We start from the raw sequence: 288358 nt of genomic DNA on the forward strand, positions 1-288358 counted from the left end.
TAATGTCTTCTTTCCAATCTTCCTCTTTCAAAACCCAAGTCGAATGACCCGGGTTGGAAGTATAAGCATTATCGTAGTGCTACGAAAAAGAATCACATAGTATGTGAGTTATGTGGGTATGTGAGTTCCGGTGGCATTGCAAGGCACAAGCAACACCTTGCACATCTACTGGGGTCAAATACAAAATCATGCAACAAAATTACTCCAGAAATCCGAAGGGAGATCGTGGAGTATATGGACTCAAGTGGTAAAGGCGCTAAAATCATTCAAGCCCTTAGTCACTGTGTTGCGATTGGTGGACAGGGATGAGAAGCCTGCAATGGGCTACATATATGATGTGATGGAGAGGGCGAAAAAATAAGATCATGGACCATTTTAACTATAAAGACCGTGATTACAAGCCAATTTTAGATATCATAGATAGAAGATGGGGCAGCCAAATGTCATCCCCATTGTATTCGGCTGCTTACATCCTTAACACAACCTGTTTATTCGCTTATGTTGATCCAGCAGAAGCACTAACTATGCATATGATTGGATTTGTTGATGTCTTGGAAAGAATTATTCCAGATAGAGGAAAACAGGACAAGATCTCAACTTTGCTGGACTTCTACACAAAAAGTAAAGGGATATTCTCAAGGGATATCGTAATAAGACATCGGACAATGAAATTACCCAGTAAGTACTTCTATGAATGTTAGTGTACTGTGTACTGAACTCTTACAAATAGTTTTTCTACAAACTGTCTCTAAGACTCTAACCTACTTAAATTGTTTTTCTCAGCTGACTGGTGGGCTGCCTATGGAGTGGACCCGAACAGGAAGGATCTAGCTCTAAAGAAGCTTGCTATGAAGATTCTTGGACTCACGTGTTCTGCCAGTGGTTGCGAGCGCAATTGGAGCACGTTCGAGGCGGTAAGTTTAGACTGTTTAGTAATTGTTTGTAAACTTTAATTGTTTAGTGGCCTAAGCTAAATTAATTATCTAAATAGCTAATGTCAAATGTGTTTTCTTTCTTACAGATTCATACCAAGAAAAGTAATCGCCTTGAGCTAAAAAAGCTTAACGAGTTGGTTTTCGTTCAATACAATAAAAAATTGCGAGAACGATTCAAAGTAGGAAAGAAAAGCCCGATTTCTTTGACCCTATCTACTTAGATGAGTTGGATGCAGATAACGAGTGGCTCGTAGAGACGGAGGACCCGGTATTTGCTGGGGAGGAGCTAACATGGGCACAAGTTGAAGATGCCACATACGGATCGACACCTGGTGAAGGTAGTACCACTCAAAGGCGAATGATGAGGGGAGCCGGGGGGCGAGTAGTAGTCGTCAACCCGTTGATGAGATTGAGGAGATTGAAGAAGGAGATGGTGATAATGATGATCATTCACCATTGGATGTTGATGAAGTATTAGTACGTACAGATGATAAAGAAACAGAAGAAGAAGAAGGAGATGACTCGAATAATGATGATGATAATGATGATGGTGGTGGTGGTGGTGAACCTGGTGGTGATATGCAATAATGGCTACTAGATCAATGTATATGATTGTTGATTAGATAAATAATAAATACATAAGTTCTTAATTTTGTTTAATGTTTACTAAGTGTGTTGATGTTGTTGGTTGTTGATAACTTGATATATTATATATCATGTAGTGTTGAATGTTGAATATGGATATTTCATATTTGTTAAATGTTAATTGTTAAAAAGTTAACTATATTGTAGAATGTAGTAGAATTGTTGATGAATGATGATGACTTAACTTAATATTTAATTCATTATGTAAAATTGTAATTTGTAAATGTATGTAATTGGTTCTATTTTATTTTTACTTAAATTAAATGTATTTCATGTCCCAATGACAAATAATAATTTATTTTGATTTTTTTTTATTTTTTGAAAAAATGCGAAAAAAAATATGACCGCATATGCGATTGTGCGATCGCATATGTGCACATAATCACATATGCTATTCGACAACATTGCTTACTATCCAAATGCCCCCCAAGTAACTTTAAGTAAAAAAATGTTACTTATAATTGAGTAACTTAAGAAAAGCTACTTACGCCACAAGTAACTTATCTTAGTTTCTACTTATTAAGCTGAAGTGAAATCCCACTATGGTGTGAGTGTGTGGGGTGTGTGTGCGTTGTAAAAAAATAAATAAATAAATAAATAAACTGAAGTGATTAAGCAACTTTAAATAAAAAAGTTCCTTACAATTGATCTTAAACCAAACTTACTTATTTCGAATAAGTTACTTATCTATGGCTGTAAGTAGAAAAAGTAACTTAATTGGTGGTATCCAAACGGGCCCTAAACCAAACTTACTTATCTTAAATAAGTTACTTATCTACTGCTGTAAGTAGAAAAAGTAACTTATTTGGTGGTATCCAAACGGGCCCTTAGCAACTCAGCTAAAAATCTCATCAAGTTGAGCCATCGTGTTTTAGAACTATAGCGTCACCATCATTAAGCTTCCAATTCAATTTGCATGAGTAACCATAGCAGTCTTCAATTTTTGGACTTCCCACTCACATACCCACACCTAGGGGTGCAACTCAGGTGGGTTGAGAGGATTGAGAGGGTCAACCATGTCCAATCCAACCTAACAATTGGCCCCAGGCACAACCCAACTCTAGACTCAACCCAAGCCCGACCCAAGTTATTTGAATACTCAACCATAATACTGTTTGGGTTGGGCCGGTTAGTTTGGGTTGTGTCGGGTGAACACCTATAACTAGTAAACTAACAAAAAAATCAAACATTTAACCAACAAATAACACTATTAAAGTAACACCTGTAACTTACAGAAATAACACCATTGAAATAAAGCCCACAATAAAAATTTTGCATTCAAATGAGTAGAGCAATTGAATTGGAGACGTGTGAGACATAGAACATCCCCTGTTCACCACAAAGGCCATCAGATCAACCATTTGATTTGCTGCCCACTTGTCTACAATCATTACTATCATAAATTAGTCTCATAATCATTATTCATTAATGATCGATGATTTTAGAATTGAACGTAAGCCATTGAAAATTTCCTTTTTAATGTTCAAATTCATCTAAAGATGGTGAATGGTCAAAATCATCTACTCAACATAATTTTGCCACTATGGCCCGCATATTATAGAATCCACAATATGGATGAATCCAATCATTAGACCACTCAGCATCTAAACCACAGGTCAGTTCAGATCATGAACCCTATTTTCTAAGGATGGACTCATGAACCCTATACAACAAAGTCCCTACCATGAACAGTTCTAACCATCCCTATTTTCAATGCAAGACATGATTTTATGATTATATCATGTTAGTCATAACTCTTAACTTAAATGTATACCTACAACATAAGGTCTGGTTCAAGTTAGGTTGGGTTGCTTGGGGTCCCAATCCAAACCAACCCAACCTTTTATAGGGATTTTTAGCCCGAGCCCAATCCAACCTCAACCCAACCTGAAGTAAATTTCAAGTTGGGCCAATCAGGTTTGGGTTGACCGAACCCAAGTTCACTCCTACCCACACCAACCTCTACATGAAGTAACATGACAGCTTGGCAAGTATGCAGGTAAATTTAGCTTCACATCAGATGGATCCCTCCATGGATATAATCCGACGGGAAAATCAGGCTGATCTAGTTATCATGTGAGCCACGCCTGCAAAGACAATGGCCAGTCCTAAAGAAATTTATGTAGTCGATATTCAATGTGTGCATTGCCGGCCTAATGGGTAGACCTGACAGATTTTTGTGCCAGGTACTCGACCCTATGGGGCCCAACAAAAGCAAAGCTACGTCCCACAGCATATATAGTCTCATTGCTTTGTAACAATCATCACCTTGTCAGGTCCTTGCTCTTGCTCGGGTGGTAGACTCTCCGAAGTTTCAACGTCTGGTCAAGGGTTCAAGTACCCATAGGTGGTGAAATCCCACTACAGCGTGAATGTGGTGGTGTGTGTGCGTGTGTAAAAATAATAATAATAATAAAAATAAAATAAAATAAATAAATAAATAATAAAATAAAAATATATAAATAAATAAATCATCACCTTGTCACAAGAAAGAAGTAACATGATGCATAGGCACATTCGTGTTGAGAAAACATTAAGTGTCCAATTCATCTTCTGTTAAAAGAGGACCATTGGTTGTAATTTTCGTTTTCTTACCATTGATTGAAAATGTGCAGTTGCTATATTAGGAAATGTTATCCTACCAGGTGAGTGGATTAACATAAGAGGGCCCAACATGTGTTGTTACTGGGTAAAAAAGAAAAAGAAAAAAAAAGGTTAGTTCCTTTGTCAAGCATCATAAAATCTGTCATAAAAAAAGGTTAGTTCCTTTTGCAGAACAAGTTTCCCGGAAGCTACAGTTACCAACCACAACGAGCATGGGTCCGCTACCAAAACCACAGTGATCACTATAATGTACCTAAATGTGAAACACGCATACCACATGAAGCCCTTCGAAGGTCCAGTACAGTCTTGAAAGTGCTCAAAGACAGAAATATAGGAAAAGTTGACAACTCAGCCACAAGTGGTCAGCCCATTTCAGGTGGGTAAGCAAGGATTGAACCTGTTGTCCTGGCGTTGCAATGCAACACTTGTTTTCATGTGGGTAAGCAATGATTGAACCTGTAATCTCATCGTTGCAACAAAGAACTGTCCATCTAAGCTACAGTCATAATGTCCCTCAAACATAAGCATTTTGAACCCAACATTGCTTCATTTATTCTAAAGAACTGAGGAATGATGATATTAACTGAAAAGCACCGTTGTCGTGAGATAATAAGCTACATGTCAGATCATTACTCATGCAAGATTCTTTTGATCACCTTCAATTAGGTTATTAATAAATTAATTGTCACCTTTACATGCATGTATTTGATAATCAGCATGTTTGCCAAACATCATCTTACCTCTGCCTTATTTGTTAACAATATAAGCTGATTGTAAAAGGAAAAAAAAAATAGAGGAGAAGAATAAGAAGAAGAAGCTTACAGACATGGACCAGGTAGCTAATTACATTCAGATGGGCATTACAAGACTATATTGGAAATAGGTAATGTGTGATAAGTAGCCTTACATCTTACAAGCTTTACTGTCTTTACATTCTTCAACCTGTGTCAAAGTGAGATGCAATGCCAACAAGTTTAGCATTGGGAAGTTTCTTCAAGTTAAGAGAGCACTACTGAATTGGATTTTACATAAGAACAGAAAAGTAGTCAAGGTAATACACCCATAAAAAATTTGCCACTACGAAAGACAAGCAATATATCATAAACAGCGAAGGAAGATAAAAGGTACCAATGAAAGATGATTTGGAACATGTCCTTTCTGAACAGAAGCATCATTTTCACGTAGTATGCAATTTATTACATATTAATCAATATTTGATTGATTGGTCTGAGGTTATCGACAAACAAGATTTGTCCAAGTCACTTCATTTCTTTTTATCCAAATCACTTCTCTTTTTGTCTAAAATTGGTTAACCAATCAGTTACAAAATGGCTGTTGGTATATATTCAAAAGTTAAAATACATGAGTATATTAGAAATTCCGCTTAAAGAATAGAGAGGGGAGACCGGGTTGACTGAAGATGGAATTCACGACTGTGGGTCCCAATTTCCCAATTCTAGCCTTGGCATTTTGCCCTCAGAGGATAATTTTATCCACACTCGAAATATTTCAATATTTTCTGAGTCGATCAGATGCAACTTGGCAGCTATGTTGGCAGCAAGCAGGGTTATCTGGATACTCATACATTTTGGTTTTTTTGTAGCAGGACACTCTGGACACCTGTACATGACAGGATACTTGAAAACCATTATGTACAAACTCCTACTGATGTCACCAAAAAGTGCCATGTGTTGGACCCTTTAACTGAGATGCGTAGTCATATTCTACATGAAGGCATTTCTTGCACATCTTTTACATTTTTCACTGGATATGTAAACTTCTTCTTTCCAGCTGAACATTCTTCCTAATTCCTGAAGCTTGCCTCCATCCTCCTCTTTTTTTTCTTTTTCTTTTTTTCTTTTTCTTTTTTGAAATGATAATTCATTAAAAGGAGGAGAAAATAGCCAAAATGCCACATACAGCGTGCGAAACAAAATACAAGAAGGGCCCTCAGATCTAAGATTAAACAACATGTTTCCATTAGAAAGTTAAACAATGCATGGGCATCATGTGGCATGAGCTTGAGCAATTTAGAGAGTGATGTTGGACTTCGTTGCCATCTGACAGTGGAGATGATGGAGGTGACAACGATGAAGGTGATGTTTGTAGAGTGAGCCTGAGTCAAAGGTCTCTTAGCCAATTCGCTGTGGAAAGGCAGTTTGACCATTTTACTTGGGACCAAGACAATAATGCTACCCAACAGTTGGATGTTCATGAATGGGAAAGCCAAGCCTGCATTTCTCATGTCACAAGAAACAGCTGGCATGCAATGAGGCTATTAAACAGAGTATTGTGCCCAAAGGTGTTAAATATGGGTAGGGGATGTCCATTTCGTATAGTTACAGAATGAGTGACTCAGCGGCGATGACACCCATGCGTCATCATCCTAACTATGGCTATGGTCATGAGTATGCCTATGGATACGGACATGGATATGGCCATGCTTAGATGTATCTAATATATGGATATGGGCACGGAGATGTCCAGACACAACCAATGCCACCAGGATTGACGATGACAATTACAATGATTGCTCCATTATCCACCAATGGGGATACTGCATACCAGTACACATTGATGAGGAAGAGTGCTATCAATATGTTAGAGAGTACATGGCTGGTATCATAACCTCATGAGCTGGGTAAGGAACTGCAATAATGAGGAGCAGTAGTATTATAGCTTCCTAGATTGGATTAGGACAACTTTGAGCCTCCATGTAATTTCATGGGGATATGAGGCCAAGGTATATTTTTGGTTCTTAGTATTTGGTTGTATTGTTTGTGTTTTATTGCTTGTATTGTTTGTCATTTGAATGATATGAACTCATTGATATAATTGTATCATTTATGGTCAATAACACAACTTTGTCCCCTAAACAATGGAAAACTATTACGCATAATTTGCTTTTATCATGTTTTGAGTTAAGCATGTAATCATATGTCTTTCAACATCTAAGGTTTCATTGAAAAATCCACCATTTTCCGTTAGTTTTCCCAATTTTTCCCTCAAAGACTTTGACACGTTACATGATACATCCACTATTCTCAATGTTCCTGCACTACTTCTATATCCCAGGGGTGAGACGGTGAACCCATCATTTGAGTGAAGTAAAGAAACATACTTATGGGATGTAGACAAATAGTTCTATTTATCAACGATCAAATTATATTAGATCGATACACCATTGTTAATATAATTGAATGTTGAGAAAAAAAAAAACCAATAAGAGAGTTGAGAAAGATGGTTGAATCAAAATAATTCCTTTTTAAGTTGAGCAATATGAATGTTCTACCATGTTCCATCAACACACTAAAGGGGTTATACAATATATCCAGCGAGGAAGTAGGCCAACATTTCTATTGGCAAATAGGGGGTTTCCAAGTCCCTGCCCAATACAAAAAGAACTCTGTTCGATTTTGTTAGTCCCATCTATAAGAGCAGAGCATATGATTCTTTCGCTTCCTTGGGTTACTGGCCATCCACCACATAGACTAAAGCCAATAACCTAATCTCTTCTTCTCCTTCTTTTCTCTTACAATGTTATCTCGTCTTGTGTGATTTAATGGTTTTTAGTTACCTTTTTTTCCAGGAATAGTTTTCTCCCCCTATTCATTGTAATCAAGATCTTGTAGGCTATGTCATTGACTCTATTACTGTTTAACTTCCACTCTCTTTCCAACATTTAACTGACTGTTTGTCCGCAATACCTATGGCACATCACACTTGGTTAAAATTAACCAACAACTCTAGATCACCATCAGAAGAAACTTGTTTTAGCCCAAGTGGTTGGCCATTACATCTCACTGTTATGACCCAGTCCAGTCGCTATGAACTCTTCCAGACATCCTTGACACTCATTTCCGCAATTTGGGTTTCAACAACCTAGTAATGAACATGTAATTTGCCAAATTTCTGTACACAATGGGATTACTTCTTGTTGATATGTCAACTTTTGTCATCTTCAGGCTCTTACTTCAGTATGGCACATGCGACTTCGGCATCCTGCTGAGAAGACATTCACTTCCCTTACTCGAGCTGATTTCATCTTGGTTGATGGAAAAAGGGATTCTAGTTGTCCAATGGGGAAACATTGTAAATTTCCTCTCACTTTATCTAATAAAAGAGCATATTCTCCACTATTCATGGTTCATTCTAATTTTTTGGGCCCCTCTCCTAGTCTCTCGACTTCTACTTTTTAATTCTATACTATATTTAGTTATCACATATTCTACATTGAAGGTCAAGACTTTTTTGGGTGCTTTGTCCATTTCAAGAAGATTGCTGAAAATATGTGAAATTGCTTGGAATAGGATACCATGACAATACGTGGAAGCTTAGAAGAGTTATAAAATGAATGGCTATGTCCTAGAGGGGGTGATGAGGACATCGTGCACACACACGTCCGCACACCACCACCCCTACGCACGTACGTACGCAGAAGGAGGACCCCACCATCGATCTAACTCGATGACGACGTGTAGGGAGGGCCTCCTAGTTAGAAGACAAGTTTTGGTTCAAAAAAAGTAAGCCCGATAGTCAAGAAAAACCCATCATGGGATCTCATGATCGTGGCCCACTCGTCGGATTGATTTCATATTTTAGGTTTTGCTTATTGTTATTATTTAGAACATTGTGAACGCTTTAAATTTCTCTGTTTGGTTCTTATTTTAGTTTACTTCATCGCCAAGTAATAGGTTGTACACATGGTGCGAGTTTTGGGGTATAGGATTTTCCCTATAAATAGGCACCCCTTGTAGTTCTTTTGATTCATTGAAGTTAATAAAAAAATTCCTGTTTTATTTTTCTGCTCTCTTCGTGAGTTGTGTAAGAATTCGAAAGTGGGTGCGAAGCCCTCCCTTTCCGAAGGGCTAACTACCGTGGTGCGAAGCCACATCGATCCTGATTCACCCACATCCTCCATCATCTTTTTTTCCATTTTCCCCCACCATTCGTACTTCAAATTCATCCCTTTTGTTGCATCAGATTTCTTCATTACAGCAGGTTTTCAGATTTCGGCCCGCGGGCGAGCTGAAACTTCGGCGGAGCACCACACTCAGACCAGAGCTCAGATTGACGTTAGATTTAGGGGTTTTGCAGCCCAAGCCTGGCCGACCAAGGCCTAGGAATCCGCTTCTGGATTCCGTCCCCCGCCACACGTGCGGCCAGCCTCCGGCGCACGTGTGCCCGCACCTGGCTCGCTGTCCACATGCAGGGACTGTCTCGGGTTGAGGTTTCTTCCTATTTTCCTCTCTTTTATACACGATTTCATAAATCCTGACCCTAGATTACATTATCCCTAATTGATTTGCCCCTTGTCTCATCCTAAGGTTCCTTGAATTGAGATTGGGGAATCTCTTGGATTAGGGACTGATTCTTATGCATGTGTGGGTGATTTCTATTTCCCTTAGAGTATTGTTTGGTTCATAATTTTCATTGATCCAGCCCTAACGTGTGTAGGCCTGGATCCGCATAGATTCCCCTTTAATTGAATGTTTGGATTTTCATGTGGGATGTGGAATTTGTGTGATTGTTTCTGAATTAGTGTGATCTAAGCCTGAAATCTTACATATCATATTTAAATTCACGTCCTGCATCAGGGGCGGTGGTGAATAGGACCAAACAAAATATATGCCTTTTAACACACAATTGCTTACTTAAATTAATATGCTAATTTAAACTAAGTGAGACAATTAACTCTAAGGCTTCCAAGCCGTTAAAGGATCCAATCACATAAACTACTAAAAATATGTCAATTAAGCAACTATTCTATAATTGATAGCGAGCTTGTAAGTTCGTTACAAGTTAAGTATCTAGCTTACAATTCAATTCAAACATTCATAAGATTTAACTAATCAATCATATAAGCATGAATAAGAATGTCCACAATACACAATCGCAAACACAAGCATGTATAGTGGTTCGATTTCCTTACTCCACTCCCGACGGACGCACTCTTCGTATTCACTATTGGAAGTTTTAAATCAGGTTCGCCTCTAACCTTTACAGCCCTACACAAGGACCGCGGTCCTACACAAGAACTTGACACTCTCGCCGAAGGCTCCCGCGAGAGGCTTTAGTTGGTTTTTCTATTAACTAACCAACAACCTCGGTCCTAGTCCAAGGACCTACGTTTACTCCCATCAGAGGCTCCCACAGAGACTAATACTTACGCATCCGTGTCCAGTGAATTCGGTACTACACAAGAGCCTAGAGGCCTGTTTGGTAACGCTTAAAATTTTTACTTAATGCAGAATTCGGAAAGCAATCCGCATTTAGTGTTGTTTGTTAACACTGAATGTGGAAAACGCTTCGTAATTTTTGCTTAATTTTTTCAGTGATGGAGGCCTATCTTAATGGTGAATCCAAAATGCGCTCCATAATTCTTTTTTTTTTAAATCCAAAATTGCCCTGAGCTTTCTCTTTGCGCAATACACCACCCAACTTTTAACCTGTGGCACTTCTCTGGGCCCACTATGATTTACGTGTTAGATCCACACCGCCCATCAACCTTTCTATATCGTCTTAGAGCATGATCCCAAAAAATGAGGCACATCCAAAGCTCAAGTCGACCACACCATAGAAAGCAGTGGGAATCGAATGACTACCGTTAAAACCTTCTTAGGGTCCACTGTGAAGTTTATTTGTCATCTAACCTCTCCATAAGGTCACACAAACCTGGATGGAGGGAAAACACAAAATTAGCTTGATTAGAGGCTTCTGTGGCCACAAGCAATTTTTATGGTAGGCACCCAACTCCTACTGTTTCTTGTAGTGTGGCCCACTTAAGTCTTAAATCTGGCTTATTTTGTCTTATTCTCTTAAAATGATATGGAAAATTGAATGGACAGTGTGGATAAAACATATACATCACGGTACGCCCCATAGAGCCCTTTGATAGGAACATCCATCTATAGCTATATCCGAGTGGGGTAGTACACAATCCCCACACGAATTTGGGGGGAGCAGATTAGGTGAGACCCTGGATACACCGAGGTGGTGGGACCTAAACTATGGGCCCACTGTGATGTATGTGACTACATCCACACCGTACATCCATATTGAAAGCTCATTTTAGGGCATAATCCAAAAAATGAAGCAGCTCCAAATCCCATATGGACCATGGTACAGGAAACAATGGTGTTTAACCATTAAAAACTTCTTATGGGCCACAAAAGCCTTGGATCAAGATGATATTTGCGTGGCGTCTTCATCTAGGTGTTTGTGTCCTTATCAATAGGTTGGATGGCAAATAAACATTTTGGTGGAATCCATGAAGTTTTTAATGGTGAGAATTAAATCATGATTGTTTCCTATGGTGTGGTCCGCATAAAATTTGCGTCGGCTTCATTTTTGGAATAATGCCCTAAAATGAAATTTTAAAATGGCTGGATAGTTTGGATTTAAGGTGCACACATCATTGTGAGCCCCACAGCCAGGGGTCCCACCCCTGTGGGTGGATATGGGATCTCACCTAATCCACTCTCAGATTTTGGGGGTTTAGCAGATTGTGTGGTGTGCCACATGCCACCGACCTTGGCCCTTACCTTGGGGCCCACCTTGATGTATATATTCTATATCCACTCCGTCCATTCATTTTTTAAAAAAATCATTTTAGGGCATTATACAAAAAATGAAGCAAATCCAACTATCAAGTGGGCCATACCATAGGAAACAGTGGTGAGTGACCATTAATCAGCCACAAAAGTTCTAGGCCACATGAGATTTGGATAGTCCTTATTTTTTGGATCATTACCTAAAATGATTTGGAAAATGGATGGATGATGTGGATAAAACACATTATGATGGGGAAGCGAATTGCGTGGTGTGCCACATGCCACCAACCTTGGCCCTAACCATGGGGCCCACCTTGATGTTTGTATTCCATATCCACTCTGTCCATCCGTTCTTTCAAATCATTCTAAGGCATTATACAAAAAATGAAGCAAATCCAATTATCAAGTGGGCCATATCGTAGGAATAGTGGTGAGTGACACTTAATGGGCCAAGAAAGTTCCAGGCCACATGAGATTTGGATCATCCTCATTTTTGGGATCAATCCCTAAAATGATTTGGAAAAATGGATGGACGTCGTGGATAAAACACATAAATTATGATGGGGGGCACACAATACCGTCCAATAACTAGGGGTTACTGATGTCGTTAGTAAGCAATTCGGATCCACCGAGGTGAGTGGGACCCTGACAGTGAAGCCCATTGTGATGTATGTGACTACATTCGCACTGTCCATCCATATTGAAAGCTCATTCTTGGACATGATAAAAAAAAAAAATGAAGCGAAAAAGTGAAAAATGACCATTAAAAATTTCTTACAGGCTACAAAAGCTTTAGATTAAGATGATATTTGTGTGATCTCTTCATCTAAGTGTTTTTATCAACATGTTGGCAAATAAACATTCCGATCATATCCATGAAGTTTTTAATGGCGGCGATTCAATCATGACTATTCAACAAGGGGAAATGTGTCAAATTAACATATTCCAAACATTTCAGACATTAGTTAACAAACGGGTTGTTCTAGATTCAATACTATGTTTCCGACTTCAGATTCAGACTTTAGAGTCAGACTTTAGATTCAGATTTTAGATTCAGACTTTAGACTTCATATTTAACAAACGGGCCCTAGGTCCTACACAAGAATCTATCGAGTTTAGGTAAAAAATTCTTACCCTCAATCCTACACAAGGAAAGAAAGTATGGACTCACTAATTAACACTTGTCGAATTGAGCCCCTTTGACGTGCCTTTTTGGGTTGCTTGATCCCTGCTCTCTCGTGTTTCAATCAGCCCCCCTTTGCACTCCCGATCATTGATGTCAATGCTTTGCCAATGCTTCAGCTCCAAGATTTTTTTTATTTTTATTTTTTTTTTAAAAAAGGGCCTTGCATGCAATGCTCCATTGAGGTGACCAAGGTGATGGAAGTTAGGTAAAATCTTAATGTAGGGGAATTTTCACACCAAGCTCAAGTAGGGGGTGGCCTGTGGGATGTAGCAACGCACTCGGGGCGGGCGGCTCGTATGAGGCAAGTGACTCATGTGAGGCGGGCCCCACCCATGTGAGGCGGATGGCTCCTGTGAGGTAGAACACATGTGATGTAGGGCCCACGAGAGGAGTTCGGCCGAGAACCTAACCCATGGGATGTGGGGCTTGGGCTATGAGATAAAGGGATTAGTTGTTATGCTCTATCAATTTGAGCTTTTAAAGCAAGTGGTTAGTTGTCCTACATCAAAGTGGTATCAGAGTAGGAGGTCTCGTGTTTGAGACTCCTCACCGGGGGTGATTAATGCATGGGCATTTTCACACCAGGCTCAAGTGGGGTGTCCTATGAGATACAGGGGCACACTCAGGGTGGGCGACCCGTGTGAGGCGGGTGGCTCATGTGAGGCAGATGGCTCATGTGAGATAGAACCCATATGTGTGGGGCCCACGAGGAGGGTCGGCTGAGGACCTAACCCATGGGATGTGGGGCCTGGGCTATGAGATAAAGGAATTAATTTTGCACACTCTATCAGTTCAAGCTTTTAGAGTAAGTGGTTAGTTTTCCTGCATCAAATCTCCTACAACTAATGGAAAGTTGAAGTCATAAGGGATTCTAATCTCCTACAACTAATGGAAAGTTGAACTCATAGGCGATTCTCCTTGATGGACACTTTAGAGGTTGATAGACACTAGGATTTGCCAATAGAATTGGTGTCTAAACTCTAGATAAGGTTTAAGATCACGATCTTCTTATATAGGAGCTTGGAATGCTCACTAGAGTGAATAATCACTAAGATTGATCGATGGGGTTAAGTTACCAAGGTACCTCATGTACTTGTTCTTCGCTCGTTGATGCTCCATGTCCCCTTGTGTCTTCGGTCTTCAACTTCCAATGGCTCAACCGACTACATGACACACGGACTCACGTGATTGACAAACAAGGTACACAAATCAGTGCACTAACAATATGTTCGATAAGACAATGTAAAGTTACCATAGTGATGGAGGACAATTTATCTCAGTAGTCAGCAATTCTATATCCTCAGATGACTCAACAGTGGGATCTCTGATTTGAAACACAACCATGACCAAGATCAGCTTAATTTTTCTATTTCAAAACAAGATTCACACTACAATTTGGATAGACGCTTTCTCTAGAATTGTCTATCTAATCAATTATCCGCATACTTCAATCCTCAACAATCAATCACCTATAGCTTTTCCGGTCCTAGCACAATAGATTCCTTGATTTCTGTGTTTAGTTATGCATGTGGCCAATATGACTACCATTGCGCACCAAAAGTTTGTTCATAAGACAACGAAGACTTCATTGGATACCTTCTTGTTCATAACGGCTACAAAAGTGCTGACATGGAAACTAGGAAACTGGTAGTGCTAGACATTTTTTTAAACGACTTATCACTTTTGTATGTTAGATCGCATCCTGTGAATGTTGCATCTCCATCCTTTAGGGCAATTTCCTTTCCACCTCCACTATCCATACCTCCAACACTTCCATTTGCTCTGGTTCATAAAAAGGGAATTGTCGAATTATTCATTACTCTATCTCAAATTCATCGACTATTCCATTTTCACAGTTTTTTACTACTTCAACATCATCAAACTCTTTTCATCATATGACTACACACTCTAAGACTTGTGCATTGCAAGGCATCACCTTGTGGCATCCTCTTTCTGATAACATGAAGCTCTTCTTATAGTCAAAGATGCTTCTATGGATCCATCCACCAAATTCAAGGGAAAATAATAATAATAATCCAAGGTTTTGAAAGACCCAAAATGGCCCAATGCAATGGATGAAGAATAGGCTACTCTTAGTCAAAATCAACAATAGGATTTAGTTCCCTACTCTTCTCATGAATGTTATGGGCTACAAGTGGCCGGTATTAAATGTCAATGCTCAAACTATCACCATATTACCAATCATATCAGCTAGCATTATCTGCATTGTGCTCAATGATACAAATACTGGACGTAATATGATGCGATCATCAGTGGTGCACCCTTTAGAGTGTACCAGAGGAGGAGGCATTGCCGACAGAGTACCGGAGCAGAGGAGTTGATGTGGATGGATGTTGGGTCCATTGGACCCATTTTCTGACACGCTACGAGTGCAGGAGCAGCAAGACCACACCCTGGCCATAGATCCGTGGGTCAGATTTCGCACCCTACCACACGAGTGTTTTAGTTTTAGGCGTTTTTGTTCTTTTTTCTTGTTTCAGTGCTTTTATTGCACTTTCTTTAATTTTTCGTCTTTTTTGTTATTTTTCTTGTTTTCAAGGGCTTTAATAAACTTTTACTTTTTCCATAGCTGATATATACATTGTGAGAAATCCTATTTTCATTATTATTAAATGAATAGAAATTCGTATTTTTCTTCCTCTTTATTCAAGAAATTAGGGTTTCAGGATTGGCCCTTAGGTGTTGAGGATTCTACCCCGATTTCAGGTTTCCTTCTTTCTAAATCTTCGAGGTGCAGGAAAATGTAAGAATCATCTTCCTTTTCTTTTGACGACAAAAGGATCTGTACTTTCTTTATCTCGAACCCTTCATTCTTCACCCCTTTCGTTCCTCTCTGGATATCCCCATTCTAGTTTGAACGAAAAAGAGGGATGGTTAGTCAGTAGAATCAGATCCAAACTTGACCGTGGACTGACTTCTACTAGATCTGGGATATCCTCATATCCCTAGGTCCTCCCTTTTTACTGTTTACGCGATTTTATGCTTAAGGGCATGATCCTAACGAAATGACCTCATCTTTGTGTTAAAATTTACCTAATCCCTTTGATTGGAAAGGGTTAGTTGATTTGTGTATCTATTTGAACATTCTTTTAACCTGATTAGACATGCATCTAGGATGATGTCATCACATGTCCCTGCATCATAATAACACAATTTACAAGTTATTGGCGATATTATCAATAATATCGTCAATATCTTGTGATATTTTTAATATCATAAGATATTGGCAACAATGCTTTGAAATAAATGCATTGTATAATTGTAATGTCAAAACATGAGATAATGTCGCCGACATTATTGATATATAGAAGATATTGGCGTTCATACCAATGAAATTCCAGAAAATAAAAGATAAAACAAAAAAGAATAAAACTCCAACTTCCCAAAATTGTTTGGGAGGATCTCTTTCTAGGGGTGTTTTGAAATTAGTGCATTATATGTGCTGAATTATTACTCTTTTTTTTAATTAGTGCATTGAATGTTGTCCAATAATGCAGTTTTAGGCCTCTATTCAAAGGAAACCTATTATGTGTACTTATCTTTTTGTAATATTTTGTCCCAAGTGTGTAAGTAAATATCTCGTAACATCTCAATTCCACCATTTTCCAATGTTTCCCCAATGTTTTCCTCAGATAGAGATCCACTCTCTGGTCTCTGCAACATTATCAATGATATAGAGACATGTTTTCATATCCCAAGGGTGTGATAATATAACTAATGATAAATAAAACCTTCTCATATGGTATAAGACATGACTCATGGTTAAGAGCTTCAATCAGCAAAACTTCAATGGATCATTTAGCTTGGTCATCAAGGCAACAACTATTCATACCACTCTTTTACTAGCCATCACTCACCATATGCCATATACGGCAGTTAGATGCTCTTCATGGATTCTTAACTGAGAAGGTGAACATGAAACACCCACCATCTTTAAGGATGTTCCCGACCAAAGAACATTTGTCAGTTGTGCAAAGTTGTCTATAGCTTAAATTAGCCACGCAGAGCTGGCTCACCCTCTTTGATTCCTTACACATAAAGAATGATTTTTTTTTCTAGACAAGTAGATTAATATAAGTTCACATGCTCTTCTAATTGGGGGAGATTTGTCTTACTCATACATTCAAACGTGACGCCACCATTTAAAATTTTGACCTTCATCTCGAATCTTACCTCATAGTTCAACATGAAGGATCTGCCACATTTCCATTATCTTTAGTTGCATATATTTCCTAAAACATAAAAGGGACAATATACTGACTCATTCATGGCCCCAAACTACTTCATGCAAGTATTACCATAATTCTATTGTATTTCATTTTGAGTTACAATGAACAAATTGTTTCTCCACAGGAGTAACTTCATTAGTTAAAGTCAATTGCATTTAGTAATAGTATGAAATGTGGTAATTACCAATATAATGTATTTCCAACTTAATTCAAAGAATTTCACTACTTCGATCATCATGATCATCTTCATGGCCATGGGGGTCAGTTTTCAAGATTTTTTTTGGCAAAACTTTGGTGATCTGCTGACCACCAAGCATCTTCCCTCCTTTAACCATGCTTGAGACTGGAAAGTGCATTGATACCCTTTGGAGTTTATCTAAGTTAACTAATTTGATAAGCAAAAGAATTGATGCTAGATCACTAACCTACTTGCAGTACGCTTACCATGTTTTTCTTTCTTGCCTCTAAGATATCTTCCAATGGCGGCCGGCCTATAAGCAAGAAGTTTCCTTGAATCAGAATCAGTTCACTCCAACAAAAGAACAACCAAGAAAATTATAATGAATACAAACCAACTTGTATATAGAAAATAGTGTACTATGTATTATGACAGAGGATTGGGTACAGCACTATATGAGAAATGGTAGATCAAAGGCACAGGTTTAAAAAATAATCAACAATATGCTCAACTCATTTCAAGATTGTGGAGTGTGTTGCGTAAATCACCCAAGAAATTAATTGTTAACAAATAACATTAGCAAACAAATGCAACATTAACTGCTGATAAGAAAACAATTGTAAAATGAATTAGGAACAGCACAATAGAAACCAGCAACAGAACATACTCTACAACAACTTAAAGAAAATAAATTGATGAAACAGCTGACATAGTGATGGAATCAGCAGAAAATGAAATGATTCTCTTACCAACTTTCTCTTTTAAAGGCAACAATTCTATTAAATAGCCCAAAGCCTAAAAGAATACAAAAGACTAAAGTGGAAGAAGAAGAAGAAGAAGAAAAACAAAAACAAAGAAAACTACAGCCCCACAGCTCTAAAAAGCTTTCACCCAATCTTTTACTTGTATCTTAGCCCTCTTGTAAACATCTTCTGTCCAACTACTACTATTTCGAAAGCACCTGTTGTTCCTTCCCATAAAAACCAAATGCCTGCCACTAAAGTAGTCTGCCAGGATGACTTGTCTTCCTTACCAAACCACCAAGCTTGAAAAAGTTTTTCCATGGAACCTGGTAAGACCCAATATACACCGAAGTCCTCCAAAAAGCTGTTCCGCACTTGATTTGCAAACAAACAATGTATGAGGAGATGATTAACCAACTCTTTATTTTGCTTACACATTTCTCTTACCAACTGTGAGAGATGCTTTGATTTCTTGATCCCTGCTTGAGGAAGAAAGCAAATGTATGTCCTGCATATTCAACAGTGCAATCGAGAATTTAAGGTGACTACTCTCTGCTTATCCTAGAGAGGATATCAAATAAGTTTTGGCAACTTGCACCCCGAAGGCATGAACATGACGAGCTCCTTCTCAAGAAAAGTACAGACTTCCTATAGCTGTACAACCCATTAACCAGCCAACCATATTGGGTATTTTGGACCAATATTTTAAATATCATTATCGCGTAATGTATCGCACCCTTGGGATACGGATACATATCGGTTATCGCATGGGATATATTGGCTGCATCGCGTAATGTATCGTTGTTGCTAGGAAACATGGGAACATTAGGAAATTGGTTGAATTTTTCAATGAAACTTCAGGGATTGTTGAAAAAGACATCAAACACACTTTGAAATCAAAATATTACAAAAACAAATTGCACATAATGGGGATTTCCTTTATATGGGGTCCTAATATATGCGCTTTCCAACTGAACTGATGCAAGTATATGCATATAATTTATAAATGTAAGAAATGAATGGAAACACAAGCAATACATTCAAAGGCAAAAGAAAAATCACTAGATCAGGTTACATACATGTTTAATTTTGTGTTTGGATACAAAGATTGCAACTGATTTGTGAGAAATTGAGAAATTTTGATTTTTCTCAATTTTCTGCAACTTGACCCATCTCACCTAAATCTCAAAATCGAAGTTCAAAATCCATGATTTTTCATAGAAAATATGAAGAATAATAAATTTGTAACCATTTGACATTGGTTTAATGTGATTTACAATAAAAAAATCGATCGAAAATCGAAAATGATTACTGGATCAAATAGGTGGGATATATCAGCACTACTTGTGCGTTTCGTATTGCACAGGTGGGATACAAGATATATCGTGGGATATATCGGCTGATATCGTTGATATTTAAAACACTGTTTTGGACTCAAAGCTCCTACACCTTCTCAAGATATTGAGGCTTCTAGCTGGCCATCCTAGAAGATCAAGAGACACCCTCCCTCCCTGAAGGCATGAATGGGACAAGCTCCTCAAGAAAAGTACAGCCTTCCTATGGCTGCACAACCCATTAAACCACCAACCATATTGGGTATTTTGGCTTCAAAACTCCTACACCTCAAGATATCGAGGCTTCTAGCTGGCTATCCTAGAATATCAAGAGCCTCCCTTCCTGCTTTGTAAGTGCCACAATGAGAAAAACATTGTTATCATAGGTTACAACACATACAGGCCACATGCTTTGAACAATTAGGATATTCAAATAAATAAACACGTTATGAAATCAAGATGGCTCAATCTCATCCCATTCATCAACTACGAGCCCCACAAATGTGTGCAAACCTTTTCCTAGCCTGGGAAGTCCCTTGGATGTTAGAGTTCTAAATGCTTTGTTTACAACCAGGATTTGATCAACAATATGGCATGGAGGCACCTCCATTGTGAGGCATCTCCATTGTTATGATAATATGTGCATCAGGTCCCGTAGACGCAACCTTTGACTGAGATTTTTTAGTTCCTTTTGGGAGGCACTATTGGTGAAAACAACCCATTGCAGAATCATTACGAGTTTAAGCTTCCTACAACAGCTAGACTTTGTTTTATGGAATCATGGGCCAGCAAGGCAAAGGCAAGATTCGGTCACGCAGGATCAAAACTTATAATCCTCCATTGAACACAAGTGATCAAATATGCTCTAACCCCTCTAGGCCATTGTGGGACCCGGGAGTTCCCATCACAAGTCCGGCATGTTACTAGTGATCCAACGCGTTGCACATGCTCATCTACACCCCTTACATGTGTACCCCAAGCCTCGAACATGTATCCAATGGCATGTGTGCCAATAGTCAGGGAGAAGCACCGTAGAACCATGCACCTCAAGGTAGTGTACCATGGTCAAGCATTGACCAAAGACCAAGAAAAGAACTTTGACTTCACCTTTCCACATAACCATAACACTTTCCACATCACACATTTTCCCTACAACATCCACTAATTCTCTCTTCTCCTCACTCTCTTCCAAAACAAATCATTTCATACCCTACTCTTTTTACAAAACATCATTGCATACCCTTCTTTTCTTATAACAAATCATGGCCCATCCCACTCCTCTTACACCTCTCTCATCTAAGCCAATGCATGTAGAGAATTTGGCCACATCACCCATCCACACTATCATTCTTGCTCCAATCAATCCTCACCAAAGTGTCACCTATACAATTCCACTTAGAACCCCTCTCCCTCTCTTACAAGACATCTCAAGTAAGCAAATGCATGTTAGCCATTTTTTCATGTCACCAATCCACTTACCAACTTCATCTAATGAAAGTTCACCAAAATGCCAACTAGGAATTCCACTCAAATCGTCTATATAAGGAGAAATCCTTGCAAGAGTTTAGAACTTTCTGAAAATTCTACGTACTAGAGAGAAGAGAGGGAGTGGAAGGAGTGGAGCTAAAAGAGTTGAAGTCTTGAGGTGGGTGTACCCTCCCCCTTCCTTCCTCTTCTCTTCATTTTCGTTTTTGTGTGGTTTTAGGTACCCAATCTAAGGGCTCAGGTTCCATGTGTGGGGCCTAGCTTGCTGATCAAAGGAGAGCCCACCATGGTGTCAAGCCATGCCCCAAAGATTGGTCTCTCGACTATGTCTTTTCTAATATGATTTTTGGACAATTTTGGACCTTATCTTAGGACTTCTTTGGGAACATCTTGTTGTCCCATTTATGTGATTAAAAGTGCATTAAAATGTGGTATAAAGCAGGTACTATGTAAATTTCTGGACTGTCATCAATGATCCATGAGTCCCATTTCTAGATAGTGTGGGGCCATTTAGACCACATTTCAAGGCACTTTTAATCACATAAATGGGACAGCTAGATGTCCCCAAAGAAGTCCTCAGATAAGGCCAAAAACTGTTTAACAATCGGACTAGAAAAGACAGTCGAGAGACTAATCTTTGAGGCATGGCTTGACACCATGTTGGGCTCTCCTCTGATCAGCAAGCTGAGCCCCACACATGGAGTCTGAGCCCTTAGATTGGGCTCCTAAAACCACACAAAGAAAATGAAAATGAAGAGAAGAGGAAGAAGGAAGGGGTATGGTACACCCACCTCAAGACTTCAACACTCCTTGCTCCTCTCCTAGCTTCACTCCTTCCACTCCCTCTCTTCTCTCTGGTGCTTAGAATTTTTGGAAAGTTCTGAACTCTTTCTAAGATTTCTCCTTATATGGATGATTTGAGTGGAATTCCTAGTTGACATTTTGGTGAACTTTCATTGGATGAAGTTGGTAAGTGAATTAGTGACATGATAAAAGGGCATTGGCTTACTTGAGATGTCTTGTAAGAGAGGGAGAAGGGTTATTAGTGGAATATATAGGAAGCACTTTGGTAAGGTTTGATTAAAGCAAGAATGATAGTGTAGATGGGTGATGTGGCGGAATCCTCTACATGCATTGGCCTAGATGAGAGAGGTGTAAGAGGAGTGGGATGGGCCATGATTTGTTGTAAGAAAAGTAGGGTATGTAATGTTGTTTTGTAAAAAGAGTAAGGTATGAAATGATTTATTTTGGAAGAGAGTGAGGAGGAGAAAGAATTAGTGCATGTTGTAGGGAAAATGTGTGATGTGGAAAGTGTCATGGTTTTGTGGAAAGGTGAAGTCAAAGTTCTTCTCTTGGTCTTTGGTCAATGCTTGACCATGGTACTCTACGTTGAGGTGCACAGTACTACAGTGCTCCTCCCTGGCTATTAGCACACATGCCATTGGATACATGTTCGAGGGCTTGGGGTACACATGTAAGGGGTCTAGATGAGCATGTGCAACACGCCGAATCACCGGTAACATGTTGGACTACTGATGGGAACTCCCGGGTCCCACAACCTACCCCCTATAAAAAAAAAACGTCCCCAAAATTTCTCAACCAGTCATCTCATATATATGTATATCATCAAATATCATCAAGCATACAAGCTAGCACATCACATCATCCATAAAATCAGTCAAACAAGTATGGGTATTACTCTCCCATCTTGGCCTCATGTTCCCAAGTTGCCTCTTCCACGCCATGGTGTCCCCACTGGACCTTCACGAGCGGAATCACCCTCGACTGAAGGACCTACTCTTTTGGCTCTAAAATGTGAACAGACTACTCCACAGAATATGCATCATCGTGGACCTCCAACTCCTGTCAATCAAAGACGTGCAAAGGGTCCTTCTGGTACTTCCTCAGTGCCGAATAACTGAGGTGGTAGAGCAACCCTATACGCTACAGAGACAACCCTCTCCAAAATCTCAAACGGTCCTATGAAGCGCGGTGTTAACTTTCCCTTTTGCCGGAACCTCATCACGCCTTTCATTGGCGACACCTTCAAAAACACATGATCACCAACTTCAAACTCAAGATGTCGCCGCCGATCATTTGTGTAACTCTTCTGCCAGCTCTAAGCGGAAACGGATCCACTCCCTGATAATAGCGACCATTTCGGTTGTCTCCCTCACATAATCTGGCCCAAGAAAACTACGATCATCAACCTCCGCCCACAGCTAGGGGATCTACGTCCAATGTGTCTGTCACTTGTGTCTCTTTGGATGACCATGGACTTAGAAGAACGATGATCTTTTTACAGATCGGGAGGATTGGTTGAAGTCACACTCAATGTGTACTTCATCTCCAAATTTGGAAAGTTTAGAGTAAACCTGCAAATGTTGATTTGTATGTTGAACAAACATCTCCCCAACTACAGTAGTAATATCAACATAGATATGAATAGCGGTATCATATCAGTTGATATGACCATATTGTCTCCATATCGACATGAGACGATACGTGGTACGGGGTCATATCAGCCCAATATGAAGAAAAAAAAAAAACTGACCCGTATCGGCCGATATGGGGCCGATACACCCATAAAAGCCCAATTTTGATTTCTTTTTTTCAAAATTTCACTAATGTCTCCTCTTCTTTTTTCATTTAAATGAAGAAGCTTAAAAACTCATTTTAGGTTAGATATAAACCTATTTTGGCATCAAAACAAATGATTTGAATAAGATTCGACGAATCAAAATGAAGCGAACCATCATAGGAAAAATTGGAAAGAAGGGTAGACCTTCACTTTCTTTTTGATATTTTCATCTTCTTCTTGTTGTATTTCAATATAATGGACCCTAGTTCACCAAGTCAAGCTTGATTTGTGTTCAATTAGGGCCCATTTAGCTCTCCTTCAATAAGTCAAACCGACGGACAACATTCTCATCAAAGAATTGTTCGATACACCACCATATGCATGTCCAAAATACAAGAAAAAAAAAAAAGGAAGATTGATTCTTGAATATCTTATTATTCTCTTCTTCTTTTTTCCTGATATTTTCCTTAATTCTTTGGATATTATCCGATATGGACAGATATTGATACATGACACCCGTATCATATTGTTTTTTGCCCAGGCCGATACTCCCCTCGATACCGATATTCAGAACTATGAATATTAGGTACAATGGTAAGAGTAGTTAAGGAGCTCTCTTCAAACTGTAACGACTTTCCTTCCTCAAAGAAATATAGAGTTTGTTCAAAAATGTGACATCGACTAACATAACCATCTCTAAGGGACGAGACTTTAACCTTTCTATTCCCATTACGTATGGGAGTACCTAAGAAAAATATACTTGATAGCCCTTGATTCAAACTTGTCATGGACATTATCAAGCTAATGTATAAAACACATACAACTGAACACCTTTGGAGGAATAGAGTAAAAAGGAATTTAAGGACAGGATAGAGAGACGTGACTTTTCATCCAGGACCGATGAAGGCATCCGATGTATTAGGTAGCATTTAGTTAATATTGCATCACTCCAAAATATTTTCAGAACCTTCATATTTAAAAACAACAATACACTAGCAACCTCAAGTAAATGACAATACTTACGTTCAGCTACTCATTTTGTTTTAGTGTGTGCGCTATGAAGTTTGGTGAATAATGCAATGAGATAAAAGATATGAGTTAAAGTCATGAAATAAATATTTTCTAGCATTATATAAACATATAATACAAACCTTAGAATTGAATTGAGTTTGTGCTTCCATATGAAATTCTTTAAAACAAGAAAACACTTCTAACCGATCTTTCATCAAATATAGACAAGTTATATGAGAATAATCATTCAAAAAATAACAAAGTACATGAAAGCAAATAAACCGGTAAGATGAAGTGGACCGACCCCAAATATCAAAATCTACTGAACAAAAAGGTTTATCACTTCTCTTGTCTGCAAAAGAAAAAAACGACACCTATGGTGCTTACTCAACTCTTAAGCCTCACGCTCTAATCTAGACATGTGACAAGGATGAAACTAGACTCTTCAAACCACTTAAGGAGGGATGACCAAGCCTTTAATGATACTAATGTGGAGAGATATTTGTCCACAATGCAGCTCCAATTATTCCACTATCGAGGTAAAAGAGTATTCACTTCATACCCTCCACCAAGCATCCTCCCTGTCTTTAGATCATAGAATTCACAATAAGAAGGATAAAATGTGACCGACTAATTTAAGGACTTGGTTAGCTTACTCAAGGACAAAAAACTCGAAGGAAATTTAGAGATGTAAAGTACTGATGATAATGAAAGCAATGGGATAGGACAAAGCAGTACCCCTCCTACACACACGGATTGAAGTACCATCTAGTAATGTGACAGAAGAAATTGACGACAACTGCACTAACTGAGACAATATTATACTATACTTACCAGTTATATAATTTAAAGCTCTTGAGTCAAGACCTAGGGAAGGCTATCAAGCAATGCAAAACAAATGATACCTAACTGGGCAAAAGTAGTTGTGGATGATGATGCGTGAGTGTAATGATCCTTCAAAAGTCTGATGTATTCTTCCTAGGACAGTGTAACTATATCATCTATAGTACTAGGCTCAAAATGAAGGAGATAGGCTTGGACACATAATGGTGGGTGCCATAATTGAAAGAATAAGCATGATTCACCCAAGTAAGCTTACCAATAGGGTACCAACACGCATCAACTATGTGGTTACTAAGAACATATGAGTGTGTTGCCGATTACTGCGACCACAATGATGGCTACCACTAAAAAATCTATAATCGGCCTCCCCAATTATTTTTACCTCCAAAGTGACCTCCCCTAGAATCTCTACCACTAAACGGCCACCATGACTTTGCCCATTTTCTTTACCGGATGCAGAAAGAAATGTAAAACGATATGAAAAATGTGAACTTTGTACACTAAACAGCACGCTAAACATGAGTTAATGCCTAAGTGCTGGATGGGATCTCACTACCTCTAAGGACATGAGCTCAAACAGTTTTAAACTCAGAATGAACACAGAGAAATTTAGCAACACAGAATCTCTTTGTTGTCTCATAGTTCGTAATCGGTAGAGGGGCTAGTATATGATTAATGCTTCCCACATGCCTTGCAAGGCTGAACAATACTCTACAACACTCTTTATCTCCTCGTTAAAGAGAATATATTCTGCAGTAACTCGAAGATCTGAATTAAATTCTTTCGCTTAAATACATTTCTCTTAAGTAATCCCAGACTTTATTTATTGCCTTGAAAAATATAACATTCGCGCCAATTTGGGGCTCCATTTTGTTCCATAATAACTCTTTAATTTTAGCATCCTCTGCCACTTAATCTTTGCATTCTATTGAACTTTCTTCAGGTTTAGGAGAAGTCCAATACTTAATTTCTTTCTTCCCGTAAGGAAAACCTCTACCAATGCAGCCCATTGCAAGTAATTTGCTCCATCAAATTTAATCAATGTAATCCAAAAATTCATTAACTCAAATGGAAACAAAAGACTAGTCTTGGCTTTATTTTTTAACATCCAATGATGTAGCTGAAATCAAACACACAAGAGAAGAACATTTAACTTTTAACCCACCCAACACAAATTCCAAAAAACCATGTATAGCAACGAACTTGATCATTTAATACCACTACTTGATCCAAAAACTTCATGCGTGCACTTATTCTCTAATCCTTGCCATACACAACTTTCACAAAGACTCTAGATCTTAGATGGTCATCTACCATGACGAGATTCCTAACTTAAATTCTTCACCCATCAACATAGCAGTGTCCCAATTATCTAGGGCTGGCTTTATTAAGCCAGTTTCACCAATCAATCTTATCCAAAGCCCTTACCTTAGTATGTGAACAATCAATCTTTATACCTTCTTTGTGTTGGAGTACAATTCTTCATATTTTGCAGCATACCATTCCAAAGGGTCTAAAGCATAGATATTCTCTTTTGAGGCATAGTTATCCTATAAATCTTAAATGTAGGAAATAGTTTCTCTATTTATGCACCATTCTTTATAGTAGACAATACAAGAGAGCAGTGTTTGCAATATCGATACTATCGGCCGATATTATCGGTATCGCTCTCTAGCGATACGAAACCATCCGAAAGATATTTAGGAATAAAAAAAAAAAAAAAAAATTAAATCAAGAAATTGCTGGTATCGATCGACATATCGCTAAATATCGGGAGATATTACTACATATCGCACAATGTCACTAAAATTCGTGATATTATTACTTTTATAGCAATTTTTTCGCTACTAGAGCCACCTACCTCCGTTTGTAGGTGAGTGAAATTCCTTCTCGAGCATCGAAAATGAAATCCCAAGCTTTTCGATGAGCATTTGAATGCCGATTTTCTCTGATTTGCAGGATTTGTGGGGATTTAGGGTTTTGGAATCCCAAAACCCGCTCCCTGCTCGATTGTTGCTTCTTCCTAAACATTAAATGGGCTTCGACCCTTCGCAATATCGATGGACACAGATGCTATAACGCCCGGCACCGCTGTGATGATAGATGGGGTTCACCTTGATGTTTGTGAGAAATCCACTCCGTCCATCCATTTTTCAAGATATTAGTACATGTGACAGAAAATGAGGGTTATCCAAAACTCAAGTGGGCCACAACAGAGGAAACACTGGGGATTCAGTCACCACCGTTGAAACATTTTAAAGGCCACAGAAGTTTTGTATCCATAGTAAAGGTTTTGTGTTTTCACTTATCCCCGTGGGAATGACCTTATAAATGGGTTGGATGCCATATAAACATCATGGTGGAGCCCACGAAGTTTTCAATGGTAGAATACTCTTTCCCCAGTTTTCCTTCTCATATGGCCCACTTGATTTTCGGATCCACCTCATTTTTTGAAGCATGTCCTAAAATGATATCGGAAAACGGATGGATGGGGTGGATTACTCAAAAACATCAATGTGGACCCACCTACCACATCAGCTTATGAACTTTGTGCGAAAGGCTTTCCACGTGCCTTTTTTACGGAAGTCGATTGGCTGGTGTAGCGTGTACTGTACCACCAATGGTACCAAGTAATCTCTATTGGGCCGTATGTGGATGTATTTGTTTTATCCATGCCATCCATCCATTTTTCCAGCTCATTTTAGGAGTTGAGCCCAAAATTGAAGTATATCCAAAGCTCAAGTGTACCATACCACATGAAAGAGTGGGAATAATGATTTCCACCATTGAAACCTTACTAGGGCCCACAGTGATATTTATTTGTCATCCAACCTGTTCATAAGATCAAAAATACATGGATGAAGGGAAAAAAAAAAACAAGTATCAGCTTGATACAAAACTTCTTTGCACCCCAAGAATTTTTTCAACGGTAGACATTCAATTAATACTGCTTCATGTTGTGTGGTCCACTTAAACTTTGGATCTGCTTCATTTATAGGATAAAGAACTAAAATTATCTATCAAAATGGATGGAGGGAGTGGATAAAATATATAAATCAAGGTGGGTCCCATAGAGTTTACTCAGTACGCTTAGTACCAAGTAAGTGTACTAAGACTAAGTTACTCGGTGCGCAATCCACATCCATATGCCACACGCCACCTCTATTTACGTCACATAGCTCAAATTTTGGACCATTAAAATTTTGGACTCACATCATGTATGAAAATTCTCACGATAACTGGTGCGCATTGAGCATTTGGCTTCAAGGAAAATACATAATAAATATTAGCTTGATCCAAAACTTATGTAGCCCCCAATAGTTTTTTAATGGTGGCCATTCAATGATCACTTTTTTGTGTGGTGTGGTCCACCTAAGGTTTGGATTTGCTTCATTTTTTGGCACATACCATAAAATGATTTGTTAAAAAGAATTAACGGTGTAAATACATCATATTATGTCGAGGTGGCCCCACGGTCAAGATCCCACCATATTACGTACCTCCTATGTTTGAAAACAATGGAATTACCAGCACATCTCAACCTTATTTAATTAAGGGAACTCTGTGGGCTCCACAATGTATGTGTTATATCCAATCTGTGGGCCCACACAATCTGCCTCTTTTTTTTGAGCCAATACCTATAAAAACAAAAAGTAAAGATGTTTAGGTGAGACCCGAACTCACCCAGGACGGTACAACCCTTAACACGGGCCCACTTTAATGTATGTATTCTGTATCCACGCCGTTCATCCATTTTTCCAAATCATTTTAGTGTATTATCCAAAAAATGAAGCACATCCAATTATCAAGTGGACCATACCAAAGGAAAAAAGTGGTGATTGACTATTAATGGGCCACAAAAGTTCTGGATCAATCATATATTTGTTTTTTCCTTTCATCCGAGCTTATGTGAACTTATCAACAGATTAGATGGTAAATAACACTACAAAAACATTAAAGTGAGCCCTAAGAAAGTTTTAATGGTAGGGCCTTCAATCTATACCGTTCCTATTATTTCTTATGGCATGGTCCACTAGATAATTGGATCTGCTTCATTTTTGGGATGGTGCTGTAAATTAAGGTGGAAAAACAAATGGATGGTGTGGATATACATGTCTTAATATATTTACAAATGTTATGCATTATATTTGAATATAGTTGCCTTAGTTCAATCAGACAACACATAACTTAGGACCCTACACAAAGGAAACCTATGGTGTGCACTTTTTTTTATATGTTATGATTTAAAAGTGTGTATTAAGATCTTTTTTAACAATATCTGAAGTTTCATTGAAAAATTCAATCATTTTCCCAATGTTTCCCCATGTTTCCCAAAAAGTGCGATAAATTATGCAATACAAACGATATATCCTGTGCGATAACCGATATGTATCTGTATCCCAAGGGTGCAATACATTGCGTGATACCGATATTTTGAACACTGCGAGAGAACAATTCATTCTCTCTCAAAACCCTCCTCTCTTCGTCAAATGTGTGACCAAATCACACAAGACTCGGCGCCTTAATCCATGTCCTTTGAGTTCTTCCTTACATCAAGTTCTCAAACGCTTTAACCCTAACAAAAATGCTCCCTCCTACTAAAGTCATCACTAGTCTTTGTTGCACATGACCTAAACATCTTAACATGCATCAATCATTTTTTTTCTTGTTGAGAGTTTCCCCTGGGTTTCTTCAAATGAAAACATTCTTAATTCCATCCCTCATAATGTTCCCTATGATCAATCCATCTAAACATCTTCATCTCTGCAACACTCAATCAAGATTCTGAATATTGATATCGGGGGCATATTAGCCAGGCCCAAAAAGGATACAATATGGTAGTACCAAATTGTATCTACCTGTATCAGATTGTATCAACAGATTTTTTGGCAAAAAAAGATCCAAAAAGGCATCAAGGAAACAAGGACCTATCATTTGTTGTGGAGAAATGCTCGCTATAACTTATAGTGCTCCTGATGCAGACATCAGAGTATACCAGCGTCGTCGTAGGAGAGCCCCAGGCCCTAGCCCAACCCAGCCCACGCTTTATTTGGGTGATCACTACTTGGGCCTAGCCCGTGGGCCACTTTGAAGACCCCATGTGCATAGGATGTGCATCATGAAGGCCCCAAACTAGGAGGATGCACATGGGCTGCATTATTTGGAGTGCCGGGATAGTTTTTGAGAGTTTTTGTTGAGATCCAACCGTTGGATCGGTCCGATCACATGGTGGCCCACCATGTGATCAAGTCCTTTTTCAGTTTTTAGTGTCCGTTTATATTTTGTTATTTTTCTACACATTTTGGTTGGTTTGGATATCTTAGTGGGCACCTACTTTGCTAGATTTTAAAGAGGGGCATGTTGGTTATTTTACTTTTAGATGTAAAAACTCTATTTAAGGGGGGGAAACGTCCAACCCTAGGGAGATGAAGAGTACACGTTTGTTTTCTAAAGAGAAGCCTTTCTTTCTTCCATGTGACTTGGAAGAACCCTCCATGAGACTTGGAGCAAGGTGGTGAGATTTCATCTTTTTGTGGGAGTGCGACTTGCTCACTTGTTCATCCTCTGCAAGGTATGGTGTTTCCATCTCCTTCTACTCCTTTAAAAAATAAATAAATAAATAATAAAAAAAACCTCTTTGATCCTATCTAGCCTAAATCCTTCAATCCATTGTGCCCAAAACCTCGACACCCTATGTCCCTGCCTCCCACATAAAACCTACCCTAGACCCTCTCCTAATTTCCTCCCACAACACTCAATTCCCAAATTACAGATTTATCTCACCCCATATCTCACGTGATCTTCATCTCCTCTAAACATAGTTTATGTGGTGAATGAGTACGGTAAATTCTATGTGTGTATGAATCTGCCCATGAGTATTTTGTTGATATTCTGTGCGAAGGGGTTGCTCTGACAAACTTGACATCCTGCGATTTAATCTTTATATGATTGTGTGCATGTGGGGATGATTTCTAATGAAATGACATGAATTTTTGCTTGCTGAAATTACTGTTTGGTGAGCTGTTCTACTGAAATTATTGTTTAGTGGGCTTGGCCCATAACCCACAGGTCCTAGGATCTGTATGCTTTGAATTGTCCTTTGACTATTCTCCTGTGAAACATAACATCCATACATATATCCTACATCATTTTTGGTATCAGAGCAAAGGTTTAGCGTAGAGTATTTGTGAGTCCCATATAAAGTTAGGGTCTTTTGTGTGCATGCATATAGGTTGAGATTGCATCTCATATAGTATTTAGGCCACACCATTAGGATAATAAATCTGAACTAGAGTCTAGGGTTACATTAGGTACACCCTGTGCCCCATCGAATCAGTTTTCGTGTCAATCCTAGAATTAGTTTCTTCCTTTTGAGTGAGTCCTTACATTAAAGTTGTCTTAGGTGTGTCGTGGTATGACAACCGCAAGTAATAGTCGTGATCCCGACCCGTTATCTCAACAGATCCTAGCACAACTACAAGCCATCACGTCTAGACTAGATCGTCTTGAAACAACCGTTGAGGAGCAGCACATAGTGACAGAATCTAATAAGCGGCGCCTTGCTAACCTTGAGGATCCTAGTGATGAGCATGAGTCTCAGGCTGAGGTATTGGAGCGTGATGCTAGGAGGGATCCCACAACCCCAGTACAGCCAGCTAGGGCTCCCATAGCACTCCCACCCCTCAAAGAGAGCCTGTTCGAGATTATGCGAGGGGGCATGGCCCAGTAGTTAGCCGTGAAAGGGTGCGACCTCAGCCACCCCGGTTTGAGTACCATGACCGACATGATGTTGAAGACCGTGTCATGAGAGGTGTGAAAGTCGATGCGCCAAGCTTTGATGGTCAGCTGGACCCCAAAGTCTTTGTCGACTGGTTGACAGACATGGACCACTTTTTCGAGTGGCATGACATGCCTGACGACCGTCGAGCGCGGTTCGCCAAGATGAAGCTTGTTAGTCAGGCTAAGTCTTTTTGGCTAAACTATGAGCGCCAACTTGAGAGGTCTAGGCAACCTCTCATCACACTATGGGCCGAGATGAAAGAGGCTCGAGGGAGAAGTATCTTACCCTGTCATACCAACAAAAGCTCATGGATCAGTGGCAGTCCCTTCGGTAGGGGAACATGTCAGCCACAAATTATATTGCTAAATTTGATGAGCATATGTTGTGGTGTGACATCCAGGAGGACCCCATTGCGACACTCTCCAGATTTAGGATGGGGCTCCGACCTGATCTTCAGCACGAGCTGCTCACTCGCGATGTTGGCACCTTGGATCATGCCTACCAGTTGGTGTCTGATTTAGAGCGGTATGTAGCACTCCAGCGTTCTCGACGTATGGACTATCGGGAGCCCAGTCCTAGGGCTCCATCTCAAGGTATTGAGACCTAATTATGGGACTCAGTCCAAACCATCCTCTAGTCAACCCAATCCTAGAGATTTCAAGGGTAAGGTCATTGAGGGATCTAGCTCAAGAGGAGGTGAGCCTACAGAATACTACCAGTGTAGCAAAACGGGTCATTTCGCACGTGAGTGTCCCCAAAAGGTGCGAGGAAAGGCCCTCCTGATTGAAGATCAAGGGGAAGATCATAACGACCAAGGCGACTACGAAGAAGAAGAGTATCGCCCTGATGTTGGTGCTAGTGATGAAGACGATGAAGAGACTATCCCACTTGCTATAGTCATACGTATCCTAACTCAAGCTAAAGGACCAGGATGACTGGCGTCGTTCTACTATTTTCCATACTTATGCCAAAAGTAGGGAAAAGAATTGCAAAGACATTATCAACAGTGGAAGTTGTGCAAATGTGGCCTCCGCTAGCACCTTGGATCGTTTGGGCCTAAAGCCCGCTCCCCACCCTCAACCCTATAAAGTCTCTTGGGTTGACGACTCTTCCATGCCAATGTCCCAGTGTTCTCTGGTGCCTTTGAAGTTTGGATCCTATAAAGACACTGTGTTGAAATGTTTTGCACATGGATGTGGGACACATCATCTTGGGTCGGCCTTGGTTCTTTGATAAGGATGTCACGATATATGGTCGTTCAAATGCGTGTACATTCTTACACGAAGGCAAAAAGATTATTCTGAAGCCTCTGCCTCCCAAGAACACCCAGGCTAAAAGGGGAGACGTCAAGAAGGGTAATGAAAAAGAAGTGAGGAAATCCCAAACTAAGTCTCTTCACATTATTAATGCAAAAGAATTTGAGAAAGAGGCTACAGAGAGTTTGGAAGTGTATGCCCTGGTGGCTGAGAGGTGAGGGCAGAGATCCCGTCTAGGGTGAGTCCAGTTTTAGAGGAGTTGAGTGATGTATTTCCTGAGGACTTACCAGATGAATTTCCACCCATGAGGGACATCCAGCATGTCATTGACTTAGTCCCTGGGTCTACTCTCCCGAACCTTCCTCACTACCGAATGAACCCGACCTAGCATGCCGAGTTGAAGAGGCAAGTCGATGAGTTGCTAAGAAAAGGGTTCATTCGAGAGAGTTTGAGTCCATGTGTTGTGCCCGCACTCCTCACACCCAAGAATGATGAAATGTGGTGCATGTGTGTGGACAGCCGCGCAGTTAACAAGATTACAGTCAAGTATTGGTTTCCTATACCGATGCTTAATATATGCTCAACATGATGGCCGGTGGCACGATTTTCTCGAAGATCGACCTCAAGAGTGGGTATCACCAAATTCGCATTCGCCCAGGTGATGAATGGAAGGCAGCCTTCAAGACGAAGGATGGGTTGTACGAATGGCTGGTCATGCCCTTTAGGTTGACTAATGCCCCAAGTACTTTCATACGAGTGATGACCCAGGTGTGGAGGCCCTTCATGGGCAAGTTCCTAGTGGTTTATTTTGACGATATTCTCATTTATAGTACAACTAAGGAACAACATATCCACCATTTGAGGCAGGTCTATGAGATCCTTAGGACGGAGCAATTATATGCGAACCTGAAGAAGTGCACTTTTATGTTAGATCAAGTTATCTTCTTAGGGTTCATAGTGTCGTCCGAGGGTATGCGTACGGATCCTAAAAAGGTCCAGGCCATAGTAAGTTGGCCAGAACCACGGAACATTCATGAGGTGCATAGCTTCCACGACTTAGCTACCTTTTATCGTCAGTTCATTAAAGGCTTTAGTTCCATTATGGCTCTCATTACCGATTGCATCAAAAAAAGGGAGTTCCAGTGGACCAGTGCAGCCTCTAAGGGCTTTAAAGACATAAAGGGCAAGATGGTTGAGGCCCCTGTCAAGCGACTTCCAGATTTTTCAAAAGTCTTTGAAGTGGCATGTGACGCCTTAGGTGTGGGAATAGGGGGAGTAGCAAGTCAGGAGGGACACCCAGTTGCCTATTTCATTGAGAAACTGAATTAGGCAAAACAGAAATACTCCACCTATGACAAGGAATTTTATGCAGTGGTGCAGTCATTGAGGCATTGGCGCCACTATTTACTCTCGCATGAGTTCGTCTTATTCTCTGACCACGAGGCCTTGCGATATTTAGGCTCTCAGAAGAAGTTGAACCCTAGGCATGCCAAATGGATCGAATTTCTTCAAGAGTACTCGTTTGTTCTCAAGCACAAGGCCGGAGTTGAGAACAAACCTGCAAATGCCCTTAGTCGTAAGGTTGTGACTCTCCATTCTCTGAGAGTAGAGGTTACGGGTTTTGAGCGGTTAAAAGACGAATATCCTGAGTGTCCGGACTTTGGAGAGAGATGTGTCACTTCTAGAGGATCCCACGAGGACAGACAATGAGTTTGTCATTCATGATTATTACCTGTTTTGTGGAGATCGGCTCTGCATTCCTCGCACGTCCCTACGGGATTTCCTAATATGGTAGCTACATGCAGGTATAGCTGGCCATTTTGGAAGGGATAAAACGATAACCCTTGTTGAGGACCGATTTTACTGGCCAAGTCTCAAGTGACATGTGGCTAGAATTGTAGGGCAATGTCGTACATGTCAGCTGGCAAAGCAAAAGAAACAGAACACAGGATTGTATACTCCTTTGCCCGTGCTATATGCCCCTTGGGACAATCTTAGTATGGATTTCGTGTTGGGGCTTCCCAAGACTATCAAGAAGCACGATTCCATATTTGTCGTGGTGGACCGTTTTTTCCAAAATGGTCCACTTCATTGTGTGCTCCAAGACGTCAGATGCCTCACATATTGTTCGGATCTTCTTTGATGAGGTTGTTCAATTGCATGGTTTGCCAAAAACCAGTGTCTGACCAGGATGTCAAGTTTGTGAGCTATTTTTGGAAGACACTGTGGGGCATATTATGGGAACTCGTCTGCAGTTTTCTTCGGCATACCATCCTCAGACTAATGGCCAGACTGAGGTGGTGAATAGGAGCCTAGGCGACTTGTTGAGATGTCTGGTTGGTGATCATATTAGGACTTGGGACGCAGTCTTGCCAACTGCAAAGTTCGCATATAATAGTTCAGTAAATAGGTCTACGGGTAAGAGTTCGTTTGAGATTGTTCTTGGTTATAAGCCTAGGAGACCTATAGATTTGATTCCCATGTCTGTGTCACATCGTCCTTCTGAGTTTGTTGAGTCCTTTGTACATTACATGCATGATTTACACAGGGAGATTAGACAAAGGATTAATTCAAGTAATATAAATTGTAAACTTCAAGCAAACATGCACCGTCGATTCAAGGAATTTCAAGTGGGTGATGAGGTCACGGTCTGTATTAGGCCAAAGCAGATACCACCTGGTGCCGCTAAGAAATTACATGACCGCAGCGCAGGACCATATAAAATTTTAAACCGTATGGGTCCCAATGCTTATGTTCTCGAGCTTCCACCTACATTGAATATCAGCTCTACATTCAACGTGGAAGATCTCATGCCATTTAGAGGCCCACCTCATGATCCACGCCTTGAGCCTCCCACTGATCAGTCCCCTAACCCATGGCTTATACCTGAGCCCTCCTCTCAGCCTGCACCCTCCATACCATCTGTACACATGAGAGAGCAGATCGAGGACATTCTAGATGAGTGGATAGTGGTCTACCCGCCACGGTGGATTCCAGAAGTTTCTCGTCAAGTGGAAGGATCGACCTACATCAGACTGCATGTGGATTACAGAGGCAGAGCTACATCGGCTTAACCTCCATCTACTAGAGCGTTACAGGAGTTTTGTCCCACCAGCGACGAGACCTCAGCCAAGGAGAGTTGATGCGGACATCAGAGTGTACCAACGTTGTCGTAGGAGAGCCCCAAGCCCTTGCCCAACCCAGCCCAGCCCACGCTTTATTTGGGTGATCACTACTTGGGCCTGGCCTGTAGGCCACTTTAAAGACCCCATGTGCATAGGATGTGCATCATGAAGGCCCCAGACTGGGAGGATGCACATGGGCTGCATTATTTGGAGTGCCGAGAATGGGTGTCCAGAATCCATTACGTATCAGCCATTACGGCCGATACGTAACGGTAACGGTCGTACACGTTATGCGATATGGGGGCGTAACGGGCAACCCCCCAATTTTGTAACATAACGGCCGTTACAGTAGCGTTACGAGGCGTAACGACCATTACTGTCCCGTAACGGCTAGGCCGTAACGGTCGAATAACGGTCATTTTTTTTTTCTTTTTAAGCTGTCTTTTCAGTTTTTTTGAATCCACTTGTTTCCAAACTCTTACTCAATCCTTCTATTACTATTTTCGACCAATCTTGGCTTGGTTTTTGAGATAAAAACACATTATATTACGGATTTTCTTGAATCAAAGCTCCGTGGAGCGTGGGCCATTTTTCAAAAATTCGTCAAAAATAGGTATTTATACTTTTTATTGTATGTTTTGTTGTTTTAATCATAAAATATGATGTGTTAATCATAGTAGAACATCTTAATGTGCATTTTACAGATTTGTGGTGTCATTTTATATTTTTTTCTATTTACGCATTAATTTTGACCTTTTTTTTTAAAATTCGAAAAATCATTTTTTAATGAATGGTTTGCTGTTTTAATCAGAGAATATGATGTGTTAATCATAGTAGAACATGTTAATGTGCATTTTACAGATTTGTGGTGTCATTTTATATTTTTTATATATTTTTTCTATTTACGCACTAATTTTGGCCTTTTTTAAAAATTCAAAAAATCATTTTTTAATGAATGGTTTGTTATTTTAATCATAGAATATGATGTGTTAATCATAGTAGAACATGTTAATGTGCAGTTTACAGATTTATGGTATCATTTTATATTTTTTTGTATTTTTTTCTATTTACGCACTAATTTGGCCCTTTTTTAAATTTGAAAAATCATTTTTTAATGAATGGTTTGCTGTTTTAATCATAGAATATGATGTGTTAATTATAGTAGAACATGTTAATGTGCATTTTACAAATTTGTGGTGTCATTTTATATTTTTTTATTTTTTTCTATTTATGCACTAATTTTGGCCCTTTTTTTAAAATTCAAAAAATCATTTTTTAATGAATGGTTTGTTGTTTTAATCACAGAATATGATGTGTTAATTATAGTAAAACATGTTAATGTGCATTTTACAGATTTGTGGTGCCATTTTATATTTTTTTTCTATTTTTTCTATTTATGCACTAATTTCGACCCTTTTTTTAAAATTCGACAAATCATTTTTTAATGAATGGTTTGTTGTTTTAATCATAGAATATGATGTGTTAATCATAGTAGAACATGTTAATGTGCATTTTACAGATTTATGATGTCATTTTATATTTTTTTATATTCTTTTCTATTTATGGACTAATTTTGGCCCTTTTTTTTAAAATTCGAAAAATCATTTTTTTAATGAATGGTTTGTTGTTTTAATCATAGCATATGATGTGTTAATTATAGTAGAAGTGTAGAACATGTTAATGTGCATTTTACAGATTTGTGATGTCATTTTATATTTTTTTCTATTTACGCACTAATATCAGCCCTTTTTTTAATTTGAAAAATTATTTTTTAATGAATGGTTTGCTGTTTTAATCATAGAATATGATGTGTTAATCATAGTAGAACATGTTAATGTGCATTTTACAGATTTGTGGTGTCATTTTATATTTTTTCTATTTACGCACTAATTTGGGCCCCTTTTTTTTAAATTCGAAAAATCATTTTTTAATGAAAGGTTTGTTGTTTTAATCATAGAATATGATGTGTTAATTATAGTAGAACATGTTAATGTGCATTTTACAGATTTGTGGTGTCATTTTATATGTTTTTTCTATTTACGCACCAATTTCGGCCCTTTTTTATAAAATTCGAAGAATCATTTTTCAATGAATGGTTTGTTGTTTTAATCATAGAATATGATGTGTTAATTATATTAGAACATGTTAATATGCATTTTACAGATTTGTGGTCTCATTTTATATTTTTTTTCTATTTACGCACTAAAATTCGAAAAATCATTTTTTAATGGATGGTTTGTTGTTTTAATCATAGAATACAATGTGTTAATTATAGGAGAACGTGTTAATGTGCATTTTACAAATTTGTGGTGTCATTTTATAATTTTTTTCTATTTTCAAATTAGTGACTTTATGTTTTTATTTGCTTATATTGGACAGGTTTTGGAGCTTCTTAGGGTTTAGTTAGAACATAAAATCATCTTTATTGACATAGGTCATACACTCATACTCATATCTAATCTATATTTAATTATCTAGTATCTACCTAAACCTAAAGAAATGACTGGGTCTGGCCAACGAGAATATTGGATGGCAATATTATAAGAGGGTTGGTGGTACTAGGCACCAAATGAAGTGCAACTATTGTGATAAACTAGTAACTGGTGGAATTACCCGTCTCAAACAACATTTAGCACATCGAAAGAGTCAAGTTGCGGGATGTACTAGAGTACCGAAAGAGATAATGCTTTTAATGCAAGCTAGTCTGGATGAGTCGAAGGGCAAACGTGCTGCTGTACAAAAGAAGAAAGATGATGTTTTATATGCAGCTCGACAGGAGGTGTTTGATCTTGAATATATGGGCGTTCGTGATGAAGATATTATTGATTCTGACGAAAATTAAGATCGGGAATTAACTATAGCTAGGAGAGAGAGCTTGCGTCTAGCTCGTGAAGAGGAAGAACGTCACCGCATGTTTGGCACGCATGGGTCAGTGCGTGATACAGGGGGAGGGGGGGGAGGGGGGCAGTGGGAGTGGGAGTGGGAGTGCAACTGGAAGTGCAACTGCTTCTGCAGGTGGGACTGGGGGGTAGGTTTGGTGGGTTACGACGTGTGTTTGGGAGCAGACGACAGACATCTTCACATGATGCCCCTATACGTTTGGATGAAGAAGTAAATGAGCCTAGAAAACCCTCTATTGATCCAATCCTGTTTAGGAAAGAATCAACTAAACAAAAGAAGATAAAACAAATGTGTAGTAGAACTTCCGTTGAGAAATTAAATAGAGCAGCAGCAAAGTTATTTATACATGCCAACATACCTCCTAACGCGGTCAATTCTCCATATTGGCAGGTGGTAATTGATGCAGTAGCAGAAGCAAGTGAAGGAATAAAAGCTCCCATGGCTAAGGAGATTAGGGGGGAAATGGACAGATGCAGAGTATGCGGATGTGAAAGCATACGTGGATACCTTTAAACCTGTATGGCAAGCCAGAGGATGCACGATCATGTGTGATGGTTGGACTAGCCCAACCAGACGCAGCATGATCAACTTCATGGTGTACTGCCATTTAAGAACTATATACCACAAGTTAATTGATGCCTCAGAGGTAACAAAAAATTCTAATTATATTACTGGACTAACGGATAAAGTTGTGGACGAGATTGGAGAGGAGAATGTAGTGCAGATTGTGACAGATAATGAAACATCATATAAGCTTGTAGGACATATGTTGATGAATAAGAGAAAACATCTTTTTTGGTCACCATGTGCTGCCCATTATATTGATCTTATATTAGAAGATATCGGGAAAAAGAAGAATGTTAAGAAAATGGTCGAAAGGACAAGAGAAGTGGTGACGTTTATTTACAACCATAATCAAGTAGTCGCAATAATGAGAAAGTTCACAAAAGGACAAGAGTTGTTGAGGCCTGCGGCAACTAGATTCACAACAAACTTTATAGCATTAGAGAGTTTATTCCAGCATAAGGGAGAGTTGAGTAAGATGTTCACTTCCCGAGAATAGCTCAACACAAAACATGGGAAGAAGACATCAGGGACACCGGTTGAAGTTGCGAACACCATACGGGACAACAAATATTGGAAGAGGGTCAAGTCGATCATAAAGGTGATGGAGCCACTACTGAGGGTACACCGTCTTGTTGAAACCGACGAAGCACCTATCATGGGCTTCCTATACGATGTCATGGATAAGGCAAAGTTGGCAATTCAACGTGATTGTAGAAGCTGGGAGTCTTATTGGAGGATAATCAACAGGAGATGGACAAGACAACTCCATCACGATCTCCATGCAACAGGTTACTACCTAAATCCTAGGTACAGATATGCCCGATCATTTGTTGCGGATGACGAAGTTCGTGTTGGGCTAAAGAATGTGATAAAGAGATTATAGCCTAACTTACATATGCAAATAAAGGCGTTGAATGAATTAGATACATTTGGAAATCGCCTGAGTAGCTTTGGAGATGCTCTTGCACAGCATGCAGTATCTAAGTTGCAACCGGCCAAATGGTGGATTAATTTCGGAGAGAGTACGAAGGCTCTCAAAAAAATTGCAGTAAAAGTTTTGAGTCAAACAACATTTTCCTCTAACTGCAAAAGGAATTGGAGTTGTTTTGCGTTTATTCATTCAAAGAATAGGAATAGATTGCAGACTAGGACATTAGATAGACTTGTCTTCATGCACTACAATATAAAACTAAGAATGCGACGACATCATAGGAGCATTACAGCCGTCGATGACGCAGACTATTGTCCAATAAACGTGGACAATATTTATGATGAGGATGACCCGCTTCTATCTTGGTTGGAAACAAGGGAAAAGCAAATTGAAGAGGATAGTGAAGAATTGGAAATTGATGAGCTAGAAATACGCAGAGCGCAACAAGAGAGTCGTGCAGATGTGTTGGACCCAGTAAGAGGGGCAGCGTTTATGCCAAGTACGGGTATGCTCTAGATCAACAAAAGAGTATAAGAAGTGGTAGCGTGACCGTGTCGGATGATGGTGATGATGAACCCCCTGCCCCTGGTGCTGGCACTTCTAGTGTTGCTCAGCACCCTATACAGCCGTCTACAGATCGCGATGCCGATGTACATCGACGAGGTAGTACACGAGGTCGGACTTATGAGTGTACCGAGTCACAATACAGCCAGCAGGATGATGGTACGTCTAGTGGTGCACCAGGTCCGGGAGGTCCGGAACATCAGCAGGCTCATAGTCATGGTTATCATGATGGATATTCTTATGATCAATTGGATTATGATTATGGTGGTTATACTGAGCCTGTTTCATCACATTCACGTTGGAGTAGTCCTCCTGATCAATATCCATATGATTATAGATATCCAGATCCAAATCCAAGTTACTCATCACAGCAGACGTATTCTCTATCTCAAGAGTCTCAACAGCCTGAGTACGGGCACCAGTATGGCTATTCGACGAGCATTGGTTGATATCCTTACTCGGGGTCGAAGTCGTTGCCTAGTCAGGATCAGTCATCCTCTGGTTTCGTTGATCTAGTATTTCCTTCTGGCACTGGATATTATGAATATGCAGCACCTACACCTATTGGATAGCCTCAGCCTGATGATGACGATGACGATGATGTGGAGGTCGAGCAACCACAAAAAAGCAGATTTTCATTTTGATGGTGACTTGTGATTATAAGTATATATTTGTATTAAGGTAAGTATTTGCAGCAGACAGCTCACAGCAGTATTATTGCAAGAAGCCAAGCACACACTTGACACTGCCGAACTTGCATTTAAAATAGCTCCCCTGACAACCAATCAAGTAATCCTTAATCAAGTTGCAAGGGAGTATATCAGACACTACTATTTTATTTTTTTTAATATTCTTTACTTGAGGATGACAGGTCATAGACAGGAATCATAGTCACATCCACAGGTATGTTCGAGAAATTCCTTTAAAATAATTGCAAACACCTAATGTAAGATATTTTCATATTATATTCATTCTAATATATCTATCATTGATAGTAGATAGTTAGAAAATTAAATATATGAATTTTGTAGTCAAATTCAGGTTATCAGGTTCATAAACTCATCTGACAGTCCGATACAACTTCTCACCAAAGAGTGGACCGTTACACCACCATAAACATGTTCCAATTTATAAATGAATGCATATTTGGAATGCTTAGAATATTCTGGATTTAATCCATATTTTTTCATATTTTTTTGGCAAAAAAAAATTTTTGCACCGCTACGGGCTGTTACACCCCCGTATCGCCATTATGCCCCCGTATTCATATCGGTATCGGAGGGTACCGTTATGCCAACCGATACCGATACGGGATACCGGGATAGTTTTTGAGAGTTTTTGTTGAGATCCGATCGTTGGATTGCGTCCGATCACATGGTGGCCCACCATGTGATCAAGTCCTTTTTCAGTTTTTTAGTGTCCATTTATGTTTTGTTATTTTTCTGCACATTTTGGTTGGTTTGGATTTCTTAGTGGGCCCCTACTTTGCTAGAGTTTAAAAATGGGCATGGTGGTCATTTTACTTTTAGATGTAAAAACTCTATTTAAGGGGGGGAAACGTCCAACCCCAGGGAGATGAAGAGTACACGTTTGTTTTCTAAAGAGAAGCCTTTCTTTCTTCCATGTGACTTGGAAGAACCCTCCATGAGACTTGGAGCAAGGTGGTGAGATTTCATCTTTTTGTGGGAGTGTGACTCGCTCACTTGTTCATCCTCTGCAAGGTATGGCGTTTCCATCTCCTTCTACTCCTTTAAAAAATAAATAAATAAATAAACCTCTTTGATCCTATCTAGCCTAAATCCTTCAATCCATTGTGCCCAAAACCTCGACACCCTATGTCCCTGCCTCCCACATAAAACCTACCCTAGACCCTCTCCTAATTTCCTCCCACAACACTCAATTCCCAAATTACAGATTTATCTCACCCCATATCCCACGTGATCTTCATCTCCTCTAAACATAGTTTATGTGGTGAATGAGTACGGTAAATTCTATGTGTGTATGAATCTGTCCATGAGTATTTTGTTGATATTCTGTGCTAAGGGGTTGCTCTAACAAACTTGACATCCTGCGATTTAATCTTTATATGATTGTGTGCATGTGGGGATGATTTCTAATGAAATGACATGAATTTGTGTTTGCTGAAATTACCGTTTGGTGAACTATTCTACTGAAATTATTGTTTAGTGGGCTTGGCCCATAACCCACAGGTCCTAGGATCTGTATGCTTTAAATTGTCCTTTGACTAATCTCCTATGAAACATGACATCCATACATGTATCCTACATCAGCTCCTAGTTCAATCGGTTCACTTGGACAGTCCATTTGATCCATCTAAACTGTCCTTTGTGTCCAAAGCACATTTACTAGGCTATCCTAGAAAAAACTTACTAATCCCTTGAACCAATCCATCTTTCATTTGGCCTTGTTTCCACATACATCCATTTTCAAAACCATGGATGGGATGGTTACAATTGCCTAACAAAAATGATTATTTAGAATCATAAGCAACTGATAACATGCTCTAACAAATAGATCATCAAATTGTCGATAGGACCTACTTTTGTGTAAATTGTCTTGACAGTCCATATTAAAGACCATTGATCAAATGGTTCATATTTTTTTTATTAGTGTATGTTTGAATGGTAGCCTCTGAAATGTGCGCTGAACCTAATGAAGAGACTAGATCAATGTCTTGGACTTTTTAGTGTCCCGATGCAACTAGGAGCACTATAACTTGGAGCATCTCTCCCATTTGTGATTTTGACATATATTAAATGGTGCATCGGACTATAGTACCAATATTGTCTGCAAGCCCAATCTGCTGAAAGCTCAGTTTCAGAGTCTTTCACCTCTAACTTTTGTTGTAAAGCTTACAAGAATTAAACTCCTCAGTCGATTATCAATTTTTCATATTGATCATAATGGAGTTTTGTTACATAATTGCAATGAACATCAAAAGAATCAACATTCACCATAGATTATTCCTAACAAAAAGCATATGTCATTACAAGACCATGATGGGGTGGGAAGAAGCACTCTAAAGCATATCATATGTGCTATTTTAATGTATAAAAATTGCACTTCATGAATTTACTATTTTACAGTATCAATAGTATCGGCCAATACCAGTCATATCGCACAGTGCTGCTACAAAACTGGGCTGTAATTGGGATTCTTTCCAGTATCAGTCGATATATCGCAATGTAGCAACGAAATATCGATACATTGTGATATTCTGAAAATGCTGTTGGTGTAAGTTTCCCGATATCGCCAATACATATCACACATATTGATACACATTGACGATATCACACTTGCCTTTTTCTTCTTCAAAAAAATATAAAAGATTCACTAAGAATCCATGAAAAACTTATTTTCTCTGATTTTTTTATTGGATTACATTAACAAGGAGATTTCGACCAATCACTTTTCATTTGTTTGCAGAGAAGGGAATTTGGATGTGGAAATCGAGATCGAAGAGTGTATGGTACCAAAAACCCAATCGGTGAGTTTGTGCTATTAGAAATTGTTCTCTTGTTTAAATTACTGGGAATCTCTGGAATAAAGTTAGTAATCCATGATTTTGCACGTTTTGTATGCTCAATCATGGACTTGGACCTCTAGTGTCCGAATTTAATGAAAACGGGGTATTTGGAGAATATATGAAATTTTCCTGATTTCACCTCCATTTAACTTGCACCTAGTGTGGAAAAATCATGTGAGAGTGCTTGGAGGCTGATCTACAAATTAACGGAACTATTTGGAATTTTCAACCAATATATATATATATATATATATATATATATATATATATATATATATATATATATATATATATATATATATATATATATATATATTGTTTTTGAAATTAAAAATATCAATAAATAAACAAATAAAGAATTGAAAATATATATATATATATATATATATATATATATATATATATATATATATTGACCACATGCTATTTATGCCTCACATGTATTTATTCATGAATGTATGATGATCTTAACACAAACCACACTCATTTATTTATTTTCAAAAATAAATTTAATTTTTTTAACTATAGAAAATAATTTTAAAATGTATTCTTTAAATAAATGCATTATACATTATACGACATATTTGGCTTTTGAATGTATTTGTTGTGTTTTCATATGTGTCTTCTAAGATTTAACTTAAATGAATTGGTTTTGAATATAGTTGCATCACTTCTGTTAGACAGTGGATAGTTTAGGACCCTATATAAAGGAGGCTTATCGCGTGTACTCGTCTGTTGTGTTCTTTTGAGTTCTAAGTGTGTATTAATGTCTTTTTTAATGTCCCTTAAACTTTCATTGAAAACTCGACCAATTTCCCAATGTTTTCCAAAAAATGCCAATACATTATGCAATATAGGGATACAGCCTCAGTTGCCTCGAGATGTGGAAGAGAAAGCATCTTCCCAACAAAGCCTCGGGATCCAGCCTTAGTCGCCCCAATGAGGTCTCTGCTCCTATCGAGAATTAGCATGTAAGAAAGGCTTCCACCAAAGATGCTATTCCAAGTGGGAGAGCTGAAGGTTCCGAGGGAAAGGAAGATGTGGAGAAGGTTGGAAGCAGATTAGGAAAAGAAATCAAGATCCCTGCAAGAAGGTAGGAACCAGACCATCGCTAGTAGAATATCCAACCCTCTTTGTTGAGGGTTTCCCGAGAGGGATGGCTCCCTATCAATTTCTCAGGGGTATTCGGCAGAGCAGGCACAGTTATGGATGTAGTCTTACCAAAAGATAAGAAGAAGGGGATAAGCAGGGGATTTGCATTTGTTCGGATGAGCTCAGAGGAGGAGCTTGCCAAAGCCGTCTAGTTGTTGCACAGAGAAAGCTTTGGGGGGAAGAATTTGTTGGTTCAGAGGACTCGTTTTGGTCAGGAACCCAATAGGAATGCTAGGAGATCCCTTTCGGTACTAGAGATATCCTCACAACCATAAAGGGTTGTAGCAGAGGAATCGAATCGTGTGTCGGATCCTCATCCCTCTTCCAAGATAGGTTTGTGGAAACATATGTAATTTTGTGTGTGCGTGGGCAAATTTACGTAGTCTAATGGTCGGGAGAACCTTGCTATGTCCCGCCTAGATAGTTTTTTGGTGTCTGTAGATTGGATTGACGGATATTCCTTTGTTAATCAGTAGGGCCTACTTTTAGAGTGACGTCGAATCACCAACCTATTATCCATAAAGTAACTGAAGAAAACTGGGGCCCAAAACCTTTTAGGTTTGAAGCGGCTTGGATGGAAATAGAAGGGTTTAAGTAGATTGTAGCAAATTGGTAGGCCTCCTTAGAAGTAGAGGGTTTTGCAGTGAAAGAAAAATTGAAAGATTGGAAGAGAGATGTTCTCAGTAAAAGGGAAAAGGATTTCGACAATTTAGCCGACCAAATTCATTCAATTGACTTGTTGCAAGAGGGTAGGATAACTCCCAAAGACATTAAGAAAATGGAGGAATTGATGCTAGCTTTAGCTAATAAGGCCAAGGAGGAGGAGAATAAGTGGTGGTAGAGATCGAGGGCAGTTTGGTTTAAAACAGGAGATGAAAATACTCGTTTCTTCCATAGTATCACCGGTGCTAGAGCCCGGGTTAATAGGATTTCCTCTATTTCGGTAGATGGCATTTGCATTTCAGAAAAGGAAAAGATCTGCCATGCTATTGTTACTTTCTACAAATCTCCTCTTAGAAGAGCAATGGGTCAAGCCTCGATTGGATAACCTAGACTTCTCCAGAATTTTTGAAAACATCGCATCTTATCTTGAGAAGCCGTTCTCGGAAGAAGAGGTGAAAACAGTAATTGGCTCAATGTGTGCGGATAAAGTGCCTGGCCTTGACAGATTCCCAATTCTATTCTTTCAGAGGTATTGGAACATAGTCAAGGTGGATGTGATGGACTTCCTTGCGGAATTCTAGGAAAGGAGTCATCTGTTCGTGGAAATAGGAGCTTCCTTTATCGCGCTTATTCCTAAAGTGGAAGGGGCGGACAGTTTGAAAGACTTCAGGCCGATTAGTCTAATTGGGAGCTCTTACAAGATCCTCGCTAAGATTCTTGCATCCAGGTTCAAAGCCGCTTTGTCTAGTGTTGTTTTTGTAAATCAAGGGGCTTTGTGGCAGGTAGACAAATCCTAGCAGTGCTCTGGTAGCTCATGAATGCATTGACGCAAGATACAAGGAGAAGAAAACAAGTCTAATCTGTAAACTAGATATTGAAAAAGCTTACGACCATGTGAATTGGGATTTTCTAGACTACATGTTGGATCGGTTGGGTTTTGGAAAGAGATTGAGAGGGTGGATGAAAGCTTGCGTAGCTTCCACTTCTTCCTCCATTTTAGTCAATGGAGTGCCGAAAGGGTACTTCAAGGCTTCTAGAGGGTTGAGGTAAGGAGACCCTGTCTCACCTTATCTATTTGTGGTGGAGGTGGAGGCTCTTAGTAGGATGCTCGACAAGGAAGTTACAAATGGCTTGTTTTCAGGATTCAATATTCCAAGGGTCGACAAACAGATTTCTCATCTTTAGTATGCAGATGATACTATGTTGTTTTGTGAGGGTAAGGAGTCGGTGGATAATCTTCGAAAAATTTTGGTGTGTTTCGAAGGGGTTTCGAGGTTGATAATTAATGTGGCTAAGTCGGAAATGCTTGGGTTGAATGCAGTGTTCGAGTTGTCAGTATTGATACCAGTTTCGCAGGCCTGAGATAAAGAAATAATATCGTTATTGCCGATAACCATAAATTAAGAGAAAACATGGAAAAACGATGAAATTTCTCAGCGAAACTTTAGGACATGCCTAAATACACATACTTACATATTTAGGGATAAAAAATTGCAAAAAGAATACATGGCATCAAGATAGGCCCCCGATTAGGGACCCACATCGTTCGATCAATGGTTAGATATTGGTAAAGTGTTTGTAAGTGGGTGACACGGACAATACACATGCACTGAGAAGTAGCACACATGGTGTACAATTAGTCAAATTAAACCATCCAATTTATAGTACTCAATGTAGTTATCTGAGTAGACCCTAACTTCATCATATCGTATTATCTCAGTATGCGATTGGTGGACATTTATTGGACAATTAAAATGAATAAATCCAATGGTTGTATTTTTATAAACAAGCATTCGTGAAATGGGATGGTTTTAACAACTCATTCCATTCAAATTCTTTTTTAATAAATGTATGTCACGTGTACAATTTCGAGTGCTTGTTCATGTAGGACTAATTGCGGTCGGAGTATAATAAAACTACTATTTAAAAAATTTTGGTGTGTAAATAGGTCTTCTTACCCTCACATCCTATCAATGGGGCCCACCATGAAGTTTGTGAGAAATCCACTCTGTCCATCCGTTTATCCAGACCATATCAGGGCCTGAGCCTAAAATAAGGCAGATCCAAAACTCAAGTGAACCACATGACAGGGAAAGTGTGCAAGAAAATGTGTACTGTTGAAACCTCCCTGGTCCACCATGATGTTTATATCACATCCATATCGTTCATAGGCCCATTCCTGCTAGGATGAATTGAAAACCAAAAAAATAATAATAATAATAACCCCAATAAAAGGACCAAACTTTTGTGGCCCCAAGAATATTTCAATGGTGGGCGTTTAATCCTCACTGTTTCGTGACATGCGGCCCACTTGAGCTTTGGATCTGCCTAATTTTTGGGCTCATCTCCTCACATTCTCTGGACAAATGGATGGACTGAGTGGATTTCTCACAAACATCATGGTGGGCCCCACCGACTAGATGGACATAAAGTCGGTCCCCCACAAGAGGACGACTTGGTTGCCACACAGAACCAACAATTTGGGTGGGACCCTAACCGTAGGGCCCACCTCGATATATGCATTGTATATCCATGTTGTCCATTTGTTTTGCCACCTTATCTTAGGGGATAGCCCCAAAAATGAAGCATAAGTGGACACGGACCACTCCACATGAAACAATGGTTTTTTACCATTAAAACACATTTGGGGGCCACAATTTTTGGATCAATCTGATACTTGTTTTTTCCCTTTCATCCAGGTCTGTATGAACTTATCAATAAGTTGGATGGTCAATAAACATTACGGTGGACCCTAAGAAGTTTTTAATGGTGGTCATCAATAACCATTGTTTCTTTTGGAGTGGTCCACTTGAGATTTGTATTTGATTCATTTTTAGTACCATGTCTTAAAATAAGCTATAAAACAGATGGACAGTGTGGATGTGTAGTGCATACATCGAGATGGACCCTACTGACTCCCACCCACATAGTGGTTCCGATGTCGTAAGGGGGAGCAGAGTGGATTAGGTGTGGCCCTGGCCCGACCCAAGACGGTGCGACATTTATGGTGGGGCGCACCTCAATATATATATATATTATATTCATATATATATATTGATATATATATATATATATATATATATATATATATATATATATATATATATATATATATATATATATATCTGTTTTTAAAAATCAATTTAGGGCGTGATCTAAAAACTGAAGGAGATTCAAATCATAAGTGGACCATCACATAAGAAATAGTGGTGATTAACCATTAAAACCTTCTCATGGGTTACAAAAGTTTTGGACCAGCTTGATATTTATTCTTTTCCCTTCATCCAGATTTATGTGACCTTATCAACAGGTTGGATGACAAATACAAAAACATTATTGTGGGCCCTAAGAAGTTTTTAATGCTGGAGGTTTAGCCACCACTCTTAGAATATGGTCCACCTTAGATTTCAATCTGCTTCATTTTTGGGCTAGTGTCCTATAATGGTCTAGGAAAACCTATGGACGACATGGATAAAAAAATAAATACATCAAGATGGTCCCCGCCGTGAGGGCTGCACCATCTTTTGTAAAGTCAAAATCGCACCGAGCCCACTCTCTTAAAAGAGAGAGCTTTCGTCTCATCTTATTTGGAAAACCTCAAACAATGATTTCGATCCTTTTTTCTGTAAAAAAAATCTCAAATATCTCTCTCGAAATTTCTCTTTTTTTCAAATCCTAACCCAAATCCCCTTCAACCTTGCCGAAATCGAGTTTCTTTCAAATCTATTCTTTTCAAAGAAAAAAAAGGGATTTTTTTTTTTTAGGTTTTTCTTACCTCTGAAAATCCAGCGCTATTGACCGTGATTGGCCCACCAAATCCAACCGAAAGTCACTCCCGTGGGCAGATTTTAAGAAAAAAGTTACAAGATTTTTTTTCTATATTTATTTTGATTTTCTGAAATAGTAGGGAGAGTGAGTTGTCGCTTGTAACTATTTTTTTCCGATAAAATCAAAAATATCGCCAATATTTCGTCGACATTGGGAAGATAAACGAATCTTTGGGGTTTCGATATCATCGGCCCAGCGACACCGATAATATAAGTGAAATTATCGATTTTTCATCAACAATGGAAACACTAGATGAATGTAGATGGGCCCGATCTTCTTCATTTCCCAAACATGTTCGGCTGCAAGAGTGGTGCTTTCCCTACTACTTATCTGGGGCTGCCCTTATGCAATGGGAAATTGCTGAAGCATCTTTTGGATAAGGTGATTGAAAGAAATGAAAGGAAGCTGGCGGTTTGGAAACACGAATGTATGTCTAATGAGGTCATTTGACCCTCCTAAAGACGACTTTCTCTAATATGCCCATTTACTTCCTATCCTTGTTCAAGTGCCCCAAGTTTGTGCTCAACAAGCTAGATAAGTTGAGAAGAAATTTCCTATGGGAAGCAAATAGGGAAAAAAAGGAAGTTTCATCTTTTAAAGTGGGAGGAGGTATGCAAGCAGATCATTCAGGGTGGGGTTGGCATTAAAATGTTGGGGTATATGATTATATCCCTTCTTAGGAAATGGATTTGGCGTTTTGGGGTGGAGGAAGGCAGGCTTTAGAGACGGGTCATAGCAGGAAAGTATGGCATGCAAGAGAGTGGATGGTTCGTAAGACATCATTCACTTTGTAGGGTGTTGGCTATTTGGAAAGTGATTGCTAACACCGAGCACTTGCTTTGACAAGGGATCTCCTTCAAGCTTGGGAGAGGTAATCAGATCTGACTCTAGATGGATCCTTAGTGTAACGAGTAGCTGCTTCAAGTTTTTTCCCCATAATCATTCATCTCACTCCTATCAGATTAGTCATGGTAGCGGAGTGCTTTTCCATAGTAGAGGATGCAGTTGTGTGGGCTCCGCAATGTCGAAGGAACCTTCTGGACGATGAATTAGACAAGTTTACCGATCTCTTGAACCTTCTCAACAGTGTTAGGCTGGCGACCTCCAATGAAGATTCCATGTTTTGGCTTTGTCATTGGTCAGGGAAGTTTATGGTGAAGTCTTTGTTTCTTTTGGTCTCGAAGTCTCCCTCTCAGTTGGGCTCACCTCATCCTTTTCACTTCCGGTTATACGACGCTCCCTCTAGCGTGGCGATCTTCATCTGGCTTCTTGGCAGGGGCAGAGTCTTCATGGTAGACAACTTGTTGAGAAGATCGTTCATCATTCCCAACATCTATCTCATGTGCATGGAAGACAGGGAGTTTATAGACCACCTTTTCATCAATTGTCCCTTCGCTCGTGCTATTTGGAATCACTTCCTCAACAAGATGCAAGTCGCTTGGGTTAAGTCTATGCGTGAGCTGATAAGGGCGTGGCATGGAGGGGGTGTTGGGAAATCCAGGAAGGCTAGATGGCACCTGGTTCTAATGGTCGTTTGTTGGGCGATTTGGGGAGCATAGAATGGATGATGTTTAGGAACAAAAACGGGTGCATAGGGGAGGTTTTGTACAAAATTAAGATATTAGTGTCTAGTTGGGCAGTTTATGTTAAGGCCGCCGTTGGTGGCTCCCTCTCTTGATTTGGTTGGTTGGGCCATGTATCCTTTGTCCGCTTTTATGGCTTCTTAATAAAATGTCATTACCTCTCAAAAATAAAAAATATGCGATACATGCGTCATTTCCCATGTGATACCCTATATGTTTCCATATCCCAAGGGCGCGATACATGCATCTATACCAATAATGAAAACACTTATTATAATTGATATGTTGTCATTATAAACACTTGGGATTATGCAAATGTAACACACATAGGGAGAGTAAGGGAGAGAGAAAGGGAAAGAGATTGAGGGAAAGGGTGCAGTTACATGTATGAGGGCTACACAGAGAGAAACAGAGAGAGGTGTCCAATAGTGTCCAAAACTTGTTTATTTAAAAAAAATCAATCAATTAAAAATTTAAAAAAAAAAAATCCATTTCATACTTTTTTGGGCGCATGGTTGTATGCAGTGTTCAATTTGTCGACGTTAATATTGATAATATTGCGATGTTATCATTATTGCAACATGGGTGATATCAAGACCACAATCTTCTACTTCCTTTTCAATTGTCCACGATTTCTCGACGAAATATCATGTTGTCAATATTCTGAAATATGATAGATGTTTGGGCGGAAGGTTGGATGGAAAGATGGGATGATTGGATGGATAGACGGGATGGATGGGATGGTTGGACTGATTTCTTACGACAGCACATGCTTTTAGGCCCCCATTACATGGAAACTTATTATGTATGCATTATTTTTGCTTTCTTTTGTTCCTAAATATGCAAATATGTGTATTTTAACATCTCTTGAAGTTTCACTAAAAAATTCCACCATTTTCACCATGTTTCCCCAATGTTTCTCTGCATTTTCTGATTATCGACATTACGATATTATTTCTGTATCCCCGACCAGCGAAACTTGTAGTGATACTGATAATTTGAACATTGACTAGTATTAGCATTCACCGTTGCTGGTAAAACATCCCTTCTTTTATTCTATTGCAAAAACAATGGTGTGCAATCCATGGTTTTGTATATTTTCCTCCTCACATAAAAAAATCTATAACGTCATATTATAAACCAAATTGTTAATAGCATGATCTTCATTTAATTATTTTCTAAATAATTATACACCGAGCAAAAATGTCAATTGAATTGAAAATGCATGTATATGAAGATTAGTTAATGTTGAAATTGCAATCTTAGATTATGTAAATGCACCTACAAACTAAATGCATTTTTTCTATAACAATTGCTCAAAAAGTGTACAGTCATTTGGAAGGTATGGTATTACCTGTAATGGGCAGACGGTACTTCGCCCAAACACCATAGATTACATTGGCTATAGTTGCAATCTGCAAATAGGATGACTAGTTATTAAGCAAAAAACATAATGCAATGCAACAATGGAGGATTTATTAGGAAAAATTAGCACATGAAGGAAAAAAAAGGAAAGACAACCAAAGAAATACATGTGATCCAAAAACAAAAAAAAAAAACACTCTATATTTCTGAATATACATGTGCAGTTAGATATTTGAGCAATAGCATTAGCAACCATTGAGTATTTTAATTACACAACTATGGTACCCAGATCCAGAAAATCAACATGTGTCAGATATATCACAACATTGATATGGGTATGGAATCTAGCTCATATATGGCCATGCCAATTATTTGTTTGAAACTGTGAATCATAGATTAAAGAGCGGAGAAATGAAGAGGAGTGAAAGTTGGGAGAAGAGAAGTAAAAAAGTTAGGGCTGGACATCCCCACTCTTCCCCTTTATATTAACAATAAAAACCAAAAAGTACAAAAATACTCTCATTAATAATGTTCATATTCCAAACAAGTCCTAATCCAATATGAACACTACATACTAGCTGGGCCATACAATGGGGCAGCCCACATCCTCATACATTAACACTCCCCTCAAGTTGGAGCATGATGATGTCGATGCCAAGCTTGGAGTATATGCATGTAAACTGACTGCAACCTTTGCCTTTGTGAATACATCAGCAAGTTGATCCTTAGACTAGACAAATGGTGTAGTGATTTCACCACTGGAGACTATCTCATGTAAAAAGTAATAGTGACTTCAACATGTTTATTTCTTTTATGATAGACCTGACAGTTTGCAATGTGGGATGCTTCCTGATTATCATAAAACAACTGCATAGGTAGATTCACCATAAACCCCATTTCTTACTTGATTCACATTAACTCACAAGTAGTATGAGCTATTACTCTATATTCTGCTTCAATGCTTGATCGGGCCACAACACTACTTCTTACTCTTCCACATGACTAGATTTCCTCCTACAAACGTGCAACACCTAGTAGTAGATCATCTATTTGTTAAAGAACCTACCCAGTTTACATCAAAGCAGTGTTCGAAATATCGATATCGAGTTACGCATCGCATCCATGGGATACATATACGTATCGGTTATTGCACAGGATATATCGTTTGTATTGGGTAATTTATCGCACTTTTTGGGAAACATTGGGAAAATGGTTGAATTTTTCAATGACACTTCAGGAATTGTTAATTTAAATAAATAAATAAATATAAATATATATATATATAAGACCTTAATACACACTTTTAAATCATAACACCTCAAAAAAGAAGTGCACATAATAGGTTTCCTTTCTATAGGGTCCTAAGCCATGCACTGTCTGACTGAACTAATGCAAATATATTCAAGTTAAATGCATAACATTTAGAGCGTATGTGATGATCATTTCATCAAACACTCCTAAATACTTCAAAATTAGTCTCAATTGACAGCTAGTTGAAGGGAAATTAAGGAAATTTTTAATATTTTAATAAAAAATTATTAATTTTTAATTAAAAAATGATTTTTATTTTTTGAAAATTGACAAGGACTTAACAAATCAGTAGATCAACCCTCATACATATTTGGAGTGTAACATTGCAAGCAATTTGAGAGAAATTGGGGAAATTTCGAATTTTCCCCAATTTTTCCCAAATCAAACCACCTACACCCGAATTTCGAAATTAGAATGTATGTGATGATTGTTTCATAAAATACTCCTAAATACTTCGAAATTAGTCTCAATTGATAGTTGGTTGAAGGAAAATTTTGAAAAAAAACATAAAGAACATGAAGAACCAATGGATATCGAAATCAAAGCTCCAACTCCATGATTTTTCATGCCAAACATAAAAGAACCAATGGATTTGTAACCATTTGACACTAATTTAACATAATTTCAACAAAAAAGGAATCAAAAATTGAACATGTAGGATATATCGGTACTAAATGTGTGTTTCATATCGCACAGGTGGGATACAAGATATATCGTGGGATACATCGGCCAATATCGTTGATATTTAAAACATTGCATCAAAGTACCCTATGATCTTAAGATGATTGTGTAGTCAGTACAAAATTCCTTGTCTCTGTGCTCCTTTAAGATACTACAAACTGCATTCGTGTGAGGTATCCTTGAAGAGGTCATAAACTAGTTCACCACACTTATAACGTAAGATATGTCTAACCAAGTGATAGTTACATAGATAGTTTCCCAACCAATCTTCTATACCTCCTTGGGTCTTCCACTATATCTCCTTGATCACCATAGGTATGTGATTCAGATCCATTGGTGTACTGACTAGCTTAGTACCAAGAAGACATGTCTCCATGAGCAAATTCAGAACGCATTGTCAAATTAATTCCTTCCATAGATTTGGCAACTTCTGTACCAAAAAAGTATCAAAGATGACCAAGATCTTTTGTAAGAATATGCCTTTGAAGACACCTATTAAGATCCTCGGTCCCCCTATTGTCACTTCTTGTAATAACAATATCATCAACATATACCAATAACACAACAAGACCTAAGGTCCCTTTTTCATACAAAGATGGAATGATCAATATGATTTCGAACAAAGCCATAGTTCAATACAAAGTTACTAAACTTGTCAAACCATGCAAGTGATAACTACTTCATCCCATAAATCACCTTGGGCAATTTAATCACATTATCTAAGTCTCTCAAAGCAATAAATCTAGGTGGTTGCTCCCTATAGACTTACTCAATGAAATCACCATGAAGAAATGCATTTTCTATGTCAAGTTGAAAGAGGGAACAGCCATGATAAATGGCCATGAAGAGGATAACATAAGTGGATTTCTAACTCGACAACAAGAGAGGTCACACTATAATCAACAACAAGGGTCTGATTATATCCCTTAGTAACCAAGCGAGCCTTTAAATGTTCAACCATATCATCAAGGCAAAACTTAATGGTGTACACCCATCTACAACTAACAACACATTTACCGTCAGGTAGACTGGTTAACTCCTAAATGTTATTCTGATAAAACACGGCCATTTTTTCTTCCATTTTATGCTTCCACCCTTTATGTAAAAATGCTTCCTGATATTACTTGGGAATAGAGCGAGAGGAAAAGGATAGGGCAAATCTACAAAAAGTGGGAGATAAGCATTAGAAAGAAACATATTTGTAAATAAGATAATCAGTACATGCACACCTACCTTTTCTCAAGGCAATAGGAAAATTAGACTTATCTAAGGAACTCACTGGATCACTAGGATCGGACGAAGATGTGGTAGATGGCACATCATGATTGGCTACACTATCTTGTAGTTTGCATCATGAGTAGACTTTCAATTGAGCATAGTAAGAATGGAGTGAAATGAGCTTGGATTATATCTTCTTCAATGGCAATAGGCATAGGCAAAACTTCCACATTAAGAAATTTTTTATTTTTTGAGAAGAACGGAGTGGACTAAAAAAATGTAACAATTGCACACATTTTTTTTTTAAGTGAAGGATTGTAACAACGATAACCTTTGTGTCCAGAAGTACCAAAGAAAATACATTAAATGGCTCTAGGATTAACTTATTGTGGCCAAACTCCAATTAGTGAACAAAGCATACATAGCCAAAAAATTCGGAAACGACAGAGTATCCATAAGTGAAACTTCATGGGATAATTGACCCATTAAAACAGTCGAGGGCATTCGATTTATCAGAAAACACATTGAGTAATACATCACTTCAAAACTTTTCAGAACATTCATGTGAATTAATAGAGCACAAGTCACTTAAAGAAGGTGACAATTTTTCCATTCTGCAATACCATTTTATTGTGGAGTGTGGGCACATGATGTTTGAAGTAGGATACCTATTTCAGAAAAATATTGATTAAAGGATTGGGACATATATTCCTTGGCACTATTGGAATGAAACATAGAAACTTTTGAGTTAAATTGATGTTGCAATGTCATGTGAAAACTCTTTAAAATAGAGAATAATTCAAATCTGTCTTTCATTAAATAAATCCAAGTCATTCATGAAAAATCATCAACAAATGTAACAAAAATACTTCTACCCTAACCTATTGGAAATTTTAACTATCCCTAAATATCTTAATTGGTTAAAGAAAAAGGAACTAAACTACGCTTTTCCACACATGGTGGAAAACTAACACAATGATGTTTACTCAACTCACACACTACACACCTAGAGCTGACACGGATGACAAGAGTATTGCCTTTGAGAATCTCCATAAATGGATGATTGAGATAGCAGTGCCACCGATGCGAAAAGATGTCCTTCTATGTTGTTGCGCTAACAATATTATTGTAAGACCCGAGGCCCCAAATCTGGATCGTACACTGGATAGCAGCTGGCTGTAAGTCCATTGGCCCCGAGAATGTTTTGACTTGATCATAATGTTGTTCTGTTATCGATCCGCAAGCCGTATTTCAACCCGATGTCCGAATTTTAAGATACGGACTTCAAATTAAACAATCTGAGAAATGACAATTATGTCCTTATTTTATCTAGCGGAGCCCCACCATCGAGTTTTCAAAATCCGTTAGGTCCGAGAGCCTAACCATTATGGTCGTAGTCAAGTTACGGAGTTACTAGCGAAAACGGCATGTCAATAGGACACCCGGATTGTAAGTTATGCATAGATATGCATACGTATATTTTGAGAAAATATACTCAAATGACCTCGATGTTTTTAAACTCCGTAGAATACGTTAGTTCAAATTACTTAAATAACATTATTATATTTTTATCATAAGCCTACACTTCTCAAAAACATCACAAAACACCTCCCAAACATAAATATAAACATAAAAACATAAAAGCACTCTTTTAATATCCCATTTCCAACACTCTAGTTGAGAAGAAGAAAAAAAAAAAAAAAAGGAAATAGAAGCTGAGGTTGAGAACCAATCTTCTGATAGTTACAAGTAAGTGCATAGATTAGGAGCACACATGTGTACATTAGGGTTTCCTTGAAAACCCTATTGCTGAATTTTCTAATTTCGGGATAGGTTATTGCTGGATTTTCTGTTTTAGGGTTAGGTTATTGCTGGATTTTCTGTTTTAGGGTTAGGTTATTGCTGGATTTTCAGTTTTAGGGATAGCTTATTGCTGGATTTTCATTTAGGGTTAGGTAATTGCTGGATTTTCTGTTTTAGGGTTAGGTTATTGTTGGATTTTCTGTTTTAGGGTTAGGTTATTGCTGGATTTTCTGTTTTAGGGTTAGGTTATTGCTGGATTTTCTGTTTTAGGGTTAGGTGATTGCTGGATTTTCTGTTTTAGGGTTAGGTTATTGCTGGATTTTTATTTAGGGTTAGGTGATTGCTGGATTTTCTATTTTCGGGTTAGGTTATTGCTGGATTTTCTGTTTTAGGGTTAGGTTATCGCTGGATTTTCATTTAGGGTTAGGTAATTGCTGGATTTTCTGCTTAAAGGTTAGGTTATTGCTGGATTTTCTGATTTAGGGTTAAGTGATTGCTGAATTTACTAATCTAGGGTTAAGTTATTGCCGGATTGTCTGAAGGTTCTTGCTGGATTTTCTGATTTACTTAGTGAGATTATTAATGGAAGGTTGGATAATAGAGATGATTTAGTTTTGTTTAAATTCATATGTATTGCCATCGGTTTCTCTCTGTCCCTTACAAAGTCCGCCCGCTACCTGTTTGACAAAATGTTTAAAAGAATTATCCTTCCTCCTTTTGATGTAGTTAATTCTTGAGAAAAAGCATGCTTGTGGCATAAAGTCTTATAGCGAAATGAATCCCGGATTGGAGTTAAGTTGGCTAAGTCATGTGCATATCATATGCATGATTCATAGGTGTTGTATCATTGTATGATTTAGAGTGAATGATTCATATCATGGTATGGTGATCATAATGGGTTGTGTTGCGACAGACGATGTGTCTATGATTAGTATGTGAACCATCTAGATACATGTTGCATTACATGAGACCCCGATGAGACACTTATACTTTATAAGGAGACCACATGAGAAAGGTCATCCTTTGCTTGTCTTGAAAAATATATATATTGTGACTGTGTATGGACTCATGCATATAGTGATTGTAAATGCGATGAAACATACTTTGTTATGACTTGAGTTGGACACCACACCAAAAATGTGAAATTCAATAGGACATGATTAAAGGGTCCATGGGTGAAAGTCCCAAAACCCCGATTGGTACCATTGGGAGCAACCAATGCCTAGACCGAGTAGAAGAACAGAGCGCTGGAATGCCGGAATACCAAAGTAGGCAGCGACTCCCACTGACGCATGTTGATTGGTTGAGAGGTTTGACTTGACCTGCTTATGGGCAAGCAAAGATAGTTTGTGTGTGACGAGCTCATAAATTGTCCGCTAGCATTTTGCCAGGCGACTTATGACTTCTCGCTGTTAGGCAGATAGTGAGGTTCAACACAAGTGGGTTAGACTAATTCGGCCTGTGAACTATGTAGTCCCACCTCTGTAGTTAACCACGATGGAAAAGTCTATACAAGTGGGTAGCAATCATATGCGAGTCCCACCTCTGTTTTAGACTTTGGTGATCCAATTGAGAAATATGGAAAGTTGTGGAAACGTTGAAAGAGTATGTATGTTACAAGTGGGTAGAAGTCCCACCTCTGTATATAGAAATGATTTGGAACATAAAAAGTGGCATAATGCATTGTATCTTTAGTTTATTGTTATCAATTCAGAAAGCCTGTGCATTCCTGTGCATTATATGAGCATGACATGAAACATGCATTTTCACTGCACACACGCACTCACTGGGCTTAGTAGCTCAAGCTTTCCTTTCTATTTTTTTACAGGTGAGAGTAGGGAGCTGCAGGAGTAGATGCTACAGACTCTAGTTGTCCTTTTTGTTTTGTACATATCAGTGTATATATTTTTTTTGTAATACCCTGAATATGTACATCAGGTATAGTAAATATGACATGGTTTATGTTTTGGTTTTGCCTTGATGTGCTCAGTTGTACACAATAATATATGTTAAATATGATGAAATTTTGAGAAATGATACGTATTTGTCATCTTTACTTTCAGAAATCCTCCTTGTGGAGCCCCGCTTATGGGACTTAGTATGTGATAGTTGGAAGTCCCAAAATCAGAGTTCTACGGAGGCTGTCAACCAAAATTTGGTGTATAGTAATCATGGATTACCAACACTAGATTTAGGGTCGTGACAGTTATAGTCAAGATAGTACTACCCGTCATGTTCATATCCTCTATCAATCTTCTTCTTCGTATTTAGATCTTGGGAGACATAATGTGAATGATAAAAAGTTACAAAGAAATTAAGAAATGTGGTGAGCTTGCTAATAGACAAAAAAAATTAAAAGGAATTAAAGAACGTATAGGACAAATGATAATAAAATGGAAGAACTTGGATAAGCAATACCCATTCCACACAGCGTGCCCTGCCCACCCTGCAAAGGTACCAAGGTCAAGGAGTAAGCTGTGGAGGGGTGCATGCCCAGCCACCCTGCAGAGAGTTCCAAGTCCACTATGATCCTAAGGAGAGGGTGACGAAGAGTGTAAAGGTTGATGCTCCTACTTTTGATGGTCACTTGGACCCCAAAGTTTTCCTCGACTAGCTAGCAAACATGGACCACTTCTTCGAGTGGTATGACATGTTTGACCAACACCAAGTCAGATTCGCTAAGTTAAAGTTAGTGGGTCAAGTGAAATTGCTTTGGACCAATGTTGAGCGTACCACGGAAAGGCCCGGAGAAGAGCCAGTTGTGCTTTGGGCCAAGATGAAAGAGGTCCTGAGGGAGAAGTACCTCCAGCTTTCCTACCTCCGGAAGCTTCTAGATCAATGGCAATCACTTAGGCAAGGAACAATGCTCGTGACGGATCACATAACCAAGTTTGATGAGTATAAGATGCGATTTATCGTCAATGAGGACCCATCTATGACCTTATCTCGATTTAGGACGGGCCTCCGATCCGAGCTTCAGTGTGAGCTCATTCCTCACAATATAAGCACCTTAGAGCATGGTGTACCGAAAAGGTCTTTACGTAAAGGTAACGGTGGCAACCGTTACACGTTATGGGGTTGTAACGGCCGTAACAACCGTTATGGAAAAAATGACCCATAATTGTCGTTAACGGCATGTTACATCCCCTATAAAGGCCATAATAGCCCCGTAATGGTCTATTATAGGACAAATACAGGTTTTTCATACTTTTTAATCAACATTACAGGGCATATACATGTTTTTCGGGGGGTTTTTCAATAAATAAAAAAAATAAAAAAAGAGAGACCACAACGGCCGTTACAGGGCTGTAACAGCCATTATGCCCTGTATCATAAAGGTAACGGTGGTGGCCGTTATGGCCATCGTTACCGTTACGGAACACCTTGCCATAGAGCAAGCCTATCAGATGGTGCAAGAACAAGAGTATTAAGCCCCAGTTAGTGAGGCAGTTTGACACGAATGTTAAGCCTACTCCTCACAAAGCTAGACCAAGCATTAGTAATCAAACCAAGGCCCTCACTGGTACACAACCCGATAATAGATATGTCAAAGGACAAGGGGTAGCTAGTACTACTGTTACGGCTAATGAGCACACCCAATATTTCAAGTGCCAAGGATACGGCCACTTTGTGCACCATTACCCAACAAAAGAGCGTCGTAAAGCACTTGTTATCAAAGAGGTAGATGATGAAGAACAAGGCGAGTATAAAGAGGAAGTGCACAAACCCGTTGAAGGTGCTAGTGATAAAGAAGTGGAGGAATTGGAGACGATGCCACTTGAAGTCGTCAGATGTGCCTTAGAACAGGCTAAGTGTAATGATGATTGGTGCAGGAGTACAATGTTCTATACTTACGCCAAGTGTGGAGAGAAAAACTGCAAAGTGATCATAGATAGTGGAAGTTGTTCAAATGTGATCTCCACTAGCACCTTGGATTGCTTAGGGTTGAAAGCTAGCCCCCATCATGAGCCCTATAGAGTTTCTTGGGTAGATAAGACGTCGCTTCCGGTTTCCCAACAGTGTCAGGTTCCTATCGAGTTTAGATCTTATAAAGACACGCTTTGGTGTGATGTGTTACCTATGATGTAGGCCATATCATCTTGGGTAGGCCCTGGCAGTTTGATCGTGATGTGACAATATTCGATCGCTGGAATACTTGTTCATTCATACATGAGTGCAAAAAGATTGAGTTGATCTCTCTTCCACCCAAGAGCACCCTGGAAAAGGAGGACGTTAAGAAAAGCGATTCTAAAGTTTCGAGTAAATCCCACCCTAAGCCTCTACATATTATAAATGCTAGAGAGTTTGAGAAATAGACTAAGGCGGATTAGGCGGTGTATGCCCTCATAGCTAGAGAGGATACACCCCAGGTTAACGTAGAGTTGTCACGTGAGGTGAGTTAGGTTTTAGAGGAGTTTAGAGATGTCTTCCTTGCTGATTTGCTAGACGAACTTCCACCCATGAGGGACATACAACATGCCATAGATTCAGTCCTTGGGTCGACTCTACCAAACCTTCCTCACTATCGAATGAGCCCTATGGAGCACGCAGAGCTGAAGAAGCAGGTAGACAACCTCCTTAGAAAGGGTTTCATCCAATAGAGTATGAGTCAATGTGTCGTGCCCTCCCTTCTCACGCCTAAGAAGAATGGCACATGGCGCATGTGTGTGCATAGTCGCGCCATCAATAAGATCACAACCAAGTATCGGTTTCCCATGTCATGTCTCGATGACATGTTAGATATGATGGCCAGTGCCACGATCTTTTCGAAGATCGACCTCAAGAGTGGGTACAACCAAATATGTATTCGCACAGGATATGAATGGAAGACTACCCTCAAGACGGAGGATGGGCTTTACAAGTGGTTGGTCATGCCTTTTGGTTTGACTAAAGCTCTAAGTACGTTTATAAGAGTGATGACCCAAGTGTTGAGACCCTTCATTGAGAAGTTCCTAATGGTATTCTTTGATGATATTCTTATTTATAGTACCACTAAGGAGTAGAATCTCCACCACTTGAGGCATGTTTGCAGGGTCCTTAGAGCAAAGAAGTTATTTGCAAACTTGAAAAAGTGTATGTTCACGTCAAATAGAGTCATCTTCTTAGGGTTTATTGTGTCGTCGGAGGGTATCTCTACGGACCTCGAGAAAGTCAAGGCCATAATGAGTTGGCCTGAATTGCAAAACATTAATGAGGTGCGAAGCTTTCATGGCTTAGCCACCTTTTATTAGAGGGTTTAGTATCATTGTGGTTCTCATCATAGATTGAATAAAGAAATGGGAGTTTAAGGGCCCATTTGGCCAGGTGGATTGGAAGGGATTAAATGGTATTAGGGTGGATGGCATGGATTTCAAGGTAATGATGGTGTTGTCAATGGATTGTCTTAAGATCCATGGGATTGCTATATCGAGTCTGTTTGGCACGCCCGGCCAATCCCAGGATTAAACCTTCCCATCCCTTCCAATCCCTCGAACCAAACACGTCCAAGGCAAATTTGAACGGATTAGGGTGGATTGGATGGGATTTAAAGGTAATGATGGTGTTGTCAGTGGATTGTCTTAAGATCCATGGGATTGCTATATCCCGGGATCAGATCACCCAGTCTGTTTGGCATGCCCAGCCAATCCCGAGATTTAACTTCCAATCCCTTACCATACCATCCAATCCCTTCCAATCCGCCCGGCCAAACGGGCCGTAAATGGACTAAGGCAGCCTCTAGAGCATTTTAAAAAATTAAGGGCAAGATGATACAGGCTACCGTCATGCGTCTTCCTGACCTTTTTAAAGTCTTCGAAGTTGCGTGTGACACTTTAGGCGTTGGTATAGGTGGAGTTCTTACTCAAGAAGGGCACCCCGTTGCTTACTTTAATGAGAAATTGAATGAAGCAAAGCAGCGGTATTCTACCTATGACAATGAGTTCTATGCGGTTATGCAGTCTTTGTGCCATTGGTGTCACTATCTTCTGCCACAAGAATTCATCTTATTGTCTAACCATGAGACATTACGTTTTCTTAACTCCCAAAAGAAATTAAACCCAAGGCAGGCCAAATGGGTCCAATTTCTTCAGGAGCATTCGTTTGTATTAAAACACAAAGCCCGAATTGAAAATAAACCAGCCGATGCCCTTAGCCGAAGGATGACGCTCCTTCATTCCATGAGTATTGAGGTCACTGTGACACAAGACAATTAACCAGTTGCTTTAAAAGCTAGAACTGTTAGAGCATGGCGAATCAATCCCTTTATCTCATAGCCCAGGCCCCACATCTCATGGGTTAGGACCTCGGTTGAACCTCCCTCGTGGGCCCCAAACACATGGGTACTACCTCACATGAGCCACCCGCCTCACACGGGTAGGGCCCACCTCACATGAGCCGCCCACCTCGAGTGTGTCCCTGCATCCCACGAGCTACCCCACACGAGCCCGGTGTGAAAATGCCCCTGCATTAATCACCCCCGGTAAGGAGTCTCGAACAAGAGACCTCCCACTCTGATACCAATTTGACAGAGGACAATTAACCACTTGCTCTAAAAGCTCAAACTGTTAGAGCATGGCGAATCAATCCCTTTATCTTATAGCCCAAGCCCCTCATGGGTCAAGACCTCAACCAAACCCCCCCTCGTGGGTTCCAAATCACATCGGTAGCGCCTCACACGAGCCACCTGCCACACACGGGTGGGGCCTGCCTCACACGAGTCACCCGCCTTACAAGGGCCGCCCACCCTGAGTGTGTCCCCGCATCCCACGAGCTACCCCACTCGAGCCCGGTGTGAAAATGCCCCTGCATTACACTAGGTTTGAGCATTTAAAAGAAGAGTATCCATCATGCCCAGATTTTAGAAAGGTGTATACGCCATTATTAGGTGATCAGATGAGGAATGATCATGGGTTTATCGTTATTGATGATTTCCTATTCAAATGTGATAGACTCTGCATTCCTTGTACCTCCCTTCGGGATTTTCTAGTTTGGGAGCTCCATTTCGGGGGGGGGGGGTAGCTAGTCATTTTAGGAGGGACAAGGCTATTGCTCTTGTGGAAGACAGATTTTACTAGCAAAGTCTCAAGAGAGGAGTAGCCAAAATTATTGGGCAATGTAGGATATGTTAGCTAGCAAAGCAGTGAAGGCAGGATACAGGGTTATATACACCTTTGCTAGTACCTCATGCTCCGCGGCAGAACATTAGTATGGATTTCGTGCTTGGACTTCCCAAGACTATTAAGAAACACGATTCCATCTTTGTTGTGGTGGACCATTTTTTCTAAGATGGCTCACTTTCTGTCGTGTTCAAAAACGTCGGACACCTCCAACATGGCTAAGATTTTCTTTAGGGAGGTGGTTCGCTTGCATGGGTTGTCAAAAGCCATAGTGTCTGGCAACGATGTACGCTTTATGAGTTACTTTTGGAAGACACTTTGGCATATGATGGGCACGAGACTTCAGTTCTTATCGGCATACCATCCTCAAACTGATGGGCAGACAAAAGTGGTCAATAGGAACCTAGGAAACCTATTGCGTTGTCTTGTGGGAGACCATGCTAGGACCTGGGATGCAATTTACCTATAACCAAGTTAGCATACAATAGTTCAATGAATAGGTCCATAGACATGAGTCCATTTGAGTTGTGCATGGATATAAGCCCAGGAAATCAATAAATCTCATTCCCATGTCCATCTCACGTAGGCCATCTGAGTTAGCATTTGCATTTGCACAACATATCCACGATTTACACACTGAGATCAAAAGAATGATTAATGCAAGTAATGAAAAGTACAAGATTCATGCTGATTCTCACTGCAAGTTCAGAGAATTTTAGGTGGGTGACTACGTCATAGTTCGTATACGACTAGAGTGGTTTCTCCATGGAACTGTTAAAAAGTTGCATGCCCGTAGTGTAGGTCCCTATAAAATTTTGCAATAGGCACTAATGCATATGTGGTGGACATTCCATTTGACATGGGCATTAGTTCCACGTTCAACGTAGAGGACCTGGTTTCTTATGATGGACCTGCTACTGCACCTAATAGCCCTCCTACAGACCCCCATATACCAGATTTGTCCCCTAGTCCTTGGCCTTTATTTGACCCATTATCACATCGTTTACCTTCTCTACCATCTTTACCTGAGAAATCAGGGAAGATTGAGGATGTGCAGGATCACCATGTGGTTTCCACGAGGCAAGGAGGATTCTAGAAATTCCTCGTCAAATGGAAGGATAGACCGACATCAGACAACATGTGGATTACAGAGGCAGAGTTTCAGAGATTGGATCCTAATCTTCTAAAGCGGTTCCATAGTTTTGCTTCACCATAAGCAAATCTTTCTCAACCGAGGACTGATGAGGATATTGGACCGTCATATAGGATCTACCAGAGGAGAGGAGGACACCGACTGCGGCCGCAGTTTCGTTATGGATGGACAACATCTATACGGGGCCCGATAGGTCACTTTGAAGACCCCACATGCATGGATCGTGCATCTAGAAGGCCCCATACTAGAACGATGCATGTGGGTTGCTTTTATAGGAGTATTCGACCATTGGATTGTGACCATTAGCCCATCTGACCGTCCGATCATCATCTGTGGGCCATCGAACCGCTGGTCCACTCAAATTTTGGACCACGTGGGTCCCTAGTTGTAGGCGTTTTTACGTTACTTTACGTTAGACATGATTGATGGTTTGAATTAGGATTTGATCATTTATATTCATTATTTTTTAGTTTCCAAATTTTTTTAGTACTAAGGGCATTATTGTAAATTTTGCTTTTTGAAACTATAAATAAGATGGGGGCGTGGGGGGAAGGAGGAAGAGACATCCACACCCTAGCCCATTGATTTGAAGGAAAAAAAAAAAAAAAAAACCTCTTTCTTTCTCTCTTCCTCCTTGCATGAGATTTGCAGGTGAATATCTAGACTCTCCAGGGATTGGCGAGATCCTCATCTATCCCTTCTTCTTCTTCAAAGGTAAGTCCCATTCTTTCTCTCTTTTCATTCTTTTCCTATTCAAGCCCTAAACCCCATTCCTTTTCTCTATTTCTTCATCATTTCTTCTCCCCAATCATCCAAACACCCAACCCATCCAAAACCCAAGCCATGAACCCTTTCCCATGGTTGTACGCACATGCACATGCACAAATGCACAGGCGTGCAAGGTTGTCCATGTGGACAGCCACTTCCCCTTTTCGTTTTGCTTTGTTTCTCCCATAAAACCCTAACTGTAACACCCTATTCCATCCCTCTTTGAAACCCTAATCTTCCCTTAAACCCTAACCCTAGGTTTCCTATTTTGAACCCTTAAACCCAAATTGTGTCTAAAACATAAAATCAACAATCTAGTTGAGCGTTGGGACTATCCCATGCTAGAACGGAATTCCCACATCTCGTAGGGACCATTCTTTCATAGTTTTATATTGATTATGCATAGCGAGATGATAATTTTGGTTAGAACCTTGCTAGTCAAACTTGAATTTTCTGATTTGTGGCAGAGTACATATTTTATAATGCTTGATTTAATTGTATTAATCCGAAAATTTATCTCACTAATCATTTTAGCTTAGACTAAGACAACAATCATCCTACATCAGCTTTTCAATGGTCAAGTATTTTAATTTACCCTTGGTAATTAAAAACACTTAAATGGACTTGGACAACTGAAGATGGTTTGTTCCATCTAATTTAATAAAGGTTATTTGGGCCCATAAAAAATCAGAAGAATTTATTAATCCAATTCTCGAATCACTTTTACCTTCCATCTAAGACGAGATTAGAATATATACCTCAAGCTTATATAAACACAGGCTAACCTTTCATGACTAATGAACAACCAACTTATACACTTCACCTGGTATGCACACCATACTTGAAGAGAATAACCAACCTACACGTCCGCACATTCCAACCAATCACGAGGGTCAATTATCACGAACACGGCATCCAATGATGGAAATCAGCCCACATGTTCACACATCCCATACACGAGAGGTGATGATCACAAATACTTCATCCCCTTTCTTTAGCATGAACCATTACAAAGGCCCACCACAACAAAAAGAAAGAAAGAAAAAAATAATAATAATAATAAACAGGTGTCTTAAAAGATTTTCAGCACAAGGGGGACAAAAGGGACCCAAAAATAAAAGAGGGAAAAAGAATCATACGACAAAATGGGAGAAAGATAGATTAGATCAGCAACAAGGATGCTCTGATACAATATAGAATGATAGATTAACAAGAGAAGAAGAGAAGAAACAAGAAAGAAGAGATAGTTCGGAGAAGAGAGGAAACAGAGTTCAGGCTGCACATCCCCACTCTACCGCTTTGTATTGATGATAAAAATCAAAAAGTACAAAAATACCTTCACTAACAATGTTAATATTCCAAACAAGTACTAATCCAATATAAACATTAAATATAGAAGAGAAAGAAGTTAGGTGGGTCGTACAATGGGACAGCTCACATCCTCGCGCGTTAACATAATTTTTTCAAAACTGTTAAGGACATACTTGGTAGCACCAAATATCATGAAATTTCATGTTAATCTGCATCAAATTTGAGTAATCATAAAATATCATGAAATTTCTTGGTATTTGGTGCAACAAACGCAACCTAAAACACATTTGAAATTTAGTAAATTTGTCAACAAAGATTTGATAATAAAATATACTAAAAAGTAATATATAACCATGCCCCCATACCCTAAACTTCAATGATCAAGCACTAATCGAACAAATGCAAATTGAATTATAAGAATCATACGACCAAGAAGGGTTCTCTAATCATAGCCATGGATGCATAAGAGGCATTAGAAGGTTGTTCAAATGTTTGACACTAAAACAATAAACAAGCCAACATGGCATTGGTTTTCATTTAACGTCAATGTAAGGAAACAATATACTTACCTAAATGATTAAAACCATTTTTACAGATATTCTTTAGATCTATCAATAAGAGAAAATGTTGTTAAACCAAGCATAGAAAACGAGTAAATGACCTAACTTCCTTCATAGTATTGATATAAAAGGCAATCAAGTGTATTGTTGAAAAAAATATATGAAACACACATTAAAAAGCCATCAAGCATAAAATGCAAGTAAATGACCTAAGTTTATTTATAACACCAATACAAAAGGAAATTCAGTATATAACTACAGCAAAAAAAAAAAAAAAAGAAGTTGTCAAACATAAATTATTAGCAAATGCCTATAAATAATTGCAGATAATATCCATCAAGATGAGTAGGTAGTCCATGAAAAGTGAATACAACATTAAGCGTAGAAAACTACAAAACACCTTATGTTGTGAGTGAACCATCTCCTTATCACACCGCAATGATGTAAACCCGAGCCACAACAAACCTAGATCAAACCCTAGGTATTAGAAATTCGGATATAACACCACCTCCAATCCGTGCACTTTGTGGAAGCACAATAAACGAATATAGAACAATATAATAAAGCGGATAACCAAAGATAAAAGCAAACAAACCACAAACACACGATATTTTACATGGAAAAACCTTTGTAGGGGAAAAAAAAACACGGTAGAACGCAACAGAAATCCACTATAATCAAAACCATAGAGAATTGTACAGACTCACCTTCTTCAATTACAGAATCACCCGATCTCCCCTTGCGATGCGCACCACTAGAAAACCCTAGATCCCTTGAGAAAATCCCTTTCCCAAGCCCTTACAACTGTAGAATCACTCTCCCTTAACAAAACCCTTTCCCTTAAGAGAAAACACTCGTATTATCTAAAAGCCCAACCTTAAAACCGATTTAAATACCCTGTTTTGTGCAAAATCGCACAAATTCGATGGTCGCATATTGGTCGACCAAGTGTCGACTGAGCTTTCAATAGTCTCGATCGACCGAGAAACTCATAGCAAGGTTCGGTCGACCAAAGGATTCCTCGGTCAACCGAACTAACCCTGCAGGAAGAATGCAAGGCATCCTGCATAACAATCTCCACCTTGCCTTGTATTCTTCCAAGTCACCTTGAAGATCTCCCGTGCAACCTCCACCTTCAGCGGTAGACCGCTCCTTGCATCCCACCACCTGGAATGCAGCTCCATCTGCACTCCTATGCAAGGGTGCCCAATCTCATCAATGGCTATTGAGATTGATCAAGTCCATGCAATGCTTGAACTTCTTTGTGGTCATTGGCTTTATCAACATATTCGCGGCATTCACATCTGTATGAATCTTCTGAAACTGAATCTCCCCTAAAGTAATGAGCTCCCATATCTTCTGGAACCCCACGTCGATATGCTTTGTTCGTGCGTGATACACTTGATTCATCGCTATATAGATAGTACTTTGACTATCACAATGCAACCGAATTTCCTCCTGTTTCAGCCCGAGTTCCCTTATCAGACCTTTTAACCACAATATCTCATTTGACGCCTCTGTCGCAGCTATATATTCTGCTTTGGTTGTAAACAACGCTATCGTAGACTATAGCGTAGATCTCCAACACATCGGTTCGCCTGCAAATGTGAAAACATATCCCGTAGTGGACCTCCAGCTGTTCAAATCACCTACATAGTCTAAATCCACGTAGCCTACAACTCCACCTGAAGATGTGTCCGCTGAACATGATTCCAATATCGACTGTGCCCCTGAGATACATGAGAATCCACTCAACAGCATTCCAATATTCCTTCCACGGATTCATCATATACCTACTAACCACGCTGACTGCCTATGAGATATCCAACCTCGTGTAAACCATTGCATACATCAGACTCCCCATTGCACTCGCGTATGGCACCCATGACATTTCTGAAATTTCTTCATCTGTACTTGGACACAACCTTGCTGACAGCTTAAAGTGACCTACTAGAGGCATGCTAACTAGCTTAGCACTTTTCATATGGAACCTCTCTAGCATATCCCACACATAACCCTTCTGAGAAAGCCACAGTTTTCCAGACTCTGGCTCTATTTATTTCCATCCCTAGGATCTTCTTCGCAGTGCCCAGATCCTTCCTATCAAACACCTCGCTTAACAGAGACTTGAGTAAGTGTATCTTCATCTTGTCCTTTGCAACAATCAGTATATCATCTACATAAAGCATCAATAAAATATAGAACCCATCCTCAAGTACCATGTAGTATATACTCAACAATCATACTAATACCTTATATACTCAATCTCAACCATGTAGGAATCGAACCGCTTGTACCACTACCTTGGATACTGCTTAAGCCCATACTTCTTGAGCCTACACACATGGCTTTCCTTGCGAAGCTCCTCGAAACCTTCATACTGTCTCGTGTAAATGACTTCCTCCAAGTTCTCATGAAGGAATGTCGTCTTCACATCGAGCTTGATGCAGGACAATTAACCAAGTGCTCTAAAAGCTCGAATTGTTAGAGTATGGCGAATTAATCCCTTTATCTCATAGCCCGGGCCCCACATCTCATAGGTTAGGACCTCGGTCGAACCCTCTTCGTGGGCCCCAAGTCGCATGGGTCACCCACCCCAAGTGTGCCCCTGCATCCCACAAGCAACCCCACTCGAGCCCAGTGTGAAAATGTCCCTGCATTAATCACCCCCGATGAGGAGTCTCGAACACGAGACCTCCCGCTTTGATACCAATTTGATGCAGGACAATTAACCACTTGCTCTAAAAGCTCGAACTATTAGAGTATGGCGAATTAATCCCTTTATCTCATAGCCCAGGCCCCACATCTCATGGGTAAGGACCTCAATCGAACCCCCTTCGTGGGCCCCAAATCACATGAGTCGTCCACCCCAAGTGGGGTAGCCCGCATCCCACGGTTTACCCCACGCGAGCCCGGTGTGAAATGCGTATTAATTACCCATGGTAAGGAGTCTCGAACACGAGAACTCCCCCGTGGGCCCCAAATCGCATAAGTTACCCACCCCAAGTGTGCCCCTGCATCCCACAGGCGACCCCACTCGAGCCCAGTGTGAAAATGCCCCTGCATTAGAGCTACTCCAATTCCAAATTGGATTCCGCTATTATCGCCAATAGCACGTTGATTGAGGTATGTTTAACGACCGGGGAGAAAACTTTATTATAATCCACTCCTTCCCTATGTAAGCACCCCTTCGCTACAAGCCATGCCTTGTACTTTTCGCCCTCCTTTTCTGTTAATGCTTCTTTCTTCTTGTAGACCCATTTGCAACCTACAGCCCGTTGACCTTTAGGAAGTTACCCAACTCCGATGTTTGATTCCTATGTAAAGATTTCATCTCATCTACCATAGCCGACATCCACTTGTCGCCATCCTTTCCAGATTTTGCCCTTTAAAAGGTGAAAGGATTTCCACTTCCTGTGAACAATGCAAAAGAGAATGTCCTCGAACCCATACTAAACAAGGGCTCTAATGGTTCTTTTCTTCCCGTTCCTGGCTATACTTTCCTGGGTATCCTACTGATCGTTTTGCTCAATTTTTTACCTGTTGAATATCCCCTTCAGTAACCAACTCAACTGGCTCTACCCACATCAACAATCTCTCAGTCTCACTATAATTTTACAATTGCTCTACTGCAGCGTCCTTGTTGGTCTTCAACATTGACGCCTCATCGAAGATGACATCTCTGCTAGTAACCACCTCCTGTGAAAGTGGATCCTAAAGCTTGTAGCCCTTGGCACCTTTTTCATACCCGACAAAGATGCACTTCCTAGACTTTGGATCCAACTTCGACCTCTATCCACTCTGTATGTGAACATATGTTGGACACCCGAAAATTCTTAGTCCTAAGCAATGTTCAAAATATCGGTATCGCACAATGTATCGCACCCTTGGGATACAGATACGTATCGGTTATCGCACGGGATATATCGTTTGTATCGCATAGTTTATCGCACTTTTTGGGAAACATGGGGAAACACTAGCAAAATGGTTGAATTTTTTTATGAAACTTTGGGGATTATTTAAAAAGACCTTAATGCACACTTTTAAATCATAAAATATCAAAAAAGAAGTGCACATAATAAATTTCCTTTGTATAAGGTACTAAGTTATGTGTTATCTAATTAAACTAAGGTAAATATATTTAAATATGATGCATACCATTTATAAATGTATAAAGATATGTATGAAAATGAGTCACATCCAAACATCAATTGGAATTCATTTTAACATGTCATTTTAGGGCATGGGCCGAAAAATAAGGTAGATCTAAATCTGAGGTGGACCAAAACACAAAAAATAGTGTTCATTGAATGATTACCATTGAACTATTTTGGGCCTATAATTTTTTTGGATAAAGCTAATATTTATGTTTTCCCATCCAGCTTTGTCAAACCTCATGGATAGATTGGATGGCAAATAAACATTACGGTGGGCCCTAAAAAGCTTCAATGGTGGACATCATTGCCACCACATTTTCTTGTAGTATGGTACACTTGATCTTTCATCTATCTCCTTTTTGGGCGCATGCCTTAAAATTACTTATGAAAATGGATAGAGGGTGTGGATTGGCTGGTGTACCATATAAAGTATGGGCATGTGTCGTGCCAAGATGGGACGCGGATTTCCTACTAAATCCTTTCGCAGGAGTGGGGCACACCGTGATGTTTGTGAGAAATCTACTCCATCCATCAGTTTTGTGAGATTATTTTAAGACTTGAGGCAAGAATTGAGTAGGATCCAAGACTCAAGTGAGTCGCAATAAAGAAAAAGGTGGGTAGGGAAATTCCTACCGTTGAAACCTTCCTGGGTCGACAGTGATGTTTACATTCCATCCATACCGTTCATTACGTCATCACTACTGGGATGAATTGAATACCCAAATATTAGACTGATTCAAAACTTGTGGCCCCACGAATATTTCAATTGTGGACCTTCAATCCTCACGTTTTCGGCCTACTTTAGTCTTGGATCCGGCTCATTTTTGGCCCTTTGTCGTAAAATGTGTTCAAAAAACGGATGGACGGAGTGGATTTCTCACAAACATCACGGTGGACCCTACCTAAGTTTTCAGTGCATGAACTTCATGCGAAGCCCAACATCCACGAAATCAGATTGCGTACTAAGTCACTCTGCTCTTTTATCGTACTGAGTAAACTCAGTTGGACCCACTGTGAATGTACGTGGCTTATCCACACCGTCCATCCACTTTTACTACTAATTTTAGGGGTTTATACCAAAATTGAAGTAAATCCAAAGCTCAAGTGGACCATTACACAGGAAACAGTGTGCAATAATGATTTCCACCGTTGAAACCTTCCTAGGTCCAAAGTAATTTTTATTTGTCATCCAACCTGTTCATAAGATGACAAAGACATGGATGAAGAGAAACCACAAACATCAGATTGATCCAAAACTTCTTTGGCCTCCAAAAAATTTTCAATGGTAGAGGTTCAATCAAAATGTTTCCTGTGGTGTGGTCCAGTTGAGATTTTAATTTGCTTCATTTTTGGGATCAAGCCATAAAATTATCTTTTAACATGGATTAGTGGAGTGGATAAAATAAAAAAATAACAGTGGACCCCACACAGTTTACTCAGAACGTCAGGGGTACTGAGTTACTCAGTATGCAATCCGCTTCCGTAGTCCGCGTTGTACAAACAGTTCAAAGGAGATCAGAGTTACATGGCCCCACCAATAATGTATTTATTATATCCACACCGTTCATCCATTTGGAGAGATCATTTGAGATCACGAATCCAAAAATGAGTGACATTCAAACCTCAATTGGACCACACCACAAATTGCAGTGAGGACAATGATTCTCACCGTTATAACATTCGTAGGGTCCACCATAACGTTTGTTTTCCATCCAATCTGTTCATGAGGTCACAAAGACCTTGATGAATAGGAAAAACAAATATCATACGATCCAAAACTTTTGCAACCCCAAAGGGGTTTCAATGGTGGACGTTCAATATCCCACAACTTTTTTCCAATGTGGTCCACTTGATATTTGGATCTGTCTTATTTTTCGGATAAAGCCTTACGAGGATCTCGCCAAATGGACGAACGGTTTGGATATAATATATACCTCATGATGGGACCCACATAACTTGGTGACGTCAACACGTCGGTGACGTGCGATGCACCAGCCCGTCTGCTTCTCCTGCATAAGGGCTCGGGGCCCTTTTTTTTCGAAGCAGAGAGGGTTCCGGCGTCTGGAACCCTAAAATCTCTCCCAAATGCCGATAATTTCGACGATTTCGGCGGATTTTACGGCCAAATCGTTCCAAATCAGAGGCTTCGATTCAAATGGCCCATCAAACACAGCTTCCGATCAGGCGATCTTCTTTACAGGTACCGAAATTTACCGTTGAAAGTTTTTCTTTTTTCTTTTCTTTTTTTTTTTCACTTTTTTCGTATAATGATGCTCTCCCAGGTGCGATATCGACGATAATATCGGCCGATATCTGAAATTTTGGATTTTCGGTATCTTCCGGGGGTTATCGGAGGAGTTTCGTCTCGCTAGGGCTCGATACCGATAATATCGGCCGATATATCGGCCGATAGTATCGATATTTCGAACACTGGTCCTAAGTAATCGACGCCATTGCCTGTCCAGATGATGGGGACATCAGAGGACCTACTCGGGTGTACCAGAGACGGAGACGAACACCCACATCAGCGCAGCTTTCTTTGTGGATGAGAGTTAAGTTACAAATAGGGCCCGCCGGGCCATTTTGAAGACCCCACAGGCATTGGACGTGCATCAGAAAGACCCCACTTTGGGATGAAGCATGTGGGATGCTTAGGAGACCATTTTAGTAATAAGATTTTTATTTCATATCGATCTGACTGTTGGATCATGTCGATCAGGCCATCGGACCGCCAAATCTGGGCCCCTTGGACTCTGATTTTGCTTCCTTTATGTTTTTTTTAAGGATTTATTTGATGGTTGAGATTGATAATAAGTGTTTTAATTTTCTTATTTTGAATGATGGGTCATTTCATTAAGTGAGTGACATAGTTGTAATTATTCTAGATTTTTAATTATAAAAGCATGGGGGGTTGGACGTCTAATGATAGTAGAGTTATTGAGAATGAAAACGAGAGAGAGAGAGAGAGAGAGAGAGAGAGAGAGAGACTCTTGTGAGAAGGAATTTTCCTCCTTGTGTTTTAAGGTTTGTGAGAAACCCACCCTTCCAATTGAATTGTGGAAGGGTAGATTGTGGAAGGGTAGAGACTTGTTTAGTGGTAGATTCCCCAAGGTGCATCATTTCTCTCTTCTTCAAAAGGTATTATTCTTTTTCTTTTATCTTCCTCATTCCCATTCCATTACAATCTTCTCAACCCATCAAAACCCTAATCAATCCTCCCTCTTTCTTCCCTTTTACCTAGCCACGTACCTTTTACCTAGCCACGTGTGTACCTGCACATGCATCCGTATTGGCAGCCACGTGTGAGTCCCCATTTGGGGTTTTCCCCTCTTTGTTTTCCCTCCAAACCATCCTAATCCCTAGATCCTTTGTATCCAAAAAAAAAAACCCAATCCTAAATCTCCATCTATGAATCCGAAACCCTAATGAAAATCTGAATTTTTTTGTGAAATTTTACTCAAATCAGAATTTTGATTGCATCATCATTTATCCACGTGGTTGTTGCACTACCCACGCTAGATTGGAAGTCCCTACTTCCAATTGAGCCCAGGGTATCCCATATCAGTTACGTATCGGCCAATACGTAACGGTAACGGTCTACCCCCCCCCCCCCCCCCCCCCCCCGATTCTGTATGCGTAATGGCCCCGTAACGGGTCCAATAATGGCTAGTTTTTTTTTCTTCTTTTTAAGGTCCGATTTTTCACTTTTTTTTACACTTCTTCCAAACTCTTCCTAAATCATTCTATAGCAATTTTCGACCACTCTTAACTTGAAATTATAGATAAAAACAACTTATATTAAGGACTTTCTTGATTCGAAGCTCCGTGGGCCATTTTCCAGAAATTCCTCAAAAATATATATTTATACTTTTTATTCAATGTGTTGTTGTTTTAATGATAGAATGTGATGTGTTAATCATAATAAAACATATTAATGTCCATTTTACAGATTTTGGATGTGACTTTATATTTTTTTTTTAATTTTTTTCTATTTACGCACTATTTTCGGCCCTTTTTTTAAATTCGAAAAATCATTTTTTATTTAATGTGTTGCTGTTTTAATGGTAGAATATGATGTGTTAATCATAGTAGAACATATTAATGTCCATTTTATAGATTTTGGATGTGATTTTTTATTTTTTTTTTAATTTTCTTCTATTTACGCACTATTTTTGGCCCTTTTTTTTTTAATTCGAAAAATCATTTTTTATTTAATGTGTTGTTGTTTTAAAATGGTAGAATGTGATGTGTTAATCATAGTAGAACACATTAATGTCCATTTTACAGATTTTGGATGTGATTTTATATTTTTTTATAATTTTTTTCTATTTACGCACTATTTTCGGCCTTTTTTAAAAAATTTTGAAAAATTATTTTTTATTTAATGTATTGCTATTTTAATGGTAGAATGTGATATGTTAATCATAGTAGAACATATTAATGTCCATTTTACAGATTTTGGATGTGATTTTATATTTTTTTATAATTTTTTTCTATTTACGCACTATTTTCAGCCCTTTTTTTAAAAATTCGAAAAATCATTTTTTATTTAATTTGTTGCTGTTTTAATGGTAGAATGTGATGTGTTAATCATAGTATAACACATTAATGTCCATTTTACAGATTTTGGATGTGATTTTATATTTTTTTATAATTTTTTTCTATTTACGCACTATTTTCGGCCTTTTTTAAAAAAATTCAAAAAATTATTTTTTATTTAATGTGTTGCTATTTTAATGGTAGAATGTGATATGTTAATCATAGTATAACATATTAATGTCCATTTTACAGATTTTGGATGTGATTTTGATATTTTTTTATAATTTTTTTCTATTTACGCACTATTTTCGGCCTTTTTTTTAAATTCGAAAAATCATTTTTTATTTAATGTGTTGTTGTTTTAATGGTAAAATATGATGTGTTAATCATATTAGAACATATTAATGTCCATTTTACAGATTCTTATTGTGATTTCATATTTTCTTATATTGGACAGGTTTTGGAGCTTCTTAGGGTTTAGAACATAAAATCATCTTTATTGACTAGATTCTGAAAACTGTATATAAATTTAGAATAGCGAGTAGACTCACAATCTCACATAGACATAAGTCATATCTAATCTATATCTAGTATCTATCTACCTGAAATGTCTGGGTCTGGCCAACAAGTAAGTGAGGATATTGGATGGCAACATTGTCAGAGGATTGGTGGTACTAGGCACCAAATGAAGTGCAACTATTGTGATAGACTAGTAACTGGTGGAATTACGCATCTCAAACAACATTTGGCACATTGAAAGAGTCAAGTTGTCGCATGTACCAGAGTACCGAAAGAGAATGATTTTAATGCAAGCCAATCTGGATGAGTCGAAGGGTAAATGTACTGCTGGACAAAAGAAGAAAGATGAGATTTTGGAGAGGTGTTTGGTCATGAATATATGGGCGTTCATGATGAAGATATTATTGATTCTGACGAAGATTCAAATCGGGAATTAAATATAGATAGGAGAGAGAGCTTGTGTCTAGCTCGTGAAGAGGAAGAACGTCGCCGCATGTTTGGCGCAAGTGGGTCAACACGTGATACAGGAGGGGCAGTGGGACTGGGACTAGGACTAGGAGTGCAACTGGGAGTGTGATTGCTTCTACAGGTGGGGGTGGGGGGGTAGGTTTGGTGAGTTATGACGTATGTTTGGGAGCCGACGAGAGACATCTTCATATGATGCCCCTATACATTTGGATGCAGAAGTAAATGAGCCTAGGAGACCCTCTATTGATCCAATCCTGTTTAAGAAAGAATTAACTAAACAAAAGAAGATGAAACAAATGTGGAGTAGAACTTCCGTTGAGAAGCTAGGTAGGGCAGCAGCAAAGTTATTTATAAATGCCAACATACCTCCTAACGCGGCCAATTCTCCATATTAGCAGGTGGTAATTGATGCAGCAACAGAAGCAGGTGAAGGAATTAAAGCTCCCGCGGCTAGAGATATTAGGGGAAAATGGACAGATGCAAAGTATGCAGATTTGAAAGCATACGTGGCTACCTTTAAACCTGTATGGCAGGTCAGAGGATGCACGATCATGTGTGATGGTTGGACTGGCCCAACTAGATGCAGGATGATCAACTTCATAGTGTACTGCCACTTAGGAACTATATATCACAAGTCAATTGATGCCTCAGAAGTAACGAAAGATTCTAATTATATTACTGAACTAATAGATAAAGTTGTAGATGAAATTGGAGAGGAGAATGTAGTGCAGATTGTAACAGATAATGAAGCATCATATAAGCTTGCAGGACCTAAGTTGATGAAAAAGAGACCACATCTTTTTTGGTCACCATGTGCTGCCCATTATATTGATCTTATATTGGAAGATATTAGGAAGAAGAAGAATGTTAAGGAAATGGTCAAAAGTGCAAGAAAAGTGACGAAGTTTATTTACAACCATAATCAAGTAGTCGCAATAATGAGGAAGTTCACGAAAGGACGAGAGTTGTTGAGGCCTGCAGCGACTAGATTCGCAACAAACTTTATAGCATTAGAGGGTTTATATCAACATAGGGGAGGAGTGAGATGTTAGCTTCCCGAAATTAGCTCAACACAAAACATGGGCAAAAGACATCAGGGACATTGGTTGAAGTTGCAAACACCATACGGGACAATAAATATTAAAAGAGGGTCAAGTCAATCCTAAAGGTCATAGAGCCACTAATGAGGGTACTCCATCTTATTCAAACCGACGAAGCACCTATCATGGGCTTCCTATACAATACCATGGATAAGGCAAAGTTGGCAATTCAACGTGATTGTAAAAGCTGGGAGTCTTATTGGAGGATGATCGACAGGAGATGGACCACGATCTTCATGCAGAAGGTTACTACCTAAATCCTGGGTACAGATATGCCCAATCATTTGTTGCGGATAATGAAGTTCGTGTCAGGCTAAAGAATGTGATAAAGAGATTAGAGCCTGACATAGATATGCAAATAAAGGCGTTGAATGAATTAAATACATTTGAAAATCGTCAGGGTAGTTTTGGAGATGCTCTTGCACAGCATGCAGTATCTAGGTTGCAACCGACTGAATGGTGGATAAATTTCGAAGAGAGTACGAAGGCTCTCCAAAAAATTGCAGTAAAAGTTTTGAGCCAGACAACATCTTCTTCTAGCTGCGAAAGAAAGTGGAGTTGTTTTGCACTTATTCATTCAAAGAATAGGAACAGATTGCAAACTAGGACATTGGATAGACTTGTCTTCATGCCCTACAATATAAAGCTAAGAATGCGATGACATCATAGGAGTATTACAGCTACCGATGACACGAACTACTGTCCAATAAACTTGGACAATTTTATGATGAGGATGACCCGCTTCTACCTTGGCTAGAAACAAGGGAAAAGCAAATTGAAGAGGATGGTGAAGAAATAGAAATTGATTGCCTACTAATATGCACAGCGCAACAAGAAAGTCGTGCAAATGTGTTGGACCCAGTAAGAGGGGCAACTTTTATGCCAGGTCCAGCTCAAGATCAACAAAAGAGTACGAGCAGTGGTAGCGTGACCGTGTCAGATGATGGTGATGATGACGCCCCTGCCTCTGGTGTTGGCACTTCTGGTGTTGCTCAGCACACCATACAGCCATCTACAGATCGCGATGCCGATGAACATCGACAAGGTAATACACGAGGTCAGACTTATGAGTGTACCGAGTCATAATACAACCAGCAGGAGGGTAGGTCTAGTGGTGCACCTGCACCGGGTCCAAGAGGTCCGGAACATCAGCAAGCTCATGGTCCTGGTTATTATGATGGATATTCTTATGGCCAATTGGATTATGATTATAGTTATATTGAGCCTATTCCATCACATTCATGTTGGAGTAGTCCTCCCGATCCATATCCATATGATTATAGATATCCAGATCCAAATCTAAGTTACTCATCACAGATACACTTTCAATCTCAAGATTCTCAACAGCCTGAGTATGGGCACCAGTATGCCTATACGACAGGCACTGGTGGATATCCTTACTCGGGGTCAGAGTCGTTGCCTAGTCAGGATCAGTCAGTCTCTGGTTTCGTTGATCTAGTATTTCCTTCTGGCACTGGATATTATGGATATGCAGCACCTCCACCTATTAGACAGCCTCAGCTTGCTGATGACGATGACGATTATGTGGAGGTCAAGCAACCACAAAAAGGCAGATTTTCATTTTGGGGGTGACTTGTGATTGTAAGTATAATATTATTAGTATATATTTGTATTAAGGTAAGTATTTGCAACAGACAGCTCACGGTAGTATTATTGCAAGCAGCTAAGCACACACTTGACACTGCTGAACTTATAGTTAAAATAGCTCCCCTGACAACCAATCAAGTAATCCTTAATCAAGTTGCAAGGGAGTATATCAGACACTACTATTTTATTTTATTTTAATATTCTTGCCTTAAGGATGACAGGTCATAGGACAGGAATCACAGTCACAGCCACAGGTATGAAAAATAATTGCAAACACCTACACATGTAAGATATTTTCATATTACATTCATTCTAATATATCTATCATTGATAGTATATAGTTAGAAAATTAAATATATCAGTTTTGCGGTCAAATCCATACAACTTCTCACCAAAGAGTGGACCGTTACACCACCATAAACATGTTCCAATTTATAAATGAATGCATATTTGGAATGCTTAGAATATTCCGGATTTAATCCATATTTTTTCATATTTTTTTGGCAAAAATAAAAAAACTTGCACCGTTACGGGCCGTTACGCCCCCATATCGCCGTTACGCCCCCGTATCGCCGTTACACCCCCATATCCGTATCGGTATCGGTAAGCACCGTTACGCCAACCGATACCGATACGGAATACCTTGATTGGGCCACTCTTGAATTATTTATATTTTTGTGCACCGCGTATGTCATAACCTAGGACTTTCGTGTTATAAATCTGAATTTTCAAATCTATTATGTGAATATATTTTATTTTACATGTTGATTGCTGAAATTAATATGTAAATTCATCTCTCATCTTGCATCCTAGGATGCTTCCATCATGCTACATCACCAGACTTCCTCTGCAACGTTGGAATCTAACATTGCAGATGGTGACCAATTTACCATGTAGCATGCCATATTCATCGCTTCAGCCCAGAAGCTTTTAGACAGCCTCAAACTTGTGTCCCGGTTTGCTTCTCTACTTCTGTCTTCCATTGCTTGAACCTGGCAAACACCTTAGACTTGTGCTTCATGAAGTAGACCTAAACCTTCCTCAAGTAGTCGTCTATGAAATTCACTAAGTATCATGTCCCTTCCTTAAACGTTATTGTCGCTGTCCCCAAGACATCAAAATGAATATAGTCAAGCACCCCCTTGCCAATATGTGTAGCAGTCTTGAACCTTACCCTGCATTACTTGCCTAGGATGCAATACTCCCGTTAACAATTTTCCTTTGTGAAGTTCCATTATGCCCCTCACTCATATGCCCTAACCACATGTCATAAATTTGTATCATTTGTGCTGGAGTCTGCGTATGAGGTGGTAGCAGCCTCACCCATAACTATGCTCCAGACCAACTTGTACAGATTTCCAACCTTGTGTCCCTTCATCAACACCATTACGCCTCTAATGACCTTTAATACACCGTCGAATGCAGTGAACGTGCAACCATTTATATCTAGAACCCCCAAGGATATTAAGTTTTTCTTCAGATCTGAGACATATCTGACATCACCTAGAGTTCGAATGACTCCGTCAAACATCTTTACCTTGATGGTCCCTATTACGATGGCCTTGCATGCTGTGTTATTCCCCATCAGAACACTTCCACAATCATAGGACTTGTGGGAATCGAAACAAATCCTATCCAGGCACATGTTATATCAAAATCTTGAATCTAGGATTCATGTGTCTGAGAGATAGCCCGCACCTAAGGAGACCGAGGGGAGGTCCTTCTAGGCTCTCTTCTGCTATACTGGCCAATTCACTTGTGTTTCCCTTTCCTTTGCTTTCTAGGTCATCATTTCGTTTCCGGCAGTCTCTCTTGAAGTGCCCCTTAATGCCGCAATAGAAGCATCCATCCTTTGCCTTCGATTTCGATATAGACTTTTTCTTCTTTTAAAACCAAGATCGCTCTGCGGATCACCCACGTCCTTGACCCCCTTTTGCGACTAGCCCTTCCGCCTAAGAGTCCTCATCACTTGACTTCCTCCCCATCTCGTTGGAAACGAGCACCGCAATGATTTCTTCAAGCTTTACTGTATTCTTCCCATTCAGCAAAGTGACGATGAGATGGTCGTATGATGTGGGACGCAATGCTAGAAGTAGCACCGCTTTATCTTCTTCCTTAACCGTCTCTTCGAGCGCTACCAACTCGCTACATAGCTTTGTAAACAAGTTGATGTGCTTTAGGAGATCCGATCCTTCCTCCAATTTTAGCTCGAAAAGTTATTTCTTCACAAACAACTTATTTGTTAGGAACTTTGACATATACAGGTCTTTTAGCTTCTTCCACCCAATCTCCTGGGGAGATTCCTCATCCAAGACGTCGTACATAATCTCATCCGATAGACACAAATGGATGGTGCTCATAGCTTTCTCCCCTAGATCGCTCCAGTCATCAGCCGACAACTTCTCCGGCTTTGTTTCGAACAACGCCTTGCTCAACCCTTGTGAAACTAGAATATCCTTGACCGTCCGCGGCCACAAACTAAAATTGTTCTTCCATCAAATTTTTGTATTTCAAATTTTGATCCTGCCATCTTCGTTAAATCCTGAATGTCCAAACTGACGCTCTGATACCACTTTGTTGTGAGTGAACCAACTCCTTATCACACAACAAGGATGTAAACCCAAGCCACAACAAACCCAGATCAAACCTTGGGTGTTAGGAATTCGGATCTAACACACCACCAATCTGTGCGCTTTGCGGAAGCACAATAAATGAAGATAGAACAATATAATAAAGAAGATAACCAAAGCCAAAAGCAAACAAACCACAAACACAATGTTCTACGTGGAAAAACCCTTGCGGTAAAAAAAAAAAAAAAAAAAAACCATGGCAGAAAGGAGCAAAGATCCACTATAATCAAAACCTTAGAGAGTTGTAGAGACTCATCTTTTTCAATTACAGAATTGCCTAATCTCCCCTTACGATGAGCACCTTTAGAAAACCCTCAATCCCTTGAGAAAATCCCTTTCCCAGGCCCTTACAAGTGTAGAAACCATCTCCCTTAGCAAAACCCTTGGCCCTTTAGAGAAAACACTCGTATTATCTAAAAGCCCTAGTCTTAAAACAGACTTAAATACCCCATTTTGTGCAAAATCGGGCAAATCCGACGGTCACACTTCGGTCGACTGAGTGTCAACCGAGCTTTCAACAAAGAGTCTCGGTTGACCGGACCATACCTCAGTCGACCAGGGAACTCACAGCAAGGTTCAGTCGACTGAAGGATTCCTCGGTCGACCGAACTGCCCCTGCAGGCAAAATGCAAGGCATCCTACACAACACCTTCACTTCAGACTAACATCAGCTTCCATTTGTTCAACCAGTGGGCAGTTAGTTTATGGTTTTTCTGGAGGAGCTTTGGTAACATAAACATGCATACCAAGCATACTTTCTACTAATCACCACGTGTTAGAATGGCCAACATGTGCAATATCCATGCTATCCATCAGGTGGTCAGGCCATCTACAGGTTCTTACCCAACAATATAGCTGGTCCCCTCAGTAGGTCGTTCACAACATTAAAAACACGTGGACAGGTTAGAAAACTTCGGCGATGTTTTTTTTTACAGCAGCATACATTTGTGTCATAAACGGTGGCACACCTGATTCATGGTCTGACCTGATTCTTTGGCCAGAGCATCTACACAGGAATACTCCTCTGATGGATGAATTTTTTACCTTTAACCTATGTGTCATGCTGGCATATGGCATGTACATGCACTGCCCAATGCGCATAATAGTGGGCTTAACAAAGATCCTGCTGGAATATCTAGGGGATTCAAAGATGTTGAAACTGGATATTTGAAAGAATATGAGGTAGCATAGATAAAGTAGGTCTTTATGGTAGGTAAAACATTTTAAGAAAAGGAAATGAAATAGAATCACCAGGTAAGACACATTACACAATTGCTACCTTCAAGACTAACTTAGAATTCTTATTAGTTTAGACAAGCATCCCAATTCGGAAACTTATTTAGTAAGAAACTAACCAAATTAGGAGACTGGTAAAGGAAACTTATCTAGTTGGAAAAGGTACTTAACGAGGATACTTTCAAAATTACAAAATTAATCAGAATAGATATCTGAATTAGGAAATCGTGCATTGTGCTCAGTCAAAATTGTCAAAAAGTGGGACTAGCATGCGTGATCATAGATACAAACCATCCATCACAGTACGTGTGTATTTTTAGACCATCGACATATGATCGTGTGATGCAGGAGAATTAACCACTTGCTCTAAAAGCTCGAACTGTTAGAGTATGGCGAATTAATCCATTTATCTCATAGTCCAGGCCCCACATCTCATGGGTTAGGACCTCAGCCGAACCCTCGTCGTGGACCCCAAATCACAAGGGCCGCCCACCCCGAGTGTGTCCCCGCATCCCACGGGCTACCCCACTCGAGCCCGGTGTGAAATGCGCATTAATCACCCCTGGTAAGGAGTCTCGAACACGAGACCTCCCCCGTGGGCCACAAATTGCATGGGTCACCCACCCCAAGTGTGCCCCTACATCCCACAAGCGACCTCACTCGAGCCCAGTGTGAAAATGCTCCTGCATTATCATGACTGCCCTCAAACATTTAACATTGGATCATAATCATATATCATAGGCACCCAAATCAAATTTACACAAAACGGATGCAGAAATGTCTACTGACGCAGTTTGCTGACCTTTGCCTTGTCTTTAAGCTTACCTCGATATATACAATCTCTATTCCTAAAACAATTGGGCTTCAAAACTAATCCTAATGAAAACACACTAAAAAATCAAAAATCAACAGGATTTTCCTGAACATGGGAGGAAAAAAAAAAAAGCCTGGTTGGATTAGACAAATTGAAGAATATCTTCAATTCAAACCATGCATTCCAAAATTCAAAGATTTGGACAATTATATATGGATTTTATTTCACTTTAGCTGATTAAAATAACGAAATAAGCAGAAGGAGAAAATTTTGCAAGAACAGAAATCAAAAATCCATACATAAGATCGACTGGAATTGTACAAAGCTGAAACTGTATAGAAAACATACCTTCGAAATTACTAGAACTTGAGGTTGATATAGAGGCTATGTAGGAGATAAATGGTTTTCAACACATACTTTAGAATCCCTAGAGAGTCTCTCACTCCACCTGAAAGCACACCCTCTCAATCCTCTCTCTACTATCGGTCTCAAGAGGAAGAGACTTTCTACAACTAGGAAGTTCCACCTAGATGAGAAAGAGAACTGGAGCATGTTCCTCTTGGGTATATTTAGGAGCAACCCTTGGAAACAGGTCAAGAAAAAAACAGACTGCCCTGATAACATATTTGCTGGTAGATTTATCAAAATAAGAGGTAGCAGCAAATTTTACTAAAAGTGAAACCCATCCATAAGAACTACTATAGTATAAAGATGAATCTACATGGATCATACAGAAAAACTGCCTTTGAACTGGAACCATCAAATAGATTTTGAGACTGATGATAGAGTAGGAAACGAACCAGTTCTCAACACATGCTTTTGAACGTATAAAATCCCTCCTTCCCTCCCTCTACTATGGGTCTAAAAAGGAGACTCTAGAACTAGGGATTTCCTTAAGAAAGAGAGAGCACAACTAGGGATTGACACTGAGCTAAGGGATGCACTTTTTCCTCCATAAATGAGCTGAAATCCAGTTTATGATTCTCATCTCAACAGACATGGGTCATCATCATCATTACCTAAGCCTTAACTCAATTAATTAGCATTGGCTACAATGAATCATGTTCTGTTCGAATTCATGATGAAACTTATGGCCTAGGTTTGAAACGGGCCACCAACCTGATGCAACTAACCTCCTTTATCAGGCTTGCGGACTGGCAAATGAGAGCACAAAAGTCCCATAGGCACAATGTAATAGACTATTACATAGTTTGGTTACAATTAAGCACTATCAAATAGTCTATTACATAGGCTGATTACAATCAACGAGTTTTCCATAAGAGAACTAGTTTTTAAGTAGTTTGACGGGTGTGATCTAGTTTGATGTTTTTATATTTTGAATGGGTCTGTAATCGCTTTGTCAGATAAAATACGGGTCTATAAGCGCATCAGGTGAGAAAGTATGCAATATAATAGACGTGGGTGTGATCTAGTTTTTAAGAAGATGGATGTTTTTATTTCTTGAGTGAGTTTGTAACCGCTTCGTGTGAGGATTTTAAATTTTTAAAAAAAAATGCAATATGTACAAGCTTTCTACGATTAATAATGCTGTATCTCCTTTGTCGTATGCAGTTTACTTTTTCTTGTTGATCTAATTGAAACTCGTATCTTTTCAAATCCACTGCAGTTCTGGGCCACCCCTTCAATAGTTATGTGCATCATCTTCCAGGAAGCATTAGCATTGAATGGATAAAGCTTTGTTAATGAAGGATTGCTTCTGGTGTTAGAGTGGGAAAAAAGGTTTAACGGGTGTGAGGCACAATTGCAGCAGGCTAAATTAATCATAAGCCTTTTGGCAAGGCTGAGAGATTTAAGGATCTGTTGGAGATTGTTCAAACTGACATCGATATTGCATTCCCCTCATTCTAGGTGTAACACTCTGTACTTCATCACTTTTATTTATGACTTCTCTCATTATCTGTGGTTTTTTTTTAATCTCTAACTTACCACTAACCCAAGATCATGACTTCAAAGCCACTATATGATAACTAAAACAATGAATGATTATCTCTGTCTCCCATGATCACTTCGGTATCCATTCTTCATACACATTGTCTGATTATCCAGATGCATTTTGTTTCATGTCGAAGTTATTATGTTAAAGGTAAAACTGGATACTCTGTGCAGTAGCATTTTGCCAGCCAGACCTAAACCCAGGTAAAGGAGTGCTGATATCAGGTGGGTAGCCTGTCAACATAATGCAGCCCCTTTTAAGTCCTAACCCAAATAGCTGGGATGAGGTTGTGATGGTGGTGATGACAAATGATGATGAATCTCGATGTTGGGAAAGATGTATTTTTCGCATCACTCAAAAAAAAAATGAGTTCAAGAAAAAAATTGAATTTCTTAAAAGATACTTAAATTCATGGCTTCACCCTTTCCTAGAAATGTGGATGTAGAACAAGGTATCATAACATGTGATCAACTTTCAGCTACAGAGCAATACCAAGTTATGCTTTTGCACGCGGTAAAAATGTTAATATTGCACATAATTTTGCCTGATACGACAAGTGTGACTTGGTGTTTGAATCTGTCAACTTAGTGCATGCAATGATAAGAAGGCTTACAGGCTCATATTTTGTAATAGTTTAAACCCATCCAAGACCAATTTCCTCATATAATCTTCTAAATGCCTGCAAAAGCTTTCAACCAACACATTTAGACAAGTTTCTATGAAGGGCATGATCAACGTAAACAGTCTTGAAGGTTAGTCACATTTTAAATAGAACGAATACAAATCAATTCCCTACATAGTGTAAATAAATCGATGCCCATGAGATGTATAATTGCAATGTGCCAAAGTGTCCTCATCTATTTTTTTCTTTAAAAAGTAATGAAGTTAGAAAACTTTGGGGGCCCACATGGTATGTGTATGACATCCAATCTGTCAAACATATGTACCCAACCATGATGATCTCACAAACCAAAAATATTTCTTATCAAATAACCAGATAGCCTTTACATGCATTTTGATGTTTTTAAGTAGTGCCTATTATTTTTAAAGGTGTGGCTCAGCTTACTGTTTTGATCGACCAAATTGTTGGTTCTTCTAAATATCATGGTGGATTACATCTATTGGATGGATTGGATATCATACAAATATCATGTGGGCCCCACAATTCTCTACTTTACCACTAAGGAAAAAGTATACAGTGGGCATTACAGTAATTTCATCGCTAAAAAGTACTTTCGTAGCATTTCAGTTCACGGAAGTTTATTTGGTAAAATCCTAATTTCTGAGGAATTTTGTGGTAAAAATCCCTTTACAAAAGAAAAGATGACTCCTGCTGGGTATAGTCACCACGACCATCTAGGCCTAGTGATTACTACCACTGAGTGAAAGGAATTCTGTAAGGTAATCTCAATCTGCCAAAATGTATGCAGGAAGCAAAAGGAAACTAGGTTATATAACCAGGAACAAAAAGGAGCCTGTCACAAATGATCCATCCCATGCTGATTGGGAAAGTGACAAACTGACTGTGGCATCATGGCCCCTTCATTCCATGCGGCCTAAATTCACCCGCGTACTGTTATTTTTAAAGAATGCAAAGGAAATTTGGTATAACTTAGAAGAAATACTCCCAACATGTTGATCTAGCACAGTTGGTATCTCCACAAATAACTCTCTCTCTCTCTCTCTCTCTCTCTCTCTCTCTCTCTCTCTCTCTCTCTCTCTCTCTCTCTCTCTCTCTCTCTCTAATCAGAGTGCTTATTTGTTTAGAAAGTAGCAAATAAGCTCCGATTTTGTAAGTTGGGGAGGGGTTACTTTTTGAAATAGAGCTTATTTGGCTTACGTGGGTAGACATTTTGGACTAATTTTTAGACAAGTTTGTCCTCAAACTTTTCAAGTAATTCCCATCTTACCCTCTTCTCCTCTTTAAAATTTCTTTGAGGTAGGCCCACACGATGAACAACCCATATTGAAGGTGGGCCTCACATGATGAATGGTACACATCAAAGGCAGGCCCACATAATGCACGGTCACATCAAAGGCGAGCGCCACATGATGGATGGCTTACATCAAAGAGTCCCCCCACATGATGGACGATCCACACCATCCACATCAAGGTGGGGTCCACATGATGGATGGAAGTTGAATGTGGGACCACATGATGGAAGGTTGACATTAAAGGTGGGCCACATGATGAATGACCCATATTGAAGGTTGGGCCCCACAAGATGGACGTTCCACAACAAAGGTGGGATATACACGATGGATGGTGGACATCAAAGGTGGGCCCCTCATGATGAACGACTCATATTGAACGTGGGGCCCACATCAAGGTGGGCCCATGTAATGAATGGTTCACATCAAAGGTGGGCCCCACATGATAGATGGTCTGCATCAAAGTGTGGCCTAGCATGACGGAACATTCACATCAAGTGGGTCCCATTTGATGGGCAGTCTGCATCAAAGGTGGGACCCACATGATGGATGATGGTCATTGAAGGTGGGCCCACATGATGGTCGGTTGACATCAAAGGTATGCCCACATGATGAATGACCCATATTGAAGGTGGGGCCCCACACAATGAATGGCCCACATAATGGACGGAGTGGGCTTCACACGGTGGATGGCCTACATCAAAGTGTGGCCCCTCATAAAGGACAATCCACATCATGTGGGCCCCACCTAATGGACAGCCCATATCCAAGGTCTCGCATGATGGATGACGCATATCCAAAGTGGGCCACATGATGGATGATCCACATAAAAGGTGTGCCCCACGCAATGAATGGTGGATATCAAAAGTGGTCCCCACGTGATGGACAATCCACTTCGAAGGCAGGGCCCACAGTCCATATCCAAGGTCTCGCATGATGGATGACGCATATCCAAAGTGGGCCACATGATGGATGATCCACATAAAAGGTGTGCCCCACGCAATGAATGGTGGATATCAAAAGTGGTCCCCACGTGATGGACAATCCACTTCGAAAGCAGGGCCCACACTGTGGACACATCAAATGCAGACCCCATGTAATGGGTGGTGGGTAGTGGCCATTGAAGAGCCCCACATAAAGGACAATTAGCATTGATGGTGGGCCCCCACATGATGGATGACCTACATCAAGGCAGGCCCCTTATGATGAATGGTCCACATCCAAGACGGGCCTTGTATGATGGACAGCCCACTTTGAAAGTTTGGCTCAGACAATGGACGGTCCACATCAAAGGTAGGCTTCATATGATGGTTGATCCACATCTAATGTATGACATAATAGATGGCACAAATGTCTTAAAATACGGAGATTGTAATTATCCATTCTTTTGTCATTTGGGGCATCGTTCATCTACGGTGAGATCCACCAAAACAACCCTTTGAATTGCTCTCATAATAGAATTGTTGTAATCTTTAAAAATGACATCAACTAACCCTTAAAAAAGCTCTTATTTGAAGGTTTTACCAAACGTGCTTATTTCAAATAAGAGCTCTTTTTGGACTTGAAAAAGTGATTTTACCAAACAAGCTTATTTAAAATAGGAGCTAGAACAAAAAGAACTTATTAGAATAGTTCTTATTAAAAAAAAAAAAAAAAAAAAGAAGAAGCTCTTATTGAATTAGAGTAGAGATGCCAAATGAGCCCTTAGTTACCTTGGGGTATAAATAATACAAAACAGACGGAAACACTTGTAGAAGAATATTTTGCTTCTCCTTCTAACCTTTAGCCATGCGTCTCCATCAGTCTTGTTGTTATGCATCGCCCTTTGTCTTTGTGCCATATGTCACTTTTTCTTTTTTTTTTTGGCCATGAGTCATTTTGTCTTTTTGCCATGAGTTACCTTTTGCCATTTTGTCACGTGTCCCCCTTACAGAAAAGTGTCATGCATCCCCCTCTCTTTGCCAAAAACAAGTACCTAACCACCACTACTTTTATACCCCCCCATCCCCCCTTTATGAAAGGACATGTGTCACGATGCACCTTTGCCCAAACTACCAAGAAACCTACCGTAAGGTCCTATGGAGTTGTTACATGCATCCCTATGTACCCTCTCTACACTCCTTAGTATTGTACCCCTTCTCCCTCTCTCTCACCTTACCCCTTCACTAAAAAATATAAAAAGTCTATTTTCTTTTAGAAACCCATCCTTGTGAGCATTGTGAAAAATATCGCCGAGATTTTGAGAATCTCTCAATATTCTCGTGGAAAATTCATTAAATGACATTATCAAAAGAATATTGCAATATTTTCAAAATCTCAGTAGTTTTTATTTCTCACAAAGTAAAACAATTTTAACAAAATAAATACTTAAAAGTTCAGGTTAATTTATTTTTCCCATATTTTAAAATTTTTAAAGTATTTATGAACTTATCATAAATATTTTTTAATATTTTTTCAGCAAGATTCTCCTGATAATATTCAAAATAAACATAAAAATCTCCTGAGAAATCCCCATGTCGAGAAATTGTTGAGAATGAGATTTGTCCATATGCTTGTGAGAAAAGAGTAGAGGAATAACAAAGACATTAAGAGAAAAAGAGCAGGTTAAGAGGATCTAGGAGCTCCAACAATCTTCTATTTAGCCTCAATGGTAGACTCACAAGAGTTTCAACATGAGGTCATGGGTTCGAGTACCCATTGTGGTATAAAAAAAGCCACTGTGGTATGATTGCATGTAAGATAAGAAAAGGCATCTGTAAGGAGAGCCTCAATCCTACGGGTTCTGAGAAAGGGCTTCTCGACCTTTATGGTTGGGAGGGTTTTGATGTTCTTCTTTCCTCCCTAAATCTCGAACCAAGTCTCTCCATAGAGAATTGAAAAAGTTCACGACAGCGTTTTTGTAAATTTATCTTGCTACATTTCCCTTGTCCTACACCTTAATTCTTACTTGTTTATTTCTTTTATTATCACTTTGAGTTCAAGGATTTTTGCTTAAAGCTCTAACCCCAAAAATTTTGGATTCCTGTCAAGTAGAGACTGTACATATGTATGGGCTGAGAAGTTGTCTAACACCTTCCTTCTCCATAAATAAGGCCTTTACCCAAAATCTTTTGGAAATGATAAACCATATGGGATTTTTTCAATCAAATCTATAAGCCTAACCTTTGGGTTGTTAGGACACAATTTCTAGCCTACCATAGATTCTGAGATTTGTGGCTAGTGGCGATTCATTTTCTTTTTATTTCAGATCGAAAAAAAAAATCTGAAACTGATAACAGGATTTCATTAAAGAGGGGGGAAATGGCCAGAAAAACAGCTTGCAACACTTAAAAATGAAAACAACCCCCACTGATCCATATTAAACAAGCTGCTTAGTAGAGAGCAGCAGTAAGCGCTCAAGCATATAAGAAAATACATGTATCCTAAAACTTCCAATGATGATGAGAGTTCCTTGCCAGATTTCCTTTGAAACTCGATGAGATGGATACCCATTCAATCATCTTGGCACTGATACCATCGAACATCCTTGCAACCAAACTCTGCGCATCACGGAATATATGCCTATTCATTGAAATTTAACCAACAGTCTTTATCCGGTCTGTTCCCCCCTATTATACCATTTCATAGTTGTGAAACCTACTCAAACTAGGAGTTCAAATTCTCACTGATATCTCTATGCGGAATACATGGAGGTCTCAAATATATTCTACAATAAATAATGAATAAAAACCCAATGAACTAATATGAAACAACAATAGCAATATACAACTTACCAATTAACAAATACATGAGAAAAAACTAGATAACATAAAGAAAGGAACACTACCAGTCCTACTAGTTCTATATTTGAATGAGAAAACAATGGCAATAGACAGGTTTGAATGGCATACATCAACATCTTTGACCACAGTTCCATCAGAAAGGATTGCATGAATTCGCCCCATAACCTAAACCAAAAATGAGTTTTTCGTCTTGAATACAGTACTAACAAAATGCTCATTCAACAGATTAGCAGTGGAGATTACTCATTCAACAACATGATTACACATCATTCCTTATAGGAACACATCAGTAGACGGTGTTAAAAAAAATTATAATATCTAGATCAACCATTATTTGTTCACAATCGCATGTGAAAAGTGAAGTTATCAACAAATATTTATTATTATTTGTGCATTTGTACCAATCCTACGAGGACATGCTCGGTCAAGTATTCAGTGACTTTTTGTCCATTGGTAAGATAACCTACTTCCTATTAGCATGTGCCAAGGAAGAATTTTGAGATACTATTGATATGATATCGATTATCTAACTTGGACATTGGCATGTATGCAACGATTTATTCCAGGAAATCCCCAACGAAAAATACACACTATTCCTTCTTTTCTATCGAAAAGATCATAACCACTACCTACATTCCACGAAATTGTGCACCACAAATAGTAACTAATGAACGGAACACAGAAATGGGATGTTGGACATGACTTCTAGAAGCCCATTTCACCAATAAATCTAAATGTTATACTTGGCCTTAAATAGGATAATTCAACTTCTAGAAGAATAGCAATAATAAGAAAACCTAAAACAAATTATTTTTTCGTTTTAAAATTTATCAAAAATATAATAATAATTGTTGATGGCCTTTCCAGGGTCCACACATGTCACTTGTGTGGCCATGTGGATCATTCTTGGTTCTCATGTGCTTGGGTTTTGTTTCTAGGCCTAAACGTGTGTTTGAGTTTGGTTGGGCCTAAAACTATACTGTAATAACTTTTAAGAGAGAGAAGTATACTTGTTATTGTACACCTTTTAGTGAAGCTCTAACTTAATAAATGCAGCAGCGGGGCAGTGATGTCCTCTCCCCTCTTCCTTGTTGTCTCTCATATCTTTTCTTTTTCTCCCTTTTCTACATGATTTATTACATGGTATTAGAGCATGATTGATCCGGTACCTTGTTTCTCTCTTTCTCCCATCCATTCTTCTTTTTTCCTCTTGTGGTGAAACCCTAATGTGTTTGGGGCTAATCTACGTTAAATGAATTCTCTTGTTGCACCACCACTTGGTGGGTTTTGTAATCATGTCCTATGAAGGTATGTAAGGTCAAGTTTTATTTTCTACCACTGTGATGGGTCAAAGTGGACCATTGATTGTCGAGAGTTCGATTACCAGTTCGATTTGAAGGCAAAGGTCAGATTTAAAGACGAGTTGTGCATGAGGTTTTAAATGGTCGTGATTGAAGATCAGGTGCATGAATGAAAGCCATAATACAAATAAAGTCCTAATTGATTCTGTTCATGGATTCGTATCATCCTGGAAGTTTGTGGTAAGATTAAGTTGAAAGTTCTTCCCTTTGTTGGTTTAAGTTTCTTAATTTATGAAATATGGAGGTCAAGAGTGAGCCACGAACTAATAATATGTGTCCATTTGAGTCGATGACTATGCAAACCACATCAATGAAGCTTGATGGAGCAAATTACCTGTAATGGGCCACGACTATAGAAGTCTTTCTTCTGGGAATAGAAAAGGTAGTTAACTTCCCCCCAAACCTGCAGAAACTTCAATAGAGTATGAAGACTGGGTGGTTGAAGATGCTCATATTAGTGTTTATTGCGGTACAGTATGGAACCACATATCATTGCGAATGTCATCTTCTTCACAGGGCTGCAAAGAAGTCGGAAAAACTTGAAGGAAACGTTTTCAAATGAGAAGAACTTGACCCACATTTATGAATTATTTCAGAACATTTTATACTTCCAGGAGGGAGATAAGAGTGTGGGAGAGTATTGCTCTGCCTTATAAGGCATATGGGAAGAACTAAATGTGTATTACTCATTGTTGACGGATTATGAGACTATACAACAGTAGAGAGGAATTTAGTGTTGTTAAATTCCTTTCGGGCCTCTGCTATGAGTTTAAGCCTATAAGAGTGCAGATCCTTTGAGGCAATGAAATTCCATCTATCAAAGAGGCACTCACCAGAGTTCAACATATAACCAATATGAATCTACAAGCTTCATCCTCATCCGATTGGTATGCAATTATCTCTGCGTCTAGTAGAGATGAGGGAGCCAAGGCAACCATAGTCATGGTGAATGGTTTGGTAGTAGCCATGGTCGTGGCACAAATTTTGGTGGTGGACGTAGCCATGGTCGTGGTAATCAACAATGTACACATTGTGGCCTCACTAATCATACAGTTGACACATGTTATGATCTTGTTGGAAGACTAGCTTCAACAAATTAGGTTCGCTCATCGGATGATGGTTCAGAGGGTTATGCCTCCAAGTCTACCTCCATCCACACTGAGCCAAGTACCTCAAGTGACATAGCCACTATATCAAAGGAAGAGCATGCCAAGCTTCTAAAACATCATTCCACCCAGGCTGCATCCTCCACAACTACTTTTGCCCAGTCAAGTATAGCTTGTTTCACTTCTTTTGAGAATGTTCCTTGGGTAATTGATTATGGTGCTTCCGATCACATGACCAATGTGCATAGTGTGTTATATCAATTACTCCAATTTTCACTTGTTTCTTCCATAACATTAGCTGATGGTACTTCAACTAGTGCATCTAGGATGGGTACTATTCATCCTACTCCAACTCTTTCATTATCACCAGTATTGCACATTCCTAAGTTTCATTTAGGTTTATTGTTAGTAAACTAATTAACCAAACCTTTAAATTGTTCTATCAAATTCTATCCCTCATATTGTGAATTTCAAGATCTAAAGACAAGGAGGATAATTAGAGGAAGTCATGAAATGAATGGGCTCTATACTTCAATAGTCGAATATCGAAGGATGAAATTACATTATGGGCTAAAGTCTCTCCTTATCAGTGGCATATCAGGCTCAGTCATCCTTCCTTAGATAGTTTAAAGAGTATTGTCCCCTCGTTGTCTTATATCTCTTGGCTAGAGCATGGGCTTATGAGCAAAGCAAGCATCATAGAGAGTCATTCCTCACTCATGAGGGTAAAGTAAGTGACAAATTGTCTTATTTAATACATTCTGATATTTGGGGCTCAATGCATGTTTCCAGTTTATCTGATTTTAAATATTTTCTTATCTTTGAAGATGATTGCTCTAGAATAATATAGTTTATTTGATGAAGGATCATTCTAAGGTGTTCACTTGTTTAAAAAAATAATAAATAAATAAATAAATAATAAAAATCATATGCATGTACAAACTCTTAATGCTAAGATGTGTATTCTAAGGTCAGATATGCCAGGGAATATGTATAAAATGAATTTAACTCCCATCTCCTATCACATGGCATCATTCACCAAACTTCGTATGCACACACACCACAATATAATATAATAGAGCATGAAAATCGTTTGTAGTAGAGCATAAAAATCAAATTTTACTTGAGGTCACTAGGGCATTATTGTTAAATATGAAGGTTCCAAAAAATTTTGGAGTAATGCAGTTTTAACTGAATGTTATTTGATAAACCGAATGCGATCAGTCATAGGTGGAAAGTCTCCTTTTTTTTGTTCGGGCATCAGTTTGACTATGTTTCTAACAAATTTGAACCAAAAGTTGTGAAATGTGTGTTTCTTAGTTATTTTTTTACTCAGCAGGGTTACAAGTGTTATAATCCAATTATTCGTAGACGTTATGTGTCAGCCGATGTTACATTCTTTGAACATACTCCATACTTCTCTGAGGGAGGACGATCATTGTAATTCGAAGAAAGTTCTATTAATCTCCCTATTGTAGCAGACAACTTCATCCATGGAGAAGCATCTTATACAACGTTTAGAACCACCCTTGCAGGTCTACTCAAGACATTCCAAAAGAGAAGATGTTGTGCCTACCAACATGCCCTCTATCAATCCTTATATCCCGATTGAAGAATATTCTCTGAAGTCTTTCCTAGTGCCTTCAACTAAAGATCATTCTCCAGTCTTTCCTAGAGCCTTTGATTGAAGGTGATTTGCTCATCACTATTCGTAAGGGTGTACGTTCTTGTACTCAACATCTTATATCTAACTTTGTTTCCTTTGATGGCTTATCACCTTCATTTTGAAAATTTGCTTTGTCTTTGTAATTTGTGTCTATTCCTCACTCTTTCTAAGAAGCTCTCAATAGTGAGAAACAAGCTATAGAGGAGAAAATGGTTGCTCTTCATCAAAACAAACTTTGATACCATTTCAGTTACCTGTAGGAAAACATGTTGAGTACAAATGAGTGTATACAGTCAAATATAACCCTGATAGATCGGCAGATCATTTAAAACTCGTCTGGTTGCAAAAAGATATTCTTAGACCTTAGGAGTTGACTACTGAGAGACTTTCTCTCTTTTAACCAATCTTCAGGTTGTACGCTTTGTAATTTCTATTATTGCAAATCTCAATTGGCCGTTGTATCAACTTGATGTGAAGAATGTCTTTCTTCATGGAAAACTTGTTGAAGAAGTCTATATGGAGCAACCGCCTGACATTGTTGCTTAGGGGGAGTCTGACAAAGTACACCTCTTGAAAAAATCAATCTAAGGTTTAAAACAATCTCTCCAAGCTTGGTTCGATATTTTTTAAAAGGTGGTGCTTAAGTTGGGCATGAAAAGTAGCCAGGCTAACCATTCTATCTTTCTGCAGTGATAGTGAGGCAGGTGCCATTGTGCTAATTGTGTATGTAAATGATATCATCATTACTGGAAGTAATAGTGCAGGTATTTCTGAGTTGAAGAAGTTTTTACAGAAGCATCACCAAAGATTTAGCTTATCTTGAATATTTTTTGGGTATTGAGGTTAAAAGATTAATGATGGGAATTAATTTGTCATAGCGGAAGTATGTGTTGGATTTACTAAAGGAGACTGGTCTTCTAAGAATCAAGCCCATTGAAACTCCCATGGATATAAATCAGAAGCTAACTACAGATCAAGGAGAACCATTCGATGATTCAGGAAGGTATCGCAAACTTGTTGGAAAACTAATTTACTTGACAACTATACGACCAAATGTCACTTATTCAGTCAATGTAGTTAGTCAGTTCATGCAACTCCTTGTACTTACCATAAGGAGGTTGTGCTTTGCATCCCCAGATATTTAAAGGGAGCACCTTACTGTGGTATTCTCTATAAACGAAATTGACATTTACGAGTAGAAAGATATTATGATGCTGATTGGGCCGGCTCCCCGTCTGATAGGCGGTCTAACATAGGTTATTGTACCTTCGTTGGAGGTTATCTAGTTAGACAGAAAAGCAAAAAAGCAAAGGTTAGTTGCATGGTCAAGTGCAGAAGTAGAATACAAAGCAATGGCCCATACGACATGTGAACTCATTTGTTTGAAGACATTAATGTGCAAGCTCAGGTTCAGTTGATACTGCTATGAGATTGTACTTTGATAATCAAGTTGTGACTCATATCACAAACAATCAGGTCTATCATGAAAGAACCAAGCACATTGAAGAATATTGTCACTTCATCGGAGAGAAGGTCACTAGCAAGGAAATATGTATGTCGTTCGTCAAGTCACAAGATCAAGTGGCAGCATGTTTACAAAGGCTTTAAGTCGTGACATCTAAATTGATTCTTTGTCAAGACGAGCATACATGATATATATGATCTAGCTTGAGGGAGAGTGATGATGGCCTTTCCAGGGTCCACACATGCATCTTGCATAGCTGTGTGGACCAATCTTAGTTCTCATATGCTTGGGTTTTGCTTTTTGGCCTAACCATGTGTTTGGATTTAGTTATAGGCCCATGGGCTATTGTACTATAATAACTTTAAGTGAGAAAACTACACTTGTCATTGTACATTGTGTGTGTGTGTGTGTGTGTGTTGGGAGGGGGGGGGGGGGGTCTTTGTTTCTCTCTCATCTTCTCTTTTTCTCCATTCACATGATTTACTACAATAACAACGATGATGAAGTTAAGTGTCCAGGGGTCTGTGATGTGTACCAATTTTGATGAGTAAGGAATCAAGAACGTTTGGTGTACTATTTAAATATAGTTGCTGTCATTTTTTTTGTAAGATTTGATCAACATTAGAAAGGATTATCCAGTTTCATAACATGAAGCTGTTAAGTTAGTACCATGTTAAGGCATGATGAACAAGCTTTGGGAACAATAGAATAATATGAGAAGGTTCTCTTAGGTCTTGACCCTTGTGCAATGGCATGGCAATTTTCTAAGGTATGTCTTGTGACCTAGTGGCTCTCTTCGTCTTCAAGTAGCTAAGTTTACTTGATAACCAACAAAAATCTCGTACCATCTCAAAGTGGTGTTCTATGTAGCAATTATATCAGCCAATATCAACCGATGCTATTGGTACCGCAGCAGTGAGATACAGAAAACAGATGCATTGGCAAAAGCATAGCATGATGATATTGATATTGTGATATACTGTGAAACGGTTCTTTATATAGATAAATAGTATCGATCTACGCATGTTATATCTCACATGTATCAACGATATTTCCCTAAACATGCAAAATTCGACAACGTATCAAAAAATTTCACCCAAAAAAAAAAATTTGAAATAACCCTATTTTGCCTCAGATTTTTTTGGGGGTTTTGTGCGTTCATGTGTTTAGACAACTCCATTGGAATTGTTTCACATCAAAATATGATTTGGTGGGAAAATCGCAATTCAAGGGTGGAACAAACCTGAACCCACTCAGTTAGAAAACTATTTTATGTTAGCTTAAATTCATTTATTGAATAAATTAGTAACAAAGCAATTGTAAATCCATATCCACGTATTATTTCATGCATTGGCAGGATTTGAAGCAAGATCCTTTGATTTTGAAGATGAAAAGGGAAGAAATTGAGGAAATTAGAATTTAGTCCATGTTCACCCTTTAAAATGCAATTCTAGTATAGAAAAATTGGCCACTATTTTATTCCCCAAAAAAATGTATTTTAATTATAAATAACGAAAATGACTAGAAATTCATTTTGTTTAAATCTTTAATTTGCAAAAGAGTCCATGCAAATCTATAAATTGACCACACTTTGTTTTTCTCAGAAAAATATTAATTAAAAAATTAACAAAAATGTATGTTTAAAAAACATAGAAATATAGATACAAATTGTATAAATTAGTGAATTATTTATACTAAATTAGCACACTAAAATCATATTTATTAATCTAGTCTTTCTAGAAAAAAAAATTTTGAAATTTTCTTATTAACTAGTATATGATAAATATGTAATGGGAAGACCATTACATATTTGTGTATCGAAAAAACATTAATTTATTTGGAATTTTGTAAATATTTCATTAATTAAAATAAATTTAAAATACAAAAAAAAAAAAAAAAAAAAAATATTACTTGTGATTCCTAATGTTCTTATTATGTTCTCTCATTGTTCCTATAGTCTAAAATATTGGTAGGAACGCAACCTGACATTAGCTAGCAACATGGGAAATCGTTTGAAGAAAACAGATATAGGTCAGAGTGTAATCAATGTTTGCATGTATCAAGGAGTGAGGTGTCCCGACTAACGGAGCATTTTGGGAGGGTATCAGAACATGAAGGATTGCCTTAATGTTCTAAGGGATGTGAAGGTGCAAATGAAGGAGCTATTGCATTTTGAGGTTAGGAGGAGCGGATTGTGCACGAGGAGATTAGGGAGGATTTGTTGCGTGACTTGCATCCAATACAAGGACTTGGGTGGATGAATGAGAAGATGAACTAGCGTACGATGAAGTTGCTTAAACCAAGGACTTGACAAAGAGGTATACATTAGATTATAGTTAGATTGTTAGCGACATTATGCAAAAATTTGGTTACTTCGAAAAGCAAAAAGAAAATAGTTGCGGTTCAATCAAATGTGGAGGCGGAATATCAAGCTATGGCCCACACAATGTATGAGTTAATGTGGCTAAAAAGGTTGATGACTGACTTAGGTTTTCCTATTTAGGAGCCGATGGAAATAGGATATGACAAACAAGTGGCCATCACACCTCTATGCATCCAGTTTTCCGAACAAACTAGACACATCAAAGTTGATTGTCACTTCTTCCATGAGAAGCTACAAAAGAAATTACGACTCCATAAATCAAATACATTGAACGGTTGGCAAATGTGTTCACCAAGTCTGTTCTGAAGGCTTGGTTGGGCAGGATTGACATCTATGCTTTAGCTTGAGGGAGACTACTGAAGAGATGCTTGTTGTAGTCCTGCAAACTACCATACATGTAAGATATCCAAGTAACGTAGAAAAACCCTAGTAATCTTATGTAGGGTGTTGTATGTTACTATTTTACGAGAAGAGATAAGGATGTAAGTAGTGAGTTTTGTCTAATTATAATGGAATGCTCTCTCACATTGAGAGTTAAGCCAATTTTCCCAAACGATACATCTCCATTTATTATTATTTCCTCCTCTTTTTAGATTCGAATTGGTCTAACAACAAGGTGTTGATCAAAAGTGACAATGACCAATAACTTTATGTTACTATCCAACTTCAATTAGGCTTCAACTAAAATTGATGGCAAGTCGAAAGGAAGGAATGTAAGGGAGGTTATTTCCAATCGAGTTAGAGCTAGTCAGATGAAGTGGAGGCATAACTTTATTGGAGCATTATGTGATAGTTACATGTTGATGAAACTTGGGAAAAATTTTACAAGAAAACTATTAAACTGGATATGTTATATGAGGAAGTGTTTGGCAATTACAATGCAACATAAGGAAAGGATGACCTCTTGTGGAGATGAAAATTTTGAGAAGGATGTTTGGGAAGACAAGGAAGAATAGAACCAAGAAAGAGGTCATTTGAAGCAACCTGAGGGTAGCCCCAACTCAAGAACAGGAGCTAACTGAGATGGTTAGGCCATGTGCTAAGAAAACCTGAGAGAGCCCTGGTATGGTAGAAGGGCCTAAAAGGAGGACAAGAGGAAGACCTAGAAAGAAATTTAACAGATGTGGCGAGAAAATATATGAAGGCTTCTTCGCTTACCAAAGACGGGGCCTTGAATGATAATTTTTGGCAAGAAAAGGTTCATACAACTAATCAAATAGCTAGGAGAAAGCAACGACAATGATGATGACAACAACAGTGGTGGAGATGATCCAGTGTTTGATACTAGTATCAAATTTCGCTATTGCTAAGCCATGTCAGCATCCAATCTCGAATGGATGGTAACTGAAACAGTAACCTATTGGTACATCGCCTCCTACAAAGCCAAGGTGAGTGAACCCATTTCTCATAAGATCAAATGGTCGGAATGTATATCACACAAAGGATATAAATAAAGATAAACGGCAACAGCATGTAAAAAAACAATCATCATAAACCTCAAGAAGAGGACCAATCCCTTAATAGTAGTGGACCACATCAGCCTCATTGGAAATGCATAGGCCCTCCTCATGTTCTTTCTTTTACTTGGCTAGTGGGCAAGGTAAAAAAAGGTGTTAATGACAAACAACCTCAAGAAGAGAGGTCTCTTCATCAACAATGGTTGCCCCTTGTCTCTTCAAGAGGCCACTTTGGTGAACTACCTACTCATGCACTATGCGTTTGCACAATCCATTTGGTGGAATTTCTCTCTACCTGGTGCAAAATGGGTGAGGCCACAATCTATAGGGGAGTTTTAACATGCATGGCACAGAGTTGGAACGGCTTGTAACTTGTAAGAGAAGGAAGACTCTATGGCACCTATATATATGCTATCATGTTATGTAACTTATGGTCGGTGTGGAAAGAATGTAACGACTGGATATTTTGTGATATGGTCACTGGCTCTCCTCAAAGCTAAGCACCTTGTAATCAAATGGGGCAAATCTATCTTTATACACGGGGAACTTTTGGGCTTATTGTAGGGGTGTAGGGTGTTTTCCTGCTTTATATATTGGATGATGCCCTGTCATCCTCTTTTTTCTGTTCAATAAAATTTTGGTAGAGAGAGAGAGAGAGAACCATGAGTTCACTAATGAGTGCCCATTGATCTCATTTCAACAGAAGTTACCAATTCAAAGGCGCATTTTAATCAAAATTGTACTAGAATGTAATAAGAAAGGTGGCAATCATCATGCTCGGTCTGCAACAGATGGCCACATCTTAGGCAAATTGAAATAAGTTTATCAATATCACAATTCATGTGTTATTTATATAATTCTTTCTTCTAGAATTCCCTAAATATTCTTGAAATTTGAAGGTTCAAGGATGCCATCATTTGAGTAAATGAATGTAACACATTTCCTATCAATATGTGGAGATAAATGCTGGCAAAGCAACCATGCTTTTAGGAACGAAGTTATTCGTAACTTGTGACATTTTACAAATACTTAGTGACACAGAACTAATGCTAGGTCAAATGTAATTTCAATAAAGCATAAACATATACAACAAAATCCATTATCCATATGCTTTTCCGTTTTAGTTTGGTCCCAGCAGCTTGCATGATATGGGCAAGAAGGAGATAAGGATGATTGATTTAAGCAGATATATGAGTTTCATGATGCCATACAGTCTCATATTCGAGTCCTTGATTCTCCTCTGGAGAGTAGTCCTTTGAACTTATGTCAACAAACTTTATAGCTCCATAAAGCTTATTCCTCTCTTTGAGCATGTTGACCTGACAACACAAGGAACATGGCATGAGCCAGTGTGACACTTAAATTTGCACGAGGGAAGATTATTGATGATATGACTATTTCAAACAACTCAGTGGCAATCAAAAAAAGATGATGGAAAGATTAATGAGATGACAAGAATAAATAATGCTATACATGCTTTAGGAATTAATGGCATGGCAAAAGATTTCTACATTTCCTTGCCCGGAAAACTGAGGGTGCATATCACAAGTGCATTGGTCTACATAGAGATGCATTATACATACGTATTTACATATGCAGCATTGCATGAGCATACATGTGTTTGTTAATGAACATATATGCATCAACATCATGACTCATGAGTCGAATTATGTAGGACAGACAGTTAATTGTACTACATAGTATTAAGTTTACCTTTCAACTTTATATTTCCATATACTTAAACCTGAATGGCTTTGTAGTGTATTTGAAGGCCATTATGCATAAAGCCCGTGACCAACCTTCCCATTTCTTTAATGATCCATGAAATCTCTATTGAGAAGACCTCTGATAGGGCCCTATGTCAATTAATGAATTCTGGTTCCAATCTGTGTAATGATTAACAGGCACAGTATTCCATGTTTCAGAGATATTACCGATAATATCACTGAAATTATCAGTATCGCCAAGTTGGCGATACCAAAACACCATTGTCATATTGTTTCCGGGTCGCCAATATCTAAGTGATATATTTTTGTGTATCAATGTCGGCAAGATATCGCCACCCTGTCGAGTACAATAATGCCATGTATCAATACTTTCAGCAATATTATTACCCAGCTCTCTTGACAAGCAGCATAAATTTAGAAAAAATAAAAAAATCCAATATTTTCTCTATTATTTTTTTTTCAGATCAAGGTTGGAGGGAGAATTCGGCACCTCATCTTCATATAGAGAATGCTAGTGTATTGTATTTATTGTGTGTCCTTTTAGTGTAAGTGCATGTGCACACTTCCCTATTCCCCTGCAGTGTACTATATACTTTATCATAATAAAATATTATGTGTTAGGGCAAGCAAGCCTAACACATCATCTCTCCCAAACTCTCCTCCTCCTTCTCTCTCAATATTCTCATCTCTTCTTCACATTATCCTCATCAAATCCTTCTCTACTTGGTATCAAAGCAAAGTTCCAGACATTCCGCATCCAACAGGTTGAGAGGCGACACGTCACCTTCCTGACGTCAGCAGCCGTACGGCTGACGTCAGCGTTGTACGGACGCATGGGCTCTGTTTGAGCTAAAAGTTTAGGGGTTTGATAGATCTTGATTTTAGAAGATTTGTCATGATTTTTTCAGAATTTATTGGACCTCATTTCATGGTATTTTGGGCGAAATAGAGAAATTCAAAAATTGATTCCAGATTCCGTTTTTCTTCGATCTACCTCAAATCGATAAGCTTTTCTTCGGTTTCTTTGCTCAAGATGGACCGAAATCTTCCTCCCAAGCTATCCATGGTGGATTTTTTACTTAAGATCAATGTTTGAGAGGTTTTTAACCTCAAATAGGCGTGCGGCTGGGCCGTTTTTCACTCGGTCAGGCCCTATTTGACTGCGTTTCATGGTATTTTGGATGATTGATATTTGTTTGAGGTTTATCTCTTGTTATGTTGAAGGATTGAGTGAGATAGAGTTGTTTGAATCAATCTTTCTTGGCATAGGGGGTCTCTTGGCATAGGTTTATTTCTCTTGGACTCTATTATGGCTAACAAAGGGCCCTCATCTCTTGGCATAGGATCTCTTGAATCCAACCCTTTGCAGATTACCTCCATTAAGTTGAATGGTGACAACTATCTTCAATGGGCACAATCTGTAAAAGTATTTTTAGGAGCCCATGACAAGTTGTCGTATATTTTGGATGATTCCCCAAGCTCTATAGATGTTACCTACAAGTCTTGGACAAAGGAGAATTATCAAATTATTGCATGGTTGTTGAATAGCATGGATTCCTCGATTAGCCACTCAGTGATGTTTTTATCCTCGGCTAAAGGCATTTGGGATACGCTTCATGATATGTTCTCGGAATCTCAGAATTTTTCACGGGTATTCCAGCTTATTCAAGAAATTGGTCGGTTTCAACAAAACTCCAGATCCTTAAAAGACTACTATTCGATGCTTCGGGGTATGTGGGATGAGTTGGATATGTATCAGCCTCTTCCTTCCAAATGTAAAGAGGATCATGAACATGCTCATAAGCAACGGGATGATACTCGTATCATGCAGTTCCTCGCTGGGTTGAGTTCTGATTATCTTCACGTTCGCGATCAGGTTGTCATGCAGGATCCTCTTCTCCCATTGACGACGGTCTATGCCATGTGTCAGCGTGCTATGATCTCTACTCTTCCTTCTCATTCATTTGTGCCACCCGAGCGTTCGGCACATCTTATTGGCGATCAGTCCTCCCTTGGTCTTCGGGCACCATCCTTGAGCTCAGGGCGCATTTCTGGTTTTGGTGGTCATGGTAGAGGCCGCGAGGGAGATCGCAGTCGCAGCGGCCGTAGTATTCGTGGTCGTGGTGGACATGGACGAGGACGTGATGGTTCCCGCATTTGTTCACATTGCGGTGGAACTAATCACACTATTGATTATTGCTGGCAGCTACATGGTCGTCCTACGTATGCCGCTACTTTTGTTGCTTCCACTGTTGCTTCTGAGACACAGTCTTCCACCCCGACAGCTGAGCAGTCTACTTCAGGGGAGACTCTTATTATTTCTCGGGCGGCATATGATGCCCTTATGCGGCTTCACATTCGGGATATTCCTGAGCCTTCTCACGCAGCTTCGGCCCAGTCAGGTACCGCCTTTCTTGCGTCATCCTCTCCTACCTCCTGGGTCATCGACTCTGGAGCTTCCTCCCATATGACTGGTAAGTTGCAATTCTTTTCTTCTTATTCTTCTTCTTCTCCCACTCAGCATGTCACAATCACAGATGGAACCCAATCTCCCATCTCTGGGATTGGTTCCATCCCTCTCTCTTCTTCCTTGTCTTTGTCCTCCGTATTGCATGTGCCTCGCTTTCCATTAAACTTATTGTCTGTTAGCTCTCTTACTAAATCACTCAATTGTTCAATCACCTTCTTTCCTTCTTATTGTTTGTTTCAGGACCTACAGACGAAGAGAGTGATTGGTGGGGGGCATGAGCGAGGAGGCGTTTATCTTCTCGATGATACACCTGTTGCCGTTTCTAGTACCTTTTCTCTAGATCAAGAGTCCATGACTCGGTGGCATTGCCGCTTAGGCCACCCATCCATTGCTAGATTGAGACTTTTGTTTCCCTCCTTACCTGTCACTAAACCATTATGCTGTGATATTTATGAATTGTCTAAACATCATCGTGCTACGTTTCCTCCTAGCTCTTCTGGGAAGAAATCTCACCTTTTCTTCTGGTTCACTCGGATGTTTGGGGACCAGCTCCGGTTACCTCGACTTTTGGATTTAGATATTTTGTTACCTTTATTGATGATTATTCCCGCATGACTTGGATTTATCTTTTGAAATCTAAAAGTGAAGTGTTTGATGCGTTTAAAGTGTTTTATCATGAAGTGTGTACTCAATTTCATTGTTTCATCAAATCCCTCCATTCTGATAATGGGGGAGAAAACATGTCTACTGCCTTTCTGTCCTTCTTGCAGGAACGTGGTATTTTATCTAGGACATCATGTGCTCGCACTCCTCAACAAAATGGTATTGCCGAACGAAATAATCGTCATCTTCTTGAAGTTGCTCGCACCCTTCTACTTGGTATGCATCTACCCAAACATTTTTGGGGTGATGCTCTTTTAACTGCTACTTTTCTTATTAATCGTATACCCTCACGTATTCTGTCTTATAAATCTTCATTTACTATATTTTATCCTCATGATAATCTATTTCCTCTACCACCTAAAGTTTTTGGTTGTACATGCTTTGTTCAAATTTTGGATGGGAGTAATGATAAACTTAGTCCCAGGGCGATTAAATGTGTCTTTATAGGATATACTCGGAGTCAGAAAGGTTATAAATGCTTTGACCCATTGACTCGCAAGAAATATGTCTCTACCGATGTCACCTTCTTTGAGGATCTGTCTTTTTTCTCCTCTTCAGGCCGATCCCTCTGTGATCCTCTTGCGCGTCAGGGGGAGTATGACTCTTATCCTCTTTCCACTAGTGATCATGGGAAAACTCCTCTCCCCTCTATTCAGCATCCTGTTGGTGATATGGGTGAGCCTAAGCCTCTGCGGGTGTATCAGCGTCGAGATAAATCTTCACAAGCTCAGTCATCTACCCTTCCGCTTACTTTGGATGTTGGTTCAGGTGACTCTCCTAACTCGAGTTTAGATCTTCCAATTGCCTTGCGCAAAGGGTCACGATCTTGTACTCAACACCCCATTAGTAATTTCGTTTCATATGATCATCTTTCACCGTCTTTTTAGTCGTTTGCAGCTTCCCTTTCATCACAGACTATTCCTAGATCTCTCTCACATGCTCTTCAAATTCCTGATTGGACAAAGGCGATGATAGAAGAAATGTCTGCTCTTGAGAAGAATCATACTTGGGACCTTGTGTCACTTCCTTTAAGCCATAAACCTATCGGTTGTCGATGGGTTTATATGATCAAGTTTCTTCCAGACGACTCAATTGATCGCTATAAAGTCCGTCTTGTTGCTAAAGGTTATACACAGACTCATGGTGTGGATTACTTCGAGACATTCTCTCCGATGGCTAAACTTAATTCAATTCGCGTTGTGCTCTCCTTGGCCGTTAATTTATAATGGCCCTTGTTTCAACTTGATGTTAAGAATGCATTTCTGCATGGAGATCTTACAGAGGAAGTTTACATGCATCAACTTCCTGGCTTTGTTACTTCTCACAACCCTGCACTTGTATGTCGGTTGAAGAAGGCTCTTTATGGACTCAAACAATCTCCACGTGCATGGTTCGAAAAATTTAGTCAGGCTCTCTTGGAGTTTGGCTTTGTTCGTAGTCATGCTGATCATTCTCTCTTTATATGTCGTCGATCGACGGGCATCATGGTTCTCATTGTCTATGTGGATGATATTGTTTTATCCGGTAGTGATTCTGCTGGAATGAGGGAGGTCAAAGATTTTTTGAAGACCAAGTTTGAAATCAAGAATCTTGGTCCTCTTCGCTACTTCCTCGGAATTGAAGTTGCTCGCTCATCATCCAAATTGGTCTTGTTACAACGAAAATATGCGCTCGATCTTCTCATGGAAACCGGCATGTTAGGATGCAAGCCTGCTACCACTCCCATGGATACTTCACAGAAGCTTCGACCAGATGATGGTACTCTCCTTACTAATCCCGAGATGTATCGACGACTTGTAGGCCGGCTTATTTACCTGACTATTACTCGCCCAGATCTCTCATTTGCAGTGGGGGTTGTTAGCCAATTCATGCAAGCACCCTGTACTTCTCATCTCACGGCTGTCTACCGCATACTTCGGTATTTAAAATCAGCCCCGGGTCTTGGCCTCTACTTTCAGTTGCATGGTCATCTTCATCTTTCGGTATTGTCGATTGTGCAGGTAGTACTTTTGATCGCCGCTCTACATCCGGATTCTGTACCCTAGGTGGCAATCTTATAACCTGGAAAGCAAAAAGCAGCCAGTTGTTGCTTGCCGAGGCTAAGTATCGAGTCATGGCTCATGCGACATGTGAACTTGTGTGGCTTCGCAATCTTCTTGAAGAACTTGGCTATCCTCCTTCGGGTCCTATTCCTTTTCACTGTGACAATCAAGCGGCCATCCATATTGCTCGTAACCCAGTTTTCCACGAGCGAACCAAGCATATTGAGGTTGACTGTCACTTTATTCGGGAGAAAGTCGCTTCTAAAGAAATTGTCACTCCTTTTGTTCGATCTGGGGATCAACTTGCTGATGTTCTTACAAAGTCCTTGAATCGAGATGTTCTTCATCATGTTCATGACAAGTTGGGCATGATCAACATCTATGCTCCAACTTGAGGGGGAGTATAGAGAATGCTAGTGTATTGTATTTATTGTGTGTCCTTTTAGTGTAAGTGCATGTGCACACTTCCCTATTCCCCTGCAGTGTACTATATGCTTTATCATAATAAAATATTATGTGTTAGGGCAAGCAAGCCTAACACATCATCTCTCCCAAACTCTCCTCCTCCTCCTCTCTCAATATTCTCATCTCTTCTTCACATTATCCTCATCAAATCCTTCTCTACTCTTCATACCGTGTGGATTGAATCTCCAATTTAGGCGAGAAAATGCAGATTGGAAGGTAGGTGGTCTGAAATCAAGAAGGTATAAAATCATGCATTAAAATGGGTTTTTCCTTTATATTTCTCATATATTTCACATCCAATCCATGTCCATGCATGATTCCAATGCATTGTAATGAATTTGAAAGAGAAATCGAGAGATTAAGATCTAAATGAGGAAATTTGGAGTAATTCAATTTTTCCCCATTTTCTTGCCCGAATTGAGGTATCGGGGACCCAATTTTTAACTTAATGATGAGGGTGGGTTGATCTACTGATTCATGTTGATCTCACTATTTATCAGAAAAAAAAAATTTGTTATTATTTATATTTTCAAAATAAAAAATGTTTGGTTTGAAAAAATAAAAAATCCTTCCTTTTATTTCTGTTTTCTTTTAATTTCTTCTCTTTTATGATTCAAATGGTTGCATTTATTGGTGGAAATTTATTTCAAAAGATTTTAAAATAAAAATCTGTTTATAAAAATATTTTCCAATTTGAAAATATTTTTGGATGCATGGGTGTATGCATACATGCTTGGATGATGGGATGGATGTGTATATGAATGTATGCATGGATGGATGGATGGATGCTTGGTTGGATGGATGGTTGGATACCGTATGTATGGACATATGCATGCATGCATGAATTAATGGATGGATGGATGGATCATCATGCATGTGTTTGTGTGTTTGTGTGCATGCATACACATGCATAGATGGATGGTTGGGTGGATGGAATATGGATGGATGGTTGGCGGGCTGGATGGATGGTTGGATGGATGAGATGATTGGTTGGACGGATGGATCATCATGCTTGTGTTTATGTATTTTGTATGCATGGATGGATGGATCATCATGCGTGTGTTTATGTTTGTTTGTACACATGCCTGCATGCATGGATGGATGGATAATCACGCATGCATTTATGTAAGTTTGTATGCATGCATGCATGGATGGAGGGATGGAGGGCTCATCCTACATGTGTTTATTTATGTTTGTATGCATACATGCATGGATGGAGGGAATGGATGGATCATCCTACATGTTTTTATGTATGTTTGTATCCATGCATGCAATGGATGGATCATCGTACGTGTGTATGTATGTTTATATGCATGCATGCATGGATGGATGGTTGGATAAATGGATGGATCATCATGCATGTGTTCATGTATGTTTGCATGCATGCATTCATGGATGGATGGATGGATTATCAAACATATGTTTATGTATGTTTGAATGGATGCATATATGGATGGATGATTGGATAGTTGGATGGATGTATGAATGCATGATGCATGGATTGATGTATTACTCGTTTTTTAATGAGATTTTACTGGTTATTGTGTTCTTAGTGGATGTTATTATTGGTTGTATTTATAATGCAGGTGGCAGCAAGTAAAATGTCATCAGGAAGAGGAGTAAGGGGCATTAGGTGGAAACATAGACGACTAATGGAGAAAAATAGATATGCAACAATTTACAATTACCATAGCTACACGTCAAGGAGTGGGGGAGTGTATAGGCTAAAGCACTTGGTAAAGAGGTATAAGAATATGAAGGACCACCCAAGTGTTCTAAAGGAGTGAGAACAAAGATTAGGAAAGTATTGAGTGAGAGGAAGACACAAAGGCAGCAGCATGAGACATGGGAGAGGAATGTCAAGGAGGAGTTACGAGGTCCTATATGAGCTCTACGGACAGTTTATGAGGAGCAAATTGACAATAACAACGAGGTATTGGCATATTCAGAAGACTATATTACTGAGCAGAATAGGAGGGAGTATAGGCAGGGGATGCGCGAGTCCGCAAAATCAAGGTGGGATGTGGAGTAGAGGAGACCAATTGAGGAGACTAGGCCATCGTTTAGGGCCTCTAGACAAGAGGTTGGTGGGAGCAGTAAGAAAGGTCAAGGCAGTTGGAGGGGGGGAAGGCAGTAGAGGTGATGGTGGTTCAGGCAAGTCTGGCTCACAACACGTCCAGAGGACCCGTGTTACAGATGCACCCATTGTAGGTGCAAAGTAGAAGAGACTGAAAAACATATGGAGCAAAGGGAGTTTCGGGGAGGCTACAAGGAGTGCCACGGCCATGTAGTTCATTTCACACCACATACCAGCAAATGCAGCAGTCATCCCTCACTTTCACACTATAATCGACACCGTACAACATGTTGGGACAGGCGTTAAGCCTCCAACCCCAAAAAGATCTTGGGGGTCTACCTTGATCACGAGTACGAGGAGATGTAGGCTTGGGTATATGAAGTGAAGCCAAACTGGGAGACATACAGAATGACAATCATGTGCAATTAGTGAACGGGATCCACAAAGTTGTCCATTATTAATTTCATGGTATATTATAATTAGGGCAGCCTGTTTTCCTCAAGTCTATTGATGCATCGCCCATATAAAGGATCACTCCTATCTATATAGCTTTTTAAATGGAGTGATTAGAGAGGTGGGATTAAAGAATGTGGTGCAAGTTGTGACGAACAATGGTAGTACATTCATCAAGGCGGGGGTGAGGTTGATGAAGAAGTATAGTATTTATTGGACCTCATACATGGCTCATTACATTGACTTGTTGCTTGAGTCGATAGGCTAGAGAAAGATGGTCAGGAACATTGCTGATGAGGCAAAGAAAGCGACAAACTTCATATATAGTGACTCATGGTTATTGTCCGCAATGCGCAAGGAGTGTTGAGGGGATATCATCTGACCGGGTGCGACACAATTCGTTACAAACATGGAGTAGGGTGAGGAGATTGTTCAGATCTAAGAGATGCTTCGAGTGGAATCAAAGATAGACCTCGATTGCACCAAGGATAACAAGGACGGCGCTTAGTGATTCCTTACGGGATGGAGTTCCTAAGTTGTTGGAATCCTTCAACCGATTTATAGGGTCCTTAAGGTCATAGATAATGAGACGTGGCCTTTAATGGGATCATTCTACAAGCTTATAAGATTGATAAGAGAGAAGATAGGGGTTGTATCTCCCCATTCGCATCTATAGGTGCTCCAGATCATCAATGAAAAATGGACCAAGAACCTTGACCATCCACCAGGTTGGCAAGTTTGTAACATTTAACTTTGTTTATTTATCACTTGCACTTGCAATTTAAGTATCACTTTTGTTTATATATTAATCCTACTGATTAAATATTACTTGGGTTACAGCATATGACTTGAACCCCAAGTTTTATCACAAATGTTGGCTCTGGGAGGATAACGGATTGACGATGGTCGTCCACCAGGTCTATGAAAAGTTGTTCCCTAACGCAAAGGAAAAAAGCAAATTTTGGGACCAAGTAAAAGCAAATTGGGCAAATTCCGATGATGGTAAAACAAATTCACTTTTTTATAGTCTCTAAATATTTGAGTGATTAATAATGGTGATTTGTGAATTTGTATGTACAATAGCTACATTTTGGAGAAGCTGGGGTGAGTTCTCAATCGCACCTGCAAAAGCATCGAGAAAAAGGATAATGCTATGTGAGTATATTTATTATTTTAATTAATTAAGTAGTATGGTTTATGATTAAGTAACCGCATTCCCCATTCAAACTAAAGCACGCTTTTGATAAATTGACAGACAAGTGGTGGGGGATGTACAGAGGCGATGTACCCACACTACAGTTATTGGCCATCCGTGTTCTCACCCAAATTGTCTCTTCTCGTCATGAGAAAGGAATTAGAGCACACGGTAGCTCATACACACCAACAAGAGGAATAGACTGGGATATAAAAAGCAACAAAAACTCATATACTACTATCATAATATAATGTTGAAAGAGAGGCAGCAACAGGCAGATCGTGACATAAAGGCACATTAGGACCTACTCGACCTACTATCGACGGGCAAGATGGTACAATTCGGTAATGATGTTGAGGACCCACTTTATAAATGAGTCAAGTCAGTTGATTTAGATGATGTTGAGGGAGGCCCTACTCCAAAGGTAACTGAGGGGGCAACGTCTAGTGGTATTGACATCGACTGGGTAATTAGCGAGCAAAGAACCCGAGCAAACTCCTTTGATGCTTTAACGAGTCCAGTATGTCCTGATTTGGGTGGTGAGGCACCTTCACAGCACCCTCCCCATCATCGGGTCATATTGAGTAATGATGAAACTTTATCCGCATTCAACCGCAGTGGCAAGGATAATAACATCAATGGCAATGGTTAGTGAGGAGATGGAGGCCAGTCCGATGGGGATGGTGGCGACTACAGCACAATAGAGGTGGTAGCGATGAGTAGAGGTGAAAGTGGTGCGGGTTACATGACGGGTCAGAGTCAACAATCTATAAGCCAGATTATTGAAGAGGCCCACTTTGACCATTCCACTCAAGACGACGACCATAGTTCTCATCCATCATCCTCGCAGAGAGCAGTACTGCCCAATCAGCATTTTCAATGTCAAAAGGGTGGGAAGGTGACATGCGCTAAGGAGCCACTTGCACATAACCACTATTCCAAGTATCCAGATATTATCGATAATATCCACAAAATTATCAATATCTCCAGCTCGGCTATACAGATAACACTAGTAGTATCAAAAATTCTAGGTATTAGTAATATATCACGCTACATCGCCAATATTTTCGACTATGTAAATTCCAAGAGTTGCTTATATTGCCAATGTATCAGTCAGTGTTTTAAATATCGACGATAGCAGCCCGATATATCCCACGATATATCTTGTATCCCACTTGTGCGATACGAAATGCACAGGCAGTGCCGATATATCCCATCCATTCGATCCAGTGAGCATTTTCAATTTTTGATCCATGTTTTTGTTGTAAATCACATTAAACCAGTGTCAAATGGTTACAAATCTATGATTCTTCATGTTTTCCATGAAAAATTATGGATTGGAACTTCGATTTCGAGATTTGGGGGAGATGGGTCAAGTTGTGGAAAATCGAGAAAAAAAAAAAAAAAAAACAAACAAAATTTCTCAATTTCTCACAGAGCAGTTGTAATCTTTATATCCAAACACAAAATTAAACATGTATGTAACCTGATCTAGCGATTGTTCTTTTTGCTTTTGAATGTACTGATTGTGTTTCCATACCTGTCTTCTTATGTTTATAAATTATATGAATAGATTTTGAATATACTTGCGTCAGTTCAGTTGGAAAGCACATATATTAGGAACCCATACAAAGGAAACCCCTAATATGTGCACGTTTTTTATAATGTTTTTATTTCTAAATGTGTATTGATGTCTTTTACAACAATCCCTTAAGTTTCATTGAAACATTCGACCAATTTCTCAACGTTCCCATGTTTCCCAACAACAACGATACATTACGCGATACAACCGATATATCACATGTAATAAACAATATTTATCTATATCCCAAGGGTGCAATACATTACACAATAACGATATTTAAAACATTGGTATCAGTGTTATTTCGATGATATCACTAATGTATCGATATCGCCAAAACTATGTTTATTTTAAAAAAATTTCATTTCAATTTTTTTATGGATACATAGTTGTGTGATGAAATACACATTTGTATGTGTATATGTATGCATGCATGGATGGAAGGATGGATCATGGATGGATGTATTTATGAATGTATGCTTGGATGGATGGATGGTTTGATGGTTGGATGGATGGATGTGTGCATGCATGCATGGATGGATTATGCATGTGTGTGTGTATGTATCTGTCATTGTATGCAAATATGTATGCATCCATGGATGGATCATGCATGTGTGTTTTTATGTATGTATGTGCATGCCTTGATGGAAGGTTGGATGGAAGGATGGATCCACCATTTTCCCCATGTTTCCTCAATGTTTCCTTGAATCAACGATGCATGTTTTTAGGCCCTCATTAAAGGAAAACTTATTAATTTAATTACTAAATATGCAAGAATAACAAGGGTATTTATGATGAAAGATTGCTCTAAATTTCTTGAAATGTTTAAAATCTTTCGTTCCAAGATTCATACATAATTTAACATAGAAATCAAATGCCTTGTGTTCGATAATGCTCTTGAGTATCTCTGCACTTACTTCCAAGATCTCTTAAAATCCATCGGCATTACTCATCAAACCTCGTGTGCCAATACTCCTTAATAGCATTTCATCTCATTAATCACAAGCCTTCATCCATTCTTCATAGCAAAACTCCCTTTTTGTGTTATTTCCCGAAGCTTCACCATTTCCTCTACCTGCAAGAGTGTTTGATTGCCCTGAGTTTGCTCATTACCCTACATCTTGGTCTTGAAAAACGTGATGTCTATACTAGCAAATGAGCTTTCTTAGGATACTCTTGCACTCAGAAAGGGTATTAGTGCTTCGATCCAAAAAAAAAAAAATCAAATTATAGTGCAGAAGTGACCTTCTTTGAAGATAAATCATTATTCTCCCTTCCTTCCAGTCAAGGGGATCCATTTTACACTCATCACTTTGCCATTCCTCATCCTTATGTTGCTCCACTAGCGACCATTCCTCAACATCAGGACAAGACAGCATCAACTCCTACACCCATTCCAATGGTCTCTAGTTCACATCCATCATCTCCCTTGAAAGAGGCTCCTGAACATATACCACCATCTTCAGAACTAGACTCGTAAAGGTACTCACTCTTGTACCCTTCACCTAATCTCCAATTTTGTTTCATACCATCACCTACTTTCATCTGCCCATACATTTGACATATCCCTTAGTTGTCGCCAAGTCAAGTGTTGAAGCAGAGTATAGGGCCGTGGGTCATGCAATTTGTGAGTTGTTGTGGACACAATCTCCTCAACATGAACCTCAACTCTTCAGTGGAGAACCAATTATTCTATACCGTGATAATCAAGCAGCGTCACACAACCAATTTAACAAGCGACAAACATAGAAGTGGATTACCAAATCATTAAAGAAAGGATAGCATCCAAAGAAATTCTCACCCAGTATGTCCAGTCTAAGGCTCAGCTGTCTGACATATTCACCAAGCCTCTACTACATTCACAGGGATCATTTGTTAGTAACAAGATGGGCATGTTCAATATTTATGCTCCAGCTTAAGGGGGAGTGCTGAACGGAACATATTTCAGTTCATGGTTGAATAAGTTTTGCACTAAGTTGAATAAGTTGTACACTATAGTTGAATAAGGTATTGGGCCAGTCTGTCCAAGGGAGCAATGGGTCCAAAAAATGGTTTGTACATGGTATTTCTCAACAAATAGGGAGTAAGAGATTCGGGTTTATATCTCTCCTCCACACGTTCTTCTCCCTCTCTCATAAAAGTTCTCTCTCTTCTCTATTTTCTCTCTTGTTTTCTTCTACGTCCTCCTCTACTACCTTGCTGAGATCATAGTTCCATGAGAAATTTTCACATAGGTGAATGAAACAATATAACAGATAGAAATCAGGAAGTAAGACATTGTAGCGGAGCGAAATAATATAATAAGGACAGAAAACAGGAAGTATTTCCATCACTAAGTGAACATTGTCAAGCAAAATAAATCAAATCCCTTATGACACAAATGGGGAATGAAGTCTTTGGGAATATTATAGTGATTTAATAAAAGAACTTTTGCAGACGAAATATAGGACTTCCCACCACATATTTTTAGAGCTATAACTAGAAGATCAATACTAAAAAGGGGAAAAAAGGAGGGGTACATTAACCACAAAGGTCTGTACCTCCTAGAAAATTAAAGTAGAGAGAGAGAGAGAGAGAGAGAGAGAGAGAGAGAGAAGTATGATGTGGGAAAGGGGTTGTAACTATAAGCTTAAAGCTTATATGGATAGTTCAGCCAAATTCTCAGTGCTCATGTGTTGGATTCGGGTGATCTATGGATTGATGGAAAGGGTATTTGATAGGATAACTAATGATTTGATTTGAGGAACAAATTCCTAGTGGTTGGCAGATATGGGGCCCACAAGTTTGGTCAATTTCCTGTTCTGCAACTGCCAATCAACCACACACACTGTTCGGCACTTCCATCAGAACTTCGTGCCAATAGATTGGATCAACTTGACATTAATTTTATTGGAAATATCATATGATGGGCTACAAAATGGACCTCTGGATCATAAAGTTTGGATGTCAGGAACCAAAGAAATTAAGGTTCAAAGTTGGCCCCAAATCTCTCCTCAGACGCAGAAAAGTTTCCAGCATCAAGGACCAAATTCATTTGTGGTCAGGGACATGGAAATACTTTTTCCATTTCCTGTGGCAGTTAAAAACTGTGGGGGCCCAACCTTTGATTAGGCTGGGTCCCCCATGTTTTTGGATCCATTTTGAATCTTGAGTATTTGAGTGAGTTCTCGGGTCATAGCAAAGCTTGTGTTGTGTTCGGGCTTCAAACATGGGTTCAGGCTTAAGTTTTGGTTCGGCATGGGTTTGCTATGGATAGACTTGGGCTTGGGCTCTAAGGTGAGTACTTAGAGAAGTATGCAACACATTCTTCTTGATACAATGCAAGACCCTTTTTTCCACTATGTAGGGGTTAATTAGTTTCAACACTGTTATTTGGGGCATCTACATCGTGCCAACCATCGGTTGTGCCTCATCATGTTAGGTCCACGGCCCAAAATTCAGGCCAGTCCACGACTCAGATGGGCCACACAAAGTGGAACAGTAGGGAGGGGTGCACCCACTTTGCTTTTGTATGGGGCCCACCCTTTGTTGCAGGATCCTTGTAAGTTCTAACTAGGTGCCTCTCCCACTTCAAGTAGGGGTTTGGACTCTTGCTCTTATTCCCGCTTCCTACCTATTTGTTTACGTTTTGAAATAAACACTTCACCACTCCTACACCCAAATCAGTGGTTGCTTCGCTTCACAATTTTTGCAACTCTCCACTGCTGTGTATGTGGAATACAAGCCAATTTGTACAGCTGAAGGGCCCTCGTGAAATCAAGGGTGGGCGTCCCCTCCCAATTGTTTCCCTGTGTTGTGGCCCACCTGAATCATGAATTAGCCTGATTTTTGGGCCCCGGGCCTAATTCATAATGGTGCATCTGATAGTCAACTCAGACATCATGCACACATCATGTTGGGGCCCACACAGATCGACGGGATGGTAAGCTGTCATCCAGATCCAGTCGACTGTAGTGGACCACTCCCCTTAGATATTTACAACACTAGGAAATTTTTACAATAATTTCAATTACTGATATTGATTTAGCAAAAAAAAAACATATTGACATGTTTAATTAAATTAGCAAAGTAGGAGGAAGCAATTTGTCCAAAACTTTGTGATGGGTGTTGTCAAAAGTGCATATCATTACCCAGTATATTTCCTAATAAAATTAGTAAATGAGAAACCCATTAGTTCCTAGATATAAATATGTCAACTGTCCTCCAGACCTCACGCATGCAAAGGGGGCATTCTCCATCATATAGCATTTTAATCTTCCAATTCTGGGATAAAAGATTGTCATCTTTGGATGAAAGCTTTGGGTCCAATGTGGCCTCCTCACGCATTCCACGAATATGATACTTACAAGCTGCAAAAAGATTTATTTCACAATATAATATGAAAATTGTGGAGTCTTCACCAAATTTGAAAAGAATCAACAAGACTAGAGCAAGTATATTGAATAGAAAAGGAAAAAATGGTGAGAAGAAAATACTGATTACCAGAAAATAATGATTACCACCTAAATAAGTACACAGATTTGGGTAAATTAACAAATCCCTCACTCTAGTGATTTATCAATCATAAATATTAAATGCATATCATCAAGCATGTGATTTTGAGGATACAATGAAGGTTTTAAAATCAATGAAATGAAATCTCTGAAGTTTAGTAATTAAAATACTGAAAAGTCAGACCTTCCTTGACAGCATGGAAAGAAGTCCCTTGGAAGGAACCTTATAGTTTCAAAATTAAGATATTATCAACTTGTTTCTTTTAGTTTTTGTATAAGTAGACTATCAAGCAATTATTCATGATCATTGGCTGAGTTAAATTATGATTATGTTTAACATGGTAGGCTTTCTTCTTATTTTGCAAATGGACTAAATGATCTTTTATATCACAACTCAAGCAAATGAGAACATTGTGCCAGCACAACTAAGGTTAGACCCCAACAGCTAAGATAGTTTATATTTTTACTTCTCATCTTCTAATAAAAATAAACAAGTCAAGATTAATAAAATTTCCAGGTGTCATACACTCATATAGGAAACAAATTTTTTTCTCATACAAGAAGCTCATGGTTGGATACATAAATAGTCTCCCTTCTCTACTGTTAACATTTGATAACCCCACAAGCATGTCAAGAAAAATGAAGTGCAGGGACAACCAAAAGGATCCCTGCGCAGAGAAAAGGACTAGGTACTCCTTTTATGGATGACAGCAAAATAATAGAAAAAAGAAACTATAAAAGAAGAAAGCACTGAACAAATGGGAAGCAGAGAACATGTGATCCCTTGGCAAGAGAGCTGGCTATAGGCCTAGCTCCTAAAACATAGGAAAATGAAATGTTTGAGCTGGAGGATGACTCCATGATTTCAAGAAATGAAAGCAAACTTCAAGGCTCAGTATACACATATTAGTACAAGAGATGACAGTTTTGGGATACACGCAAACTGTTAAAGTTCCTGCGAAGATATTGGAGAGAGATATGAAGCCTTCTACAAGCTCTAGATTCCATTTCAGTACAATCTCCCAGTCTAGCAGGGCAAGAGAACATCATTATGATATCACCATCATTATCCTTCAAGATGGCTCCCATGCCGAATTACCAGGATTCCCAATAGAAGAACTATCAGCACTAAGCTACCAGGAACTGAGGGAAGACTCCAAGTACAGGCCGGTTTAACTGAATTTTACCCCTACTAAACATCAACTTCCAATCTCTATGAAGATGTGTCACTGAATGTCCTCTGAGTCAGTCCATAATCCCCAATACTGGAGGAACATATATAATTGTATGTAACCATGTACTCCTATGAAGCATTATATAGTTTCTCTCAAATTGTGTGTGTGTGTGTGTGTGTGTGTGTGTGTGTTTGTGCGTGCGCACACGTGATAGTGGGGCCCATTGCCAATGTCAACCAGTCGTGCAGATGACGTCAGCAGGGTGGGTATGGCCAGGTAGCAATCTGAAGCAGAAATGTATGGTATATGGAAGAGCTTGATTTTAGAAGATTTATGGTGATTTTTCTCGAATTTTCTGATAAATTTTTAAAGGTTTTTCCCAAAAAATAGAAACAAGTCAGAAAACGGTCCAGATTTCGTCACAGATCCACAACAAAAAAGGGGAATAAGAAAAACAATTGCAGCTACATGATCTAGTTGTTGTTCAATGAAATCAACAGCTTCGAGAGTAATTCCTAAACCACAGAAACATCAATCCTATCTCTTTGCATCACATTGATGATTGAAGTGAGTGGATAGCTGTGAAAGAAAGCAAGAATCAAGTACACAATGATGATTATTTGACTTTGTTGATCCGGATGATATCATTCAACACCCTCAACCAATTCCAAGTACTAGACAGCAACTACAAAGGCATACAAATATGGAGCCAAAAGAAGAGGAGATTGATTCCAAGCAGACAGAGGAAGAAGAACAATACATCTACAAGGGAGATGACCATAATGATGATGGAAATGTATCAGAGGATAGAATTTGATGATTGTGAGTGAATAAAGTTTTTTGTTTTATTTAAAGGTAACAGCACCAGGGATTGAACCCTAGATCACTCACACACACTTGGTATAGAAAACATGAATTTGTTTTGATTAACAGCATAAGAACTTGGGACATGGGATGGGACATGGTTATTAAACTCTAAAGTCTGTCTGAACAACATTTTGAGTAGCTTCCAGTATTTGATTAATGGTTACTAGTTTAGTACTCTCATACATGACTTGATTAAGGATTAGTTAATTTACTAATAATAGCTTGAGAAAAGATGGTTTGGTAAGTTGCTTTTGCTTAATTGTAAAATCATCAATAAAAAATTAATATATATATCTATAAGCATTTTTTCCTTTTTTGAAGGGAAACTGATTTTTATTGGAGTGCCACCTCGACAATTGCCAAGGCTAAATATCTATAAAAATTTACTATATATCCATAAAAAAATTTAATTAATACTATTTATGATATGAAATCTTAAAAGAAGTTATGATCAAAAGCTAGAAAGAGAAAGGAGAAAAGAATAGGATCAAAGAGCCCACTCAATATCATGTAAAATAATAAAGAGACTTATACTTGATGAAAACAATGAATACGATATGTGGTATTTATAATTGTAAGTCTCTCAAGCCATACTTATGAAGGTTCTAGAAGACCTGAGAGGATTCTAGAATTCCAAATGGCTATATATTTACAAAAATACCGCTCCACAAACCTGGTAAAGGATTGTAAACACTTCACCTATATACACTTTATAACATGTGTTTGGATGGGGGGAAATGCCTGTGAAGTGTTTCCTCCATGGTGTGACGTAAAGACCATTACGTAAAGGTAACAGTGGCAACCGTTACACATTACAGGGTCGTAACGGCTGTAACAAGCGTTATGGGAAAAAAATGACCAGTAATCGCCGTTAACGGCCCATTACACCCCTTGTAAAGGTCATAACAACCCCATAATGTCTGTTACGGGGCAAATGCATATTTTCCAGATTTTTTTTTCCACGTTACAGGGCAGATACAAGCTTTTCCAGTATTTCTTTCAATAAAAAAAGAGACCGAAATGGCCATTACTAGGGCCATAACAACCGTTACAACCCTAATCGTAAATACCTTGGTTTCCACAAAAACGTACCCAAAAGTTTTTCATTTTAAAACATGAGATTCAGTTTACCTCTCAAGTCTTTACAGCCCAATGGTCAATTTCTTCAAATTCATAACAACACTTTCTAATTCATAACAGCTTCTTAATAGTACTCAAACACAAAAAAAAAAATAATAATAATAATAAATAAATAAATAATATTGTTTACCTGGCAACCACTACCAATTAGCCAAAAAATGACTGAATGAAATAGTTTACATGTGTGAAGAGTTAAGTAAGATATTACAACCATGGAAACAACCCCCTAGAACACTACTAGATTATATCTTCAAGAATGCCATAATGGCAATACTTATTCCTTAACAAGTTAGGGCCTGTTTGGTAGGCAACTAAAAATGAGTTCACGACATCTTAGTTAATCATAGTTATGTACTGGAGATCATGGCCATAGGCTATCAAGATTATTTTTAGTCCTTACCAAAATATATATGATCTCTAACACATACCTACAATTAACTAAATGGATGAACTTTATTTTGGGCGTCTACCGAACAAGCCCTTAGGGGTCGTTTGGATGCACAGAACGTTTTTCTGTAAACAAGTTACACCTTAAATGAGTTTCAGGTGGAAACTGTTTTACATGTCGCCTATTTGGCTTTAAGTTGTGAAGTACTTACAGATAACTAATTTTTTGTGCTTGGTTAACCGGACCTCCCTTCTCTCTCTCTCTCTCTTTGAAGGTGCCAAAAATCAGACCAATATCAAAATTGGCCACACCAACAATCTGGTAGTTTTAATGGTGGGTGTACCCATCACAACTGCTCCTTGTGGTGTGGCCTACCTATGTCTTGCAATGGCCTACTTTTTGCATCCCAATCATCCTGGTCACTTGAACCATCTGACTAGATTAGATGGCATGTACAGTTCACAGCAGGCCCCACAAATAATCGTGAGTATCCCCATCCCAACTATTGCTTGTGGTGTGGCCCACCTGATCCTTGGAATGGCCATTTTTTCAGAGTCCAATCAACCTAGTTAGACCCATTAATCTAATGGGACTGGATAGCATATACAATCCACGGTGGGCCCCACAAATAATAAGCTAACGCTTGATACGGCCTAGGGGTGCACATGGAACAGGTAGAACTGGTAAATCAGATCGGAACCGACCAGACCGCACGGTTTGGTCCGGTTCTAAAGTGCACCGGCTCCAATTCCAGTTCGGAAAATCAAAGAACCGGTTAGTTCGGTTCGGTTCTCAGTTTGGGGTTCTGTAGAACCAAACCAGACTGTGAACCGGACCGTAGGACCGAACCTAGAACTGGACCCCATTTTTAATAAATATTTAAATTTATTTAAAAAAAAAAAAAAAAAAAAACTATACCATTCATCAAATGAATCACAACACGAATAGACATTGACAGAAAAATCATTTTCGGAACACGAAAGGGTCATAAAAACAAACCATGACAAGATTACTCTCTGTCAAAATTTTCAGTAGATGAGTTTGGGCTAGATTATAAATTTTTAAAAAACCATGCAATTGGGTTGGCTTATAAAAAGCCTAGAACCGAACCGAACTGATTTTTTACAATGCAATTCCAATTCGATTCTAAGGTGCAAACGGTTCGGTTCTGGTTCTAGTTTTCCTGGAACCGTTGGGAACAGTTCAGTTCCAGTTTCACCCCAGAACCAGACCGAACCGAACCGTGTGCACCCCTACGGCCAACTTGATCCTTGGAATGCTATGATGTTTGATATGTAGGCAATCACAAAATTGTACACACAGCATATATTATCAAATAAAATCAATTAGATTGTGCACCCCTCTATCATTTGATCATGGACACTTGTATGTGGAGATAAGATCGTTGTATATTTTTCATTTTTAACCATCCAATAAATGCTCATGAATCAGATAGAAATTCTCATAGTTGTCAAACCTAGTGTAGGGAACACCAAATGGATGGCCTAGATCATTCACCCTAGCATCGTCTTGGAGCACATCACGGATGGGCCAAGGGTGATTGCATGGACCTCAAGCACAATGTGCCAAAGTTCCCCCACTTTCAAGGATTTTTTTTATAATCTACTGGGCTACATGTATGGGAACCTTCCAATGTGCCTAATTGCATTTTGGATTGTTGCTATCCACATCACCTATACGGACCATCAATTAGGTCTAATCCACTCTTCTTCCACTACTTTGTGGAACCCACAACGATTAGATGGTTCTAAACATCTATGATTGGACCTCTATTCAATGGACGATCTTGTCCATCCTTTTTGCATACTACTTTGAAAAAATCATAGCGATTTGATGCTCCTAAACATCCGTGACTAGACGTATATTCTATAAACGATCTTGTCCATCCTTTTTGCATGCTTTGGATTATGGTAATTAAGACTAATGCTCGGATTTATAATCAATCTTTTTCATTTCTTGTTTCTTATATTAAGTAGATGCTCCACATTAGTATTTTGTATCCGTGGGCCCGCTTTTGTGACCCACCTGATGATTGTTTTATCCTCAGAATCAACTCAAAGATTCATCTAGATGGGCTCAGCCCAATGATGTTCTTATGCCAAACATTTTCATGTGATTTGAAGATTTTGGAGTAATTCCCTACTTCAAGCTGTGTTTAGTGTGAATACACAACTATTTACTAGTAAATGATTTATAGCTTACATTCAAACAATCGACATGTAAGTGACTTTCAGGTGAAAGTGACTTACAACTTAAAATCTTAGGGCCTATTTGGATGCCTGTAAGTTGCGTAAAATGTAAGTGACTTACAAGGAAGTCACTTACAGGTGGTGTTTGGGGGAAGAAATTCACGTGTAAGTGACTTACAAGCAAATCTTCCAGGAAATTGTAGGGGGTTTGGGGATGAAAAGTCACTTCCCTGTAAGTGACTTAGAAGCCCAACGTTCAGATTTTTTAAAAGAGGGGAAGGGGGAGAATTGCACTAACAACCTACCTACAATCAGCTCTCTCTCTCTCTCTCTCTCTCTCTCTCTCTCTCTCTCTCTCTCTCTCTCTCTCTCTCTCTCTCTCTCTGCAACTTCATGCGCCTCTATCCGGTTGTTGGGGTTACAAGCTTCTTCTCTCTCTCTCTCTCTACAATTTCATGCGCCTCTCTCCGGTTGTTGGGGTTACAAGCTTCTTCTTCTTCTTTTTCTTGCTTTTGAATCGGGCCCAATTCAGTGAGGCCATGACAGTGGGCCCCACCTTATGTATTGATATATCCACACCGTCTATCAGTTCTGCAATCTTGTTTTAGGGCTTGGGCCAAAAATATGAGGCAAATCCAAATCACAAGTGGGTCACATCACAAGAAACGGTGGTGATTGAACGTCCACCATTAAAGACTACATAGGGCCCATCGTTATGTTTATTTGCCATCCAACCTATTGATAAGGTCACACATACATAGATGAAGGGAAAACATAAATATAAGCTTGATCCAACTCTTTTGTGGCCCACAAAAAATTCTGTTGGTGGGCATTCAATTACCATTGTTTCTGGTGGTGTGGCCCATTTGAGATTTGGATCCTTTTTTTCTGGGCCATACCTCATAATGAACTGATGAAACATACATCAAGGCATCAAGGCGAGTCCCATGGTCCAGTCCATCATGGGGGACCATTGCTCTTTATATTTTTAACTTTTTATTTAATTATTGCCCATTAAGGTGGACCATTTTTATTTTATTAAACCATCTTGTGTGTGGTCCATCCCACCAAGGGCCCCCACACAAGAATCCTTATTGTCTGATTGCTTGTATTCATGGCCGATTTGTTATGTTTTTGTATTATTATTATGTGATCAGGGTTACTATCTGTTAGTATTTGATTATGTGTTTGATTATTGTGGGCCACGTTTTTGCATTAATATGTATGTTGCTAAATGTTGAGATTATTGATTGGAATTAAAATTCATTTTCATTTAATTTCTGATTAGTTACTCAAATTACACAATTAAGTGGATTTGAAGATAGATGTCGTTCCTTATTTATTTCTGATATGTGGGAATATCTGATTATTTGGTGGGCCCCGAAAGTTATATAATGATCAGGCTCTATTCAGGCTTTCAAGATTGGCACTAAGTGAGAAAGCCGAGTTGCTTCCAACAATTTGAATCATATACGATCCAGCTCTATAAATGAGTTGTTATCAACATCTGATTCTGGAGTTCTGGCTAATCTAATGTCTTCAATGGCCCCGAAAGAATCCATAGTTATAGTTTCCTTCCAACTCTTATATTGAGTTATTGCTCTAGATTATAGGTATATTAAATCCATCGGCTCACTTTTATGGCCAACTTGATGATTGGTTTAGCATAAGAATTGGCTTAAATATTTATCTCAATGGGCCTAACAAAATTGTATATTTCGTGCCAAGCTTCTTTTACATAATTATAACTTTTTGGAATGATTACCTACGCTAAACTTGGGTCGATGTGAATATACAGCTTCTTACCTGTAAGTAATTTACAGGTCACGCAAAAACAAAAACCAACTTACCTGTAAGTGACTTACAGCTTACATCCAAACAGGATTATCTGTAAGTGGCTTACAGGTAAGTCAATTAAAACTTAAAGAACTTACAGGCATCCAAACAGGCCCTTACAGGTATCCAAACAACTATCCGTTCTGAAATGTTTACAAGTGGGGTGAAAAGCTGTAACTCACCCAAAGGTGAAATTTCCCGTGCAAACACTACCTGTGAGTTACCTGTAAACCCTTTACAACTAATAAAAGTTACCTGTATGTAGTTTATTTCTTGTTAATTTAGGCAGACTGGATGACAATGATGACAAAGTACTAACTTTCAAAAACAAATGATGATAAAGTACTATTGTTGATATGCTAGAGGTGGACAGATGGTTCTGACCACCAGTATTTACAGACAAATTCAGAACATTGAAAAGAAAACTTTCAATGGATCACATTCAACTACAGAAATTAAAGGTCAGAATTATAATTGCAGTGTGATTATGGGAACATGGACGATCCAAATAATCGCGCCATCTCAACATGTATGATAATGATACTGAGTCCCAACATCGTTAGAAGGAAAACAGAAAAAGGGTAGAAATGGAACCAGAAAGGGTACCTGGTAGACGGCGAGGGAGAGAGGAGATTCGGAGAGAAGGAGAATGAAATGTGAGGAAGCGGGGAAGAGAAGAGCGAAAAGCATTGCTTCTTATGCCAGCGCCAGCAGCTGCCAAAGCCATTTTCAGTTTTCTTACGTTTGCTTGCTGGGATTTCTCCGAGGAGAGGTGTGCTTACAACAATACAATGTAGTGTAGGCGTTTGAAAGCCCTCTCCCTCTCTGCTTTTTTTGATACGCAGTTGTATGTAATACGAATGGAATGGGGTGGGTGTCATTACACGTCACCTCTAATTCGCCCTCAAAATGAATGGCCAGCCGGTTTCTTCTTTTTCCTTCTACTGAAGGAATTTTACAAGGGATTTTGACCGAAATGGCTTGCAGTATTGCCATATCCAATAAAAACCATGATTTTCAAAAATTTCCTTTCTTAGACTTTTAATCCATTTTCTAAATTTTTACTAACGAAATTGGCAATTGCACAGTGTGTTGAGTGACGTTGTAGGGCACACTGTGGTTTAAGTCTTTAATCCACACCATCCATCTGTTTTATGAGCTCACGGTAATGCAATACGCTAAAATGGAAGCATATCTAAAGATCAAGTGGCCCAGCCCGCAAGAAGAAGTATGAATTTCATGCTACCATTGAAAACCTCTTGGAGGGCCAAAAAAGTTTGGAATTTTAGATATGGTTGAAATTTGGGAACATGCCTTAAAATATTCACAAACTAGATATACGGACATGGATCAGACACATACATACAGGGACGGCCCCACAGAGCTAGTGTGCACGATTGCAGGTTAATCACAAGTCGGTACAAATTTTGGTTGCTTACACAAGAAGCTTCGGACAAACCTCATCTAATGCATGACGATGCATTTGTTTGATCACCGGGCTCATCACAAGGTAGATCCAATCCATTGAATGCTCATGGCCCAGGATTTCTTTGAGACTATTATGAGCTATATGCCACCAATAAGGAGAAAAAAACTCTCAATGGTAACCTTGACCTGGAATGAATGATAATCTCGACCCATGCTGTTCAGGTGTTAACGCCAACCCATAATGGATGATAATCTTAACCAATATTGTCACCTTATGTCAACACAATGGTCTTCATATATCGCAATGGACCTCACAACATCATTGCACAATAGTCCTTACACAAGCAATAGGCCTCATACCATCACAAGGGGCATAATCTCATGGGCCTCATGTGAACATAATGCTATGTTAACACATACCCTGTGCGTATACTAACATAGTCGGAATCAATAATCGGCCTATACACAGCGGGGTCCCTAGAAGGACAGGAGATCTAATTCGTAACATGAGGATCGGTCCTCAACGGTGGATATACCAAATCCGATACCACTGATCCTACCATCTGCAGTGATGATGAAGTGGCCTCACAACAAGGGTGGATCTAGATGGCCTACTCATGGGCCTAATAATGAGCTTTCAGGTTTGGGTACTTACTAGCATCAATGGGGACCCAAAGAATTAGGATAGTCCAATAAGGTGGGATGGATTATACTAATAATAGTGGGGACCCATCCGTTTGGGCTAGCCCACTAAGGAGGGAATGAGAACGAGCCTAGTCAATGGGCCCTAGGGAGGATCACAAGATGGACATTTAACCACCATTATTCTTACAATGTAGACATTTAACTATCATTGCTTCCCAAGGCATGGCCCATAGAATCTATCTCATGATGGGGGCCCAAGGCTTATACTAACCAAGAGAATGATTGGGCAAACATAATTATAGTGGACTTACACATTACAATGGCCTCATCACATGGTTCATAAACATATCATGTTGGGCCTCATACAAGGGCCATAAACATATCATGTCGGGCCTCATACAAGGGCCATAAACATACCATATCGGGCCTCGCTTCAAGGGCCTCATATACATCACATTTGGGCCACATCCCATGGACTTTATGCAAGGTTCTCATGAAATAGCCCATGGCCCACACAATAGCTGGAAATAAATGGGCATTATCCACAATATTATACACACCATGTTGGGCTCCAAGTAATGGCCCAAGGCTTAAATACATCAAATGAGCCTCATGAGGGGCAGCCTATGGCCCAAAAATATCATGGCCAAGGAGAACATCCTACTCATGCATTATGTTGTACTTCATGGACAACCCCACATGCCCCAATTAAATAGCCAAGGTATAACCAACATCCACCAATGTGTGCTTTACAATTCGGCCCAAAACTAGGCAAGTTGGGTGGGCGGCAAAGATTCAGTCACATATATCATTTAGGCCCATATGGGGCGGTTCATAAAATCCAACAAAATACATCATAACAGGCCCTCATGGGGCAGCCCGTGGCCCAGAAAACAGATAGGCAGTGTGTTTCCAATACACACGTCCAGTTGGGCCTCACAACTGTACCATGGGCAACCAATCATATAACAAATGGGGCCCTTGTACATCATAAATGAGCATCACCGAAAGGTGACCAGCATGGATATGGTACATACAATATGGTACGACCCATTTGGAATATAGAATTTAATTCGTAATGGGGTCTACAGTCCATACACAATCAGGGAAAAAGGATGGACAGCATGTGCATACTACTTATATATGGTAGGCCTCACAAGGCGGCCCACTGCCCCCAAATGGATGAATAGTATGGATATAATATATACATCATATTGGGCCTCGTAAGGCAGCCTATGGCCTTTACAATAGCTAGAAAACAAATGGCCAGCATTCATATTATCTCATACATCATGTTGGACTTCAAGAGATGGCCCATGGTCTATATACATCAAGGTGGGCTACATAGAGGCAGCCCATAAGCCCCATTCATCATGGTGGGCCTTTTGGGGCAGCCCATATAATCCAACAAAATAAATGGGCAGCAAGCACAACACATGCATCATAACAGGCCCTCATGGGGCAGCCCATGACTCATAAAAATAGATGGGCAGTATGTATACAATCACATACATCATGGTGGGCTTCTTGTACGTCTGGTGAGCCTGCAAGATGGATCTCATAAGGCAACCCCATGGTGGGCATATAATCTGTAAGTCAAAGTGGGTCTCTTAGGGTAATGGGGCCCACGGCCCTGAGAAAAGGAATGGACAGCATGTATATAGCACATACAACAAGGTGGGCCTCATCAGGCAGCCCACGGTCCCAAAAAAATGGATAAATAGTGTGTATATAATACACACATCATGACGAGCCATGCATTGCAATGGGGCCTACGGCACTAGAAAAATAGCTGGACAGAGTGGGTATAATACATACATCATGGTGGGGCCTGGGACTTAAAATCACATCAATCTGTGGCTTGTGCGGGCCACACCATGCACAACATTTGAGGGGTTTACCCTTTGTTAAAGGATTCATAATCATTTGTTGAGCCCACCAAGCTGTGGTTCACAAATCTAGCCAATCCATTATGTGTGTCTCACTAGGTTAAGGGGTCAGACTAAGTTTCAGGTGCATCCAAAACTCAGATGGACCCCAGCAAGTGCGTTTATATGATTTAGCATGTCTTCATATGATTTAGATGGTGTGGACCACCTGGGTTCTGTGTACAGCTGATTTTTAAGATAACCCTGTATTTAAAGGGGACCCATCAAATGCACGGTGTTGATGTCCAACATACATCATGGTGGAGCCTGTGGTGGGACCCACATATACGGCCCCTGTTCTAAGCAGCGGGACAGCAACAGTATCAGCTGTTATATATATATATAATATATATATATATATATATATATATATATATATATATATATATATATATATATATATTTGTGGTTTTCTACTTTGCTTTCACCAGCTCTGCGGTGTTTTTCCTTCCCGGACTTGTGACAGATACAATAAGCCCAATATTCGATGTATTTCGGTGTATAGAAACGTCACCACAGGCCTAACAGTTTTTATCCCCAAAACTACTGGTTTCTACAACGTGGCCTACTAGAGACTCGATTTGGCTTCATTTTTCGGCTCAACGCCTAAAATGAGCTGGGAAATTAGATGGACGGTGGAGATATAACATACATCAAAGTGGGGCCTCATGTCCAGCGAAATGGACAGAGGTGTGAATACACGCATCACAGTGGTTTTCCACTGTCCAGTCCCCTGGACGGTGTGAATTCACATCATACCAAGGCAGGCCTCACCGTCCCATGCTGGACGGTGAGGATAAAATACGTACAGATGGGGTCCACGTGGTGGCCCAGTTTGGGCTGGACGGTGTGGGCAAGGTACATACAGCAGGTGGGGTCCACGTCAGTGTGGCCCACCAGTTGAATCAAACTACTATTTGTGTTTTCCTTCATCAACGTCTGCTACTGAACAACAACAAGTCCAGCTGTTAACAGCCCATTTGGCCCATGGTTGGATGGCCAGATGATGGGCGGTGTGCATAGAGGGTACATACATCAAGATGGGACCCTATAGTGGGCCCCACAGTGTTGGGTGTTGGAGGACACGCTGGACAGTGTGTTCCTCATGAGGCTGAATCTCCTGGGTTTGGACGATCCATGGCCCATGTTTAGGGGCTAAAATCAGTGGGCCACCTTGACGACAGCAAGATAACAACACACACATCATGGTAGGGTCCACCCGTGTAGGCCACACAGCCCTGGACCAAACTGATCTTTGTGTTTCTCCCTTCATTTGGGCATGTGTGGCCGACCGGCCATGCAGCCCCAAACGGACAACAATGTGGTCCCATTTGAGGACGGCGGGGCTGTCCCACTAGATAGACAGCGTGGATAAACTTTGTACAATCAAGGTGGGCCACAAGATGTGAAAGAGAGAGAGAGAGAGAGAGAGAGAGAGAGAAGCACCCACCTTCCTTCTTATTCCTCCTCCCTAATGCTCCAAACCTCCAATGGGGCTCCTTTAATGGTGGAGATGAGTTTTTGATGGTAGGATATGGGGGGATCTAAGGTGGGAGAGGGCTGGCCATGGATATGAGTTGGGACGTCCATGGCCTCTAGTTGCAAGGGGAGATGAAAAGTGATGAAGAAAGGAGAGAGGGAGAGAGATAAGGGAGAGAAAAAGATGTAATAATGGCTTGTCATAATGAATGTAAGAGAATCATTGCTTGTTATGGGGGTTAGGGGTCTAGACTAGCTATAGGTGGCTAGGAAATTATGAAGATGATGATGTCATACATGCATAAGGTGGCGTGCCATGCCATAGGTGGGTCTCACAAATGGGATCAAGGTCCAAATAAAGCGCGGCCCACACCTTTTGATGTATAACTCGGATTGTTGCATGAGACGCAGCGTTGGAACCACGACGATGATGCGGTCGCTATAGCTCTAGTTTCGGGTCGATCTGGGCTGGGTTTACATGATGGAACTTAAGGGTCATTGCAAAGAAAATCCGTAGGTCGCGGGTCGCCGGAATTCAACCGGAAGGACCGCGGGATCCCACAGAATAGAAAGGTCACTAGAACACAGGCCCGACACGTCACCAACTTACCTTGAGCCATACTTATGAGACCAATGAACAAGGTCAATTCAGTCGACCAGGTAGTTTCCTCAACTGAACACGTAAGCAGATGACTGAATTAAACCATGGCTAAAGTAAAAGATGGAAAAAAAGATTTATGTCAGCAGAGAACATTTCAGTATTCTACTGGACCACTCTCGACTAGCTTCAATACTAGGACAAATGATGATTAAATCTCTCCCTACTCAAGAATGGATCTGTATAAAGGTTACGCAAACTAAATTTCCAACCATACTAGAATGGATGACTCGTACCCAAAAACAATATTGGCAAAGGCAAGAGGCTGCCAAGTAAAGAGAATTGGCTGCTATAAGCAATAGGCATCGTAAAATGGTAATGTGATCACAGCCGATGTCGATGATTTTGCAACTAGGAGATGAGCAAATAATTGTGAACATGGTGGATTTAACTATGAAACCTGATCCACACAAGTCAACTAAAGAAAGACATAAACTTAACAATGAAGAATCGACCGAATACCTTAGCTATGAGTGCTTTTCATATGATGATTTTTTTATCAAAGAACTCCTTATATAAGCAAAGCCGCTGGACAAAACTTCAACCAACCTTGATGGAAGGAGGGAAGTTTTGATAAAAGATACTCCACACGGTTTACTTACAGTCGAAATTATTGAAGAGTGATTGAATTCAGAAATGCCTAGGGGGACAATGTCTGAATTCGCTATTTCAGTTTGGATCGCTTCCACCTGTGGTACTGGGCTGTAATATAATACTCACCATACATGGAGTTTGCAGGCTAAACCATCTCAACCCAGCACGATGGAATGCGATGTGGAAGAACTTAGTTGCCCCATAATCATACAATATGGTTCTTTTGACATAAAAGAGAAGGCTATAAATGTATTGACAATGTTGAGCTAGGCATACCCTTCGAAAAAGTAGTCATAGAAAGACCTACTCGCGCTATTACTTAACATCTAAAGCTGTTCTACATCTCTACTTATTTGAAGGGATGTCCGGTTACTAGGGTCCTAGTTGATAACAATGGGATTGTAAATATTATCCTACTTAGGATTGTGGGCCAATAGTATCTTGTCGGATTACCTTATGTGCTAGGGTCCTTCCTCCTGAATGATTTAGGCAGACACTTTCGTGGACCTCCCTTTGTACACATTCATCTCCATTAGGCAGTAAACACCTCATACGTGGCGAGAAAGCTGGAGGTAGTAAAAGCTTGTCAAAGTAGAATTGGTTGAGGCAGTGATCCAAGTTGATGAGAGCAGTGGTGGAATTAACACGTTCTGTAGAGACAAATGCCGGGAAAATTGCCAAAAGGTCACCGATTACAAATGAGAAGGCGATTTGTGTACTCAAACCGTCTCTTCCAGCACAATTTTGCGGGTTAGGTCCTCTTTCATGTCCTTTGTTACAATATGCGAATTATGGGCCCGCAGTGAGGTTCTACCAACTCACGCAGTTCATCCAATCTATGTAATAATATTAGGACATGGCCAAAGAATCAGTAAGATCCAACTCAGGGGTGGACAACATATTAGGAAGCAGTGAGATTTAAATTTGGACCACTAGACTATGTGGGCCAATGGGCATTTTCAATTGGGCTGAAATTTGTATCGTTTCCCTCATCTAGCACATGCGACCTTATAAATGGCATAGATGACCCATATAGTGGACCCAATGGATGATTCAATTGTGGACATTTCACATTTATGGCTTCACAATAAGATAGGGCCTATAAACACTTTGGAGTGGTTGGGAAGACATTCATGGGCATTCTCAGTGTGTGTATATATGTATCAGAGAAGACTTAATTAGAGGCCGAAATCATCAAGACAGTTAGAACCTTAAAACAGGCATATCTCGTAAACCTAAGTTACTTGATGTCCCATATATGATTTTGGGGTAGGACGAGCTACTTTAGCCAACCAACCAGGCTATGCCGGGTTGCCCACGCCGAATTTGCGAGATTCCATCCTATTGATGGTCAAATTTCATGTTTATTTCTGTTTTTCCTATATTTAGTAAGTTTTAGTTTGATTATAACTCTTCATCCGTTGGGCTTTAGGAGTTGTGTCCAACATCAATAGTCGAGAGAAGCTCCGTGGATTCGAGTAGTTATCCTTGAGGAAGACGGTGATCGTCCTCATCACGCTCATCCCCTGTGTCAATTGGTATCGGAGCGAGGATTCCCCTTGGGCCGATGGCAAACAACGAAGGTATGAATCAAAATCCTGTGGACGGTGATCCAGGGATTCGTTGTCTTTTGGAAAGAATGGAAGCTTTCCACCGGGAGAGTCAGTTGACTATGCAAGGGCTGCGGACAACCCTCAACCGTATTGCGGATGTGCTAATTCCGCCCCGAGCTCAAAGTGATGCTCAACCGCCCGTGGCCACTGTACGACACAACCCCAATTTCTTCAAAGCACCATCAGATGATAGTAAATCACAGGCCACCACTTGGATCATAAGGAAGTCGTTATACATGCTAAAGGCAGAAATAGAATTACAACAAGACAACATCTTTCGAACAAGATGGCATACAAAAAAGTCTGTAATGTGATCATCAATGTCAGGGGCGATGAGAATTTCGTGTTGAAAATAATAGTGGAAAAGCTACAACTGAAAATAGAAAAACACCCATCTCCATACATGATTGGATGGATCAAGGAGGTCAACAAAACAGAGGTAACTGAATGATGCCGTATATCTTTTTCCATTGGTAAATATTATAAGGATAAAGTAATGTGTGACGTGGTCGACATAGAAGCTTGCCACATGTTACTTGGTTAACCCTAGCAAAATAATATTAATGCTACACATAGGGATCGGGATAACCTATTTATCTTTATTAAAGATGGTAAAAAGATTATCCTCAGCCCTATGGGAAGGGAGAACCAACCCAAGACTTCCAAAGTGGAGGGACAATCTCTCACAACTGAACAGCCTTTTAAACAATCCGAGGAAACAAGAGATATATATCCATTAGTTGAAAAGAAAAAATATGTGGAGCCCGTGAACATCCTAGAAGATTTAAAACCAATGTTGCAGGAGTTCAAGACGAATGTGCTCGATGAACTCCCAAATAAATTATCTCCCATACGAGATATACAAAACCACATTAATCTTGTCATAGGGATAAGTCTGCCTAATTGCACATGGTCAGAAGGAATGTGAAATCTTGAAGGCAGAGTGAAGGAACCGATTCATACTAGCCAAGTCAAGGAGAACATGAGTACATGTATTGTGTTAACTCAAGAGCCTAATGTCATGTACAAGAAAATGGATAATAAACATCGGCATCAAATATCAGAATCATGAACCAAGTCTCTTGAGTAACTCGGGACGAGTTTTTTCCAAGCAGAGGGGGATGTAGGACATGTCATAGATACATTCATAGTATAGTTAGACCAAAGGAAGGTGGACTATAAATTGATCGTAACTTTTGATTCGGGTATCTTTTACCAGACCGAGTATTATGAACCGAAACAACACGAGAACTCGAGGATGAGTTCTTTTGAAGTGGAGGAGGCGATGTAGAGAGGGCCGTAGACACTTTCATGTCTAAGATGGATCGAAGAAGGCTTGATTAGAGAGAAGTGATCCAGACCATCAAACCATAAAATAGGCATATCTCGCAAAGCGAAATGATTTTTCAACGTACCATATATGATTTTGGGGTAGAACGAGCTAATTTAGCCAACCAACCTAGCTATGCCGGGTTGCCCATGCCGAAATTTGCGAGATTCCATCCTATTGATGGTGAAATTCCATGTTTAGTTCCATTTTTACTATAAATAGTAAGTTTTAGTTTGATTATAACTCTTTATTCATTGAGTTTTAGGAGTTGTGTCCAACATGAAAAGTGCTTAGAATAATTAGGAGAATAACGTGGTTAAGCCACATATGAAACTTACTATAAATAGTAAATTTACTATTTATAGTAAGTTGCGAATTTATAGGAGTTTTAATTTTAGTTTGCTTCTGATTTCTTTCTTATTGCTTGGTACCCTATTTAAAGGATTGTGAACTCATTTTTAAGCGACCTTATAAATGGCATAGATGACCCATATAGTGGACCCAATGGATGATTCAATTGTGGACATTTCACATTTATGGCTTCACAATAAGATAGGGCCTATAAACACTTTGGAGTGGTTGGGAAGACATTCATGGGCATTCTCAGTGTGTGTATATATTGGTCAAAGTCTCAAAAAGATATATTTTAAGGGTTGCGAAATGTATGATTGAAGTAGGCATTTGGTCTACTTAGTTATTAAACCCATTTTTATAATAAGATGGACATTTGATTAACCTTGGAACGGATAGCTCTGCACAAGTGGGGCCAGTGTGATGTTTGTAGGAAATCCACACGGTTCATCCCTTTTCCAGCTCATCTTAATTTAGGAGAAAAAAATGAGACAAAAAAAAACTCAAGAGGGCCAATCCATTGAATGTGTAAAGTTGAAACATTGTTTGGGCTAAATAAGTTTTGGACCAGGTTAATACTTTTCTGTTTTCAATTCATCCTGATAGAAACATACATATGACCAGTTTGGACGTGGACCAGGGAAGTTCCAACGGCAGGCGTTTTACCTACCCACTTCTCCCTGTCGTGTGGCCCACTTGAATTTTGGATCTGACTCTTCATTTTTTAACTCGTTCCCTAATAATAGTTGAAAAAGGGAATGTACGGGTTGGATTTCTCACAAACATTACTGTGGGCCCCATCTAGCTTCTTCTGAGTGGAAGCGGATTGGGTGGTGTACCACACACCTGGTGTAGGTACGTGAAGTGCGAATACGAGCGCTAACGCTTCTCGAGCTCCGAGATGTACGACCGGTTCGCGGCCCACACCTTTTGATGTATAACTCGGATTGTTGCATGAGACGCAGCGTTGGAACCACGACGATGATGCGGTCGCTATAGCTCTAGTTTCGGGTCGATCTGGGCTGGGTTTACATGATGGAACTTAAGGGTCATTGCAAAGAAAATCCGTAGGTCGCGGGTCGCCGGAATTCAACCGGAAGGACCGCGGGATCCCACAGAATAGAAAGGTCACTAGAACACAGGCCCGACACGTCACCAACTTACCTTGAGCCATACTTATGAGACCAATGAACAAGGTCAATTCAGTCGACCAGGTAGTTTCCTCAACTGAACACGTAAGCAGATGACTGAATTAAACCATGGCTAAAGTAAAAGATGGAAAAAAAGATTTATGTCAGCAGAGAACATTTCAGTATTCTACTGGACCACTCTCGACTAGCTTCAATACTAGGACAAATGATGATTAAATCTCTCCCTACTCAAGAATGGATCTGTATAAAGGTTACGCAAACTAAATTTCCAACCATACTAGAATGGATGACTCGTACCCAAAAACAATATTGGCAAAGGCAAGAGGCTGCCAAGTAAAGAGAATTGGCTGCTATAAGCAATAGGCATCGTAAAATGGTAATGTGATCACAGCCGATGTCGATGATTTTGCAACTAGGAGATGAGCAAATAATTGTGAACATGGTGGATTTAACTATGAAACCTGATCCACACAAGTCAACTAAAGAAAGACATAAACTTAACAATGAAGAATCGACCGAATACCTTAGCTATGAGTGCTTTTCATATGATGATTTTTTTATCAAAGAACTCCTTATATAAGCAAAGCCGCTGGACAAAACTTCAACCAACCTTGATGGAAGGAGGGAAGTTTTGATAAAAGATACTCCACACGGTTTACTTACAGTCGAAATTATTGAAGAGTGATTGAATTCAGAAATGCCTAGGGGGACAATGTCTGAATTCGCTATTTCAGTTTGGATCGCTTCCACCTGTGGTACTGGGCTGTAATATAATACTCACCATACATGGAGTTTGCAGGCTAAACCATCTCAACCCAGCACGATGGAATGCGATGTGGAAGAACTTAGTTGCCCCATAATCATACAATATGGTTCTTTTGACATAAAAGAGAAGGCTATAAATGTATTGACAGTGTTGAGCTAGGCATACCCTTCGAAAAAGTAGTCATAGAAAGACCTACTCGCGCTATTACTTAACATCTAAAGCTGTTCTACATCTCTACTTATTTGAAGGGATGTCCGGTTACTAGGGTCCTAGTTGATAACAATGGGATTGTAAATATTATCCTACTTAGGATTGTGGGCCAATAGTATCTTGTCGGATTACCTTATGTGCTAGGGTCCTTCCTCCTGAATGATTTAGGCAGACACTTTCGTGGACCTCCCTTTGTACACATTCATCTCCATTAGGCAGTAAACACCTCATACGTGGCGAGAAAGCTGGAGGTAGTAAAAGCTTGTCAAAGTAGAATTGGTTGAGGCAGTGATCCAAGTTGATGAGAGCAGTGGTGGAATTAACACGTTCTGTAGAGACAAATGCCGGGAAAATTGCCAAAAGGTCACCGATTACAAATGAGAAGGCGATTTGTGTACTCAAACCGTCTCTTCCAGCACAATTTTGCGGGTTAGGTCCTCTTTCATGTCCTTTGTTACAATATGCGAATTATGGGCCCGCAGTGAGGTTCTACCAACTCACGCAGTTCATCCAATCTATGTAATAATATTAGGACATGGCCAAAGAATCAGTAAGATCCAACTCAGGGGTGGACAACATATTAGGAAGCAGTGAGATTTAAATTTGGACCACTAGACTATGTGGGCCAATGGGCATTTTCAATTGGGCTGAAATTTGTATCGTTTCCCTCATCTAGCACATGCGACCTTATAAATGGCATAGATGACCCATATAGTGGACCCAATGGATGATTCAATTGTGGACATTTCACATTTATGGCTTCACAATAAGATAGGGCCTATAAACACTTTGGAGTGGTTGGGAAGACATTCATGGGCATTCTCAGTGTGTGTATATATTGGTCAAAGTCTCAAAAAGATATATTTTAAGGGTTGCGAAATGTATGATTGAAGTAGGCATTTGGTCTACTTAGTTATTAAACCCATTTTTATAATAAGATGGACATTTGATTAACCTTGGAACGGATAGCTCTGCACAAGTGGGGCCAGTGTGATGTTTGTAGGAAATCCACACGGTTCATCCCTTTTCCAGCTCATCTTAATTTAGGAGAAAAAAATGAGACAAAAAAAAACTCAAGAGGGCCAATCCATTGAATGTGTAAAGTTGAAACATTGTTTGGGCTAAATAAGTTTTGGACCAGGTTAATACTTTTCTGTTTTCAATTCATCCTGATAGAAACATACATATGACCAGTTTGGACGTGGACCAGGGAAGTTCCAACGGCAGGCGTTTTACCTACCCACTTCTCCCTGTCGTGTGGCCCACTTGAATTTTGGATCTGACTCTTCATTTTTTAACTCGTCCCCTAATAATAGTTGAAAAAGGGAATGTACGGGTTGGATTTCTCACAAACATTACTGTGGGCCCCATCTAGCTTCTTCTGAGTGGAAGCGGATTGGGTGGTGTACCACACACCTGGTGTAGGTACGTGAAGTGCGAATACGAGCGCTAACGCTTCTCGAGCTCCGAGATGTACGACCGGTTCAAAGGAGATCAAATTTACATGAAAATGAATCGTATTCAAAGTTTACCACAAGTAGCAGTGGGACAATGATTCTCACCTTTAAAACATTCGTAGGCCTATTATAACGTTTATTTTCCATCTAATCTGTTTATAAAGTGGAAAATATTTGGATGAATAGGGAAACAAATAACATATTCATAAAAAATTTGAATAATTCCCAAAAGGATTTCAATGGTTGACGTTCAATTCCCCACTGATTTTTGCAGTGTGGTCCACTTTATATTTAGATATATCTTATTTTCCGGCTTAAGCCTTAAGAAAAACTCGCCAAGTAGGCATACGGTTTGGATATAACACATACTTCACGATGGGACCCACAGAACTTGGTGACGTCAACACACAGCCAGGTCGGTGGTGTACGGTACAGCAGTCAATCCGCTTCCTTTCTGAGCGCATGAACTTCCCCACACGCAATCCGCGAAATCAGATGGGAGGCTTTGGCGGGCCCTACACCTAAGAAAACCAGTTCACCGGATCCCATCTATGGTTGAGAATAAATGTCTTTGGCGGGCCTACCTTCATCCCAATGCAAAGAAGAGCATTGTAATTGGAGGTAACATTGATCTTATAGGAATTTTAACATGGCGTATTTTTCTATTCTTCAACTTTGATTGGTATCAAAGCAAACCTAATGTGAATCTCCATCACATTGGATCATGACGTTGGATTACCAAGAAACCCGATCAACACCTTCATCTTGATTGAAGCCCAAGTGCTTTGCAAGCTCTCATCCTTTGATTACTTCCTCCATCGTGGTTGTCGCTTCTCACGAATGCCCATGGCTTATCATCAGCGGACGCAACCTGCGGAAGCATGTTGGGCTATGGAGGACGATGACCGAGCAGATGCTCGATTCGAGTATATCATCGTAGTGGCTTGTTCCACTGATTGAAGGGTGCGTACTTGGGAATGCTGAATTGGTAGGACAGAGCAAATATAGAAGTGGATTTCTTTAGGGATAGGTAAATCTATTTGGATTTGACTTTGTGGCTTTTTGGGCTTAGGACCTCCAACACAATGAAATCGGATTGCGTACTGAGTTACTCAGATCATAGTGAGTAAACTCTGTTGAGCTGGGCCCACCGTGGTTTATTCACCCGTCCATCCGTTTTTCAAAGCTCATTTTAGGGGTTGAGCCCAAAATTGAAGCATATCCAAGGATCAAGTGAATCGTATCACAGGAAACAGTGGGAATAATGATTTCCACCTTTGAAACCTTCTTTTCATCCAACCTGTTCATGATATCATACAGACATGGATGGAGGGGAAAAAAACAAATATCAGCTTGATCAAAAACTTCTATGACCCCAAAAAACTTTCAACGGTAGATATTCAATTCACACTGTTTCCTGTGGTGTGGTCCACTTGACCTTTGGATATGCATCATTTTTGGGTCCAAGCCCTAAAATTATCTCGTAAAATGGACGGAGAGAGTGTATAAGATACATAAATCACGGTGGCCCCAAAGAGTTTACTCAGTACGCAATCCACTTCCGAAAATGATTCCGGTATATCTGTGAGTGTGGAGCCCACCGTAATATATCCTGTCCATCATTTGCCAGCTCATTTTAGGATATGGATTGGGTACTACCACCTAGACATTCTCTGACGGCCACAATGATGTATATGTGGTTTATCCACACCGTCCATTCATTTTGCCATATCATTTTACGTAATAGCTTAAAAATGAGGCAGATCCAAGCTTCAAGCAGACCACACCACAGAAAGTCAGCTGCAAAAGGTTGGATGGTTAATTGCCATCCAACCTATTCATAAAGTTTTATAAGGTTACATAAACATGAAGGGAAGCTTGATCCAAAACTTCTATGCCCCCAAAAAGCTTTCAAAGGGTGTTTAATCCGCACTACGTGGTCAACTTTAGCCTTGGATCTGCCTCATTTTTGGGCTTAGACTAACAAAATTAGGGCTGTTCACGAGTCGAGCTAGCTCGAAAAACTCGCTTCACTCGGCTCGAGTTAGCTCGGATTGACTCGGCTTGAATGACCAATTCAAGCCAAGTCAAGCTAATTATTTGAAGCTCGAGTTGAGTTCGAGCCGAGTTCGAACAGGGGGCATTTCAACTTGACTCGACTCGATGCTCGAACTCGAGCTCGACTTGAACTTGACTCGACTCGAAGCTCGAACTCGAGCTCGACTCGGCTCGATTAATAAATATATTAAATATTATATATATATTTATAAGTTTTAACTTTTTAACTTTTTTTTTTTAAAAAAAAAGAAGAAGAAGAAGAAAACAAACCTTAGAGTTTCTACCTGACTGCACGCGGAGTCGAGTTGAAATGCCCCCTGTTCGAACTCGGCCTGAATGACCAATTCAAGCCAAGTCAAGCTAATTATTTGAAGCTCGAGTTGAGTTCGAGCCGAGTTCGAACAGGGGGCATTTCAACTCGACTCGACTCAAAGCTCGAACTCGAGCTCGACTTGAACTTGACTCGACTCGAAGCTCGAACTCGAGCTTGACTCGGCTCGATTAATAAATATATTAAATATTATATATATATATATATTTATAAGTTTTAACTTTTAACTTTTTTTTTTAAAAAAAAAAGAAGAAGAAGAAGAAAACAAACCCTAGAGTTTCTACCCGACCGCACCCACCCCCTTTCCCTTTCTTCTCTTTCTCTACCCGCTGCCAGCCGCACGCCTGCTTGCCCGGATCACCACCACCAGTTTTCACTTCAGCTCCACAATAGTATGATTTCAATCTCTTGAGATCTACTTCTTGGGCGAGAAACCCAAGAAATCCGAGATAGGTTCTTCTCAAATTTGTTAGAGCTTCAAAGAAAACCAATGATCTGATTGGCGAGAGCTCTTTACTTGGATTTCTGATCTGTGTTCTCTCTGTTTCTTTTTTAGTACTTGGATTTCTGCTGGTGGAAGAAGATAAAGAACATATCGGTTCTTACAGGTTTCCTCATCCGATTCGAAGTTTTGTTTGATTTTTTCATCGGGTTTTGCTTTGATTCTCCTATAATTTTTGAATTTTTCATCAATGGAGGAGGATCAAGAACAAAATCAATTACTATCTCACCCAACAAGCTCGAGCTCGACTTGAGGTAAACTCGACTCGACTCGAACCACTAGCTCGACTTGAACTCGAAGTGATAGCTTTGGCAAACAAGCCAAGTTTCAATGTTGAGCTCGAGGCTGAGCTCAAGCTCGAACTCGAACTCGAGTACAGCATGGACAAGCCGAGCCAAGCTTGGCCCACCTCGACTCGACTCGGCTCGGCTCAATGCCCACCTCTAAGCAAAATGAATCCACGGTGTGGACAAAACCCATACATCATGGTGGCCCCCCAGAGACCTGTCTATTCCTAGCTAGGTATGTGCAGGGTAGTACTCAAGCCACGTCCCTCATTTTAAGATATGACCCCAGAAATAAAGGAGATCCAAATCTAAAGTGGACCTTACCACAGGAAAAAGTGGTGATTGAACGCCCACATTAAAAACTTCCTAGGTCTACTGTAATAGTGGGCATTCAATCACCATTGTTTCCTGTGGTGTGATCTACCTGAGATCTAGATCAGCTTCATCCTGGGGCTCATGGCCAAAGATGAGCTGGTAGAACAGATCACATACATAAGGTTGGGCTCCATAGTCATGGGATCCATCGAGGTCAGTGATTCCCTAGATCCCAGACTCTATTTTTGTGCATTTGCATTCCCTAACAGATCCAGATGGGAAGCTCCACTCAACGAAAAAATGTGCTAAAAAGCCAAATCAACTGAAAATTTCATTTTAGCAGAAAGGGGTCTTAAAACCATGTTCCAAATGGGCCCTAACAGATCCAGAATCCTGTCTATTGTATGTGTCTGTGTGCGTGCGCGTGTGTGTGCGCGACACCCCACTCTAGATGTTAGGTGCTGCCAAAGAACAGTCTGATTCACAATTGGGGTGGGCCATACTTGTGGGGTGGGGTGGGTCACACCACAAGTAGTTGCGAATGATGCTAACCATGAGTTGCCTGTTTGTGGGGCATACAATAGTGTGTATATTCCACCCAATCTATTTATCAGTTGAACCTCACTAGGATGAAAAATCAACCTTATCTAGTTGATGCCACGCCACCTGAACTTATAGGTTTTAAGCGTGATTTTACATATTTCCCTTTGGCGTGGCCCACCATAGCTTTGTATCGACCTAATTTTTGGAATTACAGTATAAATTGAGGACTCACACTTTATGGATCTAGTGGATGTCCAACAAGGGACACAGTGGGCCCCACAAAACTCGGGGCCTTTGGAGGTTTAATTTACTTGGCAAGAATGAAGTCAGGCCTTGGACTTATTCTATCGAATGAAGATGTTGAGTACTTCCTTGAGCAACCTTGCCTAATGATCGTTTGAGATGGATGATTTCAACCAGAAAGGCAACCTCCCGAATCATGTGTTTCTTTGTTTTAGTCATTACCTAGGAAACCTAGTAAAATGGATAGACATTCATTTTTGCCACCTTAAATGGACCACTGCTACTCGAAACCTGCGATATTATAGCAGTCTTCCTGGGGGGACAAAAGAAATAAATAGAAGTCTCAAGAGTGTCCAATTTCAATATTAACTCTTCTTTCCTTCTATATATGAGATTTTTGTCTTTTATGTAACTACATATTCGTTTCCTTTCTTTCATATAACCAATTTTCAATACAGAATTTTTGACAATAAGGAGATTTCCAAACATGAAATCAAGGGCGAAGAAGAAGCAAACATGCAAAAGGTTGCTTAACATGAAACCATGCATGTACAAGAAGAATTCTCGCCAAGTACTTACTAAAATAAAAGAAAAGATGAGAAAGGAGAAGACAATTGAAGAAGAATATGGTGATGTAATGATATATCGATGGTCAGATCTTCACCAACCTCTTCTTGAACTGATATTGAGACATCTACCTCTACCCGACCGCCGAATGTTCAGCTCTGTTTGCCGCTCATGGCATGAAGCCGAGAAGCAATGTCTCCATCCTCCACCTCCTCAACTCCCTTGGATCATGCTCCAGACATACTATTCTAGGAAAACACACAGATTCTTTAGTCTATCCGAGAATCGAGTGTATGATATAAAACTTCCTAGAATGAGTGACAAACGTTATCTGGCGTCTTGTGGAGCCTGGCTTTTAGCGGAGGATGATAATTCTGACAAGCATTTTCTTATAAATCCTTTCTCTAAAGAACGAATTCGTCTCCCACATTGCAAAGATTTTTTTTGCGATGGAGGTATCTTGACATCGCCTCCAACTAATCCCGACTGTCTAGTTCTGCTCCATCACTCAAAGTCACTCCGGATCCTGCATCTGGGAAGAGACAGTTCGTGGAGGAGCCAGAGTCTCATGAACAACCATTACTACCTCCCGTTCATCTACCTCAAGGGTAAGTTATATAGCTTGAATCATTGGAGTGAGCTTGTGGTCATCGACCTTCTTCCATACCCTAAAGAGAGGTTAGTGGAATTAGATGATGGACAACTGCCACCATTGGAGGATTGCTTTCAGGAAGTTTTGGTGGAATCTTGTGGAGAGATATTGCTAGTTATAGTGACCACACATGTGGATGAGTCTGTCAAATTCCTCGAATGTTTGTATTTGTTTGAAGTTTTCAAGTTAGATTGGGATGTTATGGCATGGGTGAAGGTCGAAAGCTTGGGCGATCGGATGTTGTTTTTGACCCATCAAGGTTCTATTTCTGTTTCTGCAGCCAAAACTGGAGGGAAAGGGAATCACATCTACTATATTCCGACTGGGAGGAAGTATTTCATCGAATTCAACTTAGGGAGCAGAATTCCAGCGACTTGTTCAATACCTGACCCTCATTATATGAATCGGCCTTTCTGGGTAACAACCATGTGACACAAGGGCTTTTTTGGATGATGTTATTCAAATGATTTTCTGAAAACAAACATGTAAAGAAAATACCATGAGAAATAGTTACTGAAAACTATATATTTTTTTTTTTGGGAACTTTGTTAGGATGAAATTGTCTGTTTTATTATTATTTATTTAAAATATTGTTTGAATGCTAGTGTCTGAAAAAACATTTTGCCTACAGAGTGCAACAAGATACACTCCAAAACTGCTGAATATATTCAGCACTGCTGTTAATTACTATTTAACATTTGCTAAAAATAAGAGTAACTCATGTGTGATACTTGCTACACATAATTCTCTATGCAAAGCATATTCCAGCATCCATTTTGGGTGCAATCCCAATCCACATCAAATAGTAGGTTTGGATGCACCACACATGTAATGTTGGAGCTTTTGATCAGGTGGGTTATTGTTTAGATCTTCTAGGTTCTAGTCTCAAAGTCAAGCCTTTTCACTCCTCAAATGGCTAGTTGATGAAATAAATTGATGGCTTAACTACAGGACTAAAAGGGCATGAGTTTTAGGGCAAAAGATCTAAACAGTATGACATACCCCATGGAAAGCTACGATCGCACACAAAAGACATGCCTCAATGGAAGGTGAACTCATGTGACATTGGCAACTGCCCACACATAGTAAGGCATCTACCCTCTTTGCTTGTGGCCTGGTTGGCACTTCTGCACTTGTTGACACTTTTGATATAGTTTTTTTTTTTTGAAAAGTGACACTTTTGATATAGTTCCTATTAGGCACAATCTAACTTCAATACATCTTTATATGATATTGGTTATGCGATTATTATTATTATTTTTTGGAAATGGAAAGTTTATGTACTCTAATCATTTGAATTTAATGAGTATTGGATTGTTTTTAAACAACACATAACAGCTAAGATTTCAATATCTGATACTTCCAGTCTCTTAATTCTATGCTAGCAAATGACAATATTATGCTAGTAAATGACAATATTAATGTTGGCATAAAATCAACCAAATCAAGATCGGGTCATTGAGATGGGTTAGAGGAAGGTCCTAAAATACAACACGATGATGATGATTCATAAATTTTTTATGTAAGGCACTATGCTAAATGGATGGTTTATTTTTTGAAAGATAACGATTAATACATTAAGAAAGAGAAAAAACTACAGAAACAGGAGTGAAGATCCGCTGAGAGAGCAGAAACTACTAAACTCCAAGAAAAAGAAAATCAAAATCCTTTAAGGCATCTACATAAGCGGCCCATTCTATCACCAAACGCTTAGCTTTGGAAGCTACAAACTCTGCAGGATTTGAGACATTCCTAAAACATCTACCATTTCTTTCTTCCCAAATGGACCACCAAATTGCAAGGATTGCCATTCTCCAAATCCGAGTCTTTTTCTTTCCTATTCTGATCCCATGCCAAGCTTTAAGGAGAAGATCCGCCGAGCCCGAGAGACACCAGTTGATTCTGAATTGAGAAACAAAATCACCCCAAATACTTGCGATAAAAGAACAATGAACGAGCAGGTGGTTGATCGAATCCGCTTCCCCCATACAACAAAGGCAGATATTAGCTAAAACCATCCCTCTTTTCCTCAATTGTCAACCGTCAGAATCTTCCTTTTTCCAACCAGCCATCCAAAAACCACTATCTTGGAAGGGGCTGAATAATACTAGACATGTTTTGACATATGCTCGTCCATAGGAATGTGGTTGGATTGAATCTGCTTGTAAAGTGATTTAACTGTAAAATTGGAAGACTTTTCCAATCTCCATATGATCCTGTCTGCGCTCACCAGATTTGGGCTAGATTTGTAAATGTAGTTAAGCAGTTTCACAAATTCAGGGATCTCCCAATCTTCGAGATTCCTTCTACAAAGCAGATTCCACTCTGTCTTACCAGCCACAACAGAAAAACAGTCAGCCACAAATATGTCTTGATTTGGAGCCAGACGAAACATGTTCGAGAAGCTTTCTTTAAGAGACATATTTCCCACCTACTTGTCTTTCCAAAAGTAAATTCCATCTCCCTTGCCTAACTCGAAGCCAACACCTCAGATGATCTCTTTTTTCATATGGAGGATTCCCTTCCATAGGGCCGAGGCCCCATACGCGGACAAGTCTTTTTTCCACCAGCCACCCATCGAACTACCATACTTGCTTTTGATAATCTTGTTCTAAAGACTTCCATTTTCTGTCCCTAATCTCCAAGTCCACTTCCCTAGGAGGGCCCGATTCATCTTTAAGTCTTTTATGCCTGCTCCACGCCCTTTAAATTGCTTGCACACCTGATTCCAATCCACAAGATGAAATCTCTTCTTATCCTCCTTTCCATTCCATAAAAAGTCACGTCTAAGTTTGTCTATAGAAGCCAAAACTGAAGACGGACACCTATATAAGGACATAAAATACAAAGGCAGATTTGAGAGGGTGGACTTAATAAGTGTTAAACGACCACCTAGGGATGAATATTGACATTTCCATCTAGCGAGGAATTTCTTAAACCTATGAATGACCTTATCCTATAAAGACTTTGGAGGCAAACCTATGCATAGCGGAAGGCCAACGTAAGTTGTCGGGAAGGAAACCGAAGAGCAACCGAAAAGAGCCGCATAATCACAAACCTCCTCTTTCTCCATGTTAACCCCAAACATTTTAGATTTTGCCATGTTTACTCTCAAACTAGAAACTACCTCGAAACAGCGAATCGTTGTGCGAAGGTTGTCCACCTTAACTAGATTAGAGTAAGAAAAAATCAAAATATCATCCGCAAATTGCACGTGCGAGATCGGGCTGGGCATACCTTTCACGCTTATACCGCTTAAGATCCCTGCTTCTTGACCTTTGTGTAACATCTTGGATAGGGCCTCTCTCACAATGAGAAAAAGAAACGGAGACAAAGGGTCTCCTTGCCTCAGACCTCTCAAACTTTTGAAGAATCCTTTCTGGGATCCATTGAGAAGGATAGAGAAGTATGACGAGCCAATACATTCACCTATCCACCTACTCCATCTGTCACCAAAACCCATCCGCTTCATCATATAGAGCAAGAAACCCTAGTCGACATGATCATAGGCCTTTTCAATATCCAGACTACAAAAAATGCTTTTCAAATCGGATCAATGGTTGGAATCCAGACATTCGTTTGCAATAAGCGCACAGTCGACAATCTGTCTACCTAGAATAAAAGCACATTGATTAGAGGAGACAATTGATCCTATAACCTTCTTCAAACGGGTAGCCAGAACTTTCGCCAGAATTTTGTAAGGACCCCCGAGTAAGCTGATTGGTTTGAAATCGCTAAAAGAAGCCGCGCTCGAGATTTTTGGAATTAAAGCTATAAAAGAAGACCCAAGACCTTTTGATAGTCTACTTTTATCATGGAGTTCCCTGAAAAATTCCATAACATCATCTTGAATAATCTCCCATAAAATTTGAAAAAACAGGATAGGGAAACCATCAGGACCGGGGGCCTTATCTCCACCTAAGGAGCCTACTACCACTTTTACTTCTTCCACTGTAAAAGGAGATTCAAGGAAGGAGGCATCTTCTCTTGATATACTGTCTGCCTGCAGATGATCTAGATGAGGTCTGTACCAAATTTCGCCTTTTGGCAAACAGTTGAAGTAAGAGATAGCATTGTCCGCAATTTTATCTTGATCTGCAATCTGGGTATCATTAACGATGATGCTACTGATCTTGTTGGCTCTGGCGTGCATACTGGTTAAATTGTGGAAATATTTGATATTCTTATCTCCCTCCTTTAACCATTTCGAACGAGATTTTTATCTCCAAGAAATCTCATTTTCAAGGACTATGAAGGAAAGATTTTGAATGAGTTGAATTCTCCTGGCCAAAATATCAGTCGAAATTGGATTGTCTTCTGCTCGAGAATCGATCGATTGCAGCTTTTCCATTTCTGCTTCCCCGATACATAATTCCCTTTGCTTCCATTGCTTTCAGGAGTTCGAGTTTGGAGCAGAGCCTGTAACCTGCAAAGCCTTGAACTCGGAAGCTAGCCCACCAATCAGAAATCATCTTATGGAAACCCGAAATTTGAAACCAAGAAATGTCAAACCTAAAAGGTTTCGGTCCCTAGTTATGTTCTTTAACTGTGAGGAGCATCGGCCAATGATCAAAAGTAGTTCTCGGAAGAACTGACTGAGAGATAGAGGGGAATAGCTCCAACCACTTAGGAGATAATAAAAATCTATCTAATCTGGACAGAATTGGATTCAATCTCCCATTGGTGCAAGTGTATCTGGACCCGAGTAAGGGGAGATCCACGAGTTCATGATCATCAATCCAAGCAGAAAAAGCACTCATTGCTGAATTGACCTTGGTACCATTTGATTTTTCTTCTGCGAACTTGATGACATTGAAGTCCCCGACAAAACTACAAGGGCCTGAGAAACTTTGTCTAGTTGCACTCAATTCGTCCCAAAGATCTTTCCTGTTTGCTTCAATAGTAGGGCCATAAACAGAGCAAACGAGAAAAGAAGAGCCAGTAGAGATATCCTGCAGAATAACCGATACCGAGAATTTACCAACCCAGCTTTTCTGAAGCACCCATTGAGAAGAAATCCACGCCACCAGAATGCCACCTGCGTTACCAACAACATCGGGGGTTACCCATTTAACGTCTTTCGCCTTCCAGTGAGTCCTCATCAGGCGATCGTTGAATTGCTTCACCTTTGTTTCCTGGAGGCAGATGATTTGAGGATTGCATCTCCCACAGGAATCTTTTATGAGTTGTCTTTTCTGCTTTGAACCCAAACCCCTAACGTTCCAAGAGACGATCTTCATTTAAAAACTGAACTGCCTCGAATTCCCTGACTCCCTATGTCGGTATTGATTCCAACAGACGTTCCCGGACTCATCACTAGACGTTGTAGTTCTCTGTTACTACACGATCTGGATAGGCGATTTCTGGGAGATCTCGTTGTAGATAGGGGTCTTCCCCGAGATTCAGCACATTGGAATAATGCAATATAATCTTCCGAGCAATCCCCAAAAGACATCCCTAAGGATCTACCAACATGACCCGTAGCATCCCTGATCCATTTCTTCTTTTGAATAACATCAATTAATTTAGCTCTGTGTTCTTCATCTTCCCTCTTCTTATCAAGTATTCTCTTCTGATCATCTTAATTTCCAATTCTAATTAGCAACAACTCTGCTTGGATGATTCCATCTCCCGATTCATCTTGGAAAAGCGAAATAAGATTGTGATCAGACCAATCAGAGAAGGGAGAAAGAGGAGTAGGTGGGTGGGAGTCAGGAGAAGACAGGTTCTCCGACTGCGAACGATAAAGTTCAAAGCCATCGTCGCCCGCACTCCCCCGAGAAGATGTATCAAACAGGATGACATCATCGCTTGAAAAACCCATCATGTTTTGCATCGACTCTCCCAACTTCTTGACTTGGATGAGAGGAGGAATATTCCAAACCGACTCTGGATTATCTGAAGAGAGGAGATCTCCCGATTGAGATGTAGAGATGAGAGAAAAATCTTCTGAGACATGGTATGATGGGACCAAACTACGATCAAAGCTATGGGCGGGAATTAACAAAGGTTGAGATCGAGGGGAGAATAAGACGCAATACTCGAAGCGACCAACACATGGGGTTCGGGACCCGGATTTGAGGTGACGCACGATCCCGAGCCGTCGATACAGTCCCCTATGCTAACGCTAGAGGCAGCCAACTCATAAGGTTCGGGACCCGGGCTTGAGGTGCCGTGCAATCCCGAGCCGACGATACCATCCCTTGTTCTAACATGTACCCTTTTATCCTGACTAGAGATAAGCTTCTTTGCCACCATAGATACCGATGTGCAACGTGGCTCAATCTCTTCCGAGCAAATGACCGACTCAGCAGCTCGAAGATCGGAGACATTGGAATTCGAAACGCTTTCGACTGTTGTGATGCCACGTGTTGTTCGAAGACCTTGGTTACTGACGCTCTCATCAATTGAGATAGTTGGGGATAAAGGAGTTTGATTCGGTACTCCCCGGAAGCACAAAAGACATGTATCATCATGATCCGCCGACCCTAAGCTTTTCATTGACGGGGAAGGAGTAAGATCCCTTGACCTCCAGAGATCGCCCCATCTAGGAGCTAGATTATCCTTTGATTCCAATTGCAGTGGTAGATTGATACTTTTATTGTCCACAAAAACCTTTATCTGGTTTGGTAACAGAATCCCCCTTTTTCTTCTAACCCGAATCCTGATCACGGCCATCTCTTCTCCAAGTTTTGTCTTCAGATCGAGTTCGATGAAGGAACCTAAGAGAGATGCCACTGAGATGAAGAACTCATCATTCCAAAGTTCGAGAGGGATCCCCCAGATGAGAATCCATACATCTTCCATACCAAACATGCAGAACTCATTATAGCTCTTCATACAGATTCCCAGACCATCTGAATGCAACACTCCCGCCATGATCAGTATGTCCAAATTAAGACTCGGACTCCCCTTGATCCACAACTCGTTATACCCTATAGGTCTGATGATGTACATTTCTGGTCAGATTCTACTACATTCGTCGATCTAGTTTCTAACTTGGGAGATGGATGTCCCTTCTCTCGTGATCACCACTACCGTGTCATGCAATTCCTTCATTGACTTGTTTAAATCTTCCTGATTAATCCACAAAACATAGTCCGCCTCTACCCCTTCTGTGGGAACTACACTCTCTTTCTTCTCTTTCTTCTTTTGTCCCTTTTCTTTCTTGTTACGGTGGTTGGGAGTTTGGTTTTTTTGGAGCTTCGTTGACCCTTTAGAGTTGAGAAGCGCATCTCTGAAGGAGATTCCTTCTGATTGGGGAGGACACTCTAGAGAGTTTTTTTTTTCCCAGCACCACGCTCTTCAGCACCACTTGATGATCCGTTGATGATGAGGATAGTCGATTTGTTTCCTTGCGTTCTAGGCCATACCTCGCCCTTTGTACCAGCATCCTTTTCCCACCAAAACTTTCGCCGTGCAGCATCTGGACCGCTCTGGATAGTTCTTCTTCTGAACTCCATCCTGATCAATGCAAATCCTCTATGGTAGCCACTTTCCTGATCCCTGGGCATTATCACGTCCATTACCGCACTGGCACGACCAAACACTCTGGAGTGGTTGATAGGTAGCCATCCCCCAGGATATCCTCTAATGAAGAGTGTTGGATAGCTCGCAAGGTCTCTAAACTTATTTTTTTCTTCTTTTCTTTTTCCCTTTCTGGTCGATACTTCCGTCCATGCTCCTGTCGTCGATTTTCTGTGTTGACAGTCCAGTCTTCTGTTCCGTTTTTCGTCGTCGCCGCCGCCGTTGTCATCTCCGTGTCAGGCCATCTCCGTCATCTCCGTTTATCCGGAGAGATCAAGAGCAAGGACAAGGATAATGAACATACTTAGCACCAGAAGGACAATTTGGAAGGAAAGAAACAATAAAACTCTAAATGGACAGTTTATTTTTACTGCAAATAATTTTATTTTATTTTATGGATAGTATATGAAATATTATAAGTTTATTTTTAATGAGCTTCATAGATCGAGTTTGTACAAATAGAATCTGTTGAATCTCAAAAGTGAATAGATTTGAATCACAATTGGTGCATCATTATCATACCCTAAAGAGGATCATAGTTTAAGAGGTCCTACATCAGACCAATATGATTTGAGGGTACACATTAGGTTTTCCTATTTAGGAGCAAGCAAGATAATTCATTACACCTCATTATCATTAACATATATATGAGGGCCTCTTTAGTGTTTCTTAAGAAACAATTCTTTGGGATAGTTTCTTGAGAATTGCTTATGTGAAAAAGTGCATGTTCATGTGTAAGAGAAACAAATTCCCTACAAAGCAGATGCGACTGTTGGAAACAGGGGGCTAGGCAATGCGGAGAAAAGCCCAAAATTGTTTTTTGTTTTTTAATTTGATTAATTAAATGACAAACAAAACAAACTAAAAGCCTAAACAAGTGATTTTCAAAATCAAAATCACAAAAAGTACTTTTTAGGAAAGCCCGACAGGCCTAAGAGAAACAATACTATTTCTGTAATTAGTTAGGAGGACTATAAATATAGGTGCTATGTCTTTGTTTGAGGTGCTTCTCTCTTCGTCTTTCTTTTCTGAAACACTAATCTTAGAGGGCCCTATTCCTTCCAAGAAAATACAGTGTCCTCCTCTCATCTGTTTGGCAGGCTTTCCTTCATTTCAGCGCAAAGAAGAGAGTTGATGTTGTAGGTAACATTGATCTTAAAATTTTAATTTGGTGTTCTCCACCTTTGATTGACATCAAAGCAAAACAAAATGCATTATTCTATCACCTTGGATTGCAAGGTTGGATTACCAAAAAACCCGATCCATGCCCATGTTGAAGACCACGTGCTTACCAAATACAGTGTCCTACAGTGTCCTCCTCTCATCTGTCTGGCAGGCTTTCCTTCATTTCAGCGCAAAGAAGAGAGTTGATGTTGGAGGTAACATTGATCTTAAAATTTTAATTTGGTGTTCTCCACCTTTGATTGACATCAAAGCAAAACAAAATGCATTATTCTATCACCTTGGATTGCAAGGTTGGATTACGAAAAAACCCAATCCATGCCCATGTTGAAGACCACATGCTTTGCAACAGGTGAACAGGACTTGTCACTGCTCAAGCACACAACCCTTTGATTACCTCCTCCATCGTGTTTGTGGCTTGTCATCATCAGCGAACGCAACATGCCAAAGCATGGTCGGCCATGGAGGCAATGACCAACCAGAATCTTGACTCCTGGCCACGGTTTGAAGAGGACATATTGTTCTTGATGGGTTTCCCTTCCATAGCGGTTTGCTTCTTGAGTCCCATTGTGACCGGGTTTGTTGTGATTGAAGGGTGCATTCTTCGGGGTGCTGAATCAGTGGGACAGGGCAAGTGTAGAAGATTTTTGTCTTGTGCGTATTATTTGTTTCTTTTCTTTCATATATGCCATTCTCAATACAGAAATTTTGGAAAAAAAGTGGAGATCCAAACATGAGATCAAGGATGAAGAAGAAGCAAATTGCAAAAGGTTTCTCAGCATGAAACCATGTGTGTGCAAGAAGAATTCTTGCCTAGTACTTGAGCAAAAGAAAGATGAGAAATGAGAAGATGATTGGAGAAGACTACGGTGATGTAACGATAAATCGATGGTCACATCTTCACCAACATCTTCTCGAACTGATCTTGAAGCAACCACCTCTACCAGATTGCGCAAAGTTCAGCTCCATTTGCCACTCATGGCATGCAGTCGAGAATCTATGTCGCCATCTTCCAGCTCTTCAAGTTCCTTGGAAATCGAATGTCCAATATGAAACTGCCTAGAATGGACAACAAATGGTGTCTAGCATCTTAGATTTCTGTGATGGTATCTTGATGACATCTCCAACTAATCCAGACTGTCTAGATCTGCTCCTCGGCTCAAAGTCACTCCGGATCCTGCATCTGGGAAGAGACTTGTACGTGGAGGGGCCAGTCTTATGAACTACAATTACCCTCATTTCATCTTCTTTGATGGTAAGTTGTATGGCTTGGATTATAGGAGATAGCTCATGGTCATCAACCTTCTTCCATGCCCTAAAGAGAGGTTGGTGGAATTAGATTGCTGGCAAATGCCACCATTGGAGGTGTCCTGCTGGGAAGTTTTAGTGGAATCTTGTGGAGAGATCTAGCTAGTCATGGTGACTGTACGAGAACAACTTCAAATTCCTTGAAAGTTTGTATTGTTTTGAAGTTTTCAAGGTAGATTGGGATGCAGTGGCATGGGTGAAGGTCAAAAGCTTGGGTGATCGGACGCTGTTTTTGAGCCGTGGAGGTTTTCTGTGGCCAGAACTGGAAGGAAGGGGAATCACATATACTATATTTTGAATGTGAGGAAGTATTGGATTGAATTTAACTTGAGAAGCTGAATTTCAGTGGCTTATTCAATGCCTGACCCTTGTGATATGATTGAGTGTGCTTGGGTAACACCCATGTGACATAGGGGCTCATTTGGATGACGGTATTGAAATGATTTTCTGAAAACAAAAATGTTTGTAACATATATTCCAGAAATCAGTTATGAAAAACTGATTTTATTTGGAAATGTTGTTTGGATGATATTCTGTTTTATTGTTATTATTATTTTCTTATGAATTATAGTGTCTAAAAAAACATTTCTCTAATTAGAGAGTGCAATAAGATACAATTATCAAGATTACCATTGCTATTTCACATTCCACATCTAGCTAAAACTATGTGCAACTCACGTGTGGTAGTTGCTACACATGCTACTCTATACCAAACATATCCCACCATCCATTATGGGTGGGAATCCCCATCCACATCAAATAATAGGGTTGGTAGTACCAAGTGTGTGAAATCGGAGCTATTGATAAGGTGGGCCATTGTTAAGCCTTTTCACTCCCCAAGTGGCTGGTTGAAATAAACAGATGGCTAAACTATAGTTTATAGCCATCGTTTTGTTTTGCCCATAAGATTTGAGAACAAAATGGCATGATCGTTAGGGCAAAAGGCCATTGGATGGTGCTCGCCTTGAGGCATTATGCTACGGCTGGCAATTCTGGTACAATCTGGTTATGCCTTTTATCTTTAAATGGAAAGTTTGTATTATTTTTGGCTCATTTGTAAATGACAAATACTAGTTAAATCTCAGTATCTAATATCTCCATTCTCTTAATTCAATGCATGTGAATGACAATGTTAATGTTGAAATAAAAAGAAGCTTGAAGAAGGAAAATTTCTGAATGATGTTATGACGCATATGCCTTAGGACACATCTTTGGCAAGAGGATGGAAAGACTTGCAAAAGAGGGTTTTTTAGGCCCCTTAGATTTCAAAGACTCTCTCTCTCTCTCTCTCTCTCTCTCTCTATATATATATATATATATAGAGAGAGAGAGAGAGAGAGAGAGAGAGAGAGAGAGAGAGAGAGAGAGAGAGAGAGAGAGAGAGGCATGGTTGCTAGTGGAGGTTTTTAGAAGATACCAATCTATGCCCTAATGGGCCGGATTCGTGCCGGGCTAATGGGCTGTTGTATGTGTTCTAAGCCTGACCCATTTAAAAAACGGGCTTGAGTTTTAAGCTCGAGCCTAATACTCTAGCCCTAGCTTGGCTCGACATAGGCCAAGCTCGAAAGCCCGACGAGCCAGCTTGACCCATTGACAACCCTACTCTTCTTTGGACAATGTAATTGTATTATTTATAATACTAGATTCATGATGGGTGAAGATAGGCTTGGAGACAACTCTCAGTGCCGGCATTCGAAAAGCAAACCTAATTTGCCTAAGTTGGCTTACGAATATGATCCCAACTCGTATTAGCAATATGGTTATTAAGACCACAATGAGAGCACTGCCAATTACCATGACTAAGATTGCGATTGCCACCAAAATTTGTACTACCCCATTTATTTCTAACTCTAAAATGACCTTCCCCTAAATCTTTACGACAAAATCGTTCTCTATGACCACACTACCACGACTTGCCCCATCTTCTCTACCAAGTATAGAAACAAACACAAAGTGATCAGGCAAAGACAAACTCTGTGAATGTATGCTGACTGCACATTAAACACATGTAAATGCCTCTGTGATGGATGGGATCTCACTACTTCCAAGAATCTGAGCTTGCACAAGCTCGAACTTAGGGCGAAGACCAGAAATGAAGACATGATTCGTCTCTTCCTACATGCGTCACAAGGTTGAATAATATTCCCTGACGCTCTTATCTCCTTGTTGAAGCGTAAAGATATTTTGAAGCAACTTGTAGATAAGAGTTAAATTCTTCTCACTTGAATACATTTTCTACAAGTTTTCTCACACTTTTTTTTTTTTGTCTTGAAGAAGATAACATTCACACTAATATGAGGTTCCATATTATTCTATAACAAGGCTCTAACATAAGCATCTTTTGCCTCCCAATCTTCTCTGTTGAACTTTCTTCACGCTTGGGGGAAGTCAAATACTTTAATTTTCTTTTAATCGTAGGAAATACCTCCAATGCTATGGTTCACTGTAAGTAATTTACTCTATTAAGTTTGATCAATGTAGTAGACGATTTATAGACTCAAATGGAAACAATAGACTAGTCTCGGCTTTATTCTTCTTGACTTCCATTTTTGAAGGGGAATCAAACACGCAAGGGAAGACAATTTAACTTACGTTAGACACCCCACCTAGGCTAGCAACTTGATGAAGCCTAGATGATCCTTATGAACTAAACCTAAACGCTACACTACCTAAAACTTCAACCATTTCCAATCCTAAGTCAAACCCTAGTTGAACCCAAGCCATTATCTAAGCCGAGCCATTACCTAAGCCGAGCCATACCCGAGCCGTTTCCAAGCCAAACCCTCAGACTCAAGCCTTTAGCCACTCTCCAGGCTCGGACAAGCCAGCTGGCTAAATCGCGGAAGTGAATAGGAAGAGGTAGTAATTCAATTAGCGCCCGCTCTCGAAAAATGTGCCCTAAGCTACAACTGTTGCTCTCCTTGAAAGTCAACTATGCTGGACCTATTTAACCTTGGAGTTCCTACTATTTACCATTTTACCAATCCTTTTAACCCATAAGAAAGTGCCATGTGGCTTCTCCCTTCCCTCCACCAATCTTAGGCTGCCACATCATCATTTACCTTCCATAATCCCTATAATTACCAAGAAACCATCCCAAGGGACTATAAATACCCCCCTCCTCACTTCATTTAAAAAACCAAGAAAAAAAACCAACAAAGAGGAGAGAGAGAGAGAGAGAGAGAGAGAGAGAGAGAGAGAGAGAGAGAGAGAGAGAGAGAGATGTGTGGTCCATTTCCTATGACTTCATGAAATGGATAAAAGTAGTTTATTATCTTTACACATGACTATTCTAAAAAAAAAAAAGAAAAAAGTAAGGAAGTCAAGTGCCATTAGAAGTTTTTGTCTCATAAATGTGATATATACAAATGTTTATAGTTCATTTCCATAACATCATGGAATGGACAAAAGTAAAATTTTTAAAACCTTTATAGATGACCATTCTCACAAAGCTTAATAATACATTAAAATATTTGTCTTTAAAGTTCATTAAACTGAGTCAAGAATCAACTCTGAAAAGAACGATTGTCAAATTCAACGTGGTGGTGAAGAACACAACATCATTGTTTATTGCTAGATACTTACAAGAACACAACGTCATTGTTTAATATATCACACTATACTGAAGAAAAATGGTATAGATAAGAGTCAAAATTAGGCTCTTAAAGGCATTGCAAGTACAAGGTTAATAATTTAACTTTACTAAAATCATGTGGAATGATGCCTTAAAGACTAAGGTTTCCATTTTAAATCATATTCTAAATAAGCTATTAAGAAACCCCATGTGAGATATGATAGGAAGGAAGCCTGCCATTAGGCACCTTTATATTTTTGGGATGCCTCATAGAAGTAAGAATATATAACCCACGAAAAGAATTCAGCTTATAATCATTAGTAGCAACTTCATCGATCGACTACCCTAAGTCAAAAGGTGTTTCAAGTTCTACAATTATTCTCATAGAAAAGGATGGTTGGAATAGGGAATGCAAAATTTATAAAGGATGGTAAAATGCATAACAATGCACAACTTAAAGAATGATATACTCATCCCTTAACTAATATGAGGGAATGGTGAGAGATCAACTAGTGGTTCCTCAAGACATTCCCACTGCTGAAGAAGCACCTAATGAGGAAATAATGCCATTAAGGAGATCTGAAGTGGGGAGAAAATCAGCAATGCCAAACATTGCATTTTACGAGCATGAGTTTGATATAGGTTTGAAAGATTAGTGAAACTCAAGTAGGGATTGCAAAATTAGATTTGTGTGTTGAGGATGGTGATGACGGGAATAAATACTAGATAGATGATCCTCACACTCGGCAATCACGTTAATTATGAATTAACATAGAGTTCATCAGTGAAAGGGCCACGAAATCATTAGTAGATCAAATCTTCAACGTAGGGATTTAAAAATTCTGTGAATCTAATCAGCAAAAGAATAAACCGTGAATCATCGGCTCTGTGCTACAAGAAGGCTAGGGAAAAACCCAAAAACAAGCAGATAAAAAATCCTTCCTCATGTAATGAGGGCCTTTATTAACTAAGAACCGTAATTAAAAAGTGCCATGTAACAATACAATAAAATTAACTCTAATCTATCTTAACACTCCATTCTACATCCTAACCTCTAACCCTAATAATCTATTTTAACAAAATATCAAAAGTGACAAGGACATCCTTTAATCCAGTCACAACTATGAACATCCTCAAACATGGTCATGCATACTTATATGGTGTCAGAATTATATGATTTAAGGCTTATTTGAAAGTTAATATACTTTCAAAAGGGACTAATTTTGTATCTTTTTCACATCATTTGATACCTCAAGGGCCTGTGTGATTTGTTGTATTTATGTGGAATTTGACCGGAGTTTAGCATTATATTACTTGGTAAAATTGGATGTAAAATGTCAACATTTTTGGTGAGTCAAAAAAACGAGACCCCTAAAATAATAAGTGGCAAAACTCTGTGGGCCCCACCATGATGTATGTGTTTTATCTATGTTGTCCAAATCATTTTAGGGCATGAGCGCAAAAATAAGGCAGATCCAAAACTCAGGTGGACTGCACCACAAGAAACAGTGAGAATAATGAGACCCACCATTGAAACTTATGTAGGGCATATCATAAGGTTTATTTGCAATCTAACCTGTACATAAGGTCACACAGACATAGATGAAGGGAAAAGACAAATATCAGCTTGATCCAAAATGATTATAGTTCCCAAGAAGTTTTCAATGGTTATTGTTTAATTCCTACTATTTTTTGTGGTGTGTTCCACTTAAGCTTTGGATTTACCTCATTTTTGGGCTCATGCCTAAAATGAGTTGAAAAAAAATAAATTGAATGGACGACATGGATATAACACATGCATTATGGTGGGTCCCATAAAGTTTTGGCTCCAAAACACATTCTACAAATTTAAATTTCTCCTGATTTTCGAGGTGGAATTCCACCTCCCTTCCAGACACTTGTGAAAAATCATAATTATGTTTTTACCCTCAATTTACATGAATTATAGCAAATCAGGCCCTAAAACAGGCCTTAAAAGTAAGTGGTTAAAAAAGTGACGGGAATAGTTAGTGTGACTTTAACTAAATAATTTTAAAATAGGTGAAACTGTATATGCATGACTCATGATGGTGGCTTACTCTTCTTGAGGTCATGATCACAATCCACTATGGTCAAAGATGCCTATACATGGTACCTTGAAATTCAAGCTTCTTAATAGTTTGATTGCGAGTTGTACAATGATTAATGGCAATTATTAACATGGCCTTAGATGCAGCTTGCATCAAAGATGACCCCACATCTTTCACACAAATCAAAAAAAGCTATAAATTCTTTTAATGGATCGATACCATGAAGGATGAACCAAAGTCCATGAAGGACAATGGCATATAATATTTGGTGCAACTGCATAAAATGGGTGTATAAATGTTAGAGGCATACCCTAAAAACAAATGTGAATATTGTCGTGATGAGATGGATATGATTATTTATGCTCTTTTCTGTGGACCAGAATGGCCATGGATCCTAGATGGATAAGTTGTAGTGTTATAAATGATATATGGGAGCACTTTAAATATTCGTGAATATAAGTTAAAGGAGAGGAATTCCTTGGGTTCTTACTTGTGCCTTTGTGGTAGACTCACAAGAGTTTCAACATGAGGTCATGGGTTTGAGCACCCATTGTGGTGAAATCCCAGTGTTGTGTGTGTGTGGGGGTTTGAGTGCGTGTAGTAATAAGTTGTATGATAGACATTTGGTTGTCTATTACTATTATGTAGTCATCTCGTGTGAGAGGACTCATGATAAGTCAGGATAGATGGTTTCCACCACCGGGCATGATGATGAGTCAATGTACCTTTGCCCAACCCACCTAGGAGTGTGTGTGCGCCAGAAGAATAGACTCCTCATGTTGGTCCTATTAGGCAATTGTAATGGTGGATCAAGTTCAACTCCCTCGACCAAGAGGCTCATCATGCTTGAATTATAATTAACTTAAGGATGTACTAGATGTTATTAATCCTTAGACATGAAGACATGCGAGGAGTTCAAGGTCTCGTCTACATATGCTTGATTTGTAATGACCCCAACAAATTTTAGGGGTATAAATATATTTTTTATTTAAAAAATTCAAACCGCCCATCTATACATTCAGGCATCCAACTATCCATTCATCTGTCCATTTTTTTTAATCATGCATCTCTTTATCATCCATCAATTTATTTAACAAATGCGTCCATTCATTTAATTACACATCCATTTAATTACATATCTATCAATGTATCTAATCACCCATTCATTCATTCTTCCATTTAATTGACTGTTCATCCTTTAGATCATCTATCCATCTGTTAAACTCATCATCCAACCATTAAATGTAACATCCGTACATTCATATACTTTTTAAGTATTTACAACATCAGCCATTTGTTCATCATTTTACATGTATTACATACGTGTCCCACATGTACATTCACATCTACGTGTTATGTCACTCTAAATACACATCCTACACGTATCTTACACACTCATACATTACACACCCTATGTAGAACTCCGATTTTGGAGCCTCCAACTATCACATACTATGTCCTATAAGCGGGGCTCCACAAGGAGGATTTCTAAAAGTAAAGACGACAAACACGTATCATTTCTCAAAATTTCATCATATTCAACATGTGTTAGTGTATACTATGTACAACTAAGCACATCACGACAAAACTAAAATATAAACCATGTCATATTTACTACACCTAATGTACATATACAAGGTACTACAAAAAATATATACACTGATATGTACAAAATAAAAAGGACAACCGGAGTCCGTAACCTCTACTCCTGTAGCTCCTTACTCTCACCTGTAAAAAAATAGAAAGAAAACCTTGAGCTACTAAGCCCAGTGAGTGCATGTGTGCCGTGAAAATGCATGTTTCATGTCATGCTCATATCATGCACAGGCCTACTGGGCCGATAACAGTATTAAAAAAAAAAGAAGAAGAAAGATACAATGCATGATGCCACTTTCCATGTTCCAAAATTTTCACATTTTCCAATTGGATCACCAAGGTCTGAAACAGAGATGGGACTCGCAGATGATTGCTACCCACTTGTACAGGCTTTTACCACCATGGTCAATTAAAGAGGTGGAACTACATAATTCTTGGGCCGAACTAGTCTAACCCACTTGTGTTGAACCTCACTATCTGCCTAACAGCGAGAAGTCATAGGTCGCCTGGCAAAATGATAGCGGACAATTTACGAGCTCGTCACACACAACTTATCTTTGCTTACCCATAAGCAGGTCATGTCAAACCTCTCAACCAATCGACATGTGTCGGTGGGAGTCGCCGTTTTGGTATTTCGGCATTCCAATGCTCAGTTCTTCGACCCGGTTTAAGCAATGGTACCAATCGGGGTTTAGGGACTTTTACCAAGGGACCCTCTAATCATGTCCTGTTGAATTACATATTTCTGGTGTGGTGTCCAACTCAAGTCATAACAAAGTATGTTTCATCGCATTTACAATCACCATGTGCATAAGTCCACACACAAGCACAATATATCATGTTTTTCAAGGTAAGCATAGGACGACCTTCCTCATATGGTCTCCTCATCAATTTAAGTTCCTCATAGGGGTCTCATGTAATGCATCATATATCTATATGGTTCACATACTTATCATAGACACATCGTGTGTCGCGACACAACCCACTATGATCACTATACCATGATATGAATCATTCACTCTCAATCATACAATGATACAACAACTATGAACCATGCATAAGATATGCACAAGCCTTAGCCAATCTAAATCCAACTTGGGATTCATTCCACTATAAGACTTTATGCCACAAGCATACTTTTTCTCAAGAGTTAGCTACACCAAAAGGAAGAAGGATAACTCTTTCAATTGTTTTGTCAAACAAGTAGCCGACGGACTTTGTAAGGGACAAAGATAGAAACCGATGGAAATATAACCAACTAAATCAGAAAATCCAGCAATAACTTAACCAACTAAATCAAAAAATTTAGCAATAACCTATCAGAAAATCTATTCTTCTATAGGGCTTTCACGGAAAATCCAGCAATAACCTAACCAACTAAATCAGAAATTCCAGCAATAACCTAACCAACTAAATCAGAAATTCTATTCTTCTATAGGGCTTTCAAGGAAAGTCCAACAATAACCTAACCAACTAAATCAGAAAATTTAGCAATAACCTAACCAACTAAATCAAAAAATCTATTCTTCTATAGGGCTTTCAAGGAAAATCCAACGCACAGATATGCGTGCTCCTAATCTATGCACTCACTTGTAACAATCAGAGGATTGGATTTCAAACTCGGCGGCTTCTTTTTTTTTTCTTCTTCTTCTTCTCAACTTCAAACTTAAGCTAGAAGAGAGTGCTAGAAATGGGTTGTTGAAAGAGGGTTTTTATGTCTATGGACTTGAAAATGGTTTTAAAATTGACTTTTGTCTAAAATAAGGGTTGGGAGGTGTTTTGTGATATTTTTGAGAAGTTTAAGCTGATGGTAACAATAAAAAAAAATGTTATTTCAGTGATTTGACATAAAACATTCCAAGGATAATAAAAAAAAAATCAAGGTCATTTGAGTTATTTTATCAATATATATATATATATATATATATATATATATATATATATATATATATATATATATATATATATATATATATATATATATATAGTCATGCTCCCCTGCGCACCTACGCACGTGCGCACCTTTGCACACGTGCCATGGGTGTCTAATCTGAACGGTCCATGTGATGCGGAATCCCATAAAACCTCATGTGAAAAATTTTCACCCTGATCTAATATTCTGGTGGGCCATAGCAAAGAGAAATGCAAATCAAGGGAGGAAACTGTTTTCATTTTTCATGGCCCATCAAAGTTTTAGATCAAAGTAAAACTTGGGCCCGGGGGGTTTCAGGAGGTGCTGCTTCACATGAACGGTTCAGATTTTGGATCCACATCACGTATGATGGGTTCTCAAAAAAGTTGGTACGTACAAACTAGTTCACAGGTGAGCGTTTATATATATATATATATATATATATATATATATATATATATTATATATATATATATATATCTATATATATACATAACTTACAATCCGGGTGTCCTATTGACGTGCCGTTTTCGCCATTAATTCCATAACTCAACTACGGTTACAACGGTTAGGCTCTCGGACTTAACGGATTTTGAAAACTCGATGGTAGGGCTCCGCCAGATAAAATAAGGACATAATTGTCATTTCTCAGATTGTTTAATTTTAAGTTCGTATCTTAAAATTCAGACATCGGGTTGAAATGTAGTTTGTGGCTCAATAACAGAACAATATTATGATCAAGTCAAAATATTCTCGAGACCAATGGACTTACAGTCAACGGCCATCTAGTGTATGAACCAGATTTCGGGGCCTCGGGTCTTACAATTTCCCTGTTATTACACATCCTACACGTATCTTACACACTCATACATTACACACCCTATGTACACACACTACACATATTTGTGCACATCTCACACATATGCACACATCTCACATGCACACAACACACGTGTCCATCCCACACGTATGCATAACAACCCCCACACTTTCCTCTCCCTTCTCTTTCACTCGATCTCATTCACTACCCCCGCTCACTCCCATGTCCCATGCCATTTACAATTTAAACCAAGACCAAACTATGAGAATCTGTCCAGTTTGGACCCATGAATGGGTGTTTCGGGCCATTGTCTGGGCGTCAACAGAGGCCCAATCTGGGTCCTTTCTTTAATGATCAAAGAGTCAAATCTGCTAATTTTAATGTTAATTCACTCGCTATTTTTTGTACTCGAATCCATGCATATTTGTCCACTAGTTTTGATTATTATAAACTTGAAAATCTGTCCACAGTATGGTGTTTTAAAATCATGGAAATCGGTCCAATTTGGAACCGTTGAAATGGTCTACAAATATACCAAAAATTGGACTGCGAGAAGGCCCATTAAGCTGTCAATTGTCACAAATTGGACAACTATATGGTCCATAGGATTGTCCAATTTTGAACCATTTGTGATCCTTAAAAATTTTAATTTTTGAGTGTTGGATTGGACATGAAACTGACTATTTTCGACCCTTGATTTGGCCCATAAACCAGTCCACAATTAGACCATTAAAAAGGCCTACGTTTTGACTCATTTGTGAACCGTTAAAAAGTCCACAAACCAGCCTATTGCTGGCCCATATGTTGGCACATAAAATGGTCCAAATGTGTATCCCGAACCTGACCAAAATATGGACCGTTGTATGGACCAGAAAATTGTCCATATCTGGGCATGTGGAGGGTCCAGCAATGTGTCCAAATCTGGACCTTTGGTTGAAGTGCACACACCCCTTCATTTTTCTTGTACAAATCTAGTACCTTTGTCATCATTGTTTAAGTATGATTGTGATGCACGATTTCTCATCGTATTGCCGTTATTTTGGATTTTTAATCTAGTTGTGAACTATTGTATACAAGATGTACAAATTGACCTAATATCTGACACATAAGATAACTTACAATCTAGTCCTAAATTTGTTTATAACCTATTGCATTTGATCGGGTACAAGATGTTGTATAATGTCTTAAATCTGTCTGCAATAGGTCTATTGATGACATTGACAAACTACTTAGTTCTATCGAGCAGATGTCGATGCCATCAACATATGCTCGATTCCATCAAGAAAACTCGAAAAAATCCTAGTTGATTATTGGACAGTTTTGCAGTTGCTACTCGATGGTATTGAAGGTGCCTTCGATGTCATTGACTGGTCCTCGATGGCCGTAAATGCCATCGAAGGTCCAATTGAAGGCACACGCAAAACTGTGTAAATGCGTGATTTGTTTCCTATTCCACTTGTGGTAGTATATATATTGGGTGTAATAGGGATTAAGGTAAGGTTAGGGTTCTCTAAGATGTGGGTTTGAGAGGGTTTTGGAGAGAAAGAAAGGCTAGGGCTTTTCCTATTGGGACTTTGATCAGTAAGGTTTCATATATTGTAACTTTGTTTTTCATAGTGCATTCTTTCTTTATGCCGTTGTTTTTTTTTCCCACAAGGGTTTTTCTACATAAACTTGGACTGTTCTCTGGTTGGATTTGCTTGTGCGATTGTGATTACTTTGTTTGATTCCTCTCTGTGTGCTTCCATGAGTACTAATAAGTGGTATCAGAGCTAACATTGGGAAGCAGATCGAATATGAAGACACGGTATCTATGACATCTAACATGAAGTTCGAAGTAGAGAAGTATTTCGGAAAAAACAACTTTGAATTATGGAAGGTGAAGATAAAGGGCCTTCTATTTCAACAAGGATTGTAAGATGCAGTCCTCGGAAAGCGACCAACAACCATGAAAGAAGAAGAGTGGAACAAGTTAGATCAAAATGCCAATATCTCAATCTAGTTGTGTCCAACGGATGAAGTCCTCTATAATGTTACAAGAGAGAAGATTGCGGTTGATATATGGGTGAAGTTAGAGAACATATATGCGAATAAGTCTCTTGAGAATCATTTGCATCTGGAACTACAATTATTCAATTTGAAGATGACTGAGGGGGTTAATGTTGAGACCTATATCAGTAACTTCAATAGACTTGTTTGCAAATTGTTTGATGTGGATGGAGCGATGAAGGATGAAAATCAAGCATGTATTCTGTTGAATTCTCTTCTAGAATCGTATAAGTCATTCAAAAACTCTTTGTTCATTGGTAAGACAAGCATCAATGTTGAGACTGTTATCTCAGCTCTTTATTTGAAGGCGATAATAAAGAAAATCGGTGATGCGGGTGCTTCTACAGATGTACTGGTTACGAGGGGGAGAAATTCTGAGCAGAAGTAGATCTTTGCGATTGAGATCCAAATCTAAGGTTAAGGGCAAAGACAAGTTAAAGTGCTGGAATTATTGCATAATAGGGCACATGAAGAAGAATTATTATAATCCAAAGTATAGGAAGTAGAAATTTGAGAGTTCATCCAAAGAGGCCAACACTGCGAAATCTAGTGAGGAGGCGAATGGTAGTGACATACTGACCGTATCAAAATTTGGGTACTTTGATAGTGAATGGATTTTGGATATGAGGACTTTATATCATATGACCCCTCATATGAGTTGGTTCACTAGTTATAACGAGTGCGATGGTAGCCAGGTGTTTATGGGCAATGATAATGTTTGTAACGTGGTTGGTATTGGATTGGTACGCATCAAGATGTTTGATAACATAGAGTGTATCTTAATCGATGTGAGACATATTCCTGAGTTGAGGAAGAGTCTAATATCTTTGGATGCACTCGAGGCACTAGGGTGCAAATTCATCCGGTTCAATCATGTCCTTAAGGTTTCAAAAATGGCACTTGTAGTCATGAAAGCATGGAGAATTGAAAACCTTTATAGGTTGATCGGGAGCACATCATCGGGTAGAGCTATAACGTCTGTAATGGATTCTACGTCTGCACGTATATGACATGCACGCCTATGCCACATGAGCAAGTGAGGCATGAAGGTAATTTTTGACTGTTGTTTGATTCCATTTTTTAAAAGCATTGATTTTAATATATATGAGTATTGTATATATGGTAAACAATCAATGTTATCTTTTAAGTCTGGGAAACATGTTTGTAAGCGGGTTCTGGATTATGTGCATTTTGATGTATGGAGGCCATCGCTCATAGTTTCTGGTGGAGGGTCGTCATGTTTCCTTATGTTCATTGATGAATATTCCTGAAAGATGTGGGTTCATTTTTTGAAAAATAAATTTGAGGTTCTTACTAACTTTAAACAATGGAAAGTGATAGTGGAAAAACAGTCAGGACGAAAGGTGAAAGTGTTGAATACATATAATGGTGTGAAATTCACTTTAGGGGAATTTAATCATTTTTTTAAAGATGAAGGGATCATGAGGCACAACATAATGTGCTACACACTAGAGCAGAATGGTGTGACTGAGCAGATGAATCAGACTCTCTTGGAGAGGGCCGATGCATGATGAGTAATGCTAGATTGGGCAAATAAATGTTGACTGATGCCGTTAATATGGCTTGTTACTTGGTGAATTGGCTCCCTTCTATGGCTATTGATTGTAAAATTTCAGAGGAAGTGTGGAGTGTCAACAAGTAGATTAGTTGGGGTTACGGGAATTTGGTTGCGATGCTTACTTTCACATATCATCACTTGAGAGAGATAAATTAGACCAAAATGGCTAAAAGGTATGTCTTTGTTGGCTATGGTGATGATGTTAAGAGGTATAGGTTATATGACTGGGGCACATGAAAAACCATACTTAGTCGTGATATCAAATTCGATGAAGAATCTTTGTTTCGTAAGAATGAGCACAAGAAAGCTGAAAAGTCAGTTGTGAATGTTTAAATATACAGAAATGATACATGGGTTGACACTGAGACGCAGACAGAGGCAGTGGAGCAGGTGGAGTAGCCACCTGTGAGAAGGAATTCACCAAGGGATTGTAGGTTACTAACAAGATACATAGATGACTCGAATGTTACATATTCCCTCATTACAGATGATGGAGATCCATCTACTTTTCAAGAGGCTTTTAACAACGTAGATGTTAAAAAGTGGAAAACAACGATGCATGATAAGATTGACTCCTTATATAAGAATGAGACATGGGAGCTAGTGGAGCTTCCCGTTAGTTGTAAAGAGATCGGGTGTAAGTGAATTTTTAAGAAGAAACATGATATGTACAAGGCAAGTTGGTAGTGAAAGGATATGTTTAGAAAGAAGGTGTCAACTTCACTGAGATCTTCGTTCATGTGGTGAAACAAGTATCTAGTAGATTTGTATTGTCATTGGTTGCTTAATGCAATCTCGAGTTGTAATAGATGGATGTGAAAACTGCTTTCTTTCATGGGGAATTAGAAGATTATTTTTACATGAAGCAACTAGAAGAATTTAAAATAAAAATGGTAGAGAACAAGGTTTGAAGATTGAAGATATCATTGTATGGCCTGAAATAGTCACCTGGACAGTAGTAATACAAGAGATTTAATTATTTCATGATGAGTCAAATATTTACTAGGAGTGAGTATGATCATTGTCTCTATTTCAAGACATTGAGTGATGAGAAGTTCATTATCTTGGTATTGTATGTTGATGACATGCTCATTGTCAGTCATAGTATGTTTGAGATTGACATACTGAAGGCTCAACTATCTGGGACATTTGAGATGAAAGATCTGAGGACTACAAAGGAGGTTCTCGGCATTGACATACACGTACATAGGAAGAGGAGCAGGCTATGGCTATCCAGGTTGAATACCTTGAGAAGGTATTGGCGAAGTATGGGATGGACAAGGCGAAGACGGTCAACGTTCCTCATGCAGCTTATTTTCAACTTTCTTCTGAACAGTGTCATGAAACAGATGAAGAAAAACAAATTATGTCTCGTGTGCCTTATTCAAGTGCGGTTGGCAGTTTGATCTATGTCATGGTCTGTATGGATGAAGATGTTGTTGTACGGCCTGAAATAGTCAAATAGGCCGTGGTATAAGAAATTTGATTATTTCATGATGAGTTAGAGGTTTACTAGGAGTGAATATGATTAGTGTGTCTATTTTAAGACACTAAATGATGAAAAATTCATTATCTTAGTATTGTATGTTGATAACATGCTCATTGCTAGTCATAGCATGTCTAAGATTGACATATTAAAGACTCAACTATCAGGGACATTTGAGATGAAAGATCTGGGGCTGCAAAAAGGGTTCTTGGTATTGATATATAAAGAGATTGTAAGAGGAGCAGGCTATAGATATCTCAGGTTGAATACCTTGAGAAGGTATTGGTGAAGTATGAGATGGATAAGGTAAAGCCTGTCCACCCGGCTCATTTTCGGCTTTCTTTGAACAGTGTCCTAAAACGGATGAAGAAAAGTAGGTTATGTCTCATGTGCCTTATTCGATTGTGGTTGATAGTTTAAAGTATGCCATGGTCTATACGAGACCGGATATTTCACATGTTGTGGGTGTTGTTAGAATATACATGTCTAATCCTGGCAAGCAACAATGGAAGACAATGAAATATCTACTCGATATATTCAAGGTACATAGGAATATGTCTTGACATTTAGAAAATCAAGTGACAAGTTAATAGGTTATGTAGATTTAGATTACACGGGTAGTGTAGATAATAGAAGGTCGACTTCCAATTGCTTGTTTGTATTAGCAGGTGGAGCGATCAGTTGGACGTCGAAGCTTCAGCCTATGGTAGTTCTTTTCACAACCGAGGCTGAGTATATAGCAGTGACGAAAGCATTCAAAGAAGTGGTTTGGTTGAGGGGAATGATAAATCAGTTGGAGCTTCAACATGAGGTCGTACTGGTTAATTGTGACAGTGAAAGCGCAATCAATTTGGCAAAAAACTCGGCTTACCATTATATAACTAAATATATTGACGTGCGTCATCATTTTATCCAACAGATGCTCGAAGGAGGTGTGACTTTAGAAAAGATCCACATAAGTATGAATCCGATTGACATACTTACGAAGGTGGTTCCTATAGAGAAGTTCAAGTTTTACGCAACTTCTCTAAGTCTGGTAAAGATAGAGTGACAAAGTGTGCACAAGAAGTGATGATTATTGAACTATGATGGAGACGAAGTAGAGATGGAGGATCGAGTATGACAAATGAGCAATGAAGTGTGAAGATTGAATACATGGTAGAGATTGTTGTCTAATGTCTTAAATCTGTCTATAATAGGGTTTGTCGATGACATCGACAGACCACTCGATTCCATAAAGCATATGTTGAAGCCATTGACAAATGCTCGATACCATCGAGAAAACTCAGAAAAACCTATTTGATTGTTGAATAGTTTTGGAATTGCTACTCGATGGCATTGAAGGTGGCTTCGATGTCATCGACTGGTCCTCGATGGTTGTTGATGCCATCAAATGTCCCATTGAAAGAGTGCGCGGAATTGCGTAAGTGTGTGATTTGTTTCCTATTCCGGTTGCGGTAGTATATATATTGGGTGTAATCGGGATTATGGTAAAGTTAGGGTTCTCTAAGACGTACTTAAGGGTTTGAGCGGGTTTTAGAGAAAAAAAGGCTAGAGCTTTTTCTCTTGGGGCTTCGATCAGTAATGTTTCATATCTTGTAACTTCCTTTTTCATAGTGCATTCTCGCTTTATGCCGTGGTTTTTTTCCCGCAAGGGTTTTTCCAAGTAAATTCAAATTATTCTTTGGTTGGATTTGTTTGTATGATTGTGATTACTTTGTTTGTTCCTCTCCATGTGCTTCCACGAGTCCCAACACAAGAACCTTCCCACTTCTAACCACAAACACATAAAGAAGATTGGCGTATTGGACTTCATCATTGTACATGGAAAATAATCAAGAATGTTTGATTTTGCATTATTCCATTCCTATTTGATCATTGTACATGGAAAATAATCAAGAATGTTTGATTTTGCATTATTCCATTCCTATTTGTTATATTTCAAAATATTACATGTGAATTATTTTCTTAGTGGCATAGTACATGTAGTGATCAAAGGATTTGAAAGTTTATGGCATTAATTGTGCATTTGACAATTGAACGTCATTAATAGTTAGATGTTTCAAACAACAATTTTGATGAAAATCATCTTTCATATTCTTAAGACTTGTGGAACCGAATTGGAACATTGGAAAAATAGATAGGGTAATTAAGTTCCCTAGGATGAAAGTATTTAAAGCTTAAATAATTGAGGCGATTGAAGTCCCTAGGTTGAAAGCTCCTAAACCCCAACTAGTACTATTTGTAACCTCCATTGATCGAGGTTGGGTGGGTGAACATATTGATAGTGTAATAGACTACTTGCGTAGGCTGGGTGAAATAGTAGTCTGACTAGCTAATGTACGAATGTCCCTTATTGATCGAGGCCAGGTGGGCGAGCACATTAAGAATGCAAAAAATCACCTGCGCAGGCTAAATGAGGTATTTTGGATAGTTTAGGCAAGCTAGTGGAAAGTGGTGTTGGTGTTCAATGAAATCAACTGTATTGATTATTGTGGTTACCCCTTTATGCATTACATCATTCATCCTTGCATCGATTTATTACCTTCTTGTATACTTGTGATTATTTAAAATATTTTAAAATTATATTTACTTTGTTTTTAGAGAAAAAGATAAGTAAATGTCTACTCACTGAGCTATTAGCTCACCCAATTCTATGGTTGATGACTTGTATGATCAAGCCAATGTTATAGGAATTGAAGCATGGAATTGTTTTCTTATTAGTTAAATAATGATTGTGATTAAGTTTGAATTAGATTCATTGTAATTAGATTGAACGATTGTCTTGATCAAGATTTTTTTTTAATAAACGAAATGAGAATAATGTTATTTTCCCTCTAGGTAAACCTAGTTGAATATATGCAATGTTAAATGCGAACTTAGAATACTAAGTCTCTCATTGTGGCATTGGGGTTGAATATACCCGAGTGTCAGGATTGGGACATGATATTGGCTCACTTCAAGAGGTGATGACGTCGCTAACAAAAGTGGATGTAATTGGGCGAATACATCAAGATCTTGTTGAGGCTCACATAATCCAAAAAGAAATCTATTAAGATCTTGGGAATCAAATATTCACCAAGTGATTTTTCTATTGGAACCAACACTCAAAAGGTTTTATGAACGTTTTTACCGTTAATCTTTGTTCTAGTCGTTAAAAGGTTTTGATCATATCTTAAGGTAATATGATGGCTTAGGTTTGGGAGTCCACTTGATTTCCATGGGTATTGGATCATTGGGAGATTATCATGACATTGCAGGGATTTGATCGATTTAGATACATGGGTTAAGGCAGGATCACAAACATTTAATATAGTTTGACATATAAAAGACCATAGGATTGTAAAGTACCATAATTGGTGTCTCCCTATAATCCAACTTCTCTCTCTCTCTCTCTCTCTCTCTCTCTATATATATATACATCTTGTTGGCGAAGCTGATGTGTCACGTCCCTAAATCTAGTGTCAGTAATCCGTGATTACTATACACCAAATTTTGGTTGACAGCCTCCGTAGAACTCTGATTTTGGGGCTTCCAACTACCGCATACTACATCCCATAAGCGGGGCTCCATAAGGAGGATTTCTGAAAGTAAAGATGACACATACATATCATTTATCAAAATTTCATCATATTCAACATGTGTTACTGTGTACAACTGAGCACATCGAGGCAAAACCAAAACATAAACCATGTCATATTTATTATACCTGATGTACATATTCAGGGTACTACAAAAAAATATATACACTGATATGTACAAAACAAAAAGGACAACTGGAGTCTGCAACCTCTACTCCTGCAGCTCCCTACTCTCACCTGTAAAAAAATAGAAAGGAAACCTTGAGCTACTAAGCCCAGTGAGTGCATGTGTGCAGTGAAAATGAATGTTTTATGTCATGCTCATATCATGCACAGGCCTACTGGGCCGATCACAATAAACGAAAGATACAATGCATGATGCCACTTTTCATGTTCCAAACTTTCCACATTTCCCAATTGGATTACCAAGGTTTGAAACAGAGGTGGGACTTGCATATGATTGCTACCCACTTGCACAGGTTTTTCCACCGTGGTCCACTATCGCAATGAATCTTGGGTTGGATTTAGATTAGCTAAGTCATGTACATATCATATGCATGGTTCATAGTTGTTGTATCATTGTATGATTGAGTGTGAATGATTCATATCATAGTATGGTGATCATAGCAAGTTGTGTTGCGACACACGATATGTCTATGATTAGTATGTGAACCGTATAGATACAGGATGCATTACATGAGACCCCTATAAGGAAGGTCGTCCTATGCTTGCCTTGAAATACATGATATATTGTGCTTGTGTGTGGACTTATGCATACGGTGATTGTAAATGCGATGAAACATACTTTGTTATGACTTGAGTTGGACACTACATCGGAAATGTGTAATTCAACAGGACATGATTAGAGGGTCCCTAGGTGAAAGTCCATAAAGCCCGATTGGTACCATTGGGAGCAATCAATGGCTAGACCGGGTGGAAGAACAGAGCGCTATAATGCCGAAATACCAAAGTAAGCGGCAACTCCCACCGACGCGTGTCGATTTGTTGAGAGATTTGACCTGACCTGCTTATGGGCAAGCAAAGATAGGTTGTGTGTGACGAGCTCATAAATTATCCGCTATCATTTTGCCAGGCAATCTATGACTTCTCGCTGTTAGGCAGATAGTGAAGTTCAACACAAGTGGGTTAGACTAGTTTGTCCCAAGAATTATGTAGTCCCACCTCTGTAGTTGATAACGGTGGAAAAGCCTGTACAAGTGGGTAGCAATCATATGCGAGTATCACCTCTGTTTCAGACCTTGGTGATCCAATTGGAAAATGTGGAAAAAAAAGTTATTTGGAATATCAAAAGTAGCATAATGCATTATATCTTTATTTTATTGTCATCGGTCCAATAGGCCTGTGCATGATATGAGCATGACATGAAACATGCATTTTCACTACACACACGCACTCATTGGGCTTAGTAGCTCATAGTTTCCTTTCTATTTTTTTGTACAGGTGAGAGTAGGGAGCTGCAGGAGTAGAGGTTATAGACTCCAGTTGTCCTTTTTGTTTTGTACATATCAGTGTATATATATTTTTTTGTAGTGCCCTGTATATGTACATCAGGTATAGTAAATATGACATGATTTATATTTTGGTTTTTCCTTGATGTGAGTGCCTCTCAGTTACAGCAGATGTTGCAAGCTGTGACTGCTGCGCTTCAGGGGCAGGGCAGGCGCCCATTTGTTTCTCCAGCCTAGGCCGAGCAGGAGCGCCCGAGTGCACTACTTCGAGAGTTCAGACAGCTTAATCCTTCAACTTTTCAGGGTGAGCCAGATTCGACCGCAGCTGAGAGATGGCGCTTTGTCGTGAAAAAGATCTTCGATACCATGTCTTGTACGACCGAGCAGCGAGTCCGGTTGGCAGTGTTTCTTTTTCAGGGCAAGGCCGAGCATTGGTGGACCTCGGTTACCCGTGTTGTAGGGCCCGACTTCGTCTGGATGTGGGATGATTTTATAGACCGATTCAAGGAGCAGTACTTCCATGACCATATTTGTCGTCAGAGGGCACTAAAGTTCGAGACTCTGGTGCAGGGGGACATGACCGTGGCACAGTACCCGGCCCGTTTCGTAACGCTATCGAGGTTTGCGCCATATATGGCTGATGACGAGGGGCGGAAGGCCTGAGAACGGCTTACGTTACGGTCTTCGAGGCCGTGTCATTGGGCATGAGCTCCCGACTTTCTGCAGAGTGCGGAGGGCTCGATTTATGAGATCGAGTAGGCCGGCACGCAGCCGGCAGAGATCGGAGGATGGGTTAGAAGAGCGGACCCCCTCCGGTAGCTCACAGCGGCATCGATGACCACAGAGATACAGAGCCACCCATCCGCCGAGCGTCGGTGGCATCGTCGGCACCCTAGCGGCACCACCTCGGAGATAACTTTTCGACACTTGCTATGGATGTGGTGGGATAAGACACCATAGGTGGGAGTGTCCTCGACCTCGGCAGCAACAGCTGAGAGCACCACGGTAGCCTCCGCAACGGACAGCAGATTCCACCACCGAGGCCCCCTCGGGAGACCACCTCCAAGACCCCAAAGAGAGAGGCAACAGTTTGAGTGCCTCGGTGACATCGCAGCAGCACCACCGGGGACCTCGGAGGGGACAGACACCTCCCCCACCGGTCAGGCTAGATTTTATGCGGCTCAAGAGGACCGCAGTCATCCGGAGGAGTCGTCGAGGGTATACTTCCTGTCTCTTCATGCATTGCCTGAGTATTATTTGATTCTTGTGCTTCTCACTCATTCATGTCCAAGGATTTCTACCGATCGACTGGATTACTGACAGATTCTACTAGTGAGGGATTGACCGTATCAATGCCCTTGGGGAAGACTACAGTATTGGGCATTTCATTCGTCTTGCCTTTGCAGTGGAGACATCTTTTGCCCGCCGACTTATTTGTCCTGCCGATGTCCGATTTCGACGTTATCTTAGGCATGGATTGGCTTGCGAGTACCATGCCATTTTGGATTGTTCTGCGAGGCAGTCCACGTTCTACATACCAGCTTGTCATAGTTTGATTCTGCCGAGCCTAGAGGAGAGCCATTGTCATGTTTGATGACCTAACAGTCGAGGAGCTTGTTGCCTTGTGTATTGATCGGTTAACGGTAGTCTGTGACTTCCCCGACGTGTTCAGGAGATTTCAGGATTACCGACGCGCCGTCATATTGAGTTCCGGATAGACCTGTGCCTGGTATCGCGCCTATCTCGAAGGCCCCATACCGTATGACACCAATGGAATTGCGTGAGCTGTAGCGTCAATTGGACGAGTTGCGTGGGTTGGGATTCATTCGTCCGAGCAATTCGCCATTGGGAGCGCCGGTACTCTTCGTCGGGAAGAAGGATGACTCGTTGAGGCTCGCGTGGATTACCGTGAGCTCAACCGAGTCACGATTAAAAACAAGTACCGCTCCCGAGGATAGGCGATTTATTTGATCAGCTGAAGAGGTGCAGTTCTTTTCGAAGATTGACCTCGTTCGATTATCATCAGATTCATGTCCGAGAGGAGGACATCCCAAAGACAGCCTTCAGGACGCGTTATGGTCATTTTGAGTTTCAGGTCATGTCCTTCGGACTAACCAATGCACCTGCGGTCTTTATGCAGTTGATGAACGAGGTCTTCCGTCCATATCTCGATCAGTTTGTTGTAGTCTTCATCGACAACATTCTGATATATTCAAGGACCCGTGAGGATCATATGCAGCATTTTGAGATCGCTTTGTAGACCCTCCGTGCCCACCAGCTGTATGCGAAGCTGGAGAAGTACGAGTTCTGGCAGGAGGAGGTGAGATTCCTCGGTCACGTGGTAACGAGGGAGGGTGTCGCAGTGGACACCTTGATGGTTGAGGCAGTGCGTCAGTAGGATTAGCCTATGACTACATCCGAGATCCGTAGTTTTCTTGGTTTAGCGGGATACTATCGACGTTTCATTGAGGGTTTCTCCCATATTGCAGCCTCGTTGACCAGGTTGACTCGGAAGGGCATAAAGTTTATATGGAGTGACGCCTGTAAGCGAGCATTTGTGGATGAAGGGTTGTATGACGTCCGCTTCTATCCTCACTCTTCCCTCCGGGAGTGATGGATTTGTTGTATTTACGATGCCTCGCGAGTTGTCTTGGGTCTATCCTGATGCAGCACTGCAGACCTATGGCCTTCGCGTCTCGTCGGCTCAAGGTCCATGAGCTGAACTATCCCACGTATGATTTGGAGCTGGCGTAGTCTTTGCCTTAAAAATATGGAGACACTATCTTTATAGGGTCAGGTTCAAGCTCTTCTCTGACCACAAGAGCTTGAAGTATCTATTCTCTCAGTCCGAGCTGAACACGAGGTAGAGAAGCTGGATGGAGCTCCTAAAGGATTATGATTTCGACCTCTGGTACCACCCAGGTAAGGCGAATATGGTGGCAGATGCCCTCAGCCGTCAGCCATGAGGCCTAGTGGCACATATGATGATTTAGGAGTGGAGGATGCTCGAGGATATAGCAGAGTACGACTTCGATTTTGGTCTGTAGTCTTCTATCGTTCAGCTATCGAGCCTGTCGATTCAACCCTCTCTTATCGCAAGGGTGATCGAGGCTCGAGACAGATAAGTCGTTACGGGATTATTAAGCGAGGCGGCATCCGAGAGTCGAGCAGTTGGCGATTAGTGCCGATGGTAGACTTCACTTGAGGCCGATTATGTGCCGCAGATATTCACGAATTGCGCAGAGATCTTATGACCGAGGCACATCGATCAGGGTTTCTATCCACCCTGGCTCGACGAAGATATATCGTGATATGAGGAGACAGTATTTTTGGCGGGGATGAAGCTAGATCGCCGTTTTGTGGCCGAGTGTGACACATGCCGGCGTATCAAGGCCGATCATCGAGACCACCTGGTTTATTGCAACCATTGAGCGTCCCAACGTGGAAGTGGGAGCACGTATTTATAGATTTTATTATGGGTTTACCGAGGACTCAAGACGGTCATGACGCCATCGAGTCGTGTCGATCGTCGACAAAGTCGGCACATTTCCTTGCGATTCGTGCGACTTGGCCTTTGGATCGGCTTGCGAGGCTATTCGTTGAGGAGATTGTGAGGCTACACGGCGTTCCTCTCGATCGTTTCCGACCGAGATCCAAGGTTCACGTCTCGATTTTGGAAGAGCTTTGAGAGCTATGGCGATTTGCGGCTCGACGCGCATCATCCGCAGATCGATGGCGGCGAGAGGGTTAATCGGATCCTTGAGGATATGCTTTGGGCCTGCGTGATTGACTTGGGGGGCTCGGATGAGCATCTGCGATTGGTTGAGTTCGCATATAATAACAATAGGTGATTATTGGCATGACTCCTTTTGAGGCATTATAAGGCAACGTGCAGATCTACGAGTTGTTGGACCGAAGTTGGAGAGTGGCGTCTCCTATGTCCCGAGCTTGTGCAGAGACGTCCAGAGGTTATCGATATCATTAGGCGGAGGATGCGCACAACTCGAGCCGGCAGAAGAGTTTCTTGATAGCGCGTCGTCCGTTGGACTTTAATGTAGGGGACCACGTGTATCTCAAAGTCTCGCCCATGAATGGCGTAGTTCGATTTGGAGTGAAGGGCAAGCTTGCCACGAGATTCATTGGACCTTTCGAGATTACAGAGCGCTGCGGCCTATCGACTTCCTTTTAGTAAACCTCTAACGAGAGAGATAGTAAAAGCAACATCTAGAGGGACGTGGTTGAAACTCTTTAACTAAAGTTCCACCAATGATGGTAACCCAACCTAAAATCAGAAAATCTCTAAATTCAGGTTAAATGGGTAAAAACAAGTTATTGATATGTAAAAAGTTTTCAACACTAAAATTATATACGACCTCATCCATAATAGATAAGTACTAAGCGTTACGAAAGAGGGTTGATTCTTAGAACTCTTAATAAAATCCAGTCTAAAGGATAAGTGTCTTAATAGTAAGAAAGATACTGGAAGGATTTCACCTATGTAGACGTAGAGGTGGTGTAAGACTCGTATCCTAGTCCGTACTGTTCCGTTAGGTTCCGCGGTCTTACCGGTCGAATTCTGGCAACCTTCACACCGTATCCGATGATTGCGCGCGATCCTAAACCAGGTCCCACATACCGAAGTCGACTCGATCTGAAACTTGTATTATAGCGACCGCGTCGTCGCCACGGTTCCAATGCCGCGACTCGCGCATCGACCCGATACCCAGGCTAAAAGATGTCGATCTGCGTTTATTCTGAAAAAATACCGCACGTTGCGAATCTCGAGGGAATCTCTACAATAAGTCTCATCAATCAACCATAAATGCATCCCTTATCCAAGTACAACCACCCCACTCCTCCTTTTCCCATAAGTCAAACCTCTCTCTCCCTCACCATCCCTCTTTTACCCATTTTTCAAACCAACCCATACTTCATTAATTACACCCACCACTTCATCCATCACTCTTAATATTCTCTTTCCCTCATTTACTCAAACACTCTCCTAAGCAACAAGTTCATACGTCCAAGCTTCTCTCTCCCAAGCCAAGTGTGGCCCACTTTCCCCACCCCTCTCATCTCTCCATCCAAACCCTGTCATCCACCGTCCAAGACGAAGGCAAGGAGCATTTGAGGCCAAGGGAACAAGGAGGAGGCTTTGAGGTGGGCGATCCACCGTTGAAATCTTGATCTGGGACCCATTTTGATGTATGTGTTGTATCAATGGTGGGCCACGTCCACGTGGGACCCACCATGATGTCTGTGAGCATCCATGCCGTCCAGCGTCTCTGGACGCTACACGCTGCAAGTAGCTAACATGAAGTGTGAATTGATATGGATGTACTAGCAAGCTACCCATAATGGGTTTGGGGATGGGAGTTCAAGTAGGCCCCACCTTGATGTTTATGCATGATCCAAACCGTCCATCCCAACCCTTGCATCATCTTAGGTGTTGAGCTAAAAAATGAGACCGATCCAATCATCTGGCGAGCCGTGGCATTAAGAATGCTAGTATTTTCTGTAAAAACTTGGGAAAATGATTGCTAGGGTCCACAAGAAGCTTAGACCCACCTGAAAACTTGGTTTGGACCTCTAATTTTGTGGGACACATACAATGGACAGAGTAGATCTGGTTAATGTGGGTCCCACCTAGGATAAATAAATAAATAATATATATATATATATATATATATATATATATATATATATATATATATATATATATATATATATATATGTGGCATGCATTTGCTACCTTGACGTCCAGAGGAGTCTGGACGTCTAACGTTAAATAGGGAGGGCCCCCCTTGGCCCCAGTTGTGGACCCTACCATGATGTATGTTCTACATCCATGCCGTTCATTTAATAGGTCCCCTTTAATGATGCGTTGGTTCCAAAAATCAGCCATAAACAGTTCTCGGATGGCCCACACCATCACCATTCATGCGGTGGTATGCCAAACCACATGGAATCAAATGCTGGGGTCCACATGCAGCTTGGATCCACCTGAAACTCGGTTTGGACCCTTAAATTGGTGGGACACACACAATGAATGGGTTGGATTTGTGAACTACATCACGGTGGACCCCAGGACCATGTAACCGTACCAAAAGTTTGGTTGACAAATAAACATTGCAGTGGCTCTGTCCACGTGACCTTTCAACAGGGTGGATGGAAAATGAATGTTACAGTGGGCCCTTGCTCACGTGACCCTATCAACAAGTTGGGTGGCAGATAAACATTACGGTGGGCCCCAGGTTGGATAGAAAATAAACATTTTAGTGGGCCCTAGGTCCTTGTGACCTCATCAGCAGGTTGGGTGGAAAATAAACATTATGGTGGGCCCCACTTATGTATTATGTCCACACCTTTCATCAGTGTGGACCTCCACCATGAAGTATATGAATTATCTATGCCTCCCATCCCTATGGGACCTACCGTGATGCATGAGTTTCATCCAAACTGTCCAACCATTTTGGAGATTATTTTAAGGCCATGTGTTGAGGCCCATCTTGGTGTAATTGTGGGCCGTCCATTAAGGGTCACTTTGATTTGTGTAAGGTCATTTATTGAGGCCCATCTTAATGTATTTGTGGCTGCCCACTAAGGCCCACTTGAGATATATGAGTCCATGGTTTGAGGCCCATTTGATGTATTGAAGGCCCATGGGTCGAGGCCCAATGGGTTGTACATGAGGTCCATTACAACGTGATTCTACCATGGTTCATGTGTTGACTATTGTAGTGGGCTACGCCTTGGGAGCAATGATGGTTTGACGTCCACATTGAATGGATAATGTTGGTTAAATGTCTGCATTATAACTCTCCCTAAGGCCCAATGATAGGCCCATACTTGTAGTAAGTAGGCCGTCTAGGCCCATCTCCATCATACATAGAGCCCATCTCTTTATACATGTTTAATATAAATCCTTGATTCATGATCATATGCATCATATGTATGCCTGGTATGAGGAGTGACTAATCATAGCATATGCCTTCGGGTGGACTGTTTATGGGCTCCCTGATAGGCGGAGTTTTCCCATATAAGTGCATGGTACACGCAGGACTGTTGCATGACTGGTAGTGTGACTCATGCACTTGCATTTGTGTGATTGTAGTTACTGTATGCCCTAGCGACATCAGGGCCATAGCCTCCACAGACACATCGTGGATGGCAGGATTGGATACCGAAAATATTTGGTTCTAGCATACGGGCGCCATAGATGTCCCTGGGTGAAAATTCCTAAACCCGATGGTACCAGAGGATGACTCCAACGTCGAGACTGAGTGGATACACGAGCGCGCGAGGGCCGTATACCAGTAGGCCGCGTCTCCCACTATGTCGTGGTCGGTTGGAAAGGGGTGTGACCTTACCCGCCTGAGTGAGGGGGCAATTTCTAGGTTGAGTTTGACCAGCTTGAGGAATCGGTCCGCTATCGATGAGCTGGGCCCGATATTAGCAGACGGATAGTGAGGTCTCTTTCACTCTCCCAGTTGTGCGTCCAGATAGGGGCGGCAAGCTGACGCAAAGTGTACTAGACCTCAGTAATTATCTAGACTGAGAACTGTACTGATTTGATGCTTTAGTGAGGAGCTGCATTGACATGGGGATGTGGATTGGCATGCTTGACTTGTATTATGCATCGCATGACCTTGATATAGCCGATAACATTTATATTCTGCACCGCATAGCCTTGGTATGGCTGATTGCATTCATATACCCATCAACATGACTCCGCATTACTCTGACCTTGCATTCTGAGCACGCTCATATTGCGCACACACTTACACCACCCTCTAAGCTTTCTATAAGCTTATGCACGATTGATGCGTGCAAGTGACACCAGGACGCAGCCATAGCCTCGCCGCAGTTGGAGTGTGTAACCGAGCTTCTGGAGTTTTTGTTATTTTTCATTATATTGTATTTCCCTTTCATATGCCTTGTACTCAAAAGTTTTTGATTATAGTGGATTTTGTGATGGTGTTCTTGTGGTTATTGTTCGTGGGTTATGCTTTTGGTTATGCTCATTATGAATCAGACTGATTTTTATAAATCCTCCTTATAATATCCCAAGATCGAAACCTGGTAAATGGGTACCGGGAGCCGAGAATGGGGTTCTACGGAGGCTGTCGATGCCAGATTCTACGATCGGGAATTTTGTGAGCCCGGTTTCCGAGTTCGAGGTGTGACACAAACCAAATACAGAAAATTGTAAAAATACTTATCTGAAGATTCTTCTTCGACGTAGCCGGTAGAACCGCTTCTTTGTAGATGTAGATGTTCAAAGTTCTATCTCACAAATGAAAAGGTTATACGTCTAGATGAATTTTAAATTAAGTCTAAACAGAATCCTCCAGTGCAATCCAAGTCTAAGTCAAAATTTACGTAAAAATCTGTTCCAGACCCAGTTATACCTGTTCCTGTAGCACAACTTTAACAAATGCTATAGACTGTCAACTATAACGGCTAATCAAAAGCAGCGATTTAGTTATACTCTTGAGATGTTAGCGCAGGAGCGGGCTAGTGCTCTTTTTATGGATTTTAGATGTCTAGATCCACCTTGTTTTTCTGGCAAGCCAGACCCTATGGCAACTGAGTTGTGGAAGTCAGCATTAGAGAAACTCTTTCAAAACATCACTTATGCAACATATTTAATGATGGATGTATGTTGTCTGTATGAGTACATAAAATATGGGATAGATTAAGCCAAACCGCAAAACATAATTCAGGGATAAGTGAAAGAGGCAAACGGAAGACTTAAAGAAACATAAGTGTACATGTGTAAGTCCTCGAAATACGTATACATACCAGGTCATATTACAAGTGTTGTTATAAAAAATACAAGCATAAATGACATTATCTATTCCCAAAAGAAAATTCAGAATTCTCGCTTCAGGACATGGCTCACATGAACCCGCCCGAGAACGCATAAAAGAAAATGCAGCCTCATCATCCTCGAACTCCTGCTCTGCCTCGGGGTCGCATCAACATCTGCATCTAAGATAGAGTCCGGTTGGTGTTTAAGCACCGTCCCGAACGTGGGAGTGAGTGATCAACTCGGTGGAACAATAAAGCAAAGGTTAACATGTTATCAATTCAATCAAGCAAATGATAAAGGAGAACAATCAAACATGTCCTAATTACTCTTGTTAGTGCAAGGATGTATGTAGAATGATGCATGCCCTCGCCTGTACACCCTCAGTATCTTCATCTTACGTTACGCATGACAACCGTCCTCAAGTGCTCCATCTCTTCCAGGCACATGCAATGCGGTGTATGAACATGATTACAAGTTGTTATTAGTCCTTTTCACCCATAACAAGAATAAACCATTAACTGGCATTGAAAGCCTTGAAAACCATAACCTATATGAATATAGTCTGCACCTTAAACCAGAAAAAGAACACCAAACTGATTCAAACGATATGTCTTCATCAACGGCGACAAGATAACCTAAAGCAAGAATAGAAATGAGCTACAACAACACAGACTATTCTAAGCTCTAAAATAGATTAAGGTTAGGTTAACTTACCCAAGAAGGAACTTAGAATCGTCGGAATAACGATTCAAAAGTGATGGTTTAAGGATGTAGAATAACAGGAAAGAATATAAAGATGATTCACCAACTTCTCTCTCACTTTCTCTCTCTTTTCCTCTCTCTTTCTTAGTTAGGGTTAGGAAATTCGTATGGAAAAGAGAGTGAGGGTTTTAAGGTCTTTATATAGGCCTAACATTGATGAAAATAGCCCCAGGGCCAAGGTATACTTAGGTTATAACCAAATCAGGCTTCTCTCGATCCAACGGAGCACTTCCGGTGGTCCTTTTTCCACGTGCGGTCGGACTTAAGCTCACTGACCATGGATCTAGGTCAGGCTGAGTTTTCGTACTAATCGGATTTACAGTCGTGGCAGACCACACTCAATTTAACGGTCACCGAAACTCGATCGAGTCCACAAGCATTATGACATGCCGGGCCATCTTCCCCGATCCAAGGGTGAAATTGGGTCCAGAATCCAACGGTCGATTGCTTAAAATCGTCGCGCAAGTGATACGACTCGATTTCATAAAATCATATTTAATTTCTCACCGTTCTCACACTCTTCACTCCGGACTCAATCAAATCGACCCAGGACATCATCTGGACTTGATTTTTGAGGTGATGGTCAAGTCCAACATGGTGACCATAACTGTCTAAGATCATCGCTATCGGACTTTCGACGCGCGGTCCAGGTCCGATCCAAAGCTTCTAAAAATTCCTAAGAGGAACTGGATTTAGCGATGGATCCTAGATTTCAGAGTAACATAGCGCTAACGATTCTACAGGTTTTGAGTCCTGCAGATCAAATTTAAAGTGATTGATGTTAATTTCACAAGCAATCGAGTTTAGCGCTAATTAACCCACAAATAACTTCTAAGGAAAATAGAAGTAGTACTCAGGTCTTGACACAAAATTTTTCGGGTCATTACAGATTTAAGTGTCTTCAATAGCACACTAAGGCCCTATACCTCTTGTGAATACTTCCAAGCAATGTGTTACCTTAGCGACGTATCAGTTGCAAGGAGAGGCAGAACAATGGTCGAGGTTAGTTATTCGTTCAATAGATCCAAAATTTGTGTGGACATAGGAAGCATTTAAAGACCAGTTCGATCATAAGTTTTTCCCCATAACTGTTCATCATCAGAAAGCACGTGAATTTGATTCTTTGGTTCAGTGTGAGATGTCTGTTGCTGACTATGAGAATCATTTTATAGAATTATCTCATTTTGCTCCACATTTAGTAGCCAATGATGATTTAAATGTGAGAAAATTTGAGGATGGTTTGCGTCCTAGTTTGCGATCTCGAGTTAGAGGGTTTGAGTTGTCGACTCTTGAGGGAGTAGTAGCAAAGGCATAGATTTTTGAGTCTGATTAGAACCAACAACAAAGTACGCATCTATCTACTTTTAATCAACAAAGGAAGAGGAGATTTATTTCAGAGAGTGGTAGTAGTTTTCAGCCTTTTTCACCCCCAAAGAGGCATGCAGTTAGATATGATAATGTAGCCAGACCTGATGTCAGATCCCCTGTGTCACCGTCTGTTTCTCAACGACAGTTTTTTGAAGCCTGTTATAACTGTGGTGGTGTAGGGCACCATAAAAAGGATTGTCCCAATCCGGAGAAACAGCAACCATATCAACCACCTAGATATCAGCAGCCCCAGCAGCAAAGGCCATCTTATAGGTTACAGTATAGGTCCCAACAACAACAGTTACAGCGGTAACAAGGTAGACAACCCTTACCCCTTCAGACGCAACCTAGTGTTTATGCAATCCAGCAGAGAAATTCTCAGACTAAGGGAGGAGTCATAGAAGGTATACTTGTAGTATCATCCCTTTTAGAACGTGTCCTTTTCGATTATGGCGCATCACATTCATTTATAGCAGATAATTTTTGTCAGTCGTTGGATTTACCAAGAACATTGATGACCAAGGGATTAGAACTCTCGACTCCTTTAGGGAAAAGAATGGTGTTGAGTTCTATATGCCAGGACTGTCCTGTTTACATAGAAGAGTATGCCCTTCCAATCAATTTTTATATTTTGGTGTTGTTAGAGTATGATGTGATTTTGGGAATGGACTGGTTATCTAAGTACCATGCAGTGTTGGACTGTACAGCTAAGACAGTCACCTTTTCTATACCTTACTAGGCTCGATTTCAGTTTATGGCTAATCCTGAAGATAAGTTTATAGAGACTTTGATGTCCTGTATTCATAAAGTGTCTAAAGGTGTATGTAATGAACAGTTGCCGGTAGTACGTGACTTTCCAGATGTTTTTCAAGAAATTCCAGGTTTGCCACCCGTTAGACGTACAAAGTTTCGAATAGATCTTATCCTCGGCACTGCCCCTATATCCAGAACCCCTTATTGTATGGCACCATTAGAGTTGCATGAGTTGCAAAGACAGATAAATGATTTACGTCGTTTGGAGTTTATTTGCCCGAGTACTTCACCTTGGGGAGCGCCAGTACTTTTTGTAAAAAATAAGGATGGTTCTTTATGGTTGTGTGTCAATTATAGAGGGCTTAATAAGGTTACGATTAGAAATAAGTATCCACTCCCAAGAATAGATGATTTATTTGATCAGTTAAGTGGTGCACAGTATTTCTCAAAGATAGATTTACGGTCTGGGTATCATCAGATTCGGGTTCGGGATGAGGATATTCCGAAGACAACTTTTGTGACTCGTTATGAACAGTTTGAATTTCAGGTAATGTCATTTGGTCTGACTAATGCACCTACAATATTTATGCAGTTGATGAATGAGGTATTCCATCCTTATTTGGACTACTTTCTTATTGTTTTTATTAATGATATTTAATATATTCAAAGACAAGGGAAGATCATGAGTGTCATTTAAAGATGACATTGCAAACCCTTCGTGCTCACCAGCTATATGCTAAGCTAGAAATATGTGAGTTTTGTCAGGAAGAAGTAAAATTTTTGGGGCACACAGTTTCGAAGAATGGAGTTTCAGTTGATCCAGCTAAGGTCGAAGAAGTTTTAAAATGGAAACAGCCGAAGAATGCATCTGAGATTCGGAGTTTCTTAGGTCTAGCAGGGTATTATCGACATTTATTAAAGGGTTTTCTTCTATAGCTGCCCCACTGACTCGATTGACTCGAAAGGATGCACTATTTGTTTGAAGTGGAGCCTGTGAGTGGGCATTCGCGGAACTAAAAACTCGTCTTACGACGGCTCTGATTCTCACTCTTCCATCTGGGAGTGAGGGATTCGTTGTTTATACAGATGCCTCGCTTATAGGTTTGGGGTGTGTCCTAATGCAACAGGGTAATGTAGTAGCATATGCAACTCGTCAACTTAGGCCTTATAAGCAGAATTATCCCACATATGACCTAGAGTTAACAGCGGTAGTTGTTGCCCTCAAAGTATGGAGGCATTACTTGTATGGGGTTAGATTCGAACTCTTTTTGAATCATAAGAGCTTGAAATACCTCTTTTCCCAAGCCAAATTGAATATGAGGCAAAGATGTTGGATGGAATTGATGAAAGACTATGATTTTGATTTTCAGTACCACCCAGGAAAAGCTAATGTGGTGGCGGATGCTTTAAGTCGTCAGCCACAGGCCCAAATGGCACAATTGATGATGCGAGAGTAGAAAATGGTAGAAGATATACCTGAATTTGATTTTGAGATGACTCTACAGTCCTCAGTTGTACAATTAGAAAACTTAACGATTCAGCCCTCTTTGATATCCCAAGTAATAGAAGCCCAACAGTTTGATCAATGAGCGTTGTTTTGTAAAGATGTGATAATAGAGAAAAGTCAACCGGAGTGGCAGATAGGTTTGGATGGACTTCGATTTTAGGGCAGATTATATATTCCAGATATCTCAGAATTGGAGAAGGCACTTATGGATGAGGCACATCGCACTAAGTTTATTATCCACCCGAGATCTACGAAGATGTATAAGGACATGATAAGGAAATTTTGGTGGGCTGGAATGAAATGTGAAGTTGCTAGGCATGTGTTAAAGTGTGATGTTTGCAAACGAATAAAGGCAGAGCACCAAAAGCCTATAGGGGAATTGTAACCTTTGGAGATACCAGTATAAAAGTGAGAACATGTAACTATAGATTTCATTGTGGGTTTACCAAGAACCTTACGTCGACATGATGCTATATGGGTTATTGTAGACCGTTTGACAAAGACAGCCCACTTTCTTCCTATTTGTCTTTCTTGGTCTAAAGATCGGCTCGCAACTTTGTTTATAAACGAAATTGCTAGATTACATGGTATACCTGTTTCGATTTTATCTGACTAAGATTCGAGATTTACATCAAAGTTTTGGAAGAGTTTTCAAAAAGCAACGAGGACTACTTCAAGATTTAGCACAACATATCATTCACAAATAGATGGGCAGTCCGAAAGAGTTAACCAGATTCTCGAGGACATGCTCAGATCATGTGCATTAGATTTCTCTGGTAGTTGGGACGACCACTTGCCGTTAGCAGAATTTACGTATAATATTAATAGTTTTCAGGCGACTATTGGCATGGCTCCCTATGAGGCGTTATATGGTATACCTTGTAGGTCCCCAAATTGTTAGAGTGAGATTGGTGAGCGATGTCTTTTATGTCTTGATGTTGTATGGAAAATGTCTGAAAAGATTGATCTTATTTGACAGTATATGCTTACAGCTCAGAGTCGGCAGAAGAGTTTTGTAGATCGCCAGCGTAGACCCTTAGAGTTTGCGGAGGGAGACCTTGTATATCTCTAAGTTTCACCAGTGAAAGGTGTAGTATGATTTGGTGTTAAGGGAAAGTTAGCCCTGAGGTTTATAAGGCCCTTTAATATTGTTGAACGAATTGGCACCGTAACTTATCATCTCGCTTTACCACCCCAATTATCTGGAGTTCATAATGTTTTTCACGTCTTGATGCTTCGTAAATGTGATCCGAAGATAATAGCACCTGTTATTAACTGGCAATCCTTAGCAGTTAGGGAAGATGTATCCTATATCGAGTAGCCAATTCTGTATCGTGGATAAAAAAAGAACGAGTTCTTCATATGAAGTCATCCCCTTAGTTAAAGTCCAATAGGGTTATCATTCTATAGAAGAAGCAACCTAGGAACGGGAAGTAGAGATACGCATTCATTACCCTCATCTATTTAATTCCTAGGTACATATAAGTATGATATGGTTATTATTGTATTGTACTGTTATAACCGAATATGTTTTGAAATTTCGAGGATGAAATTTTTCTAAAGAGGGTAGAGTTGTAAGACCCAAGGCCCCGAAATCTGTTCCGTACACTGGATAGCCGTTGACTGTAGGTTCATTGGCCCTAAGAATATTTTGACTTGATCATAATATTGTTCTGTTATCAAGCCGCAAGCTGCACTTCAACCCGATGTCCGAATTTTAATATACAGACTTAAAATTAAACAATCTGAGAAATGACAACTATGTCTTTATTTTATTTGGTGGTGGGCCATCATCGAGTTTTCAAAATCTGTTAGGTCCGAGAGCCTAACCGTTGTGACCGTAGTTGAGTTACAGAATTACTGGCGAAAAAGGCATGTCAATATAACACCCGGATTGTAAGTTATGAATAGATATGCACATATATATTTTGATAAAATAACTCAAATGACGAAGGATAACTCTTTCAAACGTTTTGTCAAACAGGTAGCAAGCGGACTTTGTAAGGGACAGAGAGAAACTGATTGAAATACGTACGAATTTAAACAAAACTAAATCATCTTTATCATCCAATCTTCCATTAATAATCTAACCAACTAAATCAGAAAATTCAGCAATAACCTAACCAACTAAATCAGAAAAACCAGCAATAACCTAACCAACTAAATTAGAAAATCGATTCTTCTATAGGGCTTTCAAGAAAAATCCAGCAATAACCTAACCAATGAAATTAGAAAATCTAGTCTTCTAAAGGGCTTTTAAGGAAAATCCAACAAAAATCTAACAAACTACATCAGAAAATCTAGCAATAACCTAACCCTAAATATAAAAAAATCTATTCTTCTATAGGGCTTTCAAGTAATCTAACGCACATATATGCATGCTCCTAATCTATGCACTCACCTGTAACAATCAGAGGATTGGATTTCAAACTCGGCTTCTGCCTTTTCTTCTTCTTCTTCTTCTCAACTTCAAACTTAAGCTAGAAGAGAGTGCTGGAAATGGGTTATTGAAAGAGGGTTTTTATGTTTATGGACTTGAAAATGGTTTTAAATTTGGCTTTTGTCTAAAAGAAGGGTTGGGAGGTGTTTTGTGATATTTTTGATAAGTTTAAGCTGATGGTAAGAATTAAAAAAAATGTTATTTAAGTGATTTGATATAAAACATTCCAAGGATTTTAAAAAAATCGAGGTCATTTGAGTTATTTTATCAAAATATATATATATATATATATATATATATATATATATATATATATATATATATATATATATATATATATATATATATATATATATATATTCTTATCCTCACAAAATTCAAAATATAGTGCCCATACAGGACTTATGCACCCCTCAAATAGCAAAGTTCATTAATTTAAAAACAGAAATCTATCATCCAATGGTAGAGCTCAATGGTGGGGCTCCACCAGAGAAAATAAGGACATACTTGTCATTTCTCAGATTGTTTAATTTAAATTCCTTATATTAAAATTCGGACATCGGGTTAAAATGCGGCTTGCGGCTCGATAACAGAACAACATTTTGATCAAGTCAAAATATTCTCGGGGCCAATGGACCTACAGTCAACGGCTATCTAGTGTACGACGCAGATGTTGAAACATACTCTTACAGAGAGAGAGAGAGAGAGAGAGAGAGAGAGAGAGAGAGAGAGAGAGAGAGAGAGAGAGAAGAAGAAGAAGAAGAAGAAGAAGAAGAAGAAGAAGAAGTGAGAGATAAATCTTTCCTTCCTTCCTTCCATCACACATGCCCATGTGTGGGATCTACCTATGTTTACCTCTCACCCTTCTCCTTCACTTGGGTTAGAAGTTGGGCCTTGCATGATGAACAATTCACATTAAAGGTGGGCCCCACATGACGGATGATCCACATCTAATTTTGATGTGATAGACAACCCACAAGTAAGGTGGGCTCTGCATAATGGATATTCCACGATAAAGATTGACCCCTAATGTTGAAACCCTCCTTGTGGCATCCTAGGATCGGAACCTGTTATATGGGTACTAGGAGCCGAGAGCAGGGTACTACGGAGGCTGTCGGCACCAAATTCGACGATTAAAAATTCTGTGAGCTCGGTTTCTTAGTTAGGGGCGTGACACCTGCATGATGGATGACCCACATAAAGGTCGACCCCACAATAGATGGTCTATATTAAAAGTTAGCCACTAATACTGAATGACTCACATTTGAGGTAGGCCTTGTAAGAGGACATTCCATATTAAAGATGTGCCTTGAATGATAGATAATCCACATCTAATTTTCAACATGATGTCACCCAAGCCTCGCATAATGATTGACTCTCATCAAGGTGGGCCCCACATAATGAATGATATACATTAAAGGTAAGATCCTAACAATGAATGACCCACATCCAAGGTGGGCATGGATGACCCACTTTGAGGTTGGGCCTACATGATGGATGGTCCATAAAAAGGTGGGCCCCACATGATGGACGATCCACATTAAATGTCCAACATGATGGATGACCCACATACAAGGTGGGCACCACATAATGAACATTCCTCAAATGATGAATGACTGCGATCTAAGGCAGCTTCGCATGATAGAAGGAACATGTGTTACGAAACAAAACAATACCATTGGCCAAAGTATTATGGAATTGTTATGGAGTAGATGAAGCCTTATGGGAATTGTTATGGAGTAGGAAGCTAAGCTTTGAAAGAAGTATCCCCACCTATTCGAGGAATAGTTTAGGTAAATTTTGAGGACAATTTTTATTTAAGGGGGGTAAAATGTAACGACCCTGTTTTTTCATGCACTTAGAATTTCCATTAATAGTTAAAAATTTTATTTTAAAATTAAGAACAAAAACAAGTCAATATTTAAGTTGGTAAAGACAGTCTTGGTTGAGAGGGATATTGATGGATTGACTTTTGTCACTGCGACTCTCAGTTGTAAATGAAGTCAGATGATTAATTCGTGGGACAGTAATTAATAACTTTAAGGAGAGAGATGGATGAGATTTTAGGAGAGCTTGATCACGTCAGACTCGTGTCCTATTTATTTCATTTTTTGTTATTTTATTCATCTTTGCCCGATGTATGCGATGGATGGTGTGGATTGGCCACATGATCAATGCATAGGTACGTGGAGGAATTTTAAGAAAGATATGATTGGAATTTTATATCTGGGCAGTAATTTAGGAATGAATTTAATCATTTGTATTTGACTGTGTTAGAATTTGTATTAGATCTAACTATAAATGTGAAATGTAAAATTGTGTATGGTCCATTAGTAGTGTTAGATTTAATTTGATCCGTTTATATCCAAAAATTAATTCGATTGTATGATGGCTACACCAATCAGATATAATCGTTAAAATCGTTTATACCTTAGATTTTAATATGGTGATCAAATAGATCAGATTTGATTCGCACCAGTTATGCTTAACTTCAGATAGATCTAACTTTCTATCCATAAAGTATGGATAGATCTAACCGTTTGATGGCCATAAACATGAAATGATAGAATCATACCTATTACATTTTGTATTAGATTTTGAAAGTATGGATGGACCGGATTTAAGCGATCCATTGACCATTTCCAAAGTGGGGACTTTGTGATGTTAATGGATGGTTCAGATCTATCCCATAGATCAATGGATAATTTAAAATAGGAGTAATTAAGAAAAATAAGGAAACTTTAAAAGTTACAAATTTCAAAACGTCTGGAAAATTCCTTAAGTGCCGGTTCGATCGGTTGAGCGATCATTTTGACTAGTCCAACTAGCCCAGTTAGTCCAGCAACTTAATTCCAAAAATCGGAAAGTGTTCGACCGGTCGACAAGGCATTTCGACCGATCGAAGAAGCATTTTTTGACAAATTGAAAGGGACATAAATTGTCCAATGAATTTTGTTATATTTTAGATTTATTTCGACTAATGGAGTAAATTTCGATCGAACCTTGAAAAATCAAAGGCAGTGTTGATCAATCGGTCGAAAATATGCTGGAATGTTTTGTTCGTGTAGAACTTTGATGTCTCATTTACATGATGTAAATTAGTAATAATCTTTATTTTTCTTAGAATATAACGGGATGATCAGAGTATTTTGTTAATCAAGTGGACTCCATATGATAAGATGACTAACTATAAGTATGAGATCTAAAAAAATTCAGAATCTAATGGTTGAATTCTCCATGTGGGCTATCTCGAGTTAAGGAATTGACGAATCGAAAGTGAACTGATCAAATAAGTCTAGGTGGATGCAATCAGTGATCTAATTAAGTTATACAATTAGGTATTTGCTAACCAATTGGTATTGAGGTAATATATCAAAATCCACATCACCAGATTTCAGGTGAGTAATCCCATTTGCCAATTTTGATTGGAGTATTACAGGTTTCATATTTGTATTGCTGTTGTTGTCCCTATTAAGGGGCGAATGGTGCGCCTTGGTAAAGGCGACAAGATCATCATCTTTTGTTGGACATGGGACGATGAAATCATCATCATTGCTTTCATATTTGGTAGGCTCATATTCAGAAGGCTCTTTAAAAAAATCAATCATAACATGAGATAAGGGACCAATTGCATTGCATCATATGAAGGAATTGCAAGGGACAATGACAGTGCTCTAATGATCAGCGGAAGCACTTTGATAATCAGTCGGGCTCTTACCTAGGCTATCTCTACTACATTCACTATGGAGGAAAAAGAAAAAACTAGGAGAATGGACAAGAGAATAGTAGAGAGAGAGAGAGAGAGAGAGAGAGAGAGAGAGAGAGAGAGAGAGAGAGAGAGACCTACGGCTCCTCGGATTGAGAGATGAAAGTGTGATTAGGATTTCAGTTTTCTCTATCACCCAATTTTATTAAGATGTCATTTGGTAAACTGAAAAATGAATTCTTAAAATTAATTTGAGTTCTGAATTTTAATACTTATAAGTAATAAAAAATTTGTTTAGTATTTTGTCCAAAAAAGGCCCTAATATTTGAAATTAAACACCATTTTTCACAAAATTTTGTTTGGTAAGCACAACTTATAAATGTCTAAAAATTGATAAATTATCATATTTTCCTATATTGTCTTAATTTCTATTTTCTATAAAGTATGAGAATACAAAACATGTTGTTGTCATGCCACCGAATTTGGCACATTTATTTACAATTCATATACATCTCTCAAATCTATTCGTTTAATTAATGGACCATGTGCTATATTCTTCCTAATATAATAATCATAACCTTCTAGTATTTTTGAATTGGACAACTAAACATCTCATATTTAACTAATAAAGATTGATTAAAAGGTTAGGATCATATAATGTTTATTTATTTATTTATTATTTTTACATGATCCATCCATACCTATTGACATCATCCACACCTTTGCTAGCTTATTTTTGGGCATGCACCAAAAAATGAGGTAGATCCAAATCTCGAGTGGACCACACCATAAGAGACAATAGTGATTGAATGCCCACCATTAGAACATCTTGGGCCACAAAAGTTTTTAAATCAAGCTGATGTTTGTGTTTTCCCTTCATCTATGTTTGTATGACCTACTCAATATGCTAAATGGGAAATAAACATTACAGTGGGACTTAAGTGGTAGATTGAAGGCTCAAGTGGACCATACCTTGGAAGGAGCTGGATCGAAAGCTTTGAAAACTTCTTGGGGACAGAAGTTTTGGATCAAGCTGATATTTATGTTTTCCCTCCATATAGGGTCTATTTGACCTTATGAACAAGTTAGATGGCAAATAAAAATCATGGTGGGCCCTAGGAAGTTTTCAATGGTAGGAATTCAATCCCCACTGCTTCCTATGCTGTGGTCCTCTTGAGGCTTCAATCTCCCTCCTTTTTGCGGTCAGACCTTAAAATGATTTGTAAAAATGGATGGACAATGTGGATAAAATTACATATACATCATGGTGGGCCCCAAAGATCCCCTTTCAAGTCGGTCCATCTCTAGTTAAGTCCGGGTCTGTGTATTGCCCAATCCGCACCACCTATTCCGCGTTCATAAAGGAGCATATTAGGTACGGCCTAGCCTCATTCAAGATAGTACAACCCTTACCATGGGGCCTACCTTGATTTGTGTATCCTATATCCTATCATTCATTTGTTTTTAAATAACATTTTAGTGTATGACACCAAAAATGAAGAATATCCAAAGCTAAGGGGACCATACCATTTTAGTGTATGACACCAAAAATGAAGAAGATCCAAAGCTAAGGGACCATACTATGGGAAACAGTGATGAATGTGTTAGAAAATATACTGATGGATACACCAAAAAATAAAAATAAAATAAAATATGAATTTGTTCTTCACTAGGCCGAATCACATAAACTGATACGCTGTCCAAAACATTTGTGGCCCATTTATTGACCACTGTTTCCCTCAGTATGGTCCACCTGAGAATTGGATCTGCTTCATTTTTGGACTCGTGCCCTAAAATGATATGAAAAAATAGATGCATGGTGTGGATGTTGAGTACAAACATCAAGGTGTGCTCCACGTAAGGGTTTCATTTCTTTCCCCACTTTTCCTTCTCATTTAGCCCACTTGGGTTTTAGGTCCGCCTCATTTTTTGTCTCATGTCTAAAAATGAAGTTAAGAAAAGGATGGATGAAGTGTATTTCTCACAAACATCATGGTGGGCTCATAGCTTCCCAACGCAACAACTTCCTGCCATAGCATTTTGCAAGAGATATGCATCGAATTTGTATCTGTATAATATAGTGTGCAATGGTTTCACATGGAAAAGTTCTGTGAGACCACGATAATGTATGCATGATATCCACAGCATCTATCTAATTTTTTTTTCCTGATCATTTTAGGTCATGAGACCAAAAATAAGGGAGATACAAATCTCAGGTGTAGGAAAACAATGGAGATTGAATGCCTAACATTGAAAACTTCCTACAGCTATAAAAGTTTTGGATCAAGATGATTTTTTTTTTTTTCCCATAATCTAGTTCTGCATGGCCTTATAAATAGATTTGATGGCAAATAAACATCTACTTTATGCCCGATAGAGCAAGGGGTAAAGTTACCATTATTATTATTATTATTTATTATTATTCTTATTTTTTAAATTCAAAATAACTTACCTCATTTAGCAAGAAAAGAGAAGCTTTAAAAAATTAGTATTTCTTCAGTGAAAATCAAAATTAAGCACCTAGTTTTTTGGATTTACTAAAGGATCTGGATAAGCGAAAATCACTGAAAATAGCCCGTTTTCTGTTTTAGGGATAAAGTCTGAAAATAAGTTTTGCCAAACAGGCCTTAACTTGAGCCTATTGTAACTTAAACCCACTTACAACATAAGCCCAATCAGCTAAAGCTCATAACCTCTTAACATTTTTAAAAAAAAAAAACTTGAAAAGTACGATGATCCGAACCAGGCATCACCTGGTCTATCTATCGGGAGCGGATTAGGTGCAGCCCTCACCATAGAGCCCACGTTGATGTATGTATTCCAAATCCACACCATCCATCTGTTTTGGTAGATTATTTTAGGGCATGAGCCCAAAAATGAAGCAGGTCCAAATCTCAGGTGGACCATACTATAGGAAACAGTGGTGATTGAATGCTCCACTATTAAAAACTTTCTAGTGCCAACTGTAATGTTTATTTGATTCAACCTGTTGGTAACGATCTGGATGAAGAGGAAAATCAAATATCAGCTTGATCAAAAACTTTTATGACTCACAAGAAATTTTTAATGGTCAATCACCACTGTTTCCTATGGTATGGTCCCCTTCATCCAGGTTTGTGTGACGTTATCAATGGGCTGAATGGAGAATGAACATTACTGGAGCATTATGGTTAGGGCTGAAAGTTGGGCGGGTTTAACCCGACCGACCCAACATTAGGTTGGGCTTGGGCAGGATGTATCGAGTCGGGTCTCAAGCTTGGGCTATACAAACACCAGCTTGTTAAAACTTGGGTTGGGCTTGGGTTGAGATCTCAGGTTGCCTGACCCAACCCAAACCCAATCAATACGTATGTTACTTATAAATTATAATTGAGTGTTGATCATCTGCTCTGAAGGCACAATAAATTCTAGTGCCATCAAGTTTTATTGGTATACATTATTTCCAATGACTCAAGCTAATAAGATATGCTAGATTTCTCTATCCCATATAGATTGCGTGCCACACAACACGACTTTTAAAGGAGTAGTTGTCCTGTATTTTAGCTGTTCGTTTAGAAAAAAAATGAATTTCTTTATGATAAATAACTACATATATAATTAATAAAATCATAAATACAAAAAATAAGTGTATATTGAAATATAATAGACTAATGTAATAACAAAAATATTACACGTATCCACCTGACCAACCCGACTAACCTGACCGAGCCCACTTGGGTTGGGCTTGGGTTGGGTTGGGTTAGGGTTGAGGTATAGGAACCTTGGGTTGGGCTGGGGTTGAGCACCAACCCGGCCCAACCCGCCCGACTCTCAGCCCTAATTACGGTAGGCCCTATGAAGTTTTCAATGGTGGGCCCTATTGCATGGTCCACTTGAGATTTGGACATGTTTCATTTTTAGGCTCATGCCCTAAAATGATCTAACAAAATGAATGGACAATGTGGATACAGTATACATACATTAAGGTGGGCCCCACGGTAAGGGTTGCACTGTCTTGTGTTCCGCTAGTGCAACCCATCACAGGCACCACCTCTCTGATAATATAAGAGGAGATGAATGTTTTTTTTTTTATAAAAAAAAAAAAAAAAAACAGGCGAGAAATGCTCCAGTGCTCTTGGAGCACCCTTAGTGCTAGTTGCATCCGAGACAGTTCAATCCAGACTTTCATTAGGTACAACGCACATTTCATTGGCTAGCATCTAAATATACTGGCAATGTGACAAATGTTAACCATATGATCTATGGCCTTTTAATATTGACGGTCAAGATCATTTATACAAAAATAAGTCCAATCAACAATTCAATCCATCTAGCATCTGAATATTATGGCAATGTGACAAATGTTAACCATTTGATCTATGGGCTATTAATATTGACGGTCAAGATCATTTACATAAAAATAAGTCCAATCGACAATTCAATCCATCTATTTATTAGGCACATCATGAATTGCTTATGATTTTTTTGTTTGGCAATCTTAACCATCCCATGCATGGATTGGAAAATAGATGTCTATGGAAGGGATGGATTGGATCATCTGATCAGTTAGATTTTTGCATGATAGCTCATGAAATGTGTTCTGGACTTAATGGATGGTTTCGATGGATAGTCCAAGAAATCAATTTAACAACACTATAACTTAGAGCATTTCTCTTTTGGAAATTCTATTGCTTTAATTTACTTTCCACGAAAAAGTGAAGCACATCATGGATAGCTTATGATTCTTTTGTTAGTCAATTCCGTCCATGGATTTGGAAAATGGATGGCTATAGAAAAAAGGCCAAATAAAAAATAGATGGGATCATCTGATGATGAGTGTGATTTTTGCATGATAGCCCATGAAATCTGTTCTAGATTAATGGATGGTTCCTATCAATTGATTAGATTGTCCAAGATATCGATTTAACAGCACTATAACTTTCTCTTTGAGAAAATCAATTGCTTTAATTTTACTTTTCACTAAAAAGTGAAGCACATATGGATTGCTTATGATTCTTTTGACCATCCCATCTATGGATTCGAAAATGGATGGCTATAGAAAAAAAGGCCAAATGAAGTTGCGGATTGGATCATATAATCATTGTGAATTTTGCATGATAGCCCATGAAATGTGTTCTAGACTTAATGGATGGCTCAGATGGTTTGATTAGATAGTCCAAGAAACCAATTGAACAGCCTCCCACTTACTAGAGGATCTCTCTTTGAAAAAATAAAATAAAATTTATTGCTTTAATTTTACTTTTCGTCAAAAAGTGAACTCATAAGTGGATAGGGGTTGCAATGGGCCCAGTTCTAAGTACCCTAAACCCTAGGTCCTGTCCCTAGCCATACAGGTCCAATCCTGTTAAGAAATACAAATAAATCATCAAATGGAAGATTATTATTATTTAAATAAAAAAAACCTGTGATCCTTGATCTCTACTACAAGTCCCATAGTATAAACGGTTGGGATTCTTAAAACATAATCAGGATCTAAGGATTGTCATATGGTGAATGGGAATCTTACACAAGGTCTTTAAAATGTACATTGTATAATGATGGCCCACTTGATGATTGGACCCAACCAATGGGCCGAGCCAAGCCATTCATTACTGACCCTGGCCCAGCACAGCCAAGAAAGGGTGCCTACATTTCAAGCCCAGGCCTGGCCACTCTAGCCAAGTTTAGGGGCCCGAGCCTGGGCCCTATAGGACCAGACCATCCTGGCTGGGCATTCATAAGCCGAGCACAAAATTCATTGGAATCAAGGAGACATGGCCCACCAATTCTTGCAATTCTTGCCCATTGCAAGTGGACCATTGTTTGGTTTTGCTCAACTTTATTTCTCAACCGACCAATTTGATGACAGCTGATTGGATGCCTAAGATCATCCATCGGCATGATTTTTTGGGGTATGGCCCATCCAGATGGAACTCATTGGATTAACAGTCAACTAGGTGGGCATATTCACTGTTGTGGAGATAGCGGGATGTCATGCCGGGTTGGGCCAGGGCTTGAAATCTAAGCCTAGTGTCCAGGCCAGGGCCAATATGAATGGCCCAGCTTCGTCCGCTGGCTCATTTCAATCATCAAATGGGTCACTGTTGTATAATAGGATTGGATGATTTAAAAACATTTATGAGATGGACTCGTCATGGATTAGAAGGAGACTCGGAGTCTTTTTAAATTTTGGACCATGGTAGACTTTTGGTCATCTCACTCTTTTCCTTTTAGTGCCGGCCTAAGTCAGGAGGCCAGGGCTACGGTCAAGGCCTTATGAGCCCAATTAGATCTAGGACTTAGGTGGTTAGGACCAAGTAGCCTGGCCCAATTGCAATCAGGGACAAACACACCCATGGAGAGAGAGAGAGAGAGAGAGAGAGAGAGAGAGAGAGAGAGAGAGAGAGAGAGAGAGAGAGAGAGAGAGGGTTTTTATTTATTTATTTATTGATGTATTTATTTGACTGAGTTAGTTCTTTTATTAGTGAATAATGTATGGCTTGATTTTTCAACTACAAAGGAACTTTAGACCAAATGAATGTGTAGATCCAGACCACTGATTAAAGGACAAGATCTGTCCAATTATTTTAATCATTTGGGCGCTCAGAACTTGACCAAATTGGACCAGCAAACGGGCATCTGAATCCACTAAGAATCAGCAACAAGGTGAGTGCCCAAACTGTTCTAAATGGGCGATGAGTTGGATGCTCTAAATCTATCCAATCTGGATAGTTAAATGGGTTTTAAAATCTGTCCAATCTGGACAATAAATAGACCTAAAAGCTGGCCCAAATCGGACAGTTGGATGGACTATAAATTGGATGCCCAAAACTGCTTTTTTAAGCCGTCTGATGGATATCCAAATTGGAACTGTTGATGGAACGCCCAAAGATTTGTGGAACCGTCCTTTTAAAAAAAAAAATAATTTTTTTTTAAAATTTTTTAAATTTATAAATCATGCAATTTGGATCATTCTTGCTTCCAAGAAATCATGAATTTGTTCATTGATTTACGCATGCAAAACTGCCAATTTTGATGTTAATTCACTCGCTATTTTATGTACTTGAACCCATGCATATTTGTCCCGTAGTTTCGATTATTATAAACTTGAAAATCGGTCCAATTTGGGACCATTGAGTGGCCCACAAATCAGCCCAAAATTGAACAGTTGAAATGGTCTACAAATATACCAAAAATTGGACTGCGAGAAGGCCTGTTAATGTGTTAATTGTCACAAATTGGACAACTAGATAGTCCATAGGATCGTCCAATTTTGATCCATTTGTGATCCTTAAATATTTTTAAAATTTGACTGTTGGATTGGCTATGAAACTGACCATTTTCGACCCTTGATTTGGCCCGTAAACCGGTCCACAATTAGACCATTAAAAAGGCCTACGTTTTGACTCATTTGTGAACGGTTAAAAAGTCCACAAATCAGCCTATTGCTGGCCCATATGTTGGCACATAAAATCGTCCAAAAGTGTATCCCGAACCTGACCAAAATATGGACCAGAAAATTGTCCAAATCTGGGCACGTGGATGGTCCAGCAATGTGTCCAAATCTGGACCTTTGGTTGAAGTGCACACGCCCCTTCATTTTTCTTGTACAAATCTAGTACCTTTGTCATCATTGTTTAAGTATGATTGTGATGCACGATTTCTCATCGTATTGCCATTATTTTGGATTTTTAATCTAGTTGTAAACTATTGTATACAAGATATACAAATTGACCCAATATCTGACACATAAGATAATGTACAATCTAATCTTAAATTTGTGTATAACCTATCACATTTGATTGGGTACAAGATGTTGTCTAATGTCTTAAATCTGTATGGAAAAGGGTCAATCGATGATATCAACAAATGCTTGATCCCATCGAGAGAATTTGAAAAAATCCTAATTGATTGCTGGACAGTTTGGAGTTGTTACTCAATGACATTGAATGTATTTTTAATGTCATTGACTGGTCTTCAATGACTGTCGATGCTGTCAAAGGTCCCATCGAAGGCGTGCGCAGAAATGCGTAAGTGTACAATTTGTTTCCTATTCCAGTTGCGGTAGTATATATATTAAATGTAATCACTATTAGGGTAATGTTAGGGTTCTTTACGATGTGGTTTGAGAGTGTTTTGGAGATTAAAAAAAAAAAGGCTAGAGCTTTTCCTCTTGAGACTTTGATCAGTAAAGTTTCAACTCCTATAACTTCATTTTTCATAGTGCATTCTTGCTTTGTGCTATCATTTTTTTCCACAAGAGTTTTTCCATATAAATTTAGATTGTTTTTTAGTTGGATTTTTTGTGCGATAGTGATTACTTTGTTTGATTTATCTCTGCATGCCTTCGCAAGTACTAACAACTAGGATTAGAGCTAATATTGGGAAGCAGATCGAATATAAAGACAAGGTATCTATGTCATGCATTTAATATGAAGTTTGATGTAGAGAAGTATTCCAGAAAAAACAACTTTGAATTATGGAAGGTGAAGATGAATGCCCATCCACGTCAATAAAGATTGGAAGATGCATTCCTTGAAAAGCGACTAGAAACTATGAATGATAACAACAATCACATGTATGATGTGTAAATTTACAATGAGAGCAAATTTTCTATGAACATTATGAGGTGGTGGGCAAGAAGAACTTTTTCTTGAAGATTCTCTGGTAATGGTTTGATGACAATCTCAATGGAAAGCATAGGTGCAACTGTGGATACACGAGGTTACGCCTCAGTAGTAGACTCTTGAGAGTTTCAAAACGAGATCATGGGTTTGAGTACCCATTGTGTACGGGTGTTAAAAAAAAACTCCGGATATAATATGACTACAAGGTTTACTCCAAATCTAATTATATACATTCTTTAGAGAGGGAAAAGACTCCCTGTTAATAATCTGGATGAAGCCCATTCAAGATCACAAACACGACATTTTTTTAACCATTCATCTAGAATAGTAACTAGGGACATACGTTAGCCTACTTCTTCCCAATGCTAGTGCAGTGCAACATAATATTTTTTCCACTGAAGATTCACATTGCTACACATTGGTGATTTCTTTTGTAGCTGGAAATTATGAGGTAAATCATGGTGCTAGGAATACATTCCTGCAACTTTATTCTGCGGTTCCTTAGCAATTTGGATTTTTAGAGCCAACTCGCTACTAATTTTAGTTTTTATAGAATAAATCGATCAAGTCATCACAGCATAGTTGTCACTCATCTAACCATCATAAGTCAGATTGTCTTCATTGAGTTCTTGTTTAGGATCTATTATGGGTAAAATGATGCTAAAACAAATGTATGAGACAGATGAGCTAAGCAGCCAGACTCGATGACTATGAATTGCTTGAGGGCCAGAAAATCACCTCGACCTTTTGTGCCAACCAATGACTTTGGAGGTCGGTCTTGTTCGCTGACCTCAAGAGATGACATCGACCTCAGGTACTGACTTCGACATCGGAGGTCGACTTCGGATATCGACCTAGCCTATAAATATACCTGCTACCATGAGTAAAGGTACAAAACAAATACACCGATTCTACTACGCCTACTGTGAATCTATAAACTTGGCTTAGGGCCTTAACCGGCACCCCCAGTGTCTTCTCTTATTCTCCATTAAATCATAGGTACCCCGGTTAGTAGGAGGCGAGGTAGGATTAAACAGATTTCAGCATCAACAGAATCTACAATATAACCTAACTTTTTCCTGTGACCAAGTAACAATTTAGCTAACCATGTCCAGGTTAAATAATTTGTTTTATCAAGAAGAATGGTGCTAATAACCATATTTGAATGTTGATTGGAAGGATAAAATCACTTGTCACATACACAACAACCACTTATGGGCGCAATCAAACAAACACTATACAACAACTTCAAGTTTAATTACAAGTTGATAATAAAGCATACTATCAAACTTCAAGAAAATACTAGATAATATACTTGGCAACTCAAGACATTATGTCCAAACAAATCAACCGTAACATGAGATAAAAGACCACTTGCATTGTAGTATACGAAGGAACTACAAGGGACGATGACAGTACTCTAATAATCAGCGGGAGCACTTTGACAATCAGCTGGGCTCCTACCTAGGCTGTCTCTACCACATTCGCCGATGACTGCTGTTGCGCGTGGCGACTAAAGAGACGATTAAGGAGAGGGCTATAGAGGAAAAAGAAAAAAATTGGAGAGAGAGAGAGAGAGAGAGAGAGAGAGAGAGAGAGAGAGAGAGAGAGAGAGAGAGAGAGAGCTACGTCTTCTCAGATACCAAATTGGGAGATTGAAGTTTGATTAAGATTTCAGTTTTCTAAACTAAAAAATGAAGTTTGAAAATTAATTGTGTAATTAGGATTTCAGTTTTCTAAACTAAAAAATGAAGTTTGAAAATTAAGTTGAGTGCTGAATGTTAGTACCTATAAGTACTAAAAAATGTGTTTATAATTTGTTTAAAAAGGCCTTGATGTATGAAATTAAATTAAATTAAACATAACTCATAAATGTCTGAAAATTAGTAAATTGTTATATTTGCCCCTACTGTCTTAATTACTATTTTCTGTAGGGTATGAGAATACAAAACATATGATTGTCATGCCACCAAATTTGGTACACTTATTCACAATTACGATACATCTTTCAAACCTATTCTTTTTATTGATGGACCATGTGTTGTATTCTTCTGAATAGAATATTCATAACCCTTTGATTAGTGTCCTTGAATTGGACAACTAAACATTTCATATTTAACTAATAAATGTTGATTTAAAGGTTAGGATCATCTAATATTTATTTATTATTTTTGCATGATCCAACTATAGTGTATCCCTATTGCTAGCTTATTTTAGGGGATGCACCAAAAAATGAGGCAGATCCAAATCTCAAGTGGACCACACTATAGGAGAAAGTGGTAATTGAATGCCTACCATTAGAACATCTTGGGCACAAAAGTTTTTGAATCAAGCTGCTGTTTGTGTTTTCCCTTCATCCTTGTTTATATGACCTACTCAACATGTTAAATGAAAAACAAACATTACAATGAGCCCTAGGAGGCGGATTGAAGGCTCAAGTGGACCACACCACAGGAAGGAGTAGGGAACAAAAGCTTTGGAAACTTCTCGGGGACAAAAGCCTTGGATCAAGCTGATATTTATGTTTTCCCTTCATACAGGGTTTATGTGACTTTATGAACAAGTTGGGTGGCAAATAAAAATCACGATGGGCCCTAGAAAGTTTTCAACGGTGGGAATTTAATCCCCACTACTTCCTATGGTGTAGTCCCCTTGAGTCTTCAATCTGCATCTTTTTTGGCTCATGCTGTAAAATGATTTGTCAAAATGAATGGATAGCGTGGATAAAACATATACATCACGGTGGGCACTGCATATCCCCTTTTAGGATTGTCTGTCGCCCAATCCGTGCCCCCATTGTGGGTCTGCAAAGGAGTGGATTATGTGCGGCCTAGACTCATCCAAGAGAATACAACCCTTATTGCGGCCCCACCTTGATGTGTGTATCCTATATCCATGCCATTCATCTATTTTTAAATACATTTTAGTGTATGAAACAAAAAATGAAGAAGATCTAAGGTGGATAATACTGTGGGAAACAGTGGTGAATGAACGCCCCACCGTTAAGTACTTCCTACAGCCCACTGTATTGTTTATTTTCCATCCCAATCTGTTGATAAGATTAAAAACTTGGATGAAGGGAGAAAAACAAATGTCAGCTTGGTCCAAAACTTTTGTGGCCCATTGATGGTCATTCACCACTATTTCCCTGGGTAAGGTTCACCTGAGAATTGGATCTGCTTCGTTTTTGGGTTCAAGCCCTAAAATGATTTGAAAAAACAGATGCAGGATGTGGATGTTGAATACAAATATCAAGTTGTACTCCAAGTAAGGGTTGCACAGTCTTGAAGGTGTGGTCCACCTGAGATTTGGATATGTTTCATTTTTTAGCTCATGTCCTAAAATGATCTACCTAAATGGATGGACAATGCGGAAAAAGTATACATATATTAAGATAGGCCCACGGTAAGGGCCCGCACCGTCTTCTGTGAGACTGGGGCCTCATCTAATCGATTCGTTATGGAAACACTCGTGAAACCCCATCACAGGCACCACTTCTTGGGCACCTCTCTAATAATATAAGAAGAGAAGAATGTAAATAAAAAAGGAAAAAAAAAAAGCGAAAGGGTGAGAAATGCTCTAGTGGTCTCGGAGCACTCTTAGTGCTAGTTGCATCCTAGACAGTTCAATCCAGACACTCATTAGGTCCAACGTACATTTCATTGGTTAGCATCTAAATATGAGGCAATCTGACAAATGTTAATCATTTGCTCTATGGGCTTTTAATATTGATGGTTAATATCATTTACACAAAATAGCTCCAATCAACAATTTAATCCATTAATTTATTAGGCACATCATGAATTGCTTATGTTTTTTTTTTTTCTTCTTCTTCTTAGGCAATTATAACCATCACATACATGGATTGGAAAATGGATGGCTATAGAAAGGATGGATTGGATCATCTGATCAGTGTGATTTTTGCATGATAGCTCATGAAATGTGTTCTAGATTAATGGATGGTTCAGATTGATTGATTAGATTGTCCAAGATATCGATTTAACAGCACTATAACTTTCTTTTTAAGAAAATCAATTGCTTTAATTTTACTTTTCACTAAAAAGTGAAGCACATATGGATTGCTTATGATTCTTTTGTCAGGCAACCGTAACCGTCCCATCTATGGATTCGAAAATGGATGGCTATAGAAAAAAAAGGCCAAACGAAGCTGCGGATTGGATCATGTAATCATTGTGAATTTTGCATGATAGCCCATGAAATGTGCTCTAGACTTAATGGATGGGTCAGATCAATTGATTAGATAGTCCAAGAAAGCGATTTAACAGCACTCCAACTTACTAGAGCATCTCTCTTTGAAAAAAAAAATAAAAAATAAAATCTGTTGCTTTAATTTTACTTTTCACCAAAAAGTGAACTCATGAGTGGATAAGGGTTGCAATGGGCCCAGTTCTAATATGTCCTGTCCCTAGCCATACTGGTCCAATCCTGTTAAGAAATACAAATAAATCATCAAATGGAAGATTATTATTATTATTTAAATAATTACAAAAAAAAAAAACCCTGTGATCCTTGATCTCTACTACAAGTCCCATAGTATAAACGGTTGGGATTCTTAAAACATAATCAGGATCTAAGGATTGTCATATGGTGAATGGGAATCGTACACAAGGGTCTTTAAACTGTACATTGTATAATGATGGCCCACTTGATGATTGGACCCAACCAATGGGTCGAGCCAAACCATTCATTACTGACCCTGGCCCAGCACAGCGTAGAAAGGGTGCCTACATTTCAAGCCCAGGCCTGGCCACTCTAGCCAAGTTTAGGGGCCCCAGCCTGGGTCCTATAGGACTGGACCATGCTGGCTTGGCCAATCATATGGTTAGTATCATCCAATGATTTAGTGTGGTGACCCACGAAGAATGGATTGAACTAGATGGACGGTCAAGATCGATGATTTGGGATTTTCGGATATAATATGAAGTATGGACGATCAATTACTCGCCCATCAGATGGTTAGGATCGTCCGTCCAATTTGATTTTGGTGCATTGAGCTTTTGAGAAGTAGCACGACCCGATCAATGTTTTGCAGTAAATGGTTAGCATTATCCAATCTTTGTGATTGACCATAAATATTGGACGTCTAAAATCAGACGGTCTAGATCAACTTTTTGAAAAATCAGCCAAAATGCCGAATCGTACTTTTTGCATGGTCAGGCAAACATCCAACCTGACCTAGGTATACTGGAGATGGCCTACCACTACAAGCTCCGTGTGGGTGGAACTTTCATGAGATCCAACCCGTCCATCAGGCACACACTGCCTCATGTTCACCATGGAACATAAAAAATAATGATAATCCCACAATCAGGTGGGCCACACCATGGGAAACAGCTAGGATGTGGATGCCGTCTTCTTCTTCTTCTTCTTCTTCTTTTTTTGGCATAGGGCCCATGTGCTGTGCCTATATTCCATCCGATCATTCATCTGACATGCCTCATCGGGATGAAATCACTGCCAAAAATCATGCTATTCCAAAGCTCAGGCGAGCCATACCATGTGAATTCAGAGGTTTTAGGTATATTTTATTTGTTTCCCTCTGGCGTGGCCCACCTGAGTGTTGAATCAACTAGGTTTTTGGGATCACTGTAAAACAAGGGGTGTTATACCTGATGAATGGTGTGGATATCATGCAAGTGGGCAAGCACTTATATACTCTGTGTACTTACTAGTAGGGATGGATGTGATGAGGTCGATCACCGTCTTCCTCAGGGGATAACAATGATAAATTGTTGATCACCGTCTTCCTCACGTGACAATTCAAACCTAGGATGTATTTTCAATGAACTTACTATTTGTAGACAACCTCTATACCTACTAGACTTTGTGGTTTTTGGCCAAAAATGGTAACCAAACTTTTCTAAGCCCTTTTTATATTGGGCATGACTTGTGATCAAAAGTTTAATTGAACTAAAACTTATTATTTATAGTAAAAATAAAAGTAAGTGGGACTTTCGACCGTCGATCTGATGGAATCTCATAAATCCGATGTGGGCAACTTGACATATCAGGGTTGGTTCGCTTAAGTAGGTCCTACCTCAAAATCACATATAATATGTTGAAAAAACTCATCCCAATTTGTAAGATATGACTGATTTAAAGTTCTAACAGTTTGGATCGTTTCTGCCTCCGATCTTGGTCCATCTTTGCGATGAAAGTGTCTTCAACCTGCTCTACATCATTTGCCCAAACAAAACCTAAATCCTTTAATAAGTTCTGACATACATATGTAAAGTTTTGTTTTCTATAATTATCATGCGTTTGAAAAGATGGAGCCCATGGTTGACTCCATTTGGCACGTAAAGGAAAATGCTAGCGAAAAATGAAAAGATTTATAATGGTCCGTTTATTAGGTGGGCCACTAGTGGTGGCAGTAAGTCGGCCTTTGGGTCAGGTGGGGATCAGCCCTAGCATATGACCTGTTTCTTGAGCAAGCTAAGATTTGCAGCCAAACCTCACCCGATCCACCAAAAATTTCTTAGGACCAAGCTTGACCTGACCCAACCTATTCAATTGTAATTTGGTTGGGTTGGACCGAACCAAACTAATCCGACCCATCCTAAGTCTAAGAATACAATATGGGCTAAAGGTTCACACAATGGTTAGATGACTCAGTGACTCGGATCGGATCATTCAGTCTCAGGTCGAGTCATGACTTGCTCAATTCAGGGGTGAATCAGCCTAACTCACTGGAGTTGGGGGATGACTCGGGATATCAAACTGGATCCAATCTGACCGAGTCCAAGTTGACTCGCGCTAGTTGTGGGAAACTCATTTGAGTCTTAAGTCCATGCTCGACTGTTGTCCATCCCCATTTAGTCAGAATGTACATGCATACATCATAACTAGATAACCATATGGGAGAATTGACTCGGTCAGCTTGGGTTGGGTTCAGCCTATTGATTGATGTCTTAAATTTGTAAATTAATTGTTTGTCGATGATAACTAGATGCCATTGAGCAGACTTCATTGCCATCGAAAGTCGGCTCAATGCCATTAGAAAAATTTGAGAATTTCATAATTGGTTATTGGACACTATAAGTGTCCTGCTTGATTCATTGAAAAGGGTTTGATGTCATCGACGAGTCATTGATGACATCGAAGTCCTATCGAAGTGCCATCGGAAAAATCCGAGAAATACACATTTAGTCGTTGGAATGCTTTTGGTGTTTTGTTCGATGACATCGAAGGGGTTTTGATGCCATCAACAGTCTATTGATGCCATCGAAGTAACATCGAAGGTGTCATTGAATAATCGTGCAGAAATTACGCAGAGTTGTGTAAGTGCGGGATTTCCTTCCTATTCTGATTGTGATTCACCTAGAGACTATATATGAGGTGTAATCGGGAACATGGGGTATCAAGAGCTTTCTAATTTGTTTCTAAGGTTTTAAGGGTGTAGGTTGGGTGATTCGAGGCTTGTTCGAATTAGGTAATCTCTATTTCTTATAATTTTCTGCTTTCATAGTGTATATTTGTTACTTTGTGCCATGGTTTTTTCCCTCAAGGATTTTTCTACGTTAACTTCGGAGTCTTTGGGCTTGGGCTTGGTTGTGCGATTAGAATACTTTGCTTAATTCATCTCTGTGTGCTTCTGCTGTCCCCCAACACAACCCAATCTTGTATGTTTACTTAAATGGACCTCATCTGCTAGCCCAAGCCTGATCTGCCATCCATTTAGGTTGCCCCGACTCAACCACTGCCACCCATATGGGCCACCAGCGGAATCCGACAACTGACTGAGTTAATGGAATTGGCATTCGTAGATATAGAGTACACCTTTAGTCTGTTACTGGGGAGGCGTTCGTAAGCCGACCACAAAATTCATTGGAATCAAGGAGACATATATGGCCCACCAATTCTTGCAATCTTGCCACTTGCAAGTGGACCATTGTTTGGCTTTGCTCAACTTTATTTCTCAACCGACCAATTTGATGACCACTTATTGGAGGGCTGAGATCATCCATCGGCTTGATTTTTTGGGGTATGGCCCATCCAGATGGAAGTCATGGATTAACAGTCAAATAGGTGGGCATATTCACTGTTGTGGAGATGGTGGGATGTCGCGCCGGGTTGGGCCAGGGCTTGAAATCTAAGCCCAGTGTCCAGGCCAGGGTCAATATGAATAGCCCAGCTTGGTCTGTTGGCTCATTTCAATAATCAAATGGGTCACTGTTGTATAATAGGATTGGACGATTTAAAAACATTTATGAGATTGACTCGTCATGGATTAGAAGGAGACTCAGAGTCTTTTTAAATTTTGGACCATGGTAGACTTTTGGAGATCTCACTCTTTTCCTTATAGTGCCGGCCTAAGCCAGGAGGCCAGGGCTACGGTCAAGGCCTTTTTAGCCCAATTAGATGCAAGACTTGGGTGATTAGGACCAAGTAGCCTGGCCCAATTGCAACCCAGAGACAAACACACCCATGGAGAGAGAGAGAGAGAGAGAGAGAGAGAGAGAGAGAGAGAGAGAGAGAGAGAGAGAGAGAGAGAGAGAGAGAGAGAGAGAGATTATTGAGATGAATTTACCTTATTTCTGCACAACTGAATCCAAAAGGTGAAAGTCTCTTGAATTGATTCTAAAAGAATTGCCTAAGAACAATTTACACCATGAAAAATCTTCCTTGAGACAAATAGTGGAGGAGCATCTGGCCTATCCTCCACTCATGACAAAACAATCTCTCTCGGCCTCTCATTTCTCCCCAAAGACTGCCAAAATCCAATCCTCCCGAATTCCAAAATATACTCCACACACAAACACACATAAACCAGCCAAAAGAATTCTAGTACTATCAAAATGTACATTCCACATGCACCCACACACCAAAATCCATGTGCTAGTGTGACCCACCTAATGAGTGGCTCAGCCCCATTTCATCATCATGGTGCAGCCACATTCTGCACATATCCAACGTTCTCCCCATGGACATGTTAGTGGGAAGGAAATGAATGGAAATGAAAGTTCAAACACCCACTGTATGTGATCATTTCTCATCTCTTTCACCTTCCTCCATTGGCTTCACCCTCCCATCTCTTCATCACCTCCAACAATATCTCATTCCATGTGTCGATGGGTCCCGGCAAACACCAATGTACACAATCATTCTGAACACGCTCCGGGACACCGTCGGCGAATGGGAAAGGATACATGTAAGGCCCGGGGTGTCCGTCGGGCCTCATTAGTGACAATTTGGTCACATCCACTGCCTCCAACCTCAATTTTGTGTCTATCCTGTTCTTAGCCACATCCACCTCTTCTAACTGAATATTCCTCATATCAGCATCCATCCCTTCCACCACCTTCTCCCCTTCCTTGTAAGGCTCCTTCTTTGGACATGCGCCTGCCTTATCCCACTCACCTTCGAAATGAGCAGGCGAGAAGGTGGTGACCATCACCCACCTGTCTTTCCCATCATTCCTATCAACGACGGCCTTAAGCGTCGTTCTGAAAGCCTTCCTGAATACATCAAAAAATCCTATCTCAGTGTGATTAAAGCCAGGGCAGTAATGGCAGCCGAGGATAGAATCTTTTTCATAATAGACGGCCGGATGGAGGAACCAATGGCCTACTGAGAACACTACCATGTCCATCTGGCCTAATTCCGACGCCCATCTCTCATCAACCAAATCCACGTACAGCTTGTTGTGATTGGGACCCGTTGCGGATTTCTCTATACCCTTCACAAGGAATGGAGACCAGTAGACGGAGATGGTCACGTTATGGGAAGGGAAGTTCCATTTCCTGAACTTGTTATCTTCCCCGCTTCGGTACAAGAGATTCGGCGAAGATGCGCTGGACACAAGACAAAGGAGAGATTCGAGCTGGTTTCTAGCCATGGAATCTCCAATGAAGGCTAGGTGCTTGTTTCGGAGGAGGCGGAGGAACGTGGATGGCTTGAAGTGGGGGAGCTTGCACCGGGCGGGGCTCCATCTCCAATAGAGGTAGCCTGCGTCGGGTCTACCATGATTCAAGCAATTCTGACCATCTTTGATCGTGCCACAGCTTGTGCCATTGTAGAGAGTGCCTGATGTATCGCGTACCCATTCGCCATTTGAATAATCGCATTGGATCTTCTCAATCTTCTCGACGGTGGCTGAAACAATGAACAAGAAAAATCTCTCCGCATTCACATACAGGTAACACAAAAGAATAGAAACACAAGCATGTAAGAATTTTATTAGGTGGGCCTTATTGATCAACGGTCTGGATTGTCTAAGGGTTGGATAGTGTGATAGGGAGTACTAGTGTAACCTACTCAGTTGTGATATATCTAAAATCATGTAAGGGGTGGTGTGCTACAAATGTCACATTTATTGTTTTAGTTGAACTGGGATAACCAAATTTTCTTTTTCGAAATTCTAAATTCATCTACGCATAGCAAAGGTATCAGAATCATCCATTCAGCATAAATTTCTTAAGTAGCCATATAGCATAGCATCCGGAACATGGATGGTTCTGATTACCAGACCATCTTAGCATGTGGGTGGCACCCCAATGGAACAACACATGCTGGCGGACATCCGTCGCAAAGCATAGCATGGTGAGAATCATCCATTCCATGTAAGTTTGGCTTATATAACATGGATGGTTCCAACTTCCAACCATCAGACCAGACCATCTAACCATGACAATGATGAGAATCATCCATTCAGAATAAAAATACACACCTTGAGAAGAAGAGATTGCTGTGGTAGACATGATGATGGACTCATTCTGAGAGGGCTTGTCCTCAAAGAGAGGAGGGTAGTAATAGAAGCGAAAGAGAGCTAAGGGAAGGAGAGAATAGATAGCCCAAGGTAGAAGCTTTTTCGTCAAGAAATGAGATTGGTCTTTGGATGGGTATGTGCTGCCCATTTCCTTCTTTTTATGAGGTGGGTATTCTTCTTTTATTGGGAGATGGGCTTCTTTTGTTTGTGAGAGAGAGAGAGAGAGAGAGAGAGAGAGAGAAGGAGAAGGAGAGAGGATTGTGGTAATGGAGGGAGAGTCTCTTGGGTAAGATTGGAAGCTTTGGGTGGAGAGGAGAAAAAGGTGGTTAGATTTAGTCAATGTAGACATCGAGAGAATCTTATTTTTTTTCTTCCTCTACTAAATTTGCAATTGAAACCATTGGTCTTGATTTCGTGACACTTGCAAGCTGGAAAAATTGGGAGATATTTCTTTTTATCTCTCTTTTTCTTGTTTTAGAAATATATTCACATGCAACCTTGTATGTAGACTTTCAAATACATCTTGTCACCTTTGTAAAATGTTTGAACAGTGAAAGTAGTTATGACCTTTGAATGGGCCACATCGATATCGCTTCATACTACCATCGACACTAACGGTGTAGCTCATCTGATGAGAGTGCTACTTTGATTTTCCCGTCCAATAATGTTGTTGAAGTGGCCCATATTTTTAACGGCTAGGATGTTCTCCAGATTTGCCTTGTTAGTGGGAAGGAAAGTGGTGTATGTGAAAGTTCACATGCAACTGCATCGCTTGAACATTTCACTTTTTTAAAGAGGAGGAATACGGAAGCGGATTCCCGGCCAGAGGGCGTCACTGGAAGTTCCTGCGCTCGGAACCAAGGTGGGGCCCACCGTGATGGTTTTGAAAAATCCACCCCGTCCATCCCTTTTGAAAGCTTATTTTATTTCATGAGACCGTAAATAAGAGGGATCCAAAACTAAAGTGGACCACAATAGAGGAAAATGTGGGGAAAGAAACGCCTACCTTTAAACCTTCATGGATCCACCTTGATGTTTATCGTCCATCCAAACCGTTCATAGTGTCATTCCCACTGGGATGACCTGAATACACAAAAAACATAGCCAGCTACAAAAATTCAGGGCCCGGCGACTGTTTCAACGGTGATCATTAAATCCCTGCTGTTTCCTCTCGTGTGGTAGATATGAGCTTTTTATCGGCCTCATTTTTCTCATACTTTCTAAAACCATCTGGAAAAACGGATGGATAGGGTGGATTTCCAACAAGCATCAATGTGGGCTCCATCTAGATTCCGAGGGCAGGAACTTCCTCCTACACCCAGTCGCAGGCAATCCGCGTCCGTGGAGCCATATCTCCGCCAGTACATGCGGTAGGGTAATGATCAATCTGAGCCGTCCAACTATCCTATGTTTTAAAAATTACTTTCCAGTACTAAGTGTTAACGATTTCCTTCTGTTTTTTACTAGATTTTATTTTTAGGACATTGATCAGATGGCTGGATATCATGATGAATGTTTTTTTTTTTTTTTTAAATAAATAATTTCCTTCCTAAGTACGCAATACAAGAAAAACGGACGGTTTTGGAAACGGATTGGCTACTCCCCCTGCCACCATTACCGTGGCTGGTGTTCGGTGCTCTGTGGGCCCTACCATGATGTATGATTTTCATCCGTTCCATTCATCCATTTTTAAAGATCATTTTAGTGCTTTATCTTAGGTGGTCCACACCACATGAAAACAATAGTGATTGGATATCCACCATTAAAATCCTCCTAAGGTCATCTGTACCGTTTATTTGACATCCAATTTGTTGATTTGGTCATACAGGGCCAGATGAAGGGGAAAAAACAAAAATCAGCTTGATCCAAAACCTTTATGGCCACCAAATTTTTTTTAATGGTCGACGCTCATTCAACACTCTTTCCTGTAATGTGGTCCACTTGAGATTGGGATATATCTCATTTTTGGTCTCATATCGTAAAATTTTCAGTAAAAATAGATGGACGGCATGGATGAAACACATACATTATTGTGGAGCCCACAGAGCACCGACCATCAGCCATTGGCTGGTGGCAGGGGGAGTAGCCAATCTGTTTCCGTCGGTTTTGATACGTACACTGCCAGGTATGCAGGCGGAGACATGGTTGTACCACATTTCAGTGCTACCGTGTCTACCTTATCATCCTCAGATGATGCGGATATGTGAAGCGGAGTAGTCGGGTTCATTTTGTACAAGTGGGGCCCACTCTCTGTTTCAGGTGATAGTGAAGGTTTGTGTGTTTTGTCCCCACTGTGATGGGCAGACGGTGTCATCAAAATATCAGAGGTGGATAGATGATGGTAGCCACCAAGATGTCCATTTTCATAGCTGGATTTTGGCTGCTTCCTCATATCGCATGTTAACCGTCCATTTCCAGGTCACGAGTTGAAAGGTACTAGGATTGATCCGTTCAAAAAATTCTGCTGGCACAGTCCATCCACGGTGGGCCCCACTTATCAATTATCTGGATCACTATAAAATGGCACAAACTGCACAAGGTGCAGACATGCGTATAACATTTCTATCCGTGGGTACAGTATAATGTAATTTCCACTATTTTCATTTGTCGATCCCCACGTTGTATATGTGAAATCCGCTACAAATTATGTTTACCGTACGTACAGTAGATAAGCCTTACAACGAAAATAAGGTGGGCCACACAACTATGTCCATACACATCGGTCAAGAAGTACATACTTCAGACCTTACTACAGGGACTCTGTTGGACCCACCACGGTGTTTGTGTGATGTCCACTCCATCCATCAGTTTCGGCAACATATGTATAACCCTATGATGGAATGCATACATCATGGTGGTTCCTAAAAGATTTTCAACGGTGGGGCTTTCCATCGCCGTTGTTACATGTGGTGTGGCCCACTTCAGTTTTTTAAATCGTGCTTTATTTTTGGCTCATGTCCTAACAGGCGCTGGTGATGGACGGAATGGATGTCATACAAACATCCCATTGGCCCCCACAGAAATTCCATGCCTACAGGGTGGGACGTGTAAAAAGAATGTCCACCATCAGCCGGGGAGCTGATTACGTGCGGTCCCGGTTTGTGGGGCCCACCTTGATGTATGTGTATTGTATCCATGCCTGCCGTACGTCTGTTTTTCCAACTCATTTTAGGGCAAGGGATCATAGATGAAGCAGATACAAATCTCTGGTGGGCCACAATACAGGAAAGAGTGTTGATTGAATGGCAACCACTAAAAACTTCCTGAGCTTGGTCAAAAACTTTTGTGACTCATAAGAAATTTTTAATGGTCAATCACGACCTGAGATTTGGATTTACTTTATTTACTATCTCTTGGCCTATCATGATCTAGGAAACGGATGGACCATCAAGGTGGGCCCCACGGTCAGAGCCACACCTTGTTGGGTGAGGCTAGGGACGGACTAAGTCCGCTCCCATTACGGTGGTTTACTCAGTTGCCAATTTGGAAAGAGTAAGCATGGAGCTAACAAACCCATATTAACTGAGAAAGGATTGCGTGTGGAACTTTCACATGCATCCGTATTCTTAGCGGTTGACGTGTCATCTGATCAGGACGCGGCTTGGATCCCCGAATCCACAAAGTCGGTGGATCTCTCACTGTGGAGCCACCGTGATGCATCTGCGTTAACTCCACGCTCTCCATCGGTTTTCAAAGCTCATTTAACATCACGATCCTTAAAATGAAGGAGATTTAAACCTGATGTTGACCACACCATTGGAAACATCGGTAATTGACTATTAAAAACTTCTGATATTTGTGTGGTACCTTCGTCCAAATCTCTGTTACCTTATCAATAGGTTAAGCTTCAAGTGGCCCCAGGAAGTTTTCAAGGGCGGTATTCAATCATCACTGTTTCTTATAGTGTTGTACACATAATTTAGATCTTCTTCAATTTTTAGATCATGATTTGGATGGACTTCATTTTTTGGATCTTCCCTTGAAATGAGCTTTTAAAACCAATGAACAGCCTGGATGTAAGTTAAATATATTGACGTGGGCCCTATAGTCAGGATGCAGGACCTTGGTAGATTTGGGGATCCACTGAAGCCACATCCCATCCATTGTTCATATTATTTTCAATATTATTTGTATTTTCAGTTTCGCAATACTGATTGTCAGGCTTGTGTCCTAGTATCTCACCGTTCCATAGGATCCCACGGTCCTCCCTGTCGAATTCTGACAACCCGCGACTTGTAAATATCATTTACGTGTGACCTTAAGTCGTAGCCTATAAACCCAAGTCGACTCAACCTGAGACCTATGCCATTGTGACCGTGTCGTTGCCGCAGTTCCGACGCTGTGTCTCGTGCGTTAATGCGACGCTTAGATCATAAGATGTGGCCCACGCATTATAATGGCCGGGATGATGGCAAGCTCTTCCCCATGCTCTTACACATGAAATGATTACCTTACACCCATTATAACAACTAGCCATGCCTCTTTACAATCTAATTATTGCCTAGAAACTATCCCTTCTTTTTCTCTTATCTCTCTTCCTCTCTCTTTCATTTTCATTTCTCCCCAGTAAGAGAAGCCATGGATGTCCCAACCCATCCCCATTTTCCAGCCCTTTGCCAGCTCCTTTCCTCCCAATCCAACCCTCTAAACCCCATCTCAACTATTGATTTCTCTTCCTTTGGAGCTCTATAACCTAGTGGTGGAAGAAGAAAATCAAGATTCATGGTTGGTGTTTGTTTAAGACTAAATCTTTCTTGTTTTTCTTATATCTTTGTCTTTTATTGCATAGGATCATGTAGGACCCACCAATCAATAGTGTAGATCTCACTTGACCCTTTGGATGTGACCAATGGCCCATCCTTATTGCATGCATGATATATGATAGAGCCATTCTCCATGGACCCCATCATGATGTTTTTATTGAATCCATGCTATTAATGGGTCATCTAGACCCTTAATTCATTATGGGGATGGCATCCCCACCTTTAAAAAAATAATAATTTTATGTAGGGTCATGCAATGCATGGGACCCATCTTAATGAATGTATGATGTATGATGCACGTATTGAGGGACCCATAGTGGCGGGGCCCCTCCATCACCCGTTTCTCTCTCTCTCTCTCTCTCTCTCTCTCTCCCCTTGTATGATGGCCCACTTGATGATGCATGTTGCTGTCCAAATAAGGGATGATCACACATCCAGATTTTTGGGACACCTTGCTACCCACTTTCAGGCCAATCTGGATTAGGGAAAATACATAGATCAATATGATTTTCTGGATGCATGGCCCACCCTCATGGACACCCTCTATGGTGTATGTATTTTATCCTGACCAACCACTCGTGGGGCCCCACCTTGCTGACGTCCAACGACATGCCTGGATGGTCCAACATGCTGGTACTGTCCAGCTCCCCTAGACAAGAGAAAACACAAATATCAGCTTTATCCAAAGCTAGTGGGCCACACGTGTGGACCCACCTGATGAATATCCACGTCGTCCATCCGTTTTCAGGACGTGGGACCCACCCCACACATGCTGCACATGTGGAGGTGGGGCCTACATTGATGTATGTATTATGTAGCCACACTGTTTGTCCATTTTCTGGACGTGCGACCCACCTTGCACATGCTGTATGTGTAGGGGTGGGGTCACCTTGAGGTATGTGTTGTATATCTGCACCGTCCAGATGGGCAGGATGGTGTGACCCACCATAATGTAAGTGTTTCATCTGCACCATCCAGACCCCTGGACGGTGAGACCTGTATGATGTATGTGCTGTATACACACCGTCCATCCATGGGACCACTATGATATGTGTTTCATCCCCACCGCCCAGATAGGCTGGACGTGGGACCACCTTGTTGTACGTGTTTTATCAACACCATCCAGCCGTTCATGGGACGTGGACCCCACCTCATTGTATGTGTTATATTCACACTGTTCTCCATGGACCCCACAGGATGTACGTGTTTTGTCCAAGTTGTCCATTTGGTGGGGCTGATTTGGATTGTGTAGGCCCACCTGCTACATGTGTAGGCCCACCATGATGTGTAGGGGTGTACATCGAGTCGAACCGATTCGAGCTGGCCTCAGCTCAACTTAGCTTGGCCACTGGTTGACCTCAGCTCGAACTCGGCTCAGCTCGGTCCTCGAGCCTGATTGGCCGGCTTGGCTTGGTTCGGTCAGTAGCTCGGGCTAGCTCGGGCCGAGTTCGAGCTAAGATCGAGCCGAGTTCACCATTGAGGCATTTTAACAAACACCTGGACTGCACCTTCAAAATGCTTCTTTATGTGAAAGAGAAGCAATGGTTTTACAGTTATTGTATCAAATACCTTCTAAACAACATAAAAACCAAGAAAACCCAAGTAAAAAAGAGCATTGTACACCCCTACCCGTAGCTAAGCCTGTTGACAACGCAACTCACAATAGCCGTCGAGATTCCTTGCCATCTCAGGGACAATTGATGCACTACGTCACCATATAGACGGCTATAAGTTGAGAAAAGCATTAGATACTTTAAACGCTCGATCAGTGACCAACAACATGGACAACTATCAAGAACTTATATAAGAAAATAAAGGGTCCATTGCGAGACAAGCTAGAGTTGGGTCTTGACATTAGACCAAACATCGCTCAGCACTGGCCATCCCATACCTGGCGAGTGCCATGTATACGAGTCAATTGCAAACCATCTAAATCATAAGCCCCCTTGCCACCGGCCACACTTCGTTGAGTCATTTTATCAAACACTTGGAGAGCAACATCAATGGCAAAGTAACCGAGTCACCGAACTGGTTCGATCCGAGTTCGATTCAAGTAGGATTCGATCCGAGTCAAGTCAAGTTGGATTCGATCCGACGGGTTAGATGTTTGGCAAACATCAACGGTGGGGCCCACATAGCTTGATGAGCACGCTGTACCTTTTCCCATATATATATATATATATATATATGGTGGGCCCTGCATGGGACCCACCTCTGTTGTGTCTCTGGTTGTGTCAGAGAAGGAAAAAGAAAAAAAAGAAAAGAAAAAGGAAAAGAAAAGAGGAGAGGCAGCCACGTGCTGCTCTCTCTTTCTATCTCTCTCTCTATCTCCCTCTTTCTCTCTCTTTGAACGTCAGTGGGCTGTAGGCCCCACATGATGTATGTGTTTTGGCACGCCGTCCATCTGTTTCGTTGGTGGGGCCCACTGTCATCTGGCGACAGCGAGTTCTGTGGGTCCCACCACTATATATATTATAATATATATTATATATTATATACTATATATATATATATATTTCATATTATATATTTTATAATATGTATATGGTGTTGGACCCTACATGGGACCCACCTTTGCCCTCCTAGTGCAGCCAGTTGCCGTGCAGCAGCCATCTAGTTGCTCCTTTATTGGCAGCAGGCCCAACAGTAATGTATATCGACACTACCCACTATTTGAACGGTGGGGCCCACCATGATGTAAGTGTTGTATCCATGCCGTCCAACCAATTGTGAGATCATTTTACAGCATGGGAAGATAGTGGTGAGTCAGATCTAAAGTTCGAGTGGACCCCACCATTTAAATAGTAGACAGTGACATCCACCGTTCAAACTTTTAAGGGCCATGGTAGTTTCCAATTAAGCTGATATTGTTTTCACTCCATTTATCCCTATGTTATCTTATGAATAGGTCGGGTCTTAAAATACATAAGGGCGAGCCCGACTTGATATATATGAGGCCCACCGATGCGACCTATTTGATATACATGAAGCCGATGGTGTGACCCATATAATGCGGCCCATGTGAGGTGGCCCACTTAACATATGAGGCCCAGGTGCGAGGCCCGTTATGATATATTTGAGGCTCAGGTGCAAGGCCCGTGATGATATATTTGAGGCCCAGGTGCGAGGCCCGTTATGATATATTTGAGGCTCAGGTGCAAGGCCCGTTATGATATGTTTGAGGCCCAGATGCGAGGCCCGTTATGATATATTTGAGGCCTAGGTGCGAGGCCCGTTATGATATATTTGAGGCCCAGGTGCGAGGTCCACCTGTTGTGTATTCAATGCACATTGCGACGTAGACCCGTATGTCGTGTCCCATTATGACATGTTTCCAGCCCAGTTATCGAGGCCCAACTTGATGTGTATAAGGCCCATTAGTGCGGCTCATTGATGCGACCCACTTGTTGGATTGACGCCCATTGATACGGCCCAATGGTGCGACCCACCGTGATATGCATATTAGGCTAATGGTGCGGCCCAATGTATCGACCCACCGTGATGCATAGGCCCACGGGCTGCATGTGTAAGGCCCACCTGTGATGACTATTTGAGGCCACCTGTTGGATATTTGGGCCCACCTTATGTTTGACTCTACATGGGCCACTACTTGGGAGCAATGTTGGTTAAATGTCCACTTTGATGGGCGATGATGGTTGAATGTCCATATTGTGACCTTCCCATAGGCCATGTTCGACCAATCAACGAGGCTGATTATTGATTGATTCTGATTGACATGACTGATTTGCCGATTCTGATTATCGACTACCGATTCCAATTGCCATGGCCGATTGATCGAATATCGATTGAGGCCAATTATCATGGCCAATTACCGATTATGATTGTTATGGTCGATTGACCGATTATCGATCGAGGCCAATCATCGTGGCCGATTGTGGATTCCGATTGTGATATATATTCTGCCCGTGGGTTGAGGCCCATTGCGATATATTTGGGACCCCTGGGTTAGGCCCATTGTGATGTATAAAGGCCCATGGGCATGGCCCATTATGATTGTATGAAGCCCATTGTGGTGTATTTGAGGGCTAGGCTATGGAGCCATTGTGATGTATGTTAGGCCCATGTGAAAGGCCCATCATGATGTGTATTAAGCTCTTGAGTGAGGCCCATGGTGTTGTATATTTGTCCCTTGTGTGAGGTCATGGGTCCACTATATGTTAGGATCTATGTGGGCCATTCCTTGGGGGCAATGTTGGTTAAAAGTCCACATTGTCGAGGTCAATTGTCAATGCCAGTTATTGATACCGATTATGAGTATGTGACAGCATAGCATCATGATACATGCCCATACGCATCATCTGCATGTTTGTTATGAGATGTGGTTGATCATTGCATATGTCATTGAGCATGTTGTTATGAGACTCCCTGATATGCGGAGGTTATCTCACTTGAGCACGCAGTATGTACAGGATTGATGTATGACAGGATTGTATGACTCATGCATCTCGCATTATGATTACTGTACGCCCTAGCGACACCAGGGCTGTAGCCTCCATAGGCATATCGTGGATGGCCAAATGGGACACCGAAAATATTTTGTTCTAGCATACGGGTGCCATAGATGTCCCTGGGTGAAAATTTCTAAACCTCTGTGGCCAGGAGACCCCCTAACGTCTATACCGAGTGGATATATATGAGCGCATGAGGGCCGTATACCAGTAGGCCGCGTCTCTCACTGTGTCGTGGTCGGTTGGGAGGGGGTATGACCTTACCCGCTTGAGTGAGAGGGCAATATCTAGGTTGAGTTTGACCAGCTTGAGGAATGAGTCCGCTATCGATGAGCCGGGCTCGATATTGACAGGCGGATAGTGAGGTCTCTTCCACTTACCCAGTTGTGCGCTCGGATAGGGGCGGCAAGTTGACGTAGTGTAATAGACCCTGGTGATGATCCCAGAGAGGAACTGTAGTGATATGTGGATTTAGTGAGCAGGATTTGCATACTCATTCATGCATTCATTCATTCACTATCCACTCGGGTTGGTGGTGTGCAACTATTTGTTACGTGTGCCCTTGTAATGGCCAGGATTTCGGTTGGGGCGCGCAACTAACCTCAAATCAGGAGTTTACCACATTGAGTCTGACTATCCAAATTTAGGTATGAGACTGGTTTGGATAGAAGTCCCTTGTGATGAACCCCATAGCCCGCGATACTACGTCCTATCATCCCGACTTCACACTTCAGTATGGTCATTTCATTCGCACCGCATATTGCATGACATTCGCGGCATACAACATTTTGGCTTATTGTGTCCCTGCATTTATATGGTCTAGGTACGGCTGACGCTATTTGTGTTACTCATCAGGAATGCATATTATATTGCATCCTCTGCATCTGATATTTGGCTATCTATAATTTCTCATTTGCATAGTTGTTATACATTGCGTATTCTGACATTGATTGACTCATGGACTTGTCCATATTTTCGCTTACTCTGTTATCGTATGATTTATGATCTTGTCAATATTCTGTTTACTATGATAATTCATGCTCTTGTCAGTATTTCTGCTTATTTTGACATTATACAATTTATGGATTACCAGTACTTTCGATATTGTATGATCCATGGACTTGTCAGTACTTTCGCTTAATTTGATTACTCTGATATGGAATACTTGGCACTTACCTTGTGCACACACTTACACCACCCTCTAAGCTTTTTATAAGCTTATGCACCATAGATGCGTGCAGGTGATGTTAGGTTGTAGCAATGTTGAGCTTGGAGCGTGCGGCGGTCTTCTGGGGCTTGGTTTTTATTTATGTATTTCTTTCCAGCATTGTACACAACTGATTATATTAGTGGATATGTGATGATGATGTTGCCTTTGTGAATTGGGTAATCTTGTGGTTATGCTTATTGCGAGTTAAACAAAAAAAAATCCTCCTTGTAGGATCCCAGGATCGGAATCTGGCGTATGGACGCTGGGAGTCGAAAATGGGGTACTACGGAGGCTGTTGGCACCGGATTCGGAGATCGGGATTCCTGTGAATCCAATTTTCGGGTTGGGGCGTGACACAATGTGGCAGACTCCTGATCTCAGGTTAGTCGCATGCCTAACCAAAATCTTGATCATGCGAAAGTACACAATAATTAGTTGCGCACTACCAGCCCAAGTGGATAGTGAATGAATGAATGAATAAGTATGCAACTCCTACTCAATAAATCCACATATCAGTACGGTTCCTCTCTGGGATTATCACCGAGGTCTATTACACTCTACGCCAGCTTACCACTCCTATCCGAGTGCACAACTAGGTAAGTGGAAGAGACCTCACTATCCGTCTGCCAATATCGGGCCCGACTCGTAGATAGCGGACCCATTCCTCAAGCTGGTCAAACTCAACCTAAATATTGCCCCTTCACTCAGGCAGATAAGGTCACACCCCTTCCCAACCGATCATGACACAGTGGAAGATGCAGCCTCCTGGTATTCGGTCCTCATGCACTCATATATATATCCACTCAGTATCGACGTTGGAGCGTCTCCTGGCCACGGAGGTTTATGGATTTTCACCCAGAGACATCTATGACGCCTGCATGCTAGAACCAAACATTTTCGGTGTCCTATCTGGTCATCCACGATATGCCTGTGGAGGCTATGACCCTGATATCGCTAGGGTGTAAAGTAGTCACAACACACAATGTAAGATGCATGAGTCATACAATCTAGTCATGCATCAATCCTGCGCATACTGTGCGCTCATGTGAGATAATCTCCACCTATCAGGGAGTTTCATAACAACCTGCCCAATGACATATACAATGGTTAACCACATCTCATAAGAAATATACAGATGATGCGTATGGGCATGTATCATAATGTTATGCTGTCACATACTTATAACCGGTATCAATAACTGGCATCAACCATCGACCTCGACAATGTGCACATTTAATCAATATTGCCCCCAAGGAATGGCCCACATAGAGCTTAACATATAGTGGGCCCATGGCCTCGCACAAGGGCCAAATATACAACACCATGGGCCTCACTCAAGAGCTTAATACACATCACGATGGACCTTTCACATGGGCCTAACATACATTATAATGGGCTCCATCACCTAACCCTCAATGCATCACAATGGGCCTCATCACATAAGCCTCACATACTTCACATTGGGCCTTAAATACGGGCTGAATACACATCACAACGGGCCTTAAATATAGGCCGCATATATATTACATTGGGCCTCAAACACGGGCCAAATGTACATCACAATGGGCCTCAAATATGGGCCGCATATACATCACATTAGGCCTCGACAATCGACCTCGACAATCAAAATTGGCAATCAGAATCGATCAATAATCAGCATCGATGATCGAAATTAGTAATTGGTCGCAATAATCAGAATTGATCAATAGTTGACCTTGATGACCGGAATCGGCCATAACAATCGGAATCAGTAATCGGCTACAACAATCGGAATTGATCAATAGTCAGCCTCGATGATCAGAATCGATAATCGGCCACAACAATCGGAATCGATCAATAGTCGGCCTCGATGATCGGAATCGGCAATTGGCCACAACAATCAGAATCAACTGATAATCAGCCTCAATGATCGGAATCAGCAATCGGCCACAACAATCGAAATCGATCAATAGTCGGCCTCGATGATCGAAATCGGCAATCAGCCACAACAATCGGAATCGACCAGTAATCAACCTCGATAATCAGAATTGGCAATCGGTCACAACAATCGAATTAATCAATAATTGACCTCGATAGTCAGAATCGACAATTGGTCATGACAATCGAAATTGGAAGTTGGTTACAATAATCAGCCTCGATCACTAATCGAAAATCGTCCATAACAATTAGAATCGATCAACAATCGGCTTTAATGATCGGAATCGGCTTTGACAATCGGAATCGGCTTTGACAATCGGAATCGGCCTCAACAATCGGAACCGGTGAGAATGAGCCTAGCAAGGCCTAAGGGAAGGTCACAATGTGGACATTTAACCAACATTGCTCTCAAGGAGTGGCCCACATAAACATCATTACATACATCATGGTGAAATCACACATTACATTGGTCCTCATATACATCGCTTTGGGCCTCACACAAGGGCCACACATTCATTGCATTGGGCCTCACTCATGGGCCGTATATACATTATAATGGGCCATATCATATGGGCCTTATACATCGCAATGGGCCTTGGCACATGGGCCATGAATACATCACATCGGGCTTCACAACCTATGGGCTTCAAATACATAATATGTGAGCCCTACACATGGCCTTGAATACATCACAATGAACCACAACCCATGGGCCTAAAATACATCACAATGGGCCACATACAATCGCAATGGGCCATATATACATCACATCAGACCTTGCCCATGGGCCTTGAATACATCACAATATGCCATGCCCATGGGCCTAATACACATCACAATGGTCCGCACGATAAGGGCCTAATACACATCATAATGGGCCTCGTGTACATCAAGTTGGGCGTCATCATATGGGCCTCATATACGCCAAGTGGGCCGCATCAACGGGCCGCACTAACAGGCCTCATACACATCAAGTGGGTTGCATCAATGGGCCACGCTAATGGGCCTCATATATGGTCAAGTGGGCCGCATCAATGGGCCGCACTAACGGGCGTTATACACATCAAGTGGGCTGCATTAATGGGCCACACTAGTGGGCCTCATAAATGGGCTACAATATATCAAGGTGGGCCTCACAGGTGGGCCATAAATATATCAAAGTGGGCCTCAAGTGGGAATTTTAGATTACATCTAAAATCATTTCAATAGTTGCAGGTGCAACATGTGTATCACTGTACATTATCATTCTATGGGGCACATGACACTCTAATGATGATTAGCACCGCCCAAACATTGTCCAGGTAAATCAACACTATCTAAGGATTTCATATGTAAATCAGCGTCGTCCAAACATGGTCCATATAAATCAGTGTTGTCCAAGCATTGTCCAGCACCGTTAGCACTTGTCTAACTACTGGACAACGTGTACAATACACATATATCATGGTCAGGCCCACACAAATAGGTGGTGTGGATCAAAACATACATCACATGGGTCCCACTGTCCTGTTTATAGACGGTGAGGATAAAACACATCCAGCAACGTCCCACCTGATTGGACAGCTGGATGTAAAATAGATGGACGGCGTGAATACCAAACAGGTGGACGACGTGGATCCATACGTCCAGGTGGTCCCCACTGTCCAGATCATTGGACGGTGTGGATCACACATACAACACCTGTGAGTCCCACATGGAATGCCAGTGTGAATACAACACAAGCTCCATGGTCAGACCCATGGGACTTGCTGACGTCTTCAACAGGGAGGCTCACCATCCAAAAACGGACGGAAGGCTGGGATGTAATGCATGTATCAAGGTGGGTCCTATCCCACACGTGCAACACGTGTGGGTGGGCCCACACAGATGCTGGATTGATGATGTGGATACAATAAATACTTCAAGGTGTGGCTCACGACATCACTGGACGGCCTGGATCACCACCGTCCCACCCACTAGACGGTGGGATAAAACACATACATCATGTCTGGCCCCACACGAGCCAAACAGGTGCATCCAACACTATCCTTTGCTGGATGGTGTGGATGAAACAAATGCAGCATGGTGGGACCCAGATCCACTGACATCTATAGCAGCTCTCTACTGCTCATCCAATAGATGGACAAAGGATATAAAACACATACATCAGAGTGGTACGTGCAAAGGGTTCAACCGTGGACGTCATCATCTCCACTGTTTCCTACTGTGTGGTCCACCTGAGGTTTGGATCTTCTCACCCAGGCCATACAACGATCTGGAGAAATAGATGGATGGTGTTGATATAACACATACCTCACGATCAGCGTCCAATGATCTGCTGATGCTGGAGCAGCTCCAGCTGATGGGCAGCAGTAGATGAACGGTTTGGATAAAATAATACCTCGTGGTGGGGCTAGCAGCACCTACACGTGGTGTCCAGCACCGTCTAGAGCATTGGATGGTGTGGATGGAAGACATACACCATAGTGGGCCTGTCCACTGGACAATGTTGATAAGGCACATGCATCACGCGCATCCCACCGTCCAGTAATCTGGACGGTGAGATAAAAACACATAAGTCATGGTACCCACATGTGGATAGTACATATCAGGGGGGGCTTCCACTTGTCCACAGATGGACGATGGAAATGTGAAACAATCACAACGGTGGGTCCCACAGCTGCTGGACATCGGTCCAACAGTGTCCAAGCAGATGGATGGTGTTGATATAGCAAAATATCAGGGTGGGCTCCACTGTCCCAGTTGGACGGCTGGATGAAACACATAAATCAGGTGGAGCCCACAATCAACATAAAAAAATAAAAGGGAGGGAGAGGGAGAGAGAGACACACGTGAGGTGGGGGAGCTCCGCCACTATGAGCTCCCTTAGATCTTACAATGCATTAAGATGGGTCTTAAAATAGGTGGGCCTTACATCAAAATCACAATCTACAACTACGAACACCCACCTTCAAAACCACTCATCCTTCTTCCACACTAGGGTGATCTAGGTCCAAGGAGTAAGAATCAATGGTTAAGATTAGATTTTAAAGGTTGGATGATGGGGTATGAAGCTTCAAGGTAGGTGAAAAATGGAGAAAAGCTTGGACGTTGCTCTCATGGAGTTGCTTAGGAGAATGAGAGAGAATGAGAGAGAGAGAGAGAGGTGATGGGAGAGAAGTTATGGGAGAGAGGGATGGTGAGTGATGGATGAGTGTACTTGACATGTAAGGGAGAATTGACTTTAAGGGAGGGGTGGTTGTACTTGGGGATGGGACATGATTGATTGATTTATACTTGATTGATGAGACATTTCTCTTGGGCATGCAAATGCAAGGCATTTTTCCTCAAACTGAACGCGGGCCCACATCTTCTGACTTGGGTATCGCCTTAGTGCATGTGACGTGGCATCGGAACTGCGGTAACAGCGCGGTCGCTTGGGTACAAGTCTCAGGTTTAGTCGACTCGGGTTGACAATGTGTGACTCAGGGTCATGCGCAAATGCCAGTTACAGGTTACGGGTTGCCAGAATTCGACCGGAGGGACCGCGGAAGCCTACGGAATGGTACGGGCTAAGACACGGGTCTCACATGACCAGCCCCTGAAATGGGTCTGCTGCCGGCATGCCGGGTGGGTATTGGCATAGCTATAGGCCCCCCATTGATAGGATGGGTATGCGAGGCCTCTATTCAACAAGTTTTGGAGTTGCTCTGGATATCAGGACCCAGTGATTTTCATTGATGATATCTGCATTGTGATGTGGACTTTTAGAGGAGGATTTGCATGCCTGCATACATTCAGCATACTTTGCATATCATCTCTTGTATTGCATCATGCCCTTTTGGCTTTATGTAGCATTGCTTAGTCACGATGCTTTGACTTGTGTACTCTGATATTTGATTGTTATTGTATGCTTGACACTACGCATACACGAGTGTACTCACTAGGCTTTTTGCCTAAGCTTCCTATTTTTTTTTCAGGGCAGGAGTAACTTGGAGGAGATAGCTTTCTCGATGCATTGTATTTATTTTGTGGTTTAGTAATATTGATGTTATATACCATTTGGAAAGAGCATTGTACTTGTAATCATCAGGATTTATAATGGAGACTGTTGCTTAGTATCATGATTACGGATCATCATGCTCAGGTATTATTATTATAAAAAAAATCAGTCAAAAATATTCCTTGTGGTGTGCCGAACTCAGAACTTGATGTATGGAAGTCGAGTGTTGGATTCGGGGCATCACGGAAGCTGTCTGTCCCCAGATTTGGGGCATGACACTAAGGGCCTAAGATTTTGTCTCTATGTTACCATTTTGATCATGCGGCCTGTGAGTTATGGGTCCACCATGCTTTAGTTTCGTTGATTTCAAGAGGGAAAGAAGAATCAAGAGTTCTAAGATATTTTGGAGGTTTAGAGGGCTGGTACACAAGGAGGGGTGTGAAAAAAGGAAGGGGAGAACATCGTCTTTTTAACATGGTATGAACCTTGAATCCACGAGAGAATAAGAAAACTTGAAATATTTTATTGAAGTTTACATCTACTATGGACTTACAAAGTTTAAATAATAAAATACAATTGTACTTAATGGTCCTTATTTAACTATACTAGAAACTACCTAAAATAGTCAAATATACTAAAAATAGAAAATTCTAATTTAATTATACATGATGATTCTTAGCATGATTAGAATCAATTTGTAAAAATACACCATATGCTAAAACTCTAAAATGAAAAAGATATATCCAGTCTAATGGTGACTTGCAGTTGTAGAAAATTTTCGTTTTAATAGGTCTATTTCTTATAATGTTTTTGGTATTTTCAAAAACTGAATTATTTTTAAAAATTTTTTTTTATGTAATTCATCATCAAGTCTAATTTTTCCACACCAAATTTCAATTAATTTTGAGTTTTAGGAAAATTATAAATTTTTTGGAAGTACCAACTATCCAAAATCGATTTTTTTTTTAATTTTTTATTTTATTTTATGTAGTTTCAAAATGTCTTTATTTCTTGTAATATTTTTTATACTTTTAAATAATAACTTATTTTTATAAATTTTATTTAAATTAATAATTAAGTATAATTTTCCCACCAAATCTCATTCCATTTTAATTTTTATAAAAATTATACAAATTTAAGAAGTACCAACTGTCTAAAACTGATAATTTTCTGCATAGTTCTAAAACATCCTAAAATTAACCTCCTTTGAGTCTATTTTTTTTAATTATTATATAAAAATAAACTCATCAACCTTCAATATGATTTTTGAAAAACCTCAATCGAAGTTGTATTGAATAAAATACATATTTTTGAAGTTAACATACTAAAATTGTCAATTGCTGAACATGTTGTTCATTGCGGAATAGGGCTCCATAATGGCACCGTGGAATTGACGATGGCACTAAGGATTTCTGTTTAGATTGGAATGGTGGCACCGTGGATTTTACAGTGACATCATGAAAATCTATCCAAAAACTCTCATTTTTCACGGTGGCACTGTGGAACACTGTTCATTCTTCCATTTTTCCTAAATATAGTGCTTGTTCTCATTTTCAATGTTATTTTTTAGTCATTCATCGTTTTTTTTTCCATTTTCGTCATTTCATTTGTTTCATTTCATTCTCCCCCTTTTTTCTTCATTATTCATTCATTTCATCATTTCATGATTTTTTGTTTATTCATTTCATTCATTTTATATTTCACTTCAAATGGTGTCTACATTACCATGCTTCCAAGTGTTAAGAGGACTAGGGTCGCCGTACCTAGTCATTTGATCTAAAACAATGTTATCTTGCACATTTAATTGGTTCAAGCACAAAGGATTGGGACACATCATCTAACTGAGTGACTATTCACTAATGACACTACTTGAACCCTTCGCATGCAACAATATCAACAAAGATGGTCATGGGGTTCCATTTGTCCCCAAAACTACAAAATGCAGTTTGACGGATCTGATTTCGACTCGGTGGGACTGTCTCACTGACTTGAAACTCTTAAAATGATCGGCTTTCACCCGATTGACCAAAACTTTCTGGCTAATGATCCCTCTAATCACGACTTAACGAATCCTCTTTGACCTCTAGTTCAACACCTTGCTTCTTTGGTTCAAATTCACCAATTTAAGCCATTTTAATTCTAACCTGGGTGAAGTAAACCATTGCTCACCAAATCATCCAAACCAAGGCAATTCTAGTATTCTAATTTCTAGGTTCAAGTTTGAAACTACCAAATAATTGAAAATTTTTTCATATTTTTCGTCATTTATAAGTTTAAGTTCGAAATCATCCAAAAATAGGGGATTTAATTCTAGTGTTTAATTTCTAAATTTTGAGTTTCAAAATGTAGCAAACTAGGGAGTTTGGTCCTAAGTTTCATTATCCCTAATTTACTGAATTTCCTACATTATCAGATACTTCTAAAATCAGGGGGATCCCTTACATGTCCAAACCTCTAATCCTAAGCATCACATCCCCTAGTTATTGTGGTTTGTTTAATCATCATTCTCAAAGTCCTGGTTATCTCAATACTCTACTCTGATACTATCTTATCATGCCCTGAAATTTGACACCTGAGTACGGAGACTCCAATTTTTAGTTCCCGGGTGTGAACCTAGCAAAAATGTAGGTGGGCGAGTTCCCATGCGCTTGCACAGTTTGGTTAACATTCACCCATAATTAATAATTAGAGTAACATTGAATCAGCATCATTAAAAGTTAAGCAAATGTAACTAAACCTAAAAATATATGCCTAATATTCAAAATGTGCAATTTTAAAAGTGGTGTTTGCCCATATGGGGACTACACAAGCTACAATAAACATTCAACAAAACCAAACCATGGAGTCCACTCAGTTGACGACTCTAATATATACATGTCCAAAATGAATAAAATGTAAAGTTTTCTGTTTTTGCCCAACACTCCTAAAACATTATGACGATAGTGCATGTCGGTCTAACACTGTTTGTCTGAAATATCGATGGTATCTACATCCATAATACTATTTCGTTGATGTTTTAGAATACCATCCTAGGTAGGAGTGAGTAGCTAACTCAGTGGTACTATTTTCTAAGTTACACGTATTATCAACACAATTAGGCATAGACATTGACAATATTACAAAATAAACAATTTCTAAGTTTGCTCTTTAAATGCATGGATGATATTATATGCACACGTATGACCTGAGAACAACAACAATAGTAAACTTTCTACATCAACATTATCACTAATGAAGATGTCGATCATATGCACAATGGTTGGCCAGCAGTACAACCCACTAATGTTTGCCATGATATGCATAATTAATCGAGTAATTATTAATTCACTTTATATGGTAGATTGGTGAAGCTGGGATATCTCCATTCTATCAAAAGTCACTAAACGGATTCATGTAACTCATGGTGGCACGTAGCGGCCCCTCACTAGTGTCCCTTGATCTTGTTCTGGGTTTGTCACTTGAAAGTTGAACTTATATAATTAAACAATAGTAAGGACTCATCGCCCACGGACGATCCTAAATAATGTAAGTGTCGTCACCTAAACACAAATGTGGCAAATGCACGACATCAAATCCATCAATAATACGGTAGGCTCGTGGCCTTCACTAGTACTTAATAATCACTACAGGGAGGCTCGTCACCCAATATTTTACCAACATGGTGGGTTCGACATCCACTATTTTTTCAATGTGACAAGCATGTCACCTTAGCATAAACCGACAACTCAGAATGGTGTCCCATATAACCATGTGTGGCACATAAGTCTTTTTAGGATTGTAAGCCACTAATGGTTATAAAGAATGGATTTAAATTAATTATAATAGTGGTATCCTAGATTTTGTTGGATGTTATACAATTACTAAGAATAAAAATGATAGGCTCTGCAATAGACCAATCCGTTCGACTAAAGACCTTAAGCAAAAACGACATTAGGTGCAAAGTATCTCATGTAGTTTCAACTACTGTTGGTCATCCGTGTTCAACATCGATCGATTGTATCAGTCTGGGATAACCAACCCAAAGTTGGCCATCCATTTATGTGATTTACAAAGCTTGATCCACCACAACAACAATGTAGATGATCAAATATATAATCATAATCACAAACAAAAATTAATCATACATAGTCATAATCACAAGACAACTTAATACTACTCTAGGGTACACCAATTTAATGTATATACTAATCAGTACAACCCAACATATATCAATACAAACCAAAGTATATCAAAACACAAAATTAATACTTCAGTTGGGTATATCAATGTAAAACATGCACTAATCAATATAATCTCATGTACATAAATACGACGCAACGTTTCTCAACGACACTTATCAAATGTCATAAAAGAATTCTAATAATAGGAATTTCACATTGATCAAGCATTTCATCAAATATGTTGGTTACTAACGATAACACACACTAGGGATGCAATAATAAAATAAATCAAGTACAAATAACATATAAAATTTTAACATCAGCTAAAAATCATTATCTAACACTATCATGAGTCGATAAAAAGGAACCTAGAAGAATGGTTCACACATTGGTAGGGTTTTATGCAATCTAATCACACTTAAGGTTAAGATTTTTGGAAAAAATCACTGATTTCTAAATCAAAACTCAAAAAAACTAATTAGGAACGAGGAATCTACAATTACTTTGCTAAATCAAAGGATTATATGAAATTCTTACCTCCAATTGTAAGTGGAAGTAAATTCGGTAGAAGATGTGATATTAATAAGGGTTTTATTGGAGAAAACTGAACAAGAACAAGCTCTAAGATCCCTTGCTCTCTCTTACTCTCTCTCTTCCTCCCCAATTTCTAGAGCAAATTCGTATGGGGAGAGGGGGTGTGTAAGGAAAATGTTTATATAGTGTAAGAAGTAGTGCTTTTGGCTATAATGGCTATATTTTTTGTCATATAATCCTATTAGATGTTAATTCTAGTTGATGGGGTCCACTAGGAGGTGTATAGGTCAATTTATGCCATAGGATAGTTAGCCCTAGTGATGATTTATGCATGGACATGATCGTCCCACCATTCAGATGCGTCAATCGACGATTATGATCAAAAGTCAGTTCGACGGCCATTAATCATCGATCGAGGCTGCGACTATAAAAATACGTGAATGATATTAATTTAGGTTAGTGTCTTTAATTTGATCATGATCTAACGGTCCGAAATCCATAACTTTGGCCAAGATCATACATGGACAATTAACTTAAGTTCCTAGCAAATCCTGAGGGTATTCATACCTCTCATGCACTCGCCTTGTGAGCCAAAGTTGGACAATTCAAGACGAGATCTTTATGATTTGTTCCGCGATAAACATTAAGCCAGCTAAGACGAATGTCTTTATAAAGTTTGTGTCTTTCTAATTAGCAGTTTAGAGTTTGTTTGGTTAATTTGAGTATTTTTGGAATAAAATAATTAACAAAATTTATCAAGTACGATTATTTAGGATTGGATTACCTAAGTTTTTGACGTGAGCAATTCGTAATGAGCGAAAATGATAATTCGGTCTTAATCACCCAAAATCGTTCATTTAAAGGTTATAAGGCACTTTGGTCAATTCAGTTTATGTACATGGGATGATCCATATTTAGTCAATGATTAGTTACCTTAGCTTTAGGTAAACCTTCATTATGTTACATTTATCTTGCTTAATTAACAATGGCTCGTCTAGATATGCGCCACAGATGAATAAATCATGAGGCTAAACTCGAGATTTAAGTAATTAGACAGATTCGATAGCTTCCCAAGAGTATCTAATTGAATTTGTATGGTTTAATTTATTTATAAATGCTTTCTTCAAAGTTTTGTCAATGTTTGATACTTCGAAATAGGTTTTCATGTGAAACCTTTTAGGAATTTTGAGCGTGAACGCATATATTCCTTGATATTTATTTAAAATCTCAATAATAACACCCGGGGATTTTTGGATTCCAAGTTGGCAAAAATTCGGGGCGTTAGGAGAACTCTTTAGTAAGCAACGTAAACACGACTGACTCCATACTAAGATATAGACCGTTGCTGAGATTCATAATCAAACCATCCATAAAATCTAGAATTGAACAGAGCAAAAGTGTGACATTTTCTTCATTATTAATCTCCTCATCCACCTTGACAATCTTCTAATCAGGGTGTTAAATCCATTAAAGTATTCTTGCAAAGAGGACCATTCCTTCATCTTCAAATATACAATTGTTATAATCAATTTCCCTTTATATAGGTTTTAGTACAATTTGTTCCACAAACCTTTTACAGCGGTCTAATCAGACACGTGGAACCAAATTGAATCATCCAGTGCAAGAAGAAGATTCGTGATGGCTAATTAATTTTCTCTTTAAATACCTCGTCTTTCATCTCTGCAGAGTTCTTTTCATTTCATTTTATCACAATTGCACATCCTTCACCAACATAATGTTCATTCTTAGTTTCCACAACGCGTAATTAAATCTGTTGAACTTCAGTACATCAAATTTAGTAGAACTCGATCTAGCCATATGAAATGCAATTGCAATAAAAATGTCAACACCAATCTCGTGCTAAAAAACTTCTCAACCTTTTGCTTTGATACTAATTATACTCTTATGCATGATTGATCTTAGCCAAGCTAAGACCGTAAAAGAGAATGTCCAAACTAAAACAAGAGACAAGAGATACAAGGATTTATGTACTTTGATAATATGCCTAAATTACCCAGTAACAAAATAAAATTTTCTTCTTCACTAGAAATAAGAAAACTTAAAAATACAAGAGTAACCTATCTCTTATGCTTTCTTTGTATAGGAAATCTTTAACTAAAAAAATTACAAAAACACAAAAAGATATAATATAATAATATTCCTCTCTCCCAATTGACTTTTATATTTAAACAACGTGCCATTAAAAATAAAATGACATTAAAAATAAAAACTAAGAATCACATGCATGATCATATGGAAGTACATTTATTACCAGACATACCATCAAATACAGAAGATATCATATTTTCCTCTTTATAAACGTTTCCACCGCCCCAATATTTATTTGTTTGACTATTCCTGTCCGGCGAAACTTGTAGCAACACCCTAATAAAAATGCAAACCATGATAATCGCTCAGGTTGGAAATCAAGCCATTCCCTCAGCTGTCCAAAAACTGAGTTCGTAGGCTACTCGATTAGTGTCCGACCTCATTTTCACATGAAGTCGCTGCTCGCTTTTCGCACGGATCAGATATTCTACACGTTTGGCACGTTAGTTGGAAGGAAATGTCCCTACCTGACGTCATTTATAATATACTAGACCTAACCCCACACGCACCTCTAAAATGTTAGGGTTGAAACCCGAGCGGGTTGGGTCGGATTGGTGCTCAACCCTAGCCCAACCCAAGGTTCCTATACTTGATCAATCCCAACCCAACCCAACCCAACCCAAGCAAGCTCGATAGGGTTAGTCGAGTTGGTCGGGTGAATACATGCTAATATTTTCATTATTACATTAGTATATTGTATTTCAATAGACGGCTTATTTTTTTTTATCTATGATTTTATTAATTATATATGTAGTTATGTATCGTAAAGAACTTCACTTTTTTCTAAACAAACAAGCTAAAATATAAGACAAGTATTCCTTTAAAAGTTGTGTTGTGTAGCATGCAATCTATTTGGGAGAAAAATCTGGCGTATCTTGTTAGCATGAGTCATTGGAAATGATGTGGACCAATGAGACGCAACAACATTGGAATTTCTTATACCTTCAACACAATACAGACAATCCACATTCAATTATAATTTCTTAGTAATTTATATATTGATTGGTTCAAGTATGGTCGGGCAACTCAAGACTTTAACCCATGCCCCTGACCCCAAGTTTTATCAAGTTGGTGTTTGTATAGTCGCCCAACCCAATATCGGGCCAGTCACGCGCCGGTCGGGTTGAACCCGCCTAACTTTCTGCCCTATAAAATATGACATCAGAGGCGGGCAATAGTATTGGGGCGACGCAGATTGCCTGCGACCCCACACTGTCAGAAGCTAGGTGGAGCCCACCATGAGTTTGCGAGGAATCCACCCCGTCCATCCATTTTAACAGATCATGCTATTATATGAGTTAAAAAATGTGGTAGATGCAAAACTCAAGTAGGCCATGGGATAGGAAGAAGTGTGGAAAGAAATGCATACCGTTGAAACCTTCCCAGATTGGTCCTACGAATGTTTCAGTGGTAGGCGATCAATCTCTGCTTTTTTCCATTGTATGGCTCACTTGAGTCTTGGATTTTCCTATTTTATGGGCTCATGTACTGACATTAGATGAAAAAACAGATGTACCCGGTGGATTTCTCACAGATATGACGGTGGACCCCACCTAGCTTCCGAGGATGGCAGGCAATTGTCTCCCAGATCATCGGCCCAAGGAGTAGTCGATGAGCTATCAGGTAGGCCACACATTTAAAAAGGACAGCTGACCTGCTTGAGTTTGGTCACCGACTATCTAACTGGTGGGTCCCACCGCCTACGACGTGGATGTCTTTCTTGCTTTGATACGTGGGCGGGGGCGGCTAACAAACCTTACTGGAGGTTTGCTAAGCCCACGCGCGCATGCAAGATAAACCATCGGCTATGCTCACTACCAGATGTGCCACCATGACAGGCACGTGCAACATCCAAACCGCCCATTAGTTGGATTTGACCATGCACGAGCTCTCGAGAAAATATAAGATTGGTTCAATAATTAGATGGGGCATGATGTTAAAAAAGATGAATAGATTAGAAGACTTTAGTCAACATTTTCAGCCACAAATTAGTTTTATAAGTTGTAGCCCACCTGATTGATGAATTATTTTGAATTTTGCTAAATGATATTAAAATAAGGTCACCCTCATGATGGATGGATTGGATCTGATATATAATCCCATTCTGGCACATGTGATAGCGTCTATCTTAGCTGCCCTGTACACGCGTGTGGGCTTAGCAAAGCTCTCTTCCGGTGCTCGGTGAATGGTCAAGTTAGAAGGGGGCGAGTCTCTTTCTTCAACAGTATTTCTGTATTTTTTGCAAAAAGAAGTACAGTGGGCCACGTCAACACGTGTATGGAAAATGAAAGGTTGAGAACAAACAAACTGTCCAGCGCACGTATGTATGGCCAGCCTGATGAGACTGATTCTCGGTGAGTGGAATATGCAGATGAGTCCTGTCTGATGAATGGCATGGATCGAGTCATCCAAAATACCATCGATGGCTCTTGAACAAAAATCATCTAGATTTGAAGATCCTAACCGTAGGATAGTTGGGGTTCTCTTCATCGATTATATATGGATCATGTAATGTACGGGGGAGGATTAGGTGGGCCACACCTGTCTGATGAGTCAGATTATCGGTTGTCCATTGATACTGGCAGTGTGGCCCACATGATGATCAAACATGCCTGCTTTTTGCCATGTAATCTTAAGTGATGGGGTTTATCGTTTTCGTGATCCTGTCGTCCTACGTGAGTGGTGAATTGGGAAGCGATTGGCTGGTGTACCAACACCAGCTATATAGCTGGCGTATGTACGTCAGCAAGTTCTGTGGGTCCCATCATGAGGTATGTGTTATATCCAAACCGGCCATACATTTTTCAAGATTGTTTTAAGCCTTGAGAATACAAATAAAACAGATCTAATAATCAAATGGACCACACTAAAAAGGGTATTGAACATCTGCCATTGAAACCCTTTTGGGGTTCACAGAAGTTTTGGATCAATATAATTTTATTTTATTTTCCCATTCATCCAGGTCTTTATGACGCTATGAACAGATTGGATGGAAAATGAACGTTATGGTGGGCCCTACAAAAATTTTAACGGTGAAAATCATTATCTCGGCTGCTATTTGTGGTGTGGTTCATTTAATATTTTTATATGATTCATTTTTTGGGCAATACTCTAAAATGATCTCGAAAAATGTATGAACGGCCTGGATATAATAAATAAATTATTGTAGAGCCTATGTAACTTTGAGCTCCTTTGAACCGTTCGTACAACTCAGAGCTAGTGGAGCGTCATCGCACGTCTTCGCACAACACGTACCTATAGCATCTATATAGCTGGTGTGTGGTACACTAGCCAATCCGCTTCCGGTGTATTAGCGGGAAAGATTTTACTAAGTCGTACCTTGTATTCTTCAAAGCATATTCCATTGGTGACTGAGCGGTTTACGTGCGGCCCCCGCCTTACCAAATACGGTGCGGCCCTTACTCTGAGGCCCACCTTGACTATGTATTGTATATCCAGGCTGTCCATCCATTGTTTCATCAAGAAGATCCAAATCTTATCTGGACCACACCACAGGAAACAGTGGAAACCATTAAATACATTTTGTGAGCCACAACAGTTTTGGATCAAGCTGATATTTATTTCTTCCTTCTTCGAGATCTTTGTAACCTTATAAACAGGATGGATGGCATATAAAAATTACAGTGTCCATTACCGAGGGCCCCAGGAAGTTTTTAATGGTAGGCCTTCAATCACTACTATTTCATATAGTGTGATCCATCTGAGATTTGGATTTTCTTCATTTTTCGGCTAGCATACTAAAATGATATGAAAAAATAGATGGACAACATGGATATAAAATACATACATAAAGTGTGGCCCCACCGACAGGGCCTCACTGTGTTGGGCGAATCCGCGGCCGCACCTGATCCGCTCCCATTTCAACGACAGTATTGTGTGGATTACGGAACCAGTCAGAATAGATAAGCTGTTTATCCTTCACACATACACACGAGACCATATATATATATATATATATATAGATATATATTAAGATTCCTTTCTGTCGTAAGCTTTTCTCTTTTATTGTATGTTCTTAGTTGGTGGAGGGAAGATCCACCTAAAATCATTAAAATACTCCTATCTGTTTCTAGCTGCCTATAATATCGGTGGATTTTTCTTTAGGCAATTGAGGAGTGGGTCATGTGCCTGTATCAGGACTCTCTTGGGGCAATGGGGTTTACTATTTTAACCATAGTTTAAAAACTCGAAAACTCGATTCTGACTCCGTATTTGTACGGGTAAGATAGAATCGAAGACTCTGTCGTACGGGACTGGATAATTTAGAAATATTTAAAACACTTGGAACTCTGTAATGAGTATCTAAAATAATTGTATATTATATAATTGTTAGAATTTAGGAAAAAAGAAATTTAAAGTGGGTGGCGATCTCGGTTCAAGCAATGACAGTTGGGTTCGTGGTGGCGGGCAGGAGATGCAGCAGGATGGGCGTGTAGGGTTATTTAGGTGGCGGATGGGCTGGTGGGGCAGAGGAATGGCCTGATTCCGGCGGAAAAAATAAAAATAAATCAAAGGTCAAGATAGGTCTCTGATACCATATAAAGTGGAGAAATTTCACTGATGGATTTCATTGGAGGAGGCTTTGTCGTCTTATAAAAAAGTTACAAATTATAGTAGACAAGTTTTTAGCTGTACAATTGTGGATTATAAATTTTAAAATTTAATTAAAATAAAATTACAAATTTATATAGATGCATACAGATTTACAATCTAAGAAAGCAAAATTATACTTGGCTTAAGGAGAGGAAACCATGTGACTTGTCATAAGTATATTATCGATAAATCCAAACATATCTCAGCTCTCAAGGGTTGAGGATCCGTAATCTGGTTTGCTCTAATACATTCCCACATACTATAATATGATACGATGGTACCTGATAGCTATCTCAATGACACAAGACCATTTATTCGACAGGGCTTCCCTTGGATAGCGTACGCCCAAAGAAATGAAGCCAATTTTTCAAAGGGTTGAAATAATCCAATTGATAGCTTTTATTTGTTGTATTTCCATAGCACAAAACAGAACTTGCCATATATACAGCCTGGATCATCAGAAGACGACCTAGATTTAAAGGCTACAGTCCCAACATAGCATGTGGTAATAGGTTGGAATATACCGGAGCAAAACTCTTCCATACAGACACCTGAATCCTCTATAACAGCTACTTTACTAACTGTCTATAACAACTAAGCTCTTTTGGGCTGACCACTTTGTATATATGAAATCCACTCCGTCCATAGAGGTGCACTCCTCAATGCTAGGCCCTGAGAAAAAATTAATCAAGATCAATAGCTAACGTGGGCCATACCACAGGAACAATGGAAATGGAATATTGCAACTTAAGTTTGTGTGGAGCCATCAGGTGTTTATGTTTTATCAATCCATTTATTAGGTGTAACTCACCAAGATGAAGGGAATATATAAAAATCTCGTTGGTACAAAACTTAGGTGAGTCACAATTATAAATTAAAGGCTTCTTATTTCACAAATTACCCCTATAATATAAAGTAAAAGTATCTTCATCTTTATTTACCATCACCAATTCAAACACAGAAATCATCCGTCGCATGCATACGAATGTATTCAATAAATGAGTGAGAAATCAATAATCACTACACTTTTTTATAGTATTGTTGTGAAAATCTCAAATCCAAAGAGCAACAACAATGTATTTTGATGATGATTTGACAATATTATAATATATAAATGGCATCATTAGAATTTTACTGCTAATAAACCAAACATAAAAATTGGAGGTCAAATAAACATGTTGTCACTACACTGTTGGTAAAATAATTTATAATCATTATACAATTTCTTTACATTTCTAGGAGTGGTAATTGTGAAAAAACTAGCCCTTAGGGCTCGTTTGATAACATAAAAAGAAGGAATACATAGAGCTTTGCTATCTTTGGGTGTCCTCAAGCTTGGAGGATTTTGGTTTTGAGAGGAACGAGCCGCCCTTTTTTTTACTTCTACCTCAAAGCTCTGATTTCAACTCCACTGTCTACAATTTGATCCTATGCATGCCAGGCGAACAATTTCATGGCGCCTGTAGGTCCTGTGATTAAAACTGGGTAGGTCCACTTAGAGTCAATAGACCATTTGGTATGATAGACAGCCGAATACCAAACAAGCCATCTCTCTCTCAGCGTCGAAGTCAAAAATGATGATCCACTCATGAAAGACGTGAGTGGCAGCAATGAGGAATTATACGACCCTCCCCTGGAGTATGTGGATAATATCCTCGAGCCTTGAATAGGTACAAGTGGGCTCCATGAGTTAGTTATCTAGACCATTGATATGAGGGGCTCCATGAGTTAGTCATCTAGACCATTGATATGAGGCCCTTCAACTTCAGTTGATCATACGCCAAAATCTTCCACACTGAAAGTCAATGTCCATCCAATCTTTGATTTTCAGTTGAACGTGCAATGATTGTTTACTCACAGAGCCTCAATTGAAGTTTCAGAATTGTTTGATCACATGGGTTTCTTGGAAATAGTACCGTTACATTGGCAATGCCCACCAGATCAACGGTCTAGATAGCCAACACGTGTGTCAAAACTTAAGGCTGGAGGATGGTTTTGCACATCCATGTCTCGCCACATGTGAAGAGCACGAGATCACATGCAGTTTCACCTGCTCCTGATAGAAAACTATTTGATACTGCGGCACAGATTGGCAGTTGATACACGGCCACTCATTGAGTCTACATGCGTCGTACCTTTATTTTTATTTGAGAAAACTACTTGATACTGTTGCACAGATTTGCAGTTTGATACAGAGGCACTCATTGAGTCTACATGTGTCATAACTTTTTTTATTTGAATTTGAGCAATTGGCTATCTTTCATTTCATCAGTCCACGTAATCAACCCTTGTGCCGATCCTAACCATCAGGAAATTCATCTAATGATCCTTATCATATGATAAATGCATGCAATAGTACTGGTTTACGAATAGACAGATAAGAAGGTATAATGGTCCACATTAACGACAAAGCCTACCAATTGGATGGCTAGGATTATCGGGATGGAGACTTTGCGCCATGGACTATCCATGATTTGCACCAACGAGGTGAACGGTTTAGATTGTCGGGCACTCACACCACCACAATGGGTACTCGAACCCATGAATAGGTGTTGAAACTCTCACGAGTCTACCACTCACGCATGAGCAGGACCTATGCTTCTATGTTTTCTATTTTTTTTTTTCTTAGTTTTTAGGATTGAAATATTTTTAGCCAAACAATTTTATTTATTTTTTAATTAAGTAGTTACAGTTGTCCACTTATTATTTAATATTTAAATATATTTTTGCCTTGAGATTTTTAAAATACCTTCTTTCGGGAACTGGATGAAACGTTGCCTTACCAAGCATATTCGCAAGGGGCATGGCTGATTGTTTTCAACCACGTCCACCACCTAATGTCAGGCCTTGATCTTGAATATATATCACACTAATGCAAGACTTTATTGGGCCTCACCATACAATACAACTTAAAATCGCACGCCGTCGGGCTAGTGAATCCAACAACACCTAACTAGCAAGTGCCAAAGCTCTGCGGGTCCCACCATGATGTATGTGTTTTATCTATCCATTTTATTAGCTCTTTTTAAGGCATGATTCTAAAAATGAGGCAGATTCAAAGCTCAAGTGAACCACACCACATGAAACAGTGAGAATTGAATGCTTCCACTGGAAAACTTCCAAGGGACCACAGAAGTTTTGGATCCAGCTGATATTTGTGTTTTCCATTCATTTGTGATTATGTGAATTTATGAACAATTTGGATGGCAAATAAACATTGTGATGGGGCCCAAAGAAGTTTTCAATGGTTAGGTTAGTGTTCAATCATCACTATTTCTTGTGGTGTGGTCCTCCTGAGCTTTGGATTTGCCTCAATTTTTTTGACTCATGCTCTAAAATGAGCTGAAAAAATGGGGAAAAATGGATAGACCACATACATCATGGTAAAGCTTGTAGAGATTTGACACCACCTAGCTGGCTATGTTGGGCACCACGTCCTTCTAAAATTGCTTTAAAAAACTTTAAATTCAAGTGGTGTGGTCCGCCTAGGTTTCTTAATAGCATGATCGGATCGTACTTTCCTCGTGGTGATAAGTGCCATGTAAATGAATTGGATGACATATAAACCAAGGTGGGATACGTAAACTACTAATGGTGAGTGTCCCATATCATCTCTTATAGGTCTTAGTTCTTATGGCATGGCCTAATTGAGTTTTGATCTTAACCCAAAAATTTGATTTCCTGGGTGAAAATTAAGGCAGCATGGATAATGTGGATTTTATGCACATTCTATCCCATGTAGCTATCAGTTACTTGCCAGCCCATCCCCTATAAGGATGCATGGTTAGGTGTGGTTTGATAGTACGTGAAATGCGGGAAATGTTTTTAATTGGGTGTAACAAATTTCGGACCAGAAGCCCTCGTTTCTGCCTCTTGCCCTCTCTCCCTCTCCATCTCCCTCCCTTCGAACACTAACCCTAACCCTAGCCCCACCTGGCTCTCTCTCTCTCTCTCTCTCTCTCTCTCTCTCTCTCTCTCTCTCGATCGAACCCTAACCCTCCCCCCCTCTCTCTATCTCTATCTCAAAGCTCTCTTGGCGCTTTATCAGTATTATCTCCCTCTCGACTCACTCCCTCTCTTGGTACTCTCTGTATCACGGTAAGGCCTAATCCTAAGAGGTGAGACCTACTATAATATATGTGGGGTCTACTGTGGGTCCCATCACTACCAAAAAAATGAGCAAAAGCTACAGACTATATAGGTCTATAGCTACGGCTTTAATCTGTAGCTAAACAGCTACGGATTTAATCCGTAGCTAAAACTAACTTAATCTGTAGCTAAAACATCCCTCCCCATATGACCTTATTAGAGACGGACGATGCTTAAGGGGTTCCATGGGGCCCATTGCAATATATTTATTTTATCTAATCAGTCCATCAATTTTGAAATATTATTTCAGTGCATGAGCCCAATAAATAAAAAGATCAAAAGTCTAAGTGGACCGCACCATGAGAAAGAATGAAAAAAATAAATTTATATCATTAATGTGGTGTGGTCCACGTAAATCTTAGATCTGACTCATTTTTTGGATAAATCCTAAAAATGAGCCGTTAAAATGAATGGATGGAGTGGATAATTAACATACACAATGGTGGGCCCCACAAGTCCTAAAATAAATCACCCCTAAAATCCCGTCCGCGGACCCCTCCCGCGCACCTTTCCCGCGCACCCCATTTCACATAAGTAAATCCCTATTTCTCTCTCTCGCCGGCCCGCCACTCACCCTCCCTCGCCCTCTCTCTCTCTCTCTCTCTCTCGCACTCAGCCCTCTCTTGATCTCTCACGCTCCCTCACCCTCTCTCTATCTCTCAGCCCCATTTCCCTATTTGTTTCCCAACCTCTCTGTCTCCCTTGCTAGGGCTTTCAAAACCCCCTTTCGCTACAAGAAGGAGAAGAAGAAGGAGAAGGAGAAGGAGAAGAGGAACAGTTAGTCTCTCTCTCTCTCTCTCTCTCTCTCTCTCTCTCTCTCTGAGATGGATCAAAAATCCCAATGAAGGTTTTTCCCTGATCTTACGTAGGGACGATTATATCGACTGCAACGGCGAGTTACATATATTTACATGCGTTTGTTCTAGATTTTTTACAGCATGTGTTTGGATTGTATTTCTTTAAGGAGTCAGAGGATTTTTTGTGATTTTCATTGTAGATTCTGCAGAAGATCCTTCGTTTTCTCTGTAGGAGGGAGATCTGGATTTCAATAGGGCTGTGAATAGGAATAAGATGCCGTAGATTCTTCTGTTTGCATATATGAGACATTCTAATATTACTATATATGGATTTCTTGTCAAAAAAAAAAAGTTGTTGCAGATGCAGAGAAAGAGGAAGCTAGCAGAGGAAGAAGAGGCAGTTGTGCTGCTGATGGCTCTCTCATGTGGTTTTGTATCTGCTGCCTAATCCAAAAGCATACAGCTAATCTCTCTCCCTCTCTCTGTTTTATTACTGTGTTGGTTTTGTTCTTTTTGGTTTCTTTCAAGGGAGAGAAAGGGGGCAAAGATCAACCGTCTGTCTCTCTCTTTACAGATTGTTCAAATGCAAGGAAAGTTCCTATAATGTATAATGTTACTTTTGGAATATATGAGGAATTTTGGCTTTAAAAAAAGGCTTCATACATGATGCTGAACAGACCAAATGTTTCCCATACACGAATGGGCTTTCTAAAAGAACTGATGGTGTAAACATGAACAGCCCATACACGAAATTCCAAGCCAACATTTTGGTCTGGGAAGCAATCATTGAAACATTGGATACCACTCTGGTAACAACAAAATGGGCTATGTATGAACTTGCGAAAAATCCTAAGAATCAGGTAGCTCTCTCAGTAGATTCAATCATCTATTCATCTTTACCTTTTCAATTTTATATGTTTCTGATTGCAATTGTTGTTGTAGGACCGTCTATACCATGAGATTAAGGAAGTTTGTGGGCTGCAAGAGATCATAGAGGAACATCTGCCACAATTACCATACTTCCAAATCCTACTGAGAACCAGGTTGGAAAAAATGTATTATGAGCTTAAGCCCTTTGTAAAAGAACTCATGATGAACTTGAAACAATATGGAAATATGTTATAAGTTAAATGATCTTAAATAAGTTGACATTTGTCCTCTTCATTTTTTCTTGTTCTTTTCACCAACATTGGTCAGGTTACTAGTTTGCAGGGTCCTTGGCATTTGCTTTTGAAACATTCCTGCCTTGTCATAGTAAATATATATATATATCTTATTCTTTGTCAAGCTTTGAAAAATTCATTCTAAAAGGGGTTCCTCTGAATGGCTTTCATAGCTAATTTGAGAAATAAAGACCAACTAGTCAAATTCCAGCTTGTTCAATTCACTAGTGGGCATGTTTACGGCTTCACATGGTATGTCTGGATACTTCGTCCAAACTAAATGGTATTTACTATGCTTTGTAATTTCAGTTTCCAAGATAGAAGGTATGAATACAAAGGTCTTAATAAGGTCTGGAAGGGGAAATTAGCAGAGGCAAAGGCTAGTGGGAATTTTATAAGGATTCATGAAGCACATGTATGGGTGATACAGTTCCTTGATCAATCTATGTTTTGTAGTTCTTATGTTGATTGTTTTATCTTATTAAATGCCTAGCAGGTGCATTACACTCTCTAGTCCATAATTGTACACATTTCCTTTATGTCTGTCATTGCACTTATTTTGATATCATGTATTGGTTTTACATTCAGGTATTTCATGTCAATTTGCTGATGTGCATGTAATGTTGCCATGATATGACTGTATGGCATGCCATCTTCTTTCTCGGGATTGTTGCTAAGGTAAGTTTTAAGAGCGAGAAATGTTGAACAATATTCTCACGAATAGGATTGAGTGTTTTTTCAGTGGTTCACACAGATGCCAATGTGGCATAGGTATGTGGTTTAGGCTATTCATTAGGTAGCGCCCTTCAAAATGTTTGCTTGGAATTTCGTGTTATACCAGTAATGGGTTCATTCGTCTCATTAACTTCTCTAACAGTTGTGCATGTTTTCAATTTGCTAGGGACAATGTTGATAAGGTGCCAATGGAAATTTCTTGTGATTGTTTTCAAGTTTTAGCTATCATTCTTTGTCAAATATATTGCCTTTTGATGTTCCTTCCCTCGTTAATGATGGTAGTTGTACTTTTTTATTTTATTTTTTTCAATGTGTGTGTTATATATAGTTGTATTGTATTTTTCCCCCCCAATGCTGAGAAGCTATAAGTTGCTTTGTGAAGTATTCCCTTCGCAGTTCACAAAAAAATCAAACTCATTGTTGTAAGCTTTGTGTGAACCACTGGCCAAGGAGTGGTTTTATAGCCTCTAAAGTTAGCATGATTGCTACTCATGAATGAGCTTATCTGTTGTAGCCTTTTGGAGGTGCTTGGCCATATTTGATTTTTAAATTGTACTTCTACAAAACTCTTAAGACTCTATTTCCATTGAGCATTTAGTCTCGAAGTTCTGTGCATGCTTTAACCATGATTATATTTTACCTTTCTTAGTAAGATTTGAGTACGATGGACCACGCCTTACGGTTATTACTATTTATTCACCATGGCACCTTTTTGGCATTGCTTTCCTAGTTAAAAGAAAGACAACTGTTTAACATTGCTATATATTTCCGTGGTTGTACTGAGTAGATTACAACTACATGCATCAATCTATTGAGTAGATTCTAACTACTTGCATTAATTGTAAAACCAGTACTTAACCCATTCTTGTGGTTGGCTTGGTTTGACTACCGGTCCTAGGTTGGGCCCTCTTGGACTGTTTTGGCCCAAAATCTGCCTCTTTCTAATAATTAAAAAAAAGAGGCAATTTAACAACTAATCTGTTGTTAGCCTAGTGGTTAGGGTGTTTGGTTTCTAAGTAGAAGTTGTAAGTTCAAGGTTGGTCAGATTCAGTACCTTTTTTTTCACTAAGTAGTTATCTCTGTAACTGACCAGGTTTTAAGGTTTTAGTGTTTATGTTCTAAAATGTTAACATGCAGCTGCTTGACTTCATTTCCCCTTTTCATAGGTAAGTTGCTCGTGGTTTTGAAAATTGGTTTCGGCAATATCATAAGCCACCCTGTTAAGTGATAGAGGGTTGTGCCAGAGAAAAAGGGCTGAATCAGCCCATATCAGTTGATTTAGGCTGATACACCCCACATTGACACTGATACAGGGCTTATACAGCCATAAAGGAGCCATTTCAAAATTTTCCAACATTAGTTTTTGTATGTAGTTGTTTCTTCAATCAACCGTGGAGGAAGCTTAAAAACTAAATTTATACTGGATCTAGACTTATTTTGGATCAAAACACAAGATTTGAGTGATATTTAATAGATTGAAGTGAAATCAATCATTTTGAGAGAAAAATAGAAAAAGGTGAAAATATATACATAGACATATATATTTCTTTCTTCATCTTCTTTCTGTTGTATTTCAATGTCATGGGCCATAATATATCAAAGCATTCCTTATATGCATTTGAGTAGGTCCTCTTTGATTGACTTTCAGTAGGTCAAACTAGCAGACAACATTCTTATAAATTTGTGTGTGGGGGAATATACCTGTCTGTTACATTCTTATAAACTACCATGATTGGTTCCATGCCATTTTTCACCTTCTTTTTCCCTGCAACATTTCTAAGAGTAAGAGGCAGTCATTATCAGAATTTAGTGTGTGGGTTTGTAGAATAAGCTTTATTCCATGAGTGTTACATTGGGGCCCACTTGTGTGTATATGGCTTTATTCCTTGAATGCTACTATGTATAGAAATTATTTGAGTTGTAGATATTTTTCCCTAGATGGAAAATAGAACAGATCTTCCCAATGCCGTCTATCATGATTTAAAGATGGCAGCATCATGCGTCGTACACCACAAATCCTCTCAACTACATATGTGGAGCATATGCTGGCTGATTGATCTGCATAATTGACATGCTCCACACAGTGGGGCTCGTGGTCTGGATAGTTTTGCATTAGTGCCACGTGAGGAGTAGTCACCACCATTTTAAATGGAGTCTGGCCCATTACATACGATGATGTGCTATATCACAATAGTTTGCTTTGCATGTTTTATACGTTCTTTTGAGTTCTAGAATTAAACTCAAGGTTGTGTTAATGAATCAAATGATGCTGGCTCCATATCAAAATTTTTGTTACTTGCATTCCAGCGGTGTTTAAGATGTGTCGTCTTACAGGGCATTGGATTGTTTAAATTGTAACTATTTGAAGAGGGCTTAGTTGCACGATTCTTCTGAGTTCTAACCAGGTGCTCTTCCCACTTTGAGTCATGCTTCAAATTCCTGCTCCTGCTCCCACTTCCTAGATGCTGTTACTTGATAACATTTTGAAGTAGACACTTCCCGACTCCCACACCTAAGTCTGTTGTTGCTTTGCTTCATGCGCTGTGCAACTATTCAAGAGAATGTTGGCATTTTTTTTAAACTTATAAAAAAGAATTCTAGCATTGTCTTTTTAGTGGTCAAAGGTGGAAATTTGTTGCACTTTCTGTGCATCATGTTGTGAATTTTGAACAAGTGTTGATGAGAGACTTCAGCTCAGTTTATAAACTTTTGCATAGTTTTTTGCAAATAAAATGCTATTTCAAAAGATTGAAGTCTCATGAAAGCTTAATGTGTTGTTTGTTGGATTTAATGCTAACTCATGATTTTTGTAGGTTGGATTGGCTAAAATTCTGGATTTATATTATGAAGATCTGTACACCCTCCCTAACAAACAGCTCTCATCTGGGTTGGTTTCAGAAATTTCAAAATTATCAAAGAGTAAGGTATTGAAGTTCCCTTCTTCTTCTTCTTCTTCTTCTTCTTAAGGTCTGAGCATTGAGTGATGAGTGGAACCTGTATAATGACATTGAAAAAATATGCATTCTTAACATTAGCATTTAATCTTTAGATGGCTGTTTTATTTTATGGTAGAGGAGCTCTTCATCGTTACGAATGCTATCTATTACATTTGCTGGTGGATGTTTTCTGGTAGCCATTGGTATTCTTGCTCAACTTTGTAAGCCTCACCTCTTCAAGGCTAGAAAATCTCCAGCCTTGAGTTTCTTTTCTCTAAGCCTATATATTCCCAAGAAGACTACCTGTTTCTAACATTTTGATGCACCTAATGAGCTGACCAACCTGATTTTAGGCTTGAGCAACTGTGTAATTAGACCCACCTCATGATAGCTCGTTCTTGCACCCGATGTCAACATTACGGAGTTCATAATTAAGCTTGGGGTATTTCATCTATTTTCCTGTTATTTCTGTGGAGGGATGAGGCTAGGATGATGATGATGGTGATGTAAATAAATAAAGAAAAAGAAATTCAAACAAAGATTAGTGACTGACCAGGGAGTATTGGTGTGAAAATGGAAAATCTGTTCCTTAATACAAAGATTAGTGGTGGGATGAGGCTAGGATGAGCTGTTCTAAATCTTGTTTTCCTAGACAGTTCTTCAAACTTTTTATTCCACTTGCTAATGTTCCTTGATACAAATCATGCCATCCCTGTATTTCTATATGGAGCAGCAGATGTGCAAGCAAGGACCCTTGATTCAACCAGTAGAATTGCTAGACAGGTGAGCATGTATGTACTCTCCTTGTTGCTGGTGGAGTATCATCCAAATGCTCCTTTTGGTTATGGGTTGTGTTTTTTGAACTTAGCAATTGATGGATTCACGAATGCAACTCAGGATTCCAAAACTGCAAGGTTTGTCAGTTCATGAGTTGACTGTTTCTCCTCTTGTTGGTGAACTTGTGCTTTCTGAAAATATTCTAACCTGGGAAATGAGAGCTTTGGTGTGGAGTAGAAATGAGAAGACACTGATGCCAACAATGTGGGTCCAATGCTGCAAAAATGTGGGAAATGCTTTTATCATATTTGTTGTTTGTGTTCATAGGTTATGGTTCACCCAGTGAATAATTCTAACCTGCATGCATGGGTTTTGGTCTACATGGAATCTTTGAGTTATTTACTACATTTAAAAAAGCAGGTGTTTTGGGCAGAGGTTTGTGGGGTATGTCCTAAATCTGGATTTCTTAAGGGCTTTTTGGGGCAGAAATCTGTGGAGAGCTCCACCTCGAGATTTGCTTGAAGGACTTGCAGGAAGATTTCATGGGTGGGGCTGAGATTCTTGTTTCAAATCCTGTTGTCTTTTTCCGTGAGACAGTGCTTGAGAAGTCAGTCAGGACTATAATGAGCAAGTCCCCTACCAAGCACAATCGTGTCTACACGGAGGCCCGTCCCTTGGAAGATGGGCTTGCTGAGCCATCGACAAGGGGCGTATCGGCCCTAGGGATGACCCAAAAGCCCTCTCAAAGATCCTATCTGAAGAATTCGGGTGGGACAAGGATCTTGCCAAGTAGATCTGGTGTTTTGGACTCGAAACTACTGGCCCAAATATGGTTGTTGACATGTACAAGGGAGTTCAGTACCTGAATGAAATCAAGGATTCTATTGTGGCTGGGTTCCAATGGGCATCAAAGGAAGGAGGATTGGCTAAAGAAAACATGCGGGGCATATGCTAAAGATTTGTATTTTCAGCATTATTGTAATTGTAACTGTAATTGATTGTAATTGTAACTGTAATTGATTGTAATTGTAATTGAATGAATGAAGGATTGTAATTGTAATTGAATGAATGAATGATTGTAATTGAATGAATGAATGATTGTACAGGTGGTAATTGAATGAACAAATGATTTAATATTTCAATGTACAAAATAGCTACGGATATTGACCGTAGCCACTAATCAGACAGGTGTAGCCTTTTCAATTTTGGCATATTGCTACGGACTTTCAGCTACAAATAATATCCGTAGCAGTTTGAAGTTTTTGCTACAGATATAATTGCTACGGATTATATCTGTAGCTATTTAACCTATAGCTACGGATTAAATCCGTAACGACTAATCAGATAGGTGTAGCCTTTTCAATTTTGGCTTATTGCTACGGACTTTCAGCTACAAATAATATCCGTAGCTGTTTGAAGTTTTTGCAACAGATATAATTGCTACGGATTATATCTGTAGCTATTTAACCTATAGCTACGGATTAAATCCGTAGCCATAGGTTCCAGACCTATTGTTATGGCACCTACGACGACGGTCATATTACGGACTAGCTACGGACTAAAACCGTAGCCATAGGTCTATGGCTACGGATTTTATCCGTAGCCTTTGCCCCTTTTTTTGGTAGTGCATTGTGATGTTAAATTAACTTGTTTATTGTTGCTAGAAGTTTGAAGCATTGTTTAATTATATATGTAATTTGTCCACTATTTTAAATTTCAAGTAATATTTATCCTATTTTGAATTTCATGTAATCTGTACATTAATTTGGATTTCATGTAATCTATTCACTGTTGGATTTCATGAAATATACACTTTATTTTGAATTTCGTGTAATTTGTACACTATTTTGGAGTTCATATAATCTATACACTAATTTGGATTTCATTTAATATGTCTACTTTTGGATGGATTTCATTTAATTTGTCCACTATTTTGGATTTCATGTAATTTGTACATTATTTTTGATTTCATGTAATAAGTACACTATTTTGGAGTTCATGTAATCTCTCCACTTTTGGATTTCATATAATCTCTCTACTTTTAGATTTCATGTAATCTATCCACTTTTGGATTTCATGTAATTTGTCCATTATTTTGGATTTCGTTTAATATATACATTATTTTAGATTTCATTGTAATTTGTACACTACTTTGGAATTCATGTAATCTATCAACTATTCGATTTCATGTAATGTATACAATATTTTAAATTTCACGTAATCTATCTAGTTTAGGCATGCACAAATGGATAGATGCAACCTTAAATTATACATACAATATTAGGGTTCTAGGGTGCTAAAAATCAGCAGCATTAGAAACTTAAGTAGGCTATACCATCTGAAAACATGAAAATTCATGCCTAAAATATCTAAAAGCACTTGGCGAGGCCTACCTGAGATTTGGAATGGCCTAAAATTTGGTATGAACCCTCATACAAGTGGTTCCCACACAATGCATGCGATATATGTCAAAACGACAGCTTAGCCCTATGTACAATATGGAAGGCTTTAAACCTACTCTTAACCATTGCATGTGGTGTAGCCCACCTAAGTTATGGATTGACTTATTTTTTTGTCCATGACTCATCATTGAAGGTTGCATCTATAAATTTTGGATAACGTGATTGGACTTTAGATCTGTCCACTCTTCTTTTTTTTTTTCTTTTTTTTTCTTTCTTTAAAAAAAAAAAAAAAAAATCTCTATATCAACCATGAAACTAATACATTTGATGGACTTTAGGATTTTGATTTTAGGTTTAGGGTTTAGTTTTAGGGTAGGGTTTAGTAGAAAGCCTCTCATCTTCATCTTCCATAGTTAGAGGTTGTTTTTCCCGATGAACTTCTCCGTTTCATACTATACATTTAATCTCTTAGTTGTCATGTCTCGATCTAAATTGGAATCCCCAATGTTAGCTCTGATATCATTTATTGGGGGACCGTAAAAGTATTCCCTAAATTCGGATCACATGACAATAAGTAAAAACAAATAAATCATGCATAAGTACACACAAATTTGTACGTGGAAAAACCTTTACGAGAAAAAACCCACAGCACAAAGCGAAAATGGTCACTATGAAAACGAAAAATACAAGAGATGAATAAACTTATAATACAGAAAACTAACATTTTCTCATCTCCAAACCCTATAAGTGTTTAAGCCCTTATCAGAATACCATAATCCTGTAATTACACCCATATATATATATAGCATAACACCTGTAATTGGAACTAATCGTGCAATTACGTAAAATTACGTGCGTCTTCGATCAAACCATCAATCGATCAACATCGATCAAGCAGACCTCGATCGATTGAGCATCACATGTTCAATAGACCGAACATACTCAAAATTGTCTAGAGAGTTTACAAGTATTTTTTTTATTATGTCAATCAATCAAACTGACAATTCGATTGATCAAGACTATCTAAAACTATCTAGAGACCAATTTGTATAATTCGAGACTCATTTGATTGATCAACTAGGGTATTCGATCGATCAAAGCCTTATTCCATGTATAGTTTGAAGACAATCTGATAATAGAAAAAGCAAATGTCCTAAATAGAAAGCATCACCTAACTACAGGCTTCACCTTATAAATTACCTAATTCAGTTTTTGTTGGTTTAAAACCATTCCCATGTCATTTAGGCCCCGTTTGGATACCACCAAATAAATTACTTTTTATACTTACAATTGTAGATAAGTAAATTATTGCAGATCATTAAGTTTGGTTTATGATTTGCTATAAGTAAATTTTTTACTTAAAATTACTTAATCGGTTCAAATTTTTATATTTATTTTTAGCTTTTCTATTTTTCATAAGTTGCTAAAGAGACGCATCTGGAGAGATGAACGAGAGGAGAAGCTGATAAGTGTGTTGTTTTCCAAATATGATTATCCTCTTAATAAGTAGAAACTAAAATAAGCTACTTGTGGCATAATTAACTTAAGTAATTTAAGATCCAAATGCCCCCTTAATATAAGTAATTTGAGCAATTCTTAAAACTATTCATATGATGATATTTTTCCTTCATTACTCCCCTTATACATAGTGGAAGTATCATAAAGAAAAACATGTTAAATAGCCAATTCAAGAGGTCAGTTCCTCTAGAAAAGTTGCAAAGGAGGTTAGTCTATAAATAGTGTAAATTGTCCCACCGTTATGCGTGTCGCCATGTAGACTATCCAAGAGAGTCCTCCTACCATGAAAATGGAACACCTTAAAACTCAGGCCGACCCGACCAAACTTTGCCAAACCATCGAGTTTGCCTAGGACCTGACCAAATTGATTTGATGTACTTTGTCATGTAACTACTTGGCTGGGTCGGGATGCACACGGATTAAGTTGACTCGAGTTTAACTCTATTAAATTGAGGTTTACTCAGCAAGTCAATCCGAGACATGGGTGAGTTGAATCAATTTGTTGTCCAGGTAAAGATACAAGCTGATTGCACTGACTCAATCAGACCTGGCCCACTTAGAGTTGTACACAAGCCAAGCTTAACCGAGTTTGACCCGAGTTTGGTTGAGCTTGTTTATGTGCCACCCTCTGTTCAAGCTTTAAATGAGCCAAGCTTTGATCTTATATACATCCCTACTGGTTGAGCTTGGTTTAGTCCAAATTATATGAACTTAAGCTTGGTTTGGTTTAATCCAAATATCCAAGCCGAGCTATGTTCAAATAGGGTCAACTCATTTTTTTTAAAAAAATTAATTAATTAATTTTTTTAATAAACAATATACAAATTATGAAATATTTTATACAAAGATAACAATATAAAATAAAATTAACAAAACTAATACAAAAGTATCAACACTAAAAATAACATAAAGTTTAATATCCTTCGTAAGAAAATAATAATGAATATAAAAAAATTTGGGCCCACCAGCCAATTTAAATCCCTCTTTAGTGTACTGAATAAACTTTGTGGCCCACCGTCATGTATATGTATTATACACACCGTCCATCCAATTTTACATATCATTTTAAGACATGATCTAAAATTGAATCATATCTAAATCTCAGGTGGACAAAACCACAAGAAACAGTGTGCATTCATGTATCGATGTCGTCATGTATATGTATTATCCATGCCGTCCATCTGTTTTTACATATCATTTTAGGACATGATCCCAAAATTGAATCATATCCAAATCTCAAGCAAATCACACCACAGGAAGTAGCGTGTATACAATTTATGAGCTGAATCAATTAAACTGAGTTGAATCAAGCCAAGATTGGAGCTGAGTTGAGCCAGTACTGCCCGATTTGAGCTTGGTTTGTTTTTTTAAATGAGCTTGAATAAGCTTTTTCAAACCAATCCCAGCCAAGCCAAGCTTTCAAACTGCCTTGGTTTGTATCAGATCTAGAAGTACTCCATGCTAACTAATTACATCCAATAATATTTTTGGGTATTTTTTTGTACTAGTAGATGTTAAGATGCACTTTCAAATGAGTATCCACGTGCATTTACAGTTGGCTAGATCTAACTTTTGATGCGCTTCTTTCCCTTCTCAACATACGGCAACGATCGTACTCTAAATTTGTACATGTTTCTGACTTTAACTCGAGTTAGAACGTTCAAATTGACTATTGTAGAAAGGTCGCCATCCAATACCAAAAATTGACTGAAAGTAAGTAGCCCTTATTAATATAGAATCCCATTTGTTGAATCCAGACGGTTGGCTAGTTTTCATTACAGCTGTCCATTAATTTCATCTGATTAATTGCATCACTTGATAGCTAAATCCGGACACAAGATATGGACAGTTTAACTTTGGTAACGTGTGCACCATGTGTTCAGTTTCTTATTGCCTGCATATGGATTGTCACACTTTATAAGAGTATCATAGTTTTTCCAAACAACAAATTTAAAAATGAAAATTACAAAAAAAAAAAAAAAAAAAATCTCATTGAAAAGTAATTTGCTTTTCATTTCTCACTGTTTTCTGAAAATAACATTTTTAGAAAAACATCATTTTCCTCAAATAAAAAAGAATCTATAAATGCCAACCGTTCTTGAAAGGAAACAAAAGGTAAGAATAAAGGAAAGATATTTTCTACTTAAATTTGCTTGAATATATCCTGATATATCGTGATATGATACGTCATGACTTTCAAGCTTTAAATATGGCCATGTTCCAATATCCAAACCGTTTATATGATTAGTCTCACATTAGATAGTGAATGTGTAATCTTTCAAATTGGATTATTTTAACCCATTGTAATGTGACTCTTTTGTTTTGAAAATATATGGTTAAGAAAACCTTTGTATAATCAAAGGATTAAATCATTCAATTCCAGAGATTTTTTTTTGTCATCCCCCATCCAAGAAAATCCCACTCACGTAGACAGTTTGTATCATTGAGAAAAACCGAATTCCAGTGGATAAAAGTCCCAACGTATCATAATATCGCAACATGCCTGGATGTATTCAAGCCAATATCTTTGGAACTTCCCTTTTCATATTTTCCTTTCCCACCTAGACATGTGAGGCTATGATTGTGAATTGGACTGCTAAATTATTGGGTCCACAGACTCCCATTTGTGCTCCTGCGGACTACTGGATTAACCATTAAAACTTAAAGTCGCCCACTCATTTGTGTTCGTTTGGTTTCACCAAATATTATGATATTTTGTGACTAATCAATGTAATTTAGTGAAATTTTCATGATATTTCATAGGTTGGTGCGGCCAAAGAACTCCATAGTTTTCTTTGTTTGTTTCGTTTTCAAGTTTTGGTACATCTTGGACGCGGACTGTGTCCTACCCTGCTCGTCACTAGCCATGTAAGGGCAATTATGTAGGCCAGCCCACCATGATATATCTGTTTATCCATGCCATCCATTATTTCTCTTGTATCATTTTAAGATATGTTCACAAAAATGAGGCAGATCCAATGCTCAAGCGGAACACACCAAATAATAAGCTTGAGTTGCATTAAATGCAAGAGTCATCTGTGGTGTGGTCCACTTGAGCATGGGATTTTCTTTATCTTTTTGCTCATACCTTAAAATGATATGAGAAAAGGGATGAACAGCATGGATAAGCAGATACATCATGGTGGGGTCACCTACAAGACTGTCCATCCGTGGCTAGAGGCATGTGAGGCAGACGCAATCCGCGTCCATTCACAGTGTGCATCTGTTATGCCGGCTCATTTCAAGGCATGGTGTGTGTGTAAAAAATATTTTTAATAAAAAAAAAAAAAGGAAGAAAAAAGAAAAATTGGTCCTAATCTCAAAATGGACTACTGCACATGGAAACATTAGTAATTGAATGCCTACCATTAAAAACAAAACAAAACAAAAAAAAAAAAAAAAGAATTGGTCCTAATCTCAAAATGGACTACAGCACATATGGAAACATTAGTAATTGAATGCCTACCATTAAAAACAAAACAAAACAAAAAAAAAGAAAAGAATTGGTCCTAATCTCAAAATGGACTACAGCACATGGAAACATTAGTAATTGAATGCCTACCATTAAAAACTTCACGGGCCACCGTAATGTTTATTTGCCATCCAACCTGTTGATTAGATCACAGGAACCTTGACGAAGGTAAAACACAAATAGTTGTTTAATTGATCTAAAACTTTTGTGCTCCCAAGAAGTTGTTAATGGTAGGAATTCAATACCTAAGGTGTGATCCACCTGAGATTTGAATCTACCTCATTTTTTAGACCACATGCTAGAATGATCTTAAAAAAAAATGGATGGACGGTGTGGATATATAACACATACATCTAGGTGGGCCTCATCCACTAAGCTGCTACACCCTGCCTCACCTAATCGGCGCCTGCTGAAATAGGCCATGAGAACCAGGCCGATTCCTTTGCAAGTCCTTATATTGTTAACCTGCGAGTCAAAAGTCATTCTCCTGATTTTTACTCTACTCACTGTTGCATATGTGGCCTGGCCCTATTATTCACCTGATTGTTATTCTGCTCACTATTGCATAATGGCCTGGCCGTGCTGCGTTTGTGCCATCCAACCGATGCATCAAGTGAGCCCACCATGATGGTTATCCAAATCAGGTATGTCTGATTATTAGATAGGTAAAACCTAAAAACAATAAACAACTGTCGAAAAGCCTCCAAAACAATGGCCACATCATAGGACTCGGATTAGGTAGAGCACCATCCAGCACCGACATCAGTACTGGTTGGTTCATCCACTCCGGCCATCCATTTTTCTAGTTCATTTTAGGTTCTGAACCAAAAAAAATAAAAATTGAGGCAGATCCAAATCTCATGTGAACCACACCACAGGAAATAGTGATGATTGAATGCCCACCTGTGAAAACTTCCTAAGGACCACAAAAGTTTTATATCAAGCTGATATTTGTATTTTATCTTCATCTAGGTCTGTGACCTAATCAACAGGTTGGATGGCAAATAAACACTACAGTGAGCCTACAAAGTTTTTGATGGTGGGTGTTCAATCACCAATATTTCCTATGGTGTGGTCCACCTGACATTTAGATCTGCCTCATTTTTGGGCTCATGCTCTAAAATGAGCTGGAAAAATGTACGTATATCATTGATAAAATAATCTGACAAAACGGATGTACAACATAGATAAAACGCATACATTATGGTGGGGTTCACATAGCACAAACAATACACACGTCGGTTCTAGAGAGATCACTACCGAATCTGAGTCCCACTTCATAGAAAACAATGGACGACCAAAACTCTCCAAATTAATGTAGGGCCACATGATCGTTGGATAAGCCTGATTTTTGGGGGTATCCAGCTTTCATCATGGGACAGCTTTCTGTATGCGTTGGATATCATACACACACAATGGTGGGCCCCACATGTACTCTGCAAGGACTCGTGGAGGAACCGGCCGCCTGCATGGGACCCAACAGGAATGGCATCAGATAAAAAAGAAATATTTGTTTATGCATAAAAATAATCGAACCATCTCGATCCAAACAGTGTTTAGTGCTCGGTGATCTAATCAAGGGCCCACCACTTACTTTTTATACACACCTGGTTCGTCCTTCAGTAAGTAGTGAGCCCCACCCACGTCAGAACATCATTCGTTTTCCATTAGTGATTGATTAATAAGGAACTTTTCCATTGCGTACCAATTTCATTCATGTGAGGCATGGTTGGATTATCCTAGCCATTAATCTGATTGCCCACATCATCAAATGGACCATATCCTCAACATCTCCCAAATTGGAAGATGCTAGCCGTCCAACCTATCCCTTTCTTCCATAAAACAAAGATCATCAATGTCTTTCTTCTCTTTTATGTCGTTTCTCTTTTGATCATACATTTTTAGCCAGATCCTCTTGTGAAATTATATTGTATTGCTTGATTAGCACTACACCATTGACTTGAAATGTCATTTATGCCCCGGAAACACGATTTGCTTTGGTTGCACCAAATTAGACTGATTAATCATGAAATATCGGGAAATTTTGTGATTTGGTGCCACCAAACACTACCAAAACTAGAAATTTCAAATTGAAAAGAGTTGTAGGATTCTTAAGTTCCAAAATTGGTAAGGATTGTCAATAGAAGTGATTCCTGAGAGATCAAATGGGGGAGGCTTGGTGATGGATGGCCTGAACCCTACCTTAAGTATCATCATTATAGACCTTCTATTTTCTTTTTCATTGATTGCATGGCTAGGATTATTCAATCAAAGTTATTAGGAAGAAGCATAGGAGATCAAAGGTGGGACATGCATGATCAACTACCTAAATGGGTGATCAAACATTTTAGAGCATAATCAATTTGGCATGTCTACCTTCCTAGCTATTTATTGAATGGTTAGATTTGTTCAGCGCGCGAAGTGGTACTTGAGAGCCATCGGGCCCATGATCAAGCCTCTCATAGTGTAATTGTTCTAAAACATCCAATTTTAGGCCATTATTCAAATAGGACCATCATATCAAAATGATTCTTGGGGGCACAGGTATCAAAGGTGGGGGGCCACATTATGAGTAGTCCAAATCGATTATTAGATTGTGTCCTAATCGTTGGCCTTTTGGATGCAAAATTCTATCACGTATGATGTGTGTGGGCGTGTTAGAACTGACTGTGCAGCTCGATTCCAACCGAACAACTTTGAACCCAAGTGCCAAGATAAGTAGATATGTCAAAATTGACCATATGTGAGGTCGCAAATTCATCCACTCGCAAGATGTTGTCTAAAATGATCGGGCGATTATTGGAGGGTAGGGTTTGTCCTTCGAAAATGGGTTGTACCTTGCCTTCTATAGAAAAGAACTTTCAGATACAAAAACAAAACAAAAATAAAACACTTACGGTTGACCACAAGGAGTAACGGTTAATCACCTTTCTGAGAGAACTACTTGTATTTCAGTAGAAATTATCCAACATATGAGTGTAGACTTGGATTATAGGTAAGGATTATAGCTGTTGGATTACTGCTGCTCCTAAGGTAGGATTAGGATACCAGTTATGCTAAGGAATGAAAAAGACAGATTGTATGTGCTAAGCAACATAAAGATAATTGACAGATTGATTTGTTTAATTGGGTTGGTATGACATACTTTGCTTCATTGAACTTCTCTACTATTTATAGACTTTCTTGAGATAGCCATTTATATGCTTCTTTTCATATTCGATCGATGACAACAATTGCATCAGCAACACTCTGGCCTTCTAGACTATTCTTGAACACCTATCCCAATAACAGCCTCAGCATCGCTCTTCTCTCAGCCACTTTCCATCTTCCATTGCTCAGTCATGCTCCGTCTCTAGATGACATGTATTACCCAAATAGTGCCAGTTGTTATCTTTGCAGCATGTGTTAGAAATATCTTCAAATATCTTAAGGGTGCTATATACCCCCCCCCAAAAAAAAAATAAAAAAATGTCGCTTCGCCTTTGGGCAAAAAGGTGGGTCCACTTCGGGGTATTCGTTGGGCCCCATTGTGACTCACCACCTTGATGTATATATTTTATTCGTGTCGTACATTTATTCACTAGATCATTTTAGTGTACGGGCCGCATGAGAGGCCAATTCAAGTCTCGAGTGCACCATGTCACATAGATACTTTCATTGGTAGTGGGGCCCGCCGTTCAAGTCTCACTCTATATATAGGGCCATTTAAAGCCAATTATCACATGTAATGTTCGAAAACATTCTAGTGTACTTAGCCTAATAGGTTGACACTGTAATATGCATACAATAATGGATACTATGCCTTATTTATTCATACGCATCATATGTATACCTGGCTATGAATGATGATTGATCATAGCATGTACCTTTCGGCTTGAGATACTTAGGAGACCATTATGATATAGGGTCGCCCTGTATGATTGTGCAGTACCCACAGGTTTATTGCATGACTTGGATAATATGATGTCACAATTGTATCTATTCCCTAGCGACACTAAGGGTGTAGTCACGCAACCTTAATGTAGCTAACAGTGAGTTTAAGGATACCGAAAATCTATTAAGGTTATAGGGCATCACAGGCATCCCTAGGTAAAAATCTTTAAACCCTATAATACCAGTAGGATGCTCCAATTTCTAAACCAGGTTGATTTAAGAGCACATGAGGGTTGAATACAGGTAGGCTATGTCTCCCACTATGTTGGGGTCAGTTAGAAGGGCGTGTAACTTTACCCGCTTGCGTCTAGAGGGATATATGCTATGTCGAGTCTAGCCAACTCATAAAATGGACTCACTATCGGTGAGTCGGGTGGGCATTGGGTACCATTGACGAGACAGATGGTAAGGTCTCTTTCACTCGCTTGCTCATGCGTGCAATAGGAGATAGGCTACTAGCATAGTGTACTTGACCCTGGTGATGTTCTAGTTGTGAACCGTTATAATACATGGATTATTTGAGAATTGGCATATGTGTGTTGCATCTCAGCATATGATACAAAGCCATGTGGGCCCTTGTATTGCATAGCCTTGGTATGGTTGATAGCATTCATGAACTTGGAATCTTTTTCTCCATTGATCATTTTCTTCTTACTCTAATATCGATATACTTTTCCTACACATTACGCGCGCACGCACGCACTCTATTGAGCTTTATATGAGGCTTATGCGCATTTGTTTACACTGCAGATTATGTTAGGGCGTATCAGCAGTGTCGAGCCCGGATCGTGTGCCTTATCTTTTAGACTTTTGTTTTATCATGTATTTTCCTTTCCAACACTACACTCCAATAGATTATATAGTGGATATGTTATGATATTTTTTAGTTTTGGCACACTTATGGTTATACTTTTTACAAAAAAAAAAAAAAAAAAACCTAAAAATCTTCCTTGTGGGATCCCATGATCGAAACCTAGCATATAGGAGCTAAGAGCTAAGATTGGGGTGCTACGGAGGTTGTCAACAATGAATTCAACGGCCGAAAATTTAATGACCCAGTCCCAAAGTTTGGGAAGAGACAATAGCAACTTTTCTTCGAAAGTATCCCAAATATAATTATACCTTATATCTATGTGTTTGGACTTGGAAAAGAAACTTGAATTTTTACAAAGGTGGATGGCACTCTACCTGTCACAATAAACAATATAATTATCTTGCATCAACCTAAATTCTTAAAAGAAGCTCTTCATTCATAATATTTCCTTGCAAGCTTTTGTCACTACAATATACTCAGCTTCTGTAGTATATAAGGCCACACACTTTTACAATTTGGATTACCATAAAACTGTTCCTCGTGTAAAAGTAAGCATGTATTCTAATGTAGACTTCGTAGAGTCAATGTCTCCTACCATATCTACATCTGTATAACATACTCAAACAGGCTTACCACCTCCAAAGCATAAACACACCTGGATGGACCCCTGAGATATCTGAGAATCCATTTAACTATTTTCTAGTGCTCTTTGTTAGGATTTACAAGAAATCTACTAACAACATCAATTGAATGTGCGATATCAGGCCTCGTGCACACCTTAGTACACATCAAACTTTCTATTCTTGATGCATAGAAAACTTTCCTCAATCTTTCTTTTCTTTCTTACTTGAGGGATTTCACTCACTACTTAACTTAAAGTGAGCTATGAGTGGAGAACTGACAGGTTTTGCCTTGTCCATATGGAACTTTTTAAGCACTATCTCAATGTACCTTTTGTGTGATAATCATAGCTTACCAACTTTCCTATCACGAGATATCTTCATAACCATAATTTGTTGTGTTGGTCCTAAGTCTTTCATGGCAAAAGACTTGGTTAACTTTTTTTCAACATGTCAATTTTATTAATACCTTGACCAACAATCAACATATTATAAAAATAAAGTAAAATAACAATAAAATTACATTAAAATTTTCTTAATAAATACATAGTGGTCTGAAGTGGTTCTTTTATACCCATGATCCACCATGAATGAATTAAAAAATTTTGTATCATTCCCTTAGGGGTTGTTTTTACCCGTATATGCTCTTGTTCAGCTTGCAAACCATGTGCTCATTGCCTTTGATTTTGAAACATTCCGACTGCTCCACATATATCTCTTCCTCTGAATCACCATAAAGGAATGTCATTTTGACATCTAATTGCTCAACCTCTAGATTTATGCTTGTAGTCAAACCAATACAACCGAAATGGATAACATCTTCACCACAAGCGAAAAAATCTCATTAAAGTCAATGCCCTTCTTTTACCTAAATACTTTCGCAATGAACCTTACATTTACCTTAGCTATGAGTTATTCTCTTCAATCATTAACCTATATACTCACTTGTTTTTGAGTATTTTTTTTAGTCCTTTAGAAGCTTCACCAAGTCATAGTTGTAGTTCTTATGCAAACAATACATTTCTTCTTGCATAGCTCTTAGTCACTCTCCTTTACGTTCATCAATTTGAGCTTTTGATAGTTCTCAGGTTTAGCACCATCTATAAGCATGACATATTCATGAGATAGGTACCTCCTGGACGGTCGGCTCAATATTCTAGTAGACCTTCTCAATTGGGGTTCAACTAGTGGTTCTTGAGGGGGCTGCTATTCAACATTATTATCAACCATCTCTTCTTGGCCTTGTGCATCTCCCACATTATCATGCACTGTGGGAGGAGAAACTACATTTACATCAATAAGATCATTTTCAAAGGGCAGAGGTTTTTCAACCTTTTCAAAATCTTTAATTATTTGGTCTTTAAAATAGACCACATCTCTGCTTCTAATCACCTTTTTGTTAGTTGGATCCCATAATCTATAGCCAAATTTTTATCTACATAGCCCTAGAAGATACATTGTTTTTCCTTTTCATCAAGTTTATACTTCTTATCTTTAGAAACATGCTTAAATGTTTGGCAAGCAAACACCTTTAGATGTTCATAGGAAATATCTTTTCCGATCCATACCATTTCTACAACATCTCCATTTAGAGGAGCCAAAGGATATAAATTATTTAAGTAACATGCAATGTGCATTACTTCCCCCCAAAATGATCTTAATAATTTTGCATATAGATAGTGGCCCTCTTAGTCGGCATGTAATTCCGTGGGTTGGTTGGCATGGTGCACAATCGATGTAAGTAAATCGTCATGTGTGTTACATCACTTCTCGGGATTGGATGTTGAAAATAGTCGCTTCATGAACACATCGTGTTACGTAAATCCCTCAACTGCGTTGTTGTATTGCCTTAAGATGTTCGCATAAATCCATGTTAACGTTGGACATGCTGGCGAATATCCGTAGTTATGGGATGCGGGTCGAGTCGGGTTTGTTATGAATTATATTTCACATTGTGATGATCATCACTACGTATGATAAGCCGCACACACTTTGCTAGGCATGCAGTCATATAGGTTGGTTGCGCATACTGATATCACTTGTAGTAGTGGAGTACGATACATATCAGAACCCTTATATTACTTTTATGAATCTCTTGAATTATTATTAATCTTAAAGGATAACCATCACTATGAGTAAGGCATTGACCCTCTCCAACCGTATAGATGATGCAGGTGATGTATAGATTGAAGCCCTAGAGGACCATCTCTTTATGGAAGATTATACTGAAAAAATAAGAAGATAGTTTATGATTTAGTTGTTTACTTCCGCTGCAAACTCAAAAATATAATAAGCGCCCATTGAGAGGCCATTTAATAAATTATTGAATTATTTACTCTTACGAAATAATAAATACAGTTGATTTTATTCTCGTGAATGGTTTTACCTTCATGAATGTAACTAGATGTGATCTAAATGAATATATATATATATGTATATATATATATATATATGTATGTATATCTAAATGAATATATATACAGTGCGATTTATAAAGCATCCAATTCATTGAAAATTCGAGATGTTACAGTAATATAGCGAAAACTTAAGCATAATGAATTAGTGTAAATGTGAGACCCATATCCTAACCCTTAACGTTCCGTAGGCTTCCGCGGTCCTCTCGGTTGAATTTCGGTGACTCGCGATCTATTATCGGCGTTTGCGCGCGATCCTGAGTCGTGTTCCGTATATCAGAGTCAGCTCAACCCGAGATTATAGCATTGCGACCGCGCCATCCCCGCGGTTCCGATGCAGCGTATTACGCGCTGAGGCGATACCCGGGCCAAGAGATGTGGGCTCTCATTCAGTTCGAGAAAAATGCCACGTGTTGCGAATTTCAAGAGAATCTCTACGACACGTCACATCAATCAATCAATGTACAAGTTAAGTACATATCCCATCACACCCATCTTTCTCTCACCCAAAGTCAAAACAACTCATTCTTAACCATTCTTTTTTTACCAAAAGTCAAGAGAACCCATCCCTTTTCATACCATCACCACTCCTCTCTCTCTCATTTTCTCATTCCAAGCAAATCCCAAAGGGAGATCTAACGTCTAAGCTCCAAGCTCCATGGATAGAGCTTTTGTGGCCCACCTTCCTACCTTCCATCTCCACCCTCCAAAATCAATCTTAATTGTTGAATCTTATTTCCTTGGAGCTCTAGAACCCGTTGGTGGAAGAAGGAAGAAGAGATCCTGAGGTGAGTGATTTTATGATTTGATTTTGTGATTTAAGGGCCCACATATGGTGGGACCCATCTTGATGTATGCATTATATTGAGGGGCCCATAGTGGCGGGGTCCCTCCACTATTTCGTTCTCTCTCTTTCTCTCTCTTTGGATGTGTGTGGCTCACCTTGATGTACCCCATCATGAGGCATGTATTATATCCATGCCATCCATATGTCGGGTCACCTTGCTGGACTGTCCAGTGGCAGGCCCGCTGGCTTGTCCATCTGGACAGGCCTAGATGAAGAAAAACCACAAATATTGGCTTGATAAAAAATTACTAGTGGGTCCCACACATATGGACCCACCTTGTACACATGTTGCAGCTGGGCCGTCCATCATCTGGACAGCCAGCAGCACCTGCTGTGTTAACAACTCACGTGGGCCACGCCTTGATGTATATGTTAACCCACACCATCCAACTATCTGGACGGTGGGCCGCACCATGTTGTATGTGTTATATCCATACCATCCATCAATGACGATGGGACCCACTGACGTGGATATATTACCCATTGTCCATTCTTCTGGACGTGGTTAGCCGGTGTAAACCAGCTATTTAGCTGTTGTAGTTACGTATGGACCCCACCTTGATTTGTGGGTTGCAATCACAACCGTCCACCAGCTGTGGACCTCATGTGATATACGTATGGGAGCCACGTGATGTGTGTATCTCCACCGTCCATCAGGGATGGTGGGATCTACTGTGTTGTACGTGTGGATGGGACCTAAATTCAGGTATGTATTTTTTTCAGCCCAGTTGTCCGTCCGTTTTACTGGACGGTGGGATGTCTACAAGTTTCATGGGCCTGATCATTAGGTGACCATCCACCTATTGGTGGTCCCACGTCAGCCGATCAGAGGGTTTGACCATGTGTGTGTTTTATTACACTGCCCATTTGATGGTTGAGGAGCACCTAGCTGTTGTCGTACATGACGTCAGCAAGCCCTGTGGGTCCCACCTATTTTGACATTAGCCGGTTCTGTGAAACCCCATCATGATATATTTATTCCATCTATACTGTCCAGATGGTGCTGGATAGTACTGGACAGTGGTTGGATGGTGTTGATTTACATGGGAAGTGTTTGGATGGTGCTAATCTACATAGGCAATGTTTGGATGGTACTAATTTACGTGGTCAATGTTTGGACAGTGCTGATCATCATTAGTGAGCCATCTGCCCCATGAAATGATAGTGTACAGTGATACACATGATACACCTACAACTATTAAAATGATTTTTGGTGTGGTCCAAGCCCACCTAAGGCCCATCATGATGTATATTTGAGGCCCATGTGATAGGGCCCACCTGCCTTGTATTTAAGGCCCATATGTTGGGGCCCACCTGTTGTGTATATGAGGCCCATGGGCAAGGCCCATTATGATGTATTTCCGGCCCATGGATACGGCCCAACTGTCATAAATGTGACATCATGTATTGTGGCCCATTGTGATGTGTATTTGGCCCATGTGATGAGGCCCGTCGTGATGTATATGTAGCCCTTGTATATTACGCCCTTGTGTGAGGCCATGGGCCCACGATATGTTTGGCACTATGTGAGCCACTCCTTAGGAGCAATGTTGGTTAAATGTCCACATTGATGGGCAATGATGGTTAAATGTCCACATTGTGACCTTCCCTTAAGTCTTATTAGGCCTATTCTCACCTATTCTGATTATCGAGACCGATTCCAATTGTCGAAGCCGATTCTGATTATCGAGGTCGATTATGATTGTCGAGGCCGATTTCGATTATCGAAGCTGATTCTGATTGTCGAGGCTGATTATCGAGGCCGATTCCGATTGTCGAGGCCGATTCCGATGATCGAGGTCAATTCCGATTGTTGAGGTCGATTCTGAGTGTCGAAGCCGATTCGGATTATCGAGGTCGATTTCGATTGTCCAGGCTGATTTCGATTGTCGAGGCCGATTCCGATTGTTGAGGCCGATTATATAGGCCGATTATCGGTGTCAGTTGTCGATACCAATTATGAGTATGTGACAGCATAGCATCATGATATATGCCTATATGTATCATCTGCATGTTTGTTATGAGATGTGGTTGACCATTGCGTATGTCATTGGGCAGGTTGTTTATGGGACTCCCTGAGAGACAGAGTTGCCCCACATCAGCACACGGTATGCGTAAGATTGATGTATGATTGGACTGTGTGATTCATGCATCTTGCATTTTGTGATATAACCACCGTATGCCCTAGCGACATCAGGGTCGTGACCTCACAGGCATATCGTGAATGGCCAGATGGGACACCGAAAATGTTTGGTTCTAGCATCGGGCCACCATAGATGGCCCTGGGTGAAAATTCCTAAACTCTCTTGGTACCAGAGGATGCCCCAACGTCTAAACCGAGTGGATATATATATGAGCGCATGAGGGCCGTATACCAGTAAGCCACATCTCTCATTGTGTTGTGGTCGGTTGGGAAGGGGTGTGACCTTAGCCGCCTGAGTAAGGAGGCAATATCTAGGTTGTGTGTGACCAGCTTAAAGAATGGGTCCGTTATCGACGAGCCAGACCCAATATTGGCAGGCGGATAGTGATGTCTCTTCCACTTACCCAGTTGTGCGCTCGGATAGGGGCGACAACTTGGCGTAAAGTGTAATAGCCCCCGGTGATGATCCCAGAGATGTACGGTACTGACATGTGAACTTATTGAGCAGGACTTGCATACTCATTCATTCATTCATTCACTATTCACTCAGGCTGGCGGTGCGCAATTATTTGTTACGTGTACCTTCGTAATAACCAGGATTTCGGTTGGGGTGCGCGACTAACTTGAGATCTGGAGTTTACTACATTAAGTCTGACTATCCAAATTAGGTATAGGACCGGTTTGGATAGAAATCCCTTGTAGTGGACCCCATAGCCTACGATACTACGTACTATAATTCTGACCTCACACTCTAGCATGGTTATTCCATTTGTATTGTATATTGCATTGCATCTTCGGCATCTGATATTTGGCTCTTTATGACTCCTCATATGCATATCCGATCGGTATTGCGTACTCTGACATTATATGACTCATGAACTTATTAGTATTTTCGCTTACTTTGATATCGTATGATTCATGATCTTGCCAGTAATTCCGATATTGTATGATTATGGCATTGTATTGAATACTTGGCACTTACCTTGTGCACACACTTATACCACCCTCTAAGCTTTCTGTAAGCTTATGCACGATGGATGCGTGCAGGTGATGTTAGGTCGCAGCAGTATGGAGCTTGGAGCATATAGTTGACTTCTGAAGCTTTGATTTTCGATATATGTGTATTTCCCTTTCAGCATTGTATTAAATTTTTTTATATTAGTGGATATGTGATGATGATGTTGCCTTTGTGATTTGGGTAAACTTGTGGTTATGCTTCTTATGAGATAAATGTACGTTGGAAAATCCTCCTTGTAGGATCCTAGGATCGAAATCAGACATATGTGCGCTAGGAGCCGAGAATGAGATACTACGGAGGCTGTCGGCACTGATTTCGGCGATCGGAAATTTTGTGAGCCCAGTTTCCAAGTTTGGGACGTGACAGTAAAAGAACCCTCCAATCCTCTCCCTAGGCAATTCTGACGCCCCTAATGGTAGGAAGAGTCATGAGGAATGAGGAAACACAACTTTCCTTCGCCTCTTTCAGGAAGCAGCCACACCATGCGGAAGCTTTTCTGCTACGAACCATCTATCGAAGGACCCCAACCTTTGATTTCTCGCATTCATAAGTTTCCTACATCAGATCCAAACCCTCCACAAGAAGTGGAATGAAGAAAGAAACCTTGAGTTAATTCCTAACATTAAAGATCAGTTGCCTCTTCATTAAGGAAAAACCCACGGTCGTTGATCTCTAATTGGCAACATTTCAACAATCTAAATTGCTTATTGGATGGATCTAATGAGCATTAATTAAACCTTGAAATTCAACCTAGAGTTGGCCAACACTTAGGGAGCAATTACAAAAAGGAAATCAATGCAAATCTTACTCACGCTGTTTGCGCAAAAGGTCTTTAAACGTTGTATAACTCATTGAGCTTCTCTTCCCTTGCGCAAATCAGATCTGAAACATTATAAAAGGAACCTCTCCAGGAAGAAATGAAATCTTAGGGAAAAAGAATAAGAAAAAAGAGAGAGATAGAAATAAGAGAGTTACAAGAGAGAGAGAGAGAGAGAGAGAGAGAGAGAGAGAGAGAGAGAGAGGTGCCGACTTATGGAGGAAAACGTTATGGATTGTCCATGACTCACTGAGTCACCAACTAGGTTCGGATTCGAGTCAGGCCTCTATAATGCTAGAGGTGAGTCGCTTCGTCTGTTTTCCCCTTTTATAATCCGTGAGAGATATTAGGTTCTATTTCGAGTTCTAATTCCAACCTAAATAGTTGATTTTACTCTCGTGAATTTAATTGGATGTGATCTAAATGAATAATAATAATAATAATAATAATAATAATAAGGTGTGATTTTGAAGCATCCAAGCATTCAATTATTAATACCCGATTTTCTCGGGTATGAGTATAAAATTGGGCTATGAAAATTCGGGGCGATACAAACTCAATCTATTTTTCATCACTCAACAAAGACTTTAAGCTAATTCAAAACTTTTTAAATTTTAAAATGCTTTAAAAATGACAAAAATCATAACATAGTAAAACTAGTAAATTTTAACTAAATTTTAACTTCAAACTAAAAATAACCCTTCAAAGGAACTTTATTTTTGAAAAATTATTCGAAGCTGATATCTTTTATCATTAACCAACATATAGAGCTAAGCAATAGCTTTTCAACTACATATTATATATATCATATGCGTGAAATAGATATACATTTGTTAAGTTACACTAGTCAAAAGTTATAATCGGCGCTGTACCCTTGGATTGAGCTTTATGCCACAGCTTCTTTCAATACCAGACATCCATGAAATATCCTGAGTTTGTCTTACATCAACCTATTCTATGGATGATCGGGTCCAAATTAGTTCAACCACCATCCCGATCAAATCAACCTGTCGCCCTACAATAATCAATTAAGATTACCTAACAACTAAAGGCTATGGGCGCTGGTCGAAATCGCCAGGGACCCAACTGTTCAACGCTGGGAAATTGCGTGCCCAGATCAGTCCAAATCTAGCAACTCATTGTAAAGGACTCGGCCTGGAAGGTCCAAACACGGTCCAACCAGTCGGTCTAGTCCGGCTTTACATCAGGGATCTGAGAATTTCTCCCGTGCTCTCGGAGCATCAAGGTTCACTGGGACAGTCCAATCCATCGATCCGTACCGTCCATTAATTTCAGAAAACATTTGACGCTATACCAGATGAAAATTACATTGACCAGATGATCTAATCCATCCTTATTTTGGCCTTATTTTCTGTAGCCACCCTTTTTTACATGCCATGGATAACATGGTTACGGTTGCCTAACAAAAGCTATTCTCCATAATCTAGTAATCAGTGATGCTCCCTAGCAATAGACGGATCAAATTGGTAATTGGACCTAACCTAAATGATCACTACCGTCTATTTTAATGTCAATGATCAAATGGTTAACATTGTGACATCAGTGTGATATTTTCATGGTAGCCCACGAAATATGCATTGGATCTAATGAACGGTCTAGATCAATGGATTGGACTGTTTCAGTATCTCAATACAGCTGAGAGCATTATAACTTATCTTGCTCTTGCTGCATATTTATTATTTGATTTGCTTTCTTTACAAGGCCAGATCCTCTACACCTACAGCGGTGTGGGGCCCACTGATGTGGGAACCACATCCAATTAGTTGAAATCGTGAGTCCTTTCAAGTTCTTACGGGAATCCCAAAAATCAGCCTGATCGAGAACAGAGGTGGGTCATAGATAGTGATCAGCTGGGATTGGGGACTACCCCCGCCTGTTCGGAGCTACGGACAGTCGGAGACTCCGAGTGCCAGTGAGGGGCCACTGTGATGTATGAATTATATCCACACCGTCCATCCATTTTTCCATATCGTTTTGGTATAATGGAAGAAATAAGGCAGTTCCAAGTCTTAAGTGGACCACACCACATGAAGCAGCAGTGCTAACTCCCCACCATTGAATTCTTTTTAGGGTCCACCGTGTTGTTTATTTGCCATCCAGCCTGTTGATACGGTGATATGCACATGGATGAAGTCAAAAAATAAATATCATCATGATCCAAAACTTCTATGGCCCCTAAGAATTTTTGAACGCCAGTAATTTAATCCTAACTTTGTGGTCCATTTGATCCTTGGATATGCGGGTAAAATACATACATCAAGTTGGACGAGGATTTCCTGCTAAAGCCTTTCGCAGGAAGTTCCTGCGCTGGAGACTGAGATGTAGCCTACCTTGATGTTTGCAAGGATTCCACTCCATCCATCCGTTTTCTGAACTCATTTTTGGATATCAAACCAAAATTGATTAGAATTCAAGACTCAAGTGGGCTGCACTAAAAGAGGTGGTTAGGAAAATTTCTACCATTGAAACCTCCTGGGGTCGGTAGTGATGTTTACATGCCATCTATACTGCTCATAACCTCATTCCTACTAGGTTTAAATGAAAACACAAATATTGATATGATTCAAAACTTCTGTAGCCCCACAAATATTTTAACTGTTCTCACGTCATCAGCCTACTTAAGCAAGGATCCGGTTCATTTTTTGCCTCATATCCTAAAATTAACACAAAAAATAGATTGGATTTATCATAAATATCGAAGTGCCCCCACCTGAGTTCCCAGCGCAGGAACTTCCTGCCAAACGCTTTCGCAGGAAATCCGCGCCCCCTTTGGAGACTCTGCCTGTCCCGAGCTTCGAACATGCGGGGGTAGTACCTAATCCACGCCCCTCAGCACATCTCATCGTTGTCAACCAGCTAAGACCTAACCTAAGCTCTGAAGTGGGCCAAATACCTACCAGGCACACTCCACCTTGTCTAGGTAGCAGTTGAGGTGGGTGGGGCCCACCACCTTTTTCTCATGTTTCATGCGGAAAGGAAAAGTAGACAGACTTTCCCAGTATCCAATGCAGAGAGAAGAGGTCGTGACACACAAACACAGGAAAAAGGAATAACAATCAAAATCTTCAAGGCCCTCTCGCCATTAGCCGCTTGCTTTCTAGCTCACGAGTTGCGCCTTTCTGCTCCCTGCCTGGGCCACCATCTTGTGTACGTGAAATCCACTCATTTCATCAGATTGCGCCCGTGGATTCCAGAACCTGGGGCAAAAATTAGGCATATCCACAGATCAGGTGGACCACACCACAAACAAGAGTGGAATAGGATGCCAACCATAGGTCTGTGTGTGGAACAACCATCCATCCGAGTTTTTTTTTTTTTTTTTTAAAAGTCTGGTCGATCGTTTGTATCTACGGTGATTATCACCTGATGAACGGACTGGATTTCACATGTTCGGGTGAGCCTCAAAGAGCTCGTGTGTTTTTAGACCAATCAGGTCCCCTCTCTCAACTCTTTCACTTGAACGTCTGCCTACCAACAACGGATGTGCAAGGTCCGGCCCAACATCAAGTGGGCCCCACCATGAGTGTGGCCTGACCCAGTGGTAAGGACTCCACTGATTAGGTGGCCACTCCAGTATGTGAGACAAGCATCGCCCACCTTCCGACTGGTGGACAGGAGCTTGCCTGTTAGCACGTGGGAAAGAATCACCTCTTCAATCTCACCTGGACCAGATCGCACGAGCACCTTCCACGTGGCACAAGTGACGGCAGCCAATCCGGTAAGTGTGTGATATATCTGAGAGCTGCATGAGGTACCCACACGTAAGTGGGTGGTTAGGTAAACAACATTGTGAGGCCCACGTGGTGAATGGCTGGGATGTCCAACATAGATGACAGGTTGGTATGTGAAGATTGAAGAGGTGTTTGTAGGCCCCACCCAGCAAAAGTCTCCACACATGGAGAGCGGATTAAGTGAGGACCCGGCCTACCGTGGGGCCCACCTTGATATATGTATTATATATCCACACCCTCAATTCGTTTTTTCATATCATTTTACATTATTATTGAAAATGCCGAGCTATGCCAAATAAAAATTAATAAGCGGAATATAGACAACAAATAGCAAAAAAGAATGCAAGGAAATAACAACCTCAAAAATAAGTATTGAGAGGTTGATACAAACTTGGTTCTAAGGACAATCTAACACCAAAACCAAGGGTTTATGGTAGGACAACCTTACTAGAACGTGGGTGAGTATCAAAAACTTAAACTCAAGAGGATATGAAAGAAATAGAAATTAATCTATTACAACATTCACCACACAATGATGAAATATAAAGATTACAACATTCTAATCTACAAATACATCTTACAATCATAAACCATAAAAGATAAAGAAATAAATCACACATGCACCAAACACAGAAAATTATAGTGGTTCGCTTGTGTGTACACCAACTGTTAATAAACAGCCACACAACTCCTCCACTCCTAATATCCACTCCCTCGGGATATTAGCGTTCACTAATCAAAATAGGTTTTTCAAGGTTCACTTAAAACCTTCACAATTTTGTCTTTAGATGGGCTTCCAAAATTCAAAAACCCATCGGTCGGAGATTTTATGGATTACTTAAGACAAAATTAAAATAGAGATTTTCTTGAACAATCTCATAAACCAAAAAGGAATTAAATTACAGAAAAAACAAAAACTTATCTGTATGACGATTTTGAAGTAGCCCGGTAGAACCAACTTGATCACGACATAGATATTCAACGTTCAGTATCACAAGTGTATAGGGTTATAAGTCTAAATGATTTTTAATTAAATTAGCAAGAGCTTTATATTGATTTTGATATCAAGGAAGGGTAAAGTAAATATCCCTTTTCAAAATGAGAATGGAATAGAGAATTAAAATAAAAAACAAGAGCTACTTTAAAGAATCTTAAATATGCACAAAATAGCTTAGAATGTACTCAAAATTATCTCAGAGTGATTGCTTAAGAATGATAAGAATTGAATAGAAAATTCTGAAATTCGAGCACTATTTATAGGTGAAAAATTGGTTCGCACGACTGGCTTTTGGTTAGTTACAATTGGCCTTATTCAAACAGATTTTCAAAAATTTTGGCGCAATAAGATTTTTCAGCTACATGATTGGCCTTGGGGGTCTCACGACTAGTCGATTGGCCTGCTCGACTAGTCGTGGACACCACACGACTAGTTGTGTGAGTCCAGATTACTCGATGGAAAATGAGTCAAGCACTGCACGACTGGTCGAGTACTATTCACACGACTGGTCGAACAGTTTCCAGGATTGGTCGTAGACTAACAGAAAAATTCTGAAAATTCATAACAAATCTTGGACTGGTCAAGGAAATACTAGGACTGGTCGAGCTAGTGCTAGGGCTAGTCGAAAGAACAGAATTTTACACTTATAAAATGACCAAAATGACTGACCGAAAGTATAAAATGATCTAATAATGATCTAATGTCAATATAGGTCAATCATACCTTACTTGTGAGATAGAACATATGAACACTTAACCTATCGATCGCTTCAGTAACTTTAATTCTTGTGATCTTCGAAGTTTGAACTCGAAATACCAAACATAATATTCAATTAGGTCTTGAGTTCTTGAACTTTTCTAGTTCCAGATCTTGAATCGCAATGTTTTTAAAAACTCTGTCTTCACTTAATATATTAAAGTCTTCACTTTCTTCTAGTTTGAAGATCTGGGTAAGTTCGTCGTAGATATCGGCAAGACAAATTCAGCAAGAACAAAACGAACGTCGAAGATTTAATGTGAACAGATGCACAAGCTTGATACAAATCAAGATACAAACTTGAATTAGTTCGTCACACCAAAATTTGACAATACTTAGGGTTTATCAACATAGCACTTTCAATCTCCCCCTTTGTTAAATTTGTGACAAAACCAAAATTACAATATGCAATAGATATTCAAACAATACAGTGCATAAATATATTGCACTAACATGCATACACATGTATGATATGATCCATGATAAATATCATGCACAATAATCAATTCTCCCCCTTAATCCATTATTCTCTGCAAAAATAAAATAAAAAATATTAGCCACATTTCATCATATCATATCCTCATTCTCATATCATTCAATAATACAATATTTCCTCTTTTTTGTCATAACATAACAAAGGAAGCGAATAAGGATAAATGAAGAGAATAAGAGAGCATGTAGAATTAATAACTACTCATCCAAATCAAATAAACAGAGTATCTGAACTGAATAGATAAGAGTTTAAACAAAATTATCCAATTAGACATACGGAAAAGAGTTAGAATAAAGTTATTACAGATACCATCAAAACAAAACTAATCAGATCTTGAAGAGGGAGCAGGAATCGATGGATCAATTTAATATAAACCCTTATTAATGCGCCTTATATATTTGCGTATATAAGCAAATTGAGAATCCTGCGTTACACGAATCTGAGCCACCTATTCCTCAAGATTACGCAACCTCTCATCGAAATCAGAAGGCTGATAATCAGGGTCAGCCTCAGAATCTGATTTAAGTTCAATAAATAAATCATCCATATTAACGTCTTCGTGAGGAAAAGCATAAGCTCCTTCAACTCTTTCATCTCCTCCAGCATTCCCATCAACTTGACCAGGTGCCAAGTCCAGGTTCATCTTGTTAATATAAGAATTGTTAAATGGACGGAGATTAATATAACCTTCTCCAACAGGCATAACTCCAACAGGCATAACTATCAAAGCATGATTAGTTAAGGCAGTTATAAGATAAGTGAATGGAATATTACTATGACCAGGATGGAGACGAAAGTGAATAATATGATGACAGATAAGCGAAGGAAGACGGATATGGATGCCAAATACAACTGAATGCATAATGTAGGCCATAAAAGTGGTTAGCTCAGTCTTATTACCTGAGCGAGGATAGACATTTGAAACAAAGATCCGATGCAAGACCTTGTATTTGGGCAACAGATATTTAGCACTGAGCGCAATACCGCTGTTCCATTTCGCATTCAAGATACAGAGAACTCTTGTAATCAATTGTATAACATTTTCAGATGGTCTAGATTGCAAAGTGAATATGGGTATGCCGTCATCAACAACAGGTATATTCATGATTGCTGAAATTAAATGACGGTCTACCTTAATTGGACCTTCTCTAGTTGATACAGTAAATGTCAAATCTTCTAGAGAGAACTTAGTAATGCAAGCGTACATGGCCTGCGCAATGGATCGGTATGTAGGACCGCCCCAAGATAGTATGTTTTCCCATCCTACAGCTTGAAGGAGAGGGAGAATGTTGAAGCGCTCAAGATGATCAACAAAGACAACACGTTCAACAATGACATTTCTATGATGGAAATCCCACACATTCTCGAGATCCTCTTCGGGAAGCCGAAGGTAACGCACGGTAATGGGTGCGGAACGGGATGAAGAGGGACCACGAGTAGTTCTCTTTCTATTTTTTCCTTCCATTGTAACAAGAAAACAAAGAAACGAAGGATTGTAAAAAAAGAAAATGAAAGGATTCCAAGAAAATTAGATTTTAAGGAAAAAAACTCTTTCAAACCACCATAAATCTTGAAACAAGAAGCAAAATCAAGATTAAGGATAATCAAAGAACTTAAATCCATAAGGAAATAAAAAATGAGGCACTAACCGGAGAGTAATCGATAGATGGGTTCGACCGGTCAAGGTTGGGCTTGATGGAGAAGAAGAAAGAAATGAAAAAAGTGACATTTTCCCTAAATAAAAAACCCATTTCACGAGTTTCATGACTGGTCGTGTACATCTTCAACTGGTCGTGCAACGACTGGTCAAGTGTGTACTTGACTGGTCGTGTAACATTGAAAATGTGCAATTTTGCATATATTTAAATAAAAAATGTAAAATAATATATACATACATTATGATACAAATGAGAACAAATCATCAGTTCTTATTACACATACCAAGATCAAATATCAATTTTGCAAATTGATTTTTGTGGAGCGGTTTTGTGAATATGTCAGCTAGTTAATTGTAATACCCCAGATTTCAAGGGTCGAGCAAAGCTCAACTCCCGTGATCCAACGCATCACTTATGCAATATAGATAATGATGTTTAAATGTTGTCTATATCAGTGCATTAAACATGAGAGAGATTATACTAAATCAACATATCATACTCAAGAGTTAATGTAATTAAGCAAGCGGAAGACTGAGATAGATATATAAAGTATATACATGTTTCACAACCTCTAGAGTATGAGTATATTACCGGGCTGAATATATATATGTTTTAACTCAAAATATACAAAATGACAAAATGTAAATGTCCGACTAATCCATGTATCCCTATAATCCCATCGAAGTAGCACGAGGTCTACATAGACCTGCCAGAGAGCTGAACAAAGGAGAACTCTTCCTCCTCATTTGTGAAGTCCAACTCTGCTACATATACATCTTCATCACCTGCATCTATAATAGAGTTTGGTTGGAGTTTTAAAACACCGTCCCAGAGTGAGAGTGAGTAATCAACTCAATGGTACTATAAGGCAAATGTTAACATGTTATCATTTCAATCAAGCAGTAATGATAAAGTAGTATAACAATCATTCTCTAACTACTCTTATTAATGCAAGAATGATATGCAGTAATGATGCATGCCCTCGCACGACACTCCCTCAGCGACTACATCAACCATTCACGCATAGCAAACTCCCTAGAGTGCACTTCCTTGCCAAAGCACATGTAATGCGGTGCATCGCCGTGTTAACTAAGTACTTAATTAAGCTTATTCATACAGCAGATTCGGGAAGCTAAGATACCTCCCTTTAAATCATTTACCCAACTAAAAGATCCATCTAGGGTCATCAATCCTAGTTAATCACATACGATAGGTAAGTTGTAGGGCATCACTCCTAATGAAAAGCAGTGGATAGGTAAGTTCGAGAGTTTATACTTGAGGTCACTACGGGGAGGCTCGTCACCTCAGCGTAACCAATAGCTTGAATACAGTGTCCCAAACTATCCTATTTAGCTCACGAGTTTAGGTTGCTCACTGGTCACTACGGGGAGACTCGTCACCGCAACATAGGCCGACGGCTCGACCACGGTGTCCCATACCACCATGCCCGGCTCATGAGTCTTAGCAGATCGTAGACCATAATTGAAACGGATCTTTACATTGGTAAGTGGTACCTTAAATTCAAGCAGTGATGTCTATACATGGTAAACACACAATAGGCCAGTCGGTTTATTAGACAAATTCGATTGGTACGAGCGCACGCTGAATTAATCGACATGGATCGCGTAAGCACTCCCTTTGGCCTAACCACTGTCGACAATCATCGTATGACTCAGATTCACTGAACGTATCAAATGTGGCGAGACTAGATTGACCACTCAAACGAGAATTGTTACTGACTGCTTGGACTAAGTTGTAGTCCCAATCTTACTTAAACGTAGCATGTGGATACATGTGATAATCATATAAGCATTTAATGAACAATCTAAATATAACACTCATTTAAGCATTTTATCAAACCCATGGAACATGTCGCCAAGCACTTGCATTAAATCCATAAGTCGCGTAGCGGCGATATGATTTCATGAAAGAAGCTATATATATGATTAGGGAAATTAAGAATCCTATCTTATTACACTTAATAAATACCAACCATCAACATTTTCTTATTCAGACATTTTATCAAACACTTACACTACACCTTACTAAATACATAAACTAAATTAGTTACGACATGCACTATAACAATTTATTTCGCAACATCGGTTATAAAGCATATAACATACATGGATCTTAGATTAGAAATCATGACAAACATAAATCAGGATTTCACATTCATTCAAACATTTCAACAAACATATAGAATGCATTTTATATTCAACATAGTTCACACATGTATAGTTTATCAAAAACATCGTAACCAAGATTATATGGCAGCAATCAAGTCAGACATAAATCATTGTTGACATTGAAAGCCTTAAAAACCATAACCTAAACATTTATAGTCTGCACCTTCCGTCATAAAGCTCGATTTAGACCCGGTTCAGACTGTACGTTTCTAAAAATGAGACGACAAACACATACATGACATAATAGGTTAGCTTGGTCGACGAACTACCAACCTGGATTCCTACAACGAGATTAGGGTTAGGGTTTCTTACACAAATCTGTAGCCAAAACAGGTCGGATAGCGAAAGGAAGCGGCGATCTAGTGCGTAGAGTCGTGTGGGAAGATTCCTGCAACAATCTCCAAGAACTTCACTTCTCTCCCTCCTCTTCTCTTCTTTTCTCTCCTCTCTCTTAGGGTTTGGAGCAAATTCGCATGAGAGAGAGGTGGGTGGTTTATAGCCTTTAAATATGCCCAAAACTGATGTCAATGGCCCCAGGGTCATGGTATACTTAGGTTATAATCAAAGGGTGCCTGTTTTTGATAACCAGGGCCCTTAAGAAGTTCCATTACACACCTACATTACAGGGTAAGCTCCCTGACATTAGATCTATCCCAGGACTGTGTTTTTGGTGTGATCTGACAAACTGATCGGCCGTGAAGGACCGTGTCAGGTCAACGGTCATACTCACTCGATTGGGGCCACAGGTATACCGATAGGTTCAGGGAAATTTCCCTGATCCATGGTTGAAGTTCGGTCAGAATCTGACGGTCCGAAGTCTTCAATTTCGCCCGTAAGCGAATGACCCAATTCACTTAAGTTTCCTTTCGTTCTCTAAGGATATTCTTATTTCTCACACACTTTACTCAGGGTTCAAGTTATGCGGTTCTGGATACTATTTGGGCCCGATTCCCGTGATAGTTGTCAAGCTTAGGAAGGCGGACATAACCCTATAGTTTCGCGGTCATCAGACTTTTGACGTGCGGTCCAGGTCTGATTCAGAGTTTTAATGTGCTCCCGAGAGTAATTGGCTTTTGGGATTTCCCCTAGGTTTTTAAGTAGTGTTGAGTCATTGCTTTTGATAGTTTTCAGTCTTGCCATTTGTATAAATAGTGGTTTAAGCTAAATCCACCACTTATTTAGTTTAGTATTTAATTAAATTTTGCCTAAATTTCTACAGGATATGATCGTTAGGGATTTCTACCTAAGGTGGTACTCGGGCCTTTGTATGGATTTTTCCGAGCAGTTACAATCTTCCCCCCTTAAAGAAAAATTTCATCTTTGAAATTAGTACCTTCTCGTACTCCTCGAGGATTTGAGGGTAGTTCTTACGGAATTCAACTTTCATTTCCCAAGCAGCCTCTTCCTCAGTGTGGTGAGCCCACAATACTTTCACAAGCAGGATAACTCAGTTGCACAACACTTGTTCCTTCCTATCTAGAATATGTGTTGGTCGAAGTACATATGTAGTATCTTCACTTAGCTGTACTTTCTCCCACTTGATAATGTGAGTAGGATAAGGAGCGTATTTCTTCAACATCAATACGTGAAATACGTTGTGTATGCCTGCGAGTGGTGTGGGTAAGGTGAGATGGTATGCTACCACACCCACTTGGTCTAGAATCTAGAATGGGCCAATGAATCTCGGTGTAAGCTTTCCTTTCTTACCAAAACGAAGGACTCCCTTCATTGGAAAAACTTTCAGGAATACGTGGTCCCGAACTTCAAATTTCAACTGTCGCTGTCTGGTATCGGCGTAACTTTTCTGTTTGCTCTGGGTTGTAAGAAGTCGACGCCTAATAATGTCGATCTTCTTTAAGGTTGCCTGTACTAGATCTGGGCCAACTAAGCTCTTCTCGCTAACTTCTGCCCAAGAATGTGGTGCTCGACATGGGCGCCCATACAATGCTTCGTAGGGAGTCATGTCAATGCTCACTTGGAAGCTGTTGTTATAAGCAAACTAGGCATAGGGAATATAGTCATCCCAACTGTCCTTAAAATCAAGCACACATGCTCGTAACATATCTTCTAGTATCTGATTTACCCGCTCCATCTGCCCATCCATCTGTGGGTGGAATGCGGTACTGAACTTTAGTTGCACTCCCACTGCTTCTTGAATCCGAGTCCAGAAAATGGACTTAAATCGTGCGTCTCAATTCGATACAATCTCCATAGGAACTCCATATAGTCGTACAATCTCCTTGATGTATAGCTTTGTTAAATGATCTGCTGAGTTTGAAACTTTAATCGAGAGAAAATGAGCCGATTTCGTTAATTGATCCACAATCAGCCAAATTGAGTCATGCCCCTTTCTCGTCTTCGGTAACCCGAAAATGAAGTCCATATATATGAAATCTCATTTTCATTCAGCTATCGGCATAGGCTGAAGTAAACCAGGAGGTCGGCAATGCTTGGCCTTGACTTACTGGCACGTGAGACAACAGGACACGAAGTCTGCTATTTGGTCCTTCATGTTGTCCCACTAGTACGAATGCTTCATGTCTCTATACATCTTCGTACTACCTAGATGCATTGTCAACTTTGAATTGTGAGTGGTTTCTAGGACTTTCTTCCTTAAGTCATGGAGGTTCGGGACGCATAGGCGGCCACGATATCGTAAACCCCCATCTAAGCCAATCTTTCATTCGAATTCTTTGCTGTCACTTGCATGTTCTCTCATCTTCATCAACAGTTCATCTTCTTTCTAAGCCACAATGATTCGATCATCAATAAGTGGCTGTACGTGGATGTGTGCGACTCTCTCGAACGGCTCTTCTACTGTAAGCTTTTGTTTGAAGTCTCGTACAAACTCTACCATATTCCACTCTTTTATTATTAGCAGAGATGCAAATTCAATTATTTTCTTGTGGCTCAACACATCAGCTATAAGGTTGGCCTTGCTAGGATGGGAGGAGACCTCAAACTTGAAGTCTTTCAAGGTATCCATCCAATGACGTTGCCTCATATTTAAGTCTCTCTGTGTGAAGATGTACTTGAGGCTCTTGTGGTCGCAAAAGAGCTCGAACTCCTCTTCGTAGAGGTAATGTCTCTAGAGCTTTAATGCGAAGATGACCATCGCTAATTCCATGTCGTGCGTGGGGTAGTTTTCTTTGTGATTCCTCAATTGTCGCGATGCATAGGCAATCACTCTATCCTTTTGCATAAGAACGCAACCCAAACCAACATGAGACACGTTGGTGTATATAGTATTTTTGACCCCTTGCTCTGGCAATACGAGCATGGGTGCGGACGTCAGCTTGTCCTTTAATTCCTAAAAGGCTGCTTCTGCTTTCTTATTCCAGGCAAACTTAAGATCTTTTCGAGTGAGTTGCGATAACGGTCGGGCTATTTTGGAAAAGTCTTTAATGAATCAGTGATAGTAACCGGCCAGTCCGAGGAAACTCTTCACTTCTATAATAGATCTGGGCTGCTCCTAGTCCTGCACAGCAGTCACCTTGGCTAGGTTTACGACAATTCCTTCCTTGGATAGCACGTGTCCTAGAAACTTGAGTTCCTCTTTCCAGAAGTCGCATTTCCGGTATTGTGCAAACAACTGGTTCTTCCTGAGAGTATCGAAGACTACTCGCAGGTGTTCTTCATGATCTTTCCGACTCTTGGAGTATATCAAAATGTCATCTATAAATATGATGACGAATCGGTATAGATACGGTTGAAACACCCAGTTCATGAGATCCATGAACACGGCCGGTGCATTTGTAAGTCCAAATGACATCAAGAGAAACTC

At 39.6% G+C, this 288358-nt stretch overlaps 4 protein-coding genes, 1 long non-coding RNA gene and 1 pseudogene across 10 annotated transcripts; 4 read left to right on the forward strand and 2 right to left on the reverse strand.

The window, feature by feature from the left end:
• The first annotated feature begins 518 nt into the window (after nt 1-518).
• On the forward strand, nt 519-1353 carry LOC131257424 (uncharacterized). The gene is made up of 3 exons (XM_058258282.1): nt 519-678; nt 784-914; nt 1022-1353. Exons 1-3 carry the CDS (start codon nt 525-527, stop codon nt 1154-1156), a joined length of 420 nt encoding a protein of 139 aa, XP_058114265.1. The 5' UTR covers nt 519-524; the 3' UTR covers nt 1157-1353.
• Nucleotides 1354-4827: 3474 nt separating this feature from the next.
• On the reverse strand, nt 4828-129316 carry LOC131258259 (uncharacterized protein At5g50100, chloroplastic). Of its 3 annotated transcripts, XM_058259454.1 has the most exons (8): nt 129077-129312; nt 120571-120710; nt 104899-105006; nt 94358-94414; nt 53601-53661; nt 18542-18602; nt 17599-17664; nt 4828-5126 (listed from the first exon to the last, which is right to left on the reverse strand). In XM_058259454.1, the coding sequence occupies exons 1-8, from the start codon at nt 129195-129197 to the stop codon at nt 5045-5047; spliced, it is 696 nt and encodes a 231-aa protein (XP_058115437.1). In that variant the 5' UTR covers nt 129198-129312; the 3' UTR covers nt 4828-5044. The 3 variants fall into 3 exon arrangements, with proteins under 3 accessions (XP_058115437.1, XP_058115439.1, XP_058115440.1); XM_058259456.1 differs by lacking the exon at nt 104899-105006 and having other exon boundaries at nt 129077-129316; XM_058259457.1 differs by lacking the exon at nt 18542-18602 and having other exon boundaries at nt 17618-17664; nt 129077-129306.
• Nucleotides 129317-142597: 13281 nt separating this feature from the next.
• LOC131258260 (putative F-box protein At2g33200) lies at nt 142598-148179 on the forward strand. Of its 4 annotated transcripts, XM_058259462.1 has the most exons (3): nt 142598-142701; nt 146818-147534; nt 147859-148179. In XM_058259462.1, the coding sequence occupies exons 1-3, from the start codon at nt 142632-142634 to the stop codon at nt 148008-148010; spliced, it is 939 nt and encodes a 312-aa protein (XP_058115445.1). In that variant the 5' UTR covers nt 142598-142631; the 3' UTR covers nt 148011-148179. The 4 variants fall into 4 exon arrangements, with proteins under 4 accessions (XP_058115445.1, XP_058115441.1, XP_058115442.1 ...); XM_058259458.1 differs by having other exon boundaries at nt 146818-148179; XM_058259459.1 differs by lacking the exon at nt 142598-142701 and adding an exon at nt 142709-143110 and having other exon boundaries at nt 146818-148179.
• A 66021-nt stretch (nt 148180-214200) lies between these two features.
• LOC131258261 (xyloglucan O-acetyltransferase 1) lies at nt 214201-216623 on the reverse strand. The gene is made up of 2 exons (XM_058259463.1): nt 216378-216623; nt 214201-215803 (listed from the first exon to the last, which is right to left on the reverse strand). The coding sequence occupies exons 1-2, from the start codon at nt 216562-216564 to the stop codon at nt 214710-214712; spliced, it is 1281 nt and encodes a 426-aa protein (XP_058115446.1). The 5' UTR covers nt 216565-216623; the 3' UTR covers nt 214201-214709.
• A 36671-nt stretch (nt 216624-253294) lies between these two features.
• Nucleotides 253295-254287, forward strand: LOC131257425 (uncharacterized). Its single transcript, XR_009177390.1, has 3 exons — nt 253295-253423; nt 253832-253942; nt 254091-254287. It is a non-coding gene; the product is annotated as an uncharacterized LOC131257425 (long non-coding RNA).
• Nucleotides 254288-254678: 391 nt separating this feature from the next.
• LOC131217475 (elongation factor 2-like) lies at nt 254679-255686 on the forward strand (annotated as a pseudogene).
• The last annotated feature ends 32672 nt before the right edge of the window (nt 255687-288358 follow it).

Source organism: Magnolia sinica, chromosome 10, assembly GCF_029962835.1.
Source record: "Magnolia sinica isolate HGM2019 chromosome 10, MsV1, whole genome shotgun sequence".
Lineage (NCBI taxonomy): Eukaryota > Viridiplantae > Streptophyta > Magnoliopsida > Magnoliales > Magnoliaceae > Magnolia > Magnolia sinica.

What these genes read in the sequence shown, in the direction of transcription:
- LOC131257424 (XM_058258282.1), top strand. Translation starts at nt 525, where the DNA reads ATGCATATGATTGGATTTGTTGATGTCTTGGAAAGAATTATTCCAGAT. An exon ending in TCGGACAATGAAATTACCCA is followed by an intron (nt 679 to 783) that starts GTAAGTACTTCT and finishes TGTTTTTCTCAG; the next exon opens with CTGACTGGTGGGCTGCCTAT. An exon ending in ATTGGAGCACGTTCGAGGCG is followed by an intron (nt 915 to 1,021) that starts GTAAGTTTAGAC and finishes TCTTTCTTACAG; the next exon opens with ATTCATACCAAGAAAAGTAA.
- LOC131258259 (XM_058259454.1), bottom strand. Translation starts at nt 129,197, where the DNA reads ATGGCTTTGGCAGCTGCTGGCGCTGGCATAAGAAGCAATGCTTTTCGC. An exon ending in GCCCCCTTTGCATGCGTGAG is followed by an intron (nt 105,007 to 120,570) that starts GTCTGGAGGACA and finishes TTGTGTTGTCAG; the next exon opens with GTCAACATGCTCAAAGAGAG. An exon ending in CTGTGGTCAAAGATGTTGAT is followed by an intron (nt 53,662 to 94,357) that starts GTATGCCATTCA and finishes TCCTATTTGCAG; the next exon opens with ATTGCAACTATAGCCAATGT.
- LOC131258260 (XM_058259458.1), top strand. Translation starts at nt 142,632, where the DNA reads ATGGTTGAGAATAAATGTCTTTGGCGGGCCTACCTTCATCCCAATGCA. An exon ending in GAAGAGCATTGTAATTGGAG is followed by an intron (nt 142,702 to 146,817) that starts GTAACATTGATC and finishes TTTTCAATACAG; the next exon opens with AATTTTTGACAATAAGGAGA.
- LOC131258261 (XM_058259463.1), bottom strand. Translation starts at nt 216,564, where the DNA reads ATGGGCAGCACATACCCATCCAAAGACCAATCTCATTTCTTGACGAAA. An exon ending in AGCAATCTCTTCTTCTCAAG is followed by an intron (nt 215,804 to 216,377) that starts GTGTGTATTTTT and finishes TCATTGTTTCAG; the next exon opens with CCACCGTCGAGAAGATTGAG.